This window comes from Tasmannia lanceolata, unplaced genomic scaffold (genome assembly GCF_043159265.1).
Source record: "Tasmannia lanceolata isolate RefF3 unplaced genomic scaffold, GAP_Taslan_0.1 ptg000008l, whole genome shotgun sequence".
In the NCBI taxonomy this organism is placed as follows: Eukaryota; Viridiplantae; Streptophyta; class Magnoliopsida; order Canellales; family Winteraceae; genus Tasmannia; species Tasmannia lanceolata.
Genome location: NW_027518685.1, coordinates 13,496,116 through 13,758,448, shown reverse-complemented (window position 1 = coordinate 13,758,448; position 262,333 = coordinate 13,496,116). Strand labels below are relative to the sequence as shown.

General features: G+C 37.8%; 9 protein-coding genes and 1 long non-coding RNA gene across 16 annotated transcripts; 5 read left to right on the top strand and 5 right to left on the bottom strand.

The window, feature by feature from the left end:
- Positions 1-8,206: 8,206 nt before the first annotated feature.
- On the bottom strand, positions 8,207-13,412 carry LOC143883147 (uncharacterized). Its single transcript, XR_013252339.1, has 2 exons — positions 13,066-13,412; positions 8,207-8,535 (listed from the first exon to the last, which is right to left on the bottom strand). It is a non-coding gene; the product is annotated as an uncharacterized LOC143883147 (long non-coding RNA).
- A 4,376-nt stretch (positions 13,413-17,788) lies between these two features.
- PANK1 (pantothenate kinase 1) lies at positions 17,789-49,488 on the top strand. Its single transcript, XM_077388020.1, has 22 exons — positions 17,789-18,434; positions 19,400-19,618; positions 21,033-21,100; positions 26,262-26,378; positions 28,826-28,945; positions 29,045-29,139; positions 29,233-29,326; positions 32,119-32,250; positions 33,550-33,662; positions 33,923-34,115; positions 34,442-34,653; positions 37,111-37,155; positions 37,294-37,342; positions 37,966-38,048; positions 45,604-45,720; positions 46,110-46,173; positions 47,213-47,359; positions 47,516-47,674; positions 48,294-48,377; positions 48,562-48,756; positions 48,983-49,054; positions 49,133-49,488. The coding sequence occupies exons 1-22, from the start codon at positions 18,170-18,172 to the stop codon at positions 49,226-49,228; spliced, it is 2,739 nt and encodes a 912-aa protein (XP_077244135.1). The 5' UTR covers positions 17,789-18,169; the 3' UTR covers positions 49,229-49,488.
- Positions 49,489-50,779: 1,291 nt separating this feature from the next.
- Positions 50,780-54,940, top strand: LOC143884442 (large ribosomal subunit protein bL12c-like). Of its 2 annotated transcripts, none has more exons than XM_077388018.1 (2): positions 50,780-51,447; positions 54,560-54,940. In XM_077388018.1, the coding sequence occupies exon 1, from the start codon at positions 50,850-50,852 to the stop codon at positions 51,414-51,416; it is 567 nt and encodes a 188-aa protein (XP_077244133.1). In that variant the 5' UTR covers positions 50,780-50,849; the 3' UTR covers positions 51,417-51,447; positions 54,560-54,940. The 2 variants fall into 2 exon arrangements, with proteins under 2 accessions (XP_077244133.1, XP_077244134.1); XM_077388019.1 differs by lacking the exon at positions 54,560-54,940 and adding an exon at positions 53,434-53,741.
- A 2,600-nt stretch (positions 54,941-57,540) lies between these two features.
- Positions 57,541-61,826, top strand: LOC143884441 (uncharacterized). Its single transcript, XM_077388017.1, has 2 exons — positions 57,541-57,694; positions 57,798-61,826. Exon 2 carries the CDS (start codon positions 57,856-57,858, stop codon positions 61,651-61,653), a length of 3,798 nt encoding a protein of 1,265 aa, XP_077244132.1. The 5' UTR covers positions 57,541-57,694; positions 57,798-57,855; the 3' UTR covers positions 61,654-61,826.
- Positions 61,827-70,538: 8,712 nt separating this feature from the next.
- HCA2 (Dof-type zinc finger DNA-binding family protein) lies at positions 70,539-73,067 on the bottom strand. Its single transcript, XM_077386494.1, has 2 exons — positions 72,805-73,067; positions 70,539-71,735 (listed from the first exon to the last, which is right to left on the bottom strand). The coding sequence occupies exons 1-2, from the start codon at positions 72,853-72,855 to the stop codon at positions 70,902-70,904; spliced, it is 885 nt and encodes a 294-aa protein (XP_077242609.1). The 5' UTR covers positions 72,856-73,067; the 3' UTR covers positions 70,539-70,901.
- Positions 73,068-88,828: 15,761 nt separating this feature from the next.
- ATM (Serine/Threonine-kinase ATM-like protein) lies at positions 88,829-217,108 on the top strand. Of its 6 annotated transcripts, none has more exons than XM_077388011.1 (79): positions 88,829-89,165; positions 89,268-89,376; positions 89,483-89,626; positions 90,324-90,485; positions 90,595-90,790; positions 93,867-94,023; positions 94,109-94,248; positions 94,331-94,418; positions 94,522-94,625; positions 96,093-96,191; positions 96,862-96,918; positions 97,183-97,267; positions 105,082-105,156; positions 109,325-109,366; positions 109,494-109,564; positions 113,375-113,423; positions 120,263-120,334; positions 123,549-123,704; positions 123,807-123,896; positions 123,998-124,188; positions 125,520-126,129; positions 126,246-126,317; positions 126,484-126,648; positions 130,808-130,933; positions 131,245-131,372; positions 133,172-133,328; positions 139,303-139,349; positions 139,424-139,487; positions 139,740-139,814; positions 141,510-141,629; positions 141,875-142,060; positions 144,977-145,098; positions 145,195-145,264; positions 145,389-145,516; positions 146,070-146,211; positions 146,316-146,456; positions 146,675-146,773; positions 146,847-146,893; positions 147,015-147,213; positions 147,328-147,540; positions 148,700-148,771; positions 148,949-149,018; positions 152,237-152,354; positions 152,454-152,577; positions 154,487-154,630; positions 155,238-155,339; positions 160,216-160,263; positions 160,840-160,944; positions 161,145-161,231; positions 164,484-164,801; positions 165,006-165,121; positions 178,362-178,428; positions 178,530-178,604; positions 178,698-178,820; positions 183,697-183,861; positions 183,942-184,046; positions 186,314-186,465; positions 186,575-186,776; positions 186,853-186,900; positions 187,056-187,139; positions 189,864-189,947; positions 193,653-193,733; positions 193,913-194,002; positions 194,087-194,149; positions 195,520-195,660; positions 195,832-195,888; positions 196,057-196,116; positions 199,035-199,129; positions 199,250-199,358; positions 202,053-202,142; positions 206,810-206,889; positions 207,149-207,227; positions 207,526-207,572; positions 207,662-207,761; positions 209,072-209,203; positions 209,357-209,491; positions 209,580-209,645; positions 215,984-216,127; positions 216,775-217,108. In XM_077388011.1, exons 1-79 carry the CDS (start codon positions 89,097-89,099, stop codon positions 216,850-216,852), a joined length of 9,123 nt encoding a protein of 3,040 aa, XP_077244126.1. In that variant the 5' UTR covers positions 88,829-89,096; the 3' UTR covers positions 216,853-217,108. The 6 variants fall into 6 exon arrangements, with proteins under 6 accessions (XP_077244126.1, XP_077244125.1, XP_077244128.1 ...); XM_077388010.1 differs by having other exon boundaries at positions 126,243-126,317; XM_077388013.1 differs by lacking the exon at positions 160,216-160,263 and having other exon boundaries at positions 126,243-126,317.
- A 3,158-nt stretch (positions 217,109-220,266) lies between these two features.
- Positions 220,267-225,575, top strand: LOC143884439 (small ribosomal subunit protein uS12). Its single transcript, XM_077388009.1, has 4 exons — positions 220,267-220,422; positions 224,735-224,890; positions 224,984-225,110; positions 225,224-225,575. Exons 1-4 carry the CDS (start codon positions 220,418-220,420, stop codon positions 225,362-225,364), a joined length of 429 nt encoding a protein of 142 aa, XP_077244124.1. The 5' UTR covers positions 220,267-220,417; the 3' UTR covers positions 225,365-225,575.
- Positions 225,576-228,101: 2,526 nt separating this feature from the next.
- Positions 228,102-237,546, bottom strand: LOC143884438 (Adenine nucleotide alpha hydrolases-like superfamily protein). The gene is made up of 4 exons (XM_077388008.1): positions 237,309-237,546; positions 232,150-232,271; positions 231,900-232,018; positions 228,102-228,445 (listed from the first exon to the last, which is right to left on the bottom strand). Exons 1-4 carry the CDS (start codon positions 237,505-237,507, stop codon positions 228,337-228,339), a joined length of 549 nt encoding a protein of 182 aa, XP_077244123.1. The 5' UTR covers positions 237,508-237,546; the 3' UTR covers positions 228,102-228,336.
- Positions 237,547-239,879: 2,333 nt separating this feature from the next.
- On the bottom strand, positions 239,880-246,466 carry LOC143884436 (large ribosomal subunit protein uL5z). The gene is made up of 5 exons (XM_077388007.1): positions 246,416-246,466; positions 246,201-246,308; positions 242,412-242,454; positions 242,130-242,325; positions 239,880-240,241 (listed from the first exon to the last, which is right to left on the bottom strand). Exons 1-5 carry the CDS (start codon positions 246,416-246,418, stop codon positions 240,043-240,045), a joined length of 549 nt encoding a protein of 182 aa, XP_077244122.1. The 5' UTR covers positions 246,419-246,466; the 3' UTR covers positions 239,880-240,042.
- A 12,106-nt stretch (positions 246,467-258,572) lies between these two features.
- LOC143883118 (uncharacterized) lies at positions 258,573-259,783 on the bottom strand. Its single transcript, XM_077386478.1, has one exon. The coding sequence runs from the start codon at positions 259,615-259,617 to the stop codon at positions 259,111-259,113; it is 507 nt and encodes a 168-aa protein (XP_077242593.1). The 5' UTR covers positions 259,618-259,783; the 3' UTR covers positions 258,573-259,110.
- Between the last annotated feature and the right edge of the window lie 2,550 nt (positions 259,784-262,333).

Sequence of the window (262,333 nt, the reverse complement as noted above, 5' to 3'; positions counted from 1 at the left end):
GGAAATTATATATAATCAGTTGCAAAGCAATTATAGCAGCTATCAATTGTACTGCAACATAAATAGTCAAGCAACTAATAGATACTAGTTGTTCAATGTCATTGTCAAATTTTTTCTTGTTTGATAGGTAAGCTGGATTGAACCTATAATTCTTCACATTCCAACTAAGATAGTGACTCAAGCTCTAGTCACAGTCAGTGTCAGTGTCATATCCAAATTAAATGTCTAAATGCTACTAAAGTAAGTCTTCTCTTACATAAATTTGAAGTGGGCCTTTTTGCCCCGTGGAGATAGAAGTTTTGAGCTCATATGAGAAGAAAATGAAAAGGACTTCAAAGAAGAGTTACTTGACCATCAATGAGAAACTAAGTAACTTATAATGACTAATTGATTTTGATGGAAAATATCATCCCATATGCAACAAAAGATTTCAATGGCGTAATAACTGACTCTGATGCAATAAAGATTTTCATGAAACAAGCAGAAGAATGGAAAAGAAATAAAAATCATGACAAAATATGTAAGATAATTTCCATAGAAGGGCCTTACAAGGGTATGGTTTGCGTACACGAGAAATTATATGGTGCCCGACCGTCAAGTCCCTTGTAGGTGTTACGATGGAAGTACCACTCTTGATATTTGATCCAACAACAACAACAGCCTCTTAAAAACTGCATATATCCACATCAGTAATATATGCTAAACGTATTTCTTTCTTCTTTAATTCGCTTTCTTTCCATGAAATTTTTTTTGTCGGATAACTTTTTTAATAGAAATTTTTTACTAGATTTTTTTACATCTCATGCATAGCATCAGTGTCACCCATCATTTTATGTTTTGACAATGTAAGGCCCATCATTTTACACTCATGCATAGCAATTGGTGGGGCTCACCATTTTACCCTTCATGTTTTGGTATGGTGGGGGCCACCATTTTACACCCATGAGCGAGCCCACCATCTCTACCCAAATTTAGGCATACGGGGCCCACCATTTTACACCATGCATGTTTTGATAAGTCCCCCCAACTCCACTCAAACCTATGGATGCATCAGATGGGGGCCCTTATCATTTTATCTCATGTTTTGATGGAGTGGGTCCCACGATCACCATTCAAGGCCAAGCATAGGGAGAGCCCCACCATTTTACACCTCGTGTGGGGTGGGGCCCATTATTTTACAACCCAGAATGCTAGCGTGGAGTTTTGCACTCACTCGAGCACCTTTGCTTACACAATAGCACATGCCGACGTTGTTGGTCTCGTAGCGACCTCTCACAATTTCAACACGTGAAAATCCTACGCACATTTTATTTGTATTTTAGGAAAACCATATCCCTTCTTTTCAACTTACCTATTTTTGTTTATGGCCGAACGAAATAGACATAGACATGAACCTAACTCATATAAATGTGGTAAGGAAGCTGTACGTGGACCACTAGCGCAACATGTGTACACATGGAAACTATTTTTCGATTAAATAGTTTAGGTCAATAGCTATAGTTAAAGCCAATGGAACCCATTGTCTAGGCCTCTATTTGGAAAATCTCAGCTTGAGGTGAGCCCATAAGTGATGAAATTCCTTTCAAATGAAAACGTGTGAAATACATTAATCTTTATCTATCTATCTCCTTGTTTATATACACAAAAATGGGTGAAGAAGACATGGAGTTTGTGATTCAAGTCTCTTTGGATTTGTGTGGTCTAAATGGAAAAGAAATGCCTTGTTCATCTGCCTTCATAAATGCCAAAGAGATACGAAAGAAATGGCCTCTTCTTTTTTTATCAAAGTTTCTTTGGTACACGAAGTTTCCCTTGTGAAATGGAAACATTGTTTGTTGGCCATGTGAGAAGAAAAGGAGAGAAAGCACATGAACGGTCGGCAAGAAACAGCACATAACGTGGGAGAAAAGAAAAATCCCACGTAGTTCGAGAGTGTGTGTAAGTATGCTGAAGAATAAATTAGCAAAGTAGTTTTCTGTTTCTGGGGTTTGGATAAAAGAAAATGAAAAATAAAATCAAAAGAGGTTTCTTTTAAAAATTATCAAAATTTAGTGGAAATCCAACCATTAACCCTTGAAAATTGGAGTTTTAAAGATCAGAGGATTACGAGCATCCCATGGAAATGATTTTTGGGACACAACCTATTTACGTTGTGGCCCAACAAATAGATGGTTTGGATCATACTATGGACTGGCCATATAATACCTTTTGAAAAATATTGAACTATACGGCCACACACCATATTAAATATCTTATGGTCTATGGTGGATTTCCGTATGGTAGTCAATCTCTTATGGTCTATGCCCTATGCTGCATCTCCATATGGCACAAGACATATAGCATTTTTTTATAGGTAAGCTGGGATCGAACCTGCGACTTCAACGTGAGAAACAAAGCCTCAACCATTGAGTTACAGGCCCAACCCTCATATATGAAGAGCATTGTCACAGGCCTACTATTCCTTAAGCTCCATTTCTTTGGACGTGGCCCCCTTTTCTTTGACGTAAACTGGGCTTAAAATAAAGACTTTTAAGAGGAAAATGGTCGTAAAATTTGTTTTACGTTACTTCGGAAGAAACACGACTACACACCTATGTGGCACTAGTTGGGAGTTCTTACGCACTCGTCGCTCCTAGGAAGTAGGAACCCCATGCCCAAAAATATTACCCATCACGCATTTCTTGTAGCCATTTCATCAATTATCGAACCACATCCTTTACCAAAGCCATGAAATAACCTCATTAATTAACGAGAAGCTATGTCTTATGTGTGCATCTCTCCATCTATGTGATACGGGCGCATCCACAATCCACAAGAGTCTGTTATGTGTGCTTCTTTACAAATATCCAATAAGCGGTGTTTATCTAATAAGAGTCCAATAAAATGTGGTTAGTTGGTTGTGGGTAGGAGATGTGGATAGGAATAATTGCTGATTTGTAGGCGTTAAGTTGCTAGGATGTAGGAGTTAGCTACGAGTCTCTTTTTAAGTTTTGGGCCATGCAATGTAAAGTTGGGTCTTGAATAAAAATTTATTTAGGAAAGTTGTGTTTTGAACAGAAAGGAGGAACGACCGTTCCCTCGAAGTGGGTCAAGAGGCTGATCTTCCCTCTGAGAAAGTCAATCTGGTTGCGATCCGAATCGGGTTCGTAACACTATGGCTACTGGGCAGGCTCTTGAAGAAAATAACTCATGAAACTTATCTTTTTTTCCTCCGAAAAAAAAAAAAACATAAGATGCAAATAGGTATAAAAAAAGGTTTATGATTTTTTCGCCCTGGCCTGTAGGATAATGTGCCCACTCTTTTAGCGTGATTTGTGGGCAGACTATCAATTTTTTATGTCAAATCACGCTAAAAGGGAGGGAGTGCATTATCCTACAGGGGGCGAAAAAATCATCTTCCATAAAAAAAATCAAGTATAATTTTGATGGACTATTAAGGGAAATGATAAATGCACCCCTTTTTATCACTTGGGACACCCAGCAGCAGTGTATCAAGACTGCAGAGGGACTGATGAATGTACTTCACGTCAGAAGGATTCAACGGATTTTATTGCCACGTACACTGCAGTTGGGTGTCCCATGTGATGAAAAGGGGCGCATTTATCATTTCCCACTATTAAAGGATAGAAAGCACATTTCATCAACAAATAGGGGTGCAACTTGGGTCGGACTCAACCCGAACCCGACGGGTTCAACCCGATTTTGGCTCGGGTTGGGCTGGCATTTCCTCGGGTTGGGTTGGGAAGAAGCAACCTGATTTGATTCCGGGTTGGTTTAGGGTTGAGGCCTTGGCAACCCGACCCGACCTGACCTCCTTCCTGTAATTTTATCTTAATTTTCTTTGGATTATTAAATTTTCTATTTTGCTCAAGATGAACCCGAACTTTCGGGTATATGGGTTGGGTTAGCGTTGAGATATTTAGAGGCAGGTTGGGTTAGGGTTGAGGGAATGCTACCTCTAGGGGTGTTCATTCGGTTATAACCGAACCGAATAGACCGAAATTTGATAACCGAAATTTGATAACCGAAATAATTTCTGTTATCAAATTTCAATAATCGAAACCGAACCGAAATTTCTAAAAACCGAACCGATGAAAAATTCGATAATTCGGTTATAACCGAATAGTGGGAGAAAAAGAGGGAAAAAATAAAATCTAGGTTTGGATCGGAGGGCTAGGATCATCCTATCGATATGATTTTTTGAGCACAACCTAATTAAGTTGTGATCAATCAAATGGACGGTTTTGATCATCCTGCGGAGTGCCCATATTGCACTTTTTTTTTGAAAAAATAATGGTTTTTACCATAATTTCGGTTATTTGGTTAACCGAATTTTTTTCTGAGATAACCGAAACCGAACCGAAAAGGAAAAAAGACCGAACCGAACTGATCAAACCAATTCGGTTCGGTTACAACCGAATAATGAACACCCCTAGCTACCTCGGGTTGGGTTAGGGTTGGCCTCAACCCATTCCAACACGACCCCTATCAACAAAGCCTATATACATAGACTCAGGGTCGAAACCACGAGCGGAGGCACATATAACATAACCGAAACCGAATAACCGAATTTCCAAAAAAAAAAACCGAAAAGGAAAAAAACCGAACCGAACCGATCAAACCAATTCGGTTCGGTTCGGATCAGTTATAACCGAATAATGAACACCCCTAGCTACCTCGAGTTGGGTTAATGTTGGCCTCAACCCGATCCAACTCGACCTGAGTTGGACCCCTATCAACAAAGCCTATATACACAGACTCAGGGTTGAGACCACGGGCGGAGGCACATATAACATGAGCCCCCCCCCCCCCCCCCCCCCCCACAAACGCGCATGCGCAATGGCTTGCAAAATCTCTTTTACGGTGCCTGGCTTTACATGCTTGCTTACCTAGTTTAGTGGCCATGGCCCTTCAATAACTAATGCAGGCAAGTGTAAATTAGTCCGGACCCCCTAGTGTAAATTCCTAGGCTCCGCCCCTGAGACTACTACAAGATTTTAGAACCACTAAACAAGCTTGTTATGGTTCAATGCCTACTTGTAATAGCTGTTATTCCACAACAATTAGAGACGTGCACAACGCTTTACTCTATAGTGATATGAACTAAGAAGTTTACATGACCATTCCACCTGATTTTTCTCCAATTATTTTCTTTCGCGTGGAAAACAAGGGAACGGACCCTCGATGAACCAAAAAGTGAGAAAATCAAAGTAAAATGATTAATTTTTCAATTTCTAGCATTGTTTGGTTGCCATTTACTATTCACATGACAGTCCTTGTTGGATCTAAATTTTCTAAATGGGAGCCACTTTGTACTATTTAACTTTCCTCTCAAATCAAGAGAAAAAAGAAAGTAAAGCAATGGGAATCCATATTGCTTTCCTTCTACTTCTATTTTGCATTGAACCCAAACGGATCCTAATGAAGGACTGAGGGAGCGTAGATTCTATCAGCTAAATAAGTCTCTCTAAGAACTTAAAAAGCTCTCACAATTAGTTTGCAAAGTTCTCCACCGCAGTACAGGGGGTTTGTCTCTCTCTATTCAATTGTATCGTTGGGTCCACAGGCACTGTCGTCCTGGCCTATGTTATTGAGATCATCATCATCAGTAATGACCAGAATGTCATTGATGCTCTAAAAGCATTTATTCGGTCATTTTTACATTAAAGACTTGGGCCATTGAATTACTTCCCTGCCATCAAGATTGCTCAATCCAAACAAGGGATTTTTCTCAATCAATGCAAATATATATACCTAGGAAATATTGTATGACATAGGACTTCATATCCCATATCGGAGAAATTATATGGTGCCGGTACTTCAAAAGTACCACCCTTGATATTTGATCCAACAGCAACATCTTAAAAAGTGGTCCGCTGTTGGATCAAATATCAAGGACGGTACCGTTTTGACGGTCGGTCACCGTACAAAACCTCCCCTTATCGAACCACTTTTACCATTGAACAAAACCTCAAACTAACTCTCATAAATGGGGACGTACTAGATGGTCGTCATGCTTGTGACCATCGTCCAGTTTGTATATAGACTCATATACCTCAGGCATTACTAGGCCAGAAATTACATTATTAGTTCATATCTCTAGTTAGTTCATGATCTAAGATACCTCAAATCGTCCCACCACGACAAAGGCATTCTACTGTTAGCCAATTTGACCTAGCCAATAATAAGGGCATGTTGTTTTCTTTCTAACTTTATTGGGTGGAAGCAAACAGTTGAAAACAAAAGTCTGTAAAAATTTGCCCCTGTAAGTGATTAGTTGGGACGAAATTGGGTTGGGCATGAGTGAGAGCCTCAATAAGCATTCACCTTGAGTTCGTTTGGGCCTGAATAACCATCTCTCTCTCTCTCTCTCTCTCTCTCTCTCTCTCTCTCTCTCTCTCTCTCTCTCTCCAGGTTCTAGAATGGGTTAGGTCAAATTTGATGGCCCAATTGTTTTGACTTGGGTCATACTCGCCCCCTGCCCATAAATTCTCGAGTTTGAATAAGCATCCACCTTGAGTTCGTTTGGGCCTGACTAAGCACCCACCTCTCTCATGATTTTGTTATTCATTTGAATTCAAAATTCTTTAGTTTTTATATGGTGGAGGCCCATGAACTCCACTCCGGTCGGTACGACCCTTGATATTTGATCCGACAGCAGCCCAAATTTTAAAAGGCTGCTGTCGGATCAAATATCAAGGGTGGTACTTTTTTCGTACCACCTACAAGGGACTTCACAGGCGGCCACCATATAACTTCACAAACTTTCTTTTTTTATCTGTTTAGGTTTTAGAATTGGTTAGGTCAAATTTGATGGCCCAATTGTTTTGACTTGGGTCAGATTCGGCCCGGCCCATTAATTCTCAAGTTGGGCACAGATAGACCTTACTTGATTGACTTATGGGTTGAATTGGGCCCTAGCCCCTTAGCTCTTGGGCTATATTTAGACCCGCATTCTTGGCCCATGCTATGCACGATTGTAGAATAATGGTGCCATCACCAAAACAGGAGCTTCAAAATGGGGGGGCTACACCCTATGTATGGGCTTGGTTGGAGATCCTAGAATCCATCTCATCAAAACAAGAGGTAAAATAGTGGGCCCCATCCGATGTAAAAAAATGTTTTCTTCAATCATATAAAAAGAAAGAAAGAAATTCTTAATCACAATATAGATTCACAACATAGATGAAATCATCATATTCTGGTCATAATACCAAAGAAGCTAGAATAATATAAGTCCAAAATTGTGTTTTCAATTCTTGCACAATAAGGTGCCAAACAGTTAATGACACCAATAGATATACTGGTTCATTGAATGGAGGAATGTACACAAAGCTTCAAATCTCTGCAGAGATATTCTAACCCCTTCAATTTCTACGTTTGCAAGTTGACTCTAGTGTTACAGTTTAAGAAGTGCTAGGCTTTCACACATGAAACTTTTTTTACAGCTTTGTTGGATATGGTATTCAGCTTACATGCAGTTTAGAGTTATTAAAGTGAAGGATAGAAATACATCGAAATTGCAACAAATTAGTTTCTGGCAACAAGGAGGCAGGGATGTCCTACCAACAGTAACAAATATAGTACAGTACACTGGAAACCATGTGCAAGCAAGTGGAAATAGACACTGAACCAAATCTATTTAAGCTTCTCCGCAAAAAAAAAAATTTCAAAAGGACATGCATTTTTTTATGGTCCCACTAGTATTAAACAAAACACTTCTAAAACTCTTCAAAAATTGACCAAGAGTATTATTGTTGTTACATTCATTTTACAATTGGGTCTGCCATATAAGGTTTTTTTCGCTCATTTATGGGCACTACTCAATCTTTTGAAGTGAGGATTGGTTTGGTTTCAGCCATTTTCCCTAAGATCATTGAAATTTGAAGTAAATCACATTGATAGGAAGTTAAGAAGCTGAGTTTTTTTTTTTTTTTTGGGTGCGTGTGCGTGTGAAAAGACCAAGAGTGTCTTGAACTTACAAAGTAAAAAGAAAAAAGATAATTACAGACATTTTGATAAGAATACGTAGGAAAATGAACCAACACTTATCACCCAGTTAGACACATCCATCAGTTTCTGAGCCTTCTCTATACCCAGTTTCCTCAGTACTTTAACTGATGATTAAAGGGTCAGTAAGCTTAAAAAATATGATACCTCAATTTTGGGATATCACCCAGTCAGACACATCCACGATCACTTGGGATAACCATAACTTGAAATTTGGGAATATTATTTCTCCATCAAAGGACATTAAAAACTGAAGACAATCATTGTAAGGAACCCAGAAGTGGTGGGATAATATAGTGACAGTAAAATACTGATTTGGTTTTATGCCTATCCCAACCATCCAAATCAAAGAACTTTCAACATTGATGTGTAGAGATGCAAATATAAGAAACTAGATAACTATGGACATCATAGTTATGATTTTAAGCATTTAAGAGAAACTCATTGCTGAGCACATTCACCTGGCATCATCGAGTGCAATTTTCATGTGCAGATGCCAAAATAAAGTAGATCAATGAGAAGGTCCTGCAACATCAAGAAGAAAGAACATAACTATGGACATTTAAAAAAAAATGTTATATTGTAATCAATAAATTTTTATACAGTAAAAAAACAATTCAAATTGCTTTCAATTAGGGTCTGTTCCAATCGCAGGAAAACGTTTACTCAGTAAACCTTTTTGCCGTAAAGTTTTTCTTTTCCATTGATTCAATGACAACAGGTTTTACAGTGTAAAATTCGAACTTCCCTAAACCGTGTATTTTTATGGTCATTAAATGATCATGTATACTATGATCCTTCAGGATCAGGCTCCCATACCCTCCAAAAACGCTAAATCCTTACAAAAAACACTGTGTCCAATGGGCAAGAAAGCTTCTCTATCACCATCCATCATCATGGATGGACTTCTTCATCCCATCTATTTATATTTGTGGGAATGAATCAGAAAGTGCTTGGATGCAAGGAATTGATTTTAACTTCTCTGCTGCACATTTGAAGTTTGTGAAGTGCTTGGGGCAGTTGTAGAGCATTGTGCAGGGGTTTCAAACAATGTCTGAAACTTGGGATCCTATCTTAAAAAATGAAATCAATTTGTCCTGAACTAACCAAAGACCCCTCTCGGACCACAACTTGGCATCACCCTACTCAGCCCAGCACGTCATCGCTTGGATTATTGGCTACACTAAGCTATACCTGAGTTGCACTTGTGGAGTCAAACTTAGACCCCAGCTAGCCTCACAGAATCCGTTAGGTCGCAACCAGTCGGCCACCTTGAGCACAGAGAAGAGATTGAGAGGGCAAGATGAGGAGAGGGAAGACGGAGAGAAGAGATGAAGAGACGGACGAGTGAGATGACTTAAACATGGGCTTTGGAATTAAATTCATGGCCAAAAGTACGAAAAACATATACGGCCCTCGACCGTAAAACAGGGTGCCCTTGGAAAACGACTTCACAGGCAGTGAAACTCTTACTGTTTTACCACACTTGGAACAAGTATCAGTATCAGTAAGGGCGTACGAGTTTGTATTACCTCCTTTTTACTTCGATTGGAATGCGGCCTTGATAAAAAGGCATCATTCACAAAAAAAATTGTCTGTCTAAAAGTTCTAAATGATGGTGATCTAAGATAATTTCTAACTTATGGCTTGGTACAAATATGCAATATAGGTATGCGTATTACGACGAGACGACAAAGTTGCATCCTCGCTTTGGATGATCTGAACTGTCTATTTTACATCTTGTTTGGGATCCCGTACACCTCAAAAAATACACCAATCATGCAATGCTAACTTTTTCAAACTTCTTAAAGATACAGCCCCTTAGAATTGGCACATTGTGGGGCTATTCTGTACTGGAACATCATCCTCTTACAATTAGCATAAGGAATTGATATTGACACTCACCTTGTTTTAATAACTCCACAAGGCTACAATTTACATTTTCAAAGCTTTGCTTGATTTCTTACCCAATCTTATGGGGTAAGTTTGTCATCTGACTCGCTAAGGGTGTTGCTGCAAGCTTAAATATGCAAGAGGATTCACAAAAGTTTCTACTCTACAGAACAGTTTCACAGCATTGTCATCGGAATATGTTTGCGTATTTTCTAGAAAACCCTGTTCCACAAGGCTATAAAGACTCTTCACAAAATCACAAGCCCAATTCCAATACGTATAATGTAGCCTAAACAAATCTACAGCGTGTACCATGAGTGAATTCTGGAAAATCTTGTTCCACAAGGCTACCAAGACTCTTCACAAGCCCAAATCCAATATGAATAATTTAGCCCAAACCAATCTACAGTGTGTAACATGAATATTCAGTGACACATGGATAAGAATCCATGCATGCTTATCAAATATTTGCAAATCAACCTGAGATTTTTTCAAAGCAGCATAGGGATTACAGGTGCTTGTGGACACATAAAGCTGGCTAAAGATTGAAAGGGGTGTTCTATCATAAGCCCAACATGTCACAAACAAGACCAAGGAATTGGCACTTGCCAACTCTGGTTCCGTAAAATGGAAAAAATCAAGCACTATAAAAAGAAATTCATAAGTACATTAAATTTTAGTCAACATACAGAAAAAAAAGTAAACTCTTGATTTATAATTAATGGAAATACTATATTAACATGGCAGCTTAGATTAATGCATCTGCTCAATAGGTCTAGCAAAACATTTTTACATACGAAAATTGGGCTAAACAACATAAGAAAGCTTTTTAACATAGAATCCATGGTACAATGTCCTTGGAAGATGTTGCATCTTGCATGAACAACATAGATAACAAGGAAAAACTCAAAGGAATTACGGCTTTAGCTTAAGTGGCAGTTGGCCTTGAATTCAGAGTTCAATAACAAGGAGAAACCCTTATATTTTTCAAAAGAGAAACAAGGAGCAGCCTCTATATTTTTTAACAGAGTTCCATAAAATAATTTGTGACTCAATAAATAAGATATTTTAATTTGTGACTCAATAAATAAGATATTTCAATCCTAGAACTTAGACTGAGCAGGACTAAGACAGAGTATATGGAGTGCAACTTTAGTAATGTAAGAAGGTAGGGCGAGGATGTAGTAAATATGACCGGACAGGAGGTACCTAAGAGGGATATCTTTCGCTATCTTGGTTCAATCCTACATAAGGAATGAGAGATTGAAGAGGATGTAAACCATAGAATAAAAGCAGGTTGGTTGAAGTGGAAGCATGCTTCAGGAGTTCTGTGACGGTAAAATACCTACCAAGTTGAAGGAAAAGTTTCATAAGACAGTTGTTAGGCCAGCCATGCTGTACGGCTTAGAATGCTGGGCCACCAAGAAGCGGAATGTGCATGAGATGAGTGTAGAAGATGTGAATGCTTAGATGGATGTGCAGCCACACAAGGTTAGATCGAATTAAAAATGAAGACATCCGTAAAAGGTGGGGGTGGCACCAATTGATGAGAAGATGAGAGAGCACCGCTTAAGATGGTTTGGGCATATCCAACGTAGGCCATTGGATGCTCCGGTTGGAAGAAGTGACTCGTGCCAAGTTGATGGAGTAAAAAGAGGTAGGCGCAGACCGAAAACAACTTGGGAAGAAACAGTGAGGAAAGACTTGAGCGCTAGGAACATGATAGAGAACATGACCTTGGATAGGAGAGAATGGAAGAAAATGATCCATGTAGATGAACCCAACTAGTGTCAGGATTAGACTTAGTCAATTTGAGCCGGGTAGATCCTTTCACCTTCTTCATGAAAATTTTCTAAAGGATTCATTAGCGACCCCAACTAGTTTGGAACAAAGGCTTAGTTGAGTTGAGTTGAGTGAAACTACTGCCAAAAAGCATGCATTACAGTGTAAATGCACGTCTGATATAGGAGATGTGAGAAATGCATTGGTGACAATCCACGTCTGATATAGCGAGGAATTCAAGTTAGTGAACTAAAGTACAAAAATTTTAAGAACGCATAATGAAATTAATTTGAAGGATCGAGCAATCATAGTATTTCCTTGACATTGTTGAGTCTTTGCCTTACTCTGTTTAATCACATTTCCACATTTTATACCTTTTCAAAAAAAAAAAAATTTCCACATTTTATATTCTGTTTACATCCAGCAAGCAAACACTGTTTTCCTTTTAATATCTGGTCTGGATGAATGCATGTCTTCCATAGTTTGCGTTCTCTCTGAAATGCAATAGGAATTTGTAATTGCACAGGAGCTCGGTAGCAAAACGAACAGGGGTTTCATGTCGAAAACCTCAGCATAATAAAAAGTGAACATGCCAAAAACTGGATTGTAGAAGCCTTCGATCATACGACCATTACCATTCTTGAGAGGGGTAAGCAGAAATACAGAGTTTTGTGTTGCGCCGAGGTTTTCCTTGCTGGCGAAATTCTTAAGAAGGAGATGATAGAGGGGTAAACGAAAATGGAAAGATGCGCGGATTGGGGATCGGCTTCTTCTGATTTTCTGGAAGGCTCGATGATCTGTACATGTGTATGGATCGACCTCAGCTCAAGATTTTGATGGCCCACCTAACCTGCCCGTGACCCTTTTTGCGAACAACAGTGGCGTTTGATGATTTTGAGATTTTGACTATAATCAACTATCCCTAATGTAGATATTGTGGGAAATGTGGTATTTTTCTAATTCAAACTTTCCGCGTCTGGAATTCTTTCCTAGTCTATCAGAGTAACATATATAAGTGAAATTTTCAACCTAACGGATTGGTTGTCAAACAGAAATGTAAGTAATCACCTGAAATACTATCCCAAATGATCCATGTGCAACCTACATGGGTTCTTCTTGGACTATATTCTCTCTTGAGATTCTATGATATCGGTGATCTTTGGTAATGCTTGCACACTGTGGGAGGGATAATGAAAGAAACTCCTGAGGTTTCCACTCATAAGAACCTGTTTATGCTGTCTTTTTCTTTGGTATGTGACAAGAAACCCCAAGGAATGATGTTTTCATGTAGCAAATGGATATAATTTGTCCTCTCAAAATAGTGGATATGATGCAACAGGGTTCAAAGAAATCCCACAAGAATGTACAGAGATTTCTTACCTTCAAACCCTGGAGAGATCAAGAGCCTCTTCTTCTTCTTTTCTTTCCAAAAAAGTAGAGCTCTCTCTCTCTCTCTCTAGAGAGAGAGAGAGAGAGAGAGATCTGAGCCTTATCCTCGTCCATTCTCCTCTTCTTTTCTCCAAACCATAGTCAGAGATGGGGAGGTTGGGTCGTTGCTGAGCCGGTTGGGTTTTGGGTGAGAGTGGAGAGTGAATACTGATGGTGTTGGGAGCTTCTCCTCCTCCTTTTTTCCTCAAAGCTCCCCCTCGCTCCTCTGATAGCTTAGCTCTTTTCATCTTACTATACTTACTAATAAAAAATAATAATCTTACTATTACTTAAGATGAGGGACAATTAAATGTTAGATGACAAAACAGATGGGTGGAGCAATATATAAGTGTTACATTCGCCAGTCGGGGGTAAGGTCATGTAAGAGAATGATAAAGAACAGAACATAATTTTATCATCTAAATAGGTTAACTATATTAATGTATCAAGATTAAGAAGCTTGTTAAACTAAGGGAGATGATAAATTCGCACCCCCTAAAGGATGATTCGCACCACCCCTTTCCACATGAATTGACGTCCTACAAGGGTGCGAATTTATCACCACCCTTAGTTTAACAAGCTTCTTCTTAATCTTGATCTTAATGAAGTCAATTCACGTGACAGGGATGTGAATCATCCTAAGGGGGTGCGGATTTATCATCACCCTAAACTAATGTACACTTTAGTCTTCCAAGTATTGTTGCTAGTGTACATTGTTAGGCAATACAATAAATAATAGCAAACATATTAAGCCTAGTGTTCATCGTAACAACAACTACAAGGCAAGATTACAACTCGTCTCAAGAGATGCCTTCAGTATTTTCTGCTACCGGTTTCATGAGGCCCAACCAAGTAAATCACTACATCTGCAAGACAGTTAATGTGCGTACCTTGATGCAAGAAAAGTATGAATATGCGTACCTTAAAATGTGTATCACTTACCACTGTTGTGAACTGAAGGAATAAAAGTAAAAGAGAATCATACCTTGAAGTCATGGCTGATGCAAGCATATGAATGTAAAAGGGAATCTCATTGTGGAATGTAGAACGGATGTGTTATAAAAAAATCATATAAAATACTAAGCTAGGATTTTTTTTTTCTAAGATTCCTGCAACACAACAACTCCTGTCGAATCCTTGACCATGTCATTATCCAAGATACCCAACCAGGCTTACTCATATGGTAGAGTTCTTTAAGTTGTTTTCCTCAATTCTCACCGCGGCGGTCGCTATTGACCCTTTCTCAGGGACATTCTCTAGGAACTCATGGGGTAAGAGTAGCAGCCAGCAGGTATTTGATCTTTCAAACCTAAAGCTTTATGAATTCGTCATGTATTGGAGGTGAAATAGGACTCCTGAAACCACCTTGTATCCTCTGCAACCCTGTGGAAATAGATTACAAAAGCAAATTCAGAATCGAGAAAACTTACACTCCAAAATAACTCAAAAGAATAAAGTAAAACCTTAAAAATTAATTGAAACTATGAATTCTCATACTGGGATGACCCTTTATTTGAAAATCACTTATTTCTATGACTATGATACATGCAAGTATGGTGTATATGATGTAATTACAAGTAGTTATTGTAGGACTATGCTTTTGAGATTTGTGGGTGTTAGTTATTGATTATATGTCATGTAAGTGGGTAATGGGTTATGGAAGTGGGCAAATAGATTAGTGATGTGGCACACCTTTGTGCTTGTATTTGAGTTCTTTAATTTAATGAAATAAGAGAAAAAGAGAAAATTATAGCAAACAAGGGAAACTTTGTTTAGGAGAGTCATGGTTCCTCTTGATTTGAACCACTAGGAGGTCCGGTTGCCTCGAATCAGCCTCTCTCCCTCTCTTTTTTCTATTTTCCGTTTGTTTAATTCTGTTACGACCAATTAGGCACGTAACAGACTATGATCGCCTCAAGCCCGAGTTGCCCCACAGTTTGGGTGCCATTAACAATTTAGGGGTATTTGGATTGCAACTCGGGCTTAAGGAAAAATTTAGGAAGGAAAAATATTTACATGAATCCTCCGTCTTTTACACATTAAAAAATTACATGAATTAACCCTATTCAAATTTTTACTAACTTCCCTTTAAATCTACTATAATAATATTTGTGGGAAGAAATAATTTTCATAAGAAAATATTTTTCTATCAAAAATGTTTTTCTTACAACCCAAACATGGCCTCAGGGAGTTCCTGATTGGCACCCAAAATACACCTTCCTTATGTAATTATCCTCAAGCTCTTAAAGAATGATAATTGCTCTCTATTTATGCACCTAAATAATTTATCTAATTGAACTAACCCCAACTAATCATGGGGGGGAAACTTGGGATTTAGGGCGAATTAAGCATCTTCAACATCCTGCATCTTCAATATCTTGAATCCTTGGTGAGAGTTATTCTTCTTCTCCAGTTGCTTGGTTTTCTCTGCTTTTGTGTTGATTTTTGATTCAGTGTCGGAGTGGTCTCCCATAGTCACAACTCCGGGACCCCTAACGTGTTTTCCGTAAGGGCAGATCCATCACAGATTGGAGCTCCACCAGCCACCTATCGCGGAACCACACTTTAGCATCATCATATAAAGAAGAAGAACACCACAAACCCCACCCAAGCAACATCGTTACGAGGAGCCATGTGTTGGAATATTAGTAGAATCTGATGGACTGTTTTTAACAAAGAAAATAAATGGTATAATAGAAAGATAATTAGGCAAGGCAAGCCAAAACTTTCTCTTATAGACTTTATTTCCCCACTTATGCAGGTGGCTACAAGGAAATGAGTCTCGAGGGTATAATGCCTACGCCAAGAACAATGGGCTACACCCCTAGTTCAAGGCAACCATCCCTTAATCTTTTGATTGATTGATTTCTTTCTTTCTTATATATATGAGTTTTTATATGATGCCTGATCGTCAAAGTAAGGGCTAGGTGGCCACCTAGCCCCTTGCAGATTTGACGGTCGGCCACCATATAATCTCTCTCTCTCTCTCTCTCTCTCTATATATATATATATATATATATATATATATATATATGAGAGAACATTTCATACACGTGTAGGTAAGTTACCTACACACTACCTTAAAATACAGTGGGGGCCCACATTGTTTGGGTGATCCAAACAATTCATTTGAATGGTCATCACATAGATAGGGTGTCCACAAAAAATCAGATCCATAGGATCATCCCAACCCTACGATTTGTGGAGGTAAAATGAACGTGTATAAACCTTCACAAATTAGTCCATTTTTTACCTCCATAGTTTGAATGGTTAGGATGATCCTATGGATCTGATTTTTTGTGGACACCCTATCTATGTGAGGATCATTCAAATGAATGGTTTGGATCACCAAAATAATGTGGGCCCCCACTGTATTTTAAGGTAGTGTGTAGGTAAGTTACCTACACAAGTGTGTAGGAAATGTTATATATATATATATATATAAACTATTTCCTATGCTAGCCATAAAGGCCAAGCCATGGGGCCTCACATATATGAGGACTTGTGTGAAGAGAAGAGAGGTAAAGACCATATTTATAACCTCCATCATCCCCTCAAAACTTTCGCCGAATCGATGTGGGACTAAAAAGTCTAAGTGCTTTTTTACATTGCTTCATACTCTTTTGTCTTGTATAATTTTATATTATTTGTTTTAGCATTAGTCAAAGTTACTTTTTTCTTCACTCTAAAAAAGTTAACCTTTTTACCTTTTAAAAATATACCAACACCACGTCAACAAACGCTCCAATTCAAAGTATTATGTATGCTTCAAGTTTCCAATGTCCGGTCGTCCCAGTTGTTAACGCCCCTCCACAAGTTTCCAATGTCCAGGCCATCCTCGTTGAGCAAGATGAGGACGACGAATCAGCATCGGGAAGGAGTCAGAGGAGTATAAGACTGAGGAATGTCGAGCCGGCAGCTTCCCTAACAAGCCCGACACCGAACCACAGTACCACGGTTAACCCCATAGTTCGGAACGAACCATCGGTCCATCCGGCGCCTAGGTTTTGAATCCAGGAGTTGCCGTGAGGCAATAGTTGTGATAGCATGTGAAACAACCAATCAGTCCAAAAGCTTAAGAGTTAAGACGTGCGAGTCGGTGTTATTTAATCATTTATATTTCAACAGTTATAGCGTAGAGAAGCTGCTATTCAAGTTGCCAGATTATTAGATAAAACATGCACTTTGTTTCAAGCATCCTATATATATTGTAAATTTTATGCATAGACCCTGTATATTTAAAGCTTATTGGAGCAAGGTCCACATTCAGGAATTCAAGGGTCAAATATTTAAACTGTAAGTAAAATTTAAAGAATGTGAGCTAAGACTCCTTAAGTTACGGGCACTGGATTGCATTAATTAATTCTAGTGAGAAGAGGGATTAGGTTATCTAGATTGTGACTTTTGAGCTCCATGATCTGGGACCCACAAAACGAACAATCACGTGATCCAAGTTGAACAGATGATCCCAACCATTGGATAAAAAAGGATAATATTTAATACATATCTAGAAGATCTGACCGTTGATATTTGCTTTCATTTAATCTAATCAATGGCCATAGACGTTAGCCAAGTATAGGGTTTAGTGGTGGCCCACAAAAGATTAGCCAGGCAACTAGAAAAACAGAAGCCTAGTCGCGCCACTGATCTTAGCATTTCTCTGACTCTTCATGCAATGCCAAAACCAGTGTTCTCTCCTCTGCAACGTAAAACTTCAACAGAAATAAGGAGGAGTTTTCTATTGAGAAATTGCAGATACCTATCGAGCAATAAATTCAACGAGATAGAAAATTAATGATTTTACAGTTTTACTGTTTCTTTTATAGATTTTTGATCTGTCCTTTGAGTAACGGATTGAGCGAAAAATCGAGTTTGGATTTATTTTCCTTTTAGGGTTTTTCTTGTGGTTCTCCTTCTCATCATTAATTTTTTTTAATTCTCGCACCTTTCTCGTTTTGCCGTTTTTTATATAAGATTTTATTACTGTGATATAGGAAAATCGGTCAAATAAGGGACAGTTGGGATTAGGTAGCTGGTGGGGAGAATTTAGGGTTGAATGGCCGATTCAACAAAAGGGTTAGGATTAGGGTTAGACTCTTTAAACCTAAATAAAAAAGAAGAGAAGGAGAAGGAGAAGGAGAAGGAGAAAGTGCAGGATAGAGAAATGGCGCCAATTGGGAACCCTATCAGTAGGTCAACCTCTCGGCCGCAGCTCGATCTCACCGGCGCTGCAATTCAAGGGAATTTCGAGGAAAGGAACCCTACAATTCTGTTGCCTAATCAGTCTGATGACATCTCTCATTTGGCTCTGGATATTGGAGGTTTGATAAATTTTAGATTTTGTGACTCTTTCTTATTAGATTTCGTTGGTTATGTACTTATGTTGCCATATTGTGATTTTTCATTTTTTTTCTCTATAATTCTATACTCTCTCTATCTGGATTTTAGTTGTGGATTATGTGGGTCATATAGACTTTTCCTTTTTCACTATTTGGTTTGAATTGTTCTGGATTCTGTGGGTTATGCTTTTGTGGTCAGGGAATTGATTTGCTTTCTCTCCATGTCATATGTCTGATTTTTACTTTTTTTTTTCCCCTGGTTTTGGTTAGTACTAAGTTTGCATTCTCAAGGTGATTTATATGTCTGTTTTTCCCTTTTCTTTTCCTGGTTTTTTTTTATGCCCTGCTCGTTTAGGATTATGACAACTGATTGTGAGTGCTAAGCCGATTATTGAACTCAAATTTGAATGTAATTTTGAGTCCAATAATCGGTTTGGCACTCACTATCAAACTGATTATTGGATCCAAAATTGCATTAATTTTGGGTCCAATAATCAGATCTGGGGTGACAGTAGGTTGCAACAATCTGAAACGAACAGGGTCTTAGTAGTAGGGTTGCATTCTTGAGGTGATTATTTTTACTTTTTGTAATACATTTATTTCAATTTTATACATATAGAAGGTCTACCGTTGTTCATCGCATGAAGGTGAAACGTATTTTCTTACCATTGGTTGCAATTATTAGTGTCTGGATTCTTCTATAATCCGCAATTTCTAAGATGTGTTTGACTTACTTCATCTGTTTTCCGGATAATTGGTCTGCTTCTTCATTTTAGAGACGTCTCTATTTTGAGATTGGGCTTTGAATGAATTTGCCACTGTTTTAAGCCTTGTCTGGGACTGTATTTTTATCTCATTGTCCTATGAAAATATTATGAATTTTTATCTAACCATTCTTAAGGCGTGTTTTATATAGATTGCATGATACTTTTTTGTTGCATTGATAGGATCTCTGATTAAGTTGGTCTATTTCTCAAGACACGAAGATCATCCTGCTGATGTTAAGTGGAAGAGGTCTATGAGGGAGAGGATGAGAATGGTATTTTCTAATGGTACCAAGAGGAAGTATCCCATTCTTGGCGGGCGGCTCCATTTTGTCAAATTTGAGACAAGGAAGCTGAATGATTGCTTGGATTTCATTGATTCCAAGCAGCTTCATCGTGGTGGTATGTGTACTTTTTTTTTTTCGCATTCTCAAGAAACAGTCTAAAATACAATGGGCTTTCTAAGTTTTGACTTCATACATAAAATGGGCCTTACCATTAAGAAAAAAAAAACATAAAATGGGTCTTGCTTCATGAGGCAGATCAAGATCTTAATTCTTTGCTGCTTCCATGTTTTAAATACTTGGATTCCTTCCAGGTTTGCTGGTAGTGAGTTTATAACCATGGACTCAAGACAATTGGTATGCAGCCATTGTATTTTCAGAATGGTTCCTAATTTGAGTTCTTGATTTGAATAGCTAATGAGACGATTTTGCCAATTTGTTCTTGCAAATTGTCTTTTTGTCTGGTTCCCATGTGATAGAGGATTTCAATTTTGATTTTGCCTCTGTGGTGGGTGGGTGGGTGACATTCTTTTGACTGGGTTTCATTGTAATCATGCTGGTATCTGCAACGTATTATGTTGCAAACTCTACATTTATATGATTAGCAATGTCCAAAGCAAATTGCCCGGAGATTTTCTGAGATTTCAGGGTCCGACTATAACTTTCAGCATTCCAAACTAATAATTTCTCATATAATTTTTCCATTTTAAGAGAATTACAAGAATATAATTTTTTTATCCATAATAACTGACCTAGGCTTTTTTTATGGTTCATGAGAACCATTGCCTAGTTTTAATAAAAATATATTTTTTCAACAAAAAATCGGTCCGACTTAAACTTTCAACATACCAAACTAATAATTTCTTATATAACTTTTCCATTCAAAGAGAATTACCAGACTATGATTTTTTTATCCCTAACCTCTGACCTAGGCATTGTTGTGAAATTCATGAGAACCACTATTGTCTGGTTTTAATTGAAAAAAATTATTTCCTTACCCAAAAATCCTCTAGACATCATCCTTCTCGTGTATAGCTTTTGAAAGCATTAATGGGCAACAACGCCATATCAACAGAAATTTCTGATGTGGATATGGCCGACCAATTTGTGTAAATATTTAAAATGAGACCTTGATGAACATCAACAGTAGTAACAGCGCTACTCAGTTCTCACCGGAATTTATTTTTTCATTGATCTCAACTTAAGAAGTAAAATAACAACTAGTATCTCTTTAGAAAATCACCCAACATCAGCCAATCCTATGTATTTGTTGTATCTTTATGGTGAGTGTGTTGGCTATCTGCCTCTAGTTTTTGTTAGAAAGTTTCTTAAGGCTCATATAACTTCTAGTTTTTTAAGTCTCACTATTTGAGAAGATTCAATATCCTTGCATCATAGGCAAAAATGTACGACTTTAGTAGTGCTCCTAGTTATTATCTTTTTTCCTGTATAATTTTTTTATTGGTTTGTTGAACATACTTTTCAGTTGTTGTTAATGTCTGGTGCTGTTTCCAATTAATTTTTTTTGGTAGGGTGTGATTCACCTTCATGGCGTTGCGGTCCTTCTGGGAGTCCACGTGATGATAGTGTAATAATTAAGGTAACCACTGAAGCTCTTTGCTTTATCTAGTTACCATTAAATTTGAAGCAACTTTTACTTTGCTCAAAGTATGAATTCATGTCTTCTGCAATCTCTTGAAATCTGGTGAAAATTGATTTTTTAGAAAGACATTCTGCATTCAGAAGTCTATGGTATTTCCATAATATTGCAGATGCTAACCTTAACCCCACCAGCAAGACCCCATGGCAGCAAGACCCCATGGTTTGCTCATGTAGTGATTGTTATTATGTTGACCCAAGAAAAATAATGAAAAATGAAATCCAGTGAGAGAAATGAAAAGACACTTTTATCCTCATATTTTCTCTTGTACACTATTGTATTGTTTACAGCCTTTTTCTTCCATCCCCTCAGCCGCTACAGCTTATCATAGTACTGTTCACCACTGTTGGCCTTCCATCATCTCATCATTGTTACTGAAAGTGCCATCACACTTTATCTCTCCCCCCACCCCACACACACACACACACACACACACACCCGCCCGCCTACGCACACACAACTCAAGTCAACTAAGCCTTGGTCCCAAACCAGTCAGGACCCACACACACAAAAAAAAAGGAAAAAAAAACCACCACCACCACTATGAACATTGCTTCCAATATGCTTTGCCATTTCCACCGACTTCCGAATCAAATTAGGAGAACCATCACAATTTCCATGTGTGCAGTTTTGTGTAAAACGAGGGAGAACAACATTGTTTCCATGGGGACTTCTCAATATAAACTCTTGCCAGTTGAGAGAAGAATTGTGGGACTCCGAGTTGATGGAGCAACGCCATTGATGGGGGAACCCTGTGCAGCGCTGATGGGATTGGTGTCCAAGTGCTCCTGAGGCTTGTACGTGTGTAGATCCATGCACAATCCTATCATATTTAGAACCACATCGAAGCATCCATTTCCCATAGAGAGAGAATGGGTGTTTAAGATTTATAGTTTTCATATCTTTTTTTCCTTTGCTTTCTTATTTTTAGATGGAAACCTTGACATTGCTTGAGCTTGGGGAATTTCAGGCTGTATGTGGTGCTATTGTTCCTCGTGTTCTTGTCATAGACCAAGTGAGGAGACATGGGTTTTTCCCAGTAATGGTGAATGTAGAGAGGGCAGCCCTCGACTGTGTGGCGTGTGCGACAATGGAAGAATTGTGAATGGTTGTGGTGGTGTGAAAGAGAAGAAAAAAGATACAGGACCATATCTATCATTTTATTTTTCCAATAAACTATATTTTATTTTTATTGTGATAGCTGTTAACATGGTACCAATCACTTTGCTAGTAAAACAAAGGGTTTTGCTCGCGTGAATACAATTGCGATGATATCACAATTGTTAATTGCGATATTGTCGCAATTTTATTCCAACCTAAACCATAAATGTTAATTGACTAGAAAGTTGGATATCATTGCCATGCCATCTGCAAATATTTTTATTTCCTATTAACACAATTTATTGAAAAGGCCAAACGACACGAAATGTACAATATCATTAGAGGGCCAAAGACTCTCTAATACAAAGTAATTTCCTTAAGGAGGCATACCAGGGAGTTTGGATCACTTGATTGCAGGTAAAACTACATGGATGAAATAAATTTCCATGAAAATATATTTATGTTAGTTTGGATCACTTGATTTTCGGGAATCAATTCCACCAGGGAGTTTTACGTGAAACCTCTTAAATAGAATTCGGACACAATACGACTGAAATCGACTTCCAAGAAAAATCTACTTCAGTTTCTCACACCGTATCCCTTAGTGTTCCCCTGTAGTATCTTTGATCTCCATCCTCCCCACCCTTGCCTTTGTGCCCTACCTTCGCCTTATCCTTTTCGTCATCGGCCTCTGTCTACACCTCGATCCTTGCCTTGTCACTATCGTAGATTGGGATGGTTGGCTGATTCAGCTGTTGTGGTGCCATTGACTTTGCCCACCCTTGATATTGTGCAACTCTGCTCTGCCCATCATCGTCGACCCCACCGTTATTGATCTCAGCCTCCGCCAATCGCGTCGAGGAGGTCACCGATACCCTATGTCACAAATATCTCCGATATTTTCAAAATATAGCGTTTTTATCATGAGATTTTGATAAAACGACAAAATCCCGAACTAATCCCTAGATTTTAAAATTATAGCGATATTTTTTGTTTTTATCATAAAATATCCCGATAATATCGCGATATTATCCCGATATTTTTACGATATTTTTTTTCTTAAATTTAATATTTCTATATTTTTTAAATAATTTTAATTGTACCTTTTATTTCCCGATATAAACCCGAAAAAATTAATAAAAATTTATATATCCCGAGATTTTCCGTTGCCTAGAAATTCCCGAGAACGACATCTGTGACATAGCCGATACTGTCATGGCACTCCCCACTAGGCCTCCTTTGCTCTCACTCTTCTGTACAGTGATGTCTTTTCTGCATACGGGTGGCTTGACTTAGTGCAACCTTTTGGACACGGGATGCATTGATTCACGGGACTCATGCTTGCGATCATCGGTGGATCTGCCTCTGCACACATGTGATTCTCTCTTGGATTCCTTCTGCCCATCTCAAGCAAGGTAAATCAATTTCCATTGAATTGGTTCTCCCTAAATTTGATTCCCCCAAAATTAATTTCAATGCATCCAAACGGGCACTAAGCCATGGGTCTCATTCGGTCTCAAAATATGATAAGAAGTGGTACCTATGTCCATTTCCAAGTCTATTATCTCATCAATTGCAAAGGACCGAAGCTACTTGGCAAAACCCATCTAATTACATAGCGATGCTCTAGCTTCTACTTCATACATCTTTAATGCTTAATGATCTTGAAAATGCCACTTCCATCTCCTCTTGAGCTTCACATTACCAATATCCAATGGCATTGAGTTTCCACTCGAGCTTCCATTGAAATTGAGCTTTAACTTCAAGGAACCAAGTTGAGGCTTCTTCCACTTCATCCAAAACTTCCTTTTCCACTCCCCACTCTCAGCCATATTCTTCCATTCTCGGGAGAAGTCACTTGCCTGCAACGCTTTGACATTTGACATCTCAAAATGTAACATATACAAATTATTTGACTTAAATAGACCATGGAGCCCTTGAAAACTATTCAGAGAAACATGACCACCTGATGCAGATTGTAGCCAAATAAGTGGCATATTTGCCCATTAGAATTTATATTTCCATGTTATTTAGTTTAGGAATTTATTTTCATGTTATTTAGATTCTAGGATATTTATTTCCATGGAATTATATTTTCTTCTATTTTTCTTCACCTCTATTCCAACGCATTAACTTGTCTTTATCAACTTCAATAAAAAGTCTGTTTAAGTCATATGAGAAGTCTCCATTAGGTACAATCCGTCGACTCATGACGACTTACCAATCATCCGGTTTCCATATACTAAAGTGAGAAGGAAAAATGTACGCTACAATAAGCTGTTAGATGGAATTTGTTGCATATAACCATGAGAAAGCTCAATCCAGTGTCATGTGATTTCTCCATGTCTACCTTTGGATTGTTGGGACTTGGGACAACTATGAACCTTGACTCCGTGCATCCATTCACAATAATGACATCATTTAAAATTGACATTCTTTTGAAAAATACGTGCTGAGATGGAGAGTGGCATCACTAAAGTTGTTTGGACTCTATTATACCATTAGTTTAAAAACTACTCCGTGCATCCATTCACAATAAAGACATCATTTAAAATTGACATTCCCTTGAAAATGCCTGCTAATATGGAAAGTGGCATCATTAAAGTTGTTTGGACTCTATTATACCATCAGGTTAATTGCTAAAAACTCCAAAGTCAATCGTTGACTTGCCCAAGTCAACTCCTTTTTACCTTGGCCAAAGTTCTCACCCATCTGAGTTTTGCCCTACCAAGTCAATCAGAACTTCGTTGTCTCGCTAGTTAATTGAAATTTGATTGCACCTATCATTGACTCGCCGAGTCGACTCCCTATTACCTTGGCCGAGTTGTTGTCCGAATCCGAGTTTTTAACACTGTCTTGCCAAACTAAATGGCCCAAATTCCTTGGTTACGAATAAAAAAACCTTTTCTTTAGAATATGAGTGAAAAACATTTCATTTAGTTTTTAAACACTGTCTTATGACTCTTATACACAACTACACACTGCTTGCCAAACTAAATGGCCCAAATTCCTTGGTTACAAGAAAAAACCTTTTCTTTAGAACATGAGTGACCCCCCACCCCTCCCCCCCCCAAAAAAAAAAAAAAAAAAAATCTTTCAGCACGCCTCTCTTTTTCAAGGAAGAAGCTCCGTGGGAGTATACCATGACGGAGCCAAGATTCTATGTAAATACAAAGACAGACACACCATGGGGTTCCCGCAGTCCCACCTGCATTGTTTTTCTTGTTCGAGCATTCAGCGCAATCTATAAATTTTCAGCAAATGACACAAAAATACATAAGAAATTTTTAATAAAACGAATCCTTTGCATGATCCTGACAAATGGTAGCTAGAGAATGCCTCTTTTTCAATCTAAACCACTCATGGTTATGCCAAACTGTTGGCAGCCATTGCAGTTTATTTTACATTTAAATCATTTGATACTGACAGCTTAGAACTTTAAAACAGTACCGTTTAAAAAAAAAAAAAAAAGAACTTTAAAACAGTAGTTATCTTCTTCTCCCAGATATAGTCTTATTAGAGATGACTTAGTTATTTCATGTTATATTATTCGCTCTTTTATGTTTTTATGACCCAAAAAGTATTTTGATCTTTCTGTGTGCTTCTTGAATCATACTATTGTATTGTACATCAATCTGATGATTATTGTTTTCTAATATATATTATTCTGTCATGTATATAATTTTCTGTTAGGGCTTCTTGAATCATACTATAACTGTGTATTGTACAGCGATCTGATGATTTTAGTTTTCTAATCCACTGCTCACTAGTTAATGGATGTTTTTTCCCCTTTGAATAAATCTTTATTTACTGAATAATGATGTCGGATAGCATCAGCTGTTGTCTTATATGTGGGGGTGGCATTTTAGCAATGGACTTATGGCTGTTTTTCTCTTAGTTTTTTTTTTCCTTTTGAATGTAATACATATCCACAATCTACTGTTTGCTACAGATAGTCGACTGCTATGTGATTTATTAACTAGTTAGATTTCATGAGAAGGCCACAGGTGGTGGGGCATACAAATTTGCGGACACCTTCAAAGAGAGGCTGGGGGTTAGTCTCGACAAGGAAGATGAAATGGATTGTCTTGTAGCTGGAGCAAATTTTTTACTTAAGGTGTGATCCTATTACTTTTTTTCTTCTTAAGATGCAATCCTAATACCACGCTTTTTTTTTGTGTGTGTGTGTGTATATGTACTGATTTTCTTGTCTGAATATTGGAAAAAGGGCCAGTAACAAACATACTGCGACTTGAAGTCTTGTTTTACTAAAATGATTGATGCTGATGTTAGTGCTGAAACTATAGAACTTTTGTTCATTGCCAATCAAACATTTTTCTTTTTCTTTCACTTTATTAGCATGGTAAAATATGCAATGTAGTGATGGATTATCTTTCTTATAATTTTACTTTCATGCCTGGCTGTACTATTAGTCACTAGCACTGAATCTAATTTTAAGTCCTGGAGGATCTCATCCTTGATTTAGGGACAAAAATGTGAACCGTAGACTTACAACCTGCACTTAATTTAGTTAGAAAGGGATGTGCTAGGAAAACATCAAGCCTTAGAGGTTGGATCAACTTCCAATATTTCCTACAATTCTTGGTTGTTCCACACTCAACACATGCTGCGCTGAATGTTAATTTTCAATCACTAATATTTCCATGTCCCTCAACATAGAACTCATTACACTCCTTGGTTTTGAATTTCGACTTGACCTTTCTGTTAGTGTAGATGAAGTTTGTCTGAAGGGAAAATATCTCTGTGAGTGAACCCTTTGAGCATAATGCATTATATAATGGACGGATATTACATAATTAGAATATCTCTAAATTATATGTATAATTATATGATGGCTTAGGGACGAAAAGGTAATATGTGAACTATAGTACAATATGCAAAATACAATAGGGCTATTTCCCTCTACTGTTTTCAGGTAACTCATTGAAATAAATATTTATCTACCAGTCTGTTCAGTGTGGAACTTTCTTATGCATGCAATCAACTTAACATGAAGTCTTCTTCTTGCATTGTTCTTTTTCTGTTTTTGGATCTTTTCAAAAAGCAGGGAAGGATATTTAAATCCACCTTTATAACAGTTGTATATTCAGCACAAACAACTTGGTTGCCACATTTATTTCTCTCATAATTTATGACCTCCAAATGAAAATGCCATATTGAATGCCAATTTGGCATTGAAAATTGAGAATTGATTTGAAGAACAACCTCCATTCATTTATCAAGGAGTAATTGAATGAATGTTACACTGTAGAAAACTAGCCTCAATTGTTTGCAGTCTGAAACCCACTTGTAAGCATCACAATTCTTCATGGGAAATGAAAAGAGAACAATTCTTCCTGTTGAAGCTTCCTATGATATCATTATTGTATACTTTCATGAGATCTTCTTTCCGTTTTTTATAAATAATGAATTTATTGTGGAACCCAAAATGCAAAAAGGAATACCAAATCATGGTGGGGGGCAAGGATTCCTTTGATGTAAGGAAATACTATCCAGTGTGAGTGAGTTGGACAAAGCCCCATGTAATTACACTGGGCAGGTTGCCTTCTGTGAAAATGATAAAATATAATCCCCAATTCTTTGGATCCTTGGATAAAGCCCCGCACAATTACATTTGGAGAGCTGGCTTCTGCAGAACGAGATCCCTGCAAGATCAAAGAATTTTCTTAAAACTGTCCATCAAAGCTCTACGCCTCTACCTTCTTCATGAGTAGAGTCTTTGAAGGCAAATGGTCCTGAGACTGCCATACCCATGTTCCCCTCAGGTTTCCATCAAAGTTGAAATTCAAATATCAAATTAGAGGCTTTTCCTATCTCATCACTAGTTTCTCTTCTTTCTCCACTAGTGCTGCCTTCTAAATCTCTTAACAAATCGTTAACCAAATGCGTTGGAATGACATTTTACTTTCCTGCTGAAGTGAAAGTTATGTTAAAAAGAACAACCATTGCTTATTAAAAAAGAAAAAAGTACAGATCTTACAAGACAAAAAAATAGAGGCTGTATCTCTAGCTCTTAACATAGTTACAAGTTCTGCTGTAATGCCAAGTTCCTAGTGAGTTTTGTTTGATATCATAATTTCCAGTTTCTCTATCTTCAAATTTGCCTCTGGATGGATGTGGGAAGTTCTTCCAACATGCGAGGATGTACTTCTCTTGAAATGTGGAAACCATCTCTAGCGAACCATCGTACAATGTTGAGTGAGCCTCCGTATGCCCAGTATTGAACATGAGAAACTATATTTTGTGTGATGCGTATCTTAAATGGTCCAGTTGCCTTATTTCTTCCCATATGTATGCATGAGTATGTCAGTATTTGTTACCTTGAATTCTCAAACAATGTAGGCTTCATGATATTCTATGGTCTTTGTTATTTAATTTTAGCTGCCCTGTGCTTTCCAGAATGTATTGTTATAATTCTATGCGATCCCAGAATCTAGAATTTATATCTTTTAAGATCACTTTTTTTTCCCTTCTTTTTTTCTTTATTTGGTATATTAGCTGAATACTAGCAATTAAAGAGGTGTTCTAACTGGTGCTTTTTAGGCAATACGCCATGAAGCCTTCACACACATGGAGGGCCAGAAGGAATTTGTGCAGATTGATCAAAATGATATGTTTCCCTATCTTCTTGTTACTATTGGCTCTGGTGTTAGTATGATCAAGGTATATACTGAGCTTCCGTTTCATCTTTCCTACCGAGCATCACTAGCATGAAATATTTGTGCATTTCTAATAATGCTATCTATCTTGAGCTGGATATAGGTGGATGGAGATGGAAGCTTTCAGCGGGTTAGTGGTACAAATGTTGGGGGTGGTACTTATTGGGGCTTGGGAAGGCTCTTAACAAAGTGCAAGAGGTTTTTGTTCTTCTACACATTTTTGAATACTAATTGTTGCCAAAGTAATTGCAGCTTTTTGTTTAGAGCTTTCACATCCATTTCTTATTGCAGTTTCGATGAGTTGTTAGAGTTGAGTCAACGAGGAGATAATAGTGCTATAGACATGCTTGTTGGAGACATATATGGTGGCATGGACTATTCCAAGGTATATATATTTTCTATCTCAACCTTTATTCATAATAAACTATGTATAAATTTTCTATCCCAACCTTGATTCATAATTTTGTTTAAAAAAAAACTTTTACTCATAACAAACTTGAGTTAATAAAAAAAAGAAATAATTTTTAACATCAATGTATTGTATTCATTCATTATATTGAAAATCATGTGGGCGCACTGTGTTCAAATCTTCCATTTATACATTGTAAATGTGTACACAGATTTTTGTTTCAATCTGTAATAAATATAGATTGTGGTATCATTAGATGTATTTGTTTCTTAGTATTTTAGTTGAATTTTTTTATTTCTTAGATCTACTTTGTAGTTAGAGCTCATTTGTCCTTCAAAAGCATGTTCAGCCTACAGTATTTATCAGAGGATTATTGCTCTATCTATTCAATGGGCGAAGAGTCTTCCAATGTTCAGATTCGTGTTGGCTTATGATTTGTGGGCAAGATGGGATTTCATCTGTATGGAAGGGTTAAGAAGGCCAAAGGCAATTCAAAAGTGGGTTCCTCCGCCAGTGGGTTTCTGCAAGCTAAATGTGGATGGAGCATCCTTCGGAAATTCGGGTTCTTCAGGTTTTGGTGGCCTGATGATGGATCATGTAGGTGTTGTAGAGTGGGCGTTCTTTGGTCCGAATGGGATTTCTGATTCGTCAGAGGTTGAAGTAAAAGCAGCGTATTATGGTATCCTTCACATTGAAAGACATGTCTTGGATAAGGTGATTGTGGAAGGGAATTCCTCCAATGTTATTAGATGGCTTGCTGGTAAAGCTCCTCCTCCATGGAGATTTCTCAACCTTATTGAGAAGATGTCGTATTGGGTGTCAGGATCGGAGATTTCGTTTGCCTTTGTTAGAAGATCAGCTAATGAAGAAGCTGATAGTCTAGCTAAATCTGGGGTCATTAGGCAGGGTCTAGAGTGGTTCGATTATTTACCGCCTTAATTATAATTTGTATGTTGGTTTTGTTTTTCTCTTCTTTCTTCTTTCCCTTTGTATTCTGAGGACCATCTCGGTTCCATTTTATCAATATATTTCACCATTTCAAAAAAAGGTCATTTGTCCTTGCAATGTAAAAAGTGATCTGTTTCCCCCTGACATCCATTTCAATTGTGTTGGTTTAACTTTATCCTTAACAGAGATGAATACGTATTGATGAAAAGTAACTGTAGGATATTGCTGTATTTCTCTTGCTTAAGTCTATTGAGCCATGAACTCTGATCCTAGTGCCAATTATTCGATCCAGGGAGCTTCTTGGTCTAGCAATCGAGGTTGATGGAGGAATGCTAAATTGACAGGAACCCTTGTAGAAACCGGTTAGAAGGCATCGCCATTGGATCTATGTCATCGTGAGTGTATTTATAATGGCACCGAAAACATTAGAAGCCAATGATGTGGATCCAATGGTACGGCCCTTCTAGCCGGTTTCTACAAGGGCTCCAGTCAGTTTAGCATTCCTCTTTCCAAGGAATGTTATACATTTTTAACAACTTTTTATTTACTAGTTGTCTTAACTCCTTTTTCTTTCTTTTACTTCTACATTTGGGATTATTCAGTATACCTTGAAAGTTTATAGGTACTATTCGTGAGCATTGACTCTAAAAATTGCGTTCTTGTCTAATTTTCGATAGCGATGTTAAATTATTATGTCTAGATGGGCAATTAAGCGGCTTTGGTTTGGGATGTAGCTTAGGTCCTAATGCACAAAATCTACATTTTCTGGATAATGTTAGATGGGAAGTTCCGTAATTATAATCAAACCTATAAACCGTATCTGCCATGTGCATCTATGCCCAACCAGTGATGAAAGATAACTGTACAAAAACATGCAGGTAAAAAATAATCTAAGATGTGTCCAAAATAAGATAAAACTCCAGTCATAGTGGTGATCTGAGATTTATATCGCTGATATATATCTATGTACACACACGTGCGCGCGCGCACACGCACGCACGTGAGAAAAGAGTTCCTACTCCCTAGAGTAGATAACTTATCTACTCCCTAGGCTTAGAATACAGTGGGGCCATATTGTTTAGGTGATGCAAACCATTCATTTCATGGGCCCTCACATAGATAGAGTGTGCCCAAAAAATCAGCTCAATATGATCATCCCAATCCTTCGATTTGTGGAGGTAAAAAATGGACGGGTATAAACCTTCACAAATCTGTCCATTTTTTGCCTCCACAGTTCGAAGGCTTAGGATGATCCTATGGAGCTGATTTTTGGGCACTGGGCACACCCTATCTATGTGAGGGCCCATCAAATGAATGCTTTGGATCACCCAAACAATGTGCCCCACTGTATTCTAAGCCTAAGGAGTAGATAAGTTATCTACTCTAGGGAGTAGGAACTCCTCTCTCTCTCTCTCTCTCCATACACACACACACACACATGCATACATATCCCATGGCCAAGGCTAGTTTCAGTTCTTCCTAATTTCAGCTTGGTGATAGCAATTGAACTTGTGATCAATCAATGATTATAAAATTAAGATGCTGAACCATCAAGGTGACCCAAACAAGACTATTCATATTAATTCGTAGGAAAGGGTGTAGCACATTTGACCTGTCATTTCTATCTATATCCTTTGTTTTTGAGAGATATTCCACACATGGTGTCTGTCTGTCTGCTTTTCAGCATTATTACCTTAAACAAATGGTTCATGTTAATGTTATTTGATTGCGAGTCTTTCAGAACTGGGTAATGTTAGCATGCAATTTATGATGTTTTCTTTTTCTGTCTAACCATTCCCAAATTTGTTAAAATGTTTCAGATTGGTCTAACAGCATCAGCTATTGCTTCCAGTTTTGGGAAGGCAATTTCTGAAAATAAGGAGCTTTCCGACTACAAACCTGAAGATATTTCCCTATCTCTCTTGCGAATGATTTCATACAATATTGGGCAGGTAAGTGGCTCAGAGCTAAGTTTCTCCATAAACCATCTTTGTGATAAAAATCTGTCAATTAAGAGATGCAGTTTTTGAAATAATATATGTGCTTGCCTTTTTTAATGTGGTGATTGTTATCTGTTGTATTGGTCCAAGATTTAGATTTTTGAAGATGCAATTACGATAGCTTTATCCCAATATGTCTTGGGTCATTTGTACCTAGAAGTACGGATGTTGACCTCAAGTATGATGAGTTTCCTTTTCGTTACTCTATTTTGTCGATTATAAGGACATCAATTTTTGAACTCAATACCATTCTCACACAGATACTTCTGGGCCCTTTGCATCTCTAACACAGATTAGAATGAATGTCCCGACTCCCGACACATGTCTGTCATGTGTCTCTTCTTCAATAGATGTTGAAGGAGAGGAGTAGAAGAGAAAAATAGAGGAGACGAAGGGGAGGAGGAGGAGAGAAATGAAATGCCACGGAATAGGAATTGTGTTACCTTTGTGTGGCTCACCCTCTTTTTTTTTTTTTTTGAAATGGCAACATTAAATATATTAATATACAGAACCGAGATGGTCCAAAAAGATTACATTAGGCGATAAAAAAACAATGGCTCACCCTCTTTTATTCGGTTAAATGAGATATGCGTAAAATGACCAAAACACCCTTTTGTGTAAAACATAAATAAAGAGCATGAATAATAAAGAAAGTCATGTCTCACACTTTAGTCTTGTGGGACACCTTGTCCTTTTTCTCTGTAATACTTTCTTGATTTAAAGCAGCTTTCTACTTTCAGAATGTTAGGACTTCTGCCAATTATGAGGCTGATGTTTCACTAGAGGCGGCGTGATCAGGACCGGAGTGGAGTTATTTGATCATCTTCCACCTTGAGTTCTTTGTATTCGTGATTCCCTTGTGTAGTTTCTTGGTTGTATTGTATTGTGTTTTGACTTGTATCTGACCACCTCGGTTGTGGGTTTTCTTCCCATTTATGCACTAATAAATTTCTTTGCCTTTCTAAAAAATAAAATAAAACCTTTCTGGTTTTGCTTCCAAAAAGAAAGTTTTTATCATGCGAAATTGCTTATCATTTTGGTTTGGGAGCAGTTTCTACTGTTGAGATGATAATTTTATGACAATTCTTTATACATTACTTACTGATGTCACATGATGCCCATTTGCTCATATTGATTTCACTTAATGCATCTGAAATCATGCCATTTTCTGATCTCAATCTCAGAAATAATAATTTGTATAAGATAAATATAGATGAGATTACTTATTCTACTTCAGTTTCTGTTTGCTAGATCTCCTACTTGAATGCACTTCGCTATGGTCTCAAGAGAATCTTTTTTGGAGGATTTTTCATACGTGGACATGCTTACACTATGGATACTATTTCCTTTGCAGTTCATTTCTGGTAAATACTGAAAAATCTGCCACAACTTTGTCAATCTTTTCAACAGCCATTCTCATGTTCCTTTGATGGTAGTACAAGAAACCTTAATCTAAAATAACTCTTGAACATTATGCTTATCAAACTATTTATCTTTGTGTTCTTTTCTTCAAATAGCATTCTAAGGGCTGTCAACATTGTTTGCACCTTCTTTGCTTCTGTTCTTTTTTATTATTTCCAGATTCTCTCTCCATATACTTCAATGCAAAATTCATTTGTTTCAGGTCAAAAGGTCAGGCACAAGCTATGTTTCTTCGCCACGAGGGCTTTCTAGGAGCTCTGGGTGCATTCATGAGTTACGAAAAGCATGGACTTGATGACTTAATGACACATCATCTTGTGGAACGATTTCCAATGGGTGCTCCTTATGTGGGAGGAAAGATTCATGGTCCACCGCTAGGGGATCTGAATGAAAAGGCAAGTATATAATGTGAAATTGACGGCTCTCACTTGGCACCCAGCTGAGTGGGCTATCTGCCTAGTCCTTTCGTATACTGTGTGTAGGGCTGTAGTGTTTCTCTGAGTGTAGTTATCTGATGGATCTGAAATCATTTTATGTTTGGATTTATCGTGCATATCATTTATTCCAATATTGAACCAAAATGTAGTTGTTATCTAAAGGTTTCACTATCTCTTTCGTCAATAGATTTTCTCAGCAAGCATTTGTCTGACATTTCAAACATTCTACCTGTATGAATTATGCTTCAAGCTTTTCTTATAAGTGTTTACCAAGGTTTACGCAGATATCATGGATGGAGAAGTTTGTGCAGAAGGGCACTGAGATTACTGCCCCTGTTCCAATGGCTCCACCTGGAACAACTGGTGTTGGAGGCTTTGAACGACCCTACTCTAAGGGAAACACTTTGCGTTCTGATGCAAGTGCTGCTTTGACCATCGGCGTACTTCATCTTGTACCCACATTGGAGGTGTTTCCATTGTTGAAAGATCCAAAAATGTATGTGGAATTTTATTTGGTAGGCTTTCTAGTTAATCTGAAGAATTGTTAGTAAGCTATATAAAATGTTGTCTGATCGTGCTGCGGTTGATTGCGTGCATCCATAGGGATTAGTCCCGCCTTAAAATGGGGTGGGGATACCCTATGTCATCCAAAAAAAAAATTGTTTTGCTAGGACACGGTTTGAAAATAAGTGTACTATGAAAGGTATGTCAAGACGTGTAGGACTTGCGTAGCTGGATCATGGGATGTGCTTGGGTTCCTGTTTTTTTGTTTCTCATATAGACACAGTATCGCTTGTCGTGGTGTAGATGTTCAATTATCATTTTTCTTGCTGGTTTTAGTCTAAACTTGTGCTATGCACTGATCTATCTTGTTTCTTTAGCAAAGGGAAGGGTGCATTTGGATGTACACCCAAATTGCACTTTGGGTGCAATTTAGATTGTAGTTCACACACATGCTGCAACCTAGAAGGCGCTCATTGCACCCAAATTGCAATTTTAATTTACCTCCAAACATTTTCTAATAGGATCCAAGGTGAAATTAGTGAAGTGTGTATGCATCATTATTTTAATCAGGAATGTGAAACAGCTATATCCATTTTCATAGAATTTTATCTTATTTTCATATGCACTGTTTGCAATTTTCTATTTCTATCACAAATGTTGACAGAATATAATAATAACTTGACCTGTCATCCATAGATCCTTGAGAGTGGCCTCGTTTAATGCTAATTGAGACGCCATAATTGTCATTTTGCTTTGGTTCGTTGAATGTTACTAGCTATGGCCTATGGTTACAGATTTGACTGAAGGTTGGTTGGTTTTCCGGTTTTCCCTTTTTCCTGACTTGGGAAATCCACAATCAATCGATATAATGTTGTGGTGGGAAATCTGTTACACGATTTGTCTGAGTTCTCGGATGTCATGCCGGATCTTCTTATGTTGGATATGAACACAAAAAAGAATTTTGTCCATCAACAAAGGCCTCCACTCTAGCATGGTGGGAGCTCTCTGCATGTTGGCAAATAAAGAATGAGCATAGAATAATATTTAGTTGATAAAAGATATTGTGAGTCCCACAACCGAACTTATCTAATCTGAACTACTCCGATATAAACCTCATCTAGCCGTCCAATTAAAACTTCTAGACTATCTCATCCTTTAGGTATCTCATGATAGGTTCCTGAGTCCTAAGTATCTTGCCATCAGTTCTCTAATGCTCTGTTTGGTTGCTGGGTTTTTTTTGTTCCCAGGATTTATGTGGGTAAAGGTTTAGTGGTCACATCAGCTTTTTCTTGCTGACATCAGCAAAATCTTGTCTTGAAAAGGGTGTTCTCTCTTTCTCTCTCTACCCTCTCTCTCCACTCATCATAATATCTTTCTCTAATTAATGCTTGTCCCCTCTTTTGTCTCCTACCTTTACCCACATAAATCCGAGGAAAAAAAAAAACCCGGCATCCAAACAGAGCATAATGCAAATCCCCCAAAAGTTGGCTGTGATCTTTCAATTTATGGGTTCAAAGAAACCCAAGTCAATAACTTTCCAATTTTACAATGTCATACGTCAAAGAGTAGCTATGGTTGATTGTTTCATAAAATTGGAGTATGGACTTTCTGTTAAGATCTTAGACAAAACTATTGAATCTGTCAACAAATGGTTAAATATTCAAGCATGCTACTTGTTGAAGAGTAATTAGCGACCCATATATTTTAAAACAACCTAGTTTCATCGAGCTGCATGTTCATATCCTTTTTTGAGCTTATCTTGACACAGGCAAAACATCTAGCCAAGAACATCAGTACCTAAACTTGGCCTGCATACCAGTGAAGAACTGTACTTGTCTTTAAATACATTCACAGCATGTTACTGTGTGAAATATATTAGAACATCATGCCATTTTTATCCTCAGGTTCTGCTGAAAATGTGTATTATCGCATGGACAAGATGATCATCTGTGAGAATATTGAATGAATAGACACTCTGGTGACTGACTCTGTCCTTGGACTTTAAGGAAAAGAGGAACCTATGAATTTTTGAGCTTAGGATTATTATCTACCTTTTGCATCCTTGGGATATTGGCACATAATCATAGTAATATATGACTTTTTGATGGATCTTCATCCAAGTAACCTTATATCGGGATATCATGTAAATCTATGACTTGCAATGCAAAGCCAGGTGGGTTCTCTTCATTGACCTTTGTCTTGTGGTAATGTGGTATATTCATTATTCTAGAAATTGAGTCTACAATTTTATTCTCACCATGCTACAACTGTTTCTCTGTTCTTGTGGTTGTAGGGAACTGAGATGTAGCTACTTAGCTTTTATTTTGTTTCATTTACTTATGGTTGCCTAGTATTTCTCCCATTCTTTGTATATATTCAGTCCATTCAATTTTAATGAACTAATGCGAGATGGTTGTTTCTTATGCTATAATCAACTTCATGTCTACAGGTATGAACCAAACACTATTGATGTCTCAGATCACAGTGAGCTAGAGTAAGTTACTCATCTTAGAGATTCCTTCCAATCTTTCCCTCTGCAGATATTGGTTTTACTAGTTACTTTCGACCATGATCGTCAAAGTTCAAACTATGTAACGTTTTTAGCTTATCTGCAACCTATATCTGCTTATAGGTACTGGTTCACTATACTATCGGAGCATTTGCCTGACCTTGTTGATAAGGTAGACAGCCATCTCTTGGTGAAGTTTCCTTTCTAAGTTCCATATGCGTATTGTTCTTGTTCTCCCGAGACTTATCAGAGTTAAAGATCTTGGTGCTACTGCCTTTCTTTTTTTCTTTCTTGATTAAGTGTTGGATTTCAGTCATAGTCCTGCAAAGTTTTCTGAAACAAAGCATCTTGTTTCAATTTTCTGTGGATTTCGGGCATTTGGTCTGAGTGAATTCTTTCATATAAGTTCTTATATCTTATTATATAATTCTTATATCTTATTATATAATAAATGTTTTTCATGGTGATTTATTTTGAATGTTGTTACTTATAACTATAAGATTGTGTCTGCGACTTTTTTATGCCTACGAATGCTCCATGCATACCCAAATCATTCAAAGCTAACCTTTTGTTTTGAGATTCCTACACCAATATGAAAAGAACTGCACGACACCTTGGTTTGTCAGTGTAAAAGCAGCCCAAGTGTGTGTTTGTGAAATGGCAACTATTCCATATGCTACATTATCAATTATAGTGTCTATGAATAGTCTATCTCCTGATTATTTAGAAGATTAATACTAGGATAAATCCTGATATCGGTTTATACTTTGTGTAAAATCCATATATTTATGGTAGGCAGTAGCTAGTGAAGGTGGAACTGATGATGCAAAAAGAAGGGGCGATGCGTTTGCTCGTGCATTTTCTGCTCACTTGGCAAGGTATTCATGCTCACTCCAAAGTATTAAATGATGGAGTCTATTGATCTCTTAATTTCGGATGATGGATAAAGTTCTCTGCTCAAAATGAATGATTTTTCTGTTCATTCTATAAAAATCTCTTATAGATCACCCATAACGATATAGATTAGAGAAGAGGATAAGAGAGTGGAGTCTAAACTCAGTTCTATGCTTCAATAATTTTGAAAATACTGTTTACAATGTTTATTTATACAGCTTGTGGCTAAATGACTAAAATACCCTTAGTCTCACAATTTGAAAACACTTCCCTTCAAGCTGATGCATTCTATTGAACATGTTCAGCTTGTTCATCAAATAATGATGATGATTGGCTATGTATCCCTTCCTGAAAACATCCCTCACTTGTTTTTCCTTGAGGCATAGTTGGATAAATTTCACTATCTTACTCTCATGTATGAAATTGTATTCTATCTCAATATGCTTTGTCCGAGCATAGAAGACTAGGGTTTTAGATAGTTTGATGGCACTTTGATTGTAGCAGTGAAAAGCATGTGCCCGCTCTCTCAAATGTAACTCTTGTAGTAGTTGTCTCAACCATGTAAGCTGTATGACTGTCTTATCCTGTTGTGTCCTATAGAGTAGCCCGTGATCTAAGGTACCTTTGATGTACCTTAGAATCCTCTATGTTGCCTGAAGGTATTCCTCTCTATGATCATGAGGATATTGACAAACCTGATTCACCGGATAGGTTATGTCTAGTAAGAGAGGTACTTAAGTATTTCTACCATACTTCTATAATTATGGGGTCTTCTGCCCTTCTTTTCCACTATTTTTCTTATGTATGTCACTTGTACATACTGATTTGCAATTCATGATCTTAAACCTATTAAGAAGGCCCACTACATCTTTTGGGACATAGCAGCATCCCTTCCTTTGATCTTTTACTCTGAGGAAGTATTGTATTTGCAGCTCACTTAGGTCCTTCATATCAAAGGTACTTTTCAAGCCATGTTCGAGACTGCATTTTAGATCATTCACTCCCTGTTATGATAATATCATTTATATAGACTAATCAAAACCATGTGTGCTTAATAAAGAGTAAGTTATCAGACTTAACTCATTCTGTCCCTACAATACTTTAAGTGCTTGATGAAGCTTTGTAGAAAAAAGCATGCTCAATGAGTTTGTTGCAGTCCATATATTGCCATCTTGAATTTATAGATAAATCAATATTTCTCTACAGTTTCAAAACCTTCTGATTGCTCATCAATACCTCTTCTTTAAGCGGTCCATGAAGTAACATATTCTTCACATCCACTTGTCTAATAGTCCACCCAAAGGTATTGGCTAGAGCAAGGACAAGTCTTGGTGTCCTACTCTTGAATATTGGATTGCATGTCCATCGTAGTCAAGTCGCTGTCTTCTTTTTTTTTTTGAAAAGTGGTAGATTTCATTGATATTGGAATAGCATTAGGGACCAGTAGTCCCGTCCTGCATTACAAAATATCAGAGAGAGCTGGAACGGGCATACCCGAGACCAGTAATAAGAATGCAGTAAAACAAGGCAAAATATAAACATTTCTCTTCTTCCCTTCTTCATACCATTAGCAACTCTTCTTTTCAGACTCCAAAAACTTCTTTCTACACACCTTTAGACTTCCTTTCAAAGTAAAACCCATTAGTTCTATTCACTTAACAAGAGCTCGAATTAAAACTCTGAATTAGTCGCCACACCCCAAAAGAACAACGTAGCAAAACAATAGAGTCAAGAATAATATCAAATCTAAGCAAAAGACATAGTCTCTCAAGCCTAAACTTGTGGGAGTTGTTGTCTACTAAACACAGACAAATTTGATCCCCTTTGCTATATAACCATGACGTTCTATCCTTGAAAATCCTCAAATCAACAAACAATCTCCGTAGAGCTTTCCCAGTTTTGCAACTAACAGCCTCCAGATAAGCTTCAAGAAAACTATTGAACCATTTATAGACAAGAAAGATACTGAGGAAGGATTACACCTTGAGCGAATGACACAAAGGTCTCTCAAGCCCAGGGGAATCAACTTCCCGACTATTAACTCTTTTCTTGCATTCATCAAATTGAAATCAATTTTCTCCCCTCTTTTATCTTTTCTCTTATTTTCTTTTGTCTCTTTTTTTTTCCTCTCTTTTTTTAATAGGCTCTCTAACCAACTTCTGAAAACCTAGAAGAACTCACCATCTGTCTACCAGGGACGGATAGCCCTTCCTTTAGGGTTTGCTACCCTCAGCCCTCGATGCTTCATCATTTCTCCCCACCTCCTGTTCCATACAGGCCTCCCTTCTTTCCTTCAAATCCCTTATCGCCATTGATAGAAACAATTTTTTGGTAGCTTCTAAATCATCATCAAACCCAATCCCAAACACATCTCCTATAGCTAACATCTCATCCAATTCTTCAGAAGGCAGAGCATCATTTTCAAGGTTGCCAAGGTGGGAATCGAAAGCGGGATTCGATTCGGGATTCGAAAGCGGGAATCGAAGGCTCCTGGGATGGTTGGAAGCGGGAATCGTGGGTTTGCCAGAGAGTCGACGGGGATTCGCCGGGGAATCGCTAAGAGTCGCTGGGGAGTTGGGATTCGCTGGGGATTCGCAGGGAATCGGGGTTCCTATAAAGTGGGAATCGGGGTTTTCATAAATTGGGAATCGGGGTTCCTCAGAATCAACTCCAGGTACGAATCCTGCTTCTCTGATCATTTTCTCCCGCCCCCAAACTGTCCTCAACTATTCTACCTTTCCCTTTATCTTCAACCTCCTTTTCCATTCGATCTCGAACCTCCATGCTAACTTCTTTATCTAATGTGTCCCTTGAATCACAGGATTCCTCTAATGAGATCGCAATCAAAATTTCTAACCTCTCTATTTCTGCTGCTTTTTCCTCTTCCCATCGCTATCGACGAGCCCTTCTCTCCGCTTCCAACGCCCCCTTAAAGAAAGGAAGTTTATAAATCCGAACAAGCACGTCTCCCGGTTCTGTTGTCCCGGAAATTTTCTTGAGTTCTTCCCTATTTTCCAAAGCATCCTTCTTAACTGTTTCCATTGCCTCTTCCAAATCCCCATAGAGATTTCTCTCCGAGTGGGACATTCCTCAGACGCCAATTTCTTGTCATATTCTAGCTCTTTTACGAATTTGAGTTCTTCTACTTCAAAGGAGACTACCTTCCTCTTCCTGAGTGATGATCCAGATACACTCGACATTTTAGGAGAAAGGGGTTTGTCAAAATCCTTTAGGAGGAGTTTGAATTTAGACGCTAAAATATTCTTACTGGTTTGTTCCTTTATGTAGTCAAGTCCCTGTCCATGTCGATGATTATATCACATAGCAACCAACCGTGTCTTATTCCTACTTATGGCCCCATCGGCCTTTTGTTTCATAAATCCTCACTTGCAGCCTGCCACATTCTTATGTGTTGGTCTATGAACAATATTTCACATGGCATTCAAATACTATGCCCTCATTTCTTCTTTCCTTTCTTCGATCCACTGTTCAATGGAAATGACTTCATTGAATGTCTGTGGCTCTTCTATCGATGTTGTAATTTGAGTGGTTGAGCGTTCTAAACTTGCTCTTGTTTTTGACGTACACGATGCTTTTCATATGGTGCTATAGAATGACAGTTAGTAGTGGGTATAATTGTGAGTGCAGGTGTTGGAATAATAGTGTTTGTGCAAATAGGCTTGGACAAAATGTCATGTCATGTCATGTCATGGTAGCAGAGCCATGGAATGGTCGGTCCGGATAGCAAAAATCCACATGCAATGGTCGGCCCAAAGTGGGACCACATGTGCCACGTGTTTGCCAAGTGGGCCACACGTGCGGGGGAGTGTTAAAGTATAAAAGATAAATAACACCTTTCTCCAACAGCTTAAGCTTTTGGAGAAGTTGGTTAGTTAACACTAACATGTCATGAGATTATGATTTTGTGAGATGATAGTGAATAGCATTTATAGTCCTTATCCTGATCACTATATCCCTGAAAAATACACATGAAAACCTAGGGGGAGAATTTCTTCGAAGTGGAGAATGGTTTATGGACATTGCAAATGCACCACCTCAATATAAGAGAAGAATAATTCCTGGTAATACCTGTGTAAGTGATGCCTGGTCGAGGGTGGTGGATGGGAGCATGTTGACAACATGTATATCGGTGTGGAAGGCCTCAGTCCGAAGATGCTTCGGTTGCGGAGTGAAATAGCATAGACAACACAACCTTTGTAATTTTCCTATGCTTTTGTTTGGCTACACCATTCTATGACGGTGTCAAGGAACATAAAAATGGTTGGTGGATCCCATGTCAGGCAAAATGCTCAAAGCTCCTAGGAGGTGCACTCATCCCCACCATCACTTTGTAGATGTATGATATGTGCTCTATATTTTTTAGTAACAAGTGTATGAAATGAAGAAAAAACAGAGAAGACATCAAATTTGTTGCGAACCTAAATTTAAAAAGAGATTCATAATTTCAAAGAAAAGTAGAAAAGAGGAAAGCAAAATAAAAAGCTTTAATAAAAGGGAAAAGTGGTTGCAACACCTACAGGCTACAACTACACCTAAGAAAGAGAATTCTTGAATTTAAGGAAAATTTTTTAAAAAAGTAAAAGAAAATTTTGCAAGGGAAGGAAATGAGTTATCTTCATTTCAAAAAAAGGAGTTGTTGCGTAACTTTTCATGGAGGAAAAAATTAATAGACAGCCAAAAGGGAGTAGTGGCAGTTGCTAATAACCCCAAGACAAAATTCTATAAATAGGAGGGGAGATATCCTTTGGGGGGGTCGAAACTTTTGTGGAGAAAGACTACGTTCGAGGAGAAGAAGAGAAGGAGAGAGAAGAAAAAAAAGGACAAAAGTTTTAACTAATTTCTTTCCTTTGTTTTTGCAGTTTCCATATACAGAGACTCTTCTCTTCCTAGAGAAGAAGAATAAAAGACTTCCTTTTGGAAGTAGAGGATACATCTTCAAAGCCTTCTCCTCTAGGAGATCCAAAAAGAAAAAAGACATTCTCTAAGAAGAAGAAGAAGAAGATACGTCTTCAAAGTTTTTTCCTCTAGGAGATCTGAGAAGAAAAAGCCTTCCTTCATGAAGAAGAAGATACATCTTTGATGCTTTCTCCAGGAAAAGAAAGAAAACTTCCTCCAAGAAGAAGATCTCTCTCCTCCAGGAGATCGAAGATAAAGACTTCTCTCTTTCAAGAGGGAGAAGATTTTTTCCTCTTGGAGATCCAAGATGAAGAATTTTCCCCTCCAACAGGAAGAAGGTTTTTCTCCTCAGGGAGATATAAGATGAAGACTTCTCTTTCTCGGGAAGAAGAAGATTCCTCTCATCCGAGAGATCTCAGATGAAGTCTTCTTTCCTCCGGGAAGAAAGTTATATTCCTTTACAAGAAGTAATTTTATTTATGACTAAAGGGAGTTCCTCTTATGAGAGGACCTTTTACAAAAAACGAAAGGAGTAAAAAATTTGACTCACGGGGGTTCTTTTGGGAGGACTCTCTTATAAAAGCATAATCAAAAGCAAAGGAGTTCCTCTTTTGGGATGATCCTTTACAAATGAAGAGTAAAAAACATAACTCAAGGGAGTTCCTCCTCCCTTACAAAAGCAGTCAAATGCGAAGTTGTTAATATTCTCTATGACTCAAAGGAGTTCATGTTCCGGAGGATCATTTTACAAAAGAAGAGTAAAAAATGTCGACACCTCTACGACTCAAATGACTTCCTCTTCTGGGAGGACCTTTTTGCCAAAGAAGAGTCAAAATAGTTCACCTCTATGATTCAAAGGAATTCGTCTTCTGGGAGGACTCTTTTACAAAATTAGAGTCAAAATTGTTAACACTTCTACGACTCAGAGGGGTTCCTCTTATGGGAGGACCCTTTGCAAAAGTCCCTGTTGAAGACAGCACATCTCTTTTTTTAACTCCCACAACTTTGCAAAGTTCCCCACTCAGGAGCATGCTTCTTCAGCAGAGTCCCAGATCTCTTTTGTTGTTCTCACGAACAGAAAAACCCTTGCTGATTCCGGCTGCATTGAGGGTAACAACAATGAGTCATTGAAATTGAGGTCTTTTTTTCTACCGCTCACTTGTCATATCGGGATTCAACTGATTAGGCTCAACAATATGACCATTTTTATATCCTAAGTTTCTTGTCCGCCGACAAACATTCTGGTAGACTCTGCTCATTCCAAATAATTGCTTCCGTCTGACTTGACTGTTGTAATCTGTAGTCCCGGGAGGATATTGTTACGAGTACTCATCGAATTGTTGATCCGCTCATATCTTGTCCATGTGTAGAAACCCACTGTCTAGTTGTGATTCATGACGAGGATGATGGAGAAGAGAAAAAAATGCACAAGCTTTCAAAGGTGTTGACCTCGAGTTGAAGATTCGTATGTGAGTCTTACCCATGACGTAACTTGAAGAAATTACCCAAAAAAAAAAAACCATCCATAGATGACCTATGGTAGATAGGCCCCATCTACATAATATAATGAATAATAAGTCTTGCTATAGGGCCCCTTGGCAGCAGAAAAAACTAATGTGCATAATGAAATAACTAATGAAGCCATATATAGGGCTCATGATAACATAACTCCTCTAGGAACTTATTGATTTGGACATCAGCTGTTTTGTGTTCTTGTCCATATCGAGAGTTGTGTCATTCTTTGCAACTATCTGTGGTGCTGTGGAATGCCCCATACCTGCAACTGTCTCTAGTAAAACTTGGCTGTTTGTAGATTAGCAGATCTATTAAGCTACCATCATAACTCTGTTGATGGAGCCTTGTGTGTCCAAGCTTTTATCGTGGTTGGAAACACTGAATAGAACAGGAAGTTCCTACAGTCTGGTGTTTCATCTACCATAACCTCCCCTTTCTCCATAGAATTACTAAGAGATGGAGATTTTCATGTCCACGCAGAGTTTCTCCATCTTCCTAGTTTTTTGAATTTGTATTTAGGTTGGAAACTATGCCAGTCAGTAGAACCGGCATTCTTTCATTTAGGGAAAATTTGACATAATTCTTCCAGTATACTACAGCAGTTGAAAAAGGCAACTGATGTTAACTGATTGGTATATCTCAACTCCTTTTTTGATGGTAATTTGTATCATTAGAAAAAGACAGAGATGGTCAAATACCAAGAAGATAGAAACTAAAGAACAACCATGAAACAATACATTTAAGGAGGTAAAAAATCATAGATCTCCAAATCATCCTTTTCAACCCCTTCTCTATCCAGCCTATCTGGTATATCTCAACTCCTATTTCCTGAAATGTGGTGTATTGAATGTGCAAGCTGTGTAAACTGTTTTTCATTTTGGGTTTTATTATTCATACTTTAATGAGGCCAACTTACCCCTTGCAGAGTGCTGTAAGGCCACAGTTGTTATCTGCAAATTGTTTGTGATAATTCTGTTTCATTGAATCCCCTGTAATGTTGTGGTTGCTATGGAGAATGAATTCTTTAGATTCATATCAAATATGTTTCTATTTGGTTGGTTATCATTCATTTGTTAAAATGCTTGAGTATCTAAAATGTTAATGTAGGTTGATGGAAGAGCCTGCTGCTTATGGAAAGTTAGGATTGGCAAATCTTTTGGAGCTAAGGGAAGAATGCTTGAGAGAATTCCAGTTTTTTGATGTTTATAGAAGCATCAAACAGAGGTTAGTTACACATTACATTACTCTTTTTTAAGATGCTTATAGAAGCATTTCTCTTTTGACCGGTGGCATTTCTTTCTCGAAGATTCTTCATAAGCTCCCAGAATGTTCTTTTTTTTTAATGTAGCATACAACGAACTTGTGCGTTGTAGACAAATTATTGCCTTTAGTATTATTCAAGTCAAAGAGCTATTATAGAGACTTATTTACTCTTCTTATAATTTTAAAATTTCGGATCGAAATTTCATAAAACCCGATATTTCGGATTTCGTCAAATTTTGGTTTCGGATTTCGGCAGAAAATTTAAAACCATGCCTATAATTAGGTAAGGCTTTGCAGCCTATGATGGACGCACATGTTCTGACTTCCCAAATCCTTATTTGATTTCGCAGGGAAAATGAGGCATCACTTGCTGTTTTGCATGACCTTCTGATGGAGCTTGATAATATGAGTGAGGTGTGTGAAAATCTTACATCCTTTAATCCTTTTTACTGGAATCCTCCAGTTATGGTCATGTTCTAGAGCATGTCAGACTTTTTCTTTCTGTAAATTTTAAAACTATCCCTCTCTATGTGGTCCCCTAACCCTATTGTCCTCAATAGACAATAGTTTGAATTCCTTCAACTCATCCACTTCGTCCTTTCTTGGATTAGGCAGAATGAAGGAAACATTTATCTCTCGCTTACCTCTCTCTCATGGAACTTAACAAACTCCATTAAATAATTCTTGCCCACATCCCAATTGGCATCTATGAGATGATGGTCTGTTAACATTGGTTGTGCTCGGGTGTGATAATATTAAGGACTGTAATGAAGTGTTGTCAAGGGCTCTAGTAGAAGGAATTAGGATGTTTGTCTCCTTGGTTTGTCCTACGATAGTGGAATATGATTTGGTTAACATGATTAGGTGGACAATCCCAAAGGAGGCTAGGGCCATGGGATGGCTTTCTTCCTGGATCAGATTTTCTACTTGATATTCCTTTTTTTTTTTTTTTTTGTGAATAGATCTAGATATTCCTTTGTGACTGATTTTGCTTCAAATTTCCTTTCTTCTTTTTATTAATAAAATACGTTAGTTATAAAAAATATTTGTTTTTCCAGTTTTGCATGTGTAACAGAATTAACGTCTGTTAAGAGAGCTTCCATCTTAAATTTGATAGTATTCTAGTAGTGCCTTAGACATCATTGGAGAAGTTATGCGCAGTATTTCCAATAAATTAATTTTGTTCCCCTGCCACATGATAATCATCAATTTTAGATGAATGAAAAGTTAAATTTGTGGAGTTCAAGATGCGGGATGTGATCTCCCAATAGCCTGGTTTGGATTAAGATGTCTTCTCTAAAATTATTAAGGAACTTGCATAAAATATTTTCTTATTAGATAAATGTTCCTTGAAGATGATTCCAAACTATACAGTTAGACTGCTCTGTTTCACTAGAGTGTATGATAGTTGTTTCATAGAATTTTCTAACTATGCCAAGCCTCTTATCTGTAGGAAACAAGACTACTTGCCCTTATTGAAGGTGTTCTTGCTGCGAATATCTTTGATTGGGGTTCACGTGCTTGTGTGGATCTTTACCATAAAGGAACAATTATTGAAATATATCGTATGAGTCGCAAAAAGATGCAACGACCTTGGCAAGTAAGTAATGGTTGAAGCAAAGATATTTTTGATAAAAAAAAAGTATATTTCAATATATTTATGATCAGAATTGCCCAGTCAGGAGATCTCCTAGTTCTGTTAGTAAAGAAATTTTATTTTCGTCATTGCTTCATTTGAAAGTTTCTGTGCTTTCAGGTCGATGATTTTGACATTTTCAAGGAAAGAATGCTAGGTTCTGGAGACAATAAACCTAAAGTACATAAAAGAGCATTGCTCTTTGTGGACAATTCGGGTGCCGATATTGTTCTTGGAATGCTTCCACTGGCCCGCGAACTCCTCCGCCGGGGAACTGAGGTATGCCATTTTGCATTTTGTACATAGGGCTCGTGAACATTGTCAACAACTCTTATTTCTGAAGTGTCATTAAATATTCTAAATAAGATAAAATTGTAATCACACAGCTTGTGAGTTACCATCTGAAGACTGTCATGGAATTTCCATTGTTTGGTAAACATTTATGGTCGAGGAATGCAAATAACACGTATACATGAAAAATGTAAATGCATCTGTATGTGTTTATAATTTTTTTTTTGAAATGGTGTATGTGTTTATAATTGACCCTATAATTTATGACAACTGTACAGATAGGCCCTACTTAAAACATGTTACCTGATTGCTTCTACTTTCTGTTTTTTGGCTGTGCGACACCACACTCCTAGACATCTATTGGTGAATTAAAAAGTATTTCTTCCTTTAGTTTCTTTCGGTGGCAATGTTTGGAATTGAATTGATATTTTCGCAAATTTTTTCGGTTTTTATTGTTTTCTACACCACACTCCTAGACACTGCTTTCTCTTTTTCCTACTGCTGCAAATGCAATAAAGATTTTAGTGGATAACTAAAAAATGTCATTGTGATGATGCTATGGAATAAAAAAATTTAGTGGATAACTAAATGAGCTTTTTACGTGCAGGTTGTTCTGGTCGCCAATTCCTTGCCCGCATTAAATGACGTGACTGCAATGGAACTTCCCGAGATTGTAGCTGAGGCTGCAAAGGTCGTGACCGAAATTTACATGCTCACATATCAATTCCTCTCATATTTTAATTGTATCATTGAACATGATGAATTAATATAGAGCCTCTCTTGAGAACGTTCATTCGACGCCCCCTTTTGTTTTAGCCGTTTGATTCAATTCTGCTGTATATCTTGATCAATTTCTGCTGTTCTAATCTCCACAGCATTGCGATATCCTTCGCAAAGCGGCTGAAGCCGGAGGACTACTTGTAGATGCAATGATAAATATTCAGGACGGTTCCAAACAAAAGTCGGCATCAGTTCCATTAATGGTTGTTGAGAATGGGTGTGGGAGCCCATGCATTGACTTTCGACAGGTCAGCTCAGAGCTCGCTGCTGCCGCAAAAGATGCAGATCTGGTATATAAAATTCACATTTTCAGAATCTCATCTAAGATTTGCATTTTCCTTATCTTCAATTCCATCGTTGTTTCTAGAGTTGCAGCTACACAACTAGATATATCTGAATTTTCCACTGCATAAGACCCTTTTTTTCTTTTTTTGTACTTGAAAATTTCAAATTACTAGATATGCTGATAGTGAACTAATCTGTCCTTGCATTGTGGCCGGTTTTCATATGCTGCAGATTATCTTGGAGGGGATGGGCCGTGCTCTTCATACCAACTTCAATGTCCGTTTTAGATGTGATGCTCTAAAGGTAAGATCCTATGGTTTTGGGGTTGTCTTTTAATAGATTTCAAAGTCCTCTTAGTAACTTGAATAAACCATTTCTCAGCTCGCAATGGTGAAGAATCAGAGGTTGGCAGAAAAGCTGGTTAAGGGAAACATATATGACTGCGTCTGTCGATATGAATCAGCTCCTATTAGATGAGGATCTTCAGTTAGAGTTGGGCAAAGCATCATCAGCCATTAGCATTCATATCTGGTACTTTTTTTCTTCATGCATTGCACGCAGTGCTTTGAATTTTTCCCCACGTTGTAAGACAACAGAGGGCACTTAAGGGTTCCTTGGGCAATAAATTATAAACTTATTATTTTTGTGTGTTTCTATGTTGCATCAGTACATATACAGATTCATGGATTCGCTAAAATATTTTAAATCAATTCTGAAATTTCAATTTTTTTACATAATAGTATGGTATATTAAAAAGTATAACAGGTTAAGTAGTATAATTTTACATCTCCATATAAAAAACTTACTATTAAGATGGATAAGAAATCTAGAAATGTTGCAGTGAACCATGAAGTATTACATGGGTGCTTCGCACATTGAGAAGATCATCAACTTTTCCATTTCCTAGTCTGGGGAATGAGAATCGTAAACGGAAAATTTCCAGGGGATATGCATTCCGTAAGAACAGGGCAAATTGAGGAAAACCTGATTGGAGTGAAATGAATTAGACTGGTCAACAAAGGAATTTTTTGGGATTTGCTAGGGTCCATCACAAAAGGCATTTTGCAGCTGCTCTGTTGCATGTCACACCAGCCAACAGCTTTTGTTGTCTCCACTCACGAGGTGGGCGCAAAATGACTTCTGCGATGGATGCTAGAAATTCCCGATTTTTTTTCTCCTTTGAAAAAAGTGTAAAACAAAGTGAGTAGTGTTGTTGGAAGATCTTAACCATTGTACCTAAAGTCAATAGCTCATAGAGTTAAAACAAAATAAGACAACAATCTTGCGAAATTTGAGGGGTATGATTGTCCGATGACTAAGATTTTTGGTCTATGACCCCACCACAGCATGTGGGTCCCACACATGAATGATCTCACTGTCCATTTGATTGGGCCTTGTGAATCTGGTATCGCCCAAAGATACACCAATCATGCAATCCGAACTTTGGCTCTGTTTGGATTGTAAGAAAAATATTTCTGACGGAAAACTTTTTCTTAGGAATTTTTTTTTTCATTCTACAATTTATGGGGAAATGATACGATCATGGTTAATTTGGAGGGATATTATAATAACGGCTAATGGGAGAGCCCTTTCACCCCTTCAGTTTAGACTTCCTGTATAATAAATTGAAGGTCCCATTAGGTAAAAATTAAATACAGAGGAATGATAGATGCAAGGGCTAAAGAAGGGCCCTTGAATAGATCCCTGCTTTTGTGTAAAAAATGTAGAGAATTTAGAAATATTTTTCCTTACTAAACTTTTTCAGAAAATTCCTGCAATCGAAACAGGGTATTCTTCGTTCAATGTGAACATTATTAGATATTAAGAAAAGTTCACTCACATTAGTAAGATGTTAGGAGCAAAACAATAGTGTGAAATGAACTATTGAGATCATTCAAAGGGTGATTTTGGCACGAGCTCGGACAGAGTAGTCGTGAATAAAAAACCCCCCAAGGGTGTTTAAGTAATCTCCTTTATCCTTGGAACGGTGGATTGGAATTTGGAAGACCCACATTTCCTCCCTTATCCTATCCTCTATCTCCTGACTCTTATCAGTCTCGCTCCATTCTCCCCTCTCACAAGAAAAGAGAAAAAAAAAATGGCGGCATCTTTCTCAACTTTCTCTATCATCTCTCCTTCCCCAACACCCTCCTCTTATCCTCCAAACCCTTCCACCTTCCCCAAACACCAAACCCTAAAATTCCCCTTCAAAAACCCTAACCTCTCATCCTCCCGCCGGAAAACCTCCTTACTCGCCGCCGCCCCTCCATCTCCAAAAATCGAGAAACTCGGCACTGAGCTAAAAAACCTAACCCTAGAAGAAGCCCGCGGCCTCGTAGACTGGCTCCAGGAGGAGCTTGGAGTTTCCGCGGCCGCCTTTGCACCTGCGGCAGTTGCCGTTGCCCCCGGAGCCGGAGCCGAGGCTGCCGGTCCGGCCGCCGTGGAAGAGAAGACGGAATTTGATGTTGTGATTGAGGAGGTACCGAGCAATGCTAGGATTGCTACTATCAAGGTTATTCGTTCCCTAACTAGTCTCGCCTTGAAGGAGGCTAAGGATTTAATTGAAGGGTTGCCTAAGAAATTCAAGGAGGGCGCTTCTAAGGAAGAGGCTGAGGATGCTAAGAAGAAGCTTGAGGAGGTTGGGGCTAAGATTGCCATTGTTTAGGGTTTGGGAGCAGAACGGTTGCGATTTAGAGGTTTGTTATTTACTGTTTTTCTTGTTTTCTTTTTCATTTGACATTTTTATGTATTTTTTTTAGTTTAACAGTAATTTTTGTTTTCTTCATTTTGGGTATTATTATCTCTGGTTGCTTCTCTTATCTGGTATGAAATTATTGGAATACCCTTGCAAATTTGTGAAAAAATGCTTTCACTTCATAGTGGGTTGTGGGGGTTGGGAGGTTGAGCTTTGGTGTGTCATTTGATAGGGGCATTTTAGTCAATTACCATAGTAGGGTGTGAGGGTTGGGAGATTGAGCTTTTTGGTGCAGTGGGATTAGGATGTTGTTGGTAAGGTCATTTTAGTTAATTCGGCAATTTTGGGGGATGTTATTGCATTGAGCATACTGTTGTTACTGCTTGGGTGCTGATCTTGTACTGCAGTTTTTAAATGGACCAAGATAACTTGTTAAACTGCCCTCAACCCAGAATAAGATATAAGGTAGAGCTTGTTTGTAGTATACTATTAGTGATTAATTTATGTACCACTGATATTTGCTGAAATGCCCTCAAGACGAGTAATGTGACTGTAACAGGTGAGAGATGTTAGGTTGGAAAGGAATAATTATTGGGTCTGTTTTATTTAATCTGATCAACTTTGACTGTTCTTCTGTACTTGTTGGGAATTGGGATGCGGTGCTCAGTTCACTCTACTTCTTGATCTCGCTGGAGCAGAAGTGGCATTTCTGATGTCTGATTTTTTTTTTTTTTGAATGGTGTGGCGTTTCTGATTTCTGCCCTATCATTGTTGTCAATTTGGAAAAGTTTACTGTATATAAGGGCATTTTGATAAATCGGCCTTTTTTTTATTGACATCTTTATCTAAATTGTATTCGAGCTTTTCTGCTATCATGACAAACAAAGATGGATTCCACATGCCACCATCCTAAGAAATTGCAGGCGGTTCGTCTACGATACAATCTGTTAAGTGAGATTTCGAGCCTTTCGAATTAGTGTTTAAAGGTTTAAAAAAGATCCAAGCGCCTCCCAGAGTATATACCTTCGGGTGGGCAGCCATGCATGGTCGGATTCAAAAATTGCATATAATCAGTGTATTTTGAGAAGAAAAGGTGACCTGGAAGTTGCTTCTCTATGAACGTTGGAGATTTTGCCAAACATATTTTGATGATAGATTGTGATCCATCTTGAGTTTTTATGAATAAGTAGGATTCTGTTTGATTCTCGGTTTACCCTGGTCAGTGCGAGTGGTTTGTTAGTGTGTCGTCTGTGATGAATGCGTGGGCGTGCCAATTTTATAAAACAATCCAATTCAATTCTAGGGGTAGTTGACCGATTTCCGTCCCCTAGGATTGGATTTCAGGCGATTGAGAAGAGGGTAATGCCACTTCTTCCTTAGGCTCTAATGGCTTTCTGAGAGAGAGAGAGAGAGAGAGAGAGAGAGAGAGAGAGAGAGAACACTTTTCTGGAACGAAGCAATGCCGAAGTGGTAGCTTCGAATGTCGACGCATGCAGAATGTGAACGGCAGGTCGACACACGCAGAACGTGAACGACCCACGTTAAGCGTCGATGCGCACAGAACGCAAACAACAGCGTCGATGCACGCCGAATAGAAACGACTCAAGGTCAACATGTATCTGATTAACTCTTTAACAAAACAACACAAACAATTGCCAGTGCAAGGGATAGGGAATTGAAGAGAAATGCTCACTTGAGAAGATTAATCCATTCCTTCGTGTTTTTAATTTAAGAGATGTGCTACAGCTACTAAAAAGTAAAGGTACGGTGCAGAAAAGTAAAGATAAAGATAAATGCTAAGAAATGTTTGATATATTGGTTTTGGGACCTCTTCTTTTGATGTGGTCATTCCTTTTTATAGCTTTTTATCCATAGTGGCTCACTACTGTTCAGGTTCTTTAAAAGGGAACTTGTGATAACTGCCTTTTTCCGCTTTGAATTGTACACGTTCCCTTGTTTAAAGATAACGGTTGTCTCCATCTTCCAGGAAAAGTGACAGCTGGCGTGCAGCTACTTTGACATCAAAAGACAAGTTATCAGTCGATAGAACTGACTTGTGTATTTGGCATGTACTAATACCTGCCCAGCAGTCCCCATTACACGTAATCTAAGCTTTATGGGATAGATTCTGCAGAAATTTTTGGAGAACAAAGTCATTGTCCTTCCGTTAATGATAACACAAAGTCACAAACAGTAAGCTTTGTTGTGTAGATCGTATACACTTTTCTGTAGTTAATATTATTGGAACAGCTTTCAAATTCAAGTAAGATGAACAAAGGATAAGTTTCTCTGACACTGATCGTTTTTCATTTTAGTTGGTGTTAGCTAAGCTATATTCCTAGGATTGATTGAGAAAACTTGTCTGAGTACCTTAATGAGTGCCAATGGAAATGCTGCCCATATTAACAATTGAATGGGATGCAAGTATGGTATTCCATGGTATTTGCATCTGTTGATAGAATAGGATGAAGCGGAAGGATAAATTTAACCTGGAGTATTCTTACAGACGAAGAGCCCTGGGATGCTGCATCAGCTCTGTCTCTTCCGATTTAATAACTCCAAGGAGACCGAGTGGCTTTGTATAAAAAAGAAAGACTCTAAACGTAATTGTTACACCCATGGCTTTTCTTGACTGGATTTTATGCTTCTTTCTTCAGTGTTAAATGAATTAAGGTTCTGCATATGGATTACAGATGGCTGACAATTCTCGAATTTCAATTAGAGTATGTCAAGAGGCAGAGGAGTCTTTTCTTAGTCAATGGAAAACCTGTTTCTCGTCTCGAGTTGATTTGTCATGTCTGTGTGATTGTGATATTCTAATGTATGTGATGCTAACAGTTTCTGCCAAATGATTTTACTACACCTGTTTGTGGTTTATTTAGTACTGTAATCAGATAAACGAGATTATACTCAATTGATTTCCCTCTTTTTTTTCGAAGGCCCTGTTGGTTTAAGATTATGACAACCGATTGTGAGTGCCAAACCGATTGTGGACTCAAAGTCGGTTAGCGCTCACAATCAGTTGTCATAATCTTAAACCAATAGGGCCTAAGATAGTCGATTTTTGTGGTTGATCAACATGAAATTTTCTCTGGATTTCACTTTCTGTTTAGGTGTTCCAATCCAATATCAATGATATTCAGGAGTGGGGCGTGATTATGACACCCGCGGAAGACTTGAGAGTTTCAACTTTCAAGCAGGACTAGTGAGGATTTTCAGTCTCTTGGAGATGTCATCTTAGATTTAAGTAGTCCCTGGCTCTTTTATTCTATGTAGCTTGTCAAAGAGTTCTTCATGAAACAAGATTTTTGCAGCCTACTTAATGAAACTCCTGATGCATTTCTTCCAATTTTCGGGCTACCACACCGGATCAACTTTACCAATTTTTCTGCAGTGTGGAGACAGTGAACCAAGGATGCATTTTCCTAACGAAATGCATTCCCTTTTCTGTATATTCTGTTTGCAGCCGTAACACATTGGGATTTGTGGGTACTGATCAAAATTTGTTGATCTGGTGGGCCATTTTGAGAACCATTCCCTACTTTTTCTTTAGAAAGGTTGACCGCTCCATGCCAAGATCAAGCGGTTAGGATTATCCATCATGATTAATTGATCATGATCATAGGAATCGTGGTTTCAAATTTCGGTTTCGGAATTTGTTTCTGTCCTCACTGAAACTGAAATTTAGGCCGAAAGCTAATGAAATGAAATAAACTATATTGTATCTCGTACAAAATTGCGGCCGGTAATTTCGGCTGAAATTTCAGGATAATATTAAATATTGAATAAAATCCATATTTCTTGTGAAATTCCTTAAATTTTTCGGACCGAAATTTCGGTCGTAATATTGTAAGATTTCGGGTATTGCCGATTTTGATTTCGGTATTCATCGAAATCCGAAATTTGGTGCATCCAGACAGACCCTTACAATTGGTTGTCCTCTACTATTCACATGGCAGTCCTTCCAGAGGAAGCTGTTTTATACTGTTTAACATTCCTCTCAAATCAAGGGAAAATGAAAGTAGAGAAATGACAATGTATATTCCTTCTACATGTATATTATGTACATCCGGCTGCTGAGAACTTTTTGAGAACTGTTAAAAAAAAGCTTAAAACAAGATCGTTCGTCCTATTATCAAAACAGGTCTTGCAGATATAAAAATCCCTAATGTATATTCCTCTGCCTATCAAAAAAGTGTATATTCCTCCCCCCCAATTTTCACTCGAACTGAGACATTTTACTCTCATCATCAGAGTAATTCAGGATAAATAGGTGGTGGGGAATTTCATCTGAACAAAGCTATCACTATCTCATGGAAAATGTGACCCCTCATGGAAAAATGACCTAGGTACCTCTATCTAAAGAAAATAATAAAATACCCCTCATGGGAAAATGACCTTGTTACTTTTATCTAAAGAAAATAACAGAATACCCCTTATAGTAAATGGCCCTAATTACCTTCATCTAAAAGAAATTGACCAAAGTTCTCCTAGAAAATGACTAAAATGTATCTCGTAGAAAGTAACCAAAGTGCCCATGCCTCGTAAAAATAATAAAAATAGCAGTTTCGAATGGACAATGACAAAAATACCCATATCTCATGCAAAATTATCAAAAAACCTATCTCTTGAAAAATAAACAAAGTATCTATATCTTAAGAAAAATGATAAAATAAATAAAGGGCGATGATATTGTCACCCCCCCTGCGTACGCATTCGCCCCCCTTATTAATGCTTTTTGACGTCAAATCAAGCCAAAAGGGGAGCGAATGCGTAATTTAGGGGGGGTGACAATATCATCGCCCTAAATAAATTGGTATTTCATAAAATAACTAAAGTACAGTGATACTCGTGCCTCATGAAAAACGAGCAAAATATTTATATTTCATAAAATAACCAAAGTACCTCTATCTCTTATAGGAGTTTTTATATGATGCCCGACCGTGAAAATCACAAAGGCACCCAACATAAATCCTCACCTACAGCCGTCTCCAGCAACATCCACAGCCTAACTCAGGCATCCACACGAGGTCATGAATTTTAGGAACAAAACACCATATCTCTTGAGATTCACCTTTTGGATGTAAATACTTTCATTGAAAAAAATGGCAATTGATATCTGCACTCCATCTTTTCATTATTACACTTTCTTCTTCTTAGTAGGTTTTGTTAAGGTGCATTGAAAATAAACAAAGTATCTAAATCTTCTTATTAGGTTTAGTTAACGGGCACTCCTTAAGGTGCATTGAAAATGTAAATATACACATTGTTTGAGAGAAGAAAAAAAAAATAGAAGCTCAAAAGCCATGTAAATTTATTAAGTAGTTTGAGGTGTGAGAAGTAGGAGGGTGCAATTTGGGTAGGGTCGGGTTGAATTTTTGCTAAAAAATGAATTAGAATTAACCCGACCCGACCTCATTCTATGGTAAAACTCAACCCGAATTCTAAACAACATACCCGAGTTGCACCCCTTGTGAGAAGTGTAGGAGGAGAGAGTTGAGAGGGAGGGTGAGAAATGGATAAAAGCAAGGGGAAATAAATTATGTTTTGAGTATATTTTTTCCCTTGTTTTTCCCCCTACCTCACCATTGTCCGTTGGGTAACTAATATATTATGGAAAAAAAATTATGACTGCCGAATATGGCCTAAAAAAACTCAATTTTCAGGGCAAGTTTTTAAAGAAATTACATTTTCAAATAGAGGAATTCTAGACCGAAGCGAGGCCTTGCAAAAAAGAGCTGAAAGGGCTCTCCCATTGGCTGCACATCACCGTGGTATGACTCAACATATTCAAAGAACGAAAGATATGACTCAATAACCCTGTTGAGAAATTGATATGAACAGGCGAGATTTGATAACCCTGTTTTTAGGTTACAGTTGTTAAATCATATTTTTCAGTAGAGTGTCCCCTGTCGGCAATTCTCGTATTTTGGTGTCTCCCATTTGCAATTTTTCCTAAGCTTTTTGGAAGCAACATTAAAAGCTGCCACGTGTCAGCAGTGACAAAAACCAACTAAGCGCGCATTTATTTTTGGAACGTATGGATATTCTCCGAGATATTTGCGATAAATTCATTTTTTCCCGATAAATGATTCCGAAAAGTCCATTTCAGCTTCGCGACGTTATAAAAAAAACGCACTCTCCCTCCTTTTCCTCTTCGTCGGTTCATTTCCTCGCAGGTTTTCCAAAAATATCAATCAGCACCAAAACGCTGAAGAAAAAGAAAACCCTAGAAATTTCATTTCCAGGTATCTTTTTTCTTTCTCTCGTCTCTTTTTCTTTTTTACTTCCTTTTCTCTTGAAATTTCTCCATGAAAAATAATCTCTGAAACCTAGAAATGTCCATTTCAGCTTCAAAATACAGGTAGAAGAAAACCCTTTTGATGCAACCCTAGAAAAATTTCCGTAAATGGAAACCCTAGCGGAGGATTCTACTCTTGCTCAAACCCTAGAAATCCCTGTGGGGCCCGATGAGGCCGTCGTTAGGGTTTCTTGTTCGTCCGATCCAATAGGGATGGAGGCTGAAAAAGGGTTTAACTCAGCAATTCAAGATAATGAAATTAGGGTTTCGGATGGTGTTGCAGTAGTTAAAACTCTAGATAATGAAATTAGGGTTTCGGAGATTCCGATTGTGGGGATTCAAGATAATGGAATTAGGGTTTTATTGGAGGAGGTTGTAATCGATTCTGTAGTAACGGATTCTTCGTTGATGGGGGTTTCGGAGAATGTGGTTTTGGGGAATCATGATAATGGAGCTAGGGTTTTTGCTGAGGAAGTCGTGCTCTTTGAGAATGGAAATGGTAGTGCTGACAATGGCGCTGGGGATTCTTCATTGACAGATAGGGTTCTTTTAGAAAGAACCCAAGTTGAGATTGGGGAGATTTTGATTAAGGGTTGTCAGGGTAATGGAATCAAGCCTACAGAACAAAATGCTCCAATTGCAGAGATAGTTTCAGTGCTTGATGAGAAAAAGAGCGATGGGATTGGCGACATTGCAGAGGATTATTCATTGGTCAATGGGGATCTTGAAGTAGAAGCAGGTGAGGAATTAGGGCTGATTGCTGAGAAATCAGATGTTTCGCTTGAAAGAAAATGTGAGAATGGAATTGAGCATGTAGAAGGATCTGTTTCTTTTACTGAAGGAGTTTTAGTTATTGATAAGAATGGGAAAGAGGGAGGCGATGGTGTATCACAATCCATTAGTCGGTATATGGGTGCACAGATAGATTCAGAGGCCAAGGTTCAAGTAGGTGTGGATGCAAATAAGAGTATGGGTGCTGATGTTTTGATGGATGGCACTGTAGAAAAAAAACAAGAGGTGGCAGTGGAGGAGGAGAAAGTAGAAGTAGAGGAGGAGGAGGAGACAGATGAGGAGACAGATTCTCAAGAACATCAGTTCTCTGTAGGTGATTTTGTGTGGGGTAAAATTAAGAGCCACCCTTGGTGGCCTGGACAAGTCTATGATCCATCAGAAGCATCAGAGTGTGCTGGAAAGTATCGTCGCAGGAACCGCCTCCTGGTGGCATATTTTGGGGAAGGCACTTTTGCTTGGTCTTACCCGTCTCAGTTAAAACCTTTCCGTGAGGACTTTGAACCGATGTCAAAGCAGAGCACTTCTAAAAGCTTTCTTAGTGCTGTGGAGGAGGCTTTGGATGAGTTTGGTAAGTGTTTAGTATTGGAGATGACTTGTTCTTGTGTAGCAGAGAAAGCTCAGTCTGTACTTGCTAGACCTTTTGTCGCAAATGCAGGGATAAGGGAAGGAGTAGTAGCCCCTAAGTGCAGGATTGATGAGCTCTCTATCACTGAATTTCAACCTGAAAACTTTCTTGTGCATCTCAGAGGTATCGCACAGGTTGTTTCTATAAGTGATATTCTTGAACTTAGTGTGATGAAGAGTAGGTTGTCTGCATTCTACGGTGCAAAGGGATATGGCGTATTGCCTAAGTACCATCATGATGGGGGAATTACCGGTCTCAAAGACAATGGGGAAAATATTTTACCTGATAATTCCAATTTCAATGGTCAGACGAATGAGCTAACCCCTTGCCCAGCTGAAGAAGACTTGCTTACTTCATCAGTGGCCTCTGAGGTTGATAAAAGCTGTCAAAACTCATCTCAGAATGAGCCACTGTTTTCAGAGGATAAGATTTATCAGAGAAAGAAGCAGAGAAGCATGGCTGAACTTATGGGTGAGAAGATGGAGTCCGAGGTCGAAAATGATAGCAGTGATGCGGCTGATGAAGGAACAGTCCCAGGTAATCAGGCTTTACCATCCAGGAAGCCAAAGAAGACCAGGCATTTTGCATCTCCTTGCTCAATTTCGAAGAGCAAGGATGTTGATGTTAAAAATGACAGTGCTGTGGAATCGAGCAAGTTTGTTGATGTTAAAAATGACAGTGTTGTGGTTGAAGAAGGGGTGGCTGCTAAATCTGCTTCGTTGTCCAAGAAGCGAAAGAGGACCGAGAATTTGGCGTCTCCTGCAACGGCGGAGAAGACTGAGACTTTTGACGTTGTGAATGAAGGTGTAGGGGGTGAAGAAGGAACAGTACTCTCTTCGTCAAGGGAACGTAAGAGGAGTAAGTATTTATCATATCCCTACATTTCACTAGGTGGATCTAAGAAAACAATCTCCCCGGTACATGCTGAAACAGAAGTATCGAAGGTTAAAAAGGTTTCTCGGGCTGGAGAGTCGATTGACAGGATCTCAGGCCCGAAACACACTGAAACAGAAATGTCGAAGGCTTCAATGGTTTCCCGGGTTGGAGAGTCGATCAGCAGGATCGCAGGCCAGCTTACTGGGTTGTCTCCAACCATAAATTCTAGTGGTGAGATGGTTCAGAAGAAAATTACGAAGGAAGTCGGTGTTGGACAAAAACCACCTGGTGTCTCAAGCCCCCCAACACCGAAAGTGAATCAAAAGAGATTTCGACTTGCAATGGATGATGCATTCGCAGATAAAATGCTTTTGGAATTTCGCTCTACTGCCCGTAATACTCAATATCTGAAGGGTGGCCATTCTCCCAGCTCAGTGAAGGCTTTCTTCACTAGATTTAGAAGCTCGTCATATCTTAATGGCTCTGACTATGAGACATACAAGAAATATCTGCATGGTTCAGGCGCTAAAGAGAGAAAATCCTCAGCCATTGAACCTAACTCATCGGGGAAATATTCTTATGCTGGAACTGACCTATCTGAAGGTAAATCTGGACAGAAGAAAAGAAAATCCTCAGCTGTTGAGCACAGCTCGGCAGAAAAAGTTTCTCATGGTGAGACTGACCAATCCAAAAATGAACGTGGACAGAAGAAAATGGAAGGGAAGGATGAGGGGAGTCCATACAGTCCTAAAAAGAAGTTTACAGGCTCACTCAAACGTGCTGCTCGTAATTTAGCGGTTAAGATAAACCATGAGAAAGCCAGTGGAGAAAGCCCAGCAGAAACCCAAAGGAAGGATGAAGGGAGTTCACAGAGTCCTAAAAAGAAGTTGAAAGGCTTACTCAAAAGTGCTACTAGCAATTCAGCTGCTCAGATAAACCATAAGGAAGCCATTGGAGGAAGCCCAGCAGAAAGCCAAAAGAAGGATGAAGGGAGCTTACAGCGTCCTAAAAAGAGGTTCAAAGGATCGCTCAAAAGCGCTGCTCGCAATTCACATGTTAAGATGAACCATAAGGAATCCAATGGAGAAAACCCATCAGAAAGCCCGGCGGCTCTTCTTCTAACATTCGCACCGGGTTTTGCTTTCCCTTCGAAAGATGATCTGATCAAGAATTTCAGAAAGTTTGGTGTCTTGAATGAGTCAGAAACAGAAGTTTTGAATGATTCAGCTTGTGCTCGGGTCGTCTTTGCAAGGGGCTCTGATGCAGAAGAGGCCTTCAATAAGTCTGAGAAGATCAGTGCCTTTGGCTCTGCTGTTGCGAGTTACAGACTGCGATATCTATCGGCTAATTCTAAGGCATTGGAAAATGGAGGCAATATATGTCAACCTTCAACAGAGGTAGATGGGGCTGATGCTCCCCTGCCTAGTTCAAAGCCTGTGGCTGTGACTCCTCTTTTGTTTATAAAACAGAACCTTGAGAAGATGATGTCAACATTGGCAGAGTCGGGGGACAAAGATGCAGAGAAATTATCACCTGAGGTGACAGCAAACTTGGCGGGCGAAATCAAAGGTCTACTCAAGAAGGTAACCACACTGGTTGATTCCTCATCTTAATCTCAAGCTTAGTCAGGTTTTGTTCTACATTTTGTTTTTCTTTCTCTGCTAGGAAGCATATGCTTTGCTGTTTAGGATGTTTCTACAATGATGATGGTGTTGATGTTGTAGGAATAGCAAATGTGGTTGGTTCATTGATGTTGGTTAAGGAATTAGGCTTTAGGTGATGTTAATACACAGTGCAACACGTTGTTATCTTTTCTAGAAAACCATGGAGATTTAGCCACCCTCTCTCAGCCATCACAAATACCTCATATAAATTAAGGGCCCGTTTGGATACCCCTTGGATTTGGATTTGGAGGTGAATTTGGATTTTTAAATCCAATTCGGCGTTTGGCAAGCCTTTATGACATCTGGATTTGGATTTGGATTTGGATTTGAGTGAAATCCACAAGATTTACAAATTCGTCATGTTAGTGTAATTTTTTGGGTAAGGGGTTAAAATGACAAAAATATGCCAAAAAAGTGTTAAATGACTTAAGTATCTACATGACATTAAAAACTGATCAGATGTATTTTGTAAAATGACTAAAAAACCCCGAGTCAGGCAAAATGACCGAAATACCCCTATACCAGGTAAAAACGACAAAATACCCCCGAGTCATGCAAAATGAGTAAAATACCCTTATGACATAAAAATGATCAAAATAACCATGTACTGGGTAAAATTACTAGAATACCTAATATCATGGAAAATTACTAAAATAACCCTAGATCAAGTAAAATGACCCATGGCTCATAAAAAATGACTAAAAATACCATTATAAGATAAAAATGATAAAAATACGTCATATTAGGTAAAATGACAAGAAATACACCTATACCAGGTAAAAATGACAAAATACCTTTGAGTCGTGCAAAATGATTAAAAGACCCTTATGACATAAAAATGATCAAAATAACCTCATATAGGGTAAATTGACAAACACCCCAAGATCATGAAAAATTATCGAAATACCCTTATATCAAGTGAAAAGACCTATGGCACATGAAAAATGATTAAAAATACCCTCATGAGACAAAAATGATAAAAATACGTCATATTAGGTAAAATGACTAGAATACCCCTAGGTCATGCAAAATGACCGGAATACACCTATACCGGATGAAAATGACTAAATACCTTGAGTCATGGAAAATGGCTAAAACACCCTTATGACATAAAAAATGATCAAAACACCCCCATACAGGGTAAAATGACTAGAATACCTTTGAATCATGGAAAATGGCTGAAATGCCCCTATATCAAGTATTTTAGGGATTTTGTGGTTTTGTTAGATTTCAAATTCAAATCCAAAGAGCTTCCAAACAAAAAAAATTAATTTAGATTTGAAATCCAAATCTATACGTCGTCATCCAAACGAGCATTATTTATAAATTTGTGAATTTTAAAATTCTTGATTTCAAATCTATGGATTTTGAAACGGCATTATTTATAAATTTGTGAATTTTAAAATTCTTGATTTCAAATCCATGGATTTTGGAAATCCAAATTCACCTCCAAATCCAAATCCAAATCCAAGGGATATCCAAACGGGCCCTAAGGGAGCCACCTCAGATGAATTAAATGAATAAGACAATGTCTGCCAAAATAAAAACTATATCTGCCAAAAAAGTCAGCCTGTTTCTGTTCTCACATGCAAAACCCAGCTTCGAAATGGCTTTCCCCGAAATTGGCTAAGCAAATCCCTATTGTTAATTAGGGATTTGCTAGGGGGCATCGCAGAAGGCATTTCATGTTTGGACTGTTGCATGTGAGAGCAGCCACAAAGGCTCCCTTTTCCCTTTCAAATCCCTTTTTAATGGTATAATTATTATTTTTTGATAAAATGATAAGACTACTGATATTAGCACTGCCTTGTTTGAATAATTGCAAAACTCAGCTCTTCTTTTCTTTTTTAACTGGGTTGTGAGAGGTTTTGGGGAACTGTAATACTTTTTCAGTTGTTTATATAATAAAAGGCAAGCTGAGTTGGTTCAATTATCAAAATATGGCAATGCCAACGTCAGCAGCCAATTATAAAATCCCCAAAAAAATAAAAATGAAGGCAGTCTTATCTCCAGCCAATTATAAAATCCCCCCCCCCCCCCCCCCCCCCACAACAAAAAAAATGAAGGCAGTCTTATCCATGGTTTAAAATTTTGGTTTCGGTACGGGTTTCAGACCTGCCGAAACCAATAAAAGACTATTTTATTTGATATAATTTCGGTCGAAATTTCGGTTAAATATTAATTTAATTAAAAAAACAGATTTTTGGGTGAAATTTCGGCCGAAATAAAATACCATTTCGGGTATCACTGATTTCGGGTGTCGGTCTCCATCAAAATCCAAAATTTCGGATTTCGGTCGAAACTTAAAACCATGGTCTTATCGACTCGGAGACACTTGATTTGCTTAAGTTGAAATGTATCTTAACGAAGATTCTATCCCAAGGCCATGTCTGACTAGCATGAAAAATTATTCAATGGAATAATCGTGGGTCGAATTATGCTATATGGCAGAGAAAGATGAAGAAGAGAGAATTAAGCAGGTGGGACTATGTGAAAATATATCTATTTAGAATCGGCTTTGGTTTTTAAGAGCATGTTTGGTGCTTTCATCATTTCATGCTCCACTCACTCTCAAGTTTCTCCCACTACAACCCATGTTTAACATATTTTGTGACCCCACAAATATTCTATAGAATATTTTGTGATTGAACATAGCCCCTAAGACTTTGTTTATTTCAATTTAAAACATGGGCGTATGATTTTTTAGGCCCATTCTCAAATCTTTATACGGAGATATGCACCTCATGTAGTCATGTTTAACACACCTAACTACGCTGCGAATGAATGAACAATCGAGATCATCAATATAGGAAGCAATGGGTCCCATGTCAATTGGATGGGTTCTATATATCATTTCAGAGTAGTGTGAGTGTGGCAGTGGTTCGCATCAAGGTTTTAAATTTCAGTCCTCACCGAAACTGAAATTTTAGCCGAAATCCCGAAATTTGGTAGAAGTGCTCGAAATGTAGTTTTCTTGATTTCGACAATTTCGGTCTCGGAACTCTTCAGTTTTGGCCCTCAAATTTAAAACCTTGGTTCCCATCAGGCTTCTACTGGGTCTTCGTTTTAGCTGCAGCTATACGAATGTACTTTTACAATATCCTTGTTTTCCTTCACATATTCACATGGCAAACATATATTTAAACTGGACATTAAGACAGTCTGATTGTTAAGCAATGACTAAACAAAATACTCAGAGGAGGTGGATCAGTGTTTTGCCACATTAGAAATTATATAGAATTCCTACATCTTGGAGGCCCTCCCTCTTCCAGTCACCCATCTCTCCGCTTCTCTAATCACTTAATGCTTACTTACTATCAGCCCCCTTGGTTTTGGCCCATTTGGCTGCATGTAGATGGAGACCCTGCCCATAGCCTGAAATTTGCTTTCCCCTTGGCCGTAGAACTCGAAGTACCAGAAAAGGGAGGCCCTGTGTCTGCTCCTAATCTTCACCAGCAGCCCTCATCTCTTCCCTCAAACCAGGCCCCTAAGGCTCCTATTAACCCTTGGAAAAACCTTTTTGCTCCCCAGCCTTTGGTCCCAATTCCCACAAACCTTGACCATTTTGATCAAGAGGATCTCAGTGAGGATGAAGAAAAAGTGGTTCTCAAGGATGACGATATTGAGGAAGTTGAAGATAAGTGAAGTAATTGCCCGGTTGGATATTTCCCTGGGAGAAAACCATACTTCATTGCTCTTAAAGAATTTCTTCACAGGAAATGGAATCTAAGAGGGGATTTCAACATTTTTGCTCTCAACAATGGGTTCTTCCTTTTTAAATTCCTCAATGGGGAGGATTACACCAAGGTTCTTGAGGTTCCTCCCACCACGTATGGTGGTAAAGTTCTGGTCCCTCAAAAATGGACCCCGGAATCGAAGATGGAGAGAATCAAGCTGACGGAGATCCCAATTTGGATAAGGTTTCCGGGTCTGCACCTAAAATTATGAACTCGCAGAGGGCTAAGCAAAATAGCTAGCCGATTTGGGAGACCATTGTATATGGACTCCCACACAGCTGAAGCATCTCGGCTTATGTACGCTCGTGTTTGTGTTGAGGTAAGTGTAGATAAGAAGCTCCCAGACTCTATCAAAATAGAGACTCCCGATGGGACTCATATCCAACCAGTGGAATATGATTGGAAGCCTTCCGCTTGCATAAATTGCAGAGATTTTAGCCACGGGATAGATAGTTGCAACCTCTATATTGAAAATCAGAGAAGCTACAACAAGTCTTCAAGACAAATCTGGAAATGCAAACAAAAGGAAAAGGATGATTCGAATGTCCTAGTCGCGCTGCTAAAGGAAAAATTACAGGTTCCAACTCTTCTTCCATCCAGCGTGAGCCGGAAAGAATGCACTCAATTGGGATGCCCATTGGCCCCAAGGTTACCCCTCCCCATCTCCCTGTTCATGGCAATCGGTTTGCTGATCTCGATGTCCCTGACTCTGATCCGCCTCCCTCTATTGATGGCTTTCAGCATCAAGTTGTTCAAGATGAAAGCTCTCCAAATTCATATCAGGGACCATGGCAAAATGTTTGTAGGAAGAAAGGCAAGTCGCCCTTCCTTGTCTTCCACTCCCCGCCAACCTGTGGCATTCCTTCCCTCTCCAAACTATCCCTTGGGAGGAGCTTGTGATTAGGCTGATCAATCTCTCTGTGATTAGAGCGCTGATTTCTTTTCATGAGTTCAGTTGTATGGTGTTGTAGTTTCTGTTTTCCCTTATCTTTGGGTCTGTTTTCTTGTGGGGCCTTATGTTTGTTTTGGCTTGTATTTTCCTTTGTTTTCCCCTCTATGTTATGGGGTTTGTTCTCGAGCTTCATGTAATCTCTTTTGTTGTCTTTATTAATATATCTGGTCGGGGTCCTGCCTAACCCCTGCCTAACCCCAGCTTACCCATCAAAAAAAAAAAAAAAAAAGAACTCGAAGTGTTGTCTGAGTCCCACCTTGACCTTTGCCACCACCGGGATTTTTCTCCCCAGCAGCCACAGTGATAGATGCATCGTAAGCTCTTGATTCTCCATCGCCCACACCCTCATTTACTTCAGGGGGAGACACAAAACCCAGCTCTGTGCTCACTGCTGCCAGTAAATTACGAAAGTTTTTCACTTTCTTCATCTCCCATCTTTCCTCAAAGAACTGAATTCGCTCACACAAGTAAGCCACCAATCCCTCCCTCTCATCCTCCCTAGAACAGAACTCCGTTCGAATCTGCCCCTTCACCTGTTCACCATATTTGGACAGGGCAAGCTTCAGAGTATCCTCAGTCTTGGCCGTCCCCGGTATACCCCTACTCTCACACTCTTTCTGGTAAACATTCCATGCTCTATCCCGTAGATCCTCCGACTCTGGCTCAAAGAACACACAGGCTGGCCAGTATTTATTTTTATTTTTTTTATGGGTAAGCTGGGGTTTAATGGGGACCCCACCGATTTATTAGATATAGAAAAATATGATACAATAAGATCACAAACCAACCCTAACTCAGAACAAGCGAGAAGGGGAACCAAGGCTCTTCATATATGAGTGTCAAGCACTAAGCCTAAGAGAACAAAATGATCAATACTTCTGAATTAATTAATCATCTAATTTTGAAGGGGTGTGATGGGCTCTTTGTGAGCGTTTTGGCCACTGGCTTTAGCGATTGCCTCATCCCTCTCATTTTCCAACACACCCAGCTCCTCAATTCTCTTGTTATAGTTAGATCTTATATTCTTAATTACAACATACATGTCTTGTTGTTGAATGGCAAGCACCTTCACGAAAGAATAATCCTGGGGAGTTTTATTAGGACCTGCCTTCCTCCTGATCTTTAAGAACTTCTGGGCCTGTTCCATGGCCGTCCTACCCGTCGGACTGGTCAGGTATTGGCAACACTCGGGAACAATTATTTTCTCCCGAATACAAGCAGCGAAAATTTGGTTCAGAAGATCAACATCCTTGATGGAAGTAATAACCGTCCTCTTCTTAAGGTAGAGATCAGATGTCAACCCTGCCTCATTAATGGTGGCCAGAGTGAAATTCTCAGTCTTCACTCCTACCTGAGAGAGGTGGGCCATAGTCTGCGTGATTTCGGTCGTTGGATCATTGTACAACCAATCGAGAGTGTTCGAATTGCCCTGATTGGGAAGAACATTTGACATCCTGCACAAGAGGTTAATAACACAAGTGGAAGTAAAACAAAGGGATGGAAATGAAAAGAGACCCAATATGCTAGATTATTTATTCCAAATAAATCTCATTTCCATTCCTTTGAATATCCCTCAACCCCTCACCTTCCCCATTTCGATTTCATCCCCATGCGTGTACTCTTTTTCCTCATCTCCATTACTGCATTAAATATTCTAAAACTGTATTACCTTTCATTTCGATTTCTCCCTCTACATTAAGCATAAAATATTCTGGAACAAACTTCAATTTTACCTTCTCTACATTTAGGATTTTAACTACAAAAATTCTGACCGAACCCAGGCATTTGGGATTTTCCAACGCCACAACAGACTGTTCATCCGAAAACTAAATGCGAGCAAAACGTAAAAATCTCACCTCCACAGGTTCGTTTCGTATTTCTGTCTTTGATGGGAGAGTTTTTGATGAATTGTCAAATTAACTTTTCTTCCCAACAACATGATTTTCGTCTTCAACTCCAAGGTAATGCAACAACTGATTTATCGCCATTTATTCATTCTTACGCATAATGTTAAGTCAAACCTCCTTCCATGATGATGATATCTTTTACATAATTGTTCTCTAACATACAAATTCTCATTCAAGTTAACTTCATGTGTGATTTCATTCGCAATCACTTGAGTTGAAATCAGTTTGTCATTCACAAATTTAAAATTATCTTATTTTACCACATAAAACTTCTTATTCAACATAGATGTTTTTCAATGAATCTTAAAACTCCTTTCCAGTCTTAGTTGTCTTGGAATATTGATCAAAGTGCTTGTTTGAAAGTCAGTTCAAAATTGTACGTCGAACTACTTCCATCAACTCCTTTGCTTTTGTCGCGTTTTCCACAGTCATCGTTGTTTCAACTTAAACTAGGCATGTCACAGTTAGCACATAGGAAAGCTTCCATTGTTTAAGAAGACGCATCAATTTCATTCCCACCTATGGAAGTTCATCATATCAAATCTCACAACCCGCATTTAGCTTGAACTTATAAGGCTGTTGGAATTACGAAAGGTCATTTTATCTTCAATTTGTTCGAAACAATGCTTGAACAATGGCTAATTCTTAACCCTGAATCTTAACTTAGAAGGCTTTGTTAAATTCACTTGTTGAACATAGCTAAGGCTCCCAATTGTACAAGCAATTTTGGCAGCACTATGTTCAGGATCAACAAGCTCAACTCAATATGTACCCTTGATTTGATTTGCACTACCAATCAGGATTAGTGTGAGGCTTCTTTATCCGAATGCCTACAAAATGTGTTAAGTCTCTCTTTAGATTTATAAGTAATTTAGATACAAGAGTTATCTCTATAACTCTATTTTATTAATTACGTAATCTTAAATCGATATAAAACAATCTAATATTGACAAAACTACATATATAAAGTCGATCAGAGGTTAAGATCATCGACAACTAGGATAAGCATAGATCAAATCGTCGACAACTAGGATGACCATAGATCAAAGTAACTTAATTTAATCCAACATATATAGTGAAGATTATAATCCCTGATCGAGTATAAAACTAACACATTTCAGTGAAAGTCAGTTGATCTAAAGTAGAAAATCGACACAGATTTAGCCCAAGAAATCTTTTTAGTGGGACTAAAAAATAAATGAGCAAAACTCTATTCTCATAAAGGATTGTTTTATCAAATCGACGTCAGATTGATTTTAAAAATTCAAAGGATAAAAAGAATAAAATTGGCAAAGCAAAATCTATGATAAAGGGGGGGCCTTTTTATAAACTTCAAACATTTAACAAGAATTATAATCAATGGTTGGAGTCATATGTAATTTTGGGTAAAAGATCGAGTAGCAAGATGATCTCGTATTGATGAACGAAAACAATCAAGAGACACATGGCATGTGCACGGTGATTGCCTATCACAGGATGGGTTTAGGTTCGACTTGATCAATGTTCTCGTTAGTAAGAAGCAATAAAAAATCAATGGCTTAAAGATATCTTAAAGGGCATCTTTTCATCATACTTGATCAAAGGACTATAATCCTCCGATGAGAGTGGTGCAATAGGCTATATGTGATCACTGTACACATGTCAATGGTGTTAGAAGAGATTAGGGTCTCCTGCTTAAAGCATTACACTGAAGGTATCTAGTTTGGAATACCAAGTTTGTTGCCTCCAGCCCCTATATATAGAGATACACTAGGGTTATTGACTGGTTAATGGACTCGAGCCCATGTAGGCTCACTACACCGGTCCATTATCTTATTGGGCTTATATTAGAACATAATAGGGTTATACTATATACCCAACAAATGGGACCAAACATTGCACCCTTTTTTCAATCTTACCAATTTGATAGTTGTATTTTAGTCAGAAATATTAACAATTGCTCATTTTTGTTGTATGTATGTTTTCAAGCTATTATGCAAGCCATTGGATGGTTGGTTAGGATTGTTTGAAGGCTGCAATTTCTTATCTATGACACATCCTCTTTGGAAACGGTAGCCAATAATAAGGAAGCATTTACTGGTTGGTCAGATGCCTCTGGCAATATCACTTCCCATTTCCAAAAGCAAATATTTTCCTCAGAAGAACAGACATCGAAGATAAAGAAACATGGAAAGCATAAAAGGACATTTCAAATCAAAGTAGCGACACAAAAAGACATGGTAGTCACAAGGAACTTAATACACGGAAATCATGCTTTTTCTTGTTTTCTTGAAAATCCAACTCCAACGACATTTTCATGCTTAATTCACACAACGGTATAAAAATCAAGTACACATTGTTCTTCTAAAAAACAGTGGAGATATCATATCTAATAACAACAAAAACCTGCAAATTTGAATCTCCCTTACTGCCAAAGACACAAAGGCTCAAAAAATAACATTGAAATGACATCACATGAGTAATCCATGCATGGATCTCTTTAGTCATCTGACTCATCTCCTATTCTTTTTCAAAGCAGGGAAAAGAAAAAACAAAACAAAACCCTTTTCTCAAATGGATTATATCAGTTGATTATATTGGAAATTAAGTTGATCAATCTAGCTAGACTAATGGGTTTGGTGCTGATGAGCCATAGCCATTCATCACACCTGACCAAGATCCTATCCCATTCATCAGGTACCCAAATGAATCTTTTCCAACTTCAGAGCAACCTTGTTCTTGCCACTCAAGAGCCAAAAGCTTGTTGTTGGGTTTCATCTCAATTGCATTTGGATCCTCATTTCCTCCATATGGAAGCAACATCCTCTCTCCACCATCCATAAATCCCCCATGACTCCCATCCATGGAAAACCCAAATGGAGAACAAATTCCATGAAGGCTAGAAGAGCTAAATCCATGGCCCATATCACCTACACCCCCCAAATGAGCTGAATCACTTCCACCCATGAAACCATAGTTCCTTTGGTTTCCTAAAATAGCATCAAATTTGGTTTCCATGAAATCTACATTTCTAGGGTTCTCCATGAAATTAGAGCTTCCAGGGTTTAGTAATAAGCTGTTGAGATTTGATAATTGCACCCCAGGAAAAGAGAGCTGGAGATCAGTGGAGGAGTTAGGGTTTTGATTAGGAGGTTGATCAGTTAGCTTCTTGGACCCCACCTTCTTGTTTTTTCTACAACCACCACCCACAGGTACATTTCTGAGGGACCCACCTTTTGTCCAATACCTTCTACAAGTCTTGCAAAAATATCTTGGCTGAGAGAGGCTGTAGTTGTTGTAGTAACAAAACTTAGTGTGAGCAGAATCACACCTTGGGCATTTGAGAGCTTGGTCATGTGGGGGCCTAAGTCTCCTTTCTAGCAAAGGTCTTGAGCAAGTGATCATTTCCCCTGAGGGTGATGAAGAATCCACTCCTTTATCCTCGTGAACCATGCCCTGAATTTAAAAAGATGATAAGAATGTCAGATTCCAGCCTTAAGATAAAAGAATGTCCTTTGAATTATCAGTCAAAGTTTCTGGGCTTGTTATTGGGGCACGGAGTTTGAGAATGCAGACTTGGGTACGGTGCTAAAGGGTTTTAGGAAGTAGTACTTTGTTAGACAAGAACATGATTTTGATTAAAGGTGCGTAAATGATATCAGCATTGCTTTATTTTCAAAATGGCACTCTTCACTTTATCAAATACTTCTTCGGGTTATAACAGCCTTTAAAAGCTAACAAGAGAAGTGTCAAATGAAGAAATGCCAATATCATTTCTCTTAAGGTAGATATCATTATCATGATAAAGGTTGCAAGCATCTTAAAATCTACACTAGGGTTTCTACTCATTTTGGACACAAACTCACATAAAGATAGCCACAAAAATGAAGAAAAATAACTTACTGATTTTTGCTTTGTTCTTCTAAATTAGCATTACTAACATGAAAGGTCAGTTGGGTTTAATTTTTAACTTCCAAGCAACCTCTCTTCAAACCTCAAAGACACTAAGCAAATCAACTGCCTTGAAGCCAAGAACATTTGCAATAGAAAAATATACTCTCTTTTCTATTATGTGCTCTGGTAGTCACATAAGCATGAATTCCATAGCTTTGATAACCCAAATAGCTCAGATTGAAATAGTAAAATAGTCTATCTTTTCTATTATTTCACACTTCTCAGCTCTGGTAGTCACATAAGCATGAATTCCATAGCTTTGATAACCCAAATAGCTCAGATTGAAATAGTAAAATAGTCTATCTTTTCTATTATTTCACGCTTCTCAGCTCAGGTAGTCACATAAGCATGAATTCCATAGCTTTGATAACCCAAATAGCTCAGATTGAAATAGAAAAACAGTCTCTTTTCTATTATTTCACACTACTCAGATTTTCCTCACATTATGAATGCCGAAGTAGAAAAAATACAAACTGAGAAGTAGAGAATCTATTCCTTTTGTCAATATGTTAAGAACAACAAGAGATTTATTTTGTTTGAGACTACTGAAGTGAGTGTATTAATTCCTTACCTGTAGCCAATCAGGAGTGTCCATGCAAACTTGGAATGAAGTGAGACCCATTAAAAAAAAACTGGCCAGAAATAGCAAGTAACTGCAATCAGACCTTCAAAGCCATAACACAGAGCTGTTCAACAACATTCAGGAAGAAACTAAAACAACTTTTTGAGAAGAGAGATCATATCCTAGAAGTAGTTATTTTGGGAGGGGTGGATTTTCCAAAAATGGAGGGGGTGGTGGTGAAGAGGAAGAGAAGGATTTTGATGTAATGAAAGAGAAATTGGTTTGTATGGTTGGGAGGATGTGAATATGAAGGCCAAAAAAGGTGGCGGGGAAACAAGCCGGTCTTCGTCGGTGACTTGTCATAGGTCCCACAATGTTTTGGAGGCGCGAACGGCTTTGACTTCGGTTCGGCTCAAAGCAGCCACTTCGTTGCAAACGGAACTGATCTATTCTCCCCCTTTCTTCCCCGGGACAGCCCCCTTTAATGTATTCGTGAGTTGTGACTACCTCTTACACTACAAGCGGGTGGCCCAGGGAAGAAAAGGGAGCTGATTTATCATTTCCCTTTTGAAATGGATCCGACGTGTAAAACAATGTAGCCTTACATTTGACATATTTTGGTGATATCCTGAACGTTAATAAGGTCGCCACAGCTCAAAAATCATACTAGCTATTTAGTTGATCTTCTTAGGTGGAGACGCTATAAATGATCCAAATCGTTTCTACGGTGGGCCCTACAATAGGTGATCTATTATACAAAAATCTCCCCATTAGTGATGCTTGACTCAAGATCATGCTTGTTTTGGATTCTGATAGTTGATTTTGAGTGGACTCAATCGATTCCCAAGATCCAAAACAAACAGGACCTGAATGTAGTTTTGAGTCCAATAATCAGTTTTGGACTCACGATCGGTTCCGGAATTCAAAGGCACCTCCCTATTCATTTCAGAATTTAGATTATGACAACCTACTGTCATCCCTAAACTTTGTTAACTTACCAACTTCTCCAAAAGCTTAAGGTTTTGGAGAAAGGCGTTATTCATCTTTTACACTTTAACACTCTCCCGTACATGTGGCCCACTTGGCAGACACGTGGCACATGTGGTCCCACTTTGAGCCGACCATCTCATGTAGATCTTTTTTTTTTTCTTTTTTACATCGGGGAGGTTTGAACTCGAGACCTTTGGCTCTGATACCATGTTAACTTACCAACTTCCCCAAAAGCTTAAGTTGCTGGAAAAAAGCATTATTTATCTTTCATACTTTAACAAACTTATTATTGGGCTCAAATTTAAATGAAATTTTGAGCCCAATAATAGGTTTGGCACTCGCAATCGGTTGTCATAATCTCAAATGAAGAGGGCCTATTTGTCTTGGATTTTTAGAAGCAATTGTGAGTTCAAAACTGATTATTAGATTCAAAATTTAACGAGCAGAGCCTAAATGGTGACCTACAAAGTGATTTTAAAAATAACAAGTAAAAATGAATATTAATAACACGTTAATAAAGAGAGAAATCAAGGAATGTAGGGTTACAATCATCTGTCAGAAAAAACCATGGGTTCTGTATGCTGCATCTACAATGGACCACACAAGATGACCATTTATATCTTTTAAGGAGATGATATCTACACCATGGTTTTAAATTTCCAAAACCGAACCAGAAACGTACCGGAACCGAAATTTTGGCCGAAATTACCGGTTTCGTTCAACACCGAAATTTAAAACCATGATCTACACCTTTGTCTGACTCATCTCTTCATAATAAAAGTGAGTGGTGTCATTATCAAAACACCGCAATCGTCAATCATTTGAACAAGCACGACGAAGCAAGTAGACGAAGTCATTTTCACTCTAGTTGGAGTACTTAGCTCGGCCATCGGCTAGAACGGAGCCGACTCATTCAATTCGGATTCTGCGGCCGACACGTGTCAGGAAGACGTGACAGAAGCAAGAATATTTGGGTCCTCGAAAAAGAGCAAACCGAAAGAGCACTCCATTTGGGGCCCACCTCTCTCTGACGCAGAGGACCTTCTTGTTCGCCTCGACCAAGCAAAGGATAGATTCCCCAATCAATCTCCTCATTCTAGCGTACGCCCGGCACGTGTTTCTCGAATTGGAAGCACTACAGTACGTGGAATGATATTGTGAGACTACGTTCACTTGACAGATAAAAAATAGACGCAATTTGATTGGTGTCTTTTCCGCGGATCCCTCACATGCAATTCAAAGTAGCTGACGTCATTGAGTTGGGATCACTGTATGTACGGTATCGGCTTTTGATTTTGTCCTTTGATGGATATTATTAAGTTCTTAACTTAATTGGTGCGAATTTGAATTAGAAATTTTGGGGCAGAATTTCTTTTTTTAATTTCCACAATTTAGAGGGAAATGATATATATGGTTGTGACTTATTTAATGGGATATCATCCTAAATTAAAGGTCCCGCTAAATTTTTTGCTAATAAGTTATTTTTTTTCATGTATAATCAAACAATGAAAAAATAGGAAATTCGGAAAAGGTTTTTAATTTTTAAACTTCTTCAAAAATCTGCAAAGCAAAGGGCTGTGAGTTACCAGATTTATTGGTTCACTCGTATGAGTTTGAACTTTGAACTCAGGCAATTTTGTTTCATAGTTATTTAATTTTTGAGATTTAATTAATGAAAAAGCCCCCTGCAACTAATATGAAAGAAAAAGAAAAAGAAGGTATCATTATTCACTCATCATCCCAACTAATGTTGTATTCAAACAAAAACATCTAATGATGTCTACCCATGTCATGTTGAGATTCTGAAATGAATCGATAATTGTAGGTGATTTAGCCTAATCCTTGACCTGTGATCCACTTTTAATCTCGAGTTTGATAGTATCATAGTACTCTCTTTCAATTTTGAAATTTCAAAAATTTCATAAACTGTCTTTTTTTTTTTTTAAAGTTGGTTTGGAGGGAGTTCTCTACGGCTTTTACAAGCTTTCATACAAATTTAAACCTGGGTTAGGCCTCTATGATGATTTTCTAATTTTTTTTATGATTGAATCGGTTATTCTATAATCAATTAATTCATCATCACCAAATTGGTCACCAACAATATTAATTATTAGAGCCGAAGTGTTCATACTAGTGATTTCAGTACTACCATGTTTTGAAAACGGTGAAACTCACAGGCTGTGGAAATGGAAAACTATTACAATTCCCAAAAAGCTCTCAACCTCAAATTAAAAAAGATTCAGACAAGGTGACTTTGGTTTTGGAGTTTTATTGCATTTTTTATGGCCTTGCAAGACCAATTCATTTCCTCACTTTACTCTAACTCACATCATGTGAGTGATGGAATATTACAAAATCCCCTTAGCCGGATTGGACCTAATTTCCACGGTGAGTGGGGTGTCAGGAATCTGAACTAACCAAGTTAATGCCAGGACAAGACCACGGAACACGTTGCAGTGGTGATAGGCCATGAACCTGCGAATGGAATAATTTTAAGCCCGGGAACGTGGTACTTGGACTGTTCTGCTAGGGTATATCTGAAGGGATCGGCTCCTAAAGAAGGTTGACCCTATGTGTCTGAGGAAACACATGGACTAGCGTGTTTGGTGTCTCACACTATATTGTAATCATTCACAACATGTGGAAATACACACATGTGCGTGGGATCCAATATAGTAATTCAACGGAATGGGGCTATTTACGTTTTTTCGGAATTAGTTTGAATTACGTGCACTATAATACGATAGTGTGTACGTAGTGTACTTAATTAGATAAGTCACTGTGGTGAACTCTTTGGTATGAGACATAGGGCACTAGACGGGACAGAGTGACAAATGCCCATGTTGAGAGTCATTGCAATGTACCGATCGAAGTTAAGAAATTAATTGTGGAATTTCCAATTATTATACATTTAATTATATTTAATTTGAGTGTGTTTAGGGCGCCCAACAGATGCACTCTAATTAAGTATAATTACCTTGTTATACTTGACGATTGATCGGGCCAAATTGGAATTTTTATCATAATGTTTTTGATGAAAAATAAGCGACGTGATTATTGTAAAATTATTATATTATTAAATATTTATTTTTTCAAATAATTACGTCGTGGGAATTTGCCAAATGATTAAACCGTTTGGCTGATCAAGTAGAGGACCATTTTGAATTGAGGGAGTACGAAAATATACGGAATTGGAAAAACGTTAAAATCCCTTTGGTTCACTCAATTCAAAATAGGGGTTTAATAAATGTATTTAATTGGGAAGCTATTAGAGGGTAGTGCACACCGTGGCTTTATAGGAGCACCAACGGATGATGGCTAAAGTTGGTGATTAAAAAGCACTTATTGAAGGGTAGACCAAATTGGCCCTCAAAATTGGGAAATGACAGACCTAACTCTAGCTTCAGGGTTTTAGGGACCGTTTATAAAAGCCAAACTGATCCCACTCCCTAGCACTTTTTTGTAAGGAATACAATTCTGAAATTTGGAATGGCAAAGAGAGCGCCATTGGACTCAAAGGTGAATAGGGAGTGGATCGATTGGTCGACAATTCAAGAATGTCCAAATCCGCAGTAAGATCATCCGCTGCGCTATGAATCAAGGTACGCCCTTTTTCCTGATTTAATTGGAATACTATAAGAATCTTACATTCGGCCCATTATCAAAACACGGTAGTGCCAATCATGGTTTTAAACTTCGGCCGAAATCCGAATTCGGTGGGGACTGAAACCGAAATTTCGAATTTCGGACTTTACCAAATTTCAGTCCAAAATTTCAAGAAAATGTCTTTTTTTATTAAAAAAAAATATTGTTACAAAATTTCGGCCGAAATTTCAAAATTCTGAAATTTCAGAATTTAGGTTTGCAATTTCCAACTAAAGTACCAAATTTCGGATTTCAGTGGGGTCCGAAATTGGTACCAAAACCAAAATTTAAAACCTTGGTGCCAATATCCTTTTTATTATTGGGGATGTGATCACGTATTTTTTTTTGAGTAATTTTCTACGGCTATGCTATTGTTTTTCTCTCTTTTGCAGGCCACGAGTGATAGGACATTCATTTACTATTGAAGAGTTGGATTGCAACATTCAATAGTCGGTGGAGAAGATCTCCTATTTTAACGACTAGTAAAAATGCATGTGCATTGCTCGTGCGATGACAGAGAAATTAAAAATTAAAATTGTCTAATAGGATTTTCCTGTAAGAGAAAAAGAAACCAACTATCTATCACTGTAATAATTTCCTTTCTAGTTTCATATCCTAACCCATTTGAATCTACTTCTTAAAGTTTTAATGATGTTGAAAATAAAAGTGGATTCTAGTTTTCTTTTTCAATTTATCTTTTGGACGAGGTAGGGTCAATACTTAATAGTGCTGATGATGAAAAGTTCAAAAGTCACTCAGTAGAATAGAGAAAAAGTAATCAATGGGTTAATGTTAAAACCCCCATTCAAAAAATTAAGTGTACAGATTACATATTCCTTTATATTACCTATCGCATGGTGCAATTGTGAAAAATAATGACCTCAATTCCTCTAGGAAAAACAAAAAGGTTTTACTTAAAATCTGTAAAAAAATTTAAAGGCCCCTAACTCTTTAAGTCCCCCATTAGTTGAATTAAACTAAATTTTAGATAACCAACAGATAATTATTTGACATCCCTAATATCATAGATGAGGTGGCTATGGAGGTATTATTTATGATGCTAATGGCAATTTTGATTCTTGATTTTGAAGGTCCCAATAGCGAATTTTATGACATCGACGTAGAAGTGGAAGGAGCCAGAAAATGTTTTCTTTTCATGATTTATAAGGAAATGATATGATTATGGTTAAGTAGAGTGATCTCATAATAAATTGAAGGTTCCTCTAAATAAAAATTAAATAGGGTTGATTCTTAATACATCTTTATTGGATTGCAAAAAAAACATTTTTGATGGAAATTTTTTATAGGGGGAATATTTTGTCCATGTTGTGTATTAAAGTCAAATGCGTATTGGTTGGTCTTAATTTTAGGTAATTAAAACTTGTACCCAAGAGATATCTTTATTGGATTGGAAGAAAAACATTTGCTATGGAAAAAATTGCTTAGGCAAATGTTTTCTTTCCACAATTTAAAGGAAATTGATATGATTATGGTTAAATTAGAATGATGTTATCATAAATTGAAGGTCCCTCTAAATAAAAGTAAAATAGGGTTGATTCCTGATAAATCTTTATTGGATTGCAAGAAAAATAATTTTGATGAAAAATTTTCTTGGGGGAATTTCTTTTCCCCATGATTTAGAGGGAAATTATGTGATTGTAAGAGTGTTTATATGGTCTAAGTCATTATAGTGATTATTTTTTTCAAAAAGTACTGTATGGCTTACGTTGCAGGATGATCCAAACCATCCATTTGATGGGCCACAATGTAACAGGTTGGGTGCCAAAATCCATTTCCACAAGATGATTCCAACCCTTCTATCAGCAGGGCTAGTACATCATATGGAAATGTGTTTTTTTGGGAACAACCTATTTATGCTGTGGCCCATCAAATGAACGGTTTTTATCATCCTGTGGTGTACGTCATACAATATGTTATTTTGAATAGGGCTGGTTTCAATTATATTTTGTCATGTATAGAAAAGCAGGGAGTGTAAGAAATATTTTTTGGTTTGCAAGCTTTGCCACAAAATTCTTGCAATACTACAAAGGTAGAATATATATGGTGTAAGCCCATGTAGTGAAGTATTTTTTAATAAGCCGGTAGGGGTCCCTGCCAAACCCCAGCTTACCTATCAAAAAAATGTAGCGAAGCATTTTTTAAAAGTATTTTACAGCTTACACCATAGGTTGATCAAACCGTCCATTTGATCATTCCCATATGATGATCCCATCCCTACAATCTATACAGGAATGGTATATATTGGAAACCTTTATAGATCACTGGGTTGGGATCATCAATGGAGATGATTTTTGGCACACAAACTATGGTGTAAGTCCGTATAGTCAAGTATTTTATAAAAGTATCGTACGCCCTATACCATAGGTTGATCCAAACCGTCCATTTGATGGGCCACAATATAAATTGGTTTTTCCCACAAAATCATTTCCATATGATGATCCTAGCCCTACAATCTATAGATGAAGGGCATATTTTGGAAACCTCTATAGATCAAAGGGTTGGGATCATCCTGCGGAAATGATGTTTTGCAGAGAACCTATTTACATTGGCCCATCAAATGGACGGTTTGGATCATCCTATAGGGTAAGCCGTAAAGTACTTGTTGTGAGTCGGCGTACAATCATTAGGTATTGTGGGCCCGCATCTTTATCCGATCTTTCTTTCGAGTCTTGACACGCAAGAGGCTTCAGTCATTGCCAAAAAGAGGGCCCCGTTCTAAAATGAGGAAAAGGAGACAACTGTTGTTATTCGGCCGTATTTGCAGGGGTAAGAACGACATTGAAATGACGGAAAAACTTATAGGCACCAAGTAGATTTACCACGGAATAGCTACCAATAGGCGGGACATACGGAGAATTTCAACAAAAGAACGTGCCGAAAAATATAGGATTCTCGCTTTTAGTATAGTAATAATAATAAGAAGAATAGTAAAGATTTTAGTATAGTAACGAATTAGTGCTCCTTCTTGGTTTTTTTTTTGTCCAAATTTAATAGCTGTTCCATTTCTATTATTTTATTTCTTTCTGTTTTGTACGCCGTTTCTACTTGTTAGGGGGCCAACAACCACGCCTAGCAGCCAACACTGGGACCCTCTTCACCCCTCAATGTCTACTCTCCCATGTGAACGCGCGTGAATGATAATTGCTCTCTACAATGCAACTTGCAGTAGTGAAGCTCGTGGTCAAGTCAAAGAAACGGTACATGCTGAGTAGGTAAGAAAGGCCAGATCCGACTTCTCCGGCACAATTTACACTCGTTCATAACGCCCTCAAGCTGTTGTTTGTGCCTTGGCTAGTCTGTTTTTTGACTTTAGGTTATTGTGGTATTGGGAACTTGTATGATTTTTCCTTTATTTCCCTTGTAGCTCCCCTCGTGGCCCCCTTCTGTATTGTTCAGTTCTTTTATAATTACCTCTGGTAGGGGTCTGCTTAACCCCAGCTTGCCTACCAAAAAAAAAAAAAAAAAGTAAGTGGCATGTGGGGCTCAGTTTTTCACTCTTGAAAGTTCTTCTAGTGGGTCCCATTTTATATTTTGATGGGTTCATGCAAATATAAATGGTAGAGAAGAAGATGGGTAGATGACAATCGACATTTAATGACTATGAGCGAATTGATCAATCTATGATCATCCAATGGTGGGATTTAGGGGCGTGGACTATACCGAAGATGAACGGCTTGGATCATTTAATCTTGGGCCATATTTACAATTGTTTGAACAAGCAATCTTTCTACTAAGAAAGATGGTTAAAGCCAATTCTAGGGCCCCACTGGGCTTCACCGTAGGTGAGGTGGGCCATGGACCAAAGTACCAAACGTTCTTCCTAACATATAAGTAGTCACAGGCAAAATAGCAAACAACCCAAGTCCGACTAGCGAAACTAAGTATCCTGTTAATGACGTATATGGCCATAATCTGCGCTTAGATTAACTGTCATAAACACGAACCATGTGGGCAACAGCTGAGAATTGAACAGCAGAGTTGTTTCCTATCACAGGATAGAAACTGAAAGAAACTCATTGTTATTCTATTCTATGAAATCTTATTGCCACTCCGAAAATTACTGTTTTTGTTTTGTCTGATCTGCTCTCAAGTATTTTACTCATAAGACATGATTTTTTAGTGTAGCAATACCACTCCCTTTTGTTTATTGAGCTACCGCAACCCTTGTATATTTAATTGGAAATCTCTCCTTTCCATGTCATGTTACAAGAAATTGTGGGAAAGCAAGATCTTGTAAGAGATTCTAAGACTTAAACATAGGATCCATCAATATCCATATTTATTGTTAAGTGGAGCCAAACCCTTCGTCATTTGGTCTCTCTCTCTCTCTCTCTCTCTCTCTCTCTCTCTCTCTCTCTCTCTCCATAGAGAGGGTTAGAGAGAGATTTCAGGGTTGTGAAGGTTGTTAAGAACAGGTGAAGGAGGCAGAAGACGGGAAAAAGAGGCAAATTTATCATTTCCCTTATTCTAATTACTGTTAGGCTGTGTTTGGATTGCCGAAACAATAATTGAAATAAGCATCATATTGGCCAATTCTTATTCTAATTCTATTGTAAATGGATGGGAAAAATTAAAATTAAAATATAATTAAAAAAATCTAATAAAGATTTCATTTCTAACGGCGGAATCAGAATACCACTTGGTGAAGCAAAAAGTTTCCAGCATTTTTGTTCACCTTTAATACCAACCCGGTGTCATTTCCACCCACTTGGGTATAAAATATAACCCATGTATGTTCTAATATAAGTCCAATAAGATAATGGACCGGTGTAGTGGGCCTACATGGGCTAGAGTCCATTAACTCTAGTGTATCTCTATATATAGGGGTTGGAGGCAACAAACTTGGTATTCCAAACTAGATACCTTGGGTGTAATGTTTCAAGCAATCTCTTGCTTGACCTAATTATCTATTTATCTCTAATAGTGTGTGTGTGTGGTGGGGGTGGGGCGAATATATCCTCGAGCAGTGAACAATTCTCACAGAAACCGTTAGGGGGGAGGGGGAATATCATTTCCCACACTTAAAGGTAATACGATAGAAGTACCACCCATGATATTGGATCTAATAGCATATCACTTTTTGAGGAGCTGTTGTTGGATCAAATATTAAGGATGAGATGATAAGCACGTGTTCATACTCCCACTCATCATATAATTTTTCAATTTTTTTTATCCAAATAGAAAGAATCAGGCGGAATCGGAATAGGATGTAGATTCCAATGCTTGATTCCGGCAAAACAAAAGCTCCATAATAATTCCCAATGTTTAACACGGTGAAGACTGACAATATCAACACAAAGGATTGTAGATATCATTCAAAAAAGGGACTGCAGATATCATTTACCTGTATACCTCTGGAACGTTACCCTTTAAACCGAAACCAAATCATTTTAATCCATCTATTATAGGAGTTTTTATATGGTGCCCGACCGTGAAAGTGGTAGGCTGCTGTAGGATCAAATATCGAGGGTGGTATGTTTGACGTACCACCTTCACGGGACTTCACGGTCGGCCACGATATAATTTCTCCTATTATACCGTGGGAGATATGGTGGGAAAGATGTAACATAAGAATGAGAGGCAAAGGCAGACCTATTAACATCAACATAAAGGGGTTCATGACATGGGGAAATTTACTAGCAAAGAATTTCTTTCCATCCTCTGATGGCACTAGTTGGGAAACCTGGACCCTCGATAAAATCAATATTTTTTCTAAATTGACTAAACCGGTAAGGATGCTTCAAGAAAAGTGGATAAAACCTTAAAGAGGTGAGCTCAAGCTAAATATAGAAGGGCCGTCCAAGGGCAACCCTGGCAAGTCAGGTAGAGTTCAGAGAGATCATAGCGGGAAGATTTCTGCTTTGTCTCACTACTAGGAAAAATGCACGTGCTCTCAATTTAAAATTGTACATACCACATCATAGGTTGATCTAAACCGTCAATGTGATGGAACACAACACCAATAGGTTGTGGCCGTAAAATCATTTCCATAGGCTAATCCTAGCCCTCCAATGTATAGAGGTTTCCATGATTGTTGTTCCTCTTAAGGTGCCCAGAATTCGTCAATTTTTTTACAGGTGTCATGCATTCGTAATATCAACATTTCTATAATTTGACCCTCGCATAGTGAATAAGGAAAAGTAGTTTTTTCGTCATCGTTAGGGGTGCAACTTGGGTGTCAACCAGACCCAATTCAGGTTGGGTTGGGTCTGGCTGACCCGATTTGATATGGTACCAATTGTTGACCACCTCAACTCAAGCCGGGTTGTTTTGGCTTTTGAGAACCAATAGTGAGTCACCAATAATCAGTTTTTAACTCGCAATCTGTTCTCAAAATCCAAACCAAACAGGGACTAACAATTAACAAAGGGAAATATTATCCGCACTACTATATTTTGATGATCACACTCCTCACTTTATTCAAGTACGGTACGGGCCACACCTTAGGATTATCCAAACCGTCCATTGTGGACTGTGGAGACTATTTGAATGTTGGAAAAGAAAAACACACATATACATAACTTCTTCAGATGGAACCCAAATTCGGATTTTGGGTCGGGTTGGGTTGCTTCACCCAACCCGATTTCCAATTGGGGTTGATTTTTCCCAACCCAACCCAACCCGACTTGCGAAAAAGCTTAACCCGATCCAACCCAAATTCGAGTTGAACTCGTCGGGTTCAGGTTGAACCCGACCCGCGTGGGAACATCCAAGTAACAATGACGGTTTGAAATTATATATAGTGCTAATGTCCTCACTACCATATTTTATAATGGCACTACTTACCGTATTTTGATGATCGCACTCCTCACTCTATTAAAATGTACGGTCTGTGTCGTTACTTTTCGTATGTAGATTACGATTTTACCCTGAAATAATTTCTCATAGAGATAGATGTTAGATATCAGCAAAGGGGTTAATGGTAAAACAGTAATGCTGACGTGTGAATCCCAGACAAAAAGAAAATAAATTTCTTTTGGATGGGCCACTTCCTACATAGGTTGTACCCCAAAAATAATTTTCATAGGTTTATCCGAACCCTCCAATCTATAGAGAGTAATAGGTTGATCTAAACCGTCCATGTGATGGAACACAACATCAATCGGTTGTGCCCGTAAAATCATTTCCATAGGTTGATCCTAGCCCTCCAATCGATATAGGCCGATCCTAGCCCTCCAATCGATAGGGGTTTCCATAATTGTTGTTTCTCTTCAGGTGCTCGGAATCCATCAATATTTTGCAAGTGTCCGGCATGATTAATATAAAGTAGTTCTTTCGTCATTGTCATATGTCTTTACCTCTTATTGGTAGTTTTTTGCCGTAATTGTTGTAGACAGGTACCCATGTTGGTACTTTTCGTATGTAGATTACGATTTTACCCTCAAATAATTTCTTATAGAGACAGATGTTAGATATCAGCAAAGGGGTAATGGTAAAACAGTAATGCTGACGTGTGGATCAAAATGTGGGACACAAGCGGAAATAACGTCAAATGACACAAATGCCCTTACATGTGGGATACAATTGGAATTATGGCAGTGGGACACAAGCGGAATAACGGCAAAGGTGGAAGAACTTAACCCATCATTTTGCCTTTATATATATTAGATTAGATTAGATTATAAAGTTGCTACTAACTTGCAGGTTGAAGTTGGAAGCGTGCTTGATGGTCATAGGTTGTAAAGCACTTGGCGTGGCAAATATATGGATTGGAGCTGATAGCAAAGTGTTGATAGATATGCTTAATGACAACAAGGACGCTCTCGGCCAATCAAATTCATTTGGCATGAGCATTATACTCTCATCCTTAAGTTGAAGCGGAAGATGCCTCACCAATGTAGAGAGGCCAATCAAGTTGGTGACCTTTTGGCCAGCTATGCCCTTGATATGAGATCTAATGTTGGTTAGGGCTGGCAGTTTCACCCGTGGAAATGGGATCCGCCCCTTCCCGTTTCAATATGCAAGCCATTATCAATACCCTCTTATTTTAGCATTGTGTTTAGTGTTTTTTATGAACACTAAACATTTCTCTTGGGCTAGTATAATGGCACTACCATACTTTGATAAGTGCACAAACACGGTTCGTCCTCTCTTCTTCAAGGGCGTTAAAAAGCATTTTTTGAGGTGGGGGTTTTTTGTGCGGGGCGGGGACGGGGATTCCCTGTCATCGCCGAAGTGGGACAGGGCGGGGAATTTTCCTTCCAGCGGGGACGGTGACAGGGAATGCAACTTCCGGCCCCGCCCCGCCCGCCCCACGCCGTTGCCAGCCCTAATGTTGGGTTTCCACCAAAAGCAAATATCCCACATTGGATAAGTGGAATGGATGGGAATGGGTTAAAAGGGAATGAGCACCCCCCCCTCTAATGGCTAGCTTCTAGGGGTGAGTTCTACCCGGTTAGATTCCTTGACAAATGGTATCAGAGCTCAGGGCGTGGTAACCCCGGTTTGCCTCCGAGGGCAGGAATGTCCCTCGGGGAAGATCTCGGAAATCCCAGTGTAGTTATCTCGTGGTTCCCACGTTGCGGCCGCGTGGAGGGGCGAGATTGTACACGTTGCTTCCGCGTGGAGGGGGAGATTGTTGGGGTTTCACGCAAAAGCAAATAGTCTCACATTGGATAAGTGGAATGGATGGGGATGGGTTATAAGGGAATGGGTACCCTCCCTCTAACGGCTAGCTTTTAGTGGTGAGCTCTACCCGGTTAGATTCCCTGACATCTAATAATACATTTAGCTCTGTTTGGTTGCTTGTAGATGGCTGGGAGAATAGGAGAAAAATAAGTCAAAGAGAATTAGACAAGAATGGAAGAAAATGGAAGATGGGGAGAATATTAGGAGGGAGATTTGCGAGTAGTGTTTGGTTGCGCGAGGAAATTAGCAGAAGATGTAAGGTGTTATTAGCAAAATATAGGTGGAAGAGAGAGAAAAGTAAGAGATAAAGAGAGAAAAAGAATAAGACATGAATTTCTCCTAATTCCCCCAACAAATTTCTCCATTTTGATGAAAAAAGGGGAGAAGATTATGGGGGGAACATCTCCGCGACGTAGGCTAGGATAAAAACCAATAATGATGTCTAGAAGTTGTCTAGTGGTCAAAGGTGTAAATGACAACCAAACATGCTTTGGGGAGATCTCATGCATTTGATACTCCTACAATCCCCCCAAAACAAGCAACCAAACAGAGCATTAGGCAATGGAGAGACCTTCCTACTAAAGCTAAGGGTGTTGTAAGATGCGATGTCTTAGGTGTAAGTAATTCTAATTTACTTTTGGGTGTTGAGCTGAGGTAAGGTGGATTGTCCGCCTCTTGTATGATTTACCTTTTCAATAAAATTTAAGGTGACTGTCCGGGTCCCTATATAAATTCCGAGCTTAAAAAATAAAAATATAAAATGCAGATAGAGTTTGCAAAATGAGTGGTTTTACAAGAGAAATCGAAGACACAGAGTCGGTCAAATGAAGGATTTTGAAGGGGGGAACACGGCTGAATTGAAGGAACTATTATTTCTTGAAAATCCATAGAAATCAGTTAAATTCATAAAAATCCAGAACAAAATGGCTGGTTGTTGCATAAGTGAGCAGCCACACAGCTCACTTTTCAGCAAATTTTGTCTTATTCATTTATTCATTTGAGGTGGTTTCTCTCACGTACGTGGGTACATGGCTGCTCACTCCTGCAACAGCCAGCCGCAAGATGCCTTAGTGCCAAAGTGGCTACCACATCCCTAAATCAAACATGCATACCTAAAAGCAGCCGCAAAGGTTCAACCGGATAGACTTCAGCTTAGGTTACCACATTCGACGGGGAGGGCATCCAATACACAAGAGGTGACCGACTCTACATCAGATGGCTTGAAGTTGTAATCCAGTTAAACTTCTTCTATTATGGTGTGTTACAGAGGGTAAAGTGCGAAACAGTCAGATGTGAGAGGACGACTATTTTACTTTAAAAAAAAGATGACGGTTTCTTTTCTATTCAGTTAAAGCGGGAAATGCAAACTTATTCAGGAATGCAACCCAACCTATCAAATTGGGTTCATCTTTTTTGAGGAATAAAACCACTTCATCCAGCATAAATCCTCCCAATCCCCTAATTCCATCCCACTCTCCTTCGAGTGTTCCTTTCTTCGCCAATCAAGTGTAAATCCACCCTCACGGAATAAGGTAACCAACCTATCGAACTGGGTTCATTTTTTTTCAGGAATAAAATCACTCCATTCAATTTGGATTTGGATTTGGATTTGGATTTGGATTTGAAATCTTCCAATGCCTGTTGTTAATGGTGCCAAACACTTGTTTTGGATTTAGAAAACCAAATCCATATCCCAAACTACAAGCAATCCTTCTCTTCTTGTTACTCAAATTTCAATAGGGATACAACTTGGGTCGGGTTGGATCGGATTGAGGCCAGCCCCAACCCAACCTGAGATAGCATTCCCTCAACCCTAACCCAACCCAAGCCTCGGGTCGAGGATGGTCAACCCTAACCTAACCCGAGTTTAAATCTCTCAACCCCAACCCAACCCGTCTAACCCGTAACCGGGTTAGGTCGGGGTGCCAAGGTCTCAGCCCGAATCAAACCCAAAATTAAATCAGGTCGGCTTTTCTCAACCCTAACCCAACTCGAGGAAATGCCAACTAAGGGTGCAACTTGGGTTGGGCTCAACCTGAACCCAACAGGTTCAACCCGATTTTGGCTCGGGTTGGGTTGGGAAAAGCCAACCCAATTTAATTTTGGGTTGGGTTAGGGTTGAGGCCTTGGCAACCCGACCCGACCTCCGACCTCCAATTTTATCTTCATTTTCTTTGGGTTAGTGTTTGGCCCAAGGTGAACCCGAACCAACTTGACTACCCGATTTCGGATTAGATGGGCTGGGTTAGGCTTGAGAGATTTAGATGCGGGTTTAGTTAGGGTTGACCATCCTCAACCTGAGGCCTGGGTTGCGTTGGGTTAGGGTTAAGGGAATGCTATCTCGAGTTGGGTTAGGGTTTGCCCCAACCCGATCCAACCCGACCTGAGTTGCACCTCTAATACCAACCCAACCCAAGCCAAAATTGGCTGAACCTGTCAGGTTAGGGTTGAGCCGGACCCAGGTTGGTCCCCTAAATTTCAAGTAAGCATGACTAAAACAACATGAATAAGGCTTAAAGTTTCCTCCCCAGTCCATCTCGTTACGTAACACGGCTGGTGGATCACTTTAGACGACCAGACTTTCCTTGACGGCCTGGAGGCTTGGTGTGGAACCTTAGGGTGTTGTTTCGATGGTTTGTTTTCCTAAATTAAATTAAGGGTATTTTGGTCATTGTATTCGAAGTTCCGTTCAAGTAGCGCTCAGTATATAGAGCACCCGCTCTTGTTTGCATTTCACATGCCACCTGGCTGTAAAACACGTTCTGGCGTATTCACCTCAGCAAATCCCACCTCTTTCCTGTCTCATAAATCTTCGGGAAAATTCCTCTCACCGACTCTCCCTCTCCCCTACTTCCCGCTTCCTTTTTATTCCAAAAACAGTCTCAAGCCCGTTGCTGAAACCCTAACTTTCATGGCGCATTTCTCAGAAACCCTAACTCTCACGCTGCACTTCTCATGAACTGATTCAAACATTTTTCAACCTAAGTAGAAGACTAAAAGGACACTGTAGAAGAGACATGGCTACATCGAGAGATATTCAAGAAATCATCTCGAAGATATCATCGGACAAGGCAAAAGCTCGCGAAGTAAATCTATCTATATTTTTTCATCGCTTTTCTAAGTCTATTATTTTTTTCCCCTCCTTTGTTTATGTTTTTTCATCTGTTTTTGATTTTGATGGATTTTAGGAAGGAATCAAGTTGTTGAGTGGCTGGCTAGAGGGAGAAAGATCGATCGGATTCTGCAAATTGCTTGGTCAGAACACTGCGGGGCTTAAATCAAACGAGATTCCACACTGTAAGGGGACTCAAATTCCATTCGAGATTTTTTTTTAATTCAGGCATTGAAATCGTGGAAAGAAATTTCCAAGACTAATATTGAGTTTTTGTTTTTATGGTGGTAGCTAAGACATGGCCTTTTCTTCTCACGCTGCTTACAAAATGTATATCGTCAGAAATCTCTGGGAGCAAAAAAAGGCCACCAAAATTAATTTTCGCGAAAACTCTTCGGAATGCAATCCAACGTGCGGAAGAATCCAAGGTTTCAGGTCAGATGAGGAAATTCTATGATGATTTTTATGAACATTTGAGTCCAGTAATTTCGTAACTGGAAAATTTAGAATTCAAATGAAAGATTTGATAAATAGGAAAATTGACAAATTGTGTTCTTCACGATCTATGTGATGGCAACATTGGAGCAGACAATTTGGCAAATTTTGGTGTAAAATGTAACAATGTAATGTTGTGGAATAAGAATAATATGACGAGCGAATAATTTATTTTTCTCTGAAAATTTCTGATTTTCCAAATGCTGCCTTTTGTAATTTTGTTGTACTTTGATTTTCACTCTACAGTAGTAAAAAACAATTACAGAAATGTATATTTATGTTAACTAATGAAACCTTTTGATGATTGAACAATTTTGATCTGTTTTGATGGTTTCCAATATGGAATTAAAATTATTGTGAAATGAGAAATCCTAATTTGTGTTCTTCATGAATTGCATCGTGAGATTTTATTTTGTTTTATTTTTTCAAAGAAACGGTGGAGATAGTAAAAGGAAGGGACAGAAATGTACATAGAATCAAGGGAAGTATGGAAGTGTGTGTCTGACATAGGGATGTATTGACTATTGAGTGCCTATAAATTTCTCAAACCCTTTTATTTACTAGTCCGAAGTTTTGTTTGTTTATGTCTCTGAGTGTGAATTTCAACTAGTAGAGCTAATAACACCATTCATTTCAGGCAATACCCTGCTTCTCTTATCTGCGGTGAAGCTGCTTTTCGATCACATTTGGGACATCATAAGGGATGTGCCGAGCTTTCAGTCTGAATATAGCATCATTTTGCGGCAGCTTTTGGCTGTAAAAGAATATAGGTTTCACATGAGGAAGCGGGTCTATTGCAGTGAGTTTTTGTTTTCCAAAACCAAGCTATATGTACTGTTAAATATTCGACTATTATGGCTGTTGTGGTAGGTGCCATTGCCCAATTAGCTTGAACTTTTGCGTGTCAGGTCTAGTGCTTCTATACATGAATAAGGTAGAAACCTCATTGGACAGCAAACAAAACATTCAGTTGAAGACCAAAGAAGAAGTTTTCCGCTCCATTCTCACTCTCCATTCCCTCTTGGAAAACCCCCCTCGTGATTTTCCAGATAACCTGAGGGAAGAACTTGTTAAGGGGTTTGTTGGAATATTCTCACATGTGAGGTACACCATAAACTCTTTGCTGATTTATCTTTTCAATCTTTCTCAATATATATATCAGGAAAAGGTTTCTGAGGTATCGCGCAGCCTGAGCAGCCCTTTATATACGCCATCTCCCATGTTGTTTGACTCATCCAACCTGTTCATTCTATAGGACCTAACATAGGTAGGGTGTCCCTAAGAAATCATCTCCATAGGACCATGGTATCTGTCGATTTGTGGAGTTTTAGAATGGACGGCTAGAAAGTAGGCTTAAAGTAGGCTTCTACATATCGAGTGGTTAGGATGATTGTATGGAGATGGTTTGTTAGGAACACCCTCTCTATGTGAGGTTCTATGGAATGAATGGGTTGGACGAGTCAAACAACATGGAGATGGTGTGTTTATAGTGGCTTGCTCAGGCTGAGCTAAACCTAGCCCCCCTTATATATATATATGGAAATGATATCTGCGCCAAAGTGTTTTGATAAACATGCGCTCCACTTGTTTGTCATGTAGCATTTAAAGGGCTTTAAGAGCTTTTTGAGAACCGTAATATCCTCTGATATCCCTTTAAATACTACACGACAGACAAGTGGAGCGCATGTTCATCAAAACACTTTGGCGCATATATATATCTGTGTGTGTGTGTGTGACAGGGGGCCCACATTTTTTGGATGATCCAAACCATTCATTTGATAGGCCCTGTCATTGATAGGGTGTGCCCAAAAAATCAGCTTCGTAGGTCATCCTAACCCTTCGATTTGTGGAGGTTAAAAATAGACAGATTTGTGGACGTTTATACCCGCCCATTTTAACCTCCACAAATTGAAGGGTTGAGATGATCCTATGGAGCTGATTTTTTGGTCACACCCTATCTATGTCAGGGCCCATCAAATGAATCATTTGCATCACCTTAAAAATGTGGGCCCCCACTATATTTGGGGCCGACGGAGTAAATAACTTATTTACTCTATAGAGTAGACGCTCTTTTCTCTCTCTCTCTCTCTCTCTCTCACACACACACACACACACACACACACACACACACATATATATATATATATATATATATAGGAAATGGTTTCTGCGCTCGAGCGCAAATAAGCTTATCTGCGCTCGAGCACAACAACAAGGGTGGGGCCACATTTTTTATGGGATCCAAAGCATTCATTTGATGGGCCCTTTCATGGATAGGGTGTCCACCAAAATTCAACTCCATTGGATCACCTTAGGGTGTCCATTTGTGGGGCAAAAAATGGACAGATTTGTGGACAAACAGTATCTGTCCATTTTTGGCCCCACAAATGGACACCCTATGGTGATCCAATGGAGCTGATTTTTGGTAGACCACCCCTCCATGATGGGGCCTTCCAAATGAATGGTCTGGATCACCCCCCAATGCCCCCCTTCACCTGTTTCTGTGCTCGAGCGCAGAAACCCTTTTCTCACATATATATATAGTAAAGTGTAGCTACACATACGTGTAGCTAACTTAGCTACAGCGACGGGCGACGGCTTAAAATACAGTGAGCCCACATTGTTTGGGTGATCCAAACCATTCATTTGATAGGTCCTCATATAGATAGAGTGTGCCCAAAAAAACAGCTCCATTGGATGATCCCAACCCTTGAAACTGTGGAGGCAAAAATGGATAGATTTTGTGAAGGTTTTTACACGTCCATTTTTGCCTCCACAAATCGTAGGGTTGGGATGATCGTATGGAGCTGATTTTTTGGGCACACCCTATCTATGTGAGGGCCCATCAAATGAATGGTTTGCATCACCAAAACAATGTGGGGCCCACTGTATTTTAAGGCATCAGTGTAGCTAAGTTAGCTACATGTATGTGTAGCTACACTTTTCTCAGATATATATATATATATATGAGGAAATGAAGTATGTGCAGCTGCACAAACCATAGTGGGTGTCACATTTTTGGGGGGATCCAAAGCATTCATTTGGAAGGCCTTCCACGGATAGGGTGTGTACCAAAAATCAGCCCTTTAGGATCATCCTAACCCTGCCATTTGTGGAGGGAAAAAATGTGCAGAAACAATGTTTGTCCATTTCCCCCTCCAACTTTGATTGGCTTAGGATGATCCTATAGGGCTGATTTTTGGTACACACCCTATCCATGGAAGGGCCTTCCAAATGAATGCTTTGGATCCCCCCAAAAATGTGCCCCCCACTATGGTTTGTGAGCCATGCACATATAGCTTATCTGTGCAGCTGCACATACTTCATTTCCTCTCTCTCTCTCCCTCTCTCTCTCTCTCTATATATATATATATATATATATATATATATATATATATATATAGAGAGAGAGAGAGAGAGAGAGAGAGAGAGAGAGAGAGAGAGAGAGAGAGAGAGAGAGAGAGAACGATTTCTACACACTAGTGTAGATAAGTTATCTACACACTAGCTTAAAACACAATGGGGGCTGACATTGTTTGGGTGATCCAAAGCATTCATGTGATGGGCCCTCACATAGATAGGGTGTGCCCAAAAAATCTGCTTCATAGGATCATCCTAACCCTTCGAACCGTGGACGCAAAAAATGGACAGATTTGTGAAGGTTTATACACGTCCATTTTACCTCCACAAATCGTAGGGTTGGGATGATCCTATGAAGCTGATTTTTTGTGGACACCCTATCTATGTTAGGGCCAATCAAATGAATGGTTTGGATCACCCAAACAATATACCCTCCACTGTATTTTAAGCTAGTGTGTAGATAACTTATCTACACTCGTGTGTAGAAACCATTTTCTCATATATATATATATATATATATATATATATAATTATATATACAGTTTTTATATGGTGTAAGGGCTTACAACAAAACGGTAGAGTTACCACCCTTGATATTTGATCCAACAGCAGCTCACTTTTTGAGAAGCTGCTGTTGGATCAAATATCAACGGCAGTACTTCCATCGTAGAAGGGCCTTATTGTTGTAAGGCCTTATACCATATAATCTCTCTCTCTCTCTCTCTCTCTCTCTCTCTCTCTCTCTCTCTCTCGCGCGCACACACACATATATATAACCAATGCTTACATGCATTGCAACTTCCGCTTGGAACATTATCAGGGACGAGGGGAAAATTTCACGCAAGCTTATTGAATGCATCAATACATTTTTGTTACAAGATGGCCCAAATCTTGGTTGTCAATCGATGGAAATCCATTATGCTGTACAGGAGTTTATGTTCCGCTATTGGCTCACAACTCATGATAGAGGGTTGAAGGTGCAAAATCAAGCCTCTCTCTCTCTCTTGATTCTTCTCCTTGATGGAGCATTTATCTTACGGATGGGGAATTTGCCTTTTGCAGACTGCACTTGTTCTTTATTCAAGGATACAGTTGAAGCTAAGTAGGAGTGTTTCTGACAGAAGCCCATTGATAGAACAACTTCTCGATGTTATTGGCAAAGAACTGGATCAGAGCAGTGTTGCAGTTGCTGGCACGCCCTGGTGAGTATCAGCTTCCTCTCGTTTGTTACTCTCACAATTTACATGGCATGTGTCTGATAGCTGATAATGCATTGCCATCCAGGAGTGACGCTACTAGGGATGATAAGGTTGGAGCCTTGGCAAGCCCACAACGTGGTTTGATGGAGCTTGCAGCCTCTGTTTTTTACCAGGTCTTCACTTGAGAGTTTTGTTACCCACAATTCACTCCTGCAATTATACCAAGTCCGATATGATGTTGCTGACCTTGTGGTTTTAATACCTATAATCTTTTAGGCTTGTGTTAATGCAACTAGGCCACCATCGTCAGAGAAACGATTTAAAAAGGAGCATGTTGCTCACCGCCTGAAGGAGGGTCTCATGAAAGGGAAATGGTTATGGTGAGCTACATATTTACGAGTTTTGTATGTATCCTAGCATTCTTTCTGATGTGCCATTCATCAGGTTCTATCATATGGAGTTTTCTTTATCTACACACTAGATTGATGTTATTTCTGTTGAGGTGCTTTTTACACGGGAATATCTGAATGTCTGATGTAGTGCTGCTTTTGCAAACTGGACGCACGTAGCATCACAAATTTAAATAAATGAACAGGTCTTGGTGATTTTTTAGATACTATGAAAGGCTGGTGTGGTTTACATTGGATAATTTACTTTCTAGAAATGTCTCTAGCTGGACTTTGTATATTGGAAAATATCTACTTTTAGCATTTGAAGGAATTTGTGAAATGAACAATGTCTGGGTTTCCTTATACCAGGAACTTTTAGAGAAGTTTCGTTCTTATATGCTCCTTTGTTAAATGTAGCTTATGAAGTAGATATGTTTGCCAGTTTTGATGTCCATTGTGGAGACATTCTGTTTCTGTGTCACGTCCCCTTTTGGTTTAGGTGCTTTGTTCTTGAAATTATGATATGACGACTGATTAGAAATTACACCAAATTTCTCCAAATGATCAGCCGAAAAATTGCCTTAGTATTGTGGAAAGACTCTCAGAGCGTTGCACAAGTGGTGCATAGGTTTAACGCAGGAAGTCCACAAGCCCATGAGATGAGGCTAAATTTCGATGTCAATGAGGATGGCAATGTAGGAGTGGTTGGTTTTGCCTCATTGTTCTCCAATGTGGATGGCCACATGGTCTTTGCTTGCACTGTGGTAGGTATCACCAATGCAGTTGGGGCTGGGGTCTTTTCTCTTTAGAATGGGAAACTACTCGATCTTGTTTGCTCTACACCCATTGGATCAAAGGCATTTCCTTCAACCCCATAAGGTGGCTTCCAAAGGCTTCTTTCCTTCATGGCAGCTGGTTCGAAGTTCTAGGAGAGACTTTCTTCTTTTATATTCTTCGGTTGGGGGCTGCGAAAGGTGAACAATGGAGCTCATAAGTTTAAGACTTAGCGTGCATGTTGTCTTTTCCCATAATATGGACTTTGATATCTGACTTGTATGTAGATAATTCATCATATGTTTGTTTTTATCGTACTTAACTCTAGAATGGACCTGCTTCTAGGGTTGTTACTTGTTAGGCCTTTTCACCAATGTGCTATTCTATTGATAAAAAAACAAACAGATTTTTGTTGTTGCTGTTAGAACTTGTTTTACCTTGTAGGGTAGCATATTCTCTCCTCCATGTGCTTGGGAAACATTTGTTTTAGCTGCTAGAGTGATAGATTTTCTTCTTGTCATGCTTGTGATATCTGATGCTTTTATTATCTTTGGTGAGCAGTTCATCCTCTCGTAACAATTTTCTGTGCCTGCGTTGCTTGGGATATAAACATGCATAAGTTCTGATTGTAGAGTTCTCATTTTGTATCCCATCCAATGCCTTTCTTTTCACTGTGTATTACAGGAATGCTGCCTTCTGTTTTCTTATCCGGAACTACGGCTTCCGTATCAGTAAGGCTCTTGTCATCTACTGGTTTGAAGGCATATACCAGAGTTTTGAGAGGTATTCTTTATGTGCATGTTTCAGATTTTTACTTGCTTATGTTGGTTCTTTAGCGTGTTGTCATACTCAAAATCTAGACATGCACGTATCATAGATATGATCATTATTAGATGCATACATGCAGTCCTGCAGGCATAAAGACATTCACCTGATGTACTTTATTATGCACATAGGACAATCTACATATTGCCAAACACATATGTACATACTTTCATAAATATATTTATACTTCAATTAATACATTTATACATACATATACATATATGCATGCAATCACCAACATGTGTTCGCAAATACCTATGCCTGTGAGCAGGCATGTATGTTGCTCTTATACGCACCATATTTGTTGAGGCACAAGTAGCAGTAGTGATGTTTAAGTGGTTGTTGATGATTTTATCATGGATGTACTTTATTATGCACATAGGACAATCTACATATTGCCAAACACATATGTACATACTTTCATAAATATATTTATACTTCAATTAATACATTTATACATACATATACATATATGCATGCAATCACCAACATGTGTTTGCAAATACCTATGCCTGTGAGCAGGCATGTATGTTGCTCTTATACGCACCATATTTGTTGAGACACAAGTAGCAGTAGTGATGTTTAAGTGGTTGTTGATGATTTTATTATGGATGGGTTTTCTATTCAGGACTTTAAATGATGGAAATACAGTGCATTCTTATGACGGTATGCTGTGGGTATTGAGGTATGCTGTCTGATCTATTTTCATGATATTGTTTATCCTTATTATTTGGTGTATTTAGTTATGTATCTTCAATCATTCTTTTTCCTTCACAAGATGGATAAATAGACACATTTCTCTTCTTTACCTTCCGTATTCTGATGTGATTTTATGTTTTCTACATATGCTTCACTATGAATTCCATCTCATCCATTTATGAATCACTGTTCTCTTCTATGTAAAAATCCATTTTCTGGAGCTCTCATTATTTCTGCTATATATTTGAAGGAGCCTGCAGGAACTTTCTTCTGTGCTGCCGCTTTGCAATTCAAGCGAGGAGCTTTTGCAGCACTCATCTATCAATGCCAGTGAGGTATTTAGCTGCTTTGAATCTAGAATGGGTTTATTTTCTGTTTTCCTTGAATTAGATTTTTCTAGATGTTTCAGTACTATAAAATCTAGACTGGAAAAAGAATGGGAAAAGGGCAGGTAGTATGCACTTGTTCTTTGTGAACAAGCATCCATTCATATTGTTGGAAGCGAGACTGGACACCATGAAAATGATGATCCCTTGTATTGGTATGCTTCCTTCCTGCTGCAAATGTGAATGGGCACTTGTTGCCAAATTGAACCTGCACGTACACATGAAGGGATCATATAAAAAAAAAAAAATCCTTCAGGACCATAACTTCAGATTCTTTCCCTCTTATTTAGAGTGAAATCATAAAGCAATCAGAAGTTGCATCAAATAACCAGGCGATAACAACACTTGATTGCTGCTGTGGTTAAGTTGTTATATTGCATGATATAGAAAGTTTAGTCTAGTTAATCTCTATTTATGCTTTGTTAGTATTCTATTCAATAGAATGCAGTCACTTGTTCAAAACTATATGCATTGCTTTGTTAGAATTTTATTGAATAGAATGCCCTCACTTGTTCAAAAAGAAAAAAAATAAAATCTTTACATACACATCACCCAAGAATTGATATAGTTATAGTCGTCATGGTTTGTGGGAAGTACTCAACAACAAAAGTATCTCCCTACTCTTGTAATATCTTTTGATGAAATAACAAAAGTTTGATTAGGATTTTGTAAAGGGAAGAAGTTCAGTCATCTAGAGTAGGATGTACTCCAGCTTCTTGGTTGGTGGAGTGATGGGACCAACCTGGTGTCACGGTGCACCTTCTTGTTTTGTCACAGGACCCCATTGGATGATTGGAGAAACCGACCATGGGTTGTGTAGATTCCCAATTTGTCCTCCTACAGACGACTGAGGTATTGCTCAAATGAGCGACTTTGGAGATATACAATTTTTTTCTAGGGAAATATTGCATAGAAAAACTCCCAAGATTTAATAACTACTTTTACTACAGATTATTTTGGAAATATCCGATTATCTAAAATATGTATAAAAGATAATGGAAAATAGAACAATATATTTAGAATAATAACTAAATGTTCTTAACCTATAAATTAAGGTTTTAGAATATATAATTTTTTTGAACGGTAGCCAATTTATTACAATAAAGGGGGGGACCAAGATTGTCAGTACATAAGAGCCAATTTATTACAATAAAGGGGGGGACCAAGATTGTCAGTACATAAGAGCGACACAAATATAAAAGAACAAGGCTAAATACAACAAAAGAAAAAAGAAATCACAGTGAAGGAGCATCAAACAATGCCAATACATCATTTGAAACTCCTATAGCAAGGCCATCTGCTATCCCTCTGGCGGATCGACGAATATGCTGAAAAATAATAGAGGAAGTTCTCAACCAATCCTTCATTTCATCAAAAAGCCGGTCAAGTCTCCAAAAATGGTTTTGCGCACCATTAAGCCAACGGATGGCATCAAGGGAGTCCCCCTTCTACCACCACATTATTTAGTCAGTCTCTATCTATCAACTTAAAACCTTGGTGAACTGCGAGCACCTCAGCCTCAGAAGCGTCGGCCTCCCCTATGGGATCTGCAAAGGCCCAGATTACCTCTCCTAGCTCATTCCTCAGGACATCTTTAATACCGGCTGGCCTAGGATCTCCCAAGCTAGAACCATATAGTTAAGCTTCAAGAGACCTAGCATGGCGCAGCCGCGCAGACTCCCCGCACTCTTGCACTATTTTATGCTTAAGCTCCACTATAAAACACACTTCTCTCCATCCATTCCATATAAATTTATAATATTATAAATTCAGTCGTCTAATATTACTTCTAACTTAGGCAAGCTAACTTTATTTCTTATGTAAGTTATCTACTTAGCTTTGCTTATAGCATCTTTTAATAACTTTATTTTCACATTTTTTTGTCAAAATTTCCTTGATATTTTCTAAAAAAACCCCATAAAATTTTAAATCCATGAGAAATACTCTTGTCAAGACTTTCCCAAGGAGATCTGTAACTATGTATTTGAAATCTATTGACCATTATTATCTTATTTAGTTATTCTTAGTATAAGAGTATGGCTTTTGCCTATCCAATCTTGTGATGTTTATCAGTTGATGTAATTTACATCTTTTTGACTCACTTCATTGTATAACTGAGCTTCTGTAGTCGATTCTCTAATAATTTGTACTTAATTACTTGCTGTAATATTTTAAAAACTAGAAAGGACCATCGTCCTATAAGAAAAAAATTGTAATCTCTAATTTCTAGTAATTTAATTGAGAAAATACATTGTGATTATAATTTATTAGAATGTTCCGTAGGTCACCATTTCTTGAGCATGTTCAATATAGTTTTCATGAATCTTAATTATGATATACATAGTTACATATCCCCGTTCCGCAAATCTTCAAATTTGCTAACATTTTTCTTTCAGAAAAGATATACATAGTTACATACCTATATCCTATACGTGTGCTGGAATTGAAATAAAAGAGAGGTATATGTTTGAGATCAGGGGCTAAAAATTCAAATTATGACACATGGGATCACACTGTTTGAGGTCAAAGGGATAATAAGTTAAATTATGGCATATAATATCTCATTATTTAGGAAGGTTATATATGTGTAAAGAAACTTGTAATACTCTTTTGGGTCCATCAGATTGTTTATGGGCCCACCTTTCCTCGAAGACTTGGTATTGAAGCTTCCAGAGTTCATGTCGGATGTTGATTCTCTAGCGAGTCTTTGTCGAGCTTTTGATTCATACGATGTATGGCTGGAAGCGGGTGAAACTTCAACGATCCCTTCATTCATATCCTCCTCACGACCTATATTTTATTGTTTCAATGGTTCCTTTCATCCTCCTCAATGCACTCCTCATGGGATGCCAGTTCTCTTGGGTTGATGGAAAAGTTGATAAGTATCATGCACTACTCGGGGTCCGTGGATATCTGTGATGCAAAAGAGGCCGATGCAAGGGCGCTACTCTTTGAGCTGAGATGGTACTCGAAAAACAACACAGGCCCTCTCATGATTGAAGGTGATTCATCGAACGCTATGGCTTGGGGTTCCAACCGGACAGCGGGCCAGTGGCGGATGGCCGGGTGCTCGACGAGATCAGGGACCTGGTTCACCTCATCCATCCCCGTTTATCTCACATGCGTCGATCCGCCAACGATGCGGCAGACAGGCTTGCGAAAGACGGTGTCCACCGAGCAGACACATATGTGTTTTGTGATTTATCCATGTTGGAGAGGCCTCCCTCAAACACTCTCTGTTCGAGTCCATTGGATGTATTTAAATCTGTAGTCTTATCTTTTGGGGACTTCTTGTCCCCTTGCTTTGTAAGGCTCTGATTTATGAAATAAAATCGTTCTCTATAAAAAAAAAAAGGATGATAATTATTGACTTGGGTTGAACTCCCAATTTCATTGAGTCTCTGACCCTACTAGAGATGTCAAGAGATGTGAAATTATCTCAAGAAGATATACGTATACCAATAAGCAAATAAGTCAAGGATTTTTTGGGTTTAATATGACTTATCTCATTACTCTCAAGTGAGCAAAGACATTCAAACTTATTCCTATGGCGTTCTGATCTTTTGGACTGAACATGACATCTTGTCCTTCAACATTTGCATGATAGCACCACTAAAGAGTTATTGCACCTCCAAGAGTGGAGCTAGGTCTTGCAGTTCCTTACGCTACTAGGCATAGTTTTAAAACTCCCACGCGTCATCGTGGACTCTCCGGAGTCGACTCCCTTTTACCTTGGCTGCATTCCACGTTTTTCCGCCGCGTTTCATGTTTTTGCCCTGCAGTCAATAAAAACTTCTTTGACTCTCTCGAATTATGACCGCGTCAACCAAATACTCAGCTGTGTCAACCAAGTACTTTACCGCGTCATGCTGAGATTACTAGGATTTTTTTCTGCCACGTTCCGCACCACATCCACCTTTTTTTTTGAAAGGCGACATAAATTCAGTAGTAATAAAAAGGGGCATTCGGGACCAGTAGTCCCAGCCTGCTGTTACAACAGAATATCGGGGTTGGGCATACCCAGTACCCAACCACACCTCGTCCGGTTACAAAATATTATAGAACCAAAACCAAATTCCCTGAGCCATTCTCCTAATTGGAAATTGATTTCATAAATGTTCGTACTGCCATTACTTCTCGTTGAGCTCGTTCCTTGGCCAATTTGTTAGCCACCTCATTCGCTGACCTCCTCCTATGCTCAATCTTTGGATCAAGCATTCTCATCAGATCAAGTATTTCCACCACTGCATCCTGTAATCTGGATGCAATCTCCAGGGTCCCTCAGAACCACCCGATGCCCAGCACACTGCATTGGTCGAATCACCTTCGATAATTAAAGGTTTTTTATCATTCGCCATTGCCCATTGCAGTCCGAAAAGCAAAGCTCTGATTTCTGCCTCATTAGCATCACAGATGCCTGCTGGTCCCGAAAAAGATTCAATTATCGACGAAGAGGAGTTCCTGAATACTCCTCCTATGCCTCCTTTCCCCGGAATACCCAAGGAGCATCCGTCGAAATTGAATTTTAGCCACCCCGAAGGTGGAGGTACCCATTTTGGTTGGGGCTTTGATCTTATAGCTTTGTCCCAGATAATAGACCACCAGTTCCATACTAGATCACCAATCCCATAAGTAAGTTAAAATCCCCACCAATAATCCACGGGCCCTGCCAATTGTCTCTGATCAATTTCAATTCAGACCATAATTCACTTCTTTCCGAAGCTCTAGAAGGCCCATAGATAGCTGTAAGCATCCATCTATCATCCAGATCCGCTGAAGAGAATATGATCGAAACCGAGAAATGCCTCGTAGAAACAACTTCCTGATTGAAGCGCCCTTCTCTCCAAATGACTATAACACCTCTTGCTGTGCCAACCGCATCCTTCGCCACCCATTCCCTTTGATTCCAACCCCAAGATTTATCAATGATCGAATCTTCTACCCCCATTAATTTATATTCAAAGACAGCCACCAGGTCCAGCTTATTCTGATATATAAAGTTCTTAACCGCCTGAGTCTTCCTATCACCTCTTAATCCCCTAATATTCCAAAATCCTAGCCTTATTGGGAGCAGGGATTATGACTCCCAGAGGCACCCCTTTCCTATTAGGCAAAGATTCCCCGCTGAGGGCCACCCAAAGGGGTAGCAGCTACCTCTCCAGACCTGAATAAAGTCTCTCTCCCAGTGTCTTTGTCACGGATTGCCGCCTCCTGTGATTTGTTAGTTACTTTTTCGGCGATCGTCTCGTTACTCCACTGTCTATTCCCTCTTTTTTTGAATTTTCTCGGTGTTCCTGATTTTTTTTCATTCCTTGCTTTAGAATACGCAAAGCCCTGGCCACCTTATCCTACAAGATTGCCGAACGAGAGGGTAAATTTGTCATTCCACGCCCAGAGTTATCATTTATATATTCCTTTCGAGATATAGAAATAATATCTTGTCTCGAGATTGCCTTAAATGCTCCTGACGGATGGATTTGAAATTTGAATTTTGAAAGTTCCTTCTGGGCCCACACTAACTTGCTGGCCTGTAAGTCTCCTTGACTCGAATTTCGATGATGCCACATGTTGAATGAGCCAACAATATTCTTCTGAGATACCTGGAAGTCTCCGGAGACTTAATCCTCCAACTCTGACGACCTAGAGCACTTTTTTGAATCCAGAGGGGAAATCGAAATCTCCAAACAGGGGAGAGAGAATTTCCCATTCTTTTTCATCGTGGGGTGCTCCCCTGCTTTCCTAGTAGGCGCACATAATTTTCCTTTGTCCATCATCATAGAGGGAAAGACCTCAATTCCTATTTTAAATACCTCATCTTGAATTTGGAGGTTAACACATGATGTCTTAAACTTCCATTCAGGTGCAAGGTTTTTAGCCGAAGCAAATCTCATACAGTCAGAGTGATCACCTTTCATGTCCGTTTCAATGACCACACCGAAGATCTACCCCAATGCTTCCACTGTTGATATTGCTCATGCATGAAGAGGGATTCCGAAAAACTTAACCCATGTGGCTTTTAATCCCTGTTGATATTCTGTGTTCCAGGGTCTGAGAGATAACAATTGACTCCCACACGCATTTGCCCCCATTTGCATGATAGTATTTGCCATACTTTCCTTTTCGAACATGAATAGGACTTCGTTGGTATCCAGGATGGAAGGCTTAGGGAGTGATGGAATATCCCAGAACCATTTAGCCCATTTCCATAAATCTTCCAGATTCCATTTATGTTGTTTAATCCTGCCAATGAGGCATGCTTTTAAAATCTGCTTTCTCAACTCGATTTCATCTCCAGATACTAGAACTTTCGGAGACCCATTCCAAAATGACAACGACGTCTTCCCAGAATCCGGCCAGACTTTAGGTTCCTCCGGGGTAGCCTCCCTTAAGATTTCATTATTAGATTTCGAATGAGTCAACCCCCCCACTTGAATTTTTCCTATTGCATTTTCTACCGAACTTGCGCCATTTAAAATTCATATACTTACAGCCTTCACAATGCCATTCCCCCGGTCTCGATTGGAACTCCATCTGATTCGTATTGCGCACCATTTTGAACCTGGTACCCCTACCCAAAAGACCACATCCACGTTTTTGAACACTGCTGCTACTATGTTCTAAGTGAGATCCTACCTGTGCCAACATTATTTCAGGGCAAGCTCTCTGATTTATAGTCCGGTAATTCGGAACTGCTTGAGGTAGAAACTCAGATATGCACTCAGGCGATAATAGATGCTGAACATCCTACACCAGATCATCGGGCCAAGCACCCTGATTTATAGTCCGCATTGTTTGGTTGCCACCTATTATTCACATGGCAGTCCTTGATGGCTGTAAATATTCCAAATGCAAGCTGTTTCACTGTTTGACTCTCTTCTCAAATAAGGAGGAAAAGAATGAAATGAGAAGGTATATTTCTTTCCTTCTAATTGTATGTTACGTGAATCCAAATGGACCCTTAAGCCATGCTTGGCATCCATGATTTTTTTTTCATGATAAATTTAATTTCTCAAGTGGTTAAGAGGGGTAGGGCAGGTGGGAGGAGGAGAGATTTGAGAGGGAAGGAATGAGTAGATAGTGAGAAGTGGCTAAAAATCCAGGAAAAATTAATCATATTTTGAGTGGAGTTTTCTGTTTCCTTGTTGTTCAGGCTTTTCTCACCCTCTACTCACTTGCGCCCTCGCAAATCTCTCCTTCTCCCACCCGTCCTACCCTTCTCCCCGCTTGAGAAACTAAATTTATCGTGAAAAAAAAAATCATGGTTGCCAGAGATGGCCCTAGTGTAGACTGTGACAATACTAATAAAATATAAAAAAAAACAAATATAGAAATTGAAATAAAATGATATAATAATGAATTTTGTTGATTTACTATTGTATACTATTAAAGACTGCTCAATTATTTCATAATAAACCAAGGTGTTGTCCCATCTTTATATCTTGCTTTGTCTTATTTTTTAATTCCGAAACATCTTAAGGACTATTCTTGGATAGAGAAACCTGATTTACATCAATCTCTTGCATGATATGTTTTTGTTTTAGTTGTAGGTTTTCTTGATTGTTCGATTTTATCTGCTTTTACTGGTGTTGAAACTATCGCAAATATGTATTTAGAAGATAATGCTTTGCTACAATTTCGTCATCTTTTACTAATGTTGAAACTGTTACAAATATGTATTTTAGAAGATAATACTATTTTACAAATAATTGTGACTTTCTTCTAGTACTTGTGGACTCAGTTTGTTTATTTCGATGGATTGGCAGGTTGCCGGTGGTTGGCATACAATATGGAGCTGCTTGATGCATTGGCTACCTATATTCAGTAATGTGACTTTATTGGTATGTTCTTCTAGCAATCTGTTATTGGGATGAATTATGAATTCAATTATTAAATGATGCCAATTCTTATAGACAATAACTTGATTGCAGCTCTTCATTTTCAGTAGGCACTACTTTCAATCAGAAATGAATTTTTTATATTGCTCGCGGACCAGTCTACTATAATCTGGCCTTTTCATGTTGCTATTAATGATTGCTCTTTCCAGAATATCTGATTAGAGTTTTTGAGTGGTTGTCTTTCAGTAGCATTGGATGGGAACTCCTCTGATTATGGAAAACACAGTGATGTTTTTGTTAAAGTACAAAAGATAAATAACGCCTTTCTCCAACAGCTTAAGCTTTTGGAGAAGTTGGTAAGTTAACATGGTATCAGAGTAGAACGATCCTAAGCCCTGAGCACAACACAAAGTATTGTCTTCCTCCGGCGGACGGTCGATGTAGCCGTCCGCCCGGCCCAATTCTCTTCCCCTTCTTCTGCTCTCTCTTAATATCTCCGCTTCTCAAGCTATAAGTCCAGTCTCTGTCCGCTCCTCTATTTCTGGTTTTTTTCTTGGCACATCTTTGTCAGGCTACTCTCGATCCCCAAAAATTAGTGGTAGATTAGCCATCACCCTATTCACCTTTGTCGTTCTCATCAGCCTTCATCTGCTCTTTCATTGAACACTGACTCAAATATAAGAAGAAGAAGGTGTCCATGACCTTCAACCCTCTCTAGGTCGTCTACAACATTGGGCTGCGTTGTCTCCGACGCCATGAATCTTTTCACCTTTCCAATAGTTCTCCATATGTGCAACTATAGCACGAGTAATTCACTGAGGTGCAATATTTCCAGGTGGCACTTCTCTTCTCTGATTCTGTTTTTGCCTTCTTTCATCACCATTAATGATGAAAGTGTCTGAGACAAATAACATGTGTTAAAGAGGAAGTGAAGTGTGGAAACCGTGACCCTTATGTTTTATCAAGCACCCCATTTTGTTTCCTTCGACAGGCTCCATTTTCTGTCGTTAGACAATAACATGCCCCAAATTTCTTAAAATTTTATTTTCCAATCTATATGCTGTTGCCCTATCATTGCCGTCCATCTCTTTGTTTTTTTTTTCTCTCTTTTTTGTTGCCTTAATCCTGCATTGTTCCATTGTGACCCATTTCTTGCCCATTGCGGCATAGGTCCACAGTGACCCATTTCAAGAAGGTTCGGTATTCAAAACCGGCCTAAAGACGACTCTCCAATTTAGGCTTCAGTCCAATCCAGTTCATTGAAGCTTTCGCGGCTCATCGTCCAAGTGACATATTCTTCGGCAAGAAGCAGAATCATTATCTTCTTTGGCAATCAACATCAGTGGAAATTCCATATTACCAGTCACCATCATCAAGGGATCTTGGTCGTCAACTTTTGACATTGTTCATCAAATCGGTAGAAATTAGGGGATTCTATTGTATTGGAGAAGTTTATTGTAATCGAACGTATATCAATTTCCAATCCATATACGTCTGAGGGGGCATGTTAGAATATGTGAGATCCAACGGTTGTATTGGGTCGAGATTCACCGTTGGATCATCTTGGAGGTAGATTGGGTAAGTTGGCTAAATAGAACAACTAGATAAATTAGCAATGGATAGAAGAGGCAAGCAAGAGAGATTAGAAAGTAGATTTGATTAGGATTCTTTCCCTCTTTAGCTATCTTGATTTGATTCTATGTTTATCATGTAAGTGCTCTATATAAGCACACAATGATCCTCTTGTAATAGCATCCAAGAAATCAAATTTAGTGGAATTTGTCATATTTATCATGGTATCAGAGCCAAAGGTCTCGAGTTCAAACCTCCTGGATAGCAAAAATCCACATGCGATGGTCGGCCCAAAGTGGGACCACATGTGCCACGTGTTTGCCAAGTGGGCCACACGTGCGGGGGAGTGTTAAAGTATAAAAGATAAATAACGCCTTTCTCCAACAGCTTAAGCTTTTGGAGAAGTTGGTAACAGTTTTAAACACATTTTTAGTCAAATTTTGTGTTTTCTGGAGTTAAATATGTAATAAAAATGTGAAGCACTTGTTCGTGTTTAAGAGCGTAATTTTAAATTTTTACCGAAACTAATACGAAACGACCAAAATATTTTCATTTCCATCCCCACCGAAACACATGCTAAAACAAATGCATCTCGAAATATATTAGAGGTATACAATACTAGTATGTGTTACATTATTTATATGAATTGCATGTGAAATTTGGTGTATGTACTATGTATAAACATTTATATGAATTAAATATGAAATGTGATATGTATTTTTTTTACGCATGTGATGGTTTTTTTGAGTGTGTTTCCATATTTTTTCATATTTTTACATGATTTTCATTGAAGGTTCCAGCGGAAGCCGACACATTTTAATGTGATTCAGTCACCTTGGCCGTTAGATTTAGTTTTTCTTTCTATTGGACTATTGGACTAGTGTTATTTTCCTTTTGAGTAGCATTGTATTTAGGAAAATGATATCAGCACAACTAATTTTTGTTAAAGATGCTCATGTATGTTGACTTTTAGTATTTAAATGGCTTGCTAGAGCTTTTTGGGAAATATAATGACCATTTGACAGCTCTGTAAATACTAAAGCCAAGGTACTTGAGCGTCTATAACAGAACATGTTTGTGCTGATATTATTTCCCTTTATTTATTAGCATTTTTATTTACCCTAGATGTGGAGATGTCCACATCAGCCTATGACCCACCTTTTCCCCTTGGCAAGGCCCACTTATCCTTTTTAAAGCTCATCTTTTATAGCCCCTGACCCTTGTATTTCTTCTTTGGAATTGGCTGGACTCCTAAAATCCATTAAAAACCCGTTTAGTATATTTTCTTTTAACTTATCGGTCAAGTATGAGGGGCCCACTGCTTAAACTCCTAAAATGTGATTCTTTCCAATGTGCTTCTTCTCTAAAGAAATAACGCCCTCAAATATGATTTCACAAATGAAATGATACTTGACATGTATGCTTGGTTCTCGAATTATATACTTGGTTTTTCTGGAAGTATATCTAACTTTGGCTATCAAAATCTGTTACTGTCATATCCCTTGTCAATTAGCCCCTTCAACCATATAACTTCCTTCACTCCTTTGTCAATGAGATGTACTCTGTTTCTGTTGTAGACAATGCAACCATCGACTGTGAAGTCGACCTCCAATTCACATCACCACCTGCTAGAGTGAAGACATAGCCCGTATTCGACCGCCTCGTATCCAAGCACCCAACATAGTCGGAACCTACAAACCCAACACAAAAGGTTCATAATCCCTATGGACCCTATCAGGCATGAAACCAACATCTAATGTACCCTTTAGATATCCGAGTATCTATTTCCCTGACTGCCAATGTTTTCTTCTTGGGTTCACCATATACCAGGTAACAATGTCGACTGCATGTGAAATATCAGGCCGACTTCCATCCATAGCATACATGATACTCCTTGCTGCACTCGCATAGGGAACATAAGACATTTCATCTCTCTTATGACTCGTCCTCTCTGAAATTCGGAAGTGTGTCACGTGCAGAGTACTCACTGGCTTAGAATCTTGCATTCTAATCTGGTCAAGGATTTTTTCAGTGTACTTTCGTGACAAATACACTTACCCCAATTTCCTATATCCCCTGCTTCCATGCCCGAAATCTTCTGTGCAACTCCCAAATCTTTCGTGTCAAATTCTCTGCTAAGTTGATCTTTTTTAACATGATTTCAGATATATATTTTTTGCAACAATAAGCTCTTCAAAGAAACTGGCAATGCAGATGTGGTGGATAAACTGTTTATTATTGGCTGCTTTAAATTTTGTAGGCCTGGAAATAGTGATGAAGGTCTTACTTAGAGTGCCTGCCACATTGTATTACCCAAGCAATACTATGAGGATGGACAATCCCATTTTAGTTGTCACTGTTATTGCATGAAATATGTTATTGTTGTACTTCTGTAGGTCATCAAACATGTCTTGTTGGCATCTTCTCTATCTTTATCCTGGATTATGGTTGCCTATATAGATCTGACACATGGTTTTCTTTATGCACCTTTTGGATTGGAATCTTTTATTCCTGTTTCTTGCTATTTAGGATGTTGTATATTACGCTTTGTAGCACATGCTGCTATTCTCTCTTTGTAATTGTGTTTACCTTCACACAGGCAGATACCACGTTAGTGCTCCTTGGGAATATAATTTCAAATGTAAGTTAATGAAACCTTCCCTTTGGTAGTCTCTACCATCCTGGTTTTCCTCACCTTGAACAGATTTCAGAATTTTCATTTAATTAAGTGACATTTCAAAGTGAATATGATTGTCCTTTTGAGTCAGGACCTGATTAATGCACCTATTGTGCCTCAAGATATATGGGACCTCCGGATATTTCAGCATTCTCCGTCAGCGTATGTGCCATATGCTTTGTGATTGGCCTGTTCTTTTATTTCAATTCATATCTTTTGCTTATTAACTGATGATGTTTATGGTTATGCAGCATATATGTCCTATCCTTGTTATTTGAGGCTAATTTTGTAGATTTGGTCTTGGACTTGCAGTTTCCAGGAAATTCTCTGTGGTTTACCATGCCTATTTTCTGAGAAATTTTACCTGGGATTGGCTAGAAAAACGTTTCCAAAACAGTTTAGGGTGCATGCTTTGAAACAGGAACCCATTTCTTATAAACAGGATTCAGGAAACTGTTTTCAATACTCAATAGTTGAAATATGTCACACCTTTTTGAGTTATAATTTATAATCATGTTCTCGGTTGCTTATATCCTTTTAATTTGAATGAATTTTATTTTGGCCAGTTAAATTTCATGTAAAAACCTAGAGGTCTTTTTGCTTTTATATTATGGCGGGAAGGAATATTTTTAAGTTACAGCCTTTTAGTCCATGGTGCTATGCATTTTTTCTATCGAAACTGTGGCATTTGAAATTTTTTGAGTTACCAGGATGTTTCATTTATGTTATAAATTTACCTATCGTCTTTGTTTTTAAACCTAATGTACACTATTAACAACAGTATGCTACATTAACTTACAGGTGTTTTCTTACTAAAACTCAACATACGTATGAAATAGTGGGATTCATGATTTGAATGTTAGTTCAATATACGAAGAAACTAGGAATAATGGCAAAAGTAGATAAAAGTACAAGTATTTTGTCAATATATGCATGAAATTATGTTTTCTGGAAAAAAGTGAGTTGAAAGTATGAACATATCCGAACACTTTTTTGAACTGCATAACTATTCTCATTTTGACAAGCATTGGTTGATTTCTCATCATCATGTCGGCACTGCTTGGCTTGGTGCTTACTGTAGATTGGAGGAAAATATAAAAAGGAAAGGAGAGAAGAAGAAGAAAGAAGAAGAAGTGGAAGAAGGCGACAAGAAAGATTTTGTGGGAATATGAGTTACCCAATGCTAGTGGTCCCCCGTCTTTTATTCACTTAAGATACCTAATAACGAGTAGTCGTGGGAATATGAGTTACCCAATGCGAGTAGTCCCCTTTCCTTTATTCACTTAAGATACCTAATAACGACTAGTCTCTTCTCTTTTATTCACTTAGGAGAGAACAGCGTATAATGATAGAAATATCCTTATTCATAGATGTGTCAAATAATGACAGAAATACCCTTATTCATAGAAATGTCTCTTAATACATTAACACACCCATATACTACCATTCCTCCTCAAGCTGGGGCACAGATATCAATTATGTCTAGCTCGTGCAGAATACCTTGAAGTCGGTTGCTCGCAATTGCTGCCTTGCTGAGAATAACAACCAATTGATCCTCTGATCTCACAGAGGGTACATTTGTCATTTTGGCCTCTACCTTCTCTATAACAATGTCACTCTACCTCTATGTGCTTGGTCATCTCATGGAAGACTAGGTTAGAGGTGATGTGAATCTGCTTGATTGTCACAAACAATCTCATATGAATTTCAACTTTAACTTCCATTTCTCTACGAAGCAATTTCATCCATATAAGTTCACAAGTAGCATGCACTATTGCTTTGTACTCGTCTTTGGCACTTGATCGGGCTACAATTGCTTGCTTCTTGCTCTTCCAGGTTTCCAAATTTCCTCTATCAAATGTGCAATATCTGCTAGTTAGCTGACAACCTGCGAGAGAACCAACCCACTTTGTGTTGATTAATGGAATACCCCTCTACATCCATATATCCACGGTTAGCCTATAAGATCCCTTTCCTTGAACCATCCCCCCTCGGTAACATATATGAGGATCTTATAGGCAACCACAAAATGAGTTGTATGAGGAGCATGCAGGTATTGTCTAACCAAACTCACTGCATATACAATATTTGGCTGCCTAACCACACTCACTGTATATGCAATATTTGGGTAGGTAACCGTGGTAAATCAGCTTGCCAACAAACCTTAGGATTCTGTACCAAGGATCTGGTTTGCCCAAGGTACTTTCTTGGGATAGAGGTAGCATATTCGTCTCGAGGTCTTTCTCTATTGCAGAGAAAGTATGTATTGGATTTATTAGATGAGACATGGATTCTTGGAGTGAAACCTGCATATGTGCCCATGAACCCTAATGTGAAGCTTATTCCAGAAAAAGGGCGACTTGCTGGATGACCCTTGCATATATAGGAGGTTGGTTGTTAAACTCATTTATCTTACAATTACTCACCCAGACATCTCATATGCTGTAGGTGTAGGTAGTCAGTATATGAGCTCACCACGTACCTCTCACTGGGCTGTAGCAGTCCAGATTCTCAAGTACTTGAAATGCGCTCCAGGGAGAGGTCTGTTGTTTAGAAGGCATGGTCATATGAAGATTGAAGGATTCTCTGTTGCAGATTGGGCTGGATATCAAGCAGATAGGAGATCAACTACTGAATATTGCACCTTTGTAGGAGGTAACTTGGTGTCGTGATGAAGCAAGAAACAAACCGTCATTGCAGAGTCCAGTGCTGAAGCCGAATACAAGGCCATGGCACACACAATTATAGAACTTATCTGGTTGTGTTCCCTTTTGTCTGAGATTGGTATTGCTCCTTCTCCGTCTCAGTTGTATTGTGATAAAACGGCTGCAATTCATATTGCTACCAATCTAGTCTTCCATGAACGAACGAAACAAATTGAGGTGGACTGCCATTTCATTTGTCAGAGAATCCAGAAGGGGGAGATATGCACATCGCTCGATTTGTGGATTAGCTGGTTGATATGTTTACAAAGTCCATCAGCAAAGCTAAGTTGAGTGATATTTGTAACAAGCTAGGAATGTATGATATATACATTATGGCGTTGGGGGGGGGGGGGGGGGGTGTATTAGAATATATGTATAATGCCTAAGGGCATAGTTGTCTTTGTACCTTATTCTCACTTAAATAATGCCTAACGGCATAGTTGTCTTTGTACCTTATTCTCACTTAATATAAATACATAAGTGGGGGATCTCTCCAACTCACTCTTTTCCTCTTGTGAAACTACCAGTTACTCCAAAAGCTTAAGCTATTGGAGAAGGTGTTATTAAATCTTTTATACCTTAACACTCCCCCTCAAGTGTGGCCCCCGTTTTTAGGTTTGGCTTACACATGGCACATGTGGGCCCTCTTTTGGGTCTGGCCATTGCATGTGGATTTTTGCTATCAAGGAGGCTCGAACCCAGGCATTTGCTCTGATACCATGTGAAACTACCGGTTACTCCAAAAGCTTAAGCTGGAGAAGGTGTTATTAAATCTTTTAAACCTTAACACCTCTCATTCTTCTCTCCTTCGCCTCTCAACACACGACATTCCCATCCATCGGAATCCTTCACGACCATTGTTCTATGATGCCGCGATGTGCTTAGGATTGCCTAGTCCTGTTTCTGATTTGCTGTCCGATGATGAACCCTTCAATGGTGAAGGCTGGCAGATAGTGATTTCCAAGTGCGAAAAATAGTTTAATATTATCAATAATGTTTTGCCTAAAGGATCTTATTTCTTTCGTTAACTTTGGTAATGTTATCTCCTGTTAACTTATTATTCTCAATTGTAACAAGAAATACTATCCATGGGTCATATTTTTATTTTCTAAAATACCAAATAAAGTTTTTGTTGTCAGCATGAGCTTTTAGTTGAGCCTTATCATGCCATCTTATTCCTGTCTTTTTATCTTCGGTTTTGTCAAGACATGATAACATTACCTTTAGCACCTTTCTAACTGATTTCATGACTGTGGACCCATTTTAGGTGTGCTTTATACTTCATTGCTTGCTATTTCTCCAGAATAGGTTGTCAGGTATGTTGGTTACTTGTTAGTGGATGAATTTTTTGCCATCTTCTTTCCCACTTAACTGAAATATTTGCTATCTGAGTTGCAATCCTTTAGTTTTTCATTTCCGACATTACAGTCATCATTATCGCCCTTAAGTTTTTCATTTTCATCATTACAGTCGTTATTATTGCTTTGGGACGTCTATCGTTTTTTTATATGAGGAATCTCATGCTTTGGGAATTGGGAGCATACTCATTGGCTGCTAATTTATTGGAGCTTCTACAGCATTTTAGGAGATGCTGACATTAGGGTCCATCTCTTTTTTTTCATGATCGGTGCTACATTAAAAATTGGGGCTTCAGTAGTCTTTTTTGGGGTACTGACATTAGGGTCCTCTCCTTTTTTCATGGTTGGTGCTACATTAAAACCCGGGGCTGACAAATTTCTTTTACCTAGCATATTGTTGCCGAAACTGAACTCTCTCCGTCTCTCTCTCTCTCTCTCTCTCTCTCTCTGTCTCTTTTCTTATTTGTATTTGTACACGTTCTTGTTATTGGGCTGGACGAAGGTTTGAACTGTTGGTTTCGGTTTTGATTTTTGTGACCATCGGTTTTGGTTGAAATTTTCGGTGGGAATTCTATAAAATCACAGAAATGTATGGAAATATATGCAAATGATAGAATTTTAAGACGAAACTTCAGGAAATACTAGAATAAACACATGCACACGTAGAAACCATCACACAAGTAAGAGAACTACCTATAGTGGTTTAATAACATCTAATGTTTCGTGACGTGCTCTCACACGTCTAATAATCCAAAACATGCAATAATAGTTCATATAAAATTCATATAAACATTTTTACATAATATATATATTTTTACATAATCCAATACGTACATCTAGTCCTCCCCAAACCCCGCAATGGCGAGTGCCTCGTGCACTGGGCCACCTTTATTTTTAATACATACATTTCACTATACATTTCACATGCAATTTATGTAGTTATAATCATGTAAAACATACATATATAGTATACTACTAATCTTGCGATTTTGGTTTCGGTATGCACTTCGATTTCTGTATCATTTCAGTGGGGATGGAAATGAAAACATTGCAATCGTTTCATTTTGGTTTTAGTGGAAATTTAAAACCATTTGCTGGACCACTCATGTGACCAGACATCTTCATTACTCTGATTTGGTTCAAACATATAGGCGAGAGTTAACAAAGGAGAATAGAGAAAGAAGACAATTCGTGGGTGAAATCTTTTTCATTGATCTCAAATGGTAGCTTGTTCTTATATACATATGACGAAAAGAATGAAATACCGTTAATGAAGGGTAACTACTCTGCCTACGAGAGGTGTACGTAATGCTACCTTAAGACTGCCCCTCAAGCTGATGCGCACTCTAAATATGATAAATTTTGTGAACTGGATGTTCGTGGTGATCAGTGAGCTTGAGAGAAGTCTATGCATTGCTTGAAACAATCTCCTTGTGCTTAGTTTGATGCGTAGTCACGTGGACCTCTCAATGTTTGTATAGAGACAAGCGAGTAATATTGCGATTCTAGATGTCTATGTAGAAGAAATTGTTGTTATTGGGAATACTCAAAGGAAAATTATTGCTGTAATAAGGTATTTGCAAGAACATGTGCAGACAAAAAGATGTGGAATAGTTACATTATTTGGCATTGAAGTCGCACGATCGAAACTTGGCATCAGTTTATCGCAAAGAAAGTACGTCACTAATCTTTTATTTGAGACAGGTATATTGGGGGCCAAACCTATTGATACCCTTATGGATCCTTATGAAAAGTTATTTATGAATAAAGGGATTTGTTTAGGGATCTTGGTAAATATCGTTTGTTGTAATTGATATGCTTGTTTATGCATATTCCAATTGTTGATCAATGTAGAAGTTTAACGTATTATGATATATCTGAAGGGTGCAGTAGGCTGAGGGATTTTTTTCAACAAAAGCAGTCACTTGAGTGGAAAGGTTTTGAAATATGAATTGGGTAGGGGTCGCCTTATGATTAAAGATCGACAACATACTATTATACCTTTGTTGAAGGTAATCTAGTTGGTGCCACAAGAAACTGAATGTGGTCGCACGATCCAGTGTGGGGGCAGAATCATGTCATTCGCCTGTCACGTGTTGCCACCAGAGTAAAAAATACTCGAAGTAAGCTCATGTCTCGCCCCTAACAAGCAACGGAAATGGCTGTCACATCATGTTAGTTGATGTTGTTTAGGACACTTATGGAAGAATTGGGATTTGAAGCTTGCAAACCAATTAAAATGTTCTGAGAATCAGACAACTACCTACATTGCTGGCATTTCGGTGTTTCATGAGAGAACTAATTATGTTAAAGTAGATTGCCATTATTTCATGAAAAGGTCACTCGCCCTAGTATGAAGTTTGTTTGGAAGCATTTGCCCCAATCTGGGCTTGGATGACAACTGCATTCTAGCTCAAGCTGGGCATGGATGACAACTACGCTCAGGCTAGAGTTGGACTGTTAAGAGTTTATAATACTAAATGATGAGTTTCAGCAGCTTCTTCACGTGTATTTAGTGACTAAGCCGCTACTATCCATGCCAATAGTGGTGGTATAACGCAGCCATATGAGAGGCACTACACTCAACGGTGAATAAATCTAGGGTTTTAGAAGAGAAGGAAATAGGGAAGTAAATGGATCGAAGGAGTGCCTTTTGATGACTCACCTGATATTCTTTGATTTGGATATTACTAGCTCTGATCAAGGTTTTAAATTTCTGTTTTGGTTTCCATCGCCACAGAAACAAAAATGTTTCGATTTCGGTTGGAAATTGTCTGTGGAAACACTGTAAAATCATGGGTACATACGGAAACATAGGCAAATGTTTTAATTTTAAGATGAAATTTCTTGAAATGACAGAATAAGCACAAATACACCCTTAGAAACTATCATGTAAGCAATAGAACCATCCATAATGATTTAACAACATAGAACACCTCGTGACTTGCACTTTCATGCATGTCTGATAATTCAATACTATAACGACCCGATTCCGTCGAGTTGCTACGAGCAAAAGAAGCATTTTTTTTTAAAGAGGATAAATAAGATAACCAACATCCACAACCAAAATCTTATTCCAAATTAAATAAGTCTACCATAATAAGAGGTCCCTACAATAATCATACTTCAAATGAAAAGTAAAGTTTTAACAACTAAAGTTCAAACTAAAGAAAGACCCGAAAAAGAATAAGAACAGAAAATGACGCAAGACGTTATAGCGCAATAATTCATGACATGAACTCGCCGGTCACACAATCCCTTATCCCACGGTTTCTTCGTTTGCAAACGCTCTGCCATCTAACGCCTCAACTCCTGTGGTGGAGAAAACGTTAGAGCAGGGTCCTCCAGAGACCGAGCTGAGTAAGAGAGACAATATAAAAAGTGAATGCAATATAATCCAAATCCTTAGCAATATCTAGAAACAATAATATAGACCGGAAAGGAATTACACTATCCCTGGCAATATAAAGAAAAAAAATGAATGACAATGATGCAAGTTTATACTATGTATGCAACGAGTATGTAAATGAGACAGCACATTCCCCAGGTACATCCAGTTTTTTCCCATTTACTTTACTGTCAGTTCTCTGACCTTTTCGTTTTTTTACTGGTGCCCTTGCCGCACTACTACCCACTACCCACTACCCCTGTTCAAAGGTAGTGGCGTTATGGACTCGGATTTCGGTCTCGCATTTAATGCCGAGCCGTTTCAGGGATTTTATCCCTTGGATGGTTTGCCAACGAAAGGCTGTACACGCTTCTCGCGTTGGCCTTTGGACCTTAGGTCCTCGGATGATACCACCACACCCTTAATTTTCCCTTCACTCTCTCCCATGTATGATATGCAAATGGGATTTTGAAGTATATTACCTTTGCCTTCTTTTCCTGCATTCTTTCGCATAAGGGTTAGAAGCAATTTATTTTTCATTTCATTTCAAGTAAGCAATTAAAATAAGCTAAGCAGGTATCATTAAGACAAAATTGTATACGTAGAACTACATTGCATATGACAAATTATATTGGGAACCATTACAAAGCAAGGTGTAGCTGTCACCTGCCTTTTCAAATTCTGAGTGAAGATAGAAACCGAAAAGTCCCAACAAGAATAGGGAGTGATCAACCTGGAAGTAAGGCCACACACATACCATTATTCTGAGTTTCTCATAAGCTTACCATTTTATCTTAAGATTGTTTTGTGGAGCCTTTTATTATTTTCCTTACTCCTATAAAATAGTCCTTTTAGGGGTGTCAAATAGATTTCATGCCTAGGTTAACCGCGCAGTGATATAATAAACTCAAATCGAATATACTGAGTAATGAAGGAAAATATGCAAATAATGCTTATTAAGTATGCGAATAGACCTTTTTTTGAAGAACCTGCTTAAATACATTTATTTCTCAAGTGAAAGGTCTTGTCGTGAAGTGAAATATGTCAAAACACAATTGTGACTACCTTGCCTGTGAAGGTTTTCGCATGACTAAAATGCATTTATCTAAAGCGCGAACAATATGCTGTCTGCTGTCTGTGGTGAAAATATGAATAATACCCTTGTTTATCCTGTGCAAAATCTGTTTGTGATGAAAACTTAATTAAATATAGTTATTTGACTTGTGCCAAGTCTGTCCGTGATTAGAATATGAATAAATACACTTGTTTATCGTGTGTGAAATCTCTGAGATGAAAACATGAACAACACATATTTAGCATGCATATGATTCGTCTGTGAATGAAAACATGAATGAATAATTTTATTTAGGTATGAAAATAATCTGGCTGTGAATAAAATAAGAATGAATACACTTATTTATCAGGTGCGAAATCTGTTTGTGATGAAAACATGAACAGACACATTGTTTAACAGGCTCATGATCTGTTGTGAATGGAAACCTGAATAAATAAATTTATTTAGGTATACACATAATCTGTCTCTGAATGAAAATATGCATGAATAGAATTATTTGTATGCGAAAAATCTGCTTGAGAGGAAAATCTGAATTAATACATTATTTCAATATACAGGGATATGCATAGAATTTATCCAAACCAGAAGTTTGTATATCAAAAATCCTTTTGTGTCTAGGGATTTTGCGGAATTGAAGAAAACTATATTGGATCCATCAATACCTAGATCGACAAAAATAGCCTAAAGCATGAGCATCTATCATAGGATAAAAAAGCTAGGGTACTTACTTGGATGGATCTAGGGTATAAGAAGGGTCAAATATTTTTCGTTCTTCGTCTTCTCCTTCTTCTTCTTCTTCTTCTTTTTTTTTTTCTCTATTTTCTTTAAACGTGAGCCTCTCTCTCTCTCTCTCTCGTTCTCAATATTGGGTGTGAGAGAGAGAAAGGGAGGCCACGATTGTATGTGCCCCCTTTTTTTATTGAAAACTTGGACTCCATCTAATATTTGGTTTTGGTTTAATTCCTTATGTAAATCCTTAATTTTCTTATGCCACCCCACCTTTTGCCTATTTTAGAAAATCCCTTAAAAGATGTAAATTTTGATTGAGATCATGAATCTTTAAATTAGTTAAGTGGGGCCCAATGGGATGCGCACAACTCATGGAGTGAGTTGTGCGCACAATCCTTCCCAAAAGGAAAATCGTGATTCTCTCCCCCAATAGAAATTAGAGATCCTAATTTTCCTCTTCTCAAACTTATCTCCTATATTTGATTTAGTTATTTCTTTCTACACTAATATTATACACTATAAGATACTATATTAAGGTTTGGAGATCTTTTGAGATCTCAAAATAACTTCCAAGTGGACCCACACCATATGCCCGTTTTCCCATACAAGGGAAAACATGGGTTTCTTCCCATCACTTTTATTTTATTTTTGCTTTTCCATGTTTTAAGTGATATTTTCTGCGGAAATTATTTTTACAACAAGACTTATGTTCTTCTCTCATATAAGGAATTTAGTTATAACTTTCAATAGCAATAGATTCTAAGATCTATGGATCAAAGCAAAATCAAAGGGAAGAGAGTGATTAAAAACTAAGATCAAGGGTTGATGAACGATGGATCGTTGATCCCCACCCTCGAAAATAGATCTACTGATCCAATGGCGTAAATCTTAGGGTTTTGAAAGAAGAAGTTAATCCCAATCATTACAAATACATACCACATGCAATTCATATAACACATTACATTTTACCAATAAGTCATATGAAATACGCATAAGTCATATACAAATGTATGCATAATATATTTTACATTTCACATTCAGTTCATATAAATATAAATATGTAACACATACTAATATAGTGTACCACTGATACACTTATGATTGTGGTTCCGGTATGTGTTTCAATTTTGGTATTGGTTCCGGTGCGGGGGAAACAGAATTATTTCAGTCATTTTGTGCCGGTTTCGGTTGAAATTTAAAGTCATTGCTCTGATACCATGTAAAATATGATATAAGCATATGCTTCACATATAATAGAAGAGGAACAAAAAAAAGAAAGAATGGGAAATAGAGAAGGAAAACACTAAGTGGGAAATAGAGTGAAAATCTGTTTCTTTGACCTCAAATGGTAGCTTTACATTATCTTTTATACAAAAAAATAGAAGTCAAACACGTCTATGAAACTGAAACACCTCTATGAAGGGCAACTGCTCAACCTACATGAGGTGTACATAAAGCTATTTTATTGCGTACATGATTTATTTTCTGCTGCTTTGCCGTGTTTTTTTAATGTGCTGCATGGAATTGTTCATGCATATCCATAATAATCTCAGGCAATAATGTTTGATGCTTTTATCCACTCAGCATTTTTTTTTTTTTTTGCAGGGGGACATTCGTGATGTTTTACATCTCCGACAAAATCTATTAAGGGCAGTCTTGGGACTGCTTAACTTGAAGGTTTGTTTGCCCATCATTTTGTTATAGATCATTTTATCAAAATAATTTTACATTGCTATTTCTGTTTGTCATTTCTTCTCTAACCACTGGATCAGATTTTCTGTTACTAAAATCAGATATAAGGTCAAGTCTAGTATCTAAATGGTTGAAATTGCAGAATGTTATTGTTACTTAGTGTTATACAGCGAAAATTGAAACTGTGAACTGAAAGGTCTTTATCTATTAATATTATTTTATTGTATAAGCACTTTGTACTGTATATAATCGGTACCCTTTTGGGTGCATTGACACCATACATTAATGCAGTGGGATGTCTCACATGTGCTAATTACTTGTGAAGCTTTTAACGCCACCTTTGCAGTTGGTGTTACAATATGTTTCACTGGCATTCTTTGGGTGGAGTGAAAAACATTATAATAAAATGGCCTATGTGTTGACATGTTTTATTGGGGTTCAACTACTATCCTGGAAGGAAACTTTTGACGCTGATTGGGATAATTATTACATTTAGCAAGTCACTTAGAGTTTGGTCTGTTTGACGGAGTACTTGAGACTAGATTTTGTCGAGTTATATAGGATTTTGTGGCATTTGGTGTTGTTTTTGTTGTTTTTTCCTTGTTTCCGACTCATGTTCTAGTTTTTTACTTTTTCCCTTGGACCATTATGTGGGATCCTTTGCATAGCAGGAGGTCTTGGATTCCATTATACTCAGCGAATCATTGCCTGCATATTTGGATCTATTTGTAACCCAAATCTCTCTACTATTCACCAAGATTTTATTTGGAGAAATTGGCTATGGGTGTCTCATTTTGCCTAGCTAATTCTTGGAGGGTAGAGAATATGCAATAGATTGATGAATCGAGCTTCTTTTCCTCACCATCCAACACTGATTACAAACAAAAAGATGTTGATTGGTACAAAAATAATCGGATCATCATGACGTGGTTGCTAAATGATTTTAAACTATCTCTATGGGAGTACTTACCCTCGTGCTGCTAAGGAAATGCTGGATCACCTTGAAGATCTGTATTTGGGGGTAACCCTGAAAAAGATTGTCGACTTGAATTGGATGTAAAGTATCAGAGTGAGGTTATGTTGAAAAGTCACCCAATATTGCAAGTTGCTTTGGTATGAGTTGGTTTCATATTGTCTTAAATTAACTTCTTGTTGTACCCTACATATAATTAAACCATAGTTACCAGAGTTGGAAGCGAGTGCGAGAAGCGATGTGGGAAACAAACGCAGGAAGCGAGGGGTTTAGAAAAGAGAAAATGCAGGAAGAGAAAAGCTCTAACAAAGTAAAGAGAAAAAAATGTGTGGGATGCATCAATAGAAGTCAACATGAAGCATGCAATAAGCCTCATTGGAAATGAACAAATACATCGAAAGAGTAGGATTGTGAGCATGCAATAACCATCATTGGAAATGAAGAAGTACATCAGAATAGTATGATTGTAGTAAGTTAGGGATAAATGGTTAATATAGGTAAGGATTACAAGTAGAAATGAACACTTCGTGACTAATTAGAATTACGAGTTTTATGAATTTATAGTTTCACATGTTTTGTTCACATATATTTAATGTTAAGTTTTTGAAAAAAGATCCACATAATTTTTATTTGAAACTTGAGATGAGTTTTCAAGTTTTAAATGCACTCTTTTAAAAAAAAAAAAAACGTTCCTTCAACATTATCAAAAGGAGAAAATATTCTTTTAAGAAGAAATAATCACATAAATATTAAGCATACTCTTAATTAAGAGGAAACTCATATGAAGCGAGAATAACTTAGCTGCAGGGGAAGCGAGCTTCCCATCCAACCATGAAGTTTCTGTTAACTATGAGTTAAACAATGCTAAGGAGCAAATCACTTGTTTAATTGGTAAAGAGCATCCTCTAGTCAAGGGGAGGTAACAGGCGAGAGTCTTGTTGTTGTGAGGTTTTGGTCTGCCTGAACGGACTTACTTATATCCCTATCCCCCCCCCACCCACCAACACACACATGCACGCACACAGACAAACAAACAAACAAACAAACAAACAAACAAACAAAAATGGAATAAAAGAAAACAGCCAAGGAGCTCGGAATCTTCCTTCAAGACGTTCATCATCACCCCCATTTTAGTGGGTTGAACATCACACATTTGTTGGGGAGTGAGTTTCAACCAGATAAACACACTACGTCGGGGTATATCGTAATTTGTTTAAGGACTTGTCGTTATATGCGTCTATGTAATTTTTTCTGTGTTTGTAACCAATTATGTACTTCCTTTATTGCCACCATTTTCATTTTACTTGATTAAATATTGTTAGTGAAAGCACCTTATTTCTGTCCTACTTTTTAATCTCAGTTGGAAACAATCATACTAAAACAGGTCTGATGTGCAGGACAATATCTAGTTTTCAGTAACTACAAATTGACACAAGATGCTGGTTGCATGTGATGATGAATGAAGGATAAATTGTAGATCATTTGCTTTGCTCCATATAGAAGTATTGATACACAATTAATGGATTGAATGAAACATCTATCTAAGGTGTTCTCCATTTTTTGTGCCTTTCACTGTCAATGATAAAATAATGGAAGGAAAAAAAAGAGAGAAAAATGATGACTGTTCATGACTGTCAACTAGTATAATATAATTCAGTTAGCTAGAACTGCGTATCTCTGCAAGTTTCTCCTAATGTTTTGAGTATTTTGGAATAAAAAACATCTTTCTTTTAGTTTACTGGGGATGTTACTTCAACTGGTGTTTCTTTATTGATACCTGGATTGAAGAGTTGAAATTGGTTGTGGTGAGCTGTTGCTTATGGAATAATTGGTATTGTAAAATCAACTGATACGTCTTTTCATTTGGTTTATTGTTTAAGCATCTTTGTAGACGGTGATGATACCATTATATTCCCCTGCCCTTGGACAAAGGTTCAAGATACTTTTTAGAAATCAATGGGAAGTAACACATGTGGGATCAAAACCTTGATATTTTTTTTTGAATGGTAACCTTTGATATTGGATTTGGGAAAATATTTATTTCAGGATTTTTCAAATTTTAGGAACTTGTGTGATTTATTCCAGATGATAGATGCTAGCACTTCTTTCTGTGGACAGTATTAAATATTATTTTTTTCGTATAAAATTTTGGACTCTTGCATTTGCAACCTAGTATCTTCTGCTTTTATCTGGAAATGTCAGTTAGTGAGATGCCTTCTTATGCAGGATCCTTCAATTTTAAGTGAACGAATGGTTACACTCTTACCGGCAGCTACTTTTTCTCTCTGTGCTGGCTGTGCTCCCTTTCCACCTTGTTCAAAGGAGTCATCTGTGCTTTACTTTTATATGGATGTTCCTGAAGCTATGGATGACTGGATTAAGGTACAGTTTTTAGTATATGCTCTTTTCAATGCCTAGTTTTGGGTTCTCATACCCATTTGATTGGAATAGGGTTGATTAGTTAATTTTCAATTCTAATTGCAGACAGAGGACCATGACCAAGGACTTGTGCATGAACTTTTTGAATGCTCGGTGGAAGTCTTAGCTGAAATTGATCTCAGATCTTCTAGTGAGGTGCTTTTAAAAAAAAATCATTATAAAAAAATTATTTTCCATTCTCTATATCTGGCCATCTTCAGTTTATAATATTTTTGATGTCTAATGGTTCTTTTTAGGTGTTTCGATCTACATGGCAACATGGTTTACGTCTTCCCCGACAGATAAGGCTTCCTCTAATACATGAAATGGAAGATCGCTTCCTTGAAATTGTAACTTCAAACCAGGAGATTAATAAGATGCTTCTATCAGATCTTTTCTTTTTATGTGCTCTCTTATCCAGTTGCATCTATGGTTCAATATTAACAAGGTAGCGTCTCATCTTCCTCTTTGATGTGAATTTTATTGTTTACTCATTCTAAACTTGCTGTGATTGCTCAATGTTTGAAAGTTGCTATCATTAGTAGTTGGTGATGTGCATATTGTTATGTGAAAACTTTAAACGGTTTGGTTAAATTGGTTTTGTTCATGTATTACTGTATTAGTCTGATTACGTGCATTGGAAGGTAGTTCTGTTTTATTCTTGCAAAAATAGCAATTGCTGACTTACACACACACACAATATATGCTTATAATATGCTTGGCAATCATAGAGTTTGATTGGTAATTTTATCGGTGGGACAAGTTCCATATAGTTAGGACCCCCATTTTGTGGGAGGTTCCCTCTTGTGAGCCTCCAAGGAATTGCTGAACCTCCATTTCAAAAAAAAGAAAAGAAAAAGAAAAAGAAAAAAATGAAATTCTTGAACCTCCCGGCTAAACTCAAAGATTTGTATTCTCTCCATGGAGTTATAAGGATGTGGGAATTTAGACTTCTGATCAATCGGGTGTTTTTTCTGTTGAATCTCTTACTCTACTGTGGTCCCTTCTATTTGTGATCCTATCCCTTCTTCCTGAAGTGCTCTTTTCTTCTGGTTGGCAATGCACATGAAAATTGTCACTAGGATCAGTTTTGAGAAGAAGGATGTGCCCTACAAATTTTGTTTTCTGCTGCCAGTACGTGAAAATTGTCACTAGGATCAGTTTTGAGAAGAAGGATATGCCCTACAAATTGTTTTTTCTGCTTCCAGTTTTGGGAGACCCTGGAGCCGATCGTTATTCACTGTTGGTGGACAAGTTAGATCTTGACTTTTCTTTGGTCTGTTGAATATTTTCTTCCTTCTATTATATTTTCTTAATTTTCTTTGGAGGTGGTGGCACTGCACTGTGGGAAATTTCCAATAAAATGTCTATAAAACATCTTTTCCCTTTTAAATATGGCTTAGGAAATGAGTTGTATAGATTTTGAAAAAAAAGAAAAAAAAGAAAAGAAGGGAGGTAATCAATAATAGTGTAATACTTTAATTGATGTATCTTAGTGTGCTTTTAAGATTGTTTGTTTTCTGTCATTCCCTTTAATTTATTAATTTCTGATTTTGTTGATGCCTCTATGCATCATGTATTTGTTTCTTAGATATTTTACAGTTTTTTTTTATGTTTTTTCTAATTTCCCCCAATTTTTACTTATATCTTATTCTAATCATCCTCGTTGAACTAAATCTGCGAGACATTCTCTTTCAGCATTCTTTGCTGCCTCCCACCTTTTTGTATTTTTCGGTAGGTTTATTAGCAGTCTTCATGTGTGCCTTAACTTTCCTGCAGGCTCCGAGAAGAAAAATCAACCTTCCACACCAAAACACTCAAGCATATATTAGAATTGCTAGAACATGCTGTTTTTGTCATTGGAGAAAACGAAAAGGAAATCCGACTTCATGGTTCTTTGAGTTCTGCTCCCATTCTTGATGTAACAGGTAATGCCCTCTCTTGTATTAGAAGTTTTTCCTGCTCCCCACTTTTCCGCTTCTGGAGAGATAACAATGCTGTTCATGAGGACCTTTCAAGAAGTATCATGAAAGTTATCGAGAGGCTTTTACTGGCTCTTGCTAAACTATTTGAGGAGGTTTCCAAGTGTACAAGGAATATTGAATCCGAGACAGGCATGCCGGAATTCTTTCCTCCTATATACCCGCTCAACTCTTGTCCTCCAAATGATGGTAAAGTGAGGATTGTTGATATGGAGTTGGACATGGATAATGATTCTAAGGATACAGATATTTTAGCTGTTAGTGGTAAGAGCATTTCAGGGGTTTCTTTTTCTTTTGTGCAATTGAAGCTGGACATGATTTCTGCAATTTCAAGTTTCTTCGTGGTATTACCTGATTTTACATGGGAAATCATGTTTGATCTCATGGGAAAAGAAAATGATTATAAGGTACTACATGCTTGTAATGTGCTGGGTTGACATTTGAAAAATTCTTAGGTGTAATTTGAACCTTGTTTTGGCCTCCAAAACGATGACATGTTTGGTAATTGTTTTCTCTTAAGCAGGTCTGCAATAAGATTCTTCACATTCTCTGTGAATATTTTCCTTGCTCGTCTACCAAAAATCTCTTGGACTTGGTACAATGACTTCTTGGACAACTTCATTAAGCAATTTTTGTGCTTCCTAATATTTCTATTTGCCACATGGGCAATAGCTTACCTTTAGGTTTCATATTGACTGATTGAATGTGTTTGTATTTTTTACATTTGATTATATTTTTATTTTCTATTTCCTCTTTTGCAGGTCAGTTCAATGAATACCATGATGGAAGCGGGTGCGACTCTTAAACTCAATACTGTTAATATTCTGACTGCTATCCATGCTTTGCTTGGGTCATTACTACCCTCGGGTTGTTCTGGAAAAGATGAAAGAGTTAAACAGTCTTCGAACAAAATGGTTTCACAGGAGGTAACTTTTACATATACTATGGTTGTTATTGTATGGGCGGATATAAGAAACGGAAAATTTGAGGATGGAATGTTTTCAGTGGACTTGATAATTCATAGTATTCTTTACTATGGGTGGAGTCCTTTATATGAAGCTGATAAGTTGAGGATAGAATGTTTTAGGTGGGTTGATCATTGTTTTGAAAATCTTACGATTTACGATTCAAATCTTACAATTCAATCAAATCTTATGGATTTCGATTTGAATCCCATGATTGAATCCTAATCTGTATGAATCTTGCTATATTTTATTGAATCTTACGTTTTGATCATAAATTGTATGATTTATATGATTCATGTGATTCAACCTAATTAAGTTTTGTATAAAAGAAAATATGTCTTTCTTTCGAAAGATTCCATTTTCCTTGTTCATTAGAAGAAGCCTTTTAAAAAACCTTTTGTGAGAAGGAATAAGACGAAGGAGGGGTTTGACCAAATCAAACCATTTTGAACCTGTTAAGCACAATGCATGCGCTTGATGACATTACTTGCATTGAGGAGGGAGGCGAGATGACTATAATGAAGACAACATCGACAACTTACCAATTTTTATTTATAGTTGATATTTTTCATTTGTTGTTTGAGACTTTTAGAATTGATATGATCTTATGTCTTTTATTATTTTAAGATTTTTCTACAGTTTGCATGGGTTTTAATGAGAAATTGATGATCAGTATGTGACAAGTTTGTTAGCAAACAATTCCTATTATCATAATGAATTACTAATCATGGTAGTTTCTATTTAAATTAATGGATTGGATGAAAAATGAATAATTGACTATTTAACTATTCTTTTATTTGTTTATGATTTGTATATATTTTAATTTTAAATACACACACACACACACACACACACAAATCAGAATGAATCTTACGATTTACCATAAATCCGGTACTATTCAGCCTCCGATATGATTCAATCATTCAACCACTGTTACAATTTTTGATTCGATTCCGATTGTTAAAACATTGGACTTGATAGATCATAGTATTCTTTAGTAACACTAGGCTCTACTAGCTATTTTAAGCATTTTAGCTGTCAATTGCATGATCGTGAAGTGTTTTTGCATGGATTGTAATCATTTCTTATACAGGAGAAAGGCACAGAAAGCTTTTCTGTATCATTCAAAGAATGAATACACTAATCAATTACAGTAAGGGACTTTGATGAAAGGCCCAATACCATAGTTAAAACGTTAGTAATCTCCAAGATGAGCATTCTAAATCTTAATATGCTACTCTTTGTCAACCTAACTTCAAGAAATCAGCTACCTAAACAAGCATAAATACTGGTCTGCATTAGGAAACACTGACATAATGACACTTAATTGCTTACTAGCTTTATTCTTCTGGTACCATGTTGTCTCCATGGATGAAAGAAAGAAAGACATAAGAGAGGATACCGAGAGGAAAAAGAGATGAGGGAGTTAGAGGGCTCTCCCACTCATAAGATATGTATATATGTGTGTGACTAGGATTATAAGTACAATGATAGAAATACCCCCATATGGGTATGTTATTACACCACGACTTCAAGCACCTCCAAATCCACAAACTATTCCAAAAAACCTACTTGCTACAAATACATGGAATGCCCAAGGGGTCACAAAAGTACATAATGAGGACATACCTCATTACCTCAAGAAACAAAAAACCAACAAATACGCAAAATATCGTACCTGCTATGAATGCTAGGGATTCCCAAGAAATCACATCTCACAATACCTTTAGCCAATGCAGGAAGATCTCTCCAATTCCAAAAAACATTATTTTGCCAATTAGGAAAATAAGTTTCCCTTGAATACTAAGATATTGATATTTTTTTACATACTGTAATTCCTTTAAAAGGGCCAACTTTAATGTTTATCTTATAGCAGTATTTTGCGATTTCACAGACTTCAAGGATGTTATGAAATATAGTTATGGGCACTTCAAAATGAGTTGGATTCCCATAGACAAAATTTTGAATAAGCAATAGATCCAAAGCATGGAAACTCCTCTAAATTCTCAACTCAACTCAACTAACCCTTTGTCCCAAACCAGTTGGGGTCTGCTAATGGATCATTTAGAAAAATTTTCATGATGAAGGTGAAAGAATCTACCTGACTCGAAATGGCTAAGTCTAATCCTGACACTAGTTGGGTTCATCTACATGGATCATTTTCTTCCATTCTCTCCTATCCAAGGTCATGTTCTCTATTATGTTCCTAGCTATCAAGTCTTTCCTCACTGTTTCTACCCAAGTTGTTTTCGGTCTTGTCCTACCTCTTTTTTCTCCATCAACTTGGCACGAGTTGCCTCTTCTCACTGGAGCATCCAAAGTCCTACGTTGGATATGTCCAAACCATCTTAAGCGGTGCTCTCTCATCTTCTCCTAAATTGGTGCCACCCCGACCTTTTTACGAATGTCTTCATTTTTATTTCTATCTAACCTTGTGTGGCAGCACATCCATCTAAGCATTTGCATCTCCGCTACACTCATTTTATGCACATGCTGCTTCTTTGTGGCCCAACATTCTGAGCCGTACAGCATGGCTGGTCTCACAACTGTCTTATAAAACTTTCCCTTCAACTTAGTAGGGATTTTACGGTCACACAGAACTCTTGAGGCAAGCTTCTACTTCAACCAACCTGCTCTTATTCTATGGTTAAAATCCTCTTTTATCTCTCCTTCCTTATTTAGAATTGAACCAAGATAGCGAAAGATATCCCTCTTAGGTACCTCCTGTCCAGTCACAGTAGTCCAGTTTTATTTACTACATCCTCGTCCCGCCTCCTTACATTACTAAAGTTGCACTCCATATACTCTGTCTTAGTCCTACTAACCTTTGGATTCCAAAGCTTTGAAACTCCTCTAAATATGTTTTATAATTTGTAAGTCACCATAAATTTAGGCATGCTTGCGATAGATCTTGGGATTAATTAATTACTCATGCTGTAAATTAATTATTTTAGTTCTTTTAGTCCCAAATCTTTTTGAATTTCGTAAATCTCATGAAACCAAACAATATTACACTTACATCGATTCTATTGCAACGACTTCACCACCTGAACAATCAATGTAGGTGTAGACCTGAAGAGGAAAGTCATGGTTTGCGCGAAAATCTCAGGTCTCTTATTTTTGAACGCATGGATCTTTTTCTTGAAAGAGAAATGTTGTAGGGAGGACGACTGTGTTACCAGAGTCTAAATGCTCTGAACACTATCATCACAGAAAGAGGACAATTCTGGGGAGGATTCTGAACATCTTTTGCTCTGACAGAGCTCAGAAATCAATGTCTAGAAGATTCGATCTTATATTTGATGTTCGAAGCTCAGAAACACCGTAGACAAATAAAAAACCAGCACAGAAAGAAATCCTGCAAAGAATACTGTTTCATTGATCTTCCAATCTTCCATATGATGAAGGGAAACTCAACTATGAGTCGCGAACCAGGGAGGAATACCATAGCAAAATTAGATATTGCCAATCTATCAACTAGTAACAGAGAATTATAAATCTCCTAAGATCTGTTGTAACACAGGCAATTCAGAAACAAAAAAGATCTGTTGTAACGTTCCTTTCCTAAACAAACATATCATACGATAGGTGTTTTGGGTGTGAAATCCAACCCAAATAGAAATTCTTCAAAACCAAGCTTAGACACTTTTAAAAAATCTGAAAAATGTTTGTTAATTCCATCTCCCCAAATACCGATGGATTATGTTTGTTCTCAACTTTTGACCAATGTGAACCCACTTTCTGATGTGAGAAATTGTCTATGCTGATGTTTGTGATACAAACCCATACCCTGGACTTTTCACTGTTGAGATTGGAAATTTGTTGCTAGAGAAGTCTAGGTGAGAGATCAGGGTTTGAATTTTTTCAACCAATTTCTACATGTTGATATAAGATGGGTTGTTGAAACTTTGTCAGCTAGTTTTTGTATTCCTTTCTTCAAATGAGAATTGTCATGTTCGTGATGTTATTGTATCACCTTAAAATTTCCTCTTTTTAACTGCTGTTCTTCTCTTAAAAAAGATATGCTGTTGATTTGATGCTTTAACGGTTTGTGTAGTCAAGATGTTAACAGAGGCCACCTTACACTTTAACGTATTTGTGTCTGGTGTTTGTTTTACAGAACTTAGAACCCCTTGGAGAGTTGCTAATGAAAGCAGCAGAGGTCGGTCTTCTTGATTGGTCTGCGCGTGTTAAGCTGATTGACTGCATTTGCTATTTTGTTCTACTTGATCCTCGCATTGCTCAGGTGATTCTCATAAGAACACATACAACATTCCCTGCCATTTGACACTTGCAAACATGTTGGTGGGGTTCCTATTTTTTTTTGATCCATTCTATAATAAACACCCACCTTGTGTATCTCATCCACATTTGGTATGATTCTTTCTAGATTTCCATTTTTTGTATTTATGTGGATGCATTAATCATGTTTAGGATGGGCTGGAAAGATTATGAGTCTGTTTTTTCCCGATCGATCTCCCAAAACTTTGGGAAATTGTTGTTTACTGTGCTTGCAATATGCATTTTGATCGGATGCTGCACTGTACTTCCAAACAGGCTATAATTGAAAGATTGATTGCTATGCTTCAAGATACTGAATATAGAGTGAGGCTCTTCTTGGCAAAACGGGTTGGTGTGCTTTTCCTCACGTGGGATGGTCATCAGGAGCTATTCCAGGATATTTGGTGAGCATTTTCATTTTCAGTATCTCTGCTAAGATGCATCATTGTTTACATAGGAGAGTCGCTTTGGACGAATAGTTTGCTTCTATTCACATTATTCTTCAAAAAAGAACAAAGAAATTCTGTTGCTGCACTTATACAAGACATTTATTGTAAATTTTGTATTTTTAAAGCCATTTATTAAACTTGAAAATCATCAGGCACACGGCCAATGGAGCATAGATTGCAAATATATATATATATATATATATATAGAGAGAGAGAGAGAGAGAGAGAGAGAGAGAGAGAGAGAGAGAGAGAGAGAGAGAGAGAGAGAGAGAGAGAGAGAGTTGGTGTGCTCGAGTGCCCAATCACATGTGGGCCCACTTTGTTAGGATGATCCAAAGCATTCATTTGAAAGGCCCTTACATAGATGGGGTGTTTACCAAAAATCATCTCCATAGGATCATCCTAACCCATCCATTTGTGGAGGTCAAAATGGACAGACACTGTTTGTCCACAAATCTGCCCATTTTTGCCCTCCACATTTGGAGGGGTTAGGATGATTCAATGGACCTGATTTTTGGTACACACCCTATCTATGATAGGGCCTTGCAAATGAATGGTTTGGATCACCACAAAAAATGTGGGACCCATGTGATTGGGCACTCGAGCGCACCAACACTTTCCTCCTTTATATATATATATATATATATATATATTTATATATAGGGAAATGATATCTACTCCAAGTGTTTCAATAAACATGCGCTCCACTTGTTTGTCTTGTAGTATTTAAAGGGTTTAAAGAGCTTTTTGAGAACCGTAATATCCTCTGAAATCCCTTTAAATACTACACGACAAACAAGTGGAGCGCTTGTTTATCGAAACACCTTGGCACATATATCATTTCCCTATATATATATATATACACACACACACATGATAGCTTATCTGCACTTGAGTGCAGAAAACTGGGGTGGGCCCACATTCTTGGGGGGGGATCCAAAGCATTCATTTGATGGTCCCTATCATAGATAGGGTGTCCACAAAAATTCAGCTCCACTGGATCATCTTTGGGTTTCCATTTGTGGAGGAAAAATGGACAGATACTGTTTGTCCACAAATCTGCCCATTTTCCCCTCGACAAACGGAAGTGTTAGGATGATCCAATGGAGCTGATTTTTTGTGGACACCCTATCTATGATACGGCCCATCAAATGAAAGCTTTGCATCCCCCCCAAAATGTGGGCCCACCCTGTTTCTGCACTTGAGGCACAGATAAGCTTATCTGCGGTCGAGCACAGAAACAATTTTCCCTATATATGTATATATATGACTGGGCTTCCCCTTTGTAATAGAGCTATGTTAATTAATGAAAATTATATTTAAATGCTTTTGAAATAATTGTTTATCGTAAGCTGTGGGTTCACCTCTTCTATTTGGATTACTTGGATTCATTCCTCTGCACACCAAGTGGCACCTTCAACGACTTTCCACCTGCGTCACATGGAGAGTTGTAAATTGCAATTTATATATTTCCAATATAATCACAAAATATCTCTTTCCAATATTGTATGGTTATTGATGGTGCACTTGTGTCGTTATGGATACCTACTTGGTATTGTTTGCAGTGTTATATGTTGTTTACTTTGGAAATTTATTTTGTTTATATATTAATTGTTGTTTTTGTCTGTAGATATGGTTGTTTCCATTATATTTTTCGAACTTTCATATCTGTTATCTAGTTTTTTATTATTGTCTCTGTTTTGCTTAACATGGAAGCCTGGTTTGCTGGTTACTGTTTCTTTATGGTTTGACAGCTCCAAATTTAGTGTCAAAGTTGTGATGGCCTCAAAACAAAAGCATGTTACAGCAGGAGAGGTTTTAGCTGCTGGTGCTCAGTCTGGTCCCTCAATGGAAACTGCTATTGTCACTCTTGCACATCTTGCATTCTACAGTGAAAAAGTAGAGTTAGAGGTAGTTTAACTTGCTTTGGTGTATTTGTTTGAATGACTTGTCCATGGTGGGGTAATAATTATGAAATCTTTTGTTGAGTTGAGCAATTTGACAGTCGTGGAATTTGTTAGTCATACTTTTCCAGCTTGCATTTTATAGATAGAAAATGGGGTTTGACGTTTGGCACGTTAATCTTGGGTGAAATTGTTCCAGTGACTTTTCTAGGCTGGGGTAATGAACTTAATAAAATTTTCATTGTTATATTAAACAATTTTACTACTCTGTTGTAGGCATGGTTTTAAATTTTGACTGAAACCAAAATTTCCGAAATTTACCATGAAATTTCAGAAATTTTGGCCGAAATTTCGTTAAAATGCTGTTTTTAAATTTGTTTCTCGAATTTTGGCTGAAATTTCCGGCCAAAAAAAATGAAATTTCGTATCTTTTTACTGAATTTCAGCCGAAATTTCGGTTCGGCTGAGTCCGAAACCGAAATCGAAACCAAAATTTAAAACCATGGTTGTAGGCAACAGTAATACTATCAGGCATTGATGTACTGATTTCACAGGATTTTGCTATTAACTTATTGTTTATTATCCTAAATTTGTGTAGTAGGATTTAGAGAATGATGTTATTGTCATTCTTTGTGGAGTATGCTTCATACATGTTTAGCTGTGCGGTGGCCTTATTTTTCACTTCCTTAGTTGCAGCTCCAAACTTCTGTTGTGCATGCGTTGTTTGTATATTTTGCAAGATTTATTTCTGTCCAAATATGGTACAGCTCTCTCCATACGCTTTCCATGACAAGCAAAGGTTGAAATATAGGTAACAGGAATCCTGAACTCCCATTGCTTGAACTAGAGAGCATGTTATGTTTAATGCATATTTTTCTCCAATTGTTAGTAGAATTTATGACCTAATTGTAACTCATGAACACACTTTCTCTGTATTCAAACTGTTTTGGCATTTTCATGTCGTCCATAGGACTCACGTTATCCAACTTTAATTGTTCAACAGTTATTGCTTATTTCCAATCCAAATTATGGCTTGGAAATGTTGCACTTCTCAACTAGTGTTCTGTTTCTTCTCTTTTTCTTTTTCCACTTCTGTTGAAATGTATTGTGCGTATTTGTCTCTGAATTAGAGGAATCTTCTAGTATAAGGTGCACTCTTCTTCCTAATTTTTTCTCCTATTTCAGAATTTCTTCTACTTGAATTTTTTTAGCACCACCATTTCGGCATTTCGTTTCTCCCACTCCCTCTCTCTAATCTACTGCTATTCCTGCGTCATGCAACTATGATTTGTTACTGTTTTTTTTTTTCTTATTGTCATTGCCCTTTACATTTAAGTACCCATTCATCATCGTTGGTTGATTCTTGGGTTCTAAATCAGGTGATAGGGAATCAATTTATCATTCATTCTTCTTTAAGCCTGTCTGTTGTGATTCCTATGCTCATAGTACAGGTGGGAACCCGTTATTGAAGTATTTAGAGTCAGTCCAGTCTGTGCTTCTCTTCTTATCTCATTCATTCCAGTCTGTTCATCCCGTATCACAAAGATAATAGAAGAATATAAAAGATGATAAAGCGTAAAAAATCAAGAATGATGCAGGGGTTTTTCTAAGGAAATACGGTTGTCTTCTTGGTAAGGAGAGCCAAGAAGAAGAAGGCCTCATTTTATTTGCGTTTTGGAGAGAGATTAATAAAGAAGATGTTATTTTAAGAGAGAGTGGGTTTTTTACGTTGGAAATGTCTCCACTCTTCCCTAGAATCTCTCCACCACGAAAACTGTTACCTATTCATTAGGGAAAATTAAAATAAAATAAAAACATATAAAGCATCTTTAAATAAGTAACTGGCAATAATAATTAAATCAATTAATTTTAAAATTAAACCCAATGCGTATGTGTTAAAGCATACATCGATAAGGCTTATGCAGGCCATCTTTAGTATTAAAAGTTGAAACCATGTTTAAGGAGCCCACAGGATCGCTTGGGAATCCAAAATCCCAATAACTGAACACATAGTAAGATTTTTTTTTTCAATGGGAAGCCCAGACAATCACTTGGGAGCCTAACTGCCAGGGATTTTTTTTTTTGGGGGGGGACTCTATGACTATGGTTACTTGAGGTGTCATGTGGTCCCTTTGGTGGGCAATGGCTCATGCATGCATCAATATCCTCCGGTTGGAGAAAAATCCAACCCCAAGTTCAGTTGCTCCATGGCACAAATTTACTCGCCATGGTACTTGTACAAATCCTGAAATGTTGGAGATGCTGGATGTCTCCATGTTCTCTGGCAAGTTAATCATGTAACCACCCAATCTTCTTCAACACAACGAATAGTCCAACTTTCTTCTTGTTGACCTTGTACACATGGTTTTAAATTGTCACTGAAGCCGTCATGAAACGACCAAAATGTTTCTATTTTGATCCCCACTGAAAACTCGCAACCTCGTGTTCAGTTGCTCCATAGCACAAATTTACCCGCCATTATACTTATACAGATCCTGACTTGTTGGAGATGCTAGATGTCTCCATGTCCCGTGACAAGTTAATCACATAGCCACCCAGTCTTCTTCAACACAACCTATAGTTCGACCTTCTTGTTGTTGAGCTTGTTTTACACATGATTTTCACCGAAGCCGTCATGAAACGTCCGAAATGTTTCTAGTTTTCATCCCCAACGAATTGCATGTGGAAACAAAAACTGTAAGTGTATTAGTGGTATACTATACCAGTATGTGCTACAAAATTATTTTAATTAATTGCTTGTGAAATGTAGTTTATGTATTATGTATAAATATTTATATGAATTGCATATGAAATCTAGTATGTACTGAATTATCTGACACGCGCGACAGTGCATGCCATTAATTGTTCAATGTTGTTATACATTATGTGTGGTTTTTTGCTTATGTTATGGTTTTCCGGTGTATTTGTGTTTTTTCTAGCACATCCTGAAGTTTCATCTTAAATGTCCATCATTTGTATTTGTTTCCTTATGTTTTCATGTTTTTGCTAGATTTCCATCCAAACCGATATGTTTCCATTTCTCGTCACGACTGAAAGGCATACCGGAACCAAAACTTGAAATGTTGGTTGAACGTACCCACTGGAAACACTTCTTTACCCAAATTGACCATCTCGAGATTACCTTCCAAAAACTCCTGATGTTTATTCTGCTTGTTGGCATGGTTCTCTTTCTTTGAATTGCGATGTTCTAGTTTTTTGTGCTTCTGCTCAGTGATCGATCTGATATGTGTTACCATATTTTTTGAGTCATCATTTGTGTTTCTCACTATTGGCAACTTCACAAGATTAGGAAGTGCCATTGGCGATGCTTCTAAGAATATTTTCTAGGCCACAATACACCACCTTGGCTCGTCCACCTATCTCGGGATGATATGCACTGCTATACTACTGCTGTGTGCCCATTCTCTAAAAAGTTCTCCAATAGTTACAGAAACTGTCACTATCCCATGTGATAATCTTGGTTACCCCATGCAACATCCATCGTTTTAAATTTTGTTTTTGGTCGTCATAGGAATGGAGACGTTTTAATTTCGGTTGGAAATTTCGGTGGAGATCTAGAAAAATCAAGGAAACATACGAAAAAATATGCAAATGATTGAATTTAAATATTAAACATTAGGAAATGCTTGAATAAGCACCGATACACACTTAGAAGCCATCACAGAAGCAAAACAACCATCCATAATGATTTAAAAACATCGAACACCTAGTGACATGCACTGTCTCGCATCTATGTATGTACCAAATTTCACATGTAATTCATATAAATAGTTACACATGATACACACATCACATTTTCCATGCAATTCATATAAATTATACTTATGTAATACAGACTAACCTAGTGTACCACTATTACACTTACGATTTTGATTTATGCATTTGAGTTGTTTCGGTTTCGGACCGAAACATTTTGGTCATTTCGTGTCGGCTCTGGTGGAAATTTAAAACCATGGCAGCGTCACCTTTGAAAGTTTTTATTTTCCATCCCCAGATTATCCTTGTTGTCTTTCCTTTTTTTGCTAATAATTATTTTTTTAATCATCGGAAAAAGCAGAAAAAACATTTACAAATTGAGGCAAAAGGAAGGGGACACGACCTCTACAAGCTCAACATTTCATCTCACACCCTTAATCCCATGCAAAATTCCCTATATTTTGCTAATTTATCAGCATTAGAATTTCCTTCGTGATAAATGTTAGTGAAAAAGGTACCATTGAAAAAAATTAGTGAAAAAATCTTCTAATAAATACTTAGCCACTATTTCATGTCACAGAAGATCCCTCTTAATCTCCAAGGAGGGATGCTCTCATTCTTCAACCATGAGATTGTTATTAGTGAATTTGCCTCACTCCTAGAGGCAGTATTGTTCACCGTACTGACCTTGCTGTTCCTGTCGAAGTGCAATTTGATCTATCCCATAAAGGGAGCAATTCAAAACACATGGGGTCTTTTGTGCAAGTGTAATTCTTGTAAACTGCAAACCATTCATCTGTTAATTCATAAAGGGAACTCTAGCAAAAAGATTACACTTAGATGCCCTTTCATACACCTCAATGATAATTCTATTGATTATGAGTGCATAAATCTTTTTATTATAGAGAGAATGCGATTGTTTCTCGAAAACCTTGCTGATGTCCTCCTTGACGGAACAAAATAATATTTACACCATGAAAGGTGCTACGATCGTATTGCATGGTTGGCCCAGAAGTGATAGGCATCCATTGAGCTACATCACAACACTCTTCCATGCTTTTATGCTGGCCAAGGGAAAAAAGGAAAAAAAAAAGATGACGCGTAGAGACTATTACCGCATTCCCTTTCTTGAAGCATTCAATCTTGTTTTTCCTAATGTGTTTCTCTGCCTTTACTTGAACTTATCGTACATGTATTGTGATACAATACACCAACCCCCCCCCCCCCCCCCCCCACACACACACACACACACACACAAACAAACACACCCACCCACCCATGCACACAGACAAAGCCTTTGGTGATGTTATAGCTTTTCAAACACGATCTCAGATATTGTCATCATCAATAAGACTACCCATGCATCCCCATTCAATTTTTTAGTTGGTTCTTTTTTTGAGAACATAGGGGTTCTACTCTCTGCAACCGCCTGATGCTCATACACCTCTTCCATGTTAATAAGAGTGTGATGTCTTATGGTGTTGTTTTTTTTGAAAAAACCATGAAATCTCGAAACTGAGTGGCCATTAGAGAATGGCCTTTCTCATCTTTGGTTCGTTTTCACATAAGCTGGGATTGAACACATCCAGCTGAACAAACTCAGCGCCCCTAAAATTATCATTCTAGTCATTGAAACATTGTGTCCATTCCCTTTAGTGTTCTGACTTGATTTTTGGAGAAGAATCTATTTGGCAATGTCAATATTTTAGTCTGAAGCATAAAGCCTTTGGTGGAGTTGTAGCTTTTGGAACACGAAGTCGGATATTGTCTTCATCAATAAGACTACCCCATGCATCCCCATTCAATTTTTTAGTTGGTTCTTGTTTAGAGAACCTAGGGGTACTCCTCTCTGCAACCTCTTGATGCTCATACACCTCTTCCATGTTAATAAGAGTGTGAAACAGATGTTGTGATGTCTTATGGTGTTGTTTTTTGAAGAAATCATGAAATCATGAAACTTGGTGGCCATCCCAGAAAGGCCTTTTATTTTTGAAATAAAAATAATAATATCCTAGGAAAGGCCTTCTCATCTTTGGTTCCTTCTCACATAAGCTGGGTTGGAACACATCCAGTTGAGCAAGCTCAGCATCCCCAACAATTCATTCCAGCCTTTAATAAGTTGTCTACAATGCTCCTCATGAAGGAACTTTGTAAATTATATAAAAAGATTATATTCTATGCAATTCTCATGTTGAACTTATAGTTCCTATTTCTGTCCTCTGGAGTGATATGATTGTTTTCTTTGGCGTCCTGGTGAAGTGCAGGCTATTTTCATGATATGTGTCATTGCTGCAATTGATCCTTGCCAGAGGTATGTTCTTGCTCATACATATGCTTGCACACTTATAATAGTTGGTTTGTTTTGCTGAGTTCTATTTTCTTCAGGGAGCTGGTATATGCTGTACTTAATAATCTTTCAAGACGACTCCAATACAAGAGTAGGTCAAAGGTGAATTGTTTAGCTCCTTTTACCACTAGTCTCCTCAAATTAATTGAGCAATGCTGACCTTTCTTTGTCGTTATGGTTCTGCCAATTTCTACGAGCAGTTTTTATGATAAGAATAATTGAAACGGATCATATCATTATGAGACCAATTCTTTTTTGAGAGATTTGCATCTAATTTCAGTGACATGTTTGTAGAAATCCATGAACTCACTTTTTTCAATGCATTTGATGCTGGCTGTACTGAATTTTTTGCAGTACTTGGAGCAACTTATGAGACCAATTCTTTTTTGTTGGGTAGCTTGCGGTGTAAGCTTAGTTGCACTTGTTGAGGTAAGGCCTTCAATTCTAGATAGTTAACCTCTAATATGTCCATGTGGGCAAGACAACAGTCTGGTACCATTAGTTGCATTCAAAGATGTGGTTTGCTAAGGAGCTAGGTAGCTTTTTTTTCGCTATCGTGTTTATGGTTCCCCGTTATTAGAGCTTGTTGTGTACTTCACTTACCCATGGGACAGTTTTTGTAATTTGTATCCTTCTCAAAGTTGAAAGTTTTCACTAAGTCAAGAAAACAAATATTCTACTCAATTAAGCATCACATAAGAAATGCTGCACCAATGGGATTATGTGTTTGATTGGAGATTATAGGGAGGTTTCATGTAGTGTACTCATGCTGTCGCTCAAACTTCATTCATTGTTGAAGCATTGGGCATATAGAGGATTTGGATGTGATAAATAAGGATTTATAAACTAGTCCTGGAACCTTGGAGGCCTTGCTTCATTTTCTTAGTAATCCGAGGTTTCACAAAAAATGATTCCATGTCACTCATATTTGACATGTTAATACGGGTTCAATAGCACTAATAACTGCACCGGCTTTGGCAGTACGTCTATATAGGTGAAGTGCATCTGAGTGCATCCAACACATGTGTCAACTGTCAACTATTATAGTGTTGTGCTGTGTATATCTTAAAATTTCAATTGATGTTGCAAAGGGTGTCATGGCCAGCTTTTCTACTCTCTGTCTCCCACAACTCGGTTTTGTAAAAATCTCAAAAGTACTCATCATTTCTTGTTGACTGGCGCCCTCACTTCAAACCCAAAAAAAAAAAAAAAAAAATGTAAAAACCCTACAACCCCAGACACCCATGCACTGTTGAAGATTTTTTGCATTCTGCTCCCAGGTTATGCCCAAAACCAAACCACACTATGTTTCCGTTAGGTTACTGAGCTTTTCCATAAATTGGAGATCACCCAAGCTTCCATGATTAAAACAGCTTCGGCACTAAAATTCACATCACCCTGAGTAAGGTCTGTAATCTCATTTTTCCATGTCAACTTGTCGAAACTTCCACACTGGAAGTAACCCAATTGGCTCCATTTTTCAAGAGAGAAACAATCAGATTTAAACATCCTACACACCACAAGAGATTCAAAGTCCCACACCCCTGTATTTGTCCTCTACAGTCCAGCTCATTTGGGCCCTACCACAATTGTTGTAATGACTTGACTATAGGATCCTTTAGCCTTCCACCATGAAGAATCACATGATTCACATCTTCTTCCAAAAATGAATTTACTTTCTCCTACGTTAAACAGAATTCAAGTTAAGATGATTTTCATTATTTTCATATGACCACATGACTACCTGCACTATGCGCTCTTAATAATTTCCTTCACTGACTGTGAAGATTGTTCGTCTTAAATGCTCTTTAATGCGAAATTTTCAGCTCAACTTCTGAAACTTTTCGACCACTCCTTTTGTCTCATATCGCCCCATTCATCGTATCCTTCTTGTAGGATATCCTATTGTGCCATCCTTGTACATTTTATCGTAGAGAAGCACATAATGGGGTAAAGGGAGCTTGAACATATCTAACAGGCTCAAGCTTCTATGAGGGACACCTTACTGCATGGTTTTGGTTCATACATTGCTTGGCTTCGGCTTTGCCTTTGTTTTATGGCTAGTATCGTGTAGAACCTCGTTTGCTTCATGTTGATAGATTCTAAAGCTTATGTAATTTGCAGATACGAGATCTTTTTGTTGTTGAATCAGAACCAAGCTTCTTCATGCAATATTGCTGCCCTTGGCTTATTCCGGCACTGATTTTAGGTGGAGGCATCTCTGATCTCAACTGGGTTTCTATGGTTAGATGCTTCAGCTTTTCTGTTTCAACTCGCATGGTATTTGTGTTTTTTTCTTCGGCAGCCAAAGAACCATTTGGATCTAACATACCATTGAACGTGTTACGTCTAAATTTTTTCTTCACCTCAATTGTGGAAAAAATATCTTGGGGAAACCGCTAGTGATATGAAGTACTGTAGCTTACGTTTGCTACTATTCTTTTTGTTGACACTTCTATCTTCTTGGTCTATTTGTGAAACATGCCCAGATTGCTGGCAAACCTTTGGCAGTTCTAGCAAAAGACCATTTTGTGCCTATTTTTGCAGTCTGCATGGCATTGCATTGCAGCCAGAAGTTGGAGAAGGAAAGTGGAGCAGATGTACTGCGCAGTTCAATTTTGCAAATTGGTGAAATTTCTGAGCATGAAAGAGACGAACTCATAAAGAAACATATGGTTAGCATTTTGTCTTAGCGTATTTTCTAAACTTGGGTGATTGTTCTTGTTTAATAATCTAGGCTTTAGGTCTCGCCGTATTTAAAATGTAACCCAACTTTTTGAAAATCCTGAAAGGTTTAAACATTCCTACCCAATAAAAGTAAAAAGTAAAAGTTCATGTACTATGCTGAAATTAGTTTGTCTAATGTTCTTTCTGATCGATTTTGCTTCTCATCTATCCAAGTGGCAACTTGTTTAAGAAAGTCACTAATTTGAGCATATTCTTATCATATAAGAAAATCATCTTGGATGGCATTACTGCAGTCAAAACTTTTCGGATTACCATCTGGGTGCCTTTTTGTTAATAGTAGAATTCTTTGCCTCTTACACATGTAGTTACTATGACTGGTTTCCATAATCATAAAAAGTTTGTAAAAGTTGTATTGGACATGTATCCCACTTGGTTGTATGGATACTTACCTATACCAGACACAATAAGATAACAATCACATATCTTGAACTGAAATTCAACCTAAAACAAAACCCGTTACGTACCTCTATAAAAGACAAAGATGGAGAGCAAGATGTGTTGCTGTTTCCAAGCTAGAGAAACATAGAAAAAGGTAGAACTACTCGCATAGACTTTGACTTCGTAATGATCACAGATCCTGTCCAAAGACCCCTCACTTATACAGGCCTCATACTTCCCCTTTTATGACTCCAAAGTCCTTTCTCGAAGGAGACTTCGACCCTAGAGACTTCCTAACTTGAAACTGACCAGAAGATTTTTACTTTAATCCAGATTGCAATCATACTTAAAAAGTAGTAACTTCCAATAAATATGTTAAGTCAAGACCTTCTAAAACCCACATAAAATTTATACGTGAATTTAAATAAACATAACCAATATTCATAAAAAATGTCATTCTTCAAAGGCCATTCTTCTTTCTATAGTTTCTAATTTGAAGGGCTAGCTGCATCGATTCCATACTGCTTGGAGAAAATTCGACTTCAAAGAGTTAACAACCTATGGTACCCAAATTTGGATATAGACACAAAAAATCAGTGTTTTATGAATTATAGGACATGGATATGAATTAGGGCTGCAACAGGGTCAGGTTGGGTCGGATTTTTCAAAACCCTAGCCCAACCCTGAATCCCATTATCTCGGCCCTGACCCGCCTTGACAGGGCCCAAAAACCTCAACCCATTGCCCGCCTATAGGGCTCAACGCATCCCTGGCCCTGATTGACCCTAGTGCAAATACCTGTAAGAGTACCAAAAATAAAGCAACCACATATCATATAGAACAAAATGATCAATAAACAAAGAAAGGGAACAAATAAGACAAAATGAATTCAACAACATGACAGGCAGCAGAGACAATTAATAATAATATAAAGAAACATCTATCCAAGATAATAAAAAACATTAGCAAAAGAAACATACACAGATGGTTCAATTCTATAATAGAAAACTTAGGGTCGGGCTGACCCGAGGTATTAACCCTGAACCCGACCCGACCCGACCCTGAGTCAGGGCCTAAAAAATGGACCCTGACCCATCCTCAGAGTTGAAAAATCTAGCCCAGACCCTGTTCGGGCTCAGTGCGGGTCAGGGCTAACACGGCCAAACTTGCACCCGTAATATGAATACGGGTGTCCAATACGATGAGATAAGAGACAAGACATTTATAAATAAAATTTCGTAAAACTTAGCGATGTTTAACTTAGATGGAACTAATAGTAGTGATTACAGAACCAATGCAAAGAGCACCTTCCAACTTTTAAATAAATCAAGAAGACATTTTTAACCTAGATTTTAATGATAGCTGAAAATAGAAACTTCCAACAAAACCACTCTACATGTGTTAAAATGAGGCTTTCTAAAACCCACGTAAACTTCATCAAAAATTCAAATAGTAGTCACCAATATTCATGACAATTTCTTCCTTCAAAGTCCATCCATCATTCTCTAATATACAATTTGAAGGACGTCACAAAGCATATTAGTTCCTTTTCATACTCGTATCCTAGGACTTTGGGGACTAGGTGATCCCCTTGCCGATCGCTTACCATGCCGGGTGCCTGTAAGTCGGTATCCATATCTTGGCAACATAGCTTGTATCTAAAGAATGCTCTTTTTGAATCTTTGAAGCATTTTCTATAGGCACCTTTTCTTATAAATTAACGTCAAATTGCATGGCTGTTGGCTTCCATTTGTCAAGCATTTCAATGCCATCCCTCCCTAGAAAATTTTCTACAAGTTCTTTCACAGAGCATGAATTTTTTGTGAAAATTGTTACTGATCAAACCTTCTTTAACAGTGGGTTAATTCACTTGCGATGTACAAAATAATACTTTACATTGAGAAATGCTCAAAATATCGTGTTGGAATTATATCAAACCTAATTCCTTTGGTTTGTGAGGATATTGGTATTAAAGTGAGTTAATTTTGTTGGAAATTGCTTTTTAATGAGAATCTAGCTACTTTTAATTGCAAGATAGATAGAAAATACACTCTGAAGGAGTATAATAGTAAGTTTCTTCAAGAATACAAAGTTGCTTCTTCAAGAATACAAACTTCTGAACACCAAAACACGAAGGACTGTAACATGTACTATAGAACTTATCGAATGATAGCATGTCAAGGTTGTGATTGTGGCCCATCAAAAAAGCTAGGAGCACAACTTCTCGGCATCTTGATCAAACTCAACCAATGCAAAGTTCCATGTGCATGTCAATTTAGACCATTTTAATACTATGACTTCCAGGAAGCAAACATTTGCAAAGTAGAGGATGCTTGTAAAAAAATATTAAAAACCATTGCAAAAAAGTCTCTTGTGAATTCTAAATTTGTTAAGGGAATTGCAGTACTTAATGAAACTGTTCTCCTTGGTATTTAACATGGTTTGAAATCTTCTTCTATTTGCAGGTGTCAATTGTTAGCTGCTTATTGTCTCTTTCCTCATCTGCTGCTGATGCCGCTATCCCTTTCTTTTCCATGGAGACAATTGTGCTTGCAATACAAACAATTGTTGATGGGTTCTTGGAGATGTATAATGCCTTCATCTTTAGTAATTTCTTTCTTTCAAGATCCATTAGTTGGTTTGCAATCCTTGTTTAACTTCTTTTCCAATTGAATAATTGCAGGGATGATCGTCCCATGGATGTTGGCGTTGTTGATAAAATCCACATTTTTCGTCCCGATAGAGTATTTATGGTGATATCTTAAGTCCATGGATTAGAATGTTCCTCCTTGAAGGCCATCGTTCTTTTGTTTCCATTCTATCCTGTGAGATTCCATTTTGTCATTTCCTAATATGGTTGCCATCACGGTTATGCAGTTTCTTGTAGAGATTCATTACCAAATTGCAGAAGCAATTCATTCTAGGCACAGGTGTCATCGGTTGTCTGGAATCGAGGTGCTCATCAGTATAATTGGGCATAGGGCTGCGGTTCCAAGCACTTCCTCGTAAGATAATGTTTAAATCTTCTGCTTTTTTCCCTATAACAATTGAATACGACATTTTGCTTCAAAGAACAATTTGAGTTATAATGGTCTGTTACCCTTCACAATTTGTGTGATTGGAATATAATTTAAATGTCTAATTTATCATTCATTACCTGTAATGGTTAATCTCATTGAAGACTTTTGTTTGTGTCAGAAGCATCAAAATAAACATGCTATTGAAGGCATGTGTAGTATGGGCAGGTTGTGGGAAAATATTTTGAAATTATTAGATGCGCTGTCTTTGTCATTATGATCCAATTGATGCTAAAGTGATACCATTGTTCTTTTCATCTATTATTTAAGTTATGCAACTGTTTTGGATGCTGATAGCTTGTCATTTCCCTTGGCTTTTGGAAATACTGATTTTCTGGTGGTTTAAAGTTCAATTTTCTGTCACATTCTTGAGAACAAGTCATTCTGTTTCTAATGTTTGGAAAGCAACAGGACTTCGACATGAACATTCAAGTTTACTGCTTTGTTTGGTTTTATGTTTAACTCTTTTTTTTTGTTGCAGTTATCTTTTCAATATAGTTGGACAATTTATTGGGATTGAAGCTTTACAAGACCAGTGCTGTCTTATGCTATCCACATTGCTTGAAGCTTTTAAAAGTAATTCTACCAAAGATGTTACCAGTGTGCTTGGCGAACAACTTCAGGTGTGTTTATTAGTCATTTAGTGTTGTCTCTCATTTCTTAGAATTTTTCTTGCCTAATTTCTCAGCTTGATCTCTCCTAATCCATGGTTAGTGTGCTAGTACAGTTTTTGGTCTCTAAATTGGTTGCCTGTTGCATTCCTTCTGAAAGCAATAGAGAACACTATGCTATTCAATCTTCTAAAGTTATATCTTTGCTTCACGAGCTAACTGTGGATGCCGATCCATCCCTTCGTGATTACATCAGAGTATGACCCTTGTGGATTTCCCTGAAAGATATGAGTTTTTTTTTATCTCAATATTTGATTTGTATTTTTTATCTTCAGTCTGCGTTCAACCTTTAGTTAGTGTGGTCTCTGAGACATTTCCAACAAAAGATGATTTTTATGGCTACTTGGCTTTTGTTGTTTAGTTTACTTGGATTTGAAACATCTCGTTTGCATCTGGTGTTTCTTATCTTCTCCAGGAATTGGAACCCTTTCCGGAAGTTGATTGCTTTGAAAGGATACAGACATTTCATCAGGAACTTTGCAAAGCATACTCTCTGAAAGACCATTTTATGAAGGTGATTTTTTTTTCACTAGTCACATATCTTTATGCTTCTGTAACCTATGTCGCGTTTCTTTTCTCGTCTCCAGTTTGTGGAGAAAACTTGCTTCCTTCCTCAGAAAGTACTCTTATGGAGGTGCCCACTTTTTCTTCTTTCATTCAACATGATTTTTGGTTATTATCGGTTCATAATCGATTTATGGTAATCTATAAGCTACAAATAAGTCGTTCGTGAAATACTTTGTTTGCTCCTGCAGTCTTCAAATACTGCACAAGAAAATACTCATGAGGGAAATCGTTAAGCCAGAAAAGAATGCAAAAGATATTCGTGAGGACTTTAATAGCTTCTGGCATTCCGAACCTGAAATTGTTTCTGCTGTCTGGATGCTTGTTGGCATGTGTGGTCAACATGATGCAAAGAAGATCAGAGTTTTCGTGGCTGACTTCATTTCAAGGGTAGACTGTAACATGTTATTTACTACATTTTCTATTTCCTTCAATATTTTCTGTCTTTACCCCTTTTCAACTTTTGAATGTTATTGTTTTTTGTTCTATTAACTCTGTTCGCAGATTGGAATTGGGGATCCACATTGCGTTGTTTTCCATTTGCCCGGAGATTCTTACCAAAAGCCTATTTTTCAATCACTTAGTCATGGGGAAATCAGTTCGGGTGGTGATGCTGGCATATCAGAAGACCTTTTGATTAAACTTCTGAGAGTGTTAAAGAAGTATCTATTGGATGATTCCGTGAAGATAGTTGACATGACTTCACGAGCTATACGGGTAAGTTCATTACAACTGGCTTACCATGATGAGTATCTCCTGTGTGAAGTTATATTATGAACTACAACTTGGAAAGGCTTTTTAGTTGTTTCATGTGCTATCATGTACATATCCGTGTACCATTCAAAAAATAAAAATAAAAAAATCATGTATATATGCTTGTCTTTTGTAGGTAATATTAGTGGCTGCTTATTAGGGTAATAACTTTCAGTGTTTCTCGTCTGACATCTCCTTGTATGCATGTGTGAAACAACCAGTTACTCCAAAAGCTTAAGCTGTTGGAGAAGGCGTTATTTCATCTTTTATACTTCAACACTCGCCCTCACGTGTGGCCCCTCTTTCTTTGGGTAGGCCTACATGTGGCACATGTGGCCCCACTTTTGGGTTTGGCCATTGCATGTGGATTTTGCTATCAAGGAGGTTTGAACCCAGACTTTTGCTCTGATACCATGTGAAACGACCAGTAACTCCAAAAGCTTAAGATGATGGAGATGGCATTATTTAATCTTTTATACTTTAACAGCATGTTTTACCTATTTCCGTATAGGTAGTAGTAGGATGTATACTGGTATAGTGGTATATATGGTGTTTGTGAAAACAACCAATTACTCCAAAAGCTTAAGCTGTTGGAGAAGGTGTTATTAAATCTTTTATAATTTAACAGTGTTCAATCATAGGATGAAACCTGGTGGTGTGGTGCTGCTGGGATATTGTAGATATTAAAATCGCACAATTTATCCATCACATGATAGATTGTCCCGTTGATTGTGAGAGATTCGTGAATCCTGTACATTGAGTCCATGGTGGCATAAAGTAGTTGGTTGTATGAATTGTCATGCATTAAATGAAGGACATGAAATTGAAGAAGATTTGTTTTTTGGTAGGAAATGAAGAAAAGCCGCGACCATCATATATCAGCAATTCCGTTTCCTGCCTTTGTTTTTCTTTTTGAATATTTTTCTGCTTTTTAGAAGTAGTGATAGTCGGTACTTTATTCCTTTGTCAGACAACCATAACTCTTGCCCATCTTCAAAACTTAATAGTTCTGTACTTTAAGTTTTATATCCAATATATATCATATTTATCGTTCTGATTTTTATGAATACTTAAACTTAATCAATATACAACACTTACTGAGTGTTTTGTTTGAAACTACCAGGGGATACTTTCAACGGAAAGGGGTCAGGGTGCTCTTTTGTCATTTGATTCTTATGAGAGATCCCTCATTGCGGTAAATATATGAGCTTTTAAGGTTCATGGAAATGTATCTGTTGTAGTTGACCCACGAAATCATTTAATGTTTGGAAATTGTCATGTTGTAACATGATGTGCATCTTTTATTGTCAATGGGAACCAGTTTACATTCCAAAAGTTCATTTAATACTGAAATATTGATATCTTGTTTCAGGTTCACTCAAAGGGTGTGAACTTGGAACTGGTTGAGAAGCTGCTATTGGATTCGGGAAAGATTTCCAATGGTACACATGTCAGCTGTTTATTTCATGATTTTTTTCTTCTTTTTAGTCAGTTTAGTTACATGTCCTTCCAAATTATGAATTGTGACATTTTTTGCCTAAAATGCCCCTACATTTTTGGCACGATTTAGATTTACAGTGTAATATTATGCTACAGACTAATAGATATTATCTCTGATGAAAAAAATGACTTCCTGCATGAAATACCAAAACAAGCGATTGTTCAAATCATTCATATCATAAACATCATGAAAGTGTGTCCATCTCCAGTTTTATTTTATTTTTCCATTTTTCTGTCCCCTTCATCACCTTGTTACAGTTACTTTGACCGTTATTGATGAACCATTCTTAAATCTTCCTGTTGACACTATAGAATGTTTGGCTCCCTACTAATGTGGATGTTTAGAGCAAGATTTTATTGATTTGTAATTTTTTTTTCAAAACCATTATTGTCAAATTGATTATACCTGATCATTTTGGCTTGGACGTATAAATTTTGATAAGATATTGGATCAACATGATATAATAGTGTAGGCTGAAATTATCTATAAACTCTTATCATTTGTTTTATAATATTTTTCAAAAGTTTTATCAAATATTTTTGTCTGAATATGCGAGTTGAGTTTTTGGAAAATATTTGCAAAAGTATAATTTATGAATTTATGAGTTGAATTTTTAGTAACAATAAGGCAATTGACACAAGAAACATGCCCCAAATAATAACTTAGTGAATTGATGGTAGAAGAACTGGTTCGTCATCTTCATCTAGTTTTGTTTTGTGGCATTTAGTTGGATGATAATGGAAGGTTTTGTTCTATCACTTGGTATGAACTTAAAGTAGGGGTATTTAGTTTTTTTTTTTCTGTTGTTAGTCACACATTGAGGACATTTTGGGTTTGAATATTGTGATAAAATGGCCCGCCAAGAAGGAGAAAGAAGGAAAAATGAAGGGATGACTTTTCTTTATGGTTTTATATAAAAGTGATAAGAAAGAGAGATGAAGGGGATTATTCTATGATGTATTTTGACACTGAGAAGAAAGACAGCTTTATTTTTTCTTCATCCAATCTAGGGGTAAGGCTGTGTACATCTAGCCCTTCCCAGACCCCACAATGGCGGGAGCCTCGTGCACCGGGCCGCCCTTTTTTATCCAATCTAATTTGAGTTTTTTTTTTTTTGTGGTTTGGAGATCAATAGTTTATCTCTTGTATTATTTTGTGTCTTCCATCTCCTTTAGTTCTCAGGCAAGTTATAATTAGATATGTTTTTAGATCTCCGTCAACTTAGTTTACAGTAGAAGTTTGACACATTTGTCTTGATTGGGACAAAATTTGAACTTCTCGGTTCCTTTTTCCATAACCCGGGCTCGGAGAAGGAAGAGATAAGAGGTCCCTATGGAGAATGTGATGAGAAATCCATAATAGAATCCGACCACAACGACCAAATTGATCATCTTCAGGCATAAGGAAAATGGATTACCTCACAGAAAAGATTTCAAAATCATCACAAGCCTCCCTTTTTTCTTTTCTATTTCAATTTGAAAATCATCACAACACAAACCACCCAAGTCGTGGACATTGAGAAAGAGAAGAAGAGAGAAGGAAGAGGAAGGACAAGGGGAATAGGGGGAAAAATAATCTCATGTGAACTGAGTTGCTGGTTCATGTGGATTGATTTGACCAACACATTGTATTATGCCTGAACTTTCCTCCTCCATCTCACCAATTCAAGGTTTAGAGTACATTATTGTTATTTGTTGTATTATGCCTGAACTTTTCTCCTCGATCTCACCAATTCAAGGTTTAGAGTACATTATTGTTATTTGTGAATAAATTGATGACACATTTAGTGTGATTTGACCTTGCATGAAATATGGAATTTAGTCATAACGGCTATGATTTAGTTGGCACTTTGAATTTATTGCCAACACACGTGTCCTGCTGTGTCCAACACGACACGCATGTCCACACTTGTCGACACTCCTTTGGACACTTTTATATGTTTTGCTAGAATTGTTAGACTCAATGTGGGCGTATGGACATGTTTTTGTACCATGTCAAGTGTCACATTCTGTTTTATTATTGAATATTGTGTTTACCTCTTTGATTATTAATTCTTCTTTATTATAAACTCTTCTTTTAGCTCTTCTTTAACTATTATTTGCTGTTATATCGTCTCCCCTATACAAACTCTTGTTTCAGTACTATATTCATGGAAACATATTGGTCTCCCTTTCTTGTTGTATATTGGAGACGGACGAGAACTAGATTAAATTGATGAATACATTATTATTTGATTATCTCATATTTGTTTTAGATTATAGTTGATTGATTCTAAGATTTATTAGTTTGTTAAATGAATACCATATTTATATTGTTACATATTATGATAGCAATTAGTAATTTTATATGTATGTATGTGTCACCATTTCTAGAATTTTAGATGTTGCCATGTTAGACAACTCGTATCCATGAATTCGTATCCACAAATCATGATTATAGGTACTTTCTATTTTAGCCATGTCCCCGTTTCTAAATTTTGGGGGTTTGCCATGTCCTACACTCTGTGTCTGTGTCGACACACGGCACTCATGTCAGTATCTACAAATCATAGCATAACGGTAAAAAATGATATTCCTTTCCATGATGCCAATCTAGCCAGAGATTTGCACAAAAATATTAATCACTTGCATTTTCTTTGAGAGAATAAAGAAGGAATAGGCAGGGAATGTGCTTACAATGCAATAAAATACCAGCTTGTGGGAACAAAGTGTTGATAGTTGGAAATTGAACTCAAGGCTCGGAGTATTAGTAATTTTTCTCTATATCTGTTTCAGCAATTGGTGGCAAGGAATGTTTCAAGGGTAAATCTACTTTACGTCATTTAAAATATCCATATGCATGAATTGGTGAATTGGCTTTCTCCAGTGAATGTCTGACATCTGACGTCAATGTATTTATATGGATAAATCATATAGATTCTTAGTCTTCTCATGATAGTGCATTCACTGTGAACAATTTACTATTCTAGCGACTTTCACGAGGCACACGTGGTTTTTTGGCTTGTATATGACATTTCTTTTTCTTTCTTTCTTTTTTCTGTTATTTCTGTGACATTCAAGCTGTTTTTTCCTTCGTTTGTTTTTAGATTGCCTTGTTGCTTTCTTATATGACTAGCTAACTGAAGAATGCTCTCATTGTTTTCTTGATTTTCATTAATAGCCGAAGCCATTTCTTTGGAGGATGCCTCCATATGGAATACACATGAAAAAACTTATGAGATGTGGATTTGCCCACTTGTATACTCACTTATCAATCATACCAATGATACAATTCTAAGGTACCTTGAGCAGGTCTGAAAGGATTTTATGCGCGATGATCAAACTTTGGGAGTCTTTTTAATTAACGGTGAATTTGATTTAATTACACTCCACTGTAGATTGTGTCAAGATATAGTATTCCTGAAGTCTGAAGTGGCTGAGCTTTTGTTTCCGAATGTACTTGTCAACATAGCAGGAAGGAAGGATTTGAATTCTGACCTTTGCCAGATAATCTCCATGCAGGTTAAAATCTTGGGCTGCGTTTCATGAGTTTCAATAGTTTCTGGAATTTCTTTGGCCTGTTTTGAGTAATTAAGAGTGTAGCGATCATTTTTATTGGGTTTTCTTATTTCATTCTTCTATTGTTTGTGTAATGGTAGTTTAGTTCATGACGCTAGGTATTTTAATCTTTTCTGTAGAGAAAAAAAATCCTATTTTCTCCTCTTTATAAAAAACCCTTTTTTTTTTGTCTTTGTTCATCATCCTTTCCACTTCCGTTGAATGCTAGTGAACTCCCTTTAAGTAGTGCATGCCAGCAGGCTTACCTTAAAAACTATGCACATCTTAGAAGCCCCAACTTTTTGAAAATCGATTCATTTCAGTAGCCCCAATAAATTTATTTTATTTACTATCATGCAACCTTATGAATAGTCAAAATATTTTTTTACCCATAAATTATATTTGCTGAACTATAATTTCACTTACGATTTCCATAAATCAATCTTGAAACTAATTCCTACTGTCCAAAAAAAAAAAGAACTGAGCGAACAGTTGATAGTATCGCATGAAGTCAACACTAAACTTATATGGATACTTGACTACTGAATATATTTGTACAAGTGCAAATGGGCAATTATTATTCAAGTGCTATTAACTTGGGGACCTAACATGTACATTAGCCATTCTGATTACTAATCATGTCTTATGTTCTAAGATCAGTAATCAAATTATGTTTCATAGCCCGAAATGCTCAATTATTTGTGGAAATCATTTTGTTGCCCCTGCTAAAAACTTGGTTCCAGCACAGTCATGTCAGTTACAGACCATGAAATCGCATCCAGTTGATGACTGTCACACCTGTATATTGATGAATTCCAATCATGTTTATTTTCTTAGCTTGTAAAAATCCGAAGCAGCCACCTTGCTCTCCGAAGTGCATATTCAGTTTCGTAACGGTCACTTCCTTGGTTCCATAGGCATGTGAAGATTCCCATGGAACTTTTGATCTGACTAACTAACATCAATATTTTGGTTTACCTCATTATGTTATTTGATTTTAATATTGCCATGAGTTTGCAAGTGCGTGGAGTCTAATGGCCTCTTTGGATACTTTGAAGCATTGAAATTTCGGTTTTGGTTTTGATTTCAGCCTCAGCCGAAAATGAAATTTCGGTGAAAATCTTATAATTTCGGCCGAAATTTTTAAATTTTGGTTTCGGTTTTAAATTTTGATCCCGGCTGAAATTCGAAATTTCGGTATTTCAGCTGAAATTTAAAACCATCGATACTTCTAAAAATTATTTGCATATAATCTTATGTGCAATAATGATTATAACAGTTTTGTCCCTATCTTAGTTAATGGCTTACAAAGTGGCTTTAATGTCCTATTTGCAAGTAAGAATAACTCAAAATCATCTTATTTGCAATTAAGGAGCAGTTTTGGTCGTATCCAAAAAGGCCCTAAAGTGACTTGTGAGGCCAATTTTCTATACTCCAGCACTTGCATCCATATTTATTTCTGTAATATTATTTTAGGTTTTCCATTGACTCATTCAATGGCTCATTCAGCTCAGGCTTGTCTATTATAAACTAAGTCAACTCATCCAAGTCTTCGGACAAATTTTGAGTTGAGCCGATTTTTTTCCCTACCTCCGTTTAAAGTTTTCTTTGTAGGGAAAAGCTTTCAAGGAACAAAATACTCTGCTAAATTTTAATGCTTGATTTTGTTATTTAGAACCAGTATTTGGATAAAGATCATGCGTTTTATGGTTTAGGTAGTCTTGATTTACATGCATTTTTTTAATTTTCATTCATGTAATGTTATTTGTTACTGGCTAATCTTGTAACTAGTTGTTTGATGGAAATCCACAGCATTGCACTGCATAGTTAAATGCATTTACAAAATCAATAGGCATACTTTTCCTATGTGCAGGTTGAAGAAAACATCTTTTCAGAATCCAATAACTTGATCAAGTCAATTCAGCTTATGTTGGATGCACTGAATGAACTTCGATTATTTCATGTCAGTGGAAGTGCAGGCACATTGTCAATACCATCCAAGCAAGAGAGTTCAAAGGTATTTATAGTGTTAAGCACTCTTCCTTTTCTTGAATGTTGTAAATATTGGTTCTTCTGAACCTTATTTGTATTTCAATTTATTTATTTGTTTCTCGGGGTAGAGTTTGTGCATAAAATACCCTTTTCTTTTGTAATAATCAAATTTAGAACTCTGAAGCACCATTGTATTTTACTTAGCTTTTTTAGGTCCACCATTGCGAATATGCCGACATTATTTACTTCAATCAATGTATTCTGGCAACAGTGTTTTTGAACTATGCTTTCTTCAACAAGTTATTGAGGTGCTGTCTACTGTTTTTGGGTAGGTAATATGGGATTGAACCTCCGACCTCTAGGTTGAAGAAGAAAGCCTTAACCATTGAGCTAGAGGCTCAATCCCGCTGTCTGCTTATTGTTAGTGTACAGTTAACTGTAGTTTGTTTTATTCAAAAATCTAATCTATATCTATTATCGTCCACTTGCAGACCTTTTTTTTTGAATGGCTTCACTTGCAGACTTCGTAATATCTTACTTATGATTGATATGATTTTCATCCTTTTGACACTGACTGGGCTGTGTAATGGATTTCTTTGATCTGCTAAAATAGTGATCCCATGGTTTCGCAGCATGGTAGGCCTTCCAGTTTTAATTCGAGGTCCCGTGAAAAATCAAAAGTTCCAGCTGCTTCATCAAATGCAATCACTATGTCAAGTTCATTGTGGAAGAAGGTATTTTTCTGGTTTTTATTTGGATAAAAGTTCCATTTATCAGATCGTGTGAAATGGATAAATGGATTTTAGAGGCAAAGAAAATGGGATGGGTTTGTTGAAAATGGATGAACTATTTTTCAATTGATTTTTTTGAAAGAAATGGCTGCAAGTGTTGACATATAATATAATATACTTTGTTGTTGATTTGATTTGCTTGGCTTAGTCTTATTAGAACTGCCATAATATTTGTTTGTCCATGTGCTTTTTGGTTAGTTGGGTTGTATTTATCCACGTCCATCATCTAGAAATTTACCATCTCCAAAGAGTGTCCTGTCCATGTTGCATGAATTCTTTGCCCCCATGCCAAATCTGTGTCGATACATTACGGCACGAATCAGACATGGATTCACTTGGGACACATCCGGATTCTTGTCATAGCCGTGCCCCACACGAATCTTGTTTTTTCAAGTGAAGCCGACACAATCTTTTAAATTACGAATCCTGTATATTTTTGTTTTAAACACATTTTCTTCTTAATTTTTTTATAAAAGCATAACACATCCTCTCTGAATAAAAAAACCTAACGGCTCGACATTCCTCCCTTGAACATCGACCCCCTTCCTCTTTCTTCTTAGACTCTCTCAATAAAAACCCTAATGACTCGGCCATCCACGCTCAAATTTTTGTTGAATATATATATATATAAATTTAAAATTTGTTTTTGTTTGATGGATTCGAAGCTCTATTGGAGAGAAAGAGAAGAAAAGAGGAGAAGTAGAGGAGAAAGAGAGAACAGAGTATGCCATTGTCTCTCATAAGATGTAATATGTATGTGTATCACTAGGGTTACATGTGAAATGTCAAGAATACCCCTAGTTGGGTATGTAAAACACTGCTTCTTCTAACACTCCCCCTCAAGCTAGAGTGTGTATGTCATACAACCTCAGCTTAGCAAATATATCATTCAACTTCGCTCTGCTTAGTGGTTTGGCAAATATGTCAGTGGCTTGGTCTCCTGATCTAGTAAAGCAGTATATATTTCACCTTTCTGAATCTTCTCACCCCTCAATGTGTTTTGTCCTCTCATGGAAAACTAGAGTTGAAGCAATATGGACAACTGCCTTATTTTTACAATATTGATGTTGGAGATGAGGAAGGTAAGCCAATTTCAGTCAGAAAAGACATCAACTAGGTCAACTCCCCACATGTATGAGCCATAGCTCGATATTCTGCTTTGGCACCGGATCTATCCACCACATCCCGCTTTTTGCTTTTCCAAGACACTGAGTTCCCTACAACAAAGGTGTAATATCCTCTACTCAAATTCCTATTTGCGGGAGATCCTGCGCGATCTCCATAAGTGAACCCGTCAATGTTCATGTGGTTGTGTCGTTTAAAGAACAAGCCTTCGCCAAGAGCCCTCTTCAAGTAATAATTTGGGTAATTGTTGCCCAATGGGAGGTACGTGCATGGTTTTAAATTTCGGTTTCGGCTAAAATTTCGGACTTATCCGAAACCTAAATTTCAGCCGAAATCCCGAAATTTCTGGCGAAATTTGGTATTAACGTGTGAAATCCCTGTTTTTTTGGACGAAATTTCAATTGAAATTATTTAATGGAATAAAAAATTAATATTTTATTATAAATTTCGATGAAATTCCCAAAATTTCGGAAATTTTGAACGAAATTTAAATTTCGGGAATTTCAATTTCGGTATGTTTCGGTTTCGTTCCTCACACTCGAAATTTAAAACCATGGGTTTGTGGAGAGCTCATAAGCTGCCTCACAACTCCCACTGCAAAAGAAATGTTTGGACAAGTTACTATCAAGTAGATCAGCTAAGGGTTGGGCGACATCACAAGGTGGGAGGTGGCAGCTAGGGCAAGGGTGGGTGGGCGGCTAGGGTTAGGGTTAGGATTTTTTTTGTTACTTAGCTACTCCTAGAAATCAAAACCTAAAGCTCTGATACCATGTTCGATGGATTCGAATCTCCATTGGAGAAAAAGGGAAGAAAGAAAAGAGAAAGGAAGAAATAGAGGAGAAAAGAGAGAAGAGAGTATGACTCTCTCTCTCGTAAGATGTAATATAAATGTATCATTAGGGTTACATGTGAAATGTCAAGAATACCCTATTTGGGTATATAAATTACATAGCTTCTTCTAACAATTTTATTCAGTAAAAATTACCGAATCACGAATCCTATTTTTCGGGGTTTGCCAAATCCGACACCTCGAATCTGAAACTGAAATTTTGAACCTCGAATCCACCTGAATTTTCAAGCGAACCCGAAATGTTTCCACATTTGTGGCAACGAAACCGAAATTTAAAGCATTGGTCCATATCTCAGACGATATATACTGGACAAACGTAGACAGCATTATGTTGAGAAGATTGTGAGAAGAGACATGGAATACTTGCACCAGCTTGTGTCCATTATTGAGTTACAGCGTGCAAATATCAATCCCCTTTATATGTGTGTTTCAATCCCCTATATATATATATATATATATATATATATATATATATATATATATATATTATAGTGGTTTAGGTGAAATTTGGTAGACTCTACATGTATAGGATCAAGTAGGAAGGATAAGAATATGAGGCATCCTTGCTGCATGGGATCATTCCTACACACACACACATATAAAGGTTTCTGAGCGGTACCTCAGATAGCTTATCTGAGCAAGCTCATATAAATAGGCGTGTGTGGGTGTGTGTGGGTGTGTGGGTGTGTGTGTGAGAGCAACATATTTTTCAGCATATTTTGTCTTATTCATTCAAAAGATCCCTTGATGGCCTTTTTCCAGTACATTTTTATTCAAGTCCTATTTTTTGGGAGAAGCATAGTTAAATAATTATGCCTTTTAAATAATTCACATTAAATACAAAAGTATATTATTATTATTATTATTATTATCATGAGTAGTAGTTCTTATATCATGAGTAGTAGTTCTTGTATGAGGAGGGATCAGGCTTAGAGGGAGGATTAATGTTTGTTCTGATTAAGTGAGATTTTAAAAAAGGAAAATAGGGGAAGGCGTAAAATTTGTGGAGAGACCCCAAGCATGGAAGGTCACTGACAAAACTTGCAGATGGTAAATCCCGTTAAGGGTCAGCCATGATGGCTAATATGTGTAATAGGTTTGAAAATTATTTGTTTATTACCAGAATTCTATTCACTGGTAATGGTTTGTGAGATTCTGTCTTTTGCTTAGACTTTCTTGTCTGGATACCCTAATTTTGCTACCCAAGGGTCGCGCGAGAAAGAGAAGTTTAGAAGTTTAGGCTGCAATTTCGTTTCCTGATAGAAAAGCTGTAGTACACGTAAGTTTGAAAAGATACAGATGTAATGGTACTAGATTGTTACGGGAGTTGTCAAAACAATAAGGGGTGGAAAGAAAGAGAGTAAAGGTTGGGTTATTTCAACTTCTGTATTTTGAATTGGCTCGGGTGTGCCCGGGTCGTTGCTTGTTAGTATCCTGTAAAGTAGGTCGGAACTCCTGGTCCCAACTGCAATCCTAATATTGATAAAATTTGTCATATTTCAAAAAAAATTATTATTATTATTATCAGTTTTACTTTTACTTCCATGGGAGTGTACCTCTTGGTAGTCTTGAATTCCTAATTTCTTAACACCTCAATTAAATATCCTTCCTTTGAAACCAAATGCAATATTCATACGTAAATCTCAAAGATTTAGTGGCAAAGCTGATATAACTTATTCTAACTTAGTCTTGTGGAAAATGCAAATCAATATTGTGGAATCAAATTATTATAGAAATTCTTAAGAAAAGCATAAGTTAGAGAACACTTTGGTAAGGGATTTGCTAGTGTCCATTGTAGAAGGCATTTCGCAGAGCGTCTGTTGCATGAGAGAGCAGCAACATATACTCAGATTTTGTCCTATTCATTTAATTCATCTAAGGTGACTGCTCTCTCATGCAACAGACGCTCCACGAAATGCCTTGTGCGATGGACGCTAGTAAATCCCAAAACTTCTATAATTTCTACTGGCACAATTTAAATAAGAGGTCATAAAATATTTAACATAAGGTTGGAATTTAAATGACAACACTGTTTCCTATAATTTAGGATATGGGTTCCCATTTCTTTCTAGGAAATGCTCGGGAAACAAGTACAGGTATGATTTGATAGGATAACTAACCTGAAAATAGATTCCTGGAAACCATGGATCAAACTATAATTGATCACCTTTGCTTCCATAAAACTAATTGTGGACTCACGATTTCCCCACTGTTTACAGACCCTTCTGTGTTGATCTTTACCAAGTTCATTTCTATTTTTCTCCGAGAAGTCTTTGTTATAATGGCAACCAAAATCAAATTAGGAATAATCTGTTCAATGAACTGCTTGTTCTTCCATTAGTCGGCCATGCTGGGACTTCCTGGTTTTGTGTGGAACTCTTTTGACTTTATAATTTTTTGAGATGTGTGGGCCATGACATTCATTTTATTGGTTAGTAGCTGATGTAACTAAAATCAAATTAGGAATAGTCTGTTTGATGAACTACTTGTTCTTCCATTAGTCGGCCATGCTTGGACAAGATATTTGTACAAGCAACCTGTAGCATGTTCAGCACATGTAACTGTTTTGCACTCAATGAACAGATTCCTGCTTTTGTGTGAAACTATTTTGGCCTTATAATTTTTTGAGATGTGTGGGCCATGACATTCATTTATTGGTTAATAGTTGATGTTTGAAGCTGATGTACACTAGGTGAATATTTTATATGCATTTAAATTTTGCAAACCTTCTGCTCTTGTATTCTGTTTCTTTAGTTAATATTCCCTGATTCCAACTGAAGTATTGAACTTGACGTTATTGTTAATGTACCATCTGTTTTGACAAAAAAATTTTTCTGTCTCTAGGTGTATTGGCTTGCCATCGATTATCTTTTGGTTGCAAAATCTGCAATTGTGAGTCTCACTTTCTCCAATTTGCATACAAAACTTTTCACATTAAAGACCTATAGACTTGGAGTGTGTATATGCTGAACACACATATGCTCAAATCTATGGTAATGCATAGAATTACTCATCCCCATGTATACATAGATGTAGAAAGCGTGTATGCATTTGCATTCTTCTTTTTTTTGTGTTTTTCTTTTTCAAAAATTGCAACTAGTATGCACTGAAAATTGCCCATTGTGGGGTCAAACCCACAACCACATGGTTAAGAGCCCTGTGCATGCTTATGAATGGATAGGTTTGAAACTGAAAATATGAACATACGTACTATATATTTCCTGAAGCCTTGTTGCCTTGCATTTTTTCTTCTTCTTATTTTGCTTCACATGTTTTTTTAATTGTAGACACGATAGAGTGAGAAGTTAAAATTATTTGTGTGTTTCTCTTTTTATTGGTTTACGTGCCTATGTTTTTTACAGTAGACACGATCGACTGAGAAGTAGAAATTTTTTCTGTGTTTCTCGTTTTATTGGTTTACATGTCCGTATTACAGGTATATATTGAAATATTCTTTTTATTTGGCAGTATTGTGGTTCATATTTCACCTCTGTTATGTATGTGGAGCATTGGTGTGAAGAGCATTTTAACGGCCTCACATTGGGAGACCCTGACTTTTCTCATCTCGAAATGGTTAGTAATGATGAATGGTTCTACTTTTGTGCTTTATCCACATGCCTTAATGCCCTAACCTTTTAAGAGGCTCAAAATGTTGAAGATCAATAATAATTGAAGAAGGGAGATATTGTCTTTTCTGTCTTCCTAACAGTTACATGTATCAATGTTTAGCAGAATAATGATCTGATCAACCGCCTTATGTTTAATGTTGCCAGCTACCTCCCCACATTGAACTTCTAGTTGCAGCGGTGACACGAATCAATGAGCCTGACAGCATATATGGGATCATCCAATCACATAAGGTTAATCATTGTAACACAATGGCATGAAACATTTCTGCTTACTATGTATTGTAGTTTTTACACATTTTTTAAGAACTCGCCTGGGTAGAAAATGACTTGCCCGAGTATAGTAGCTCTGCCAAATCTACTTAAAAAAACTGGCTTTGGCCCTACCTGAGTATGGGTTTCAGTCTATGTTTTCCAAAATATCTTTTAATATAAATTTTAAATTAAAGATATCGTGGGGTGAAACTCTAGATGGGATGCCTTTGGATTCACCATTCCCCTCCCAATGGAATCTCCTCTGGATTCTTTCAACTTTCGCTTAAGCCTTCTCGCAGTTTCATATAGAACCATATCCTGATTTTGAGGACGGTGAATATATTGCTAAAGAAGGAGATAACTTTTCTGAATAGGAAGAAACCCTTTTCCCATAGTTAGAAGGTGAATGCTTGAATTCGTCCATCACAGCACAATAGTGTTGCATCTGCATCATTTCGTTCACTGATTGACCAGAATGTTAGTAAAAAAGACTTAAAAGTAAGCACTATTTTTTTTTGAAAAGTCAACCAAGTTCAAGCACTATTTTATGCATGTATAACAGCTATTTAGTAATTAGAATATGTTCACATGCTTACTTTTTCAGAAAAGTTATGGGTTTGAACTTAGTTGCTGTAATCTCAAAATTATCACTCTGTTTCAGCAATCTTGCTCTGCTACAAAACCTTCTGTTGCTTCATGACGAGCTACGATTGACTTGTTTCTCAAGTGCACCTCTAAATCCTTCAATGTTTTAATATTTGTAGTTTCCCCTGTGATATAGATTTTATTGGACTCAATGTTCTACAACTGCAATTTCAAATAAGTTAATATTTTATTGTATTTATGTATATACCTGTTGAAGTTCTTAATGATAGTTTATTTAGAGGCTTCTTAGACATTGACTCTTCATGGCTTCCTTATGCCACTTTTCTAGCTCCATTCCCTTATCTGTTTTGTCTCCACAATTATTATTTGCAGTAATGGTACATGAAGCCTTCTATGAAATTTTAAATGATTTAACTGGATTGGTAGATTGGAAGGAACAACACAAACATGTAGGGTAATCGGATTTGATGGAAGTTTCTTCTTAGAGCGTTGTTGATGCAAGCGAGGTTCTTGAACAAGCGATCCAAAAGTAAGCTCGAAGGTAACAGAAAATAATGCTATCGTCAATCGTGGACCCTACAAAGATTCATTTGTCACAAAATAGGCAGGCTGGGTAAATATTATTTATGTATATTTTCAGCAACTATTATTTAAACTTTGGGATAAAGCTTAGGTAGATTTGGGCGTGACCCACGTAATGAAGATGTGAATAGCTATTTAGGATAGCTACATGTAAGGCCTTTGTTATTTTTATTTTTGGTTGCCCTAAAATGAAAATTAGGATTTATTTAGGTTGATCTAAGGGCTGAAATTGATACTATACAAATGGTTAGGATTTTTTTTGGCCTATTCATATGAAGTCTTGAGTTACTTTTTAGGAGATTAATGAATTGTTACAGGTAAAGTATGACCAGAATTGAAATAAATAGAACAGATGTAGGTGTCTCCACCTTAATTTCATGCCCAATATGAGGAGGATCATCGAAATGGGCCTTATTGAATGATACATGGATTGAGATTGGAATCTTCGAGGAGGATAAATAATAGCAAGAAAAATGACACGGAAACCAGATTGGGAACCTGAGTATGGAACCAATAATAGCCTCTTAACACATTGACCACTACTTTCCTTTATTGTACTTTTTTTTTTCTTTTTCTTAAAATGACAAGACTACCCCTTATGCCATGTGGCGTGTAGGGATTTTCTAAGTACCGCTCTTGGTTGGGCAAATACCATTGCTTACCCCTATGCTCATCATTATAGCCAACATAATTGCACGCCACAACTTTGGAGAATTTTTCATATGTTGGAGAGGCATGCACATGGACATGCCAAAGGCACCTACATGACTGAAGGTAGTAGTTTGGATGGCATCAAATGATAGCGTATTCAGGAGTTTGTATTCCTAAAACTGATGATGTGAGGGGGTAAATGATGTTGCCTCGCTATATGTAAGATCTCATCCTAGAGATAGTATGGTGCACGAGTGAAACATCACGGAAAGACCAACCTCAGTGATTTGATGGTGCTTATGCTTGACCACACCATTCTAAGGTTTGGAGGGCATGTAAACTATTGTAAATTGCCATTCATGGGGCAATAGTCCCTAAAGGTTTGAGAGGTGTACTAACCTTCGCTTTAGTTTGTAAGTGCTTGATACATAATACACATGCCATGGTGCTTGGCAGCCTTTCTATTAAAGCTGGAGAAAACAGAGAATATCCGACTTATGTTTTAAGAATAAAATCCATGTATAATTGATAAAATAATCTACAAAGTTGGCATAGAAAGTGAACCGAAAAGAGGGGTAGGGGCGGGTCCCAACATATCCTTATCTTCCCTTGTCGGATCAACTGACTAAGATCTTTACAAAGGTTGTATAGCCTATTCTTCAGGACGCTTGGATTAAGCTGGGCATGTCGAATCTATACCGCCTAACTTGAGAGGGGGTTTTGTAATGTGTTGTATTTAGTTAAGATAGTTACTCATGTCAATATATGTTTTACTTTCTTTATTGTTTGCCCTCATTAAGGGTAGTTTGATTTGTTTCATTAAGTTGAAAGGAAGTTGTTACAAAGTAATATACAGTCTAAAGTACTAAGTATAGAATACCCTTAATGAAGGGTATTGGATAGTTTGATCGGTTTCATTAAGTGAAAAGGAGGTTGTAGGTTGTTACAAAGTAATATATAGTCTAAAGTACTAAATATAAAAATACCCTTAATGAAGGGTATTGGACCCTTTCTATCATTTCTTTCATGTGTAAATTTGTTTTGAAGAAGGACCAATTTTTATTTTCTTATTGTTTGTGAAAAAGAAAGTAAATATACAAGAAATATTTGTGATCAAAATTAAGAATGCAGAGGTTCTCTTGAATGGCTGTCTGTTGGGATGTGTGAAACAATCTAGGCTTCACTTCCTGGATCCATGATGCTGATGTGAGAAACCATTGGGGTTGAGTCTTTTTTATGGCACTCCATTAATAATCCTCTTATTCAATACATCTGGTTGTCTCTTCTAGGATATGGCTCATTTCTACTTGTATATGAACCTTTGAAATACATGTATTTCTTTTTTCGGATTGATGTGTTCTAGTCAATTGCTTATATGCTAATATTTGACAGTTGACATCTCAAATCATTACCTATGAGCATGAGGGGAATTGGAGTAAGGCCCTTGAGTATTATGACCTTCTAGTGAGAACAGCACCAGTGGAAGAAAAGGATGGACTATTGGGCAGTTTGTCAGGGCACCATTCTCCGGGAATCCGGCAAAAATTATTCTCCAAATCGGAACATGAGATGAGGAACTGGAAGTCTTACAAAGGGTTGATGAGATCTTTGCAGCAAACTGGTTGCACCCATGTGCTTGACATATATTGCCAAGGATTGACTACTCAGAATGGCCAGTTTCAGAATGATTCAGAATTCAGTGAATTACAGGTTTGTTTCTAGTTTTGAATAACTATATTTTCTTCCTAGAGAGGAATATTTTCGCAGAATTTCAGCAATTCTTTTTTTTCCTGGTCATATACACCAAGCTCTTAGTTTACTTTTTTAGTCCTTTCGATTGTGCTAATTGTAGTCACTTTTACCTTTTGGTGCTTGTTTGTATCCTTATATAATATGATGTTGTTACTGTCGCAGTATGAAGCAGCTTGGAAAGCTGGAAACTGGGACTTCTCCTTACTTTCCATTGAAGCTAATTACCCTCACTATGGACAAAATGTTAGACATTGTCACTTTAATGAAAACCTGCACAGGTGTTTCCCTTTAAGCTTTTCTTTTATTAGAATTTGGAACTAAGATATTGGACAATCTACATGCAAATATCTCAATATGTTGTTTATGGATGGTAGACGGTAGAGATTGCTTCACGCAGCTTCTCATAAAAAAAGTCAAATAAAAGGCAGTCAAGGTTGGGTCTAATACCCTTTTCTGCCGAGTGTAGCCCCTTATAGAAATCAACAATCTCAGATGATGTGGGACTGGGTATCCTTGCATTTAAACCCCTCTACCATCAGGTTGTTGATCTTGCTGTATCTTCTTCTAGCATTTGCCACCCATGTTGAAAAAAAGTCATTAACTTGTGTCTTCCTAGAGCAACTTTACTTTTGCTTCTTGTGGCCACCTGATTTCATCTTGTATAGCAATCCTTTTCACCTCCTTGTTAGTTGCATTTTTCCCAAGGAGCTTTTAGTTCCTTTTCCGCTTTCTTGTTCTTATTCCACTCCTTAAGGTTCGACATCACAATTGCCAACTTTTGAGAGATGTGTTGGGCACGTTTGGCTGCCGGGAATTGTGTTTCATGATAAATCTGGCATCTCCAAGAGGAGATGAGGGTGAGATTGCTAAAAATCAGAAAAGACAATCCCAGAAACTACTCTCTCGGCGAAGAGAAGTTGCTAAAAATCCGGAAAAGTAGAATATATCATTTTGCGTTGAACTTCTAGAATTTTCATTGCCCCCGCCAGTTGGTGAACCAGGAACAAATGGAGCAAACCCACGTCCACCAAACACCGGCCTCATGAATCTGTCATAAGATAAAAGTTTGAGAGAACTCCACCATCGAACCCACTTGCCACTAGTATGGAGGGAAAGGTGTAGAAGGTGGATGGAAAGTTTAAGGTGTGGTTCATGGGGTTCATAGGGTATCTTCCTCGCCGGAAGTTGGTAGCGGATCTCGTAGGTGACTTTCGGGTGGATCGTAAGCTGCTTGAAGTGTTTCTGAGTTGGGCGGTAGAGGAGTGGGGTTTCGCTGCCAGCGAGGTGCTATCGAGGTGGTGGTGTTTTGATCCTCTTCTCTTGGTGTTTCACCGAGTCCAGCCATTATCTCTTCCCATTCAGAATCGGATTCTGAAGTTTCTATTGCAGATTCTTCAACTTCGTACACATTAGGTTCATCGATCTCTTCTTCTGTTTCATCCATAGTTGTAGATTTCGTTTCGGTGGCCATTTCGTTTTGGCCACCGAAATGAAATTTCGGAAAATTTCGGACAATTTCGTTCGAAACTTTTCGGTAAATTTCGTCAAATTTCTTTAAATTTCAGTCAATTCCGGTCGATTTAGGCCGAAATCCGGAACAAAACGAAATTTTCGTCATTTCGTTCCGGTTTTCTGCCGAAACCGAAATGTTTCGTCCATTTCGTACGAAACAAGACGATATTTACAACTGTGGTTTCATCTGTATTTTCTTCGAACTCATTCTTTGTTTCTGAGTCTTCACTGGTTTCGGTGCTGCCAACGGAGTGGCCTGCACATTTTTCTAGATTTGGTTGGGTGGATATCTTAATGCAATGAGAAGGATGGATGATGGAAGGGGGTTTGAGTTTTTGCCTGGAAGGCCTAGAGTCATCGGATGGGATTGTTGTGGAGTGGCCACCGGTGCTAATATGATCCCTTTAGGAGGAGAACATGTCAACAGAACTTTACCTAAAAATTCTTGGGCTCTTGTTAAGAATAAGAGGTCCAAAAGAATTGATAGGATATCCAATCGTAGAATGGAGGGAGGCTTGGGAGATTGGAGGTGCTGTAAATGTGGGTTTAGAAATTTCCAAAGAAGGAAGGTTTGTTGGGAGTGTAAGAAAATCTGGTCAAGCTTGGATTATAACTTTCCACCTTATCAGAGTAGGGTTGTCTAGGAAGGAGGAAGACAGAAGGAGGTCAGTCAGGTGGAGTAGATCCAGGATAAGGCCATCCTAGCCATGAGAGCTGCAAGATTTGAGCCTCAGACATCAGAGGGAGTGAGCTTCAATTTGGAAGTCGTCCCTCTGCAATCTATTAGTAATGCTGAGTTAGGTATTTGGGGTAGAGTTACTCCCAGGTGGTTAGGAGACTTAAAGGGTATGGAAAGGTGGTTAAGAAGTAGGAAGGGTATAACTGTGAAGTTATTGTGTACAAAATTGCAAAGTTGGAGATTTTGATTTCTTCTCAGATGATTTCTTCTCAGATGGGTGTGGATAGACATAAGCTTATAAATGTCTGGAAAAATGCAATAAATTCTCCTTTTATGGAGCTTTTACTATGGGATCAGAAGTTCAGCTCGGAGGGGTGCAACTATTGGTGGAGCATCGAAGGGGTGCCACCTCAGGCATGGTGTGAGAAGAATTTTCGAAGGATTGGGGAAAGAATTGGCAAAGTGGTTGAACTGGGTCAATCCTGTCAAGCTGGAGAGGGTTATTCCATTGCAAGGGTGCGAATTTCTGCAGTAGGGAGTGTAGGTAAGGAGTTGCCTATCCAAGTATCTCTGGATGAGGCCGTCAGATGGGTGAGAGCTTGGAAGGAGGAGGAGGTAGGGAGGATGGATCTTGATGGGTTTAGTTCTGGTAGCGAGGGTTTAGAAGAGGAAGAGGATGATGTGGGGATTCTCGGAGGATGTATCAAATTCTGAAAGTATGTTCTCTGGGGAGGAGGAGGTGAATTTGATCGGAGAGGAGCTTTTCGTTACTGAGGCGGTCCCGGTGGAAGAGGTGGCGTATGATAGTGCAATGGGCTATCCTGCATGAGGCGCAAGATAGATCAAAGACACATGGTGGAGTTTTTGAATTTCAAAATGGTCTATCTCCTGTAGGGTACAGATGGCGTATTGTCTGTGGAGGGAGAAATGACAGTTCTGAATTGGTGGACCCCATCAGTCAAGTTAATAGCTTCTTTGATATTATCGAAGCTCTCTCTCCAGGACCTTCTCAAAAGGCAGATTTTATTTCCCATCGGGAATCGGGTCATCTCTTCCGGGGGGCTTGGGAAGTGCGCTTCTTGTCGCCTGTAGCGGTTTATGGCCCTTGGGCCGTGGCCCATTTATCAGAGGATGGTGGTGTGATACAGATTCTCCTGTTAGCTACTCAAGTCAGGAGAGATCTAGATCAAAATCTATCAGGTCCAGTCGTTATTTCTTAGGAGTTGGAGTTGGGGATTTTTTATCTCTTGCTTGATCTTCGTCCTCACCAGAGGATATGACTCTGAGATTAGAGTTTCCTTCCAAAGGTTGTAGCACGGAGGCTGGTGTTTCGAGAATTGCTCTGGCAGAAGTGGCTTCGCATCTTAATTTCGATTCTGAAGCGAAGGATGTTAGCATCATGACGATAGAAAAGAGAAACGATGGGAGCAGCTTCCAAGGGGGACGTGGATTGTCTGTGGAAGTAGTAAAGGAGGTCTGTGATCAGTTTAACCAGGTCGTACCTAGTTTTTGTGTGTGATGCGGAGCTTGGGTCGCAGCGATAGTGGGATGCGACGGTTTTTGGAATAACAAGGAAACTAGCAAGCCAGATTTGGTTATCAGAGTTGATAATCTTGTTAATTCTGAGCTGGAGAAATTCAGCACTTCTTCCTTTATTAAATTGCCCGTAGAAGCGAAGCTCCCTGATGGCGTGGAGGTGAGGGGGTTTGGGAGAGGTACCCCGAAGAAGTACCGAAGTTATTCTAGACAGCAGAAACTCTGTCAGGTGGAAAACATTCAATCGCCTCAAGATTTGGCAAAGAAAGTAAATTCTGACCTCCCTGTAATGGGGATGGGTTCTATGAAGGCTCCTTTGGAGATATCTGAAGCTTCTCCGGGTCAAAATGTAGGGGACAAATCTCACAAGGAGGAAGTTGATGCTTTTGTCAGTCATACTCTGAGGGTTAGTAAGGAACTGGGTTTGGTTTATGCCCGACCTGAGGAGGATTTTATTTCTGAAATTCAAACAGCTGAGATGAGAGATTCAGTGAATAAGGAGTCGTTGAGCAAGGGACCGGAGAGTCTTCAAGGAGGAAAGTTAGAGAATTACAAAAGTTGATGATGGATTTAAATTATGCTAGAGAAGTGGAAATGGATGAGGAGTTTATTGATCAGAAGAGAAGAAAACCTAGTGGTGGGAGGGGGAAGTGGTCTGCAAAATCTGGTTTGTGATGAAGATTATTTCATGGAATGTTAATGGCCTGAATCATCAAGATAAGCGAATTCAAGTTAAGAGGTCTGCAAAATCTGGTTTGTGATGAAGATTATTTCATGGAATGTTAATGGCCTGAATCATCAGGATAAGCGAATTCAAGTTAAGAATTTGGTTAGAAAGTTAAAACCGGATCTTATTTGCTTGCAGGAAACAAAAATGGAGGTTGTAAATAGAAGTGTCGTGAGAGGGTTGGGAGTGCAAGCGGAATGGGACTTCTCTTTTGTGGGATCATGCGGAGCTTTTGGTGGGATTTTAGTAACATGTAATGAAAATGTCTGGAGAAAACAGAATGAATGGAGGGGTAGGTTCTCTTTGTAGGTGGCCTTAAAAAAGGAGGAGGACAATTCGATGTGGTTGTTTTCAGGGGTTTATGGGCCGGTCCTTAAAGTTGAGAAAGGACTGTTTTGGGAGGAATTGGAGAAGGTTAGGGAGTCTTGTTCTATACCTTGGTGTATTGGGGGGACTTCAATGAGGTTAAAGAAGTGGGAGAAAGATTGGGTTGTGTGAGATCTAACACAAACATAAAAGCTTTGCTGTTTTTATTGCAAAATTTGAGCTAATTGATCTTCCTTTAGTGGGAGCTTCCTTTACATGGTCTAGGGGTCCTAGCAGGAGTCGTCTCGATAGATTCCTTTTGTGTGCTGAGTGGCTGGATTTGGTTCCTGAAAGCTTTAATAGAGCCCTGGTGCATTCGGTCTCGGATCATTGCCCTCTTCTTCTTGATCCGCGTCTAGAGTCTTGGGGCCCTCCTCCCTTTAGATTCGAAATGGCTTGGCTTAAACATCTTAACATGGAGGACAAATTGGGAAATTGGTGGTCTTCGTGTAGTGTGGAGGGTTCTGCAGATGTGGTGATTGGGAAAAAACTCAGATTTTCAAGATTAAATTAAAAGCATGGTCCAAGGAACAAAATCATCTGGATCAGGGCAGGAAGTTGTGGCTGGAAAATCGGTTAATAGAATTATTAGCTCTGGAGGAGTGTGGGTTAAGTTCAAAGGTAGAATGGGAAGAGTTGGGGAAAGCAAAGCAAGAACATAAAGGGTTGTTGTTGTGGGAAGAGATATCTTGGAGACGAAAATCAAGGGTGAAATGGCTGGAGGAGGGAGATAAGAATACAGCTTACTTTCATGCGATGGCTAGTGCTAGAAGAAGGACGAATAGGATCGGGTCTATCTCAGTGAATGGAATACTGTTGAATTCTAAGGAAGAGGTTTCCTCGGCTATTGTTGATTTTTTTGATACGTTATATGCTTCAGAAGGAAGTTCGTGCCCTATTCCTTTTGAGGAAGAGGAAATTGACAAAGGCTTGTTCTCGATTCCTAAAGACAAATCACCCGGACCTGATGGCTTCTGCTTAGCTTTTTTCCAAGCTTGTTGGTCGGCTGTGAAAAGTGACATCCTTCGTTTTTTCAAGGAGTTTTATGATGGTATGGCTCTTGATAGGGGCACAGGGGCTACATTTATTACTTTAATTCCCAAGGTTAAAGGGGCCTCTAAGATGTCTGATTTCCGTCCAATCAGCCTAGTTGGATGCCTGTACAAGGTTTTGGCCAAGGTGTTAGCTGACTGAATTAAAGTAGTGCTTCCTTTTGTAATTTCGGATAGTCAGAGTGCCTTTGTTAGTAAGAGGCAAATTCTGGATTATTCTCTAATTGCGAATGAAGTCATTGAATCATATTCAAGAAGTGGATCTGGGGGCGTGTTGTGTAAGCTAGACATGGAGAAAGCCTATGATAGAGTGGACTGAGATTGTCTGGACTATCTTCTGGGGAGGATGGGATTCAGAAATCGATGACGAGGATGGATGAGGCAATGCATCTCCTCGGGATGGTTTTTTGTTCTCATTAATGGGTCGCCAAAAGGTTTTTTCAAGTCTTCCAGGGGGTTAAGGCAAGGAGATCCTCTCTCCCCCTTTCTTTTCGTTATTATTGCGGAAACTGTCAATCGATTGATGGTAAAAGGAAGTAGCAAGGGGCTGTTTGAGGGCTTTATCAGTGGTAGTAACAGAGTAGAAGTGTCGCTTTTGCAATTTGCTGACGACACCATTCTGTTCTGTGCTCCTGATAGGATGAAGATTTTAAATTTGAAGGCTTCGCTAAGATGCTATGAGCTGATTACTGGTCAAAGATCAAACTTCTAGAAATCAAGCTTGTTTGCTATCAATCTACCTCCCTCAGAAGCTCTCGGTTTTGCAAATGTGATGGGTTGCAGTTTGGAGACTCTACCTTCGTTGTATTTAGGGCTCCCTTTGGGGGTTGGAAAACCGAGAAAAGAGCTTTGGACCCCTATTGTAGAAAGAGTAGAACGAAGGTTGGAAACTTGGAAATGAAACCTTGTTTCGAAGGGCGGAAGACTGGTTCTAGTCAAGGCGGTTTTGGCTAACATACCCGTGTACTATCTGTCTCTATTTAACTGCCCGGTGAGTGTAGTTTTGAGAATTGAATATATTCAAAGAAGATTTTTGTGGGGTGGGTCAAATAATAAAGGAGGAATTCCTTTAGTAAAGTGGGATAAGGTTTGTGTTCCTATAAAGAATGGAGGGTTGGGGATCCGGAGAATGAAAGAGTTCAACCGTGCTCTCTTGGGTAAATGGCTATGGCGTTTTGGTGTGGAACAATCTTCTTCTTGGGTAAAAGTTATTGGGAGCAAGTATGGTTTCCTTCACGGTAACTGGTGTTCGAATGATAAGTATGGTAAGAAAGGAGAGACCATTTGGCGTAATATTTTGTGGTTCAAGCAAAGCTTTGAGGCGGGAATTCGGTTTAAAGTATATAAAGGAGATCGTATAAAATTTTGGTTGGACTCATGGTGTTCTGCTGAGCCTTTGGCGGTGCTTTTCCCTGGTTTCTTCTCGGTGGCCTTGGACAAAGAAGTGATGGTGTGTGATTGCTTCGAGAGAGTTCACAATAAGGTGGTTTAGAATCCTTGTTTCAGAAGAAATTTCTTTGAGAGAGAATTACCGTTTATCTCTCATATGCTTCATCTCACTGAAGTGGGTTGGACAAAAGGATATGGATATGGGATTCATCTGGCTTATTTACCATGAAATCTTTTTACTGTCAGTTGCTACCTGTTTTTGAAGCCCCTCTCTCTGCTGATGTTTGGAAGTTTCATGGCCCCCCATCGGTATCTTTTTTCAGCTGGGCAGTGCGTAATGGGAGGATTCAAACCATTGAGTTTCTAAGAAAAGGGGTATGTGCCTGGTGGACCGTTGTTCGCTGTGTTTGGAAGATGGGGAATTGATTGACCACCTTTTTATTCATTGCAAGGTAACAAGGGAGATTTGGGGTCTCATTCTGGATAGGTTTGGTATTTACTGGGTCTTTCCAAAGTCTCTAGCAGAACTATTTTCGAGTTGGGATTTTGTGCCCTGGAAAAAGAAAGGTAAGGTGCTTTGGAGATTATGTTTAATAGCTTTGTGGTGGGTCATTTGGAAGGAAAGAAACTCGAGAGTTTTCGAAGGAGTGGCAAAGTCATCGTATTGGTTATATAACAAAATTATCGCCATGGTTATTTATTGGGTGAAGAGCATCCCTCTGTTTACATTCGTATCAGCCTTCGATCTGTGGGAGGCGTGGTGCATTGTGTGCTCTGAAGGTATGAGGAGAGAGAAGAGAACTCAGAAATGGGAAGCCCCTCCTGAAGGTTTTCTTAAATTAAATTTTGATGGGTTCTGCCTAGGTAATCCGGGTCTAGCTAGCGTTGGAGGGCTATGCAAGGATTCCCGATGGGTGGTATCGTGGGCTTTTGCAGGTCCAATTGGAAGGTCTGATTCATCTGAAGCGGAAGGGCTGCATATCAGGGGGATAAAGCACCTAAGTGATGATTCTTATGATAGGGTGATTGTGGAGGGAGATTCTTCAAATGTAATTAGTTGGTTATCTGGGAGAGTGGCTCCCCCGTGGAGATTCCTTAGTTACTTTGAGAAAATTTCTAATCTCATTTCAGAGTCGTCTATGGTTTTTAAGCATGTTAGACGCAAAGCAAATGGTGAGGCGGATTCTCTCGCTAGATCTGGAGTACATAAAGTAGGGTTGGAGTGGTTCGATTTCCTTCCCCCGTGAGAAGTTTGTTATGTATTTTCCATTGTATTTTGTTGTCTTTTTATGCTTTTCCTATTTGTATTTCTGGTGGACCATCTCGGCTCCTCTTTCAATATATTGCCATTTCAAAAAAAAAAATCCGGAAAAGTCGTTCCAGTTTTGAGTAGAGTTTTTTATTTTCGAATTTTTAGCAACCTCTCATCCCCATAGAGAGTAGTTTTCGGGATTGTCTTTCCCTGTTTTTAGCAATTTCACCCTCATCTGCACTTGGAGATGCCAGATTTATAATGAAACACAATTCCCGGCAGCCAAACGTGACTGTTGTTTTGCTCTTCCCAAAGGTGTCGACAATCCCCCGTTCTTATAGTTTTCTAACATGTTTGGCTCCTTTAGCCATTTAAGATCAAATATGAAGGATGGACCCCCCAACCAACCCATTGAGGACTCAACCATGATGGAGTGCCGGAGAACTTCATGAACCATCTATCAGAAGCCAGAAATATATCCAGTTTAGATATACTAGAAATAAGTTGAGTATTAGACCATGTAATTTGGATGCCTGGAAGGGGAAGATCAACCAAGAAATTATGATAACCAAAATAGTAAAAGCCCATTATACTTTGAGTGATCCCTGAGTGACCCTACATTCTTCTCTTGCACAAAACACAAGAAGTTAAAATCACCACCCAAACACCAAGGACTATCACATCCCCCTCCGACCAAAGATCCTTTCTAGCATTGTCGTCATTAGGCCTGTAAACGGTGCAAGTACCCACTTGACGCTATCAACCATCTAATTGAGCCTCGTGTCCTTGGGTGTATGTGTTTCGTTCAAGACCTTCATCCTACTAGACACAAACTTGATAATGCTGATGTCCGCCATGTTTCGTTGGCTACTATAGCTCATCCATTCCTATAGATATTTGATTCTAGTTCCTACCATTTTTACATCACTGTTGATGTTATTTTTCACGAGGGCACTTCATATTTTGTGCTTGCATCTCATCTACCTCCGGCCATATATGAATTACTTGTTCCTTTTACTATAACTGTACCTATGCATGTGAGTGCTCTGGCTATAGCTTCCACTCTGCCATCTGTTCTTGAACCTCGCCCACAAGAGTATATCACTTATGTTCGCGGCAGACAACATGGCCTTCCCTCTCTCACGCCTCCACCTCCATCTTCCTTTGGGAACGCTCATACAATACAGTATATACTTATATCTATCTCTTATTCTGATATTCCAATTCTTACTATTGAAACCCTGTTGTTTTTATCTTGATTTACCCATTGCTCTTTGTAAAGGGGTGCACAGATGTGTTACTGCACATGCTCCAGCCAAATGTGTTCTATCATTTATATATCCTTACAGGGCATTTCTTATCGCGGTTGAATCTATATCCATCCCACATACCATTCATGGTATACGAAGCCACCCTACATGGATGGCAGCTATTAATACAGAGATGGAGGTACTTCAGCGTAACCGTACTTGGGATCTGGTTTTCTCCCGCTTGGATAGAAACCTATTGGGTGCATATGGGTCTTCGCTGTGAAGCATCGCTCTGATGGCAGTGTTTGGAGGTATATGGTGTGCCTTGTTTCTCGGGACTTGACATATGGTTTTGAATTCTTGATTATAGTGCCACCTTTGCTCATGTGGCTGAGTTGGCATCATTTCGGGCCCTTTTAATCGTTGCCGACCATGGTTGGCCTCTTCACCAGTTTAATGTGAAGAATGCTTTCATGTATAGGACTCATAGAGGAGGCGTGCATGACACCCGCTTCTCTATTGTGTCACCTTCATAGGACTTCAATGAAATATGGACCCGAGAAAAATGCCACAGATACACATGACTAGAAGAATCCATGAATGCTGAATGATGAGTGATATGACAAGTAGTCTTCGTCATAGTTTTAAAACTCCCCCGCGTCCGCGTCGACTCTCCGAGTCGACTCCCTTTTACGTTGCCCGCATTCTGCTTTGTGCCGCATCCGTGTTCCGTGTTTTGCCCTATAGAGTCAATAAAAACTCCTTTGACTCTCCTGAATTATGACCGCATCAACCGAGTACTCAGCCGCGCCAACCGAGTACTCGACCGCGTCGTGCTGAGCTGACTAGGATTTTCTTCAGCCGCGTTCCGCGTTTTTAAACACTGGTCTTCGTATCTAGCCGGTACAACTCATTATCCTCACGACCACCACCAATCATCTTCTTCGTTTCCAGATCTTTGTTTGCCCATAAATGTACCCAAAAAAAGCATAATAAATGGTGCAATGATGAGCCCCATTGATTCTCCTACATAATGTAATGTTACGATTCTAGAATTGTGGAGTTTGCTTTTGTTTATTAGAGGTAAATTCTGGATGGAATCCTGATCGCCAACGAAGTTCTCAACTCAACTAAACGCGCGGGTGATAGGGGTGTCATCATTCGGGTAGATTTGGAGAAAGCTTATGATCGCATTGACTGGCGGGTCCTAGATTACCTCCTGTGGAGGATGGATTCGGAGTAAAGTGGCAAAGATGGATTCAATCGTGTATCTCGACCGTACGTTTTTCAATATTGGTCAATGGCTTTCCGGCGAGATATTTCGGTAGTTTGCGTGGAATAAGGCAAGGGGATCCCCTGTCCCCTTACTTATTTATCATTGTCGCTGAAGCTCTCAACGCTCTTATATCTAGAGCCGAGGCCGGGGGTACATTAAAGGTCTACAACCGAGTCGGCGATCACCTACCATCTCTCATCTGCAGTTTGCAGATGATACCCTTCTGTTACTCGAGGAGGGCATTGATCGTATGCGAAATATTAGGTGTATGTTCCAGTGGTTTGAACTCATATCTGGCCTTAGAATCAACTTAGCCCGGAATTAATCTCAAAGATGATGACGTCGGTGAACACGCTCTTGTGCTGATATTGGCTAGTGTACACCTCCCGATTCACTATCTTGGTCTTCCCCTTGGATGTGGCATTCCGAAGGCATCCTTATGGGATCCCGACATCGAAAGGATCGAGCATAAACTTGCGACCTGGAAGAAGCAATACTTGTCCTTTGGGGGAAGAATTACACTTATCAAAGCTTCCCTGTCTAACATGCCTGTATATTTCATGTCCTTGTTTAAAATCCCGATCAAAGTGGCGTCCAGAATCAAGAAAATCTAAAGGGACTTCCTCTGGGAAGAAAAAAAAAACCGGCAAGAGATCTAAGCATCTTTTGAAGTGGAAGAAGGTGTGTAACTCAAAAAAAGGGTTGGTATTGGTATTGGGAAGGTTAAGAGAAGAAACTCGGCTCTATTGGGCAAATGGCTGTGGCGTTTTGGGGTGGGGAAGGACGCCTTATGACACCAATTAATTTAGGACAAGTATGGAAGTGGATGGGACGATTGGGATGTCATGGACCTTCGGCTGGATCGGGATCTGGTGTATGGAAATCTATATATATTGTGTCCTCTCTATTCAGCCCCCATACGGCCATACAAGATTCAAGGCGGGAAAGGGGGATTTAGTTCGATTTTGGAAAGACCTGTGGATTTGTGACCGGCCCCTGAAAGATGAACACCCAGATTTGTTCCACATTGCTGTCAACCCGGATTCTAAAATTTGTGATTATTTAAATAGAGGTGTTGGTTTTGGAAAGTCCTTCTGGGAGATAAGAATCTGGCGTGACATCAAGGATGAATAGATCAATCATCTTGCGGAATTGCTGAGCAAATTAAATTCACACTACCACTCCCCCAACAGGTCGTATGAATGGGTGTGGATGCCGGACTCGGAGGGAGGCTTTACAGTTAGTTCATTTTTTCAGAAGCTGGACGAAGGTCGTGGAATCAGATCGTGGTGCGCAAAAATATGGCGTTGAAGTGCACCACCGCAAGTAATGACTTTTGCATGGATGGTGGCTCACAGGTGTATAAACACCTGTGATAAGCTCAAAAGGCGGGGTTTTTGCCTTGCCAGTTGGTGCATTTTGTGCAGAAATACAGAAGAAACCCTTGATAATCTCCTACTTCATTGCTCCTTCACACACAGCATCTGGATGGCTATTATGAGATTCTTCGGTTTCTCATGGGTGTTTCAGAAGCAAATATTGGCGACAATTACGGAGTGGAACAACTGTCTTGGACAGCGCTTGTGGGCGGCAATCCCATATGCCATTATTTGGCACATTTGGAAGGAGAGGATTAGAGGAACAATAGGATCTTCCTCTCTAAGCATAGATCATGGGAACATGTTACGCTGGATGTTAAAATTGCAATGATCTCCTGGGTCAAGGCTAAGGACGGTCTGCCATACTCTATTAGTATGACTTTAAGGAACTGGGGATATATAATTTCTGAAAAGAAATCCTCGAATATGGTGGCCCCGAAATGGCTCCCGCCACTGGATGGGTATTTCAAGTTGAATTTCAACGACAGTTCTTTTGGGAACCCCGTTAGGGCGGGAATCAGGGGGTTGTCCGGAATGCAGGGAGCAGCATTATAATGACCTATGCCGGGCCGGTTGGGTACTGTGATGCGAATGAAGCCGAGGCAAAGGCACTACTTTTCGGCCTCAAATGGTTTGAATGAAACAATCTCGGGCCATTAATCATTGAGGGGGATTCGGCGAACACGATCGCATGGGCTTCTAATCGATCTTCCGGACCTTGGCGCATACACACCATCGACGCCATCCGGGATTTAGTCTGGATAATTCATCCGCAGATCTTCAAATACACTGGCTGGTAGCTTGGCTAAGGAGGGGGTGGATCTCCCCCTCGCTAGGGTGACGACTACTGAGCTATTCCGGTCGGGATCTGATTGATCACTGGATTTCTTCCATTTTATGACCTTGATGTAATATCTTAACTCCCCTATCCTGGGTGGGTGACTTCTTGTCCCCCGGCTATTTTGTTTCTTTGGTTGATCTATTAATGATATTACTGTTACTTTTCAAAAAGAAAAAAGAAAAAGAATTGTGGAGTTTGCTCTCTTATTTTTTCTATGGCTATGGTTTAAATCAACTAACTTCTTTTTAATAAAATCTAGTTGCTTGAGGGCTTTGCAAGAGGGAGATTCAAATGAATTTCACATGAAGCTTATTGATTCAAAGCAGGTGATAACAATGGGTTTGTTCATACTTTTCTATTTCAAGATTTAATTGATTTAGAAGACCTTACAGTTTCTTTAGTTGTGTTTCCTTTCATATTATGTTAGGAGCTTGTTTTGTCGATCTCACATGCCAGTAAGGAGAGCACTGAAAATATCTATTCAGCTATAGTTAAACTTCAGGTATCTGAATTTTTTATAATCATATGGTGCAATGGTGCAAGAACTATATAAGTCATGCTCTTATGTTATGTTGCACTATTGATCGTTGTGCAGATTCTCAACCATCTCGGTATGGCTTGGGATTTACGCTGGAAGCCATCACCATGTGGAAAAATGAAATTCTATCAAGATGTCCCTAGGATTTTTTCAGAGCCTATCATTCCTACAATGTCTCAGGTGCTAGTTTCTGTCGAATCCTTTCTGAAGATGTGAACTTTATCATAAAATTAGTGTCCTTACAGCAATTGTGTATAATATCCAGTGCTTCTTTGAAGTATTTTCTTTTATGTTAATGTAATGAACATTATAAAGGATTTGAACATGTTATTATAGAATATGTTGCCTGGTATGCCATTTAGTGGCTCAAAACAATAGTCAACTCAACTCAACTAAGCCTTTGTCCCAAACTAGTTGGGGTCGGCAACGAATTCAAGTGTTGGCTACTGGCAACGAATTCCAAAACTGATGTTTGCACGATCAGATCAACAATCACACTGATTCAAGTGTTCGGTAATAAAGAAAAGAGATTAATAGAAGAAAAACTTTGTGGATGTAAAATGAATCAATCAACTATGGTGTTCAAAGCTTAAGGAAACCAAGAATGGGCTCGAAAAAGGCAATTTGTGCCTCCAAACTTGTTTGTTATTTCCCTTCCCAAATTAGTGTTTACAAAGTCCCCCAAAATGAAATTATAGTCCCCTCCTAAAAACATAGCTTGTGGTCCCTTAAAAACATAGTTAAATTTCACTCAAGGTTTCAGGTTTTGGGTTTTGGTTTCATTATGAGTTTCGGTCATGACGGAAATGGAAGCATGTTGGTTTCAAATGGAAATTTCGTTGGAGATCTTTTAAAATCACGGAAACTTATGGAAACGTATGCAGATGATAGACATTTGAGATGGAATGCCTAATGATGTGCTGTCGTGCTTAAAAACTTTTTTTCTTTTTTTAAAAAATAATTTTTTGAAATTTTATAAATAAATCATAAGATAGGAAATGAGGGAGGATATACAACACAAATTTCATGTATAATAGGGCATGGCTAAATCGGCACATTCCTTGATTTTGTTAGTTTTTCTAAAAGTTTATTGATTTTTAATTGGCTATTGATATTGGCACTACCATGTTTTGATGATGGGACTAACTTACCTTTTATTTTTTATTTAATCGGTTACTGAGAGCACTTTGGGAATTCTAATTGCTTTTGACAACTGATTAATTAATAAATGACAACATGAGTTAGTCCCATTATCAAAGCATGGTCGTGCCTTTATGAGTAGCCTTTATTTATTTATTTTTGAATGGTATGAGTAGCTTTTATTTTATCAATGAAAATACAAAAAAGTAGTTACATTATTATAAAATATAGTATATATTACTATAATGGGATTTGCTAGGGTCCATCGCAAAAGGCATTTCGCGGCTGGTCTGTCGCATGTCAGACCAGCCACCACGTGAATGAAGACAAAAGCTGTTGTCTCCTTTCATGAGGTGTGGCTGGTCTGATGTGCGACAGACCAGCCGCGAAGTGCCTTTTGTGATGGACGCTAGCAATTCCCTTTTTTTTTTTTTTTTAATGTTTTAATACAAGAAATTAATTGTTTTCTTAAGTGAACTAAATAATTTTGTAGCATTTATTGATGTTTCAGCGTAAATTTCTGTAGTTCTATGCTTCCATACCTTTTCGTGATTTGATAGGATTTTCAATGAAATTTGCACCTGAAACTGATTCCAAGTTTCGAGTGAAATAATGTAATATATACACTATTTTGGTTTAGGTTTGCATTTCGGTTTCAATATATGTGTTTCAATGGGGACGGATGCGAAAACATTTTGGTCTCGTTTCAGTTTCGGTGGAAATTTAAAACCATGAATTCACTTCAAGCAATGACTTAGTGAGTAAAAAAAAAAGGGCAGCCCAGTGCATGAGGCTCCCGCAATTGCGGGGTCTGGGGAGGCCGGGAGGGCTAGATGTACGCAGCCTTACTCCTGCTTTACAGAGAGGCTGTTTTATTTACTCACTCACTTTAAGTGAGTAAATAAAGAACTAAAAATATAACTAATCTTCTAAAGTAAGGTGAGGTTTAAATTTTGGTTTCAGTCCCCACGGAAATAGAAATATTTTGGTTTTGGGTCGTAAATCGCACACAAACCATGCAACCAGCTGCTCACCACTTTCAGACAGGCTGTTTCTAGAAACCAATTGATGAAACTCCTTCGTGTAGTTGTCCACACTCCACAGGTCTATTTCCGTGTAGTAAGTTATGAGGGCATTGATTCATGGTTTGAACATATTTGTACAGGAGAAAGTTCTCCATTAGTTTCATCTTATCTAAGTCAATGATTTTCAGCTTCCCTAATCTTTCCCAAGACAATTCAACTATTCTCACCATGTCGAGGCCCGCCCTTCAAATCTAATGGCCATTACGTTCACCTTCTTGTCTCCAGGATTCTTCTTTTTTATTGAATGGCTTTTTTTCTTCCTTCAACAGTAAGAATTCCTTATGATCGAAATTCCTTTATACAGTGATCAACCAATATGAACCCCTCAATCCAAAGGCTTCTGTGGAATTTAGGATCTCGATATTTAGATTCCGCACAAATGTCTCTATAGGATCTGTATGATTGTGGAGTGGGTTCTCTATGATCTCATCAGATTCAGAACACAAGTTGTCTCCTCGGCTTGTTCATCTTATCTCGGTTGTAAGGTGTAGGATCGATTGGTGGTGTTCCTATGTGAGCCAAATCCTAATTGAACTTGCTCTGATACCAACCTAATGTTGGCTACTAGAGACTAACGCCAAAACTGATGTTTTCATGATCAGATCAACGATTGCACTCAGTTCCACATGCCCAACAATATAAAAAAGAGATTAACACAAGAAAAACTTGGAGGTTTGACAAGGAATCAATTAGCTAAGGTTTTCCAAATCTTAGGAAACCACAAATGATATGTGAAAAGGCTAGCCGTTCCTCAAACTCTGTTTGCTTTTTTTCTTCTCAAAGAAGTGTTTACAAAGTCCCCACAAAACGAAATAAATACTCCCCTCCTAAAAAAAGGTAGCTTGTGTGCCCTTAAAAAACAAAACGAAATGAACTCCCCTCGTAAAAAAAGTAGCTTGTGTCAAGTAGGGGTGCAACTTGGGTCGGGCTCAACCCAAACCCGACGGGTTCAACCCGATTTTGGCTTGGGTTGGGTTGGCATTTTCTCGGGTTGGGTTGGGTTAGGGTTGAGAAAAGCCAACCCGATTTAATTTCGGGTTGGGTTAGGGTTGAGGCCTCGGCGACCCGACCTGACCTGAACCCGACCTCCGTCCTCTAATTTTATCATTATTTTTGTTTGGATTATGTTTTTTTTCTTGTATTTTAATGTTTGGAGCTAGATTAACCCGAACCTAACTTAACCCAACCCAACTCAACCCGAACCCAACCCGACCCGATTTGGAGGCAGGTTGGGTTAGGGTTGACTATCCTCAACCCGAGGCTCAGGTTGGGTTAGGGTTAGGGTTGAGGAAATGCTATCTCGGGTTGGGTTAGGGTTGGCCTCAACCCGACCCGAGTTTCACCCCTACTTGTGTGCCCTTAAAAAACATAACCAAAGTCAACAATTACTTGTGGGTAAATAAAAATAATTAAATAAAAGAGCTAAAACCCTAGTGTGGAGCTACTTATTGAAATCAATAGGAAATGCAATGAAAATGGGGAGTCACTTATCACCTGGTCCTCTTATTAATCACCCTGTCACCTTGCCTGAAGAAACATTGTTGGGTAACTGCTCTGCAAATGGGTGCATGAATTGAGATCTTAAGATTGACTTGTTATAAGAAACTTCAAATTTAAGAAATTACCAATGGTGAGTCACTTAGCAAAGATTTTTTGTATGCACTCAAAACTTCTTAGAAATACCCACGAAATGCAATGAAAATGCCTAAGAAACAATGGAAGCAACTAATTTACGCAATGGGAAATCTGTAACTTTTAACATATTTAGGTGATGGTAATAACTTTTAATACTTGAAATTTGTTTAGAGAAAATTCCAGGAAATATGGTAATAACGTATTGCTATTTTGGTAAATATGGTAATAACATATTTAGGTGAAATTTCACATTGCGAAAAATATTCCTATTTTGATCATATTAGTAGTATAAGGTCATCTGAATGATTACCTCTTTCTGCATATGAATGAAATATTGTTGAACCTTTTGAAATGGCCAATACCTCTTGTAGAGAACCCGAATGACCCAACTTATGACGCCAGAACTCTAGTATGATGGATAGATTTAAGGCATTTTTTTGGTAGGTAAGCTGGGATTGAACCTCCGACCTCTGGGTTGGAAAACATCTTCTTTGCCAATTGAGCTAGAGGCCCAACCCCTTTGGCCAATTGATCTGTTTCTACATTCTTATAAACGTGCTTCCCACTCCTTTGAATCCTATTTGCAGACAAAATGATCCTCTATCCGGAATCACTGAAATCCGTTTTCAAAATGTTGGAATCTATCTCCTGCTTCTGTATCCATGTCTCTTTCATGCAAAATTTACTATATATAAAGAAATGATATCAGCATTCCCTTGTTTTGATAATGGCACTCCTCACTTTATTAAACACTTATGTAATTGGTTGTTGATAGCTTTCGGAAATTGTAACAGCCATTAACAGCTAAATAGATGCGTGTAAAATGAAGAGATATTATTTAAAACAAGGGAGGGTGGCAGTTTATATCGACACATCGATGCATGTATATAGAAAGAGAGATGATGATGAAAAGATAATATGTGTTCACTGTACTGAACATTATTTCTGGTTGTGTAACTAATGCTTTGAAGATCTGCTAATGGCTCCGTGGATAATGTAGCTAGACGTTGTGTCAACTTGCAAGCATTGGAGATTTACGATTTCCTTCCGCTGTGATTCTCGCTTTGTTCTTTATTTTATCCTTTTCTTTTGATCTTGGGTTTTTGTATATGTTTCTCAGTCTTTATATTAATGAAACTTCCGACCATTCAAAAAAAAAAAAAAAAACACAACTAATGCTTATGGATTTGTTATAGATGGAGTGGCTGAATACAGATTGGAGCTCCATCTTGAAACGAACACAGCTACATCTGAATTTGTTGGAACCGTTCATTGCATTCAGACGAGTTCTACTTCAAATTTTGAATTGCAAGGACTGCACAGTACAACATCTTTTGCAATCTGCTTCCACTCTCCGTAAGGTACCCCATCTTCATCCATAACATGAAGAGAACTGAACTGTGGTTCCTTCATGCCTAATATTTTCGTTGATGGCTTTCAGGGCTCTAGGTTTTCTCTAGCAGCTGCAGCTTTGCATGAGCTTAAACTTCTCGGTACCGGAATAGAGAATCAACAAGCAACCTCTTATCTATGTTCCCTCGGAAGGGTACAGTTTGAAAAATTCTTCCTGCTGTTCATTTTTGCACGACAATATTTGTTGACCTCTTGGGTACAATTTGAAACAATCTCCCGATTGTTCATTTTGCATGACCGCATCTATTAATCCCAGATGTACAAAAAAAAAATTAGGTGCTACAATATGCTCCTAGTTGTGAGTGAGATCAAGACCAATAGAATCTTCTTTTGAAGGATTTGGCTTCCCTATCATTAGTTATGCTATTGGCACACATGGATGCAATAAGCATTTTTCACTGTACTTTTATATCTGTTTTATTTTTTAATGGCAACTTTTAGATCTGTTTTAAGCCTTCTCTTGTCAATGAAGAAAATGCATGTAGTAATTTGCTGAAGAAAGCTGACTAATTGTACTTGTGTTCAAAAGTTGTGCATTTTAGTCATAGATGGAGGATTGGTTTAGAATTTGAAAGCATCATTTCAAGGAAGATAGCCAGAAATTTGAACTTGAAAGAAGATAATCATTTGAGTCTTTATGTAATATGATGATGCAAAAAGAGGATGTGAGGCTTTGGTTACTACCAGATAATTGATTTCCTTTTCCACTGGAAACAAATATGTAGTGCATGGTGTGACATAGGTCCAATAGACATTTGTAACATAGGGCTTGATGTCCATTGTACTATGTTTAAGATACCACCAATAAGGGCCAAAATACATTATCATTTGAGACAAATGGTCAAAGGATTGTTATTTTTCCTGCCAAGTAAAATTGCAAAATCAAATTGCGAAGGGGGAGAGTCTGAATCACTAGCTTGACATTCTAATTCTACAACTCAACATAAGTTGCTAGCACTAGAGGGTACTCTTTGTAAGCACAATGCCATAATTCTTCTGAGGTTAGAATTGTCACTGGTCAAATTGTCCTCCTTAGACTAACCTCACATCAAATCAAGGTTCTAAATTTTGGTTTCGGTATCAGTCGACTCAGAAATGGAAACGTTCAGTTTTGGTTGAAAATTTTGATGGAAATCCTGTAAATTCAGGAAATGCAAATGATAGGATTTTAGGATGAAACTTTAGGAAATGCTAGAATAATCACAAACGCATGCACATAAGCAAGACAATCATCCATAATAGCTTAATAACATCGAACAACCTGTGATATGGGATATCACGCATTTCTGATAATTCAGTCCATAGACTCCATACCACATTTCACATGTTTGTATAAATATTTATACATACTACATGCACCATATTTCTCATGCAATTCATATAAATATAATTATGTGTCACCTTGATATAGTATACCACTAATGCACACCTTGATATAGTATTTTAGTTTCAATGTGTTTTGGTTTTGGTATTGCTTCAGTGGGGATAGAAACGGAAAATTTTCGGTCATTTCATGTCGATTTCCATGGAAATTTAAAACCATGCATCAAATCATCTGCCATACTCCTATTTATTGGAGGGCAAACAATGGAAAAATGTAAATACATGTGTAAATTCACATGAGAGATGCAAGAGATAATAATAACTAGAGCATCATATTAGATGTCATTACGTTGGTCAGAGGTAAGTTTCAGCTTTGATATTAGTGAAAGTTTATGCTAGACCTAGATATGCACTTCGCTTTCGTAAAACGACCTCAAGAGTGCAGCCGGAAAGCATCAAGAATCAAATGTCTCACAAGTGACAACAGTAGCTACGCACTAGAATTGATTCACATACATTAATACTTCAGTTTCTTACACCATTGCAGCTACAGTTTGGGCAAAAAAGTGTGTTCACATGAAATTTTTTTGGGGGTGGGTGGGGTAGGCAAGCTGTGATTAAACCTATGACATCAAGGCTGAGGTACAGGGCCTCGACCAATTGAGCTACAGGCCCAACCTTGGTCGCATGCATGTTGATGCGAGTAATTGGAATCAGCCCTCCAAACATGCATTGTGAGAATATCAATTTCATAAAGCCTTGCGTTGTACTAATTTTGAAAATTTTCTAAATTTTTTTACTTCCCATAAATGTTTTATAGGTCTTATATCTTTCGCCTAACCTCACCATAGAGAATGGGTCCTCCCTTGTATATTTCTTTCAAATTTATCTATGTATTCCATTCAATGTGATTTGATTCTTTCTTTCTTTTTTTCATGTCTATTTAATATAATCAATTTATGCCTTTCAAAAAAAAGAATATAATTAATTTATCAAGTATCAATATGGCTTCCAAATTTTTCTCTGGATTCATATCCTGTATGTACTAGATTATTTTACTGTTTTGGTTTATGACAGCTTGAAGAAGCTAAGCTTTTACGGGCCCAAGGTCAGCATGAGATGGCTATCAACCTTGCAAGATACATTTTGCAGCATTACAAACTGGGTGATGAAGCTCCAAATGTATACCGTTTGGTTGGGAAATGGTTGGCCGAAACACATTCTAGCAAGTAATCACATATGATATCTAGGAAAATTGTGTTCTGTTCCTTTAAAAAAAATCTGTGATCCAGTAAATGATGATTTGTTTCTTTTTCTTCAACTCTGATGCCCGAGCAGCTCTAGAACTATTTTAGAACAGTACTTGAAACATGCCGTGGAACTTACTGAGCTTAACAAAGGTACAACCAAGAAGTGCATGGAAAGACAATGTCGAACATTTTTCCATCTTGCACACTACACAGATGCTCTTTTTAGGAGTTATGAAGCAAGACTTGCTTCTAGTGAATGGCAAGCAGCTATGCGATTGAGAAAACACAAGGTACTTTTCTGAGTAGTTAAATATTGAAGTGTATTACATCTTCCAATTTATTTTGTGTAATTACACATTGGTGCAGACTAAAGAGTTGGAGGCTCTCCGTAGACGACTAAAAAGTTCAACAAAGGCAAGTAGTATCTATTGAGGCAATTTTTAGGGCATACTCCTGTCTCATATATCCTTCTTAGGGAAGAAATGCATTCCGCCACCCAACCTGCACGTGTGATTTGTAATTTTGTCTTACTCTTGTTCTAATTTGAATTGTTCCACTGTGGTTCTTAGGGTGAAAAGACAGACTATTCAGTAAAAATACAGGAATTGCAGAAACAGCTTACAATGGACAGTGAGGAGGCTGAAAAATTGCAGGTATATTTTTCCATAAGCAATGGTGATGAAATTATGGCTGTTTCTCATTGTACTTTTTTTTTTTGACGACATAGGGCATCCCCACCCCATTTTAGGGCGTGACTAATCCCTATGGATGCGCACAATCACCCGTAAACCATGCTCATCGGGTTAACTACAGTCTGTTTCTCATTGTATTTTCCCTTCTGATTGGATATTTATCATTTTCATATGTTTCCCCTGGACAAATGAATGTTTTAGAGAACTTTAGGCTCGGATAACCAAAAGGCATCATTACTGTCTGCCACAAGATATTATTTTTACCTGATTCATAGTTGTTCCGTAAGCTGTTTTATCTTGTGTGCAATCTCTGATATGTACAAAGAAAATATTATCGGTTGAGAAAAGGCTCAAAAAAATCGTAGTTTACCTAAATTATCTCTTGCCTTCATTGAAATCAAACTTTTTACTGTGCAACGAGAAAAAATTAAAATCATAATAAATGGCAGGATTATATTTATAAGTTAATTATATTGTTAATCTTTGAATATATTTAGAAGTCATTATGTCCTTCTCAGGTCCAGCAGGACAGTGTGATGCAAATGAGGCAGAAATCAAGGCTTTGCTCTTTGGTTTGCGGTGGGTTTCTGAAAAGAACTTGGGGTCGTTGATAGTGGAAGGAGATTCAACAAATGCGGTAGGATGGGCTTCGGGAAGTTCACCAGGACCTTGGCATCTACAGAATATAATAGCGGAAGTTCTTGATTTAATGAGGATTCTGCAACCACGAATTGAACACAGGAAAAGATCTGCCAATGAAGAGGCGGATGTCCTTGCTAAAGCGGGAGTGCTAAAGGAGGAGACCATAATCTACAGATCTACATAGATAGCACCGTTAGTTAGGAGTTGTAAGAGAATCTCATATATAACCCTTATCTATAATGTACTCGGACTCGGTCCACTTTTGTATGTTGGCAGGGACAACTTGTCCCACCCTTCATTCAATAAAATTGTCAATTTTCAACAACAAAAAATTGTTAATCTTCGAACATAACCAAACCCAATGTTTAGAAAATTGGAATTGAATCGTAAATCGGAAGTAGAATCACATCGGATCATAAATTGTAAGATTCAATTATATATACATATACATATACATATATAATAATAATAATTATTATTATTATAATAATAATAATAATTATTATTATTATTATTATTATTATTATAAACAAAGGGATTTGCTAGGCAATTTCGTGGAAAGCCATTTCGCAGCTCGCTTTTGCATGTGAGCACAGCCACACAGGTTGATTTTGCAGATTTTGTCTTATTCATTTAATTCATCTGAGGTGGCTGTGCTCACGTGCAAACTGGCGGATCTTTGCCTAGAACCGAAGCTGACCTTTAGTCGCTTGACTCGGTCTTCTGAATCCCTTCTCCCAGCTAGCTCATCCGTGCCTGGCAGTTTAAGCCAAAGCCAGGTGCAAAAATGGCTTTCTGCGAAATTGCCTAGGAATTCCCATAAACAAATTAGAGAAAAAATAGACAATTATTCATTTTCATCCAAATTCATTAATTCAAATAAAAACTACCGTGATTAGTTATTCAATATCATAATACAAACTGTTTGGTAACAAACTTGACACAAGCTAATCATCTATATCTCATCTAAACCAAGGCATATTGGATAATAATCTTAAAAATAATAAAAGACACAAGATCATATCAATTCTCATAGTCTCAAACATCAAATGACTAATGTCAATCATAAAAGACTTGGATTTGTTGATGTTGTCCTCATTATAGTCACCTCCCTCTTCGATGTAAGTAATGCCCTCAAGCATCTTCACTGCACTTGAATGGTTTGATTCATTCCAACTCCTACTCATTTGCCTTCTTCCTTCTAATGAAAGGGCTTTCGAAGGCGTCTTCTAATGTAGAAGCCTAGAAGGAAAATGAGGTCTTTAGAAAGAAAAGTCATATTTTCTTTTATACAGCACTTAATTGGGATAAATCGCGTGAATCATATGAATTGTACGATTTACGATTGAATCATAATCATATAAATTAAGATTCAGTCATGGGATTCAAATCATTATACATAATAAGATTTGATTTGAATCATAATATCTGAATCGTAAATTGTATGATTTTCAAAACAATGGCCAAACCTCAACTATATTTGTTCTCTATGTGATTGGTTTCTTCTTGTCAATTACAGCCCATTCTTTTGAATCCTAGCACCTTACCATCTTTTAGTCAAGTGTAATCAGACTTCCCCCTCTTGTCAATGAGATATATTCATATACGTCAGATTTATTTATATTGTTGATGCAAAGATCGTCTTAGAACTCTAGTGGCAGTTGATGAAAATTCTACTTCGTATGCTCGTGGTTGTGAATTCTACTGTAATTGCTATTTAGAGAAGTTTCTTTTCCTCATATTTCAACAACCCTTCTCAATTTTATAATGTAAATATTTTCAAATACAGGATCCTGTATGTCTTAATTTTTTCATATTTCTTGTTTAAATTTTATTGACAAATATCATTCAAAAAAAATTATTATTGACAATATTGTCTTATGGGTACCTATTCAAGTATTGCAATTTTTTTTGTTTCTTTATCCACTTGTTTTGTTGTGACTCCATTTCCATTTTGTGATTGGATTTTATTGTAAATGCATTGACTACTCTATAATAGAAAACATACTTCAGTAAACTTACTGCCTTCCTCCACCATCTCAGGATGACAGTGACAATTTCCTCCGGCATGCATTGGAGGGATACCAACGTTGTTTGGTCATCGGGGACAAATATGATTTAAGAGTGGTATGTGCTTTTTATCCAAATTGGGCACTTAAATTAATGATGCTATTACATCGTCGGGATCTGCATAGAACAATCAATGGCTACTAGAAACTTGAGAAATTGTGTATGTGTGGTACTTTAGGTCATCTTTTACTAATTTCTAATTCTTATGTAGAAAATTACCGTATTCTTCTAAACAAACCTATGGACGTTTCTAATTGGTATTTTTTTTTTTTTGAACTGTTAAAATGCTAGGGAAAGGGCCAAGCTGAATTCCAAGGACAAAGGAAAACCTTACCGTAGTTTCTCAACAACCGATAGGCTACACTCACCTTGTTTCTTTCTATACCAAAAATGTACAACGACTGACTCCTAGAGGGAATCATGTGATTATATGCTCATTTCCTCTGAATACGGCCACAAGTGAACCAAGTTCTTAGGTTAAATGTACTCCAATGATTTGTTTTCCCTACCTCTTGCATTGGTCTGTAAGAAGGACTTCAACGTTGAACAAATCTGTAATGTTGCAGTCCTCTTCCCAGAGCATGCACCTCATGCATGTCACCTATAAGTTCCTCTATTTTATTCTCAATTTCTCACGAAGCATAAACGCCGACAGCCATGAATCGGCTACTTTCCCTTTTGTATATAATACGTTTCCTTACATTTTTATACCAAAAACCCCTTATGTATCTAAACTTGCTTCCTCGCAGTTTTTTTTATGTTCTCTTCAGTTTTTCCTTATTTACTTTCCCCCTAAATGACTTGCTTGTAATGGTGGCACTTTTGTTGGAATTTAGTATAGCCTACCTGTGTATCATAGGACAAGCACTTCAGAGTTCGTACAAAAAGAAGGAAGGTGCAACTTCCTCCCAAAAACCTCAGTTTCCTCTATTTCCCAAAATAGTCTAACATGATTTAGCTTACTAAACAATTTTAAATAAAATGGTTTTGTCCAAAACCTTTACCTTGAACTGGGTGCAGTTTTTCTACAATAACCACAGTGCTTTGGGCTTCTTGTTAAGCCTACAAGGCTATTTTAGTTTCTACAATTCTTCTGTACAAATTGTCCATAACTCCATGAAGGGTATTTCTGTCTAATTCTGTAATCTTTGGCAATATTTGTCAACAAGACAATTAGAATTTTCTGCATGCACGCTCTTTCATAATGCCAAACTCACACTCGAAGCACCTCTCTAGACTCATCTCACTACTTCATCCACTAGCGCTTTCATGACTACTCTAAATGTGCCTTCCAATTCTCCTTTTATCCATGTTCAATGACTAGTGAAAAGTTACTAGCACTCCGGGCACTTGAAGATCCACATTTGGTAGATGGGTATATTTGCCAACACCGATTTGATGAGCGTTATCCCACTCCTAGGGACACCTTGTTCCTCTTCCACTATCTAATCTCTTCACCCTTTCCACTATTGGATCCCATTCACTTTTCCTCGGCTGCCTATGCAAAGGGGGAGTCCAAGATATTTTGATGGGCAGCTATCCACCAAGCATCCAAGAAATCCAGCCATCCCTTCTAGTTCATTAAGTGGGGTGTTGATACCCAACAACCTTGATTTGCACATGTTACACTGCTGCCCTGCCATCCCTTTTCTTTTTTGAATTCGCTTTGCTATATATCCTCTACCCTTTTCTTATCTCGGAAGTTGCCTTGCAGTTCCAGGCATGTCGGTTAGATGTTTGCACGGATATTCTCCATCAAGGTACAATGTACATTACGCATTTTCTGTCATTCTGGTTGAGTTGAAGACCATAATTCTAACCCAGGGCCACTTGATTTCAGTTTTCACTACCACAGACTGGGGAGATATCTCTTAGATAGAAAGATTTATGGGGAGAAACTTGCGTAACAAACAGACACAATCATAAAAATAAATAAAAAGGGCAGCCCAGTGCACGAGGCTCCCGCCATTGCGGGGTTTGAGGAGGGCTAGATGTACGCAGCCTTACCCCTGCTTTGCAGAGAGGCTGTTTCCGTGACTCGAACCCATGACGACCAGGTCACAATGGAGCAACCTTACCGTTGCGCCAATGCTCACGTCCTTCACAATCGTAAAAATAAATATGGTAAACAAAAAAAGAAATGAAGAGAAGGCATCAGGTTAGCAGTGCTTTGATATTCAAGAAATATGGGTATGAAGCACAATTCTCATCCATGTAGATGAAGAGTGTCATACTATGAATTTCCGATGCTCTTTGACCAGAAATAAGATACCATTGAATATATAGTATGAGCGGCCCCTCTTATAAGCTTATATGAGGTGACGGCTAGATACACGGTGGGCCCACATTTTTGCCATGATCCAAACCATTCATCTGATAGGCGCTGACATAGATAGGGTGTGCCCAAAAAAATCAGCTCCATACGATCATCCCAACCCTTCGAATTGTGGAGGCGAAAAAATGTGGGCCCACCGTGTTTCTCGCCGTCACCTCATATAAGCTTATATAAGTGGTCTCTCTCTCTCTCTCTCTCTCTCTCTCTCTCTCTCTCTCTCTCTCTCTCTCTCTCTCACACACACACACACACACACACACACACACACACATATAATATATACATATATATATATATATATACATATATATATATATATATACATATATATATATATATATATATATATATATATATAGAGAGAGAGAGAGAGAGAGTAAAGGGTTCCTGCGCTCGAGTGCAGAAACAAGGGTGGGGCCACATTTTTTGGGGGATCCAAAGCATTCATTTGGAAGGCCCTTTCATGGATAGGGTCTCCGCCAAAAATCAGCTCCATTGGATCATCTTAGGGTGTCCATTTGTGGGGTGAAAAAATGGGTAGATTAGTGGACAAACAGTATCTGTCCATTTTCACCCCCACAAATGAACACCCTATGATGATCCAATGAAGCTGATTTTTAGTACACACCCCATCCATGATGGGGCCTTTAAAATGAATGCTTCGGATCACCACAACAATGTGGCCTTACTCTTGTTTTCTGCACTCGAGCGCAGATAAGCTATCTACGCTCGAGCGCAGGAATCCTTTACTCATATATATATATATATATATAAGGAAAGACTAGAAACAATGTTTAATGGAAGATTTCAAGAAACAAAGTTGATGTGGATCGTATCAGATTGATCTGCGAATGAGATGAAGAGATATCTCTCTCTCTCTCTCTCTCTCTCTCTCTCTCTCTCTCTCTCTCTCTCTCTCTCTCTATATATATATATATATATATATATATATATATATATATATATATATATAGACTAGAAACAATGTTTAATGGAAGATTTCAAGAAACAAAGTTGATGTGGATCCTATCAGATTGATCTGCAAATGAGATGAAGAGATTGTTGATAAGTTTGAAGCGTAAAACCTAACATGTAGTCATAAGTTAAAAAGACAAGTAGCCTGCCCATAGGTGGTCTTTCTTGTTCCAACAGTTTCAAGGTGATCAGCTCTGCAATTTCATAGGTCTAGATGAGTAGCTGAGTTTCTTCTAGTCGTGTATCTGTCACCTAGGTGATTCGCATTGACAACATTGTTATTAACACACATGAGGCATTCCCTGGCATGATAGATCTTCAATGTACTGCTTTATCTTTTTTCTTTTATTTTAATGGTACTGTTTTATCTTTTTTTGAATTCAGTTTGAACGTACTTGACTCAAGTGAAATGTGATATTATATTCGTGATAAAGTGAGCTACATGCCTTCAGGTATTTCGTCTTGTTTCTCTGTGGTTCAGTCTCTGTTCGAGACAAAACGTTATAAATGGCATGCTTAGCGCAGTTAAGGAGGTGAGTGGTGAAACTTATATTGTGTTTTTATGTTGATGGAGATTCATTTTCTAGGAGAACTAGAATTATGAAATTACTTAAATTAATTTCTCTACCTTGTATGTAATTTTTCTGGCTCTAATTTTACTTTTATGCCCTTTAATTGCTTTTGGAAAATCTTCTTACAAAAATATCTGCAGGTTCAATCGTACAAGTTCGTACCATTGGTGTATCAAATTGCTTCAAGAATGGGTAGCTCAAAAGATGGGCAGGGATCAGTTAATTTTCAGGTTTGAATATCATTAAAATACATATTTCTTCTTTGAAAGAAAATGAGAACTATCTTTTACGAAAATAATTGCTATATTATGCAGTTTGCTTTGGTTTCTCTTGTGAAGAAAATGGCCATCGACCATCCATATCATACAGTGTTTCAGGTATTGAAATGAATACATTTAACCTGCCCTATTTTGGTAGATATCTTCCTATGCAAAAGATAGACTACACAGCTTTTTGACACTGTCCTAACCAGCAGAAAGTTTCATATCAGTTTTACATGTTATGTAACGAATTGATGAACAACCATTCATATTTGTAACACACTTATTTTTCATCTTTTTTTTGAATGGCAAAGTATCATTAGTAGATAAATATGAAAATACAAGGTCGACCAAGAAGGTTTGTGCATACCTTAGTTGTAAATTTCATTCCAGTGACCATTTCGTTTTGGTCACCGGGAAGGTACATTTCAGTCATCTCGGTCATTTCGTTCCAATTTCGTTCGAAACTTTTCGTTCGTTAGGACGATGGAATTTTTTTTAATAGTTAAAAATATGAGGAAAATCCCAAAAAATCAAAAATTGTTAGAAAATATAAGAAACAACTAAATGAACTAAATATGTAAAAGATCCAAAATTTACTTAAAGGAAAATCACTATCAGTTAGTTGGAATACTTGTGTTGACTGTTGACCAATGTGTTGACATGTGCCTGACAAGATGACAAATTTTTGGAGACCAAATTATGAGATTTTTTTTACCGGACTTTTGGGATTTATTAATGTTTGGACATGATAGAATTTATGAATTTTTAAAATTGGAAAAATACCCAACGTTTGGAAGTTAAGATTTTGATCCTACCTGTTTTTTATGAATTTTGTTCTAGAACTGGAGAGTTGACTTTTTATCCTTTTAGATTTGGATCTTGAAACTATTTTTAATATATCCAAATGGGGGTATTCCGTTATTTACATGTAAATCTTAAGAAAATGGAAAGACATTTACTTAAATGACTTTACATATAAATACTAAGAAGAGAAAAGAACCATCAAGAGACAAGGAGGGTAGAACAAAAACAACTATATAAACAAATTTCGTCCGAAATTCCTTAAATTTCGTGCGAAATTACCGGAATTGGACGAAATCCGGAACAAAATGTTTTTTTTTTGTTCCGTTCCGGTTTCCGAGTCACGGAAACAGCGTCTCTGCAAAGCATGGATAAGGCTGCGTACATCTAGCCCTCCCTAGACCCCGCAATGGCGGGAGCCTCTTGCATTGGGCCACCCTTAGTTCCGGTTTCCGAACGAACCCGGTATGTTTCGGCCATTTTCGCCGAAACGAAACGGTTTTTACAACTAAGGCACAAACAGAGAAATAACAAGAGAGGAAAAAATACAATGATGCTATGTAAACACGACCATCATGGATTTTTTAATGTTGTGACAAAATTCCTGATCAACAAAAATTGTCAAAGTTTTCTCTGACTGTGACATAAATTTGGAAAAAATGTTATGTTTGTTTTTCCATTAGCTACTGGCTTTAGCAAATGGCGACCGTGTTAAGGACAAGCAACGTAGTAGAAACTCATTTGTGGTGGACATGGACAAGAAGCTTGCGGCAGAGAACCTCTTAAATGAGTTATCTTCATACCATGGAGCTATAATAAGACAGGTAATGCCACATAGTTTTGAATTCTGTGGCTTCACCTTTCAAAATTTTCATTCTCCGTAGACTGTTTTTAGCCTCTTGTATGTCATTTAATAACTATGTGCCAAATTTGATCTGTACTTCTATCAAGCTTATACATCTAGATATTGAATAATGATGTTCTCAATGTCATAGATGAAACAAATGGTGGAGATTTATATCAAACTTGCCGAGCTCGATACAGGAAAGATGGTTAGTGATTTGTTTTGCCAGAAGTTGAGAGTGGATTGGTTTTACTAGTTTTACATTGGATTCTAGTTACATCAAATCTGTCATTAATTTTTCCTTGTTTCAACTATAAAGGATTAAGCTGACTTTGATTGTGCTTCGGAAAACTGTCTGAAAATCTCATGTCACCAGGGTCCTAATAAAAAGATAGCTCTGCCGAGAGAAATTCGCAGTCTTCGACAGCTTGAACTTGTAAGTGCAACATTATAACCTACAATTGGCATGATAAAAGTTATAAATGTAAGGCAATGCTAGTAACACTCAGATTTTGGTTCCGTAAGATAATTCCTTGATTTGTTTTCTTGATAATAATTTGCTCTATTGCAATGATGTAAAATTTTGTTCCTATGCTTAACTTCGCATGTATATAATCTTACATCATACCTGTTCTTGCATATATTTGGGTGGTTCCCATTGAAGTGATTAGACTTGTCTATTTATGTATGTAATTTATAAGAATTGTGCTCTGTTCTCTATTATTTTGAAGAGCAGGGTTGAAATATCAATATAAGTCAGAGAATCGGTCGGAGGCTAAAATGATACATATCCGTTGTATTGGCAATATTTATCAATTGTATTGGTGATACGCTTGTGAATAGGTTGTAGAAATTCTCAAGGTCTAAAAACAAAGCGATATTCAATTTTTCAACCACGTTTAAGTTTTTGTGTTCATTTCTATTTTTAATTATTTTTCCTATTTTTACTTCAATTATAAATTATCTTTTGATAACTTTAACATGATTTATTATATTTGTATTGCGCTGGCGAGTGTATCAACTGCTGAGTGAAGTTTTTTCTTGTTACTCAAACTAAGAGTGGAGAAACAACTAATTTAGAAAGAAATGACAAGATAAACAATAAAAATAGGTAAAACACTAACATAGCTCCAAAAATACAAACAGTAAAAAAATAGTAAAATAAATTAGAATAAGCCTAAACAAGTAGATCTAGCTCACAATTTCTTTAATATCAAACATAAAAGAAATGTAATTGCTAAATAGTTTTTTAAAATGGTGTAATTGCTAAATAGTTAAAAAATAAAAGTGCGAAAAAAAAAGGAGTTCATAAATAAAGCTGTACACATAGACCGATACACAGGTGGGTCATGCTCATGTAGATCATGCTCTATAACAAATAAATATAGCATATGTTAAATAAAGGGAAATGTTACCAGCACTACTGTATTATGATGAGGGCACTCCTCACTTTATTAAAAGTACGGTATGGCCCGCACCATAGGATGATCCAAACCGTCCATTACATGGAGCACAACCTAAATAGGTTGTGCCTCAAAAATCATTTCCATAGGTTGATCAAAACCCTCCGATCTGAGTGTTAGAGGGTTGATCCTACCCTCTATAGATCAGAGGGTTAGGATCAATCTATGGAAATAATTTTTGGGTCACAACCTATTTAGGCTGTGGCCCATCTAATGCTTGGTTTGGATCATGTTATGGTGCAGGCCATACTGTACTTTTAATAAAGTGAGGAATGCCCTCATCAAAATACAGTACTGCCGATGACATTTCCCTAAATAAAATTAACACAAATTTAAATAAATAAAAAGATAAAATCAAATGAAGAAAAAAAACAAAATAACAATTTTAAATAAATAAACAGGATAAAAAAATAAAGAATAACTTGATAGGTCTAGCATAATGTGTATAAAAGCATTAAAAATAAATCACATATAAATCTGTCAATGAAAGAATAAAATATTATGAAAAATAGAGAACCAATAACGTAAATAACACTCAAATCTCATCGCAACCATGCATATCCAATGAATCGTGCATGTTTTTTATATGTATTTCAACTGATCCATACAAAAAGAAAAGAAATAAAGATTTTACCTCGAATGAAAAAAAAAATCTCATTTTTGTGAATCCAATTTTGATCCATCGATTCATGCTTCAAATGTTGCTTTCACAGTTGAATCTTGTAGACGTATGTTGGTTTACGCTATACAACCTTGCATCAAGTAAAACCCTTCGCAAATGGCAAAATATGAAAAACAAATTAAAGCTTAAGGTATCACTTGAACATGACCCAATACAGACCCTATATCGTTGTATCGGCTGATACGCTTGCAATTTTTTGTGAGCGCCAATACAAGGGTTCATATCATATCGAACCCTACCGATATGGATTCGTATGGGCGTATATTTCAAACAATAATGAACAGTACACTGATCTTCAGGATGTGGCCAAGCGTAAAACTGGAGTACAACAATATGTAAGATAACCTGATGTATAAAAATGATTTTAAGAATATTCACTATAAGAAATTCAGAAAATATACATGGAGAATTGAGTCATAATTCATAAAATGGATGAACTTAATGGAAATGGAAATGGAAATGGTTATTAGATCAATATATGCCCAGAAGAAAACAATTTGCGTTTTTGAGTATTTGAATACATGTACTATCGAACAAGAGGTTAGCAGATCAAATCTCACTTGCCTATCAAAAGAAAGAAGACCATCTAAGAGGAGGATTGTGTCAAAATCCAAGCCCTTCTACATATTATATAAGATGTGTTTAGGGTATTTCAATGATGTTTTTGTTATTTCATTAATTAATTTATAAATATGAGATGTTTTTAAAGAATGATTAATACACTGGAAGGGAGTTGTTCCATGATGAATCTACTAGTTTATAAATACTGTTTATAAAACCCCAGAAAACAAATTTTCGGTGAATTTAAATGATTTAAGCGACTCGCCCAAAACCCAGTCATTATACTCCTATTAGAAGCAGAAGGTTTTGGGTTACATTGATGAATCTACTAGTTTGTCACAAACAAGTGAAAAGCATGAGGACCACTCGTCATTGCAGCAAACAAATCAATTGCCACCAGTTGATGTTTATGACCTTTGTTAGAGTTACTTAAGGCGTCTTTGAAACTCGAAAGACCACTTCTTTCATCAAAGCTACTTGTTACCTACTCTTTTCATACTTCCTATATAGCATTTCCCAGCTTTGTTGCTCTTTTTATTTACAGTTAATACCTTGAACCTAACATTTGTTCCAGTGGTTTCTGATTTTTAAGCTTCCTAAAAGTGTTAGGTTTTAAATTCTACTGGTTTGCATCTGATCTTCTTTCAGGTACCAGTAGTGACAGCTAGTTTTCCAGTTGATCGTAGTTGCCAGTATCATAAAGGATCTTTTCCACATTTCATGGGCTTGGCAGATTCTATCTTGTATGTGAAAGCAAATTTTTAAGAATTAGTTATGATGTTCCATTTTGTGTTGCCTTTCTTTTAGAAAGCAGCAAGAAGTTCAGAGCTAAAATTTTATTTTATTATTTGTGAGATGTACAGTGTAATGAATGGTGTAAATACTCCAAAAGTAGTCGAATGCTTCGGTTCGGATGGCCAAAAATATCGTCAATTAGCGAAATCTGGAAATGATGATCTACGACAAGATGCGGTATGAATTTATATCTTTGTTATTCTTTGTATATATATGACTAGGCTGGACATGCAGCCAGATTGGTAGGTTTGTAAGCAGCATGCAGATTCATTTGTAAGGGTCAAACCATCCACGATGTGCTTATGTGTAGGAAAAATATATAATATTTATAGACTACATTCAGATATAAATAATACCCATAATATGTACCACATGTAGTGTCTCTAATTTGTTACATTGACATAGTAGTTATTGAAGGATTCATGTGGGATACTTTATTTGTTAGTTTTTATTAGTGGCATACTTGTATTTCTCATGACAAGGGTTTATTATAATATGATATGCAATACTCCCATGATTATGAATGAATACGGAGCGATGCAGTTTGTGGGAAGGTTTCGTACAATAAGTCAATCCGAGATGATTGTTGGAACATATCCATACACTCTCGGATTTAAATAATCCAACACTCAACTTTGAGCACATGAAAAAATCCCGAATAGTAACCAAAGAACAGATCTAGCGAAGAAATAAGAGCTTAAGTAAGAATAAATCTATGCAAACAGAAATAGATAATCCCATATTAGAGAGAAAAGAGATCACTTATTTGAATGAAATTAGTCAAAATCTAGCAATGGCTCGGATCCAAATTCATGTCTTGGAGGTTGCAAGCCAAAGGAGAGAAACTTCTTTGCTTGTGCTTACTAGCACTTAAGGCGACCGAAAGGCTGGCTTAAGACGGGCTTACTAGCACTTAAGGATGACTTCAAGCTCCTTCTAGCTGGCTTGAATGGTTTTAAAACATTTACGTAATGATTGATTTTCTAAAACATTTTTTAAATAAATGTTAAACAGCTTCTACATACATACATGTGTGTTTGTGTGTCGGTGGGTCGTGGTGGTGGTGGTTGGGTTGGTGGTGGGGTGGGGGGTTCTGGCTAAGCTGTAACATTGAAAAGGACAGTGTATAATATGTTGCAGTAAAAACCCCCTAATGATGTTTAAAACAGGATCGTGCCAGTTATGGTAGCTAGCGATACAAGAAAATAAGCCCAAAGAAAACTTCAAATATTGTTGAATTTTTAGGAACAATTCAAGTAAAAATATTTCAGGAAACAAGGGAAAATTTGTGGGTTTCTTAAAGTGCTAAAGTGACTTTATGCCTTCTTCTGGGCTCTTTGATGGTGTCTAGGTGACTTTTGCCCATTTTGTGAATTCAGAAGTGAGCAAGTGATCAGTTATCATTCAATGTATCTAGGGGACTGATTTTTGAAATGCACTGGTGAATTTTTCAAGTACTAACAGGAAGAAAAACCAAGAGAAAAAAAAAAGGAAAAAAAGGCGTCTTATTTTATTTTATTTTATTTTTGAACCGATGAATTTATGAAATAAAAGCAGCAAAAAACTAAGAGGGGAAAGGAATAGGAAAGAAGGATAGAAAAAGCATTAGCAGTGCTCACAAACCAGAGCCAGCGACCAGCATGAACTGAGGGCAAACAACCCCTCCCTTCTCAAAAAAATAAAATAAAATTGAAGGACATTTTGCCACAAACAGTAACATCGTTAGAGAGGACCCCAAATTAGCTAATTTTTCAGTCTTGGAGTTTCCTTTTATGTGAATACAGTACAATGAGCACTCCAAAAAGCTTGAGAATAATGACTCCATCTCTCTGATAAGGTCTGAAAATCTTCATGGCGGAGCTAGAAAATAGTGATTAGATAGTCTCCCTTCACCCACATGATTTAGCAACCATTGGCCTCAGGGTACCTTATACTGAACCAAGCAGCTTTAACTTTATCATTGGGCTGGATGATCGCCACCTGAACCTACAAATTCCAAAATGACTACCTTTAGGTTCAGATATGGTACCCAGCCCTTCTTTCGAAGACATTATTAGGGCCTATCAAAACTTTGATAGTTCCATTGAAGTTTTGTGGCCTGCCAAATGTCTTTGTTGTTTTCTAGGAGGAATGTGAGATGAGCAATGGCTATTCCAATGACTGATTAGAGAATTAAGAGTAAGCTCCTTAAAAAGATTACATTTTGATGCCCGCTTTGATCCTTCAACGGTTATTTGATTCTACGGATGCTTTTATGGATACCTTTAAGTTCTAGAGTTTCTCTTGTTCCAAGTGATCAAAGGATTTGAAGTGGATGTCTCAAACATTTCTTTCTCTATGAAGGACGGTGCCACCACTTCCAGAAGTCACTAATGCTAGCAAATTTGAGAATCTGCAATTAATTTTGAAACAATTAAAGAAATACTGGAAGATATGTCACTATAAGATTCACGACATAAAAAGCGTGGTCTTCTTCTTAGCTATTTAAGGTTAAGGTTTTTACGACTGCCTAGTTGGGGGCATTCCTTTTTACAGGTATCTAGTCGGGAGTAATCCTTTCTCAAAAAGTTGTTATGTTTGCCAAAACTAGTTGGAAATGAAAAATATCCAATGTACCAAATTTACTATACTAAATTCTGTCCTTGTTTTTTACCAAAATATGTTCTACTATATGCCTTGGTTCTGACAATCGCTTCTATTCTATAGATGTAAGATTGTATAATTACTTGTATCGACACTTCTATGAGTATCTGCAATAGCTGAATTGCTTTGAAAATCTATCCCATTATTTTTGGAGGATGTTGGTAAGCAAACCTTGCAAATTCTCTTTTATTTGATAATAAACTTGAATATGAATGGATGCTTTTGCAGGTCATGGAACAATTTTTTGGCTTAGTGAACACTTTCTTACAGAATCACCGGGATACATGGAAAAGAAGAATAGGGATCCGTACATATAAGGTACTTACCTGTTCAAAAAATAGCAAAGGTCACATCTCATTTCAATATTTATTAACTGATTTGTTATTCTATTCTGGCATTGGTTGCACTTAAATGACAATTTGGTTTTTTTTTCATTTTATTAGAGAGATAAAATTGCGTGGTAAATATCTTAGCTAACCATTGTGGCCTATTATTCATTACAATAAAATGCAACTTGCTTACACATCGAACTACCCGAGTTCTTGTTCTTTGTTTTGTATGAATACTTTTTCCTAGTAAAAAATGAACATGATATTTGAAGTAAATCTTGAAAGCATATCAAATATAGTCATATAGTTACGGGGTTACTTATGTGGAGTCACATTCTTCAAGAATATGTAAATGATTCAGTTCTGCATGTGATATCTATCCTGGTCAAAGCAATGCATCTATGATGAAGTGAATTGCATAATGAACACCTCTGCTTGTAGAGAATGTGCATAAGTTTGTTTTGTTTATAGCAGTGTTTCAAAATGCGGACAGGGGTCAAAACGCGGCCAAGGAAAATCCTAGTCGAATCGGTACGATGCAGTCGAGTACTGGGTTGACATGATCATAAATCATAATGGGAGAGTCAAAGTAGTTTTTATTGACTTTGTAGGACAAAATGTGGAACACGGCCAAGGTAAAAGGGAGTCGACTTGGGGGAGTCCACAATGATGCGGGGGAGTTTTAAAACTATGGTTTATAGGATATCTGTCATTACTTGTGTAAACAAGAGTAGAATCGTCATTTTTTGTAAATGTCACTTAGATGAATAAAAGAGAGGAGTTGATCGCACAGCTCAAAGAAAGGAGTTGGTACCAGAGCTTTGATCCATGATCTTCTCTCTCTTTTTGAATCTCTAAGATGAGGCCTTTGGTCTTGCCAACAGTTTTTGGTATTTTGGAAGCTGAATTTAGGGATCCAGATCTGGACTTCTTTATTCATCTTCTCATGGGATGTTGATTGGTTGTTCTTGAATGGGTGAAATGAATAGATTTGGTCTCACCTCTCTTGATCAAGAGATAAAAGCTATCCTTTTGAACCATGGTGCTGCCCTCTTTTGCAAATTTTTATAGGTTTTGGAGGTTGATTATATTTGGGGGTGTTACATAATGCCTTTTGAATGTCTTTTTGGATTGTTTGATGTATATGGAACATATATAGAAGTTATTTGGCTGTAGAAGAAGTGCAAGAAGTGTTTGAAGGATTGTGTTTGGTTTCTATTCTATTTATGAAATGCAAAGGAAGAAGAAGAAGAAGAAGAAGAGAGTAGGGGAATTCATTGTGGCCATGGTTTTAAATTTTGACCGATTTCGGTGGAGACCGACACCGAAATCACGAAAACCCGAAACGGTATTTTAATTAGGCCGAAATTTCGGAATTTCGGTCGGAATTTCTATTTTTCCGAAATTTCACCCAAAAAACCTGTTTTTTTAATTAATTTAATATTTCACCGAAATCTCGGTAATTTCGGCAAAATTTAATATTGAATAAAATATTCTTTTCTTTGTTTCGCTTGATTTCGGCCGAAATTTCTGTCAAAAATTTGAAATTTCAGGGGTCTGAAAACGGTACCAAAACCGAAATTTTAAACCATGCTTGTGGCCCCTCTTTTTTGGGCGGGCCTACACGTGACACATGTGGCTAGAGCTGGCAAAAAGTGACCCGGACCCGCGGGGCCACCCGGCCTGCCGATAATTTACCTGTCTGGATCACCAATTTAGTGACCCGTTGAAATTTACGAGGCCCGTAGGGGTCCCGTCAAAACTGGGTCGGGCCGGGTGGACCTGGGGTGACTGTAAAAACCCAAATGATTGAGATTTTATATGGTGTAAGCCCTCATAGTCCCGTATTTTTCAGAAACTACTGTACGGATAACATCATAGGATGATCTAGACCGTCCATGTGATGGAACACAACATAAATAGGTTGTGCCCCAAAAATCATTTCCATAGGATGATCTTAGCCCATCATCTATAGAGGTTTCCATAAATAATAATATGCAATCCATAGATCAGAGGGCTAGGATCATCCAATGGAAATGATTTTTTGGGCACAACCTATTTACGTTATGACCCATCCCATGGACGGTTTGGATCATCCTATTATAGCGTGGGAATAAAAATAGCAAAAAAAGAAAAGAAAGAAAAACGGGTGACCCGTGGGTCCACCCCACCTGCCAGTACGGGTTGCGTGAAACCCGGCTCGGCCCACCCGTTTGCCAGTTGTAATTGTGGCCCCTCTTTTGGGTTGGCCATTGCATGTGGATTTTTATCAAGGAGTTTTGAACAGTGAGGAAAGACTTGATATCTAGGGACATAACAGAGAACATGACCTTGGATAGGATAGAATGGAAGAAAATGATCCACGTAGAAGAACCCAACTAGAACTAGGATTAGAGCCGGGTAGATTCCTTTTACCTTCTTCATGAATTTTTTTCTAAAGGATTCATTTAGCCGACCCCAACTAGTTTGGGACAAAGGCTTTGTTGAGTTGAGTTGAGTTGAGTTTTGAACCCAGGCATTTTGCTCTGATACCATGTGAAAGTGAAACAACCAATTACTCCAAAAGCTTAATGTTGGCCTAGGCGGGTTACTGGACCCAGATCGGGGTATGGCTGCATCGTCCTAGGCCTTGTGCCAGCAATGCCCCCTGGTTTGGACTCTTAATAAGGTTAATGGTAGAGCTTTTCGCATCAGCAATTGCTTTTGGGATAGTTGGTAAGCGCCACGATCCTACACTTGAGCTGTTGGAAAGGTGTTATTTAATTTTTTCAATACTTCAACCGTAATAAATCGAAACAAACACTGCAAATCAAATAAACACATTTTTCATGCTTTTCCATAGAATTTTTTATGGAAAACCTTATAGAAAAGCATTTATGATTTTTAATCCTTGTCAACATGCTTTGTTTGCCCATCCTAGTTAAATTGAAGGTCGGCATACTTTTTGTTTCAATGTGAAGAGTCACGGGAGATGAAATTTCAAAATTTCGATAGAAATAATGACACGTCTGAAATGCTTCGGTTTCCATTTCCACCGAAATGAAATGTCAATGAATTCCTTCTTCGTCATTATTTCTATTGAAATTTCGACGAAATCTCCACCGAAACGAAATGTCAATGAATTCCTTGTCATTATTTCTATTGAAATTTTGAAATTTCGACCAAAATTCAACTGAAATGGTCAAAACGACAAAAAAAATGAAAATATGTTATGAATTTACATTGTATAATGCTATTTTTCTTTTAAAAAAATCATGCCCTAATATGCTGTAAATCGGAAAAAATACTTCAAATCAAAGAAACAATTTTTTTCATGATTTCAAGGAATTATTTGTAGAAAACCCTATAGAAAAACATTTAAGATTTTTAATCTTTGTCTGCATGCTTTGTTTGCCCATCCTAGTTGAATTGCAGGTGGGCCTACTTTTCATTTCAATGTGAGGAGTCACGGGAATTTCAAATTTCAAAACCTAAGCATCATACAAATGATGAGCCTCTGACTAAGCACTGAAAGAGGATTTTTTTTGTTTTCTAAGCCATTTCACTTTGCGTTTCATTTCATTAATGTAGAGAATGATATTTGGTAGGCAACATCATTGAACTACACAGCAAAGTAACCATATCTTGCATGGGATGTCAAATCGACATGGGACCAATAATACCTCATAACACTATGTGGTATTGACATGGAGTTGGGGTCCTTGGAGGGAAGACTGCTCATTGTACTTTTTATACTTCATTACGTTGTACTTTATTGATTTTATTGTTTCAGACATGTGTAACAACTGTCACTAGGTATTTGATGTGATTAAGCCATTATGGATGGCTTTCTTGCTTATGTGATGGTTTCTAAGTTTGTATTTGAGCTTATTCTAGCATTTCCCAAAGTTTCATCTTAAAATTTCATCATTTGCATATGTTTCCATACGTTTCCGTGATTTTACAAGATTTCCACCACCGAAACCGAAAGGTTTCTGTTTACGTGGCGACCAATACCGAAACTGATTGAAAGTTAAAACCTTGTTCTTATCTTAAGCTGGTGAATAGATGTTCAGCTTCCCCGCTTGTATGAAAGAAACTGATGATGGTTCCTAGGAAGAGGTTTAGAGTAGATGTCTGCCAACTAATCTCAAGAACAGATTTAACGAATTGAGATCTCCTTGGAGTCCTCCTCCTCTCTTACAAATGGCAATCTACCTCAATAAGCTTTGGTACCTGTCTTTTGGCAAAGCAACAAAGGCATTCAATCATTTATTGTGACCTATGATAAATATTTGCTAATCATGCTCTAATCGTATCGGAAGTTGTTTTCTATTCTTATATTCTTGTGCAACTATTCAAAGTTTATTAAAGTTACTAGTGACGAGAGTTCTAAATCCAAGTGAGATGAGAAAGAGGATACTAAGTGATGCCAAAGCCTTTTGTCTTAGCTCCTTAGCTTTTATTGTGTGGGATCATCATCATATCATCATCATATGAGTATTTGCTGCTTCTGGAGCAATATTTCTCCACGTTTACCGTCAGAATGAATTGACCACTAGAATGGGTCGACTGCACAGTTGGGTGTATTTATTTCAATGGAAGAAGCTGTGGATCCTTTTTTATTTTATTTTATCCTCATCAGAATGGTCATTTGTATAATTTTTGATGAAACAGGTTGTCCCCTTTACCCCTAGTGCTGGTGTACTTGAATGGGTTGACCGAACAATTCCACTGGGCGAATATCTATTAGGAAGGTTTGTCATTTTACATGAAATATATGCTCCAGTATCAGAGATGTTTTTGCTGGTATTGACCCTGATTTGGATGCTCAAGTGGAATTTGGAGCATTCCAAAAACTTGGAGATCCAACTAGAACACATATTTCTCTTTCTCTTTTCGATGAGAATTTGTACACGACATTGGAGAAACCTCTCTTTCTATTTAGAATTCATGAAGAAAAGGTTCCATATATGGTTTGGATATCTTAGCCATTTCATTGTCTACATTTCTCAGCATGAGGAATGGGGGTGCACATGGGCGCTATGGACCTGGAGACTGGACATTTCTCCAGTGCCGGGAATATATGATAAGTGTAAGTGTCGTGTACATCCATTTTGTTCTGATCACTTCTAGTACTCATAAACAAGAAAATATGACGAGCATAATACAGAATCTTTACCATATCAACCGTTTAATGCCTGTTTACAAATATTATTACAAAAAAGTGACTTCACTAGCAGAAGATTCATTTAATTGTATTCTCAAAATTTTGAGTTTCATTGTCTCTACATCAAAAGAGCATGTAATGAAATTTTGCTGACTGATCATCATTATTACATTTTTTTAATTTGGGATCCCTATAATTTGAAGAATTTTGATCTTTTATGTAGGAAAAGGACAAGCGCAAGGCATTTCAGAAAGTCTCTGAGAACTTCAGGTTTATCCTTCTTTGCTTCCAATCTTTCCGAAAAGTTAGGAAATTCAAGTTCACTTCAATTAACTGCTCTGTGATTGCAATTCAAGCAGGCCTGTCATGCATTACTTCTTCTTGGAGAGCTACTTGCAACCTGCTGATTGGTTTGAGAACAGACTGTCCTACACACGAAGTGTAGCTGCTAGTTCTATGGTGGGTATATTTTACTCTTGCCATGGCATTGATTTCGATCTTTTGTTTATCCACCCTTGTGACTAATTATCTTTCAAATCCTTTTAGGGGCTGTTTGGGTACGTGGATTTTAGAATCCAGATTTTAGTATGAAAGCAGTGTAAAAATCTGGAGTTTACAACCAATTGTCCTGGATTTTAAGTAATAAATCCAGGTTTTAGAAATCTCTCCAATATCATGAGATTTCAAAAACCTGGAAACAAGGCACGATCTCCTACTCTTGCTCGACGGAAAGAAGGGCGAGAAATCAGAAAACGACGGACGGTCTCCTCCTTCTCTCGTCTCCCATGCAGGATTTTGAGGAAATCCAAGATTATAAAATCCATTTGGATACACGGATTTTAGAATCTTAGATTTTCTAAAATCATGCATGGGAGACAAGAGAAGAAGGAGACCATCCCTCGTTTTCTGATTTCTCGCCTTTCTTTCCGCCAGCAAGAGAGTAGGTAATCATCCCAGGTTTTAGAAACCTCAGGATGCGAGAGAGATTTCTAAAACCTGGATTTCTTACTTAAAATCCAGAATTCTAAAAAAAACGGAACGGACGGCCTCCTTCTTCTCTTGTCTCCCATCCAGGATTTTGAGGAAATCCAAGATTCTAAAATTCGCATATCCAAACGGCCCCTTAGTGTGTAATTTGCTACATGCACTTTCCCTTTTCAGTGTGGTTTTCTTCAATTGCTTGGTATTGTATGGAGTGTACTTTTCTATTATTGACAAACTACCCTTCAGATTTCTCAATGGCGATAATATCCCCTACTGAATCAAAACATCCCCCAGTTGGCTAAAAGCATTGAACTTATGTACAAAGATTCAAAGCATTCTCAATGAATTTCAACTTCCACTTTGTCTTTTGCCAAATCTTCCCAAGAAGAGGTTCATGCTGGTCTTTTGGACTTCAAAACCATTCCTAGAGTCTAGGCTGGTTAAAATCCTAAAAGTGATGAAAGTTGAAAGGCCAATTATGAATATGATTTACATTTCAACTATCCAGGAAGGCCCTGGGCTGTTCAACTTTAATGATTTCTTGGATAGCCCAGTTTTGCCATTTTTCCTTGTGAGTTGAAGCAATGTATCATGAAGTTAACCGAATTCACATTATTTGGCTTAGAATAATTTCCTTAAATTCCAGAGACGCAAATTTTATTATGAGCCCCAAGTTCCGTCTTTTTTTATATTTAAGGGGATAAAGCCACGTCATATATGAACCTCAAGATTGAGATATATTGGGGGAAGTAAACTTAGCACCAGATTATATCCTTCCAATTCAGGTGGGCTACATTGTTGGACTTGGAGATCGACACTCAATGAACATTCTCATAGATCAAGCCACCGCAGAAGTAGTTCACATTGATCTCGGTGTTGCATTTGAGCAGGGATTGATGCTTAAAACGCCAGAGCGGGTTTGTCTGTAACTAAGCATTGATTTCTTTTCTTACTCATATCCTCCCTACAAATCCCAGAAGAGGAGATGCTTTTTTCACTTGTGTAAATACTAAATAGTGTAAATAAGTATCCCTCCAGAATAAATTTGATATTTCAAATGTCTTTGGCAGGTTCCATTTCGACTAACAAGAGACATTATTGATGGTATGGGAGTAACTGGAGTGGATGGTGTATTTAGGAGATGTTGTGAGGAAACACTCTCTGTTATGAGGACAAATAAGGAAGCACTACTAACAATCATTGAAGTATGATTGACAAGCTAACGTACCTTATAAGCAAAGAAGAACCAATATTTCCACTGATAACTGAATAATTAAGGAATTTTCTGTACAGGTTTTCATCCACGACCCTCTTTATAAATGGGCTCTCTCCCCTCTGAAGGCTTTGCAACGACAGAAGGTATGTCGAAAATTCTACGTATTATAGCTGTAGTATGCTAAAGTATGATTACTTGCCAGTTGCCACTATCTAATAGTTCTCTTTCATTAATTTTTGCTATTCCACTACTCCTAAACAGCTTGGAGCCAGAGCCTTCTTTTTGAACTATTCAGAATATGAAAATTTTGGAAAAATTGGATTCAATCATCAGCTTCTCCTATTGGAAATAGGATTGGCTATGCTATTCTTCTATTATATTCTACTTGAAAGGTTTTAGATTTTGGTATCAATATGCGTGTTTCGGTCATGACGAAAATGGAAACATGCCAGTTTCATATGGAAATTTCGGAGGAAATCCTATAAAATCACGGAAATGTTTGGAAACATAGGCTAATGATGAACCTTTAAGATGAAAATTCAGGAAGTGCCAAAATAAGCACAAATACACTCAAAATCTATTACATAAGCAAAAAAGCACTCGTAATGATTTAACAACATGGAACACATAAGTACATGTGTTGTTGCGTATGTCTAATGATTCAATACATACTTCACATTTCACATGTAGTTCATATAAATATTTATACATGCAATTCATATAAATATAATTATATAGAGGAAAGTGATTGTGTGCTCGTGCGCATATATGCGCTCAAGTGCCCCAAACACATGGGTCCCACATTTTTTGGACTTGGTTGTAATTTATCTTGGCCTACAATTTCGCCTTTGCGCGCATACCTCTTCTCTAAAATAATAGGTTCTCGCTTCCTCTCCAAATGCGAGTTTTCTTAGCGGAATTTCTTACTTTTCGTGGAGGATTAGATCCTGTAACAGGGGGCTATGGCTGACCGATATTGCACACCATCATTTAGCTATTGCAATTCTTTTCCTCTAATCCTTTCATTTCAAGTAATTGGTTGGTTCTACAATAGTAGATAGTATTCGATGAAAGAAAGAGAAGAAAGAAAGAAATAATAGAAAAAGAGCTCCAGTATAAAGATCCTCATTGGTGCGTAAGCCAATTGTATACCACAACTGATAAACACCGGAATAAGCGATACTCATTCAAAAGGAACGGTTTATCCAACTCAAAAAAAATTATGTTTCGCGATTCCATAATCCAATTTGCTTATTCAAATTATAATTTACCTTTGGATACCAATCACGAGAATGTATATTCTTCCTCAAACGTGGCGATAGCTATAATGTCCTGAAGTTCTTTGTAATGTTGTGAAGTTTGCTTAACTCTTTGCGCAGTTTCATAATGTTCCTCGCCAACAATCCTAGGTTGGAGCATAGTTGACGTTGAATCTAAAGGATCTACTGTTGTACCGCCGATCACTCTACATATGCCTCTCCCCAATCAATTGATACTAGTTGAAGTAATTGAAATTCCCATATTTGTCCGATGAGAAATTCGAAACGAAAAACGAAAGAAATAAGGATCCCTCCGCCATTATACATATGATAAGTTCAGGGAATGTAGAACTAAATAAATGTACATATTCATCTTTGTACACGAAATATACGTATGATAATCCGCTTTATTATTCTTGTTCTCCCGTCCTTATCTTTTAATAAGGAGAATAAGGGGTTTATTATGAGTTCCCGAAAAACATAGGAGTTTGTCGCTAGGGATTTAACCAAATATGATCGTCCAGTTCCTATAGAACCTATCACTAAAATACCCCTAGAAGGGGAAGCTGAAGTTGCCAATTTGACGGCACGTATGGTTGGTATGAACAATCAAGCCCAACAAGTGGCGGGCCAAGCACATAACTGGTTGAAGATCACACGACAGTTCGAATAAGAACACTCTTTTATAATTCATTATAATGTTGGATCCATCAATCAAATAAAATAGATCGTTCCTCCGGGAAGAGCCAATCGAGGAAGATCTTTATCTGAATCCCATTTGTTAACCAGTTTTTTGGAAATTCTGTTTCTGATAATTGAACACCATTATAGGTGCATTTAACATGCATTTCTTTATTCCACTCCTTCAAATCCTCGTACCACCCTCCCCTTTGAGAAACCTTTAACACGCCCTAACGCTTAAGAATAGATGCCATATAAGCGGCTTCCTAGCCAGAGAAGAGCAACAGGAGCTATATTCAAGGAAGTTGTGGACTAGAATCAGAGATTGGATGGGCATCCGAGAGAGGGAAAGAGGATGCTAAGTGCTAACAAGGCTATTTGTTGATGAGCAATAATGGGTCTTTCCTTCGCATTCTATACTGCGATAGAACAAAAAATGGCAAACTCTTTCATTCATTCTTTTTCCCTTCAATCAAAAATGAACAATTCTAATTCTAATTATTCAACAGATTGAATCAAATCAATTAAGTATAAATCTGGGACAAGGAGAGAGTCTAATTGGTCGATGCATTCCCACTGATAACGAGTGGGACCAAATAATTCTATGGGAGTAGTTGTTGAACCATACCACATAGTTCCAGCAAAGACGAAAGCTGCAAAAAAGACAGCAACGATACTCAAAATGGCTATTTGGAATGACTCGAAATACTTAGTAATGTAATAACACCTAGTAAGACCAACCAATGGATTAGGTTTCGTGACAATCAAAAGAGGTTTCGTTTGGGCCCTCTTATCTCTTCCTTCTCCGAGCTCGGGTTATGGAAGAAGGAACCGAGAAGGAGTTATCAGCAACAGCTGGTTTTATTATTGGACAGCTCATGATGTTCATATCGATCTATTATGCGTCAACCCAAACTGCATCTTCCTCTCCAGGACTCCGAAAAGGTACTTTTGGAACACCAATAGGCATAAAATGAAAGAAAAATTAAGTACTCTATTTCACTTTGATGTGGAAACGTAATGGAACGTCGAATGCTGGAGAAAGAACTAGCATTCAAGTCGATCTATTACGACCAGCGCGGTTGTTCGTATTTATTCAGTTCTCCACCTCAACGACAGAAAATAGTACTCTATTTTTTAGAATAAAATGGTATTCTAAAAAATGACATAACAAAAGCGTCTACATTGTCTGTTGCAGTAATCCCGCCTAGGCAATGATGTTGACATGAGGAGGAACATATTTACTAGTTATATCATCCGCAATCGCCTGAATCTCGAGACGCTCCTTGGACCAATCATCTTGTTGTTGCATCGAAACATATAAATGTTGACTAATGTGGCTAACGTTGAACTTGGTAAAATGAAATGGTTGAATAATTGAAAAATGAGATTATTCAGGAATACACATTGTTAATACGATATATAAGGACCGCTACTACAAGCAGTCCTACACCTTTGATCGTGAAATATCGATTGCTTGTTGAACCCTGTAAATCACGTGAAAAAAATAAGGGCCCATTTCGAATGAAAGAAATAATCAAATATTGTTTCCAGATACCCCATGGTCAAATTCGAATCACAGCTTGTAACCCAGTTTGCATAGGTTTGTGCACAGATTTACGTTCAATAATCCCTGGGGCTTTCACTTCGACACGTCTTCATTCATGATCGGTTAGAGCCCCTCTTCCATCAATAAGTACTCTTCCCTCAATCAATGAGTGACTCGTAGTGACGAAGAACTAGTCCGGAGCCGTTCGCCCAGTATCCCAGTGCGCCACTCCTAGGGATTATGTTGAGGCAAGAGCCTTTTTAGCAAATGGTTTCATTATCCCTTTCTTGCAATAGATCCTGGGGAAAAAGCATTGCTAAATCGATACCATCAGCTATTTCATATGTGACTACGGGTCAAACCGAAACAAAATACTTTTTCTTGGTAACTGCTACTTAGTATCGGCAATGAGTCTGAAAAAGTATCTAAAATGGTGAAATTGAGATATTTGCACTGGTGTGGATGGCAGGCAGGCAGGCCTATATTTCTTGGTTTCAATAGCTTACGAGCGTTGTTTCTATCTACTATTATCTAAAAATAATCAAGTTATTAATGAGAGGGAGGGCAGAGCTTTTGGTTTTTTGCATGTTGTCAAACAGTTGAACAATGAAAATAGATGGCGAGTGCCTGATCAAATTGATCGGGTCATGTAGGAACAAGGTTCAAATTATTTACTTATTTATAAATATGAATAGTTCATTTCATTTTGAAATTTCATTTATCCGTTATTATTATTTCAATTGAAGTTCCCAATCCAATAAAATACTTATTAATATGAGGTCTCGGGTCTCATGCTCAATGGGTACAAAACACCCACGCTTTAGCGCCCGGTGCAACAGCTCCTGGTGCAACAACAAGCACCAGCTTGAATTGGGAGGGTGGTGATTTAATAGCAGTAGGCGGCAAAATCTCGTTGTTACCTATTCCATTAGGAACCGCAGATTAGCCATTTATGTGCAGTCAATGTACTCTATGGATAGAGATAGAGTTGAACATAGTAAAATAAGAAATTGAAAGATTTTGTTGAAATTGTTCGTTTGGAAGAAAATAGAATCCTGGGTCGCAAACAGTGATTCGATTGATGATGAAGAAAGAGAATTCTTGGTTAGTTCTCTACCTTAACGACAGAAAAAAGTTAAGAAAACGACAGAAAACTTTTTTCACCTTAACTACAGAAAACGGTTGTGGTGATCCAAACCATTCATTTGCAAGGCCCCATCATAATAAATAGGGTGTGTACCAAAAATCAAGTCAATTGGATCATCCTAACCCCTCCAAAAGTGGAGGGCAAAATGGGCAGATTGTGGACAAACAGTGTCAATCCATTTCCCCCTCCACTTTTGGATGGGTTAGGATGATCCTATGGACCTGATTTTTGGTACACACCCTATCTATGATGGGGTCTTGCAAATGAATTCATTGGACCACCCCTCCAAATGTGGGACCCATGTGTTTTGGGCACTCGAGTGCATATAACAATCACTTTATATAACCCATACCGGTGCAGTATAGCACTAATACACTAAATGACCAAATAAGATATTTTTCCTTTTTTAAAATGATTTTTCAAATTTATAAAAAAAATTATAAGAAAGAAAATACAGCTTAAATTGTTTGTATACCCAGTTGTGGCTAATATGAGTATGCCTTGATTTTGTTGGTTTTTTTAAGAGTTTAATGATTTTATTTTTATTTTTAGTAAAAATATAAAATTAATTATTTTGTTATAAAATATAGTATATAACACTACCATAGTATGAATTGTGATGTTTATATAATTTTCTTATTTATTTTAATTTTTATAATTTTAAATAATATTTATTAGTTTTAAATATTTTTAATACAAGAAATTAATAATTTTCCCTAGTTTTAAACAAAATAAATAATTTTTAGCATTTCAAAAGCTTTCATCTTAAATTTCCACAGCTGGCATATGTTATAATATGTTTTCTTGTTATTATAGAATTTTCAATTGAAACCAACATGTTTCCAAGTTTCGCCTAAATAATGTAATATAGACTTACGGTTTTGATTACGGTATGCGTTTTGGTTATGGTATGCAGTGAGGATGGAAATGGAAACATTTTGGTTATTTTGTGTCAATTTCAAAGGAAATTTAAAAGATCTGAAATGGAGATTAGAGGGTTCCATTCACTAGAACTACCCCGGAGATCCCTTATGTTCCTGAGGATGGTGGAGCAGAAAAGGAGCCTCTTCACCTGACTTTCCCTTGGAGATTCCTCCTCTCATAGGGTGGGATTTCTTAGCTTCACTAGATTCTGCTTAGTAGCGCTATTAAATGCTAATAAGCGCAAATTGGCCGATACAACTACTTGCAGATGAAGCAGAAATCAGAGATCTCCTATTCGGACTGTGTTAGCTTTTGAGAAAAACCAGAGGCCCCTAATCATGGAAGGGGATTCTACCAATGCCGTAGCCTGGGCTTCTGGTACCTCTAAGGGACCCTAGAGCTTAGGAAGTAGTTGCGGAGATATTGGATCTGATAAGGGCACTTGATCCGAGGATTGAACACCGTAGGCGATCGGCGAATGAAGTAGCGGATAGCTTAGCTAAGGCTGGAGCCCAAAGGGAAGAAATTGAAATAGCATCCTTCCCATAAACCCTGTTCAAGCTGCTGAAAGGACGGAAGAAGTAATCCAGGATACTGTACTTATCCCACCTTTTGTTCTTTTGATTTGGCCTCGGGTATGCCCGTGCCTTCGTTTTAATACTTGTAAAGCAGGTGGTCCCGAATGCCCATCTTAACATTAATGAAATAAGTCAATTTTCAAAACAAAACAAAAACTAACTGCAGACGAAGCTATGTTTAATGCTCAATTTTGGTTACAAAAGCTATCGTCTATTCTAATCATAGATTTTTCTTAATAATCTGATCACTTGAGCGTCCCCATACTTTCAAGTGGATCACACTCTTGGTTTCCGTCGTGCCAAGTATTTCTTTCCATACAACCAGTTTTCTTTACTATTTCAGGAAACAGATGATGATATTGCATCAAGTTTGGAGGAGTCACAAGATGTATATGAAGGGAACAAGGACGCGGCACGTGCACTGATGCGTGTCAAACAAAAGTTGGATGGGTATGAAGAGGGGGAAATGAGAAGCGTACAAGGCCAGGTAAGTTACTTTGCCGCATACACATGCATGCACACCCCACATGACACCATGCATGAACACTAAACGTCACACATATTTAAAATGGAAAACCGAAAACATTTCAACTTCCTTTTTCTCTATTTGCACTGTTCTTCCCTTTGGCCTGAGAGAAACAACGGCTGAGGGATTTGATATCATAAGACTTAATGACCTTGGGCTTGTCTGTTTCTCAGATAATGGGGGTATAGTTTTGATGACAAGAATGTTAGGTTTGTTAGTGCTTTGGTATTAGCAGTAGATAATATTGAGGCAATATTTTAATTTTTCTGGTGCAAAGAAAATAATTATGTGATATTATAATACTGTGGTTGTGATTGTGACTGTTTGGCAGTACTGAGCTTTAGAATACTGCAACATTATGCGACACAGTGTCATTTGATGCACTGTTTTAATTTGTGCACCCCATGGAAAGGATTGAAGGGTTTTGGGGAGATTTCATGATTAAGTAATAAATGAGTTCTTTTAGGCATCCTGTAGGAATATTGCAGTAATTTGTCTTAAACATTTACATTGGAAAGAAAGACATGTTTCTCAATACTCACTTTTGTAGACGACTTCACCAATTTTCTGTCTACAATTATTCATCAGTTTCTGAATTCTGCTTTCAGGTCCAACAACTCATACAAGATGCAATTGATACAGAGCGTCTATGTCATATGTACCCTGGCTGGGGAGCTTGGTTGTGAACCAGATGGCCGCCTTTGGCAGCTGCAGCATCCAAACACATTGTACCCGATTTTATTTTATTTTATTTTTTTGGATTCTTCCCATTTTTCTGTAAATGTGAGATGTATTTTGGATGAAGTTGCTGTCTAAGGGATGTAATGTTATATATTGGTTCAAGTATGTTAGTTACCATGTATAATGTAAAGGGCCCCATTTACAGGGGCAATTTTACTGAAAAGTTATTCTCATTTCGTGATTTAGGGCCTGTTTTGGCAATTTCCAAATGTAGTCCTAAAAATTTTGGAGCTGATGAATTTTGTAAAAATCAACTTCATGTTGTTTTCATACTCATATGAATGGGCTAGAAATCCGTAGCCTCTCCGCCATGGTTTGTAATTGAACTGTTTCATGTGATTATTTGTGTTCTAAAATCATGCTCAATTGGGTGCAGTTGTCACCAGAGATGGAAATAGATAAACTTTCTCCCCTAGAAATTCGGTTTTGTCATCTCTCTATCATGTTTTGTCACAAAAAACAAAATTTAGAGTGTAGTTTCTAATTTTCAGGAATTCTCGTTTACCATATCGCCATGCATAAACCTTTGTTCTTTAAAATTTGGTTACCAATCATATTTTGCCACAAAAATGAATTTTAAATAGCTGTTTTTATTTGCAGTTATTATAGACTTTTACTCTCCACATCATTAGGGAAGCTCTCTCTCCACCATTTCTATCCACAGCTAATTTCTCTTCACTTTATTAAGAAATCTCTCTTCAAAGAAAGGAAGGGAACTGTGATTCCGTTTTCTATGCTTTTTTTTTGCATGGAATTTTTCCGAGGTGGATTGTTTTTCATGCAGTGTTTTGATGGAGTGGGTCCCACCAATTCGTCTCAAACCCACGCAACGAGTGGTGCCCACCAATTTACCTCATGGTTTGAGGAACTGGTACCACTATTCTACACTGATCCATAGCATAGTGGGGGCCAACCATTTGCTATCTCCACCAAATCCGCGCACAGATTGGAGCCCACCATTTACACCATATTTTGAGAAATTATATGGTGGGGCCATTACTTTACACCCATGCATAGCAGCCAAGAATGCCAGTTCATTGATAAGCGAAAAAGAAAAAACGTGAATACTGTTTGGATTGACGAGAAAATAGGATCCAGGCTTAGAATACTGATTCAGTTGAGTGTGGTTGTGATGCTTTGATAGGAAATCATCTCACAACCAGTTGGTGTAAATTGAATTTTGATGGGTAATGGGTAAAGATAAACCTAAGGGTTGCCTTTGGATTGCCGGAATCAGAAATCATAATTGGCATTCTCATTCTGATTCTGTTGGAATTAGAATACCAACTCTTGGGTGAGAAACGTATGCCATAAATTCTCTTAAACTATTTTGCCTTAATTCCACAAGGTCATCGCTTCCTTGCACCTTCTATAGCTATAGTTTGCTAAGCTCTTTGACATGTAATGCTTCTCCAACTTCTCCCATAATTTAGGTGCCAATTTTTTTTCATAATGTTAGCTGCTAAACGTAGTTAAATTTTGTTGACTTGACTTCAACTCAATGTCATCCCACTTACTATGCGTCTTCTTCTCCATTTCTCTTCGACGCCTTATCGAAGCCTTGTTGAACAAGGATAATCTTTCACTCTTCTATGCCAAAAAGTGAAGTTTCCAATTCCATCAAATTTCCCACCTCTAATTTCGATATTGAACCTTTGCGGCACTTTCATATTACTCGCACCTCTAAACAATATTATAAATTCGATTATCACATAATGTGTAGGTTACTCGAGAAATACTAGCAGAATATTTTCTTTCCACACATTGATCAATCTAAACAATCATAGATTAAATCAACAACTTCTGAAAATCAACGTCTTGCAACAGCTAATTATAGTCTATTTTCTCTGGAATTTAATCGTCTCTCTCTCTCTCTCTCTCTCTCTCTCTCTCTCTCTCTCTCTCTCTCTCTCTCTCTCTCTCTCCTCTCTTCCTATATTAGTAATGACACCCCTACTTATTCTCCTACTCTCCGAGTATATACCGTGCAACCAAACACTACTTACACTATTCTTCCAGGTAATTCTAGTCAAATCAAAATGCTTGTCTCCTCCTCTTGACTTCTTTTGGCTTCATATTCCACTACTCTCCGAGCTACCCCGAGCAACCAAACAGAGCATTAGGAAATAGATATTGCCCACCTTTTCTTCCTCATGCCACCCCTTGTAGTATACTAGTATAACTATAATTAAAGAGGAAAATGATTGTGAGCTTGAAGCTCATTAGGGGTGTAAACGGATGGAATTCGAATTGGATATGGCTATATCCGAATTCGATTACACTATACACTATCTGAATTCGGATTCGGATTCGAATTTGACGGATATTTAATATCTATTACCGAATTCGTATCCGTCGGATGTTGTTCGAATTCAGATATTATCTGTATCCGTTTATCCTGTAAATTCGAACATTGTATTGCGGCACTTTACCTTTCTATGGTCGTACATTTACCATCAATGACTATGGCATTTTTGCTCTAGAATTCTCTAGAAACTATGACATCTTCATTCAATCACCATCATCCATTTGTCTCTTTCATCCTACAACCCACATTTATTGCTTCATAAAAAAGCCATGTCAAACTTCAAGAATGCCCTTAAAATGAGAGATTACTTCATTTCCTGCCCAAAACACTTTTTGATTTTGTTTTTTTCTAAAAAAAAAATTCACTTTTCTTTTAGAAACAAAAGATAGTGTGTCATTACTAAAAATAAATATTAATGATATTATTAATAATAACTAAAAGGGATTTACTTCTCAGATTCGGATGTTAAACGGATCGGATATACCATTTACCAGATTCGCATCCGCTAAGAGCCGGATATCTCATAAACGGATTCGGATAATATCCGCTTGAAACGGATCCGGATAATATTCGCTTTAAACGGATTCGGATGCAAACAGTAATCGAATTTTCGAATATCCATTTACACCCCTAAAGCTCATATAACTTATATGAGCTTGAGGGCCCAAATACATGTGGGCCCACATTGTTAGGATGATCCAAAGCATTCATTTGAAAGGCCCTTACATAGATAGGGTGTGTGCAAAAAATCAGCTCCATAGGATCATCCTAACCCATTCAAAAGTGGAGGGCAAAATGGACAGACACCGTTTGCCACAAATCTGCCCATTTTTGCCCTCCACTTTTGGAGGGGTTAGCTTGATCCAACGGAGCTGATTTTTGGTACACACCCTATCTATGATAGAGCCTTGCAAATGAATGGTTTGGATCACCACAAAAAATGTGGGACCCATGTGTTTGGGCCCTCAAGCTCATATAAGCTATATGAGCTTCAAGCCTAATATATCACTAATCCTTCGAAAACACCCTAAATTACATGTTATGCATCTAAAATACCCCCTCACGCTTAGTAAACACCCGACTATAAATATACAAGGTTAACGTTTCTTATTTTAGTTTCACCCAAACCCTAATATCTGTCGCCTCTCTTTTCTGCGCCCCAACCCTTTGCTAAGAGGACCTCTCCAAAACAGTTTGCTAAAATGGGGTAAGCTTACACTTTCTTCTTTACAGTGTTTTCTATTTGATTTCTGCATATATTTCTCTTCTTTACTCAACTTCGCTTCTCATTAATGTCGCCAATTTTGCATTGTGTTCGATCTACACTGTTTTACGGTTTGAAATATGCTTTCCTTTTTACAATACTTTGTTTTAGATAGACAAAATGTTGTTAGATCTGTTGTTTTTTTTTTTTGCTCATCTCTACATGCACGTAATGCTAGGGTTTGGAAGTTGCTTTAATTTTCTAGCCCGAACCTCATTTTAGTTCCTTCAGAGGTTTCTGAAAGTATTTGAGTTTTCTTAGATATTTTTGTGTAGTTCGTCGTGTTATGTGATCTGGCTTATATACCATTCGAGGATTGCAAGAAAAACATTTCTGGGGGAAAAAAATAATTCTGAGCGATATTTTTTTCTTTATACGATTTAGAGAGAAATGATATGATTATGGTTAATTTAGAGGGATTTTATTTTAAATTGAAGCTCCCTCTTAAGTGATCATGGATTTGTGTCTAAAAAAGTTTAAAAAAAAAATTAAAAAAAAAATTTAGAAATATTTTTCCTGTCCAAACTTTTCCAAAAAAATTATCGCAGTCCAAACAGGGCCCTAATCTCCAAACCCTGGGAGGTCTATCCAGCGATGTAAAAGAGCTCAGATTTTTGTTCTGGTTGGAAACTCGGTTCAACTTCGATTTGAATCCTTATTGATCATATTGTACGATTACGATGTTACTCTGAATAAACGCTTAATAACTTGTATCTTTTTAGTCACTGTACTCTACTATATCGGCAGTGGGATTAATATCCCGTTATGCTCATAGAAATGTTTATTGAATGAAATGGCATAAAAGTTTGGGTGACTTGGGTGGTTTGAACTGAAGTCAGAGATTATCACACCAATCAATTCAGCTCTGTACTAAGCTTTCATAATACTTGTTCTGATCTAGTGCAAAGGGTCCAAGTTAACTCTTGTATTCTCTACATATGAACATAAAACCCGTTGGTGTCGGCTTGCATCACGACTATGATAATAAGCTTAGCGATGTGACCACGTTCTGAATAAGGTTTTTCACGTCCCAGTTTAAGTGTAGCTCAACAACCCCTTTCTCTGAGATACAGTTGGGGCCTCTGAACGTTGGCCCTTTCTATCTTCTCCTCTTATATTGACTGTTGATATATATGGTTTTAATTCAGTTTATGGCCTCTTTATTGCTGTTTTGGAACCTAGAGATCTCTATTTTATTTTATTTTTGTAATTTTTAATATTATTTGTTAAACGTAATTAGAACATATTTGTGGCTCCATCTGGGTCAGTAGGTGGTGTTGATGCACAGTATCATGTCTGTGACAAAGCGTTTTTGCTTCATATCATGATTCTTGGCAACACTTCCATCCCGTTTATTTCATCATTGGTGATAAAAATCAAACCCGTGGATTAATTTTATACGAGAGCTGCTAGGGAAGCACCACACCTTTTTTATAGGAGTCCCTAACAGCTCTCCATTTTGCCACATGCCTAGTACCACATTTATAACTTATTTTCATATCAAACAATACACTTGCTTTTTGTTAAACGGACAAACATACCTCCACCTTGGTACCCATGGATTGTTCGATCCTAATATCATAACCATGGACAAACATACAATCCTAAAAAAATGAGGCTTCGTATATCATATTCTATTTTATATTGAACTTGGTGGTTCTTGAATATCGCATTGGAATATTTCATGTTATTCCATTGTTCTATTGCACCATTAGGAACCTAGGGTTTTCCTTTGACCATTCAGACAGAGATATTATTGTACCTGTTGCAATAAATTATAGTTATGGTCCAAGAAGTTCCAGGAAAAGTCTTTTGAGTTTCCCTTTTTTTGAACGGTTCTTTTAAGTTTCCTATATTTACCAGCAACTTGCTGATGAAAAATTTTCAACTACTGAAAGCATTGCATATTTAGTCTGACACGTCATAGCAGATAACTCTGCTGACTTTCTTTTTTGTTAACACTAGCATCGGTAGTTCTATTGTTTATATGGAGACCCTTTCCTAGGAAGCATGTGGTTGGGGTGTACGTACCATTGCTTAACGGCATTGTGCCTTTTCTTGGTACTTCTGTTGCACTATTACTAAAAAATGATAAAACAAATGCTTGCCAAGATTCAGAACTGGGATCTAGGGAAGACCAAATGTCCATTCCCTTGAGTTTCCAGAGGGATTTGAGAATCAAACCTGCAGCCCCTAGTAGATTCATCTAGAATAGACAACGGAATTGATGAAGAAACAAAAAAGGCATACCTGAGGTGTGACCAGCTACCAAATCAGGAGATCGATCTTTGATGGTATAATTCAAAACAGCACACTGCTCACCAAAGGCCAACCCATCCAGAGCAGCTTCCAACTCCAGAAACTCGATCTGGAACTCGGACAAAACTCAGAAAGAAAACCCCTGCTGCCTATGGTGAAGCCCTTGCCCACTATTGTCTCCGACCTCCATCCAATGGATTTGCCATAACCTCCAACGACGACCTCCTGCGTTACAGAACCTCCGAAATGACACTTCTCGTGGTCACTTATCTGGGACCACCTTCACCCTAAAGTTTTTATTGTCTACGATTAGCGGGAATGAGATAACATCCTGCCAGGCAGTGACAACCCTCGTGCAAAGCATGCCCACGCCCGAACCAGCTCTGTTCACCTCCGACAGGATCTCCACCAGGACTTCCCTTCTATCCATGCCGTGCACTATAATCCTCCCCTTGATCCACTTGTCCATAGCAACCGCATGTCCAACACCTGGTGCGTGGAATCCCACTGATCTTCCAGTACTCCCCAGAGGTTAGATTTGAAGAAGTCTAAGTCTCCTTAATTAAAAAAAAAAAAAAGAGAGAGGAAGTCTAAGTCTCCGACAGGATCTCCACCAGGACTTCTCTTTACAACACACCCACCCCCCCGCGGGCCTCTCTCTCGTTGCAATTCTAATTGCCTCTGGCATGGCCTCCAATGGTGGAAATATCAAGCTTAACATTGAAGAATTGTGCCTAGCATCCCACTGCACCTGTCCCATGCATACCAGCCCCTTTAACCCTACGTTCACAATTTCTATCCAAGCTCAATTAGATGTTATTACACGTTCGGCTAGCTGCCCTTCTTCTGAAGTTCAGGAAATAACATTTAGAATAAATCAATTCCTTCTCTCTTCAGTCACTTTGTCAGCCTTTGATTTATTATAATGGTATGCTAATGGAAAAAATCACCACTCCGATCCATCATGACCAAAGCAAAAACACCATCTATGGTCTGCACCAAGAATCCGATCTTTCATGATCCAGAGCAGAAGCTCATCACCAACACAATCGACGCACAATCCCTTAACAGCTCAATCATAAGAAGGATTCCATATCTTTCATTAGCTTGGCTATGTTTCTACTGGTTAAATGTACATAATTGCCTACCCATGGATTTAGTCAGTAATGCAGTTTCACAAATTTCCCCATGTGTTACCTTGAATCTTGTTAAACTTGGGCGGCCTCGCCCAAGCATACGAGCTTCCATCTCCATGGATTACTGGCACAGCAAACACTACACTGGAATTACACTCCGCAAGGAGCTGGTCCACCAAATATTGTGCTTCTCTGAATTTCGTGGTTCACTTTGAATTTTGATAAACTTTTATTTACCTTCATAGACATACTTATTACCTGTTAATTATGTTATTGCAATCACTTAAGATTATTGTTAGCTCTCGGTTTGAGGCTTCCAAGATTGCATTTTTTTCTAATTTCTGTTACCAATACCTTCACTTGCTTCCTGTCAATTATGGCAACCAAGGTGAGAACGTTGCCTCTAATATCACACTTTGTGATGCATGAAAACATGTCCATAATTCAGCCATCCATCATGACCCTAGAACTTTCTAGGGAATCCAGACCAGTAATATTGCCGACTTGAGGTTTTGCTTTTTGCACCAGCTTATATTTTCTACTTTTTGTTACCACACCTGCACCTGCTTCCTGCCAGTTACCCTGATTCCAGATATTTCTTTTATACATCTGTAGACATCTTGGAATGTGGACCAATAACATTTGTCAATTTTCGGTTGTGTTCCTTGCTTTTCCAGCTTACATTCCCCGAGTTCACTTTTCGCTTCATAACCATATGGATACATGTTCCCTCATCATTATATGTGTTCAGTTTCTATGTGCTGTGGTCTCACACTAGTTGTGCAGGGGCTAGGGCATTGATGTTGCGTGGTTTGCACCAAAGAACTTTACACATCAGTTAATGAAATTTTCAATGACAGGAAGACTCGTGGTATGGGAGCTGGGCGCAAGCTGAAAACCCATAGGAGAAGACAGAAATGGGCTGACAAGTCTTACAAGAAAAGCCATCTTGGTAACGAGTGGAAGAAGCCCTTTGCGGGCTCTTCCCATGCCAAGGGAATTGTCCTTGAGAAAATGTATGGTTCCCTCCCTATCTATTTGAGTATCACATTCACTCTTTCCGTTCTTCACTGAAGTTGAAATTTTTTAAAAAACTCAATATCCCTCAGAGGTATTGAAGCCAAGCAGCCCAATTCAGCCATCCGAAAGTGTGCCCGAGTTCAATTGATAAAGAACGGAAAGAAGATTGCCGCATTTGTACCCAACGATGGTTGCTTGAACTACATAGAGGAAAATGTGAGACTCACCTTATATAACATACCTTCTCTCTCTCTCTCTCTCTCTCTCTCTCTCATAATTGTGTTGTTTGGTGGGGATACCCATAGCTTATGAATGTATGTTTCTTACAGGATGAGGTTTTGATTGCGGGGTTTGGTCGTAAAGGTCACGCCGTGGGAGATATTCCTGGAGTCAGGTTCAAGGTGGTCAAGGTTTCTGGTGTGTCGCTTTTGGCACTCTTCAAGGAGAAGAAAGAGAAGCCCAGGTCTTGAACTTCCTTTCCACTCCACTCTATTTTCAAATGCTAAGATTAGTAGTTTTGTGGGCGACTTCAAATTTCATATTTTAGGTTTTGTGGACGAATTTAAGTGGGCTCTGTTGTAGCCCACTCGAGAGCTATGATGATGGATATTTGTGCTTTTCTAAATTATCGGTGTGTAGTGTAACCCTTCAAAAAAAAAATCTCTTTAACTTTTCTTGAAAGAGGTTCCCCAAGATGATTTATAACAGCCACTTTTTGGGTCCATGGGTCCCAAAGTGGATGTGATCTGGTCCGTTAATCCGACCAGCAACCAGAAATCCAAACCGTTGACATCATCTGTTTGGATAAATTTAGCTGGGGACTGATATCAGCATTTCCATGTTTTGGTAATGGGACGAATAACACTTGTCTATTTGGCTGCTGATAGCTTTTGGGGAATTGTAATAGCTTTTGACAGCTGGTTAAAACTGTGTGATTCGTCTCATTATCAAATCGTCAACTAATCAGACCCGATAACAGGTGAAGGACTCATACTCTGACCCTCAGTCAGAGATGAGTTCTGTTCAGCTCTTTTTTAACTTTCAAAAAGGTAAAAGAATGATATTATCATAATCAACTAGATGACGGGTCTTTGAAAATTGCCATCCCAAGTCCAGCCTATTGCCCTTGATATCCCATATTCATTGGATGATGATTCTAGACCCTTTGATCAAACTTCATCTAAATCCTAAGCTGTTGATTTTGTGAATAAATCTCCATTTGGCATCGGGGCTGGAACCACTAGGTTTATAGTTATACTGGCCTGTCCTATGAACAGTCCTGATTACCAGGCATATATGGGACCCATTGCACGTACTCCAACTATACGTTTGCTCAGCTATAGCAGACGCTGATCTTCTCAGCCCCTGAGAAAAAATAAATATAAAAAAGCAGAGCTTTACTTACTCACCTGTTGAAGTAGAGGAGAGACAGGGAAGGAGGCGTTTCTTCATGGTGTTATCAGTGGAATTTATTTATTTAATTTCCCTTTGTTTTTCTCTCGATTAATTTATCTTACCCTTTTGTGTTCTTCGAGAAGGGACATGCTTTTTTTTTCTTTTTTCTTTTTTTTTGTTGAAGTTACCCTGGTTGGTTCCGAAATTGCAAAGTTACTATTATATACAGTAATCATGGTAACAGACTCTGTGATATTACTTGAAATTTTGGGTAGAATATACACACACGTCTTGCGTGAGACCCAAAAATTATCCCCTAGGATTCATCAATAGTTCTTCTGTATATTAGTGCAGTGTTAAAACTTAAAAGCCTTCCCAACCTTTGATCAATGTTTGTTGTTGTCACCTAAATATGGGGATTACTCTGGTGGGATATAAAGTTTAAATCCTAGCCATTCAATAACATTAGTCGCATTTTTATGAAATAGGTTAGTCAATTTCTATAAGGGCATTTTGGATATATTTCATAAACACAACATTTTTATTATTTTTCTTATTTTTAGGAATTTTCTTCTTTTTTTTATATTCCTTATTTTTTTCTTGTTTGATGAAGAAAGTCCATTCATTTCGGTCAGTAAATACTAATACAAAATGAGTAGATCCCAGTTATTCGATGATCCAAGTCGTTCATTTAGTGGTCCTTATCCTGGATAGGTTGTGATACAAATATATCTTTGAACCCGTACGGGTGAGGCTCTTTGGCTTATAGTCATGGGTATGCTCCACAGTGACACGAGTTCGAATCTCCCAGCCTTATCCGATGCGTGTGGTTTACCGGGGGGGGAGGGATGCGTGTGGTTTGCATCCATACTAGGGAATAGTCCCGCCTTAAAAATTGGAGTGGGATACCCTATGTCATAAATAAATTAATTAAAAAAAAAAAAAAAAAAAAGAAGAGAAGGAAATATATCTTCGTAAAGATGATCATAACCCGTCATATTTGGTGACCTATGCAAACATGTGGAAACCCTCCCCCTTCTGCTCTTCATTCCTCTTCTTCACATGCAGTTCATCTTTAAATCTTTCTTCATCTATGAATGGTCGTATGTGCATGTATCACTGAAAACAGATATAATTGTTTAACACAAAATCCATCCACCAATTATATTAGTTACGCAAGTGTAGGTGTAATGAAAAGGCTTTGATTCCTACCCAAACTAAAATGCTTAAAAGCCTACGCTTTCTCTCATTTCCAAGCATTGCAATGTCTCTATTTTCACAACAAAAGCGAAGAATATCTTTCTCTTTATTAAAGGAAAAGCCTCCCCTTTAGAAACCAAAACTCTTCAAAAACCATACCTAAGCCCTCCTGGCAGTACTCTCATTTCTTCAATGACACATGAACTTGCCTTTGTCCACACTCAAGACGTAAGAAAGATAGGAAAGCAATACTAAACCAAAAACCTTTGTTTTTTTCCCGGGGAAGATCGAACAGTGATCAACAATGTCGACCCCTCAGCCGGTCGTGGTTTACCCACACTCTGTCTCAACGCAGCCTTCTGCCCATTCCAAGGGCTCATTGGGTCCAGTTTTCTTAATTCTGGCCATTATAACAGTTCTAGCAATGCTCGCTTGCTTCCTCGGCAAGCTCTGTGGACGTCGTTTCATTCGCACAAATGCCACAAAAGACCACAGTTTCCACCCTAAACATGACGTGGAAAACGGGTTCAACAAAAGCATGCAGAGGAGCAAACCAGCAGGCCACCGAGAAATCAAAGCCAAACCAGCTGAAAATGGAGGAAACAGAGGAGATGCCAAAGTAACTCAAAGAGAACGCAAACCTGCTGAAAATGGAGACGCTAAGCCAAGTACATGATGAAAAAAAAAAAACAAGAATTCCCATATCATACAATTATCTGCAGTTCTTTCTGGAAAAAGTTTTTTCTTCTGGGTTGCTTGTCTCTCTAGTATATCGTAGCCTTTTATGACATGTAATATTAACTACTAAGATTATGGAAACAAGGAATTTAAGCATGGTTTCGAACAATCAATCATCCACTGGATCTTCCGGGGCCTCATCTTCCTTGCGTTTGATGGTGATCACAGGGCAATGTGCATGCTTTACACAAAATTCACTCACAGTTCCCACAAACACCCTGCGAATAAATGCACAAATTACTTAGTAGCACTGCAAATATTTGTACCAGAAAGAAAAATCAACAGCCAATGTTCCTGCTGAGTTGGGATCGAAATTGATATATTAGCTCTTCCACAGCTATTGTTTCTAAATTTGCAGACAATCACATTAGCAAATGATCTAGATGATGCAATGTTTGGAAAAAGCTAAATGATAGCTGCTCTCTGTGCAGGAATAAGTGCCGGAAAAAAGAAACTGTTTGGCCATGTCTGGCTGCCAGGAATTTTTTTTTCATGATAAATCGGTGTCTCACAAGTGGTGAGAGAGGGGTAGGGCAGTGGGAGGAGAGATTTGAAAGGGCACGATTTAGAAGAGCCTAATAAGTGGCTAAAAATCAGGAAAAAGATAATCAGATTTTGAGTAGAATTTTTTGTTTCAGGATTTTTTGCCTCTTCTCATCACCGGAGACCTAGTTTCCTGTTTTTTGTTTCCTAATTTTTAGCCACTTCACCCTCATCTCCACTTGGACCCTGATTTATCATGAAGAATATTCATGGTAGCCAAACGTGCCCTTTATGTGTGCTCCATGATAAACTAAGGCAGTCACCAAATAAATGAAAGGATGTGATGGACATAGGGAACACATATTTATGTGTGCTGTGTGCAAATATTTATGTCCAAGATAAACAACAGAAACAATCAGCAAAAGAACAGAAAAATTGATTTTTTACCACCCTAATTGTATAATTGCAGGGTTGCAGGGTTGTCTCTGTTTTCTTGGTTTGTATCTGTGTCTTTGTACTTGAGGGGGGACCTTCTCAGTCTTCATTTTAATGAATTCTGTTACCATTTTTTTTTTAAAAAGAAGCAAAAGAAAAAAAAAAGTAACAAACAAAAGATAATAAACATAAGCAAGAGAATCAAAGCTCTCACGACCCATAGCAGTTAGTATTTACTGTCACCGTTAGCAGTAGGTGTTGAATCACAAGCCATTGCTCTCACATCCAAGCATACAAAAATTAAGCATAGTAGCCTCGAGCATTTTCGTGATGCAAAAGTGATGGTTCTTGCAATACAATTTCAAGTTGCGGTTAATGAGAATTGTTGGGGGAGGATGAAATGGCTTCTAAACTTACTGGCCTACAAATACATATTATTCAGTAGTATAACCCGATTTGTGTGACTAAATACATACTTCATACATACTATAACCCAATTTGTTAAGTTTAGACATCAGGATCAACCCCTAGATGAATTATAAGTTGGCTAAACCTACAAAAACATATTGTGCCTCTGGCCAGATCAAAAATATTTTCAAGGGTCTAAACTCTAAAGCAATAGGATGCTTACATTCTTGCAGAGCAAAATTGTGGGAATTTCCATGCAACAGTAAGTTGCCATTTGAATGAGCAGTAATGATACATTGGAGCGAGCCCATATAAACATTTCAACTATAAATCAACGCCATTCAAAAAAAAAAAAAACACTATAAATCAATATAAAAAATCATGCATTGGAATAAACAAATTATAAATAGAAAAGATAATGGGAGGCCGGAAGGGTCCTTGTTGCTTCAGTTGAAGTAATGGAGTCGTTATGGAAGAGTGTCATGTTAAATAACCCTCATACAAATTTCAAATCGTGTAATTGTCCTTGGGATCTTTTCTAGGTATTGTTGAGACTGAGAAAGAGGCTGTCTTATCTCAATTTAATTAATGAGATGATTATGAATATGGGAGCAAATTTTGTGGCGTGACATAAAGAATATAGATTCACACAATGAAAAATGAAGACAAATTTCCCCTCATGAGGTTTTTGTATTTCATTGACATATATCAGGAGAGATGGGCACAACTATCCACAATTAATGGTCGTTAATTCCAATTCCTAAAAGAAAACACCTATGCAATTCCGTTGGCATTTTATTGGTCGTTAATTCCAATTCCAATTCCGTTGGCATTTTATTTAATATTGAGATCGGAGCTATCGTCTCTTGAGCATATTGATGAATATCTCCCACAACCATTATATCCATAGTAATTGTAATGACATGTGTGTGTGTGTGTGTGTGTGTGTGTGTGTGTGTGTGTGTGTGTGTGTATATATATATATATAGAGAGAGAGAGAGAGAGATACTGGATGTAAAGCTCTGCTCAACAAATGGACAGAGGGTCCGCTGTCAATTCAAAATGACAAACATGGATTAGCCATGATGACCTGTTAACCATTTCTCCACAACTGAGGCTACTGTAACGCTTATATAATCCGTGATGTCCTGATGATAGATCAGATTTGAACATGGTAACCCCCATATCATAACCTCTAGAAACATTAAGTTCAATGGAGGATACCCGATTAACAGAATTTCAATGAAAAGGAACAAGAGATTTTCAGTAAAACCAAGTTTATCTTAAATATCTTGAAAGACAACTCCAAATGCTTATCTTAATTGATCTTGGTTGCAAGATCAGTGCGTTCAAATGTATATTTATTTCAATAACTAGAAAGGAAACCCCGGAAGTCTATTTATACATTTTCAGGTGCGTAGCAATTGCCAGAATTGACCAATCAAGACCCCTCCAAGGATTTCTAGGAGGCGGTTAAGAGGCCCTAGTTGCGCTCAGCCTACTGATATTGAGTTGACTCAGTTGTTTGTCTCGGTTCACAAAAAGTGGATCCCCGAGATTTGGTCTCAGAACCTCCCCTTATGGTTTAGAAGAGATTGAGAGATCTGAACGTGGAGAATGTAGGGTAGTAAAGGAGAGTGAAGAGAAGTGGAAGTTTTCAAACAGGTGAGATTGATAAACAAGTACATACCTAGGATTTTCGAAGAAGAAATATAAAAGTAATAGATCCAGGGGTGTTGAAGGGGAGGAAATAATGAATGGACAGATCTACGGCTTTAGAAGAGGAAATAGATAACAGAGAAATCTACAGTTTTTGGAGATGTGGAATAGAGAAGAAAATGGATTGAAGAACTGTTTGATGGCTCGAGAGATATTCTTTGATTTGGATCTTACTAGCTTGATACAGTGTAAAATCTGGTTGAAGTATATGTTTTTCACATGTGGTAGAAGCAAAGAAAAGAGAAGAAAATAGAGAGGGCAGCCAAGCAGGGAAAGGGAGTGGGAACTGTTTCATCAACTTCAAATGATAACTTTACATTATCTTATACACACAGATATCAAAGAATAAAATACCCATAATGAAGGGGAACTATTCACCGTACAAAAGGTTACAAAAGACTAATACAGTTAAGAGTCACAAACGCTGCACCTTTTTCTTTTACCACATAACAAGTCATTATACTGAAAGCGTGCAATTGTGCATTGTGTATATCCAATACCAAGATAATAAACAATCAAAACTCGGTTTCTAATGCATTTTCAACAGCATGCAGAATTGTGGTACAAATAAGGGAACAAAGAAATAATGGAAGGAGTAGCAAATGAGAACACATGCTCCAACCATACCTTTGAAAAGGACCAAGCCCACGATTGCCGACAACCAAAATATCTGGACGAACTCTCTTCACCTCATTGCAGATAACTTCCTTTGGATCCCCTTTCTTGATCCATGCTTCGCAAGGAATCTACCAACAATCACATAATATTGAAAAGTTAAGATACGCCATAAAATGGCATTTAGCTAAGAAGAAAATATTAGAAACAAAAATAAGAGAGGAGAAAATAAGCCTGAGTGTTGGTGGAAGTTTTTCAGTACCCCAATTTGATGACAGCGTCCGACAAAGTATTCCAGCAAGTGAAGCCCTCGTATCTTGTCTCTCCGTCTCATATCTCGGAAATCTTCAGGTGACGCGTAAATGCTATCCATGTCATCAAATCCTAGACCAATAGAACAAAACATTAAAATATGCCAGTCAGTAAATTTTCACATTTCCAGGTATCACAAGAAAGCTACAGCATCCACAGTATGGAACTTGTTCCAAGGAGATGTGACTACTAAATAAATTTGGCCTGAGGACAAGCTGTCAGTCCAACAAGACTGACAAAATACTCACCCTCTGAGACTCAATAACTTATGGTGCAGTCAATTCACAGGCAGTTCTAAGTATTTCGACGACCTAATGCACAACATGGAATCAGATAAAATCTGACGCTGCATCGCTTCCCCTTGTTTTGATGTTTTCTTTTGTGTCATCCAAAACCTAGATAGTCAATTCAAAGAACACTTTGTAAAGCCATCTTTCAAATCATGCAGTCCTTTGACAGGCTTCCCATGATAAACCCATACATAATATCATATACTACCATTGCTCTGTGGGGCAGTAACATTGATTTCCATATAAGGATTGCAGTAGCAAAATTTTCGATGCAGCTCAACAAGGGACTGAAACTTAAAACCCGTAGAGATAAAAAGAAGATAAAAGAATTAGGTCGAACAGTACCTAACTTAATTGTTGTTCTGAAAACAGACTATAGAAAACATGCTGCGGCAGCCAAGGAATAGAGCACGCACAAACACACACACACACGCGCGCGCGCACAAATTAAGTTAGGTTCTGACAACAGTTCCTATCTTAATTGTTGTTCTGAGAGAGAAGGAGAGGGAGAGAGATAGATCTATTTGAGTTTGGACCCAACTCCTACTTAGGCTCAAACTTGATTCTAACTCAAGCTTACCCTTCAACTTTAACAAATCATTGCTGTACTCATACGAAAAACAAAAATCATAAAAGTTAAAGCACTCCAAATTCTGATTATAATCCACGACTGCCTAAAACTCCAACTAGAATGCATAAAAATCAAGAAAAAACAATACAATTATCACGAACAAAAGCCGGCAGGGAGTGCAAAATTTTGGTCTGTGGAGTGGGGGGGGGGGGGGAGAGAGAGAGAGAGGGGGGATTATCCCATGCCATATTCGCTGACAAAGCTCAGGCCCAGCTTATCATTACACCAAGACTATACAAATTTGAAAGCCACATACTGGATTAAATTTGATGTGGTGCTATAAAATGCATGACGTATCAACCTCTGATGTTTTCATACCAATCAGCGTCGCTAATTCCCATAGTTGTCACATATGTTGCGATTGGTGTTCAATTGTCATTTTGGAATGGAATGTTTAGACATTCCACCAGTTTTGGAGTTCCATTTAAGAAAAAGAAGCGGAAAATTTTTTAAAATTCTGAAAGTTAAAAATTACAAGAAAATATAAGAATACCAAAAAAATATGGAAAAACAAGAATAAATATTTTACTAGACTTCAATCGAAAATCAATAATGTGACTGCGTAAGTATCATTTATATAATTTACACGACGAGAGGGTTTTTCTATTGTTGAACCCCACTCACCCCTATCCAGTCAGAATATTTTTCAACCAATTGGCACTTACAGGCATTTAACTTTTTTACGAGAAACAATCAATAATATAAAAAATAAAATAATCAGAACTGACCACAACAAAGCCAGAACAAGGGGAACATAGGCCGGTACATTCTAGAGTAGGTTATTTTCCCGTTTCATTAGTGGAACAAAATATAAGTGTCCCCTGAAAATAGTAGCACTTGTACAGCATGAAAATATCCATTTATTTATGCATGGACCACAGCACATTTAATTGAAAAAATAGAAATATATCAATGGCACAGCAACAACTCTGCTAAAACATTGCACTACGGAAACTGGACTTAAAGTCCTCGTGGAGTTCAACAAAACAAACTGAGAAGATTGTGTATTTCAGCATGTAATTACCTATAGTTTGCGAATTATATGAAGCAATTAGCATTTTAATGGGATCTCTATAAAAGTTTAGAAAAAACTACAAAATGAAACAAACAGCTCAAGCAATCATGCTTCTTGTGATGCAATCTGATGTGCATAGACATGCAACTGGAGTCCAGTGACAACAAAGAATCAGTAAGGAACAATAAATATTGCAGCTAAATGATAGAAGGGCTTGTTTCTTTTTAAAGGCCATTTCTCCACAATGGTAGCAGAGCGCTAAGTTCCCACAGACCCTGCTTTCCTAAGTAACTCATCGCATTATTTTCCCCTAAAAGAACATTTTCATATCCACTTGCTCCTATATCCCCCTCCAGCTTGATGTGGATGCCACCAGTGAAGAGATTCTGACTGCTCACTTCCTGATTTTCTCAGTTTCTAATCCACAACAGAGTACAAATATTGTTATCAAGAGTTTATTAGCTACGGTATCAAGATAAGTTTAAAAATTAGATATTTCTATTGAGATAATATCGGGAAATTATCATGAATATATAAGTAATTAAAATTATATAATTCTAAAATAATAAAACATATTTAATTCAAACTTACGTGTAAAATATTAAAAATGTATTTATCACAATAAGTTCATTTATTAAGATATTATCGTGATAATATCATTTAAAATACCTATAAATTGAAAGTATCAGACATAATTGTCATAGTGATCCTCACTAGATCCTTGCTCCTCCCTTCTGCTTTAAAGGACACATGGACAACCTCTTCTTTGTCGGCCTCCTACCTAAACTGAAATACTACATTGTGAAATCTCTTGGCTCTTACATTATTTAAAACTCCTTCACTCCGATGCTATATCTCTTGGCAGAGACCCCTATATCTATATACTTGATGAAAAATCAAATGCATTTATATTCCAGCATATTTCAGCAAGTCCCTGTTCGTTAAGATTATGAAAACCGATTGCAAGTGCCAAACCGATTGCTGGACTCAAAATACGTTTAAATTTGAGTCCATTAATAGGTGTAGCACTCACAATCGGCTCTCATAATCTTAAACAAACAGGGCCTAAGTGTAATGTTATCCCACATAAGTCATGACTTAATTCTATACTAGCACTTCCCCTATCTAAAGGAGCCAATGCCCCTTGTTACCATATCATTGAAAAATGCAGTCAGCTTCCCAGGTTCGCTAAGTTACAGTGTCTTCTTTAAGTATATCAAACTCGGCTGAATTCAAGGACGCCCAAGTCTCTATTCATCGTCCGTTTGTTTATCACCATCCATTTGTTTACTATGTAAATTGGGCAGCAATGCTAGTTCTATTACTTTTGTTATGCTGCTTTATCAATCCCTCTGTGTTTGTCTGTCTAATTTTGTATCCTAACAATATCTTAGAGATATGTAGCTCCATTGACAGTTCTTCCCTACACTCCATCAAGTTACCCTATGGAGTAACCAACACTGTTCAACTCCAGTCATCAAGATCCTGATATGAAATGCAACTATAGCAAACTGGCATGATGCTTTACTGCCACCACCATGCCACCCCATCCGAATCACATAAAAAGTACCTTAGAGTCCACATTTGTTATATCCCCACATTATCATAACGTCTTTGTTGCATTTGTAGTTTTTTCTTTGTGGTTCTTGTTGTAACCACAATGCAGTGAATAATATCCTTCTTTCAGTCAGAGCTTACCCATCTCCAAAAGAAAAACTAAATGTTTGCATGGATGATACAGATTATTTTATGGATAAGCAGTGTATATATATTATGGTTCACACATTTTTGTTCGTGGCATCCAATTGAAAAAACGCATCATGCAATATCCATCAGTCTTAGAGGATATTTAAACCCATAATTAAGTCTCCCTATTGCATTGGGACCAGGTTTAGTAGTCTTTGTACAACCAAATGATAGTCCACTTCAACCTTCTGATTGGAACAGGTCTTGTGGGAGTGGATTGGCTAACCCCACTGGACGAACAATACTAGACATCAGATCAATCACCTACAAACAGATGGTCCAATGAAACTGAACAGCGCAGGCAAAAGCCTATAAATTGCACTATGAAGATGACCCGATTAGCGTTACATCTGTTGGAAATCTTATGAGTTTTAAAAATTTTGATTCAAAATTTATTATTGATATTTAACTCACTTAATTTTTTTTTTGTTTTGAAATGGTTTTTTGTGACTAATCAGTTGACCATATTTAACATTTTTGTGTGGACTTTTAAGAGTGTTTCAAAACATGTCGCTACACTATATAATGTCTTATATTAGAGAGTATTCCCTATCCCTTTTTTTGGATGGTAGTATTCCCTATCTTGTTAGACATGGGAAAACGATGATTATCTCCTTGTTTTAGAGGTCATCTTTCTCCATGCGCAAGTAGCAAATCATGTTTGTCTCGATCAGTGTGTGCAAGCCACCAAGGAAGTCTGATTGAGCAGAGACAGTATATTCGTAATGTGTCTCAAATTTATTTTTATTTTTTTTTTGAATGATGTCTCAACCTCTTTCTCGTCCACATTTTTCTTGCTTTTGCTTCGTATTTATTTTCATTCATAAAATAGGATCAATTTAATTTTAACTTCTATTTTGGCACACAATATCTGGGAAGTGGCCCACCCAAGGTGGCCCCACTCGATCACATTTTGTGTGTGTGTGTGTGTGTGTGTGTGAGAGAGAGAGGGGGGGGGGGGGGGGGGGAGATTTTGCATACGGATTGTGTGTGAGAGAGAGAGGGGGGGGGGGGAGATTTTGCATACGGATCCCCAAGTTACAAAGAAAAACCTAAAACCACAAATCAACCAATGCTTGCAATTCGATCCCCTAATTACAAAGAAAACCCTAGAAATGCAAAGGAATTAATTCTTGCGTGTAAATCCCCTAATTTGGGAAGAAAACACTTAAAATGCATATCAATCAATTCATCTGTAACCCTAAATTACGGAAGAATAAAGGAGAAAAAAAAGAAGAAGAAGAAGAACCTAACAATAAAAAAAAATCCTTTCCCTTAATAACGAAGAAATGCATAGGAATCAATTGTTGCGTGTAAATCCCTTAATCAATCAAATTCATATCTAACCCTAAATTATAGAAGAATAAAGAAAAGAAGAAGACCCTAACAATAAAAATTAAAAAAAAAAAAACTAACAGGATGCATACCATCCTCATCGGGGACCTGGACGTGAAGGAAGAGGAGGGTGAAAGCAGAAGTGTTGGTGCGTATGATCTTGGTGAGGGTCCATTCGAATGCCCAGCTACTGCTAATGGAGGGATGAGGGTATCCCTTCAATGATGACTCGTTCACCCCCATCATTATCCGAGTCGCCCCTTCTTCCGATTCCACTCTACCTCCTTCCATCTCTCTCTCTGCGTACACTCTAAGCTGACCTGAAACTGCATTTTATAAGCTGTCTTCAGTGTGGGATTTCTACGTGTTCCTGCTGACGTGCACTCTCACTGACACGCCATCGGGAAATGATATTTCCACCCCTTTTTCCAAACATTCCTTAACCTCATGGATATTTTCCCCCGTTTAACTTTTATGAAGGGGTGGAGAAACAACCGTCAACTCCAAAAGCATAAAAGTTAACGATTTCTGTTAAAAGGGGGGCGGGAGAGAATATCAGTCCCCTATTTTGGGTTCATTCCAATGGGGCAGGGATAAAATAATCCTTTATTTGTAGTTGTTCAAATGGGGGTAAATAGGGTTAAATAGGGGGTTGGGGAATTTTATTAAAATAATTTGTCATTATCTCATAAAAAGGAAAGCGTTAAAGTCTGGCCACAATGACGCTAACAACGCGCATAATCCTACAGGTCATCAACCAAAATACACTTATCTCATTAAAATAATAAAACTAGAAATATTCCTTCCAAAATGAGTAAAATACAAATTAGGGGTGCAACTTGGGTCGGGCTCTACCCGAACACGATGGGTTCAACTCCATTTTCGCTCGGGTTGGGTTAGGGTTGAGGCCTTGGCAACCCGAACCCAACATCCGTCCTGTGAGATAATTTTATCATGATTATATTAAGATTATGTTTTTTTCTTGTTTTTTTTTGTTTGGCAATAGATGAACCCAAACCCAAGCCGGCTCAACCGGACATGATTTTGAGGCGGGTTGGGTTAGGGTTGACCATCCTCAACCCGAACCTCGAGTTGGATTGGGTTAGGGTTGAGGGAATGCTATCTCGGGTTGGGTTAGGGTTGGCCTCAACCCGACAAAATACAAATATCTCATGAAATAAAAGCAAAATACCCTTATCTCTTGGAAAATGACCAAAATATCCTATCTCAAAGAAAATAAACAAAATAAGCCTATCTGACACAAACACCCTTATCTCATAAAAATAACCACCATTTTTGGACTATCTAGGTAAAAAATTCGTGGAAAAAATCCATTAAAAAATATGTTCCATAGAAATAGAAATTCCAAGTCCAATATGAAATTTTCTTTAAAATGGGAAAAGTTTGCATTTTGGAAAAATTATTCCATAAAAAATGAATTAGCCAAAATTTTCCAAAATATAAAATTTTCCAAAATACAAAATTTTCCGTAGATCTAGATAGCCCTCAAGAACCTTGTCTACACCCTTCTATAGTCCTACTAAATGATGGCCCTGTATTTGGAAGTTGTAACACTTGGAATTTGAATGAAATCTCCTTATGATGGAACCAAGCCACTCAAGATATGATCATACAGCTCCCTATTCCTTATCACCCAATTCAAGATAATTTGCCGTGGAGATACACCAAGGAGAGTGTGACCTTACTAACTTTCTCATCACTCCATAAATCCTAACCTTGCATTTGGAAGTTGAAATGTCAACCAAGGGTGACGGTTTTCCTTTGTCCGGCCTGATCCTACAGAAAAACTGTGTTCTATCTGTCGAGAACTAGCTCAATTAGATTCAGGCATTTACTATCATGACAAGGCCTTCAAAATTTGTACTCTTTTACTTCTCCAACCTCAATCCCCAAATTAACTTTTTTTAAAAGCAGCAGCTTTAGCTTATTCAAACCTGGATGATAATATTCAAAAGCTACATGAGCAGCTTTAGCTTATTCAAACCTGGATGATAATATTCAAAAGCTACATGACTTTTAGAGCTTCTCTAATAGAGACTCCTCTGGTGATGTTCTTTATGGACTGATGGATATGGTTTGGTTGTTTCATAGCTCTGTTTAGCAAATAGAAGTTACTGCTCCCAGAAAAGGGAGGAAAACATAAAGCTATCACAGAATATGAGCATTGCGTATTGCCAATTAATGTATAACACATCATCACTGTAGCATGACACTCACGTGCCTAGAAACAATAGCACCCAGCTGAAAATATTTGGTCTCAGGTACAATAGACGGTCTGACCCTGTTTGGATTACAGGAAAAAACATTTCCAGTATTCATTGTTAGATTATACATTAAAAAAGTTAGCTCTAGCCACTGCACTTCAAATTATATTTATTGGGACCTTCAATTTATAATGATAGCCCTCCAAAGAAGCCATAACCTCTCTAAATAGTGGAAACAAAACAGCTAGAATTGTTTTTCTTGCAATGCCTAGGGAATATTTCCATCGCCTGCAGCTTCAAGTAACAAGTGAGAACAAAGACAGAAAAACTCATCCTACATAGCTCAAAAACACTCCTCAAATTGAGACAAACTTCTGAAAATACTTGGTCTTGGGCAAAAATAGATTGTCTAGACTGAATATTTCCATCACCTGCAACTACAAGTAACAAGTGACAATATGGATTGAAGGAAGAAATCATCCTTACAAAGCTCAAAAACATTCCTGAAAATCACACAAGGCAAAATTCCAGGCTCCATAGTTTGAAGACAATAACAGGCAAAAGAGAACACCAACAATCCTGCAATGTTAAAAGGTTGCTACTACCCTGTGATATTTTGGGACTTGTTGAGGATGACACCTTCATACTTGACTTGGAACCATTTCATGGCATCCTCCTTTGTGACCCTGTGTTGAATCCCAACACGAGACTTGCACCTACGGCGACGACCCACACGATAACCAGGGCGTTCCAAAACAACGTAGAAATCCATGCCGTAAATGCCCGTAGAAGGATCATACCTGTCCAAAGTTTGAATTTATAAAATCAAGTCAGCAAGTTGAACTGTACTGGCAATAATTTTACATCCGATACCAGTACAGCACAGCATACACAAAAATAAAAAAGAAAATTTAGAAATGAGCAATGCAATTTATTCGCATCCTGTTGCATGAGATAGTCATGATTTCACCACATAAAACTAACTTATATGCAAGGGCCTTTCGCAGCTATGATTTGAATCTGCGAGCTTAATTGCCCATTGCACACCGACATTGTTGAATAGATAAAATCAATGATTTTACTGTGCTAACCTGAGGGTTATATATAAGTGAACAACAGATGCACTTGGTTTGTTATCTATTTTCTACACAGTGATATTTTAGTACTGATCAGCATTGTCGGCTCTTCTTTTAGAAGGAACAACAGAAAAAATAAAATAAATCAATGTTTTTTCTTCAGTATTCCATGGGACTTTGGGATCGATATTAGCTACAATGGCATACGTAACAATTAGAGGACAGATACAGTTAAATGCTTACTTCATGAGAGGTTTAATAATTTGGTGTTTTTTATCCTTGTTATGAATACTGGTGTCTATTTGTTTTGTTTTCTTCTCAACTGACAGCGGGTAAGCTCCGAATGTCAGGTAGGCAGCTTCTCGTCTTCAGGCTTGGTACCGCAACTTAGGCCTAGAGTGTGGATTGTATATTTGTATAGTGGTTGCCTCATGCCAAGGAATCAGCTTGCAATTGATGTAGTTAGAGATTCTATCTTGTTACATGTCCACCCAAGCCATGAGAATGTCATTAAACAGGAGGGAGAGGTAAGACTACAACATTTAACAAGTTCTTTTCAGATATTTATTGGGGGCACTAAATAGCAATTTTCAGCCAAAGGCCTATATTATGCTCTCTGGGATTTCATTTAAAATAATAATCCGAATTGGGTCTCTACAATAAAGTAAACAGATAGGAGTACTGGGGTACATTTGTTAGAGCAGAATGTTATTTGCTTCAACTAAACCAATGAAACAAAGACACTCCACCTCTTTAAAAAAATGCCGTCAGACATATGTAAACACAAGCGAAAAAAAAAATTTGAACGGACAAGTGAAAATTTTACACGCCAATAAATAGGAAATTCTTACCATTTTCTTCTTGTTGGTAGTAAATCTTGTATGTATATATATTAGTATGTATATATTATCAGTATAACTTGTATTTATATATTTAGTATGCATTTACTACTTACTAGTATAACTTGTATGTATATATATTTAGTATGTATTTATATTATTGAGAAAAGTGTTGGTGCGCTCAAGTCGTTATAACGCCTCCCATTGGTTCCTGTATGTGGGACCCAAACATTTAAACCAATGGGAGGCGTTATAACGACTTGAGTGCACCATTTTTTTGGTGCGCTCAAGCGCACCAACACTTTTCTGTATATTATTAGTATAACTTGAATAATTTTTACTCTAGTATGTATTTATATTTAGTATAACTTGGACTTTAACTTCTTCTTCATGAAAATTTTCTAAAAGCCGACAGCCGACCCCAACTAGTTTGGGACAAACGCCTAGTTGAGTTTAGTTGAGATAACTTGGACTTTAACTTCATATACTGAAAACATTGATATAGAAAAGATGTCTCAATATAATCATATCCATATGTGATTTAACACCATGTCAGCACGTCGGGTTTCATGCAGCATTTCTAAATTACATACGTTCAAAATTATTGGGAACTCCTTTGAAGTTGTTTTTTAAGTACGCAACTCCGGTGAACTTACATCACCCTAAAAAAGAAAATGCGAATAAAAGTACCATGACAAGATAACACGAAAGATCACTCACAAGATAAAACAGTATATAGCAAAAATGCAACTAAAGATAAATGGATAGCTTACTTAATTCCAAGATCAATGTGCTCCTGGATACCAAAACCAAAGCATCCCGTATCACTAAAATTCCTTCTCAGTAACTCATACTCCTTCACTTTCAACCCACTCTCCAAAAGTTGCATAGCTTTATCACCTCTGACCGTGACATAACACGCTATCTTTTCGTTACGCCGGATCCCAAAAGATCGAACAGTATATCTGGCTGTAATAGAACAAAAGATTATGATAAAATAGAGGCTCCCAATCCCAAAAGAATATCCACAAATATGAGGTGATACTGCAGCCTACCCTTAGAGAACACAGGAGTTTGTCCGCTCAGTTGTTCCAGGACCTGAACATATATTGAAAATATTTGAGAAAAGAAGTGAAGGGTCCTTCAAAAATAATATGAAGATGTCGTAAAAGTACAAAAATTGCAAACAGATAATCTGTTCAAAAGTAGCAACAGAAAAGAAAAGGAAAAGAAAAAAGAAAAGGAACCAAATGACCCCAACATCTCGTAATCAGACAGTTAAGAAACAATTACTCAAGAATCTAGCGAATAAAAAACTGCAGAGACTGCTTCCCAGATGTGAAGGGTTCCAGGAAAAATATGCAAAGATTGCATTCCATCAATCAATCAAGATAGACTAATTTCAATACTACGATATGAAGAATTTGGGAAGACACTGAGAATCTAATGGAACAATAAAATATGTCTTAAACAAGTCTTAACAACGTAAAAAGGATGACATGACAGACAACTGCTCAAAAATGAACTTGATTTAAATGTGGCCGCTATGTTCCCTTGCTACTTGTTTCAATATACTTCTCAATATCTTACGTTTTCCTATTCAATCTTGGCATATTTTTAGTAGCATTATATAATGTTTTCATTTGCTTAACGTAAGCATGGATGTGCTAGTTTACAGGTTTCAACACGTTTTTTATCCCCCTCATTCCCATGTCTGGATTCAATATATGTTGACACGCCTAAGTCACATACCTGAAGTAACTATAAGATTTAGTTTGTCGGAGCAAAATGAATAGTTCTACTGCCACCATCTGAAGTTCTGAACAGCTGTCTCATTGGTCAAGTAGGAGCTAACGGAAAAGAAATTTGCAAGAAGCGTGCCATCTCTTCCTATAGGTGTTTGGAATCTCAATTGTGAAGTTCCTAATCATGATGAGGGCAGAGCAATAGTAAGTTGCTATGCTGGCCACGGGACCTCAATCATTGGCTCAACTGCAGCAAAAGGAATATAATTTGTACAGCTCCAAAAACTTACTACGTTGGACTGAAGAGAGTTCCCTAGAACCAATCTTAATTTTTGGTCAAATCTTTCAAGATTTCAATCGTGGATCAGAAAGCAATCAAAGAGTAGCTTAGCCATTAATGGAATCAATCGCAAGCAATTTTTTGGAATTGCTACTTGTATTCTGCGGAACATATGAGCAAATTCCTAATCAATATCTTTCCTAACAGAAAAGAGATAAATTGCCATCAGGATAGAATTATTTCCTAAATAAGTAATTTCTTCCGCAAGTATGCCCATATTGGATGTAGGACTACAATAAGCCTTTGAATATAAACTGATCTCTATGGGCAAAAGATTCTTGGTTACAAAAAGATGTTGACAACTGACACTGATCCATGCAGCCGAAACAGTCTCCCCTCATGCAACTATAGGCTCTATCTGTCCTTTGCAGATTACTTAAAGGTACGAGAAAAGAATTACAGCAGTTGTAGCTTCCTCTCCAGACATTTTGTTCATTAAGATGCAAATGTTCTAAAAATCTCAAAGAAAACAACAAATGATATATGCAGAAATTATTCAAAATCAGGAATAGAATAACAATAAAGATGAAGGCATAACTAAATTCTTGTTCAGATTAACTACAACTCCACAACTACAGATTTCACGGGAAAAGGGCACTCCAAATTGAACCACAAGCAAAACATAGAAATTAACAACAAAAGGTAATGCAGAGATGAGCTGAGTGACATCTCAAGCAAAAGAATAAATAGATGGGTGCCATAAAATTTACCAATTTACTTCATCAATTTCCATGTAGTCAAGAACAACCAGTATTTTGCCCACTTTAAAAAATTCAAAAAAGTCATGTGGATCGTCACAGTAACTGAATAACCACAGCAATCTCTACTAAATATGGGCTAGCATAGTGCTGTTTTTCACCATTGTACAAACCATGTACATGTAAGATAAATCTTCACAAGCCTTGTAGAAACTTCTCCACTCTCTGTGAAGCAAGCTGTAAGCCATGATATTCACCCCAAGATCCTAGAGGCCAGTTTAGACTTTCTCCTTTAAAGGCTCGTGCCCTTTATAAGAGTTTTCTTGAATCTCATCATCTGACATATCTTGGTTATTTTAAAAGTTCTAAAAAAACATTAAATCTCACACACACCTCTTCTCCATTCTAGAGTTGGATGAAAATAGGAAATCCTCCAAAAATCCTCCGAATGCATGATGTGATATGCTTGCCTTCCACAGTCAACACCAAGATAAAGAGAACTGAGCATTAAGGATCTTACCAACCACTAACTTCCATTCATATGTGAGTCAATTGATGAGAGGAAAAATGCATTGTTCAAGTGTCATGAGACTCCCATACTGATCTATTTAACCAGTAACACTCCCATATTCCATTGTTCCCTCACTACCACCTGACCGTTCTGAGATTTTTAATCTTTCCAATGTCACCATTTAACATAATCAGGAAATATTGAATAACAACTCCAATGGAACACAGAAATACTAAGCACAATGTGCAAAAGAAATAATTTGTTCTAAAAAACATGGACAGGTAAGTGAAGAAAGTTTTGAGCCACAAGCAAATATACAACGGTCTTACTATTATTATTTAGAAATAGAGTACATACAGAATCTGGCAACGAAAATCATTCAGCACAAAAATAATAATAATAATAATGATGATGATGATGATGATGATCCCATGGTAACAGAATTACAAGCAAGATCAATATCAAAAATCAATGTTCCAAGTATCACCTAAAAAATCTAGAATGCTGCACCAAAATAATGACTACAGCTGCCAAGATTGAGAACAACAAAAGTACGATTGTGAAGCTCAAATACTTAAGAACGAATTTCCATATTGATGTGCAGTGAATTCCAGCCTCACATTTTTCTCCTTTGAAATTTAATTTGACCAAGTTACATATTTGCCACATCACCCAGAAGAATTCTCTATAAAATGCAAGAATTCCTGAATTTTTCTTCCCAACCTAAAGCATGAATCACCCTTCATCAAGATCTCAAGTTTCCAGTGAATTTTTTTTCCAGCGATGCACAGCCAATCTTAATATATAGGGAAGGAGTATTCGGTATTGTACATAAGACATGCTCCACTAATTTCCTTTTTTTTTTTTCTTAGAAAGACGAGAGTCATCCTCTGCTACTAACTCGTTTTTTATACCATTGTTTTAACGGAAAATTGGCAAATAAGGATCGAACATGTTACAATGCAGCCCACCATGATTGCACAAATGGCCCCATGATTGATCAGATTCAGAACAATCCCTTTAGTGGGCCCCACAATTAACTGCCCATAGCCCAACTCGCCTCGAACGAGATAATTACATTAAACTAGTTCTTAGGAGATCATCGAGCCGAGCAGAGTAATATTGGGCTATGATAATCCAATGGTGTCTACGAAATGTACTGTCCAGAACAATCAAAGATGGCGGCCACCGATCGATTCATGGACACCACATCACATGGGTGTCCCATATTGGATTCAATGAATATATTATCACTTCTATTAGCAAAATTCCATGTTCTTCTAAAGGACTAGTTTGGGCATGCAATCTAATAGGTTTAAGTGTACAATTTGTGCCTAAATTTGCAATCAACTATATTATATGGAATCCAAAGTGAATTTAGCACTAGCTATACGCTCAATAGAAGCATTCCTATTAACAACCAAACATATAAATCGACCACTTTTCAAGTAAAAGGAAAGAAAGAAGAAATATATAGCAACTAATTCGAACTCTTGGACGCATTTAGGGTTTCATTTTTGAAATGGTATGAGAAGTGAATGGTAAATCACCTTGGAGGCCCTGGTGAGACGATCACCGCTCTCTCCAACTGAGATATTGAGGACGAGCTTCTGTACTTTTATCTCCCTCATTGGATTCGAGAGTTTCCTTTCCGAAGCCTGAAACCAGAAAAGAAAAACTACATGATCGATCAGAAACCATTATAGAAAAACAAAGAACAAGGAGATCAGTAAAATCCAGAAAATAGAAATATCAGGTTCAATACCATCTCTCTCTCTCTCTCTCTCTCTCTCTCTCGGAGCAGTAGGAAACCCTAACCCTAGACTAAAATTTTGCATCTTTTATAGTGATCAAGATTGTGTAATTATAAGGTATGGCCCACCATATTTTAATGGCCAAGATTGAGTGATGGAAATAATCAAACAACAAACTCGCAAGTACGCATTTTCCATGATCCAGGGGTATTCTAGTCATTTTACCCTATATGGGGTATTTTGATCATTTTTTAGGTCATAAGGGTGTTTTAGTCATTTTCCATGACTCGGGGTATTTGGTATAGGGGTATTTCGATAATTTTCCATGATCTTGGGGAATTTTAGTCATTTTTACCTTATATGAGGTTATTTTGATCATTTTATGTCATAAGGGTATTTTACTCATTTTGCACGACTTGGGGGTATTTTCATTTTTACCCGGTATAGAGGTATTTCTAGTCATTTTACCTAATATGGCGTATTCTTATCATTTTTATATCATGATGGTATTTTTAGTCATTTTTTTATGAGCCATGAGTCATTTTTACTTGGTCTAGGGGTATTTTAGTAATTTTTCATGATATTGGAGTATTCTTGTCATTTTACCCTGTATGAGGTTACTTAGATCATTTTATGCTATAAGGGTATTTTAGTAATTTTGCACGATTTGGGGGTATTTTTTTCATTTTTACTTGGTATAGGATATTTCGGTCATTTTGACTGACTCGGGGGTTTTCTAGTCATTTTACCTAATACGATGTATTTTGATCATTTTTTAATGTCGTGGGTACTTAGTCATTTGACATTTTTTTGGTATATTTTGGTCATTTTAATCCCTTATGAGTCATATTTAGATTTATAAATAACCCTCTTGCATAAAGGATTTATAAATCTAAAAAATTACACTAATATGAGGAATTTGTAAATCTTGTGGATTTCACTCAAATCAAAATCCAGATGTCATAAAGGCTTGCGAAACGTCGAATTTGGATTTAAAAATCCAAATCCAAATCCAAGGGAGGGCCCGTTTGGATACCTCATGCATTTATATTTTAATTTGGATTTGAGTTTTGGATACAAAACACATCAATCATCATCATGATCGAGGAGCAGCGATAGTGACTGAAGTTGCCACATATATTGATTTCCAACTAATGTCTTGCATAAAAGATTTGAAAATCGAATTTTTTTGCACTGTTGTAGCTGATTTGGAAATCTAAGGATCTGATTCAGTTAAAAATATCAACTAAATTGGAATCTAAATCTTGCTAATATCCAAACGTGGCCTTATCTCATGGAAAATGAGAATAAATGAAAAAAAATAGAAAATCAATAAAAATCCTAAAATAGATCTATATCATGGGATATGACCAAAATGCCCTTATCTCATGAAAATTAACAAAAATACCCTTATCCTATGAAAAATGAGAAAACTTAGAAATATAGAAGAAAAAAATCCTAAAATACCCATATGTCGTAGAAGATAACCAAAATGTCCCCATCCCACGGAAATAGCCAAAATACCTTTATCTCGAGGAAAATGACCAAAATGTCCTCATCTCATAAAAAATGCAATGCTCTTTACCTTATAAATTTCATCAAAATATCCTTATTTATAGAAAATAACCAAAATATCCTTATTTATATAAAATGACCAAAATAGGCAAGCACAATATAACCCACCTATATGCATGATTTATTTGGATCCACAACTGGGGCACACCAAACTTCCTATGGCAATGATGGAATTTTGGAATATAAAGCTTTTTTGGACTTTAAAGTCCCCATCTCTTCATGAGTAAAGCAAAACTTCAAACCCCTAGTCACTCTAAAGTCCTTGTGGGAGAGTCTTAACATTCCACAAAGTTAGTCGCAGCTTGTTGAACTTCCTTGAAGTGACCAACAATTTATGAAGTCCAAGTCCACTACGAATTCAAAATCCAGTGCAACATAGGAGAGGGAAGTATGTATTATATATGCTGATAGTTTAGCCACGGTATTATCAATTGAAAAATCAAACATACACTTGCATCAACATCGTCTCGAGCATCCTTCCTAATGCTGCCACATGCAGCAAAATAGGTGCATCTTATACGGCAAAAGCCCTCATAGTCCCCATTTTTCTCAAAGAGTACTGCACGGACCACACTATAGGATGATCCAAACCGTCCATATGATGGGCCACAACGTAAATAGGTTGTGCCCAAAAAATTATTTCTATACGATCAATCCTCCAATCTATAGAAGAACTGCATAGATCGGAGGGCTAGAATCATCATATGGAAATGATATTTATGGAACAGCCCATTTACATTGTGTTCCATCACATGGACGGTTTGGACTATCCTATAGTGTGGCAGTACAGTATTTTTTGAAAAATACATACTATAAGAGCTTGCACCATATAAAATCTCATAGGTGAAAAAAAAAACATGAGTTTTCTCAGTTTATATATGGTGTCCGAGAGTCAAGTACCGTGAAAGCGGTACCGCTCTTGATATTTGATCCAACAGGAGCCCACTTTTTAAGAGGTTGTTATTAGATCAAATATCTGGGGTCACGGGACTTCACGGTGGGGCCACAATATAATTTCTTGAGTATTATTCCTAACATAAAAGTTGGTCAATAACGTATGATTGGAACACAGCAATTATGTAGAAGAAGGAAATAACATGTTCAATGGCCAGGCATGATTGAGGCAAAATCTGTTTTTACGTGGTGAAATGAAATATTCACTCCTCTTTTTTACTTCGGAGTTGGGACAGGCCAAGAGTAGTCATAACTCATAAATACACTAGAGACGAATATATCACTTCCCTTTTATGTATAGTTTCCTATGGGGCCCAATACTTTGACCTTTGGCCACACACATCCCATTTGTGCAGACAACTCACGTGCCTTCCTTCTACAATGTCATACAAACACTCCACCTGTAAGTTTAATATCCACAAAAAAAAAAAAAAAAAAAAACTATTTAACTTCTCTTAGCATGCACTATACCGGGCCTAGAACCACCATATTATTTCTTCTTCTTCTTTTTACTTGCTTATAAACAAAGGTGACTGATATCTACGAGACGATGTTTTGATAATGGGACGAGTCCCCTTGTTTTACAGTGCTCCAATTGGCTGTTGAGAACTTTGGGGGAATTATAATAGCAATTGACAACAAGGGGATTCGTCCCACTATTAAAACATGGTCGTGTGGATATTAGTACCCTAATTAAATTCATATGAATAGTATATAGTATATAATAAAATAATGTAGAGTATATAATGTATAGATTCTCTTAATTTAATTGTTTGTTATATAAGGTATCAAATATCTAGTAATTAAGAGATACAGCCAAGAGAGAGTGAGAGAGAATTTGGCATCTATAAGGTTTCAAATTAGAAAACTGAGATGAAGATGGCAGGGCATAAGGGCCCACCCTAGGCATCATATAGGGAGGTTAGACCACCGACCATGCATGCACGCGGCACACAGGGAGTGGTTGTCCTATCTCTCTGGCCACTCTCTCTGCGTACTAGTATAATTCCTCTTTAAATAAAGCCTGCGAATGACAACCCAAGATTTCCCATTATGTAGAGTGTGGGTAAACATATATGTATCTTCTTAAAGAAAATATCTTTTGATATCTGCAACCCACATCCAATATCCTAGATAAAGATTTACATGCCATATCAAAAAATGTTACTCATCAGTGCTCTCCGAATCTCATACAACACAATTCTCTTAACATAGATGCGCTCTCATTTTTTCTGCAACAAATCTAAAGCAAACTCTTACATTTATATATATTTAAAAAAAAAAAAACCTTTGTTCTTAGGCTAGGATGGGCAAAAAACCCTAATCTCACATGGGTTTAGGAAAGAAGAGAGCAAGTTCCCTTTCAGACAACCCTATTAGAAAGATTAAAAAACAAAACTACATTCCTATCTCCCTCCCTTCCCATTCCTTACCATCCAGCTATTAAAAAAACGAAGGGCAATTACACAGTTCATCAACAGCTACACAGTATCTACTTAGCATCAAAATCCCAGTGTTTAAAAACACGGATTTGACGCGGAACGCGGCCAAGAAAAATCCTCGTCGACTGGGTGCGGATTCGGGCAAGAACGCGGTTGACACAATTGACGCGGTCATAACTCTTCCAAGTCATAGGAATTTATTGACTCTATAGGGCAAAACACAGAATGCGGACGTGGTGCAACGCGGAACGCGGGTGAGTTCCTTGTCGAGTTAAGGAGTTTTTAAACACTCCTACCATTCCTCTTCCTTCATGTGATCTTCCCTTGAATTCCTGTAAAAGACACCCTGCCAAAACCCAAATGACCCATCTCATACAACTCCATCCAAACCCTTTCAGCTTCAACCCTTGCACAAAAATCATCCTTCTCTTTCTCTCCTTCTCCAACCCCTATATTGAATTCCACTTCTCCTCCTCCTCCCTTTCTCAAACTCACATCCCTCTCTATAACCCCTTTCCTTTCTACCCCTCTTTTCCCCATTTTACTCTTATTACATTCCACCCCATTTATCTTCTTTTTCAATAATCTCATACATCTCTTCCCAACTAACCAAGGGATCTTCACAAAAGCCAGAGCCAACAAGTTCACGATCGCACACGGGCAACAGCACACGGCGACTGTGTCTCCAACAAGGCTCGCCGAGTAAGTCCTGCAGAACTCGCACGTGCACTCCACGTGATCTCCGCCCTCATCAGCCTGAGATCGTGTCCTCCCGATCATTACGTTCCTCGAATTTTCGACCGTCGGATCCATGCGGCAAGTCCCAAACTGGGTTCTCCTCTATTCGATCTCTCGCCCACGAACCTGCGCAATTGAGCAACAGAAAGCTTAGAAATCTCTCTCTCTCTCTCTTTCGCTCTGTACTTGGTGGGATGTTATATCTTATAAGAAGAGAATTATTTCTCTTACGTCCAGAAATGGTGCCGTTCATGCATTTACCCTTTTTTGGGGAAATGATATATTCGTCCCCTTTTCTTACTCGGTGATGCCACCTGTAATGTATTTATGGACTACTCTTATATACTAGAGGAGGCTGTCTAAAGTAAAAAAAAAGGGTGCGAATATATCATTTCCCTCTGTTAGGTTCATAAATTTGGAATTACCGAAAAGACACCCAGATTTAGTAAAATGGCAGAGGTCCTCTTTATGAAAAAAGATTTCAATGACGAAAATACCCTTCATCATACTTGATGGCTACCACAGTTGGTAATCTAATGGAGGGGTTTAGTCATTTAAAAAGGAGATTTTTGTAGCACGGGAGGCCCGGTGAATTGCTATAGCAAGCCTAAGGGCATTTTAGTAATTTGGTCGATTACTGAGATTGAGGTGTTGAAGCTTTACACTTTCAGTAGCTTTCATATGCCTTTTAAGCAATGTAATAAATGACATGCTTTTTCGAGAAAATGGCTGAAACCACCAACCAAAACTTTCAAAATTTTGTCATTTTTTAGGCAGAAATGGCATGACTCGGCTCACTTTCACGTGGTTTTTTTATAACCCCAACTTTAAGAAAAGACCAGGCTAAGTAGAGTCCTGTGGGCCCACCAAAGTAGTTCTCTTTGGAGCACATGATGGGACAAGGCGTGTCTTGGATGGGCCCACAGTACTCAACTGGCTCATAAAATCCTAATTGCTGCCTGATCAATGGGCTGGTGAGACTTATGGACAATGACTTCAAACAAAAGACTCCATCAATGGTAGGTTCCACCCAATAAATAGGCATACTAGCCATGCTATAATGAGGTGCGACCAAGCACGCCCATCTCTGATTCATCTGAATTTTCCACTAGATAAATAGGCCTTTGGATCTTTAATGACCCAAAAAACAACTAGAAACATCAATCTTTACATCCAACAATGTGTAGTTTTTTGCTATTGAATGTGAACCATTGCCCGAGTCTGGGCATGTTATGCAACCATTGCCTGTAGGGGTTATCTCATTTTTGCCTTCGGAGAAAAAAAATAAAATAATCGGGGATATTCCATTCGTCGAAATAGACTTGTTTCCACCGCTTTCTCCAGATCCCCCAAAACAGTGTGAGAGAGAGTTTTTTGCCTAATCTTTTGTACTCATGCGGATTTGATTTTGGCAATTATCAATCTCCCGTTCCCGCCCAATTACTCTGCTCTTCCAGTGGGAGAATGAGAGCGCACCTATAGTTTTAGGCCCTTCATGTTGAAGGACCAAAAATAAACTTTAATGGATGTTAGGAATCCATGACTGGCATGATTTATGGAATTTGGGAAATACAAAGCAAGGGTTATCAAATGGACTATTCGAATCGATTGAATGTGAGAATGTTACGTGCCTAATCGGCTGTAACACAAATAAACAAAGAGAAAATAGAAAAGAGGGGGAGATAGAGGTTTATTCGAGGCAATCGGGCCTCCTAATGGCTCAGATTGAGAGGAACCTTTCCTACAAAGTTTCCTTTGGTGTAGAATTCTTTTCTTCTTCTATCTCATTAGATGATAGCATTTTAAATACAAATATATGCCACTTGGCACATGCATAATGCAACCACTACTAACAAAACCACCCTAACCGACTACCACTACTCACATGACATCAACACCACTACTTAATAATCACACACCACTACCCACATTACATAGCACTACTTAGTAGTTATACACACAACTAACACCACTAACATGCACATAACATTCCCCCCCCTAGAAACAACCTTGTCCTCAAGGTTGATTTGTTGGAGAAAATACGTTATTCCACTAGGGTCCCAAATCCTATGGGACACAATTTTATTGAACAAAATAATTGACATCAGATCTTCATGTTCTTCACAAGTAATGATTATGATCATTTGAATCTCACTTTGGAAATCTGCTGCGAGCAAAGTTGAGAAGAAATACGAATTTTCATGACCATTAATTGCCGCTTTTTGGTTTATCCGGACATTAAAATCTTCTAGCTTCATCCCTCCTCCGTCTCTGCGTATTTCCTTGATCTCCATGTTGATTTTGTTCAAGTCTTCCGCAAATCTTTGGTGTTCTTCCATCATTTTCAAAGCAAGCGCTTTAATCTCCTCCAGATCTTCACGTATGGATTCCCAAAATTCCGAAAACGCAGCCATCACGCAAGATCAACAGCTCTGATACTACTTCTCACTTGCTTAATCGGCTGTAACACAAATAAACAAAGAGAAAATGGAAAATAGGGGGGGGGGGGGGGGGGGGGAGAGAGAGAGAGGTTGATTCGAGACAACCAGACCTCCTAATGGCTCAGATTGAGAGGAACCATGACTCTCCTACAAAGTTTCCTTTGTAGTAGAATTTTTTCTTCTTCTATTTCACTAGATGACAGCATTTTAAATACAAATATATGCCACTTGGCACATGCATAATGCAACCACTACTAACAAAACCACCCTAACCGACTACCACTACTCACATGACATCAACACCACTACCCACATTACATAGCACTACTTAGTTACTATACACACAACTAACATGCACATAACAGAGAATTACAATGAGGTCACGTTCTAATAGAGAGTTCATCTTATCAAATATAACCCCACAATTTTTATTAAGGCCCTGTTGGGTTGGAGGAAATTATTTGAAGAGTCTGGAAAGGAAATATATTTCAAAAATTTGCTACTTTTGTTTTGAAAAAAATAACAACTATATTCAATTTTAATTTATGATGATATTTCTCTAAAAACAACAACTCTATTGATTTGGCTCTAAATTGCGGAATGAAATAATTTTACAACAAACATGTTTCATATTATCCAAGTAGGGCCTAAGTGGGTTCAAGTTCCATGATCCAAGAACCGAGTCAAGTTGTTAGAACCAGATTTTCTTATTTAGATTGCTTTCCTTATTTATGTTATTCTCATAGAAGATGTGAGATCTCACTGTTTGGATCATCTTGTTGGTAACCTAGGAGAGTGGGTTAGATGAGGAAAACTAAGTAAACTAGGTACTAGATTTGATTTGATTAGGTGGTAAATTGAGGTAGGTAGACTTATTAGGTAACTTGATTAGATTGATATTATCTCTTTCCGTCTTTAGCTTAAATCCTTTCCATGTATATCATTCGAGTGTCCTATTTAAACACTCGTTATCTTCATTGTAAATCATCCAAGAATAATCGAAATTTTCTAAATTTATTATGGTATTAGAGCTTGTCTATCGGATCGCGGTTTCCTTAATTCTCTTCCCCATTTTCCTGATATCTATTTCCTATTTTACTTTCTTCAATTTCTATATAATATTGATGCCCTATGGCTATTCAGCAGGGAATAATTACAATTAGTGCAGTGAGCACATTAGAGGTTGGGTTTCCTCTAATTAATTCATTGGAGGCCCGAGTCTCCTCAAATTAACTCACTTTCCCTCTTTCTCTACCATCTTCTACATTATTTTCTGTTATGATAGAATGGTGTTCTATCACAAGTCTTATGTTGTTCAAAATCGTTCATCTAGTGGGGCCCAAACAGATGGCCACTGCTAAGATAATTGAATCGACTATGACCTTTGCTACTTGAAGGTGCACCATAAGCTAAGTTTTTATAACTAGCTTATAAAAACAACAATGATCAAACGGTTAGGATTGACTATCAATTTGAATTTTATGTGGTCCCCTATGACCACACGTTGAGGTAGTCTGCAGATCTATCCTATTTTTGCCTATTTTGAGAAAGCACAGGGGCGAGGATATTTTCACCCCCACTGTAGGATCATGCACCCCACTGTTAACGTGATTTGATGTCAAAAAAAGCGTTAAAGTCGACCCACAAATCACGGTAACAGTGGGGCGCATTAATTCTACAGTGGGGACGAAAAAATCATCCCCCAAAACAGGAGCAATGCATCTACGGATTCAACAAGCGACATTTCAAGCATTTTTTTCTTCAAAAGAGCAAACTTTGAATTTATTTTCTTACTCTGAAGTCTGAAGTGCTGACAGTGCTGTCTACATGAAAACCCTAAAATTAAAACAATCTGAAAAATCAAAGCTTTTGTTACCTTGCGACGAGATCAGACGCCAATGATAGGGTTTACTGCATCATTTGAGCTTCTGTATTGAATTCCCTCGAAAATTGCCACAGATCCGATCTGAGAGCACCTGGATCAAGAGATTTCTCACCGAGAAAGAGAGAACAGAGAGAGGTATTTGCAACACACACACACTCTCTCTCTCTCTCTCTCCGACTCTCTTTGGATGAGTTAGTTGTTAGTCATAAGTCATAACTCATAAGGTGAGACGAGTCTGAAATTAAATTATGATGGGGGCTGGTCTTTGAGATCTACAACCATATTAAAAAAGCGTTCGGATGGTAATGATTTCATGGTTCCCCATGACTGCGAATATTGGAGACTGTCTCCGTTTCCAACTAACCAAACGTGAGAGAAATCCCAGTATCGTACTTCTACCGGATTTTATTATACAGGCATCATGTTTAGCTATTAGAGCGGGGTTTTTTTATACTATGGCTACTAATATCAGCACTACCATGTTTTAAAAATTGCACAAACTCAGGTTATATTTTAGGGAAATGATTTCTGCCCTCCAATATTTTGATAAACAAGATCTCCATTTTTTTGTCGTGTAGTATTTAAAGGGTTATTTAAAGGGCTGTATGAGGAATATTACGGTTCTCAAAAAGCTCTTAAAGAAAAGTGGAGCACATGTTTATCAAAACGAACAATGGAGCGCGGAAATCATTTCCTATATTTTACTTCTAATTTGCTTCTCAAGTAACCTTTGACAGCTGTTTACATAACAAAACACTGGATGTGTTAGTGCAATTATCAAAACATGGCAGTGCCAGTATCAGTATCCTATATCACAGGAGTTTTTATATATATAATATAGTATCTGCACGTATTTTTTGAAACATTCAGTGGGACCCACTCCATTTGAATAATCATTTGTTCGGTCCCAAATTAAATAGTTGGGGCCCCAAGTATCATCCGCACCTTCAAGTTTATCTATAAAAAGGCCGCTGATGTTGGCACTCTTTTGATAATTGGCCGAACTCACCCAGTAGTTTCTATTCTAATTGGCTGCTGAGAGTTGGGGATTATACTTGCTTTTTGACAGCTGGTTAATTAATAAAAGACAATGTCAGCTGCGCAACAACTGTTTTTCACATTTCACATGCTCACTTGGTTACGTTAGCTTGACCATTTATTGCATTGGAAATGACCAATATACCCACACATCATGGAAGATAACCAAAATACCCTTATTTCACATAAAAATCATAAAAAGGAAAAATCCTAAGATCTGCATGTGATTTAAAAATTAACCAAAATGCCTTTACATCATGGAAAATAACCAAAATACCCTTATCTCATGAAAAATGAGAAAAAAAATACTAAAAACAAAAATCCTAAATTAAATTCCCTTATGTCAAGAAAAATAACCAAAATGCCCACATACCATAGACAACGAGAAAAATTATAAATATAGAAAAAAGGATAAAGAAAAAAAAATCCTAAAATACCTATGTCATGGAAAATACCTCCTAAAATACCCTACGTCATGGAAAATAACTAAAACGCCCTTATCTCACAGAAAATAACCAAAATAACCTTATCTCATGTAAAATGACCAAAATATCCTTATCTCATAAAAGAAGATCAAAATACAACTATCTCATAAAAAATGACCAAAATGGGCAGGCATGATTCGTGCAAAAACTGTGTTTTTATGTGTAGTTGCTTACTCATGGGGCCCAATAACCTTCGGTAACACATAGCCCATGTGTGCAGTCCACATGAGATGACGCACGTGCGTTGTTGTACAGATTTATACAAACACTCCACTTGCGAGTTTAACATCCACGAAAAAAAACAACGATTTAACCTCTCTTGGCATGCCTTGAAGATGCCTTCATGAGTCAATGTTCTACGATCATTCAATCATGCTCACGTAGGGCTTAGAACCACCTTTCTTTTTACTTGTTCTTTTTATTTGCATACTATTAAAGGTGGCTGATAACTGCACGACCATATTCTGATGATGGGATGAATCACCATGTTTCATAGGGCATAGGGCGGGCTCCAATTGGCTGTTGAGGGGTTTTTTGGGGAATTGCAATAGTTGTTGACAGCTGATCAACTAAAGTGTAAAACAACGGGATTCGTTCCACTATCAAAACATGGCTGTACGGATTAAAGTGAATAGTATAGTATATAGGGATTTGTTAGAGACCATCCGAGAAGGCAATTCTCAAGCCGGCTTTTCATGAGAGTTCAGCCACCTCTAATGAATTAAATGAATAAGACAAAATCTGTTGGAAAGTGAGCCTATTTGGTTGCTCTCATGCAACAGTCGGGCGTGTGAAATACATTCTTCGATGGTCCCTAGCAAATCCCTAGCATATAATAATGTATAGATTCTTCTCCACATGTTAGAACTAGATGGGGCATAGAAAGTTTGTTGAAATGCCTAAATGGGTTATGGTTGAGGATTGGAGAATGCAGGCTTGAATTTATTCATTGGAAACTGGTTAAGAATCGTAGAACTCCTGAAGCTATACGAAAAGCCCCATTTACTTGTCCATTTTTGGGTGCTCTGAGTTCATCATTAGATTCACATCCATTTAATGAGGGCTGACTATTAAGGTGAAAAATTGATTATTAAAACTCTAGGGCTTCAAATTCATGTATTTGTTGATGACTAATGGGTGATTTCAATATCTGTGTGACTCTAAAAAGTCTCCGCCGGAGTCCTAAAAGTCCCAAGTGTCTGCACATTAAAGTCCAGGTCCCCAAAGAGTCATGGACAATACGGAGAAGTCTCCACATTAAAATCCCGCGCGACTAACACCCCCCCCCCCCCCCCCCCCCCGTAGGAATTTGTTAGGGACCATCCAAGAAGGCAATTCTCAAGCAGGCTTTTCATGAGAGTGCAGCCACCTCTAATGAATTAAATGAATAAGACAAAATTTGTTGAAAAGTGAGCCTATGTGGGCTGCTCTCATGCAACAGTCGGGCAAGCGAAATACCTTCTTTAATGGTCCCTAGCAAATCCCTAGTATATAATAATGTATAGATTCTCTTAATTTAATTGTTTGTTAAATAAGGTATCAAATATCTATTTGGAGATTTACGCTTGAGAGAGAGAGAGAGAGATATGCCGTATCAAGCATTGTTACACTGTCAGGACTCCAAGTATCTTATAACACAAATCTCGATCTAGCATATTTGCTACCTCATTTTTTTGCAACGAGATAAAGTAAAATACAGCAACCTAAAAGGGTACTCTTACTTTAAAAATAATAAAATAAAACACCCTTTGTTCTTAGGCTTGGATGGTCAAAAAACCCTAATCTCACATGGGTTTAGGAAAGAAGAGAGCAAGTTCCCTTTCAAACTACCCTCTTAGAAAGATAAAAAAAAAAAACTACATTCCTGTCTTCCTCCCTTCCATTACCATCCAACTAGACAAAACAAAGGCTGATTAGACACTTCATCAACTGCTACACACAATCTCCTTAGCATCAAACTCGTCTTATCTTTATTTTTTATTTTTAATGACAGAGGGTATCCCCACTCCAGATTTTAGGGCAGGACTACTCCCTACGGATGCGTGCAATCACCCGTAAACTGCGTGCATCGGGTGAGCCCGGGATTCAAACTAGCGTCAATGGGGAGCATATCCATGACTTTAACCTCGTCTTATCTTTCCCCTTTCTTCATGTGATCTTCCCTTGAATTCCTGTAAAAGACACCCTACCAAACCCCAAATGCCCCATCTGATACAACTCCATCCAAACCCTTTCAGCTTCAACCCTTGCACAAAAATCATCCCTCTTTTTCTCACCTTCTCCCACCCCAACATTAAATTCTACTTCTCCTTCCTCTTGCTTTCTCAAACTCACATCCCTCTCTATAACCCCTTTCCATTCTACCCTTCTTTTTCCCATTTTACTCTTACATCCCACCCCATTTCTCTTCTTTTTCAATAATCTCATACATCTCCTCCCAACTAACCAAGGGATCTTCACAAAGGCCAGAGCCAACAAGTTCACGACCGCGCACGGGCAACAGCATACGGCGACTGTGTCCCCTACAAGGCTCGCCGAGCAAGTCCTGCAGAACTCGCACGTGCACTCCACATGATCTCCGGCCTCGTCAGCCGTTGATCTTGATCGTGTTCTCCCCATCGTTACGTTCCTCGAATTTTCCACCGTTGGATCCATACCTCAAAACCCGGACCGAGTTTTCCTCTGCTCGATCTCTCTCCCACGAAACCTACAAAATGGAGCAACAGAAAGCTTAGAATTGTCTCCCCCTCTTTCTCTCTGTAGGTGGGGGGTGGGATGTTATAAGAAGAGAATTATTTCTCTTACGTACAGAAATGGTGTCGTTCATGCATTTACCATTTTTTAGGGGAAGTGATACACATCGCCCTCATTTCTTGCTTGGGGAAGCCACCTGTAATGTATTTATGACTGCTCTTTTATACTAAAGGAGGCTGTTTCAAGTAAAAAAGGTTAGCGAATATATCATTTTCCTTTTTTTGTTAGGTTCACAAATTTAATATTACTGAAAAGATACCCAATTTTAATAAAATGGCAGAGGTCCTCGTTATGAAAAAGTTGTCAATGACGAAAATACCCTTCATCATACTTGATGGCTACCATAGTTGGTAATCTAATGTAGGGATTTAGTTATTTGACGAGGAGATATCGGTAATTTGACGGGCCTGTACTGAGATTGAGGTGTTGAAGCTTTAGACTTCCAGTAGCTTTCATTTTCCTTTTATGCAATGTAATAAATGACATGATTTTTCGAGTAAATGATTCAAACCAGCAACCCAAAGGTTCAAAAGTTTGTCATTTTGTATTTTTAAGGCAGAATTGGCAGGACTCGGCTCACTTTCACTTGTAGTTTTTTGGGTCCCATCTTTAAAGAAAAGATCAGGTTAAGTAGTCCTGTGGGCCCACCAAAGTAGTTCTCTTAGAGCACATGATGGGACAAGGCGTGTCTTGGATGGGCCCACTGTACCCAACTGGATAATAAAATCCTAATTGCTGACTGATCAATGGGCTGGTGAGATTTATGGACAATGAAATCAAACAAAAGACTCCATCAATGGTAGGTCCCACCAATAAATATGCATACTAGGCTACTAGCATTGCTATAATAAGGTGCGACCGAGCACGCCTATATTGGACTGGTCTGAATTTTTCATTAGATAAATAGCCCTTACTTTCGATCCTTTATGACCCAAAAATCAATACAAACATCCAATAATGTGTATTTTTTGTCACTGAATGTGAACCATTTTGCCTATGTCTAGGGCAAGTTATGCAACAATTGCCATAGGGGTTCTCTAATTCTCAATCTATGATTAGCCTAATTTTGGGGTCATATGAGATATAAAGCAAGGCTTATCAAATGGACGGTTAGGATCAATTGGACGCGGGACCTACAATAAGGTCACAATCTACTAAAGAGTTCCTCTGCTCAAATATAACTCGCACATTTTTATACTACCCTGTTTGGATTGCAGGAAATTCCTGGATAAGTTTAGAAAGGAAAACTATTTCTAAAATTTCCTACTTTTTTTTAAACAGAGGAAAAAAATATAACTCGAACCGACCCTATTCAACTTTTATTTTCAAGGGCCCTAAATTAACCATAACCGTATCATTTTCCTAAATTCTGGGAAAAACATTTTCCTAAGAAAAAATTTTACATCTAAAAATGTTTCTTGCAATCCAAATTAAGAGGGCCTAAGTGGGCTCAAGTATCCTAATACTAAAATTCGTGAGTTTTTCGATCCCAGAAGTGAGTTTTCCGATTCCAAGAACCGAGTCAAGTTTTCTTAATTCATTCCAAATCGTTCATCTAGTGGGGCCCAAATCAGTAATGGAATTGTCAATGAATTGCTACTTGAAGTTGCACTATAAGCTATGTTTTTATAAGTTATAACTATATGTTTGCATGCAAATCAATGATCAAACGGTTAGGATTGTCCGATCAATGTGAATTTTTTGTGGTCTCCTATAATTACTAGTGAAAACACTAGAAATGCATATATGGATTCAACCAAGTGACATTTCAAGCATTTTTTTCTTACCTTTGAATTTCTTTTCTAACTCTGAAAGTGGTGTCAAATATCAAAACCGTATCAGAAAATCAAAACAGTCTGAAAAATCGAAGCTTTTGGTTACCTTGCGAGGAGAGCGAACGCCAATGACTAGGGTTTACTGCATCATTTGAGCCTCTGTATTGAAATCGCGTGAAAATTCCCACAGATCCGAACTCAGAGTTCTTGGATCAAGAGATTTCTCAGCAAGAAAGAGAGAACAGAAAGAGGAATTTTTAGCCCCCCCTCTCTCTCTCTCTCTCTCTCAAAGGTTTTGTCTTTCTTTATCTCTCTCTTTCACTCTCCTGGAGTCCGTGTACGGGGTTTGGGATTGTTTTGTCCAAAGTGAGTCATAAGGTGAGACGAGTCTGAAATTAAACTATCGTGCCTGATCATTGAGATCTACAACCATATTAAAAAAGCGTTCGGATGGTAATGATTTCATGGTTCCCGATGACAGCGAATCTTGGAGACTGTCTCCGCTCCCATCCCACCGAACGTGACCCTTGTTATTATAAGTGCACAAACTCAGCTTGTCTTTTCTTTTTTAATTTGCTTCTCAGAGCACTTTAACAAACTTTGACAGTTGTTTAGATGATAAAAGGCAAGAAGGATTAGGGTTAGTGCGATTATCAAAACATTGGCGTGCCAATATCAGTAGCTTATATTATATGAGTTTTTATTTAGTCTCTGCACTTTTTTTTCAAAAATGCAGTGGGAAATGGGAACCACGCCATTTGAATATTCATCTGTTAGGCCCAACTTAAATAGGTCGTGCACCAAATATCATCTTCATTGGGTGATCCTAACCGTTGGATCTG

Bases quoted from the DNA above. Each gene is read 5' to 3' on its own strand.
- PANK1 (XM_077388020.1), top strand. From the start codon at position 18,170: ATGGCCGATTCAACAAAAGGGTTAGGATTAGGGTTAGACTCTTTAAAC. The intron at 26,379-28,825 runs GTGTGATCCTAT...GGTGCTTTTTAG, and splicing joins GAGCAAATTTTTTACTTAAG to GCAATACGCCATGAAGCCTT. The intron at 29,140-29,232 runs GTTTTTGTTCTT...TTCTTATTGCAG, and splicing joins CTCTTAACAAAGTGCAAGAG to TTTCGATGAGTTGTTAGAGT.
- LOC143884442 (XM_077388018.1), top strand. From the start codon at position 50,850: ATGGCGGCATCTTTCTCAACTTTCTCTATCATCTCTCCTTCCCCAACA.
- LOC143884441 (XM_077388017.1), top strand. From the start codon at position 57,856: ATGGAAACCCTAGCGGAGGATTCTACTCTTGCTCAAACCCTAGAAATC.
- HCA2 (XM_077386494.1), bottom strand. From the start codon at position 72,855: ATGGGTCTCACTTCATTCCAAGTTTGCATGGACACTCCTGATTGGCTA. The intron at 71,736-72,804 runs GTAAGGAATTAA...TTTTAAATTCAG, and splicing joins ACACTCCTGATTGGCTACAG to GGCATGGTTCACGAGGATAA.
- ATM (XM_077388010.1), top strand. From the start codon at position 89,097: ATGGCTACATCGAGAGATATTCAAGAAATCATCTCGAAGATATCATCG. The intron at 89,627-90,323 runs GTCAGATGAGGA...CATTCATTTCAG, and splicing joins GGAAGAATCCAAGGTTTCAG to GCAATACCCTGCTTCTCTTA. The intron at 155,340-160,215 runs GTATTTTTCTGG...TTCTGTCTCTAG, and splicing joins CAAGTTCATTGTGGAAGAAG to GTGTATTGGCTTGCCATCGA.
- LOC143884439 (XM_077388009.1), top strand. The intron at 224,891-224,983 runs GTATGGTTCCCT...AATATCCCTCAG, and splicing joins GGAATTGTCCTTGAGAAAAT to AGGTATTGAAGCCAAGCAGC. The intron at 225,111-225,223 runs GTGAGACTCACC...TGTTTCTTACAG, and splicing joins TGAACTACATAGAGGAAAAT to GATGAGGTTTTGATTGCGGG.
- LOC143884438 (XM_077388008.1), bottom strand. From the start codon at position 237,507: ATGGAAGGAGGTAGAGTGGAATCGGAAGAAGGGGCGACTCGGATAATG. The intron at 232,019-232,149 runs GTACTGAAAAAC...GATTGTTGGTAG, and splicing joins GACGCTGTCATCAAATTGGG to ATTCCTTGCGAAGCATGGAT. The intron at 228,446-231,899 runs GTATGGTTGGAG...ATTTATTCGCAG, and splicing joins GGGCTTGGTCCTTTTCAAAG to GGTGTTTGTGGGAACTGTGA.
- LOC143884436 (XM_077388007.1), bottom strand. The intron at 242,455-246,200 runs GTGATTTACCAT...ATATATGTTCAG, and splicing joins GTCTCACCAGGGCCTCCAAG to GTCCTGGAACAACTGAGCGG. The intron at 242,326-242,411 runs GTAGGCTGCAGT...GTTCTATTACAG, and splicing joins AACTCCTGTGTTCTCTAAGG to CCAGATATACTGTTCGATCT.
- LOC143883118 (XM_077386478.1), bottom strand. From the start codon at position 259,617: ATGGATCCAACGGTGGAAAATTCGAGGAACGTAACGATGGGGAGAACA.